Below are 281,652 nucleotides of genomic sequence, written 5' to 3' on the forward strand. Positions count from 1 at the left end.
ACTTGTCTGGTGGATGTTACCCACCTCATTTTCTACTACTCTAAACTGTTCTGCCAATAATCTATCCAATTTACCATAATTTGGTTTCGGGGTTGGAAGTTTTACCTGTTTTACTGGTACCAGGGCAAGGATGCTTTGCTCCACTGCCTTTCTAGCAGTTTTATCAGCCAATCGGTTGCCCACATTTACCACGGTTTGTCCAAATTGATGTGCTTTACAATGCATTACCACTACTTCCTTGGGCTGCTGGATGTCCTGGAGGAGTTGAAGAATTTCTTCCTGAGCTGACAACAGTCCTCTTTCCTTCCAGATAGCTCCATGTGTGTGAATCTGCTTTCTGTGCTGGTGTATTCACAGGGAGAGCTTCAGCTTTCATCACTTGGGTGGTGGTGACCACTGCATACCCCGCCATCCGTTTTCCATCTCGGACAAAGCTGCTTCCATCCATAAACAGCTCCAAATCAGGATTAGGCAATGGTTCGTCCTTCAGGTCCTGTCTGCTAGAATATACCTGTTCAATAGTTTGCAAACAATCATGGTGTAAAGACTCACCCATTTCCGAGCTCAAAAACATTGCTGGGTTCGCTGCTGTTGTAGTTTTAAGTTCCACATCATCCTGTTCCAAGAGAGTGACCTGGTATTTAAGCATGCGGCCTGGGGACTGCCATTGCCCTCCTTTTTGCTCCGAGACAGAAGTTACCATATGTGGGACATAAACGGTAATTTTCTGCCCCATGGTTAATTTCCTTGCTTCTTCGATTAAGAGTACAGTTGCTGCCACAGCTTGCAAACATCCAGGCCATCCCTTGCTGACGTTATCCAATTGCTTAGAAAAATACCCAATGGCCCGTTTCCAAGTTCCTAATTTTTGCGTCAACACACCCAAAGCAAGATGTTATCACTCATGTACAAACAATTCAAAAGGCTTTGCTAAAATCTGAGAGTCCTAACACAGGTGCAGACATCAAAGCCTTCTTCAGATTTTTAAAAGCTGTCCAACACTCAGGTGTCCACAACAGGTAATTCTCCTGGGATCCTTTCAAAGCTGCATAATTGAGGATCCACAATCAACACCACCCAACCATACCCAAAAATGTCCGCAATTCCCATATCGTTCTGGGTTCTGGAACTTGACAAATTGCTTCCTTTCTGCCTGCTCCCAATCTTCTTTGTCCTTGCGAAATTTCAAAGCCTAAATATGTCACAGTCTCTTTCCCAATCTGGGCCTTGCTTTTTGATACTCGGTATCCTGCTTGTCCCAAAAATTCAACAAGCTGATGGTCACTTGTAAACAGTCTTCCCATGCCTCTGCTGCTATCAAGAAGTCATCTACATACTGCAATATTATTCTTTTTTCCACACGTCCAATTCCTTTGCCAACTGATTACCAAATATTGTAGGACTATTTTTGAACCCTTGAGGTAGCACTGTCCAGGTGAGTTGTGTCTTGCATCCAGTGGTGGGACTTTCCATTCAAAGGCAAATATGCCTGGATATCTTTGTCTGGAGGCATGCAGAAGAAAGCATCCTTGAGATCAAGTACAGTAAACCACTTCTGTTTTTCTTTTAAGGATGTCAGCAAAGTATATGTGTTAGCTACTACTGGGTGAACGTCTTAAACAATCTGATTTATGGCTCTTAAATCTTGAACTGACCTATATTCCTTGCCATTCTGCTTTTTCACTATCAATATCAGGGTATTATATTCTGATTCACACTCTATCAATAATGCATAATTCAAAAATTTTGTTATTAATTCTTCCAACCCCTTTCTAGCTTCCCACTTGATAGGATACTGTTTTGTCTTACCGGTTTACTTCCAGATTTTAGAACAACCTTTACTGGTTCTGCCAATTTAGACCGACCTGGAATTCCACTAGCCCATACCAAGGGTGTTACTGCATCCTCTACTTCTGCAGGAATTTCTTCCTTCGGTCTTGGTGTGTTCTGTAACATAAAAATTCTCGCTTCCACAGCTTTTGATTCAGGTATTAACAGGTGAGTGTCCCCATTTTTAAAAATTATTTTGTGCATTCAATTTACTCAATATATCTCTTCCTAACAAAGATGATGGACATTCTGGCATATACAAAAATTGATGAGTTACCCATTGCTTTCCCAATTTGAATTTCAAAGGTTGTAAAAACGGCCGATTTTCTTCCACCCTGCTCCCCCAACAACACTTATAGTTTTATAACTAAACCCCCCCTTTGCATATATTTAATACTGAATATGTTACCCCTGTATCAACTAAAAATTCTACTTCATCATTCCTCAGCTTTAATGTAACCAGGTGTTCAGCTGGGGTTGACTCCCCGGTCTCCTTCAGTCCTCATCATTCAAAGTCATCAACTTAATTGCCTGTTGCGAAAGATCCAATTCTCTCACTTTGGGCCATTCCCTTTTCCAATGTTACAGGCAGAGCAACATCATCTTAAACTCTTATTCCTTCCCTGTTTTTTTTCCAAAGTCAATACCATAAAATCTTACTGGATAATCCCACACTGTTTTTGCCACTCCAGATGATTTCGCAAAGCAAAAATAAATACCTCATAAGCTATTTCATCTCATTTACCTTCCCTTTTGCAAAATAACATTAATTGCAAGATGGTATTATATTGCGATGGACTATTCTTTGGCCATTTCTCCCCACCTTCCAAAGTATACATTGGCCACCAATGATTGCAATATTCAATTGATTGGTTCCGAGTCAAAGGATCACCCCCCAGATCTTTCCAGTGTTTTAAAATATATCCCAAAGGTGTTCTTTGTGGGATGGGTTTTTTACTCGGAAATGTACCCATCTCCCAAACGACTAGTGGTTGTGATTGTGCACTATCACAAGCACTAGTCAGAGGGACCCCAACCCTTGTTGGAGCTCCCTCTGGGATTCCAGCCCCCTGCCAGAAATCCCAACCTTGGAGACTTCAGCCCCCCGTCGAAGACTCCCCCTTGGGCCCCGCTCCACAGGCTTTCGCCTAGCAGAGACTTACCAGCCGAGGTACCTCTTAGCCCAACCCTGCGTAGCTTTCGCCGCGCCTTACGAGCAGGCTTGGTGGGACTCTAACCCATGTCCTACCTTTGGTGGGACTCTAACCCACGTCCTACCTAAAGTGGGACTCTAACCCCACGTACTGCTCAAAGTGGGACTCTAACCCACGTCCTACCTAGAGTTCTGTTACCCGTTAGAAGAATGCCTTATTACCTTGTTCCAGGGGATCTTGCTCAGAATTCTTCGGTCCGGGGATCAGAGGTTCTCCCCGAGAATCCTCGGTGCTGGCTGGAGATCCTGCAATCCCTCGGATCCGTCAAAATTCAGAAGCAGGGTCCCATCTGGGTCGCCAAAACTGTCACCGAAATCAGGAATCAAACTCCTTAACACCAATGTAGTATTAAGAAGCAGGCATTCTTTATTACGGCGCCGGATGCACGGGGGATCGTTCCACCTAGCGTGCATACCGCAGGTTACATCAGCCGAAACTTATACTGTCCAGTTACATACATATGCATCAAATTTCCTGGAATGATAATGTGTATTCATTCTATTTCCTGGAACTAATTATCATATTTGCATGGTCATTACGCATGCGTCCTTGAGCTCCGAGGGGCTTCCGTGGGGGTCTCTGGTGGTCCTTGGTGGTCGTACAGGTGTGTCCTTTAGTTGACCCCTTCTTCTGGACATGCGCAATCCCACCTTGCTTATGTAACTTGCTGCCCTTCTTCATGGTGCATGGTCCCTAACAATGATTTGGCACCCTTAACCCAAACCAATTATTCTAACCACCCTCGACTCGTTGTCAAGATGGGCTGGGGCTGTACTGGGAACATAGCAGCATGTCCGTACTACTCCTTGTCCAATTGTCTTTGGGCATAGTAGCATATCCATAGCCATAGGTGTACAAACACAATATTAAAGCATTGTCTAACCTGCTCCTATCTCTATGTTGCTTATTTACAAAAGAACAAACTAATAATTTTGGTTACATCTGGTTACACCTGTTGTGGGGAAGATCCCACAGGTGTGGCACAGCCTTCCTCCTCAAACACCTCCTGAGTAGCTAGACCCCAGTCACAAAGGCCAAGACTTTGACTCTCCTCTCCACAGAAATAACTTGGTCTTTTTCCCCATCCTTCCTGCTCCTTAGGTAGCACTGCTTTTGAGAGAGGACCTGGCAATGCAAGATGCAGCCAAACAAGATGGCAGAGGTGGGTCTACCACCATGTGCAGTGGAGTGGGAATGCCATATTGTAGCTTATCTCTGGGCCTGGATAGGAGTGATGCCTAGCTGACTCCACACCTATCAGAGAGGTAACTGCCAGGTCACAGTAGCGTAGCTCCTCACATGGCCACTCACTCAGGGTGTAGGGGGGTGTCTGGCTCTGAGCTGTCTTTGTTGTTCAGAATAAATTATGTCTTCTTTAGGATTTTACTGCAATGCCTGGCTGATGGAAGGGAGGTTCCTTCAATCCAGACAAATGGGAAGAGTTTATCCCTGACTCTTTGGGGCTCAGAGGACATTCTATCCATCCTGCCCTAAGTCCTATGAGGATGCTAACTGCCTTTTGGAAAACAGACTCTTTCTTCTTTAGAACTTATAATTGCAGTTCAAAAGATTTTTTTATTTTTTTTACAGTGAAAGTTTTCCCAAAACAATCAGCTAGGGCTTTGCCTTTTCCAAGTGTAGGGTAGTTTTTGTTTTCCTACCAAAAACATTCCTTGGTGGAAGAGTTTTGATGCCCCTTTTGCCTTTGCTCATGTCCCCTTCTCATGCATCTCTGTGGAAAATCCACATGTATCCAAACACAACAGTGTTACTTCAGCAACCTCTTCTCTAGACTATTTGTAACCTCTAGGCTCTGTCAGGATGGGCCCCGAAGAGACTACACCTCCCATAATGTTCTCCAGGAGCTTTTAAGGCAAGGACACAGCTCCATACTTCAGCATTTCTCTTCCCTAGGACTTGGCCAAATGAAGGTCTCCCACCTAGAGCATGTTGAGTATGGAGACAACATTGGCCTGAAAGATTGTTCCAGAGTTGTGAAACAATTTATGCTTCCAGAAGGGGATGTGCCTAGCTGTGAGCTCAAGGATACTCCATCCCATAAGGTGTCACAGCTCAGCTCTTCATAGCTTTTCTTTCAATGCTTTTCTCTCAATTGGAGAAGGTCTTCCAGCTCACACTCTTCCCACATGGGTGGTAGAAAGAGTCGCCAAGAAATGGAAATCAACTTGTCTCTAGCAAAGCAGGCCCAGGCATACTGGGGAAACCCAGGACCCAGGTAAGAAAGATCCCAAATATCTGCCCTGCTGAGGCAGAACTAGAGTCTCTGCCTGGGACAGGAGATACAAAATACTCAAACCCAGGGCTGCTTAGATGTTAGTAATCACCTGTCACACTGTCACCCTACCTCAGGAGAGCAGGGGCTTTCAGCAGGTGCTTCTTAGCTGTGCAGCTCTTTCCTAGACTGCCTGAGCACCAGATCCCAAAGCCCCTTAATGCAGGCAGCTGCCAGAGAAGGGCATATGGGCTCTTCCCTGCTTCTGTGGAAGAGGTCCCCCCGCCCATGGGCATGTCATTCCTTCCAGCAGGGTGCAGGGCAGGAATAGTTCTGTCTACTGCTTCTTGATCTGGTGGGGGTCAAGAAGATAGCGCTGCTGGGATGGAGCCTAGCTCTTGCTCTTATAATTTCCCTGTCTTGCATGCCTCCTGCCAGGTGTAGCCAATAGTTCTTTGCTTCATCCATGTCTCCTCAGGGGATTTTTTTTTTGGGTGCTCAAGATGTGGTGTTGGGCACACTAGCGGGTGCTAGCAACATGCTTTACAATGCAGCCATGAAGTGAAGGTTGCTGTGCCCAGTGTGGTGAACATGCTTAGGGCCACCCTTTACGTGAAGTATGGAAGACAACCAGAGCAGTGGTGAGCGGTGGTGTCTGGTACAAAGCAACTCTGCTATCCTCTCTCATGGCATGAGAATGGCCAGTAAAACTTGAATCCTCTCCCAAGGAAGGACACCATTGCTGACAAGCTCTGACCGCATCATTTTCACATGACTTCTACAGAAACAGAGCCTATGGCTGAAACAGGATGCAGTTTTGTTTTTTTTTTTCAGGCATGATTCCAAGTCAGCAAGTCAGCACGTCAGTCTCAGTCCAGTGGTAAAACAGCAGGTCCATAGTGACATGGAGGCCTGAGGTAAAGCCAAGAAGCCAAGGCAAATAGGTCAGGATTAGAGTCAGAATCAAGGAGGTACAAGGCAAGGAGGTACATAGGTGTATATGCTACAAAGCTGTGATATGGAGCACAGGTGAGGGCCAGCAGTAAAGTATCAGCTTAAAAGCAGCTTCCAAGTGAAGGAGGGGCATGGTCTCTCTTTTAGCTTTCTTCACAACAGTTCCTATCAGTGAAAGAGCAGACCTTAGACTCTGCAAGTCAAACTCTTTAACTCAGCCTGTACTCAGCACCTTGAAATCAGAATAATTCAGGCAGTCATGTGGTGACAGCATAAAAGACAAATAAGGGAAAGGGCTGCTTAATTTGGTTTACAGAGGTAAAGAACAGCCTTAATAGAAGCAAAACTGGTGCAACTGATGGAGGATGACTAGGGCATAGCAATCATGAAATTATAGAGTTTTTGATTCTTGGAGAATTAAGGAATGTGGTTAGTAGAACTGCTACCTTGGACTTCTGGAGGGCAGACTTTGGCCTGGTTGACAGAGTGCCTTGGGAGGCAGTCCTCAAGGGCAAGGGAGTCCAGGAAGGCTGGACATTCTTTAAGAATAAAATCTTAAAGGCGCAGGAGCAGGCTGTCCCTATGTGCTGAAAGATGAGCTGGCAGCGAAGAAGACCAGCTTGGCTGAACAGAGAGCTTTGGCTGGAACTCAGGGGAAAAAAAGAGTTTATGAGCTTTGGAAGAATGGGCAGGCAGCTCACAAGGACTACAAAGATGTTGTGAGGTTATATGGGGAGAAAATTGGAAAAGCGGTGTTCCCCAGGGCTCAGTATTGGGGCCAGTTCTGTTTGTTTAATATTTTTATCAATGATCTGGATGACGGGATCAAGTGCACCCTCAGTAAGTTTGCAGATGACACCAAGCTGGGAGGGAGTGTTGATCTGCTTGAGGGTAGAAAGGCTCTACAGAGGGATCTGGACAGGCTGGATTGATGGACTGAGACCAATTGAATGAGGTTCAACAAAGCTAAGTGCCAGGTCCTGCACTTGGGTCATAACAATCCCATGCAACGCCTGGGGAATAGTGGCTGGAAAGCTGTCCGGCGGAAAAGGACCTGGGGGTGTTGATCGACAGTCAGCTGAATATGAGCTGGCGATGTGCTCAGGTGGCCAAGAAGACTAATAACATCCTGGCTTGTATCAGAAACAGTGTGGCCAGCAGGACTAGGGAAGTGATCGTGCCCCTGTACTCGGCACCGGTGAGACCGCACCTCGAATACTGTGTTCAGTTTTGGGCCCCTCACTACAAGAAAGACATTGAGGTGCTGGAGCGTGTCCAGAGAAGGACAATGAAGCTGGTGAGGGTCTAGAGCAGAAGTCTTATGAGGAGCAGCTGAGGGAACTGGGGTTGTTTAGCCTGGAGAAAAGGAGACTGAGGGGACACCTTATCGCTCTCTACAACTACCTGGAAGGAGGTTGTAATGAGGTGGGTGTTGGTCTCTTTTCCCAAGTAAAAAGTGAGAGGATGAGAGGAAACAGCCTCAAGTTGCACCAGGGGTGGTTTAGATTGGCTATAGGAAAAATTTCTTCACCGAAAGAGTTGTCAAGCATTGGAACAGGCTGCACAGGGAAGTGGTTGAGTCACCATCCCTGGAGGTATTTAAAAGACATGTAGCTGTGGTGGTTAGGGACATGGTGTAGTGGTGGACTTGGTAGTGTTAGGTTAATGGTTGGACTCGATGATCTCAAGGGTCTTGTCCAGCCTAAATGATTCTATGATTCTATGAAAACAGGAATATTCTCCATGTGTGGACACAACAGACAGATGGCAAAATCTTACAGGCCATTCTCGCCATTAATGGATCTAATTAATGGAGCTAATTAATAAGAGGATTTCAGAGGAAAGTTTACTTCACTTGTGCTGAAAGGAGGTTATGAATGGACAGCAAAAATCAAAGATGTTGTTTAATTGGCCCTTACTTTCACAGAAGTGATGATACCCAGGTTGAAAGCAGCAGAATAGATAGCTTCTTCCAGGGCTTCAACTCTGAGTCCATCCTGGCCATATGAAGTCACTATCCGGAATCCTTTTTATTATAATGATATAATACAATTATATCACATACATTTGTATTCAGAAATAATTAACAACACTTAACAGTAATTAATTAATAAGGAATAGGGAGCTCAGGGTTGGTTGCTGCAGTTTAAGACCAAATTGACAGTGCAGAGACTAAATGGAGTCAGATACCAAAACACTATAGTCATGGATATGTGTGATGTTAATGACAAGTTACATGACTTAAATTGTTCCCTTAATTCTTCTCTATTCCTTTATAGCTAAATTTTAGTCAGGCCCAACCCATAACACAATCTAGCCCTTATTCTATACACAATCCTGAAACTCTTCCTACAGATTCATTCCATGTAATCATCATCATGTTCCAGTCATCCCCATGGCTTGTGCAACTAAGTAGGTTTCCAACCATCCTGTCGATATTTCTACCATGGCTAGGACCGTTGTTCCTTGGAGGCAGAGTTGGGGAGTGGATTAATATAGTCAGCTTGCCAACAAGCTTCAAAAAATTTCCACATATTCTTTCAAGTGTAGGCAACAGGTTATTTCCTCTGCCAGGCTTCCTTTACTACAGCACATACTTCACAGTCCCGAATGACCTGGGTAGTCATTGATAGTGGAAGATCTGTCCCTCATTCTCTGGCCCAGCAATGGGTATCATCTCGGCCTCTATGGCCTGCCATCTCATGGGCCCATTGGGCCATGATGGATTCGCCTTTGTGTTGCCAGTCCAGGTTCATTGTTGCAACCATGGCTGTGATGTTCCCCTTTGTACATTGGTTGGCTTTAGTGTTATGGCACTCTTCTGTGGCCCAGTTGTTTGGGATGTGTGCACTCACGTGATGTATGAATACGCATCTTTGCTGCAGGCAATTTGTTGCCATACCTTGGTGGCCCAAATGGGTTTAAGTCAACCTTCCCATCCTTGTTTCTTCCCATGGTTCTATTCATCCCTACTCAGCATTGGCCATCAACAGTCAGTGTAAACATACATTGTGGGACACTTTTCCTGTTAGGTATTTCTAGGGCTAATTGCATAGCCTTGGCTTCTGAAAACTGACTGGATTGTCCTGTTCCTCTCCATACAGCCACATAATGAGTGAGGGTACTCCATACTATTGCTTTCTGTGCAGGGTGTTCTTTATTTCCCAAATGTGGTCACTGGGTCATCAGGGCAGTCCACTTGTTCCAAGCATGGGAAGTAGCATGATGGATGGGTGCCACCTCTTCTTTGAACATCCAGTGCAGTACAGGCAACTGGAGCACTTATGTAAGCGGTTGTTCTGTTCCTGGTATTTCAGATGCTGCTTGGACTCTTTCATAGGTGGAAAGGGTCTTTTGAGTTGTATTATTAGCTTCTGACCCCTGGTGGCTGCAGCTCCAAAATCTTGGAGCTGCCTTGGTCAGCCTTGGATTCATCTGGGCTCCTTTGCCACACACTCCAGGAGATTACAACATCTCCTGAGGTGATATATAGGATATCTTGCACTTATCACCAGTTTGGATAGGGCCTAGGGCTATTCCCTGTGCCACTTCCAGCTTCACTGGTTGGAAGGCTTGCTGTTGCTTTGGTCCCCACATAAACTAATCTTACTTACACCACTGTTTATGGTGGTTTCACTTGTTGACTGTATCCAGGAATGTGCATTTGTCAGAATCCTACCATTCCAAGGGAACGCCTGAGCTTCCTTTTAATTGATAGCTTTGGGAAACATACTAATCTTTTCTACCACTTCACTGGATGTTCCATATGCCCCCCCAATGCTAAACACAGTGGCTTGCTCCAAGCCAACTTTGACAGGCTGCACCCTGCTGCTGCTTCAAAACAAATGGTAGTGATCAAGATGGGGAAGGTGCTGGTGGTAGAAGAGGCCTAAGCAAACTCCCACCCTCCATCAGATTGACTGACAGCAGAAAGGCTCTGCTAAAACCCCTACCACCCAATCCCCCACACTGAGCTTGCAGCACCAGAACACCATCAGTGGACTCCAATGATACCTTCTAGAGTTCCCGTGGGGAAACTAGAGAGCAATACAGGAGGTAAAGCTCAAGCCATCAGCAGCCTGAGGTGATGCAAAACACCAGATTAGAAGTAGCAGCAACATTCTTCTTCTTGTAGGCCAGGTACCCAGGCCCTGGGCTACCCACGTTTTGCCTTGTCTTCTTCCAGCTAAACCAGACCAATTCCCACTGCCAGTCCTTATACATTACATGTTCCAACCCCCAGACCATTTTAGAGGCCCTGCTCTAGAATTGTTTCAGTTTGACATCTCTGCTTGTACCCAGAGGCACCCAAACTAGACACAGTATCCAGACGCAGCCTCATTAGTGCTCTGTAGAGCAAATAATCATTTCCTTCCACCTGCTGGCTACACTTCCACCACAGTCCTGACTGCAGTAGGCCTTCATGACTGCAAAGGCAGACTGCTGACTTCTGTTCAGCTCCTTGTTACTCTTCTCCCACTGGTAACCCTCCAGTCTGTCCTTTTGCAAGGGGTCAGTGCATCCCAATGCAGGACTGCCTTTATGGAACTCCAGGAGGTTCATGCTGGCCCATTCCTTGTGCCAGTCAAGCTCCCCCTGAATAGCTCCCTCTGAATTTCCCTCTCATTTATCAACAGCTAACAGTCATCTTCAAAATATGGACTGCCAGATGGAGCCAGTCCAGGATGTTTGTTCGAGACACAGACATAGGAGAGTCATTGGATTTACTCTTGAATAAACTCTTGGTCTACAAGCCTTGTACACTTTGACCTTTAGCTGACAGGTAAACAGTCCCTTTCTGGTGGCAAAATGGCTTGACTCAAAACAGGGGAGATGCTGATATCAGTCCCTCAAAGTTACTTCTCCAAATGGCGTGGCTGGCAGTAGGAACCTTGAGATTTTTCTGTGGCTTGATAGTGCTGTAGGCTATGCTGTAGTAATTGCATAGACCCCAGAAACAGAAGTCAGTGACAGAAATGCTACATCAGCTTTGCTTATAGGTAGGCATTGAGGGCCCTGTGTGCCACTTCGGGCAATACCAGGACCAAGGAAGGCTCTGATAGTCTGGCATAGAATGCAACATTTTGGTTTTCCTATGCTACTACTGCAGGTACCAACACTTACTTGTTACCTGTATCCAATACAATGTCACAGTAATACTAATCCCCAAACCAAGCTTAGAAAGAAAATTGCAGCCTTGCAAAGCTGCAATTAAGCTACTGTATTTGTGTCTTGGAACTGCCAGCAGCAATAAATGCAATCCGGGGATCCTGAAAGACACTTGAGAAATACAGGCAATGTTTGGATTGATCTTGTCACTGAACTAACTACAAGGTCCAGGGCACTGAAGTCAACACAGCAACTCTGAATTGTGGGTACATGGTTCTCATAGTAAGCTCAAGGCCTGAGACAGGCAAAAATATGCTGCAGAAAATGGGATTGTACATGGTCATCCCTTGCAACCTGTGAACACCCCTTTCCAGTAGGACTTCTATTTGCTTCATTTCAGACCAACAGTTTTGTTCAGCTGGTGCCATTTCCTCCTTTCCTTTCTTCTTCCTTTCTTACTGGGGACTCCATAAAGAAGGAAGCAATTTGCAGTGTTTTATGTGGGATCATTGCAGATCATTAAAAAGGAAAGAATGTATGAAAACCAGTTGATTCTACACTGTTCATACCCTTTTCCCCTTGCTCAGACCAGGAGTGCAGACAGGTGTCTTTCATTTCTGTTTTGTTTTTCCTCCTCTCCAAGGAGCTAGTGCAGTAGTGTGTTGGGCGGGATTTATTTGTTTATTTATTTAAACAAATGTTAAGACCCTGCTTGTTCTGCTCAGGCACCACCCTATGTACAGCCTGAGGACAGCATGAATAACTAACAGCAGCAGAGGACCAACTGAGTACCCCAGAATGTAGATTAGCAGTGCAGCAGGGTGAATATGGAATCAGAGCCTGGATGAAAGATGGCATCTGTAGCCTCCACCAACATTGTCACATAGTGTTTGTGTTGCCAGCTTGAGCCATGCAGCAAGAGAAAGGGCAAATCCTGAACCTCATTGTGATGATGAGTAGCAGCACATAAATGTGTCATTCTCCAAGCAGCAACTGGTTTTCCTCAGGACATAGACTCAGGTCATGTTCTTTGAGAAGCTGGAAATGTGTGTTTTGTACATTTGCTCTTAAGAAAGCCCTGCACTTTGCATCCTGGTTCTAAAGACTTAATTTCAGAGTCAGAGAATAAACTGTTATCAAGTACAGAACCCATGGTGATGACTGTACTTCCACAAACCTTAACCATTTTTCCAGGTATGGAAGGAGCTGTGAAATGTAGTCTTGGCCACTAAAACTCTCCTACCCATCATACAGATGTTCACAGCTCAGGAGCTTTCATCGCACTGCGAAATACTCATCAAAACAGAAACTAATTAACACCTCTTATAAAGTCTGCAAAAAGTGATTCACCAGTGTTACGCTGTGAACAGCAATAACTGTATTCCTTGAGCACCTCAAGCACTTGGACAGCAATGTCATTCACACACACACCTGTGCTATTTTGGCAAAGGTGCACATTGTCAAGACAATTACTCAGGGCAGACCTGAGCCATATGATTTTCCAGACTCCAAACCAGATTATAGCCTAATGATTACTTTCACTACACAGTTAAAACACATAAAAAACAAGTTGTTCTGAAAGGCTGCTTCAACTATTAGCTGTTCAAGACAACCTGAGTACACATTGACAATGAGAGCAAGAAAAGGGAGAGGTTTATAATTTTTTTAAAAATAAACTTTTAATGTGCTATATAGGCATGATCGCTACGAGATCTTCTACCTATATGCAATACTACACACTGCAACAAACTGTATTTTCACTGTACATTAAAAAGTCTGGGAATAATATTCCTTCACTGGAAAAATATCATACAATCACTTAAATAAACAAAGACAACGTTACAGTGCAAACAAAATCCTGGTTTTATTTATTCTGCAATTACCAAGTACTTTCTAAAAGTCTTTTTATAAAATAATCAAAAAATCCTTCCCACAGACAACCAGCATTTTCTGAGATGATTTCCTCTTGCTGAACCAAGAATCCTGATCTGATCCTTGAAGCTGTAATAAACTGTGTACACATTTGTATGATGCATATTGACCTGATTTGTATGAAGCAAGGAATCCCAAACCAAAATCTGCACAGAGCAATAAAGTGGCACCTGCTGGCTTCAGCTGACTTTCAGTCAGGCCCATGACAAGGAAGATTTGGCAAACGGTCATCTCCATGAGCTAAAGACAATGACCTTAAGGAAGCTGGCAAGGCCTTGGTTAACGATAATGTTGGTTTCTACTAGTAACTGGTGTTAGAGAGAGTAGGGGCTTACTTTTCCATTACAGAAGAAGAAAAACAGGCCATAGAACAGCAAAAATGCCAGATTCTCAAAAATGCACTTCAACATGCAAAAGAAGAAATATGACATATTTCTGTCCCAACAGGCATGACGGAGTTGCCAGAGCCCACACAGGCAAAGACTCAGACAGTAGCAAATACAATCTGATTCCTAATGTCTGTGAGCTTTGCCACCTTCATGAACTGCTGCTCCAGTGAGGAAAGAATATACTCACTTGAAAGTGCCTGTATGCTCTTGCCAATTAGGTGATGTTAAGAGGAGAATGAAGAGTTCTGCAAAGACTTTAGGGAAATAAAAGGTGCATGTAGGTGAGTACATGAAAAAAGGAATGCTTGATTACACTTGGAGAAGAATGTTGTCTCTTGTCTCCACTGTGCCACCCTCCTCTCAGAAAACCAGTAAGAACCTAGTCCAATGCAGCTTCAAATTCTGGGTGAGATAGGGACAGCTTGACCCACTACAATTGCTGCACAGAATGACACTGGGCTTCTCACATATGTGTGATCCACTCCTGTTCAAACTGTGTTGGATGTCATATAAAGAACAAGACAGGCTTAAAAGGAAGCAGAACTTTCATCACCGATGACATTATATGGGACATCCTTGAGGTTCTTATCAGATTAGACAATACAATGAAGCACTACTTTTACAGGCAGTAAGTGGTTATTCCATTACAATTTCAGATTTGCTTCTTTCTAAGCATACATAAAAGGGAATAGTAGGTAAGAAAGTTGAATTAAATAACACACAATTTCACAGTCCTATTGCAGTCTGTAAAATACATAAACTGCATATAACCAGTTTGCTACTACAACAGCTGATGAGTTAACGCACAACATTCTAGACATAGGTGGGAGATGGCACAAAGCGAGGACTACCAGGCTATTGATTCCCCAGTTCCAATTTCTGCACAATTATATTTTTTTCACTTATCCCATTCAATGAGCACACAGAGCACGTAGAAAATATCTCTCAAGTGGATGGGCACTGAGTTGGCAGGACTAAGGTACAGAGCAGCTTCTGCAGTGCTTCTGGCTAACAGTGACTGAAATACAGCAGGGGGCTTCTGCTCATGGTGAAAATGAACACTGGGTAGAAGGTATGTGTCAAGGGACCATGTTTTAAGAATGCCTTGGTACACCAGAAAAAAAAATTCTGCTCTGCTACGTACTGCAGTTCTCATTTACACAGCTGCAAAAGCCATCTTACAGAATGGCAGTGTGACACACACTTGTTAATCTGCTACCTCAGTGGGACACCTGTTTGATCCAGATGAATGAGCAAGTGAAGATTTTGCCTACTAAAGCTTTATAAAAGCCTTCGACCACCCTCATGCATAAATACTAACCCACATATTAAAATGAGTCACTCTCAACTACTTAAAACATTATGGTGTAACTGCCCCAAACAGAATTAGCTGCCTGCAGCTATGGATGAAATTTGCAAATGAAGATAGTAACCCTTAAGAGATTATTGTACCAAAAAGGATAAAAATATATAACTACTCTTTAACTACATTCCCTATTCATAAATAATTGACCATGATTTGCTCTCACAAAATTTTTTTAATATTGTGTGCTTAATAGGAGTTCAACATTTGACTACCTCAAGAAACTGCATTAAAAGACCAAAACCCACCAAGCTAAGTGACCAGAGCCACAGGGACTTGCCTGCTAAGCAGCTCCTTCTCAGGTCCACCAAGAACACCCTAGGGTCCCTCAGAGTCAGGTTACTCTTTCACATGGATAAGTTTCTCAGGATAGCAAGAGAATAAAAGTTGATGGTGTTTTACTGCTGAGAAAACTTGTTGATTCTGCTCAAAACATGGAGGAAGGACTTTTGTTGGGAAGTGCTTCCCTTCATAGAGAAGCTCTGGGAAGATTATCTGTTCTCCTTGCACTAAAATAAGATTTCCTTCTTTTATGTAGAAGCACAGTTCTAGAGGCATGCTGCAGCATAAGAGTACCATACACGCAGTTCCATACACAACTCTGCAGAGTGCCCACGTTCTCAAGACTAAAGGCTGCCACTCTCCATCAGACTCAAGCACTGAATTCTGTGCAACCCAGCTTACCTCTCACCTCCCATCCACAGGAAGGGGTGAGACTAGGTTATTAGAGGGTCCGCACAGCCACAGGGTAGAGCAGTGACAAGTGTTCTGCTCCTTTGATAGGCAGCTTTTTTGTGGTGTAGTAGTGGATGACTTCAGGAACGCTGTCGAAGGGAGGGCTGTTCTGACCCAGGATGTATTTCTCTTTTGTTTTCATCAGTTTCATGTGCATAAAACCTTGACTGCTCCTGCAAGGAAAGCAAAGTGTTAGTTCATGCTTGTGTATAGGGAAGAGGGGAGCAGCACCATGACCAGCTCTCCTTCATGATGTAGGGGAGTGTAGGAGAACAAAATGCAAGTAGTCACTGGGTGACAGGCCGAGACAGTGGCCAGACTCTGACAGACAGTGACTGCTAGCTGCAAACCCCCATGCACAGTCCAACACAAAGGCAGCCTAAGCTAGTATTTTGTTTTCACCACCTGTGCTCTCTGGATCCAGGTACAAGGCTGTCTTACCCTGAAATTGATGCAGAGGTGTGCCAGAGGACAGCCCCTTTCCTGTTCCCCACCAGTGTTTTCCTGTGAACATTTACTTTTGACTACTGCCAGTCATTACTTCTGGACCAAAAGGTATCATTGGTTTTGGCCTGTCAGAGGCCTGAGGCTCTCTTCATAGACACATAGGCAGGCCATGAGCCTCACTCAGATGAGGCAAGGCCTGCCCTGTCCTGTCCTGTGGAGACCTCAGGACAGACCACACCCATCCCAGCCTTCCAACAACTGCCCAGAACATGGCTATGTACAGAACCTGGTGGCTTCAGCTGGGAAAACTTCCTCACATGAGCACATTCCCAAGATTAATGGCATAGAGACTTTCACCTGCACTGTACTGAGCAAAGGCTGCTGTCCTGCAGCCTTTCTGCAGGCAGAAACCAGTCTGTGACTTCCACACCAGAAGCGTTCAATTCCTAGATGACCTGCCTGCCTGCACAGCACGCTGCCTCTTTGAGGGAAGGCTCATGATTACACAGGGAAGAGAAGAGTGACATGGTAACTGCACTGTCTGGTCCTGCAAAAGCAACCAGTCCAGCATAATGCCACTCTGACAGGTAGCACCCACACTGCCATATAGTACAGCAGGTGGTAGACCTGATCTCATCTCTTCCCAGCAGTGACCCTTCAGTGTCTACTGTCTTTAGCATGTCATACAGGCTATTTTAAGAGTGTAGAGTTTAGCCAGGACAAAACAGGAGTAGGACAAGTCCTACACTTCAAGATGTTAAATGAGGCCTAGAGGGTTTTTACAGCTTGCTTGATGTCCTACTCCCTAACTTTCTGGCTCCAAACCATTGTTTCTTCCAAGTGTGTCCAGGGACAAAGACAATAGTGTTAAAACTGGAGTCAGTCTGTGTCAGCAAGGAAACCTAGTTTAAGATGGCACAGAAAGCTACAGCAGGAAAACAAATCATGCCATGTTAAATGCAGCTTCTCTAAAATGTGCCATTTTCTAGTTAGCAGGTGCAGCATTCCCTCTGGAAGTGCCTGTAGCACAATCAAGCTCATATCTTTCAGATATGTTCAACAATTCTCCGATGAAGTGAGCCTTTCTGGTGAGCAGAAACCACTGCAGGCAATGTAATTATAGCACTACACACTTAAAATCTTGCTTTAAATATCAATTTCTTAGAGGAAAAAAAAATCTCTTTTGAATCATAATTGCTCTCTAAATTATTTCCTTTAAACAAGGGTGGCATCTTTAAATACTTTATTATGAGGACAGATGTATTGTTCCCTTCCTTTGGTGCACTATGCATCTGCTTTGCTACAAAACGCCTTAAAAGTGTGCAGATAAATTAACGGAATCACAGGTGAATGCTAATTTCAGCAGTATAGCAGGAACTGGAAAACAGTCTGCCAAGTGCACTTTAATGCAGAAAGGGCAAGGACACATGCCCTTTTTAAAACAGAAAGAAAACGCATATAATGTAAACAAACTGCTACAAGCCATGTATTAATGACAGAGAAGCTGTTGCTTCTCTAATAAGGACCTATGTAGATATTTTGGGTAGTTGGTTTGGGTAGTACATAGTCGTTGAGCTCACAGTGTATGATATCTATGGCTATCAGAATTCCACAAACAAACAAGGACCATCTTCTCTATATCATGACAGGTCAGCCTGTTGGGAGGCCACACTGTGAAGGTGAGTGAAAACGAATGTGACCTAGAAGTTATGGATAGCAGCCTAATGGAATTCAGCCAAGGCAAACAGAAAGCTTCTGCCCTTGGGATGCAATAAATCCAGGCAGCAGTGCAAGCTGGGGCATGACTGGCCAGAAAAGGAACTATGGTGGACAGGACACAGAACATGAATCAACAGTCTGCCCATGAAGGCCTACTGCAGCCTGGGCTGCGTAGCAAAAGTGTACCCAATGGCTGGAAGAAAGTGACTACTTCCTCTACAGAGCACCAGTGAGGCTTCATCTGTATCTGTAACTGTAACTGGTGTGAGGTAACCCCATAAAAAAGAGAAGACAACACTGGAGCAAGTCCAGAGCAGAGCCACTAAACATGGTCTGGGGGTCGGAGCACATGATGTACAAGGATAGGCTGAGGAAACTGTGGTCTGTTCAGTCTGGAGAAGAAAAGGTGAGGTGGTGTCAGGTTGCAGTCATCCATTGCCTAAATAGGAGAGTTACAGAGAAGATGGAAGTTTCTCAGAGGTACACAGTGAGTCAACAAGCACAAGCTGCAACAAAGAGAATTCCCACTGGACACAGGGAAAAGCTTCTTCCTCATGAAAGTGGTGCAGCCCTGGGACCAGGCTCAGACAGGTCAGGAGATCTCCATCCTCAGAAGTCTTCCAAATTTGCCTGTATAAAGCACCCAGCGACCTGATGGGTGTGTCCTGCTTGGAGCAGGGGGTTGGACTAGACACCTCCAGAGGTCCATTCCCAACTAGATGTCTCTAGGAGTCCATGATAAACCTTTACCATTTGTATATTTTCAGAAACCGCTAAGTAGAGCTTCTAGTTCAAAAACAAATTTGATTTGAAAAATTTGTAAAAATCTAGTATTAAAGAAAAAAGATTGAAAAAGAACCAAAGAAGCCTGTGAAACTAAATTTCAGGACTCCTAAGTAAAACTTTTCTGAAATTGAAAATGTGTTTTTGTGCAATTATTTCACAAGAAAGCACAATAAAATCCACCTCCATTTCAAGTGAGGCACAAAACACTATTAAGGGTAAGACCTGCAAAGGGGACAAGTTTTGACACCTGAGAGGTTCAAGAAAGTGAGAAGTCAATCCAATGTGATGGCAGACTACAAGGTGCAGGCTGCGTGGCAGACCACTCACCTCCTGCTGTTTGGATTTGCCCTTTGCCAACCAGCCAGCAGGGATGACATCACCTTGCATCCATCTGTAGATAAATCTTCCAGTTAATGGAGACAAGCTGTAGACAAGCTATTGTCCTGCATGTAGGTCTATCCTAGTCGGACACAAACGCTGACAAGCCAGCTATCCTAAACTGGGCAGAAAAGCAACTACTGACTCCTGGAAGTAGGGACCATGGTACTTTCCCGTACACTTGTGCATTTTAGAATAATAAAGTCTTCCTTTTTAAAAAAAAAAAAAAAAATTATTTTATTTTATTGGTGCCATCTGCAAATTGTCAGCTCAGACCTGGGAAAGCAAAATCTGATTGCATGGAGAAAGGATGAAAACACTTTAGCATAATGGGCTTGCCAGACAAGTACAGTGGAGACTATCTCCATCAATAAGCTAAAGCCATGGCCAGCTGAGAACCAGCTCCTTTGCTGTAAGTAACCTTCTCTTCTCTCCTCTCTCCTCTCTCTTCTGCCTCCCCTCTCCTCCCCTCCCCGCTCCTCCCCTTCCCCCCCCCTTCCCCTTCCCCTTCCCCTTCCCCTTCCCTTCCCTTCCCTTCCCTTCCCTTCCCTTCCCTTCCCTTCCCTTCCCTTCCCTTCCCTTCCCTTCCCTTCCCTTCCCTTCCCTTCCCTTCCCTTCCCTTCCCTTCGCTTCCCTTCCCTTCCCTTCCCTTCCCTTCCCTTCCCTTCCCTTCCCTTCCCTTCCCTTCCCTCTTTTCCCTGCTTTAGGGCCTTTTGGACCAGTGTTCTGGCTTGGCAGGCAGAGCTTCAGACCATTTGCTTACAAGCAAGGCAATATTTCTGCTGCTGTATTTTCCCTTCACTGCAAAGCACAATAGATGACTTAAAAACACTTGCATACAAAACTGATATGTCTGGAGGTTGAAGGGTCATCCTCATCTCTCATAAACAGCAGTATGCAATCCACATATAGTTTGCATTTAGAGGACCAAAGCTCTATCACTGTTTTCTGAGATTTCTATCTTATTTCACAGCAATGGGATGTCACCCCACATCCTCTCTTTTCAGGCAGTTTGCACTACAGTTTTTAAAGGATGTAGTCCTGCAATGTTAATATCAGTAACAAAGCAAACTGACTGGTGGGGTAGAAGGATTAAACTCAATGAATGAAGGACCTCTCCCTGCATTCACTGAATCATCATTTTATCATCACAGCCCTCTGTGACATTTGGCTCATTTAGCTATTGTAAAGCTGACTGCCTAAGACTAACAAACCTGGAGATTTTATTTGCATGTAGATCTTCTGTTAAAACCAACTGCTATCCAAGATCTTTGTGGAACATCTCAAATGATCCAACTGTCAACTGGCCATGTGCAGATAAAAACCTGGGAGTTATCTTCATTCAGTTATCTTCAGTAATCTTCAATCATCTTCATTCTCAGCTATTTCCTCTGATTATTTAGTGACACCTCTAACAGCCCTTAATCAAGCACTAGCTCCCATTTTCTTCTCAAGGCAGTATGCTGGAAAACTGGGAGGAAATGGATGGCTATCTAACCTAGCATTTTGACTCTTGAAAAGTGGTTATTTCCCACCTCCATACTATCTCATGTCCTACGTCCTTTGTATCTTCTCTCCTTCAGCAAATGTGGTGTTTCTTCAGCTTTTAGAGTTAGAGCAGATCAAAACCTAGAGTTTCCCTTTTGCAGGTCTTCCCCTTAATAGTGGTTTTGTGGCCAGTTTGAAATGGAGGTGGATTTTATTGTGGTTTCTTGTGAAATAATTCCACAAAAATCACATCCCAATCTATTTCTTCCCATGTATTTCTATGGGTTTTTTTGTTCTCCTAAAATAAACAGAATTACTTTCATTAAGTAGAACCCAGTCTGAGTGGAAAGCCCTCAAAAATGGATTTCAGAAGTCATTTTGTGTGAAGGCTGAGCAAGAGTAGAGGTGGCAAGTAGGAGCTGTGTGAAATTGACCTCAAAGCTTTGCAACGTCAAGCATGCAAATTTTCTGTTCACAAAGGAGAAGAACTGAGAGGCAAGAACATTCAGTCAATGAACTGGTTCTACTGATTGCTAGTGTTTGCAGTCAATAGTTATCACCACATTGTTAATGATGGGCTGAGTTCTAATTTCTGTCCCGGCTACTTTTCTGGATGTCCAGAACTCTTTACATTGAGCATTGTTCCAGGCTTACTGGTGGATGAAAGCAAAGATTATGTTTTCAAATACTTTCCTCCTTCACTCCCTTCCCTGCCCCCTTTTAATGTAATTTCCAAAAATTACATTGTCAATCTGTTATCTGCCTTCTTTGTTCCAAGTAAACCAACTGAGCTGTTACTAGTTGCAGCAGAAATACCAAACCAGACATTTCTCATCTTCTAGAATGAAGAGCAAATTAAGTTGGAAAAAAGTCAGCCTAGCACCCTGAAACCATGCCCTTGAATAAAGCACTTCCAGCTGCATAAGATTTGAAGCTGTTGACATCTACCGTAAGGATCCTTCTGTGCTGCCTCCCCTTCCCCATTTGTTCTTGAGGTTTTGTCTTACAGACTCCCCTCTTCTGGTATGCCTGGACTCATAGAGAATCAGAGTACCTAAACTACTAGTACCTGGCAAGGGCAGAATGCATCTACACTTGTTTAACAGCACTATTGCTGCTAGACCAGTGATTAGGATTATAGGGATACTGTTCAGAAAGGAACCTGGAAGTCATACTCCACCCTGTTCCTCTCTTCCAAACCCTTTCAATCTGAGCTCTGATGTTTGTATTAAGAGAGATTACTGAAATTTCAGGTAGCAATGAGGGAAAAACCTCATGGTTGAACTGGTTGTAAATCAGTTTCTGCTTAGTTTTCTAAGCACTGCTGGAGTCTACCTGAACAAGTACAAGCAGAACATATGCCTGGTAGTGAGTAGTCCTGGTTTTGGAATACAGATTTCTCAGCTCTTTCAACAGCAATAACTATTAGAACCTGCCAGGCCCAAGGTTTTCAAAGAGCAGAACTTAAAGGGTAATCCCAAATTCACATATGTGAACACTGATGAAAGCCAGCACCTTGAAGAGATGAGACATATACATTTTGCAAGAGAAGATGCTGGGACCTGACCTAAGTCATGTGATATTGTTACTATGTGAATTCTGAATGTCAGTATGGTTTCTCAAATGTTCCAATAATTCTTTCCCAAGTTTTTGTTCAACTGAAGGAAAACACTGACAAAACAGTGCCACCACAGACGATATTGACTCCTTCCTTTCCTTGTTGCAACCATTGCCATGAGTTTCAAATACAGAACAGGACAATTCCTAGTCGCTAATCCTTGCAACACATTGCTTTGGTACTCTCAAACACTCAAGTTTACACAGACACAATAGTTGATATATGAGTAATAGTCACACCTTGTTTAAAATGTTTTGCAACACAGCCATAAAACCAAGTAACTTTGAATTACAGCTTTCCCCCACATTTTCCTTCAGTTTTCAAAACCCAGTGAGGATGGGAAAGGAATTGTGCGTTAATTAACTGTGCGTTAAAGCACAGTTAATCAAACTGTGCTTTTTTTGATCTTATGCCTGAAGTGTGATACAAGAATGTTCAAGAAATATTAATTAGATATTAAACCTAGTATTTTTTTCCAGAAAATGTTAATGGCTTTGAAACATCATTCATGTTCACAATCAGAAAAATTAGCCAAACATTCTGAAAACTGTTTTTGCTGAAGAAAGTGCTGTTTTGTCAGAACAGATTTTCTGCATTCACTTTGATGAAACGTCACTTGGACAAGGAAAAAAGCAACAACTTTGCACTAACATCAGAAAAAAACATTCTAGCAATGTAGGAAACACGTGTTGTTTTGTTTTTCCATTCTGAAATGCCTTTCCATTTCAAAATTTTATTTTATATTATATGCTGTCACTTTGAACAAAACCTATGTTTCATGCCAACCTACAGCAACAAAGAAATAAATTAGAATCTCCTCTGAAAAAGAAAAACTCATTTTCCCCCCCCCGGATGAGTGATTACTTTTAAAAATCCTTTACTGAAGACATTCAGAGGCTGACCTGTCCACTGCTTTTCCTGTCTCAGCTCTCTTTTTCAAGCACAAAATGCACAACACTGTCTTTCTGTATCTGACAGCCACTGTCTCCATGGTACAATAGACAATACCTCTTCCCCTACTATCAAGGGCTAGCAGTGTCCATTTGCAACAGCATCCAACACGTCTGAAGACCACCCTATTGAGCCCAGGCTCCATTCTCTATAACCAATTCCCATCTGCTGCTTTGAAGGTAGTAAGGATGTTTAGCTTGTTGGAGTTCTGTAGAAGTGACAGGATCCTTGCTGTCTGCTAACAGCCAGGTCCCTATCATTACTATTCAGGCCAACAGCAGTAATACACTTTTAAATACTTTTATTCAACTGCTGATTTAGAGAGCCATCAAAAATCCCACTACCTCTTTATAAATTATATTGACAGGAAGAAACTCATATTTTTGTACAATATCACAACAGTTACTTTCCAATAATATATTATGTGTTTTAAATCAACTAAAAGGTACCAAGTCCAGCATTAATCTAAAACCCAGAACCTATCCAAAGTCTATGTTCTCAACTTTGGAAAACAGGACCTTTTCTACAGATCAATCCTGCATTTTCATGGTGACAAAAGAATTTGCTTGCAGTCCCCTCGGCTATTTAGGGAAAACCACATGCCTGCTTATGAGTCCATAGGATCAGGATGTCAGTAGACACCATCCTCTCTGAATTCAGCTCCAGTGGCAATGATTGTGCAGAAATTATCTGACAAAGCAGAAAGCAAAGCCCATTAGTGTTTTTACTCACAGTTTGCACATTTAGCTGACTCATGAAATAATCCTAATCTAAAATTGAGAAAAGCCGCATTTCCTGAAATTGAAATGTGAGTCAGGAAATGAAGTGGTGGAGGCGTGGTGCACACTGCTGCAAAGAGCCTTGGGAAGGGGAAATCCTGACTGAAAGAATTAGCTATTGGACCCCAGCCAGTGGCTGGTCTTCATTGAGCAAGATTGAAACATAATACCCTATACTGAGATGTTGTTCTATTGTTACATTAGGAAGGCACCTCTATGAGCTTGATGTGCAGGGAAGTCATTGCTGAACACCTAAAACACACGTATAAGAGGGAGATGGCTCTCCTCTTCCCTTTGTACATCTACTTCCACTTCTTTCACCAGCCTGCTTGCTAGTAAAGAACAGACCCAAGGTAAAGAGCTTGCAACTAGGCATTTCAATGGTAGCCAGAGACTGGGAGCCCTGGTCACAACACAGTTACCAGGATTATGGATGTCCAGTTTTTACCCAACCTTATGCAATTAAAACTGGGTTTAAGGAAAGAGTGGGAGGGTATGAGTAAGCCAAATACCTACAGCCCTGAAGGAATACAGAGAAGAGGAAACACGAGGAGGTACAAAAGAATGCATAGCTGTCCCTCAGGCCTTTGGGATGATTTTATTCTGGGAAGCTAGATCATACTCCTTCACTCTTCTACTACGGAGAATTTAAACAATGCTGACAAGGAGGACCAGGTCTCTGGATCACAATCCATAGAAAGATGCTTTTTTGCCTCAAATACTTGTCATCAACAGTAACAATTCCTTGTTTCTAACTGAGATGAGCAACACATGAATCTGTACATCATAAAGCCCCTCTTTGATGCCCCCAGAGGTAGCCAATTCACATACAATTAATTTTCCCTGGGCAAACTACAGTATCTCAAAATAACAGACATTGACATGAGCAACTTAAACAACCATGATGAATGTTTTATCTACAGATGCATTTTAATTTGGTGACTAAGCAAGTTTGATGCTTGTTTCATACATTTGGAACAGTCATTTTTGGAATTTGAATCAGACAACAACTCATGTGCAAATTCCCCATGCCAATTAAGCCCGTCTGACCCTCTCAAAGTCCACAGAACACAGAAAGCTCTCCTGCTATTGGGAAAGATGGTCTTCAGAGACATCTCCGTTGCACAATATCCAGTTATATTAAATGAAATTGAGCAAGTGTTACCATCTTTTAACTTTTCTAATACAGGTAATATTTGTGTAGATTCTCATTGCCAGACATTGTTGTGTTTTGGGAAACCTAAAGTTAGTCTTTTGTTACTAGAGAAAAGAAAACCATAAACCCAAAAACTAGAGTAAGAGCTTTTTTTTGAAAAAGAAGCAGCTTGCCACATGAAGCTAAAGAATAGACTTTAAATCGCTGTCAATCTCAATACAAAATTAGGGTGTCATTCTTCCTTTTTCCCTGAATCAGAAATGTATGACATTTAACTGAAAAAAATGCTCATTCACACATGCTGGTGAAGGTCCCAGAGAAGCACAAACACACCTAAAACACAATGGTGAATATGAATTCCTGGAGGACGTGTGCAACATTTAGACAGGAATAGACGCTGCAATTTTTGCCCAAGAATTATCTTAGAGACACAGAGCTACACAATTACTAAAGCTTAACTCACCCCACAAAGCAATTCCATATCCCACTGACCTACAGATCAGCTGCTTTCCCATTTCTATGACTAAGTAGAATCATTTTGGCCTAAACAACAATACTAATAAAGAAAACACAGGATCATTGATCAAGCAATGCAACCATAGATGACAAAAGTAACTCATTGGATTTCGGTATCAACCCAATCAGATATCGGAACCCTTGCTTTAATGAACAGAAATGGAAAAAGGTAGTGTGTCTACATATTGAAACACAAGTGTTTCGCTTCAGGAGCCTTAGGCTCCTGTAGCACTCAGGTAGGCTTGGAACTGCATTTTAGATAAGTCAGTTTCAGCTGTCTAATTTTGTCCAATTGTAGCCAGCATTCTGTCAGTCCCTTGACAACCTATTTCCACAGGGTGATATTTTTTTACACCTAAATTAAATCCCTATCTTTCTACTCTGTAATGTGATTGATTTATGCAGTTACACAACAAAGACCATTTTATTATTTGTCCCAGAATGTAGCAACAATTTTTACACATTTTGCAGTGAGAGTGCTGGTAGTACAGTGCCAGAAACTTAATATTGGAGTTCACTACCTTTTTCCAGTCAACCCTCATCTATATAAACATACAAATCATCCACATTCACAGCAGAGTTTGCTCTCAACACAGATTAAAGAATTTGCCAGCAGATGACAATTTTCTCCACACAAAACAAGGGGGAACTGTGAGTTCATTCCTGTGTATGTGTGTGGGTTTGTGTAAATTCAACTTTTCCACAATATTTTCCCTAGATGTTATCTCTCTTTCACAGATACTTGAATATGTGTGCCCCTTTATTTCATGTGGTCACTCATGTGCGTGTACAGCTATTCTGCCTGCCCCTTACCTATCCCTATTACATTGAGATATATCTGTCAACTATCCCATTTATTGTCAGAACCAGCTGGAGACTAACTATCTTTTCTTATTTCATGGATCATGGGTCATCCCTAACAACATCATATTTCTTCTGTTCCTGTTGCTGGTCTACTGCCTGATCCCAGGGAGGTAATCACCTCTCTGCCCTCATCCTCCTGTTCATAAAACATACTTGTGCCACTTCTGGCTTCTGGAGCTCTTCTGTTGTGCCTGTATGCTGGTTTTGGCTGGGATAGTGTGGAATAATTGCTGGAGGTGACTTAGAAATTAAACTTATATTCACACTATTAGGTAAGGCACAGCATTGAAGAAGATTCCCGGGTGGAATGCGGCTGACATGCAAGGAATCCATTCCGTGGAAGTTCCCTAGGCCTGCAACCTTTGATGTCGGTAACGCCAGGGGAACTTGGTGTGCTGACTCTAAGAGGTACTGCTCAGAGGGTGGAGCGGTGTGGAGATACCGCAGCCAGGCTCTGCAATTAAATGGGAACTCAAAGGTATCATGGAACTGATAAGCTGCATATTTGCTACCCTGGGCCAACAGCCTGTCATGTTTTTGACAAAATGCTGTCCTTCTGGTGAACCTTGCTCATTATACCATTATTATAATACCAAAACACACCTCCATCCCAAAAGCTACCTGCCTCCAAGGTGCAACCACATCTCACTGAGCTTGCGCTTTGAATTTTCCTAGCTTATACCTTTAAAAGCGAAGCGAGAAAACTTTACACCAATCCTAAACCTAGATATATGACTAGAGTCACTGAAGCTCCACTTGAAAGGTGAAAAATAGTATAAAATAGCTTAAGAGAGAGAGAATGTTAGGGAAGACACCATAGTGTACCACTCTGACCTCTGGGATCAGTCGACGGGCTGAGCCTCTCTTCCTCCCCCATCAGGACACCTTTGGGTAAGATTCAAGCACTTGGTTATACCAAGTGCCTCCCCGGGAAACTTAGAATCTCTCTAGAGTTGCTTTATTGTCTTTTAACGTGTTTGTAGCTGGTGGTGTTACCCATACTCTTGGTATTTGCATGTGGTTTGCAGACAGTGAATTTATCACCAGTAATCCAAAGAACCTGTGTGTCTGTTGCTCTAATAAACTGCACTCTTCATTAATCTAGCTGTGGTAGTTCTCATTGAACATGACCAGACTCTTTAAGTATGGCTGTGATAGTTCATGCAACACCACTAGACTGGGGGGTGCATCGCGTTATTTGAGAATCCGTAATCGTGAAGTTCAGTACACTGAACACGACTGGACTTATAATGTTGTCAAATTAACTCTGTTGCCTTAATCGACTTTGCAAAGCTGTTTCAGTGAAAGCCCTGAGAGGGCTCTGACAGGCAAATGTTGACTCTGATGGGTGGCTACATATACAGTCCTTAGAAAACAAACCATTGACCAAGTCTGAGACTAAGACTGGACTTAGCCACACCTAGACTCCTCTCTGAGAAGGAGTTTAGAAAGCAAGGGAGTCCTGTCTGAACCTCGTGACTCAACGGGAGGGTTCCCACCCCAGCCACTCCTCAGACTCCCATGTGACAGTAACTTTTAACGCAACAGATAGTTAATTTTCTTCATAGTAGCTAGTAAGGGGCTATGTTTTGGATTTGTGCTGAAAACAATGTTGGTAACACAGGGATGTTTCAGTTGTTGCTAAATAGAGCTTATACTAAACCAAGGACTTTTCAGCTTCCCATGCTCTGCCAGGTGCACAAGAAGTTGGGAGGGGATACAGCTGGGACAGCTGACCCAAAATGGCCAAAGAGCTGTTCCATACCATATGACATCATGCTCAGTATATAAAGCTGGGGAAGAAGGAAGGGGGGACATTCGGAGTGATGGCGTTTGTCTTCCCAAGTAACCATTACGTGTGATGGAGCCCTGCTTTCCTGGAGATGGCTGAACACCTGCCTGCTGATGGGAAGTAGTGAATGAATTCCTTGCTTTGCTTTGCTTGTGTGGGTGACTTTTGCTTCACCTATTAAACTGTCTTTATCTCAACCCATGAGTTTTCTCACTTTTACTCTTCTGATTCTCTCTCTCATCCCACCGCAGTGGGTTGGGGAGGAAGGAGGAGGAGCGAGCGGCTGTGTGGTGCTTAGTTGCCAGCTGGAGTTAAACCACGACAGCCTGCCTACATATTATGATGGTAAAGATGCAAAAGCATCAGTCCAAGCACACAATAGAAACAGCAGGCTTCATCAGTTATTGGGGGGAGGGGGAGAGAGCAGACACCATCCCCCAAAAAAACACCAAACAGGGGGCTTGCACTCACTAGTTTTCCCACCAGTGAGTTTAGTGTGTTCCCTGCTCATGAATTGCTGTGAAAAACTCATATACTGCACAAAACACTGCAAAACAACATAGTTGCTGTTATTAAACACAGCTTCTCAGGCCTGCCACACTTGTACCAGCTAAACCCATGTACGAAAAAATCAGGATGCCCAGCCTGATGGGAGGATGCAAGTTACAGACAGCCAAATGCTTTTCAGAGCACATTAATTAACAAGTGAAAGGTGACTGCAGTCATTTGAAAGTATTTCATTAAGGCTTCTGCAGCCAGTCATAATTTTTAATCGATGTCTCTAAACAGTGAAGCAATCTCTCCTCAAATTTATTACACTTAAAGAAAGGAACAGCAGGACATCAGACTTGATTAGATAACCAACAACAAATTCAAGAATCAGAATTTAGGACTCTGGTTCAATACACTGTCAGAGCAAGCCTGGATGGCTCATCGATGTAGCCTCACAGCTTAATCTTCAGCACTGCTTTCCCATGTTCAAAGCACAGTCACAGCAGAGACCCATATCCATTGCTTCAGGGCTCTGTTGCTGCCTGAATTTCCATTTCAACATAGCTGAATTGGGAAACAGGCCTTAAGGGAGTACCCAGAAGCAACTCTAGTGTTCTAGAAGATTTTCTGAAGAAAATATGCAATCAAGCTGGACTCTGGGAGATGCAAATCTAGTATATATCCTAGTTCTCCTGTTGTAACATGAACCCCTTCAGTTTGTCTGGTGAACATTTGCCTTACACCAACAGGCTTTACTTAGTTTACTGTGCCCAGCGGCGGAGTAGTACTCCTTTCTCTCCTATACATCAGAGAGTCTTTCAGCCTCTCATGTGGAGGGTCCTAGCTCAAGACAACTCCACCTGCTTTTACAAGTTCGACAGCATTCTTTTTTGGGGGAATTGGTTTTCACACAACCAACATACATACAGGCCTTAAGGTCCCATTCAGTCTGCCATGAGACCACACAGCTGATAGAGGACCCTTGGTGCTCTACCCTGGCAATTCCCCTACCTAATGAGCAGGGGGAATGTTCTTACGAACAACATAGGAAGAAAAGCAAAAAGTCACAAGGAGATTTAACAGAGGTGGGGAAGCTGAGAGATGTTGTGGTTGAAATCCAGTAAATCTTTTTATTTCAGATGTTCCTAGGAAGCCTTTGTTCTCCTCCTCTCTCTTGCTTCTGGCAAGGAATGCAGCCAAGGATGTGCTCTTGTGAATCACAGATAACTTACTCAAGGACGTACAACAGCAGCAGTGGTCCCAAACCCCAGTCCCCTCCCTTTGGTTCTAACAAGCCAACAGAAGAAGCTATGTGCTTTAACGTAAATCAAACAGAACCCAAACCAGTTTGTCCCCAGCAAAGGGTTTTAGCCCAACCTTGCTCCATAGGGCTTTCACAGCACTGTACAACAGCTTGTGGGGAACGCATTGCCTCTAGTTCCCATTGCACCAGCACATGTCCTGGCACTGACAGAAAGCACCAAGCATGCAGGTGCAAGGGAAAGACAGGCTTCAAGTAGAGGGGGAACTGGAAATAGCTAAGGATAGTAGCCCTTCAATTCTATCAGAGAGTAAAAGCCCCTGCTGCTCTTATGCCTCTCCAGACTACTTAAGATCTGCTGTGTGGTACACAGTGGTGTCTGGCTAAGTAGTGTGGAGAGCCTGAGGATAGGCATGCTTGTGCCTACTATCATTTGGAGTGGATCAGGCTGCACAGCAGTTGATCTAGAGACCTTTAGGATCCCACGGGATAACAGGCAGCCTTGAGGCACTGCTGAGATCATTCTGGCATTTCAGTTCACAGTGTCAGAGCTCAGTCACAGCCTGCCTATGTTAAGTCATTCTGTATGGTTTTTGAATCAATGTACTAAAGAGGTGGGATTCAATTATGAGATGAAGGCATAGGGGAAGTGTCCAAATATGCAAAGCCTGCTGGGGTAGACTTAAGAGAGTAGCCATGGGGCATGCCTCACTGACTGTGATAAGTATTGTTATGCCTGTGGACTTAGCAGCAAGCCAAACTGAGATTCACTGATCCATTCTGGGAGACAGAGCTATAGCTATAGCTAGCACTAAAGGTTCCAGTCCTTCCTGCAAAACATACCACCATTGGGCTGGCAATCAGGACACCCCTTAATTTTCAAGATAAGGAAAATGCACCAACAAGAAGAGAGAATAAATAGTAAGGTGTGGAGAGTAACATGTTATCCAGCAAGCAGCCTATGCAGAAAAAAATCAAATAGAAGTTACTGTAATTGTACCAGAAGCATGGACACTCACACAGCTTTTGGGAAACAGGGGCAGTATACCTCTAATCAAAAGTCCTCTAAGAAATAGATATCAAACACCTGGCAGCCACTTCCACACGACACAACGACTAGAACAGAATCACGTTTTGTGGGGCTTGAGGCCATTGCCCATATTCCCTACAACCTCTTATCATCAGCTTAAATTTGCATAGCAATGAATTTGGTGAAAGCATGTCAACAAATGGTTAAAACCACAGTCAGCTTCAAAGCCGTATTAGCATGTGCCTGCAGTCTCTAACATGAATGTCACAGAGTGCTTCCTGAGATGTCATTCCATGGAAACACAGGCCATACAGTGTGTGCTAAGCAGGGACACTGTACAGACCGTATCAGAGCAGGACATAGGACAAGGACCTAGAGCAAGTTTCAGCAGAAGTGAGAAGCAGAGTGCAACAAGTGGACATTCAGGAATTACTTACAGAGAAGAGCTGCTCATTTTTTCCACTGTAGCATCTACCAACTCCAGAGCTAGGATTCAAGAACCATATCCTAATGCAGTTATTGTAGGTTAATAAAACAACTGACAAGGTTGCAAGTTTATAGCAAGAGTAAATTACATGTGGCTGGTCAGACTTAATTTTGCACTGCAGCTTTATTAACAACTATCCCCCATAAATACCATGTGTCTTTATAGTCTGCTACCAGATGCTCTGCTTTTCATTTCGCACATCATAAATGCACCAGTAAGATAAAATAGAAGTTTGATGCTAAAAGTGTCTGTTCCAAACATCATTTGACTATGCACATTCAACAGCAACATTCAAAAGCCTCCATTTTTTGTAGGTATCTCACACCTACAGAAGACCTCAAGTACCCCCAAGCCTGCCTGTTAAAGGAAAAGTGATGCCAATCCTGATGCCATGTTGCAAGGGGAGCACTGGATTGGTATGGCAGCACATGGTCAGGTTCTTTGCAGCAACTGTAGGACAAGTACATTATCACAAGAAGTCTCTTATTCAGTTGGCATTATCAAAACCCCTGCAATGAGGCACTTACACACAACCCAACCATGCTCATACCAGCAGCTCCTTCACAATTTTTTTAAAAGCGAAGTCCTAGTGATTATAATGGAAATTAACTGCCTGCCAGTGACATCAGTCAGCAACTAAAGTCTACAATTGAATGTTTCAGGGGCTCTTTTCTGTAAACAGAAGTAATTTCACTTCCAGCAGTGAGATCACTACCATGAACTAGGCTATATACATCCTCGGTACAACCTGAGGAGGGGATGGCTGGTTGCGACTGTGTCTGTGGTTAACTCTGCCCACTACCGCATGCACACCTTGTTTGACCACTTCTATACAAGCCATACATCTGTCCTGGTGAAAATGGGAGGTGAAACAGAGTGTCTTATATAAATGTCTCTGAAGGGTGAAGAACTGGGAAGGGTACAAAGTCACCTGAATACTGGCTGCACCACTGGTAGACTTCTTAGCCTGTTCACTGAAGTGAACAAAACTGTGAAAGAACACAGAGGCTTGAAATCTCTCCTACCATCACACAGTGCTTAAGCTAGTCCATTGGGACACAAAGTACATCAGGAATAGTATCATAGAATAGTTTGGGTTGGAAGGGACCTTTAAAGGTCATCTAGTCCAACCCCCCTGCAATGAGCAGGGACATCTTCAACTAGATCAGGTTTCTCAGAGCCCTATCCAACCTGACCTTGAATGTTTCCAGGGATGGGGCATCTACCACCTCTCTGGGCACCCTGTTCCAGTGTTTCAACACCGTCACTGTAAAAAATTTCTTCCTTATATCTAGTCTGAATCTACCCTCTTTTAGTTTAAAACCACTAGCCCTTGTCCTATTGCGACAGGCCCTAGTAACAAGTCTCTCCCCATCTTCCTTATAAGTCCCCTTTAAGTACTGAAAGGCTGGAAAATAAGGTCTCCCCAGAGCGTTCTTTCCTCCAGGCTGAACAACCACAACACTCCCAGCTTTTCTTCATAGGACAGGTATTCCAGCCCTCTGATCATTTTTGTGGCCCTCCTCTGGACCTGTTCCAACAGCTCCATGTCTTTCTTGTACTGAGGTCTCCAGAGCTGGATGCAGTAATCCAGGTGGGGTCTCACCAGAGTGGAGTAGAGGGGCAGAATCACTTCCCTTGACCTGTCGGCCATGCTTCTTTCGATGCAGCCCAGGATGTGGTTGGCTTTCTGGGCTGCAAGCACACATTGCCAGCTTATGTCCAGCTTTTCATCCACGAGGCTCATGTCCAGCTTTTCATCCGCCAGTCGTTCTCCGCAGGGCTGCTCTCAATCCCCTCATTGCGCAGCCTGTATTGATACTGGGGGTTGCCCTGACTCAGGTGCAGGACCTTGCACTTAGCCTTGTTGAACCTCATGAGGTTCACATCGGCCCACTTCTTGAGCTTGTCCAGGTCCCTCTGGATGGCATCCCGTCCCTCAGATGTGTCAACTGCACCACTCAGCTTGGTGTCATCTGCAAACTGGCTGAGGGTGCACTCGATCGATCCCACTGTCTATGTCAGTGACGAAGATATTAAATGGTACTGGTCCCAATACAGACCCCTGAGGGACACACTCATCACTGATCTCCATCTGGACATTGAGCTGTTGATCACTACCCTCTGGATGCAACCTTCCAGCCAATTCCTTATCCACTGAACAGTCCATCCATCAAATCCATATCTCTCCAATTTAGAGAAGGATGTTGTGGGGGATTGTGTCAAAGGCCTTACAGAAGTCTAGATAGATGACATTCATAGCTCTTCCCTTGTCTACTGATGTAGTCACTCCATGATAGAAGGCCAGTAGGTTGGTCAGGCAAGACTTGCCCTTGGTGAAGCCATGCTGGCTGTCTCGAATCACCTCCCTGTCCTCCATGTGACTTAGCATAGCTTCAAGGAGGATCTGTTCCATGATCTTCCCAGGCACAGAGGTGAGGCTGACAGGTCAGTAGTTCCCAGGGTCCTCCTTTCTACCCTTTTTAAAAATGGGTGCAATGTTTCCCTTTTTCCCCATCACTGGGGACTTTACCTGACTGCCATGACTTTTCAAATATCATGGAGAGTGGCTTTGCAACTACATCAGCCAATACCCTCAGGACTCTGGGACGCATCTTGTCAGGTACCATAGACTTAGTATGTTCAGATTCCTCAGGTGGTCACAAACCTGATCATCTCTTACAGTGGGAGGGGCTTTGCTCCCCTAGTCCATGCCTTGAGGTCTGGGGGAGTCTGGGCAGTTTCCCAGGGGGTCCTATTGACTAACTCCTTGAACAACTGGAATTTTGCTTTCCTAAAATTTAGGGTCCTGACTTTACTCTTCGCCTGACCCATATCCCTCAGGACTATTACCTGGCTTAAGAAGTTATTCTCATTCTCCAGGAGTCCTGGATTGCCTACAGCTTAGTGTGCTACTTTTCCAGCAGATGTCAGGGTGGTTGAAGTCCCCCAGCAGGAGGAGAGGCTGCAAGCGCAATGCCTCCTGTAGCTGGAGTAAGAAGGCTTCATCAATAGGCTCCCCTTGATCAAGTAGCCTGTAGTAAACACCAACCACAAGGTTCCCTTTGTTGCCTAGGTCTCTAATTCTTACCTATAAGCTTTCAACCTGCTCGTGGCTATTCTTCAGAGACAGCTCTTCACAATCTATCCATTTCTTGATGTAGAGGGCAACCCCTTTGCCCCTCCTTCCTTGCCTGCCCCTTCTGAACAGCCTGTAGCCATCGATAGCTGCACTCTAGTTACGGGATTCATCCCACCAAGTTTCAGTCGTAGAAAGCACTAGGTTGTAGCTTTCTAGCAGCATGGTGGCTTTCAGCTCCTCCTGTTTGTTGCCCATGCTGTGTGCATTGGTGTAGAGGCGCTTCCGCTGGGCTGTTGGCCATGTCACCTTCTTAGAAGAACACACTTTAATTCCTTTGAGTTATTTCACCAGTGTTCCCCTGTTGGCTCCTGTTACCTCAGGAGGCCCTGGCTCATCTCCGTAAGCCATCAAGTGTGCTCCAGTGTACCCAGCACATCTCAGAGCAACAGGCTGAGGGCCCTCGCTAGCACCCTGTCCCTCTAACGTTGGCGTGTCGTCCCACAGCTTGTCACACGTGAGCCTGATATTATCGCCATCCCCCTTCAAGTCAATAAGCCCTGCTAGCTCGTGAGCAAAGATCCTCTTCCCCCTTTGAGAAAGGTGAATCCCATCTGACACCAACAGGCGTGGTGCTGTGTAGAGCAGCCCATTATTGAAAAACTCGAAACTGTGGTGGTGACAGCAGCCACAGAGCCATGTATTAATAGACTGTGTCCATCTGTTTCTTTCAATGTCGCTGCCCAAAACTGGAAGGATAGAGGAAAAAATTACCTGTGCTCCAGATTCCCTTACCAACTGTCCCAAGACCCTGAAGGCTCTTTTGATTGCCCTTGGGCTACGCATTATGGCTTCATTGCCGCCCACATGGAAGAGTAATAATGAGTGATAGTCCAAGGGCCATAGACGAGGCAAAAAACATCAGGCAAAAAGTAATGTGCCTTATTATCCACGTCATCCATTGACTGACCTTCCACATCCAGAGCCTCATACCTGTTGTACAGAGGCACCTGGGAAGACGAGGTAGGAAAGGAGGAGGTTCGCCTGCCGCCCCAAGCATGGACTTGCCTCCATTCACTCCTTTCTTTTAAGCTACTGCCTTCTGCATAGTGGGGGGAGAATAGAGGATCCCCTTGATCTTGTTTTTTTTCTGATGGCTGTTTCTGTTTCTGTCTCAGGGAGGGCAGAGCATGGTTTCACCAGTCTATCTCTTCTCAGACTCCCTGATGCTCTTTAACCTTTCTACTTCCTCTTATAGCTCTGCCACCAGGCTGAGCAGATCATCCACTTGGTCACACCTCAGGCAGCTGTTCTCACTACTGCCATCCATTACTAGTGAAAGGCTCTGGCACACCCTGCATTCACATGTCAACAAAAGATGAAGGAAGCAGGAGGTCCTGCAAGTCAAACAGTAATGAGGATGTAAGATTGCACAGCAATGAAATGAATGAAGGGATTTCTGTCTGACCTCAAGGTAAACATGCATAGGTGCAAAATAACCTCAACACAGACTGATCAGATGACTCTAGGTAAGAGAATCAGAACACATAATAGTATCATGTGTTTGGCACTTTGAAGGGCTAGCTTCCCACACCTAAAGGTAGTCATAAACCAGGCTGATTGTGAGGAAATGTTTCAACCAAGGATCGTGAGTCAAACTTGAGAACTGTCCAATAACTTAACTGTTTGAGCTTAAGGAACAAGAGCTCCACAATTACCAAAACTCTTCAAAACCTTACTTTGACCGTAAAACCATCTTCATTAAGGAGAAGATTAGAAAACAACAATAAATTCAATATCCTACATAGGGGGAGAAAGGGAAGAGAGCCTTATGTCAGGGAGTAAAAATCAGATGTAAACAACAGTATCAAACATAACTTTGTCAGTAGTTTGCAGATGGTAATGGTCAGTGAGATGGCAAATAAAATAGAAGCAGGTTTCTAGCAAAGGAAGCCAGTTTGCATGATAACTTTAGTGTGGTTAAATGACAGGATCCTTTATTCAGCTAAAGGCTTTGAGAGAAAACTCTGATTGCATTTGCAGGATGTCAGGAGAGCTCCTTGAAAAAAAGAAAATTGGTCACTTGCTATTGGACAGGATGTGAATTCTAACTGCAATACCATGGGCTTAAGAGGCTTATGTGAGCTTTGGAGGGGCCATAGGAGAACAATCATCATCACAGGGAGCTGGTATACAGAATTAGACTGCATCAAAAGGCCAGAGTCGGCACTAGTTTTGACAAACGTATGGCAGAAGAGCTGAAGAGTACTGAAAGAATTTTATGCTACACAAAACACAGATTGGAGGAGGTTAGTCATTTAGCTACCTTACCACAGAGCAAGTTAGGGGAGACTTAAAATAAGTACCACCAGGAAATATGATTTAGAAAACTTTGGAATACAACACACAAAGGGAATACAACGCGCAAAAGGACATTAAGGGTCTGCATCTAGATGTCCAAAGTTGCAAAATATAAATTTAACTGTCACCTTTTTCTCTTGTGCTCTGGTTAAATAACAAAAATCACTGTGCTGATGCAAGAATTAAGTTAAATACTTACAAACAAAAGTCGTATTCCAAGATTTACAAGAATTTAAGGGAAAATTTAAGCCTACATATATCTGAAGCATGTGCCACTAACGCTTCAATGTTTGAAAATATCTACAGGACTACTGTATCAGAGAATACACAGATCAAATGATAAAAGGGACAACAGAAGCTGAACCTAATTTCTAAAGCAGGTGTGTTCCAGTTCAAGGCAGACCTCTATTACAGAGAGATCCCAACAATAATAACAAAGGAATCAAGATTTAAAAAATAGTCCTACAAAATATTTTTATTAAGCCCTAGAATAGAATCTTAAAACTAGGTTAACAGATGCACTTCTACTCAAGCCAAAGTGGGGATATAAAACCAATCTGACATTTACTGTTTAGACCATCAGACTAAACTAGAGTAGAGTAGATGTGGCCCTTTATTTGTAGTGAACCTAAGAATGTAAAAAGGATCAGGTTTAGTGCTGTCTATGAAAGTGTTCCCTTGTTACCGTCAAGTATTACCATCATCCCAGCAGTAAAATGTGTCTCCAGAACAGACCTATGAAGAAACCATGTAAAAGTCAAACTGTCAGCAGTAATGCTAGTAAAAAAGGCAAGTAGGCCTGTGTCCCAGATAGACAGGTCCACATCAGACCCTACCCTGTAAGAAGGAAAGAAGGGAAACAATTCGCTTTGCACTTTTACAACCTATACCAAGGTCAAGGAGCTTCTTGTTCTCCTGCATGGAAAACCTGGAAACTTTTTATCTACTGGAAATGCAAGTGAGCTTATGACCCTGCCCGTGGTAGGAGGGTTGGATTAGATGATCTTTGAAGGTCCCTTCCAACCCAAACCATTCTATGATTCTGTTCTATGATATGTCAAAGACGACATCTGTAACGTACCCTAAGGTACGATCAGCCTAAGGTAGGTGAGGCAAGTTCAAAGCAGCACTGAGACTGGAATAATGTTCATTTCCTAATTCTGTAGATCTTTCACCCTTGATCCTGGGCTTTTTACTTTCAAGAATTGTAGCAATACTGTAAAGCTCTACCACAGTAAATCACATGAAGCCTTCCTTCCATCTATGAAGCAAAAGGAATAAAATCCCCAAACAATACAGTTCAGCCTGAAGCAGAAGCAGCAGGACCATTTCAAATCAGAAACAAACGAACTTGCTTTTTCTTTTTGTTTATTTAAATGGGCACCAAATGAAGACTAAAAATCTCTTAACATCCCCAAATTGTAAGATCCTAATTCAGTGACTGTCACTATACATCATGCAGACTGACAGTCTCAAACTCTGGGTGCCCTGCTGAGCTGAAACAGTGCAGCAACAGATTTCTCTCTTGTTGTACCAGAGAACTTAATGCTTATAAATTACATTTATTATGTTTTACTGACAAGTACTTACTTCAGTGAAAGAGAATAGTCATGCTTGCTTGTTTGACTATTTCTTACAAGGTAGCTGCACTCTTTACATAAACGTAAGAGGTTTTCTGCATCTGTTCGACTGATTGCTCCATGATACCATCTAGGAAAAAACAGAGAGATTAACATACACACATATTCCAACTCATACTCCTTTCACTACTTCGTTTCTTTAAGGTATGAATAATGGTTAATATCACATGGATATCTTTAAGATCTAACATATTGTGGATAAAAAGCACATAGCTTGCATTATCTGAAGTTAACTTTACAACTTGTGGAGGCCTGTAGTTCCTGTCAGCTGAAAGAAAAAACTTAGATCAGGAGAGCATGCAACAGGATTAGTGTACATATTTACGTAAGAAATTTCCACTCAGAGCAACACATTATAGTATCTATGTTGCAAGCAGTATATCCACAATATACACATTTACTCTATTTCATCCCTGTGATATATCAGTATTTCAACTAATATACAGAAGAACAAAAAGAAAACAAACAAAAGCAAACAAAATCACATCTGAAGAATACGAACAGTTAATAGTGGAAAAGATTTGCTAAAATAAATCCTTGAGAAAGGAGAAAAGTGATAATATGTGAAAGAGACAAAGACACTTGTTCTAAACACAGCTCAAACAACTCAAGAGTGCTTTAAGTAAATCTCTGGTGGATCTGTGGAGTGGGTGTGATCAATTCAGGGAAGAAAGAAAATGGGGAGAGGAGCAGTGGGGTCCTTCACTAAACTGACCACTGCAAACAAAGAACCTCCTCAGCACATGCTGCTCTGTATCAGCAATTAAAATCTCACAGTCCAGTATTAAGCGCTTTGACCCTTCCCCCCAAGTTTCCCAAGCAATGTAATGTGCCTGGCCCTGCACTGGGTCAACTGCATCTCTGAGGAAGATCTCTCCCCTCCTGCAATTGCCAGATGCACTTTGAAGCAGGATGTGACACTACAATGCCTGCCTAAGCAGGGTAATGCATACATCAGAAGTCCTCTCTGTCTGTTATTACCAGGAACTGGCATTGGCCTTGTGCAAAAAAGTTTCCTTCCATTTGTTCTGATTTTCTCTGCTGAACTTACTCTAAGGGAGATGTTCCAACTAAAAGGTAAGTGAATAAAGACCAGAGAGATCTCTTTGACAGAAGTCATGCTCTTAACTACCTTGGGCTGATGTCAGCTCCATTGTGAAATCTGATTAATGTGCTAAACAAAGGTTGGTGGTCAAATTAAAAATTCATCGTAAGCATGGTTAAAACCAAATTCTGCATTAGAGAAAGCTAAAAAGAGGGTTATACTATTGTATATTCAAGACAGACTAGAAAGAGAGGCCCTGACAGCCCCATCACTTCACAAATAAAATTGAGGCACAGATGTGAATGTTTTCAGGCACTGTTCTGCCTATCCCCCATTAGATATTTAGTGCTGAAGGATATTTCTCAACAAGCAATTTAAAGACTAGGTTGTCTTCTGAGTGTAAGGGAAGAATATTAACACTGTTAACCAGAAAATGGATTTGGGAGAATCTAAAAATTATTCCTATTCGCTATTTTTTTTTTTTTCTTTTCTCCCCAAAGGGCCAAATAAAACCAAAATAAAATATGACCTAGCCAAAACCAGGGAGATACACTGGACTCTGATATTCAGAGGGAAGTATTTCATGTATTCTTCAGATCTGGTCCTCCACAGTTGGCAGAGATGTTCATGTGAAAAGAATGCAGGGCTGGTTCCAGGAAGCAAAACCTGCTTTTAAAAGAGTTGGAAGAAAAAACAGCGCAGTATGAAGACAACTCCTGATAGGAGAACATCTGATTCAGAGGTGATGCCTGGAAGCTGTTTTGACTACAGCTAATAATAAACAGCAGTATCCAGAAGTGTAATTGCTTGTGAACTATATGCCCATGTAAATGGCACACTCAGATTGCTCCTCTTCCAGCTAGCTAGAGAGATAAGCAAGCATAGTGCTATAATCAGCTTAAAGTTCCTGACTAATTTGCTGTTTCAACTGTACTGAGGCTGTTTGCCCTGGGTGTGTCTATTTTTTAAATGTCAACATATAGGTATTTGTGCAGAAAGGTCAAAGATTCAAATGTCAATGATGTGATCACAAAATAGTGAAATGACAACTTGTGAAAGATACCAATGCAAAAGCATGGGACATAAAAACCTGAAGACATGCATGTCTTCTAAGATATTCTGCAAAACATAGGCACACAATACAAACCTGAAAGCAAAATTCCAACATGATCACACACTTTGACCTTTATCAGGATCTCCTCCCAGGATTGAAAGCATCCTGACTGTGGTTTATAGAACATTTTTGCTGATGTCCCTTACTTTCTCAATGGTCAGGTTTCAGCCACTAAGTGACCACAGCTTCACTGAAGACAGGACAGCTGCATCAATTATACAGTAAGCATAATCAGTTTTTACAGCTCATATAATGCACAACACTAATCTGTTTCTGAACTGGTCAGAGTAAAACAGGAAGTCACCAAATCTTGTTTGTAGGGCTGGGAGGGATTTGCTTTCAATAAGACAATGGAAACAGCAGAACACACTTTCTTCTTTTCACTGTTATTGAGGAAATGCAACAAATTCATTCAATTCCCGTGGGTCCATGAGTTACCAAGTTCATAGTTACAGATTCCTTAATCACAAGCAACTAGAAGTATTTTCCTGATATATTATCACACCTTGGTATTTTTGCCTGTTTGGGAAACTTCCTAACCTACCTATTAGAAATCCACTTGTCAATTTGCACGCTTTGTCAATTTGCATCTCTCTAGACCTTGTACTCCTCTTTACAAAAACAGTCCTTTTTTTGTAGAGAAAGATGGAATGGCTTGGCACGTGCTGTGGAGACGTCTCATGCTACTACAACTTGAGCAGTTTGAATGATTATGAATAATCTAAGTTACAATAAATCTAAACTCTTCCTTTTTCTGACATATCATTGTTAACTGTGCATTCATTTCAGGTTTGATCCTGCATAATGAAGAATCAAAAAGAATCTCATGTGATTAACACTTGAATAATTAAAGGAAGCAAAACTAGCTCTGCAGTTTTCAGTTGTTATTAGCAATTGCAGTTATATATAACTGCAGTTATACTAAAAGAGAGAACTACACAACAATATATCTATGAGTCAAAAATTAATTAACAGATGCTCAACTTCCTGCAGTATTTTAAATGTATTTTTGGGGCGGTATGGTGGTCTGGAACTACCTAAATCTGAGGACCAAATTTTACTATCAAATTTATAGCCTTTTAGTCATTTACCTGGCAGTATCAGTGAGTGATTTCACAATAGTGGTTGCTGCTTCCTCTGTTGGAGATAAGTCTACAATTTGTCAATGAGCAGATGGTTCAAAGGCTGAGGTTGATTACACGGAATATGACACCATGAGGATTATATTATTCTCTGTTTCAAGCTTAAGTTTCCAAATATTGCACATAAAAATAGAATGTCAAAGGAAACGAAATTTCTGGAATGACCTTCTCTCAGATGCAATCGACAGAGGCAATTCTCTCCTGCTGAGGATATGAAGCCAAAAAGATTGCTAGTCCTCCCAATACTGCTACTATTCAGGAACAAAGTATCCTCACAAAGAGCACACTCTCATCCATGCTAAATTATGCCCTCCCTCTCCTGTGAAAATAAATTCTGCATCTAACTTAGAATGACAGTGTTTGGAGTGGGACTGCCTTCAGGGATTCAAGATGCAGCTTCCTCACTTTACTGTGCGAATCCATTGGATTTCTCAGTGCTCACAAATATCAGTCTAACCTCTGTAAATTGCTCCACAAGAAGATTTTTCTTTCTTTGTGTAACAGGGGATTCTGTCCCCTTCTAGAGGCTGCACCTTTGGTATGATAGAGGACAGTGGGTCATTTCATCACACATTCCAGTCTGACCAAATGGTTCAAGGAAGGGTAACAAGGCAGGACAGAGGCCACCCTTGTGGATACCAGACATTCACTCCAGGGAATTCCCCCAGAACTTGAGTCTGGAGCTGACAAAACTGCCTCTAAATACCACCCTCAAGTTTGACACCACCAGAGTAAAAATAACAGTCTCTTTTCTGAAAGCTTTGTAAATGGTCTTCTCAGTCTCTTCCTGCAGCAGTATTACAGCCAGATGCAAGGCACATCTGAGGTACTAGAAACATGCTGTGCGGCCACAAAGATATGGAATTTGTGCAACTTTAAAGCACAATTTGTATATATGTGATATACACCTGTTTTCCCTAATGCAAGGTAATAAACATCATTAAAAGTGGAATAACTGCACATACTTGGCAGATAAAAATCACTGTTCCTGAGATGAGTTTCCTGTTTAACTCTATTTTGTCCCCCACAAAAGTTACTTCCACTTTGCAGGATTAATAAGAATAGTATTTTGTGAGCACTAACACAGGGGATACTGATGAGGGGGAGCTGGACAGCAGGATCTGGGACACCTGCGGCTCCTGTAAGTGGGGAGGCAAAGAGCTAGAGAGCAATTACTGTGCTTACTTACATCTGCTTTTCCAGTTGAATAGTTGGATCTATTCTCTCTCCCAGGATCCCACAAAATTCTGGACTGCCATGTTTGATGGGTTTAAAGCCTCCTCCAGGTGCTCTTAACTGCCTGCGTTGGTCATTTGAGGGAGAAGGAGATGCTTGCCGTTTCTCACATCCATTAAATTGGGCTGCAAGATACACAATAATTACCTCTCCAGGCAAGGTTAACAAGGACCAAAATAGTTGTAGCACTTAGAGAGGTTTCACGCTTCCCAGGGAGAATAAACATGCATCTACTAGCATTAAGATGTAGTGGTTTATCTGCAAGGTTATATGGATCACGTAAAGGTCTTCTAACTATGCAAAATACAGTCCTAAAACTCTCGTGCTTTTCCAGTAACAAAATCCACATTCTTTTAACCTTGTTACAATAACTAGTGCTTATCTTAACATTTGATACCCTCTTCCCCAAGAGATGATACTGTTAAACAAGTAACAAAGATAGGCTTTCAGTCACCCGCCATAATTACAATAACGAACAAGTGAGAACATCAAGAATCCAGCTTGCCTCAGTTTATGTGGAATCATCCTAACAGTGATGTGGGTGCAAATCCAGACAGCTAACACCCATCTATCCACTACTGGCAAGCAGCAATGAATTAAAAGTGTATTCACTTATTGTCCTGGTTTCGGCTGGGATAGAGTTAATTTTCTTCCTAGTAGCTAATATAGTGCTGTGTTTTGGATTTAGTATGAGAATAATATTGATAACACACTGATGTTTTAGTTGTTGCTAAGTAGTACTTACACTAGTCAAGGACTTTTCAGCTTCCCATGCTCTGCCAGGTGCACAAGAAGCTGGGAGGGAGCACAGCCAAGATAGTTGATCCAAACTGACCAAAGGGCTATTCCATACCGTATGATGTCATGCTCAGTATATAAATGGGGGGAGTTGGTGGGGGGGCAGGGATTGCTGCTCAGAGACTGGCTGGGCGTTGGTTGGCAGGTAGTGAGTAGTTGCATCACTTGGGGGTTTTTTACCCCCCCCCCCTTTTGTTCGTCTCTCTATTTTCATTATTATTATTATTATTATTATTATTATTATTATTATTAAATTGTTCTTATCTCAGCCCACGAGTTTTCTCACTTTTACCCTTCCAATTCTCTACCTCATCCCACCGTGGGGGGGAGGGTGAGCGAGTGGCTGTGTGGTGCTTAGTTCCCAACTGGGGTTAAACCACGATACTTATACAATGCTGGCACAAAGCTTTTGTCTTGAAACACTAGGGTACAAAGTGATGAAAAGGGAAAATGGCATTTGTTACTTTCTCTCACAAACTATATTATTCCAAGAAAAGCAATATGACTTATTTTGCAAAGCTGTAATTTCTTAGAGTACTGAAACATCTGTAGCAAAGCACATACTAATGATGTCAGCATCCTCATTCTAGACTTACTACACTTACACTTACAGATTCTATGTATCTATAATTTCAAAAAATTAAAGGACAGAATATTGACAGAAACAGTGAAAGGAGCTACCCACACCATCTTCCTGACTCTCACTGCCCTCTATGGTTTGCTTTTCATCAAAAACTAACACTCCCAGCTGCAGGTGGGTTGTTGTTTTAAGGTCGTCTAGCAGGGACCAGGCAGAAAAAACTTCAGTGTATCAGGAGGCAAACATCACAATGCACATAAACATACACAGTGCACATAAACATGCACAGTGCAATCAGCTCCTCTCTGAGTTTCAACAGCAATATCAGATAAAATGTTGCAAGGACAAATTAAAGGGAGTCCCTACAACAGCATGTTGTAGATCTCATGCATTTAGAACTCAACTTATTATAACACACAGACAGTTAGGCATGTGGCTGGTAGTACCTGTTGTTTAAAAGCAAATGCTGTACAACAGGCAGACAGCTGTAATGTTCAAAAAGCTAATGCATACAGAATAGAGATGTGTTTGACATGGAAAATGTTTTGGACCATTGTTTTTGTTGTTGTTGTTATTTTTATATGCTTTCCTCATGAGGCTTAGGACAACTCCAAATTCCCCCTCTACTCAGAGAAAGTATGCACAAATTATTGCAAAAATTGGGCAAATGTATTAAATCATATTCTGAAGTATGCATGGCAGAAATATGCTGGTTATTTCTTAAAATGGAAAATCAGATTTAACCTCATTACTGGATAATGAAAGCTGATTAGCATAACAAGGAGAAACATTGCATGTGTGTACTTGCCAGTGACGTATATGAACAGCACTATTATTTCAACGGTAAGAAAAACACTTGGATGCAATTTGGGAACTCTGTGAATACTGGTGAACTTAATGTCAGCTTCTGACCAAGCAACATCTTTCAGACATCAAAAAATTCAGTTCAGAAAACAAACATGAAACTTAGTTCTGATCGTAAACAGCAATATCTTTACAACATGATGGTTAGAAGTAGGATCTGTTCTCCAAAAATAGCACAGACAAAGTTAAATTTCAGATGCTTTTGAATGTTTTCTCAGTCTAAAAATCTCAGAAATGTCTCTGGACTCCTGCCTTACTTCTTTTTTTTTTGTGTGAATTAAATCGGCAGGAAGAAGCAGTCTGAAAGGGATATCCATGCAGATTAAACTGACAAGTGTGATACCCAGTCAGGCACCAACCCACACAATGTTGTTATCAGGACTGAGTTTTGGCTGCTGTAAATACCCTCTTAACCAAAGCTGCAGTATATACAGTGAAGGTTCAAGAAGCTCAATTCCATGCAGCTGGGAGTGTAAAGTTTTTTATTGCTATGGTATTTCTGTTTACATAGCCATTATAGTTATGGAACTGACTGCATACCTGACCCTTCGTCACTCTCCATGTGGCCTCTCTTCCTCTGCCCTGTAGCTGGTTCCATACCCCTCTGGTGGTGGCATGCCAGAATTCCCCTGCCTCAAGTCCCCCAGGGTCCTAGGCACCGGCTTTCTGTGCAACAGCAGTTGCAACCAGCAGAGGTGACCAAGTCTGGCATCTACAGATAGTCCTCCAAGGAGCCCATGATCAATGCTGAAAACTACTACCAGACAGCGCTCTTCATAACAGAGGCCCACTTATTTTATAAAGCAATACTAAGATGGACTCTACAGACATCACATGCGTTTCCTTAACCCAAAGTTTTGCTATCCCCACATGACAGCCTGGAAAGGCCTGATTTTTCACACATGCAAATGGCAGCCAATGTCAGCCTGACATTCCTGAATGGGCTCTCTGGTATTGCTATCTCCTTTTCCAGCCAGACTTATGTACCAGACAGCTACTTTGTTCCTGTTACTTTGCCAGCCTCAGGTCTTCTGGGCAAACCAGTTTGCCCAGCTCAGCAGGAGGTCTAACAAGACCTGCCCACTTCCCATAAAAGCCATCAAAAACACATTTCAGCATCAGCTGTACAGCCTCCAATGAAACAAAACCAAATTTGTTTGTGAAAGAACTCAAGCTGCAGACAGTCAAAATGCTGTACTCCTGCTCTGCTACACAGACACACATCTTTCAGCATTGCAATTAACAGCAGAAGTCCCTGAGGAAGGCTGTACATAGCTTGCTCCACAAGTGTCAGCATGACACCAGCCCCAGCCCCATGCTTAGGAGCCACAGTGCGGACGCGCTCCCCTTAACCTGAACAGACTTCACAGCTTGTGCACACTTTCAGTCTGGCACATCTCAAACTCCAGTTTGGAGATAAAGAGGTTCTATCCATGCTTCAGCAATAAATCTTGAAATCATGGCAGAGGAGCAAATGTTTTCCTTAAAAGACTTGCATGAGTAATTAACTTCATGATAATTCTAGTGTTGCTTGCCATTTTTGGTTTGTTTCCTAGATCTATCACTTGACAAACCAAAAACATTTGCTGCTGCAACTTTGTATCTGCACTTCACATCACAAACATCTATTGTTCCCTTCAGATGAACTTCTCAAAATAGGAATGTTTTAGCAGAGGGTCCCTTCACGTTCACAGCTTCCACAACTCCAACTAGTTGGGGGATGGTAGTTGTGGGCCCGTACAGTGGGACTTGCCCATTCCTAGAATTTCTAATAGCACTTAGACCAACATTGTGCTCTTCAGAGAAATCCACCTCAGCTAAGAACTGAAAAAAACCCCACCTGGTCTAGCTAGATCAGCTAGCTACATTGCAGAACCACAGTACACAATAAGTCAGAAAAGTACTTCACACATGTCAGCACAGGGTCAATACTTCTGTGCTGCAAATTTTCCACTCTTTCAAACTTAGAAGTTGGACCTCTTCTTTCCTTATTTTAAACATTTATAATTCGTAGGAGTTAGATTAAGTATAGAGACACCAGATGAGACAACAGCTTGAATCTATGCTTGCAGCCAATCCTTATGCATTCCTTTGTAATAAATAATGAGGTACCTAAGACATACTAAGCCATAATGAATGATAGATGCAATCAAAGAAATCTAATTAATCTCAAAAAATGTTTACTCTCTTAGCATTTTAAAACAGAACTCTGCATGCTGAACACATAAGGAACTCAACCACATCATAATACTTTTTAATTAAACCTCTTTTTAGTCTGTTACTTTTGTAAAGCAATATTTTAATTGTGTGCTTTCATAAGAGTTAACTACATAATGCTTAGAAGAATATTTACACACAAGCCAATCATAAAATCTCATATTGTATGGATTGTGCCTTATTAATTTACAGTCACATGTAGACAAACTAAAAACTACAGATGAAGAAAACAATCAACAAAACTAAGATTTTTTTTAACTCAACACTCAAAAAAACTATTTCAGAATTTACCTGATAAAGACCAAAAAAAGTAGGCATGAAGATGATAACAGAGCTCAAAGACTTTACAAACATCAAATGAGTTGTGCACAAAAAGGTATGCACTAGAAACTAATAAATCTGTTCTCTGCATTCAATGAATTAAAAATCAGCCATTTCATATAATATGCACAATACATGAAGAATAAGGTCTAAGATTTCTATAGGCACACATATGACTCAAGACAATAACTTCTAAAACTAATAATCCCATTTCTGTGTCTGCTGTATTACTAATTGAGAAATGTGTAAAGTATGATCTCACTGCAGACAGATGTGTACTGGTCTCACAGCATGTATCTCGGTGTTGCTAAACAATGAAGTTTCTGGTTTAGGTATTTTGCATGCTTTGAAAGAACAATGACTTCTGGGTAGCACATAATCACCATTCCTGTGTGGAAAGCTCACAATGACTGTGAGATTACTTTTAGCCTTTGGAAAATTATCAAAACTAATATGTAAGGAAAACCTCAACTCACAGAATCCCTGTGCTATGCTAAACCACAGAAACAAGTTACGAAGAGATAAACAGCCCTAAAGAGTTCCACCTTTGAAGACTTAAGTGTCACCTGCTCAAGCATTTGTTCCTCCCTGCCCTTTTATGCAGTCCAAGGGCTTTACTTATCCTCTCACCTTCAAACAAAATATTATTTGCTCAAAAGTATGTCTAACCTCAAATTGTCCAAGGACACATGCAAGAATGGCTGAACATGCCTCCAACCAAGCAAACACTGGACAGGCTGGCAAAAAATAACTGGAAGCCTTTCAGCTAACACAGGCAGCAAGAATTAACAGTTCAGCTTCCTCTGAACTGGAGCTCTTCAACAGCAATCTGTAGTCACTGTAGCCCAGACATTCCCATGGCATCTGGCCTAGCCCAGAGGGCTAGAAGTATGGGGATGAATGAGGAAGCACACCATCCTGCTTCCTTGCGGGCAGAAATGCACACACAGCTGATAGGAGAGGGTGTTGGGTGATAGGGAGCAGGTGTCTGAAGGTGGGAGAAGAGAAATCCCAAGGAGATGTAAGAAGGTAACAGAGTGGGACCAGGTGTCAGGTAGGAAGATAAATGAGAGAGCGTAGACATAGATGCAGTTCTGTGGGACAAAAGAAAGGGGAAAAGAAGACCACAAACAAAAGAAAGAAAGATGGGCAAGATGCAGCTGTGGTGGCAGAGGGAAAACAGTGGAAAACCCTCCAGAATCTGGAATGGAGAATAGAGAAATTCCCTGGAAAACAATGCAGAGAGCAGCTTAAGACCCACTGCAAATCCACTGCCTGTGGCTCTGCACAGCCCCTACATGTGCTATGGGTAGCTTGTGGATCCTTCCAGGTAGCAGACACCCTACCTCTACAACAGACTTACTGTGGACCATACTGCTGTGTAGTAAGGCTCACCTGTCAGGAGATGGAAGCTGCACATATGCTCTAGGCAAAGGCAGCATTGCTGCCTTCATAGGGACACTTGAAAAGGCATGGAAATATCTACTGAACTGGGGCAGACACCAATGCCATAGCATAAACCCAAAGCAGAAAGCTTTACACACATACGCCAGACTGATATTCAGCATCTGCAAAACAGCCATTGTGGCACTGGAAACCTAGTGATACACAATCTCTGTTGATTAGCCTATCTTGACATACAATAGATATCCCAAATCATAGCCGGGATCTCACAACCAGGCAATCTCCCAGCACAAGTCTTGCAAGCATTTTAATTGGTCCAGCAAAGGGGATGAGTCAGCTCAGGCAAGCCTGAACCAAAGCCTGCTTCCACCAGGCAGAGCTCAGCAGAACTGTATATCCTACTAGAAACCACACAAGCAGGTTAGACTTTTGTGTTGGAGTTTGTGCTCTTTAGGGAGAGAGACTACTTTACCTGAACAGCATTCAGCAGAACTGGATGCTGATTTAGATCCAGGCTCGAAAGAACTATCAGCATATGCTTAATGGGAAAGTGACTGAGCCTGGAACTCTGCAATATTATTAACAGCTCACACGCTAGAGCAAACCATGCTGCTAGGAAGCAGAAATCAGTTTTCCCTAACCTCCTCTTCTGTTCCACAGGACCCCCAACAAGAGGAAAGTGGATGTTGAGCAAGAGGTTTCTTTCAAAGCAGCTGCTTCAGGTTCATCCATGTGTCTCTTGCTCCCACCCACATTTCACAGGATGAATACTGCAGACATCAGCTTGGCTTGGAAACAAACTCAAATCAACCACAACCTAAAGATGTAAGAACAAATGAAGCAGAGAGGCAGAATCACTCTCACAACAGATCGCCACTGCTCTACTCCACTATCCTAGAAGAGAAACAATTCTGTCACCCATGTCCACCTACCTATTATGGGATCTGGTCAGAAACACCCAAGAAGGGTATTGTCACAACAGGCTCTGTTGTGACAGAACAGTAGCCCTTGTATAGCTTTGGAGAGAAGTCACTTCTCATTTCTGTAGTGTGGCAATATCATGGCACACAGAATTGCAAAATCGTAGAATAATTCAGGTGGAAAGGGACCATGCGAGGTGTCTAGTCCAACCTGCTCAGGGCAGGATCTGCTATGGGATCAGATCAGGTTATTCAGAACTTTACCCAGTCATCCCTTCACACAGGATAAAAAAAATTTAAAGGTGGAGACTGCAAAAGGTCCCTGGACAATTCGTTCCAATGCTTGACTGTCCTTGCAGAGAAAAAAAAAATCTCCATATCGAGTCAGAACCTCTTCTGATTCAACTTATGTCTCATCTTCCCATCTGTCGTGGTTTAGGTTCAGTCAGCAACTGAGCCCCACACAGCCGCTAGCTCACGCTCCCCCCCGCGGTGGGACGGGGGAGTGAATCGGAAGGGCAAAAGTAAGAAAACTCGTGGGTTGAGGTAAGAACAGTTTAATAATTGGGAAAAAGAAAAAAGTTAATAATAATAAGAAGAAGAAGGAGAAGGAGAAGGAGAAGGAGATGATGATGATGATGATGATGATGAAAAGGAAAACAACAAAAAAGAGAGAGGGGAACAAAACCCGGGGCGGGGGGGGGAACCAGCAAGTGATGCTACCACTCACCACCCACTGACCCATGCCCAGCCAGTCCCCAGGCAGCGATCGCTGCCCCCCAGCCAACTCCCCTCAGTTTATATACTTAGCATGACATCATATGGTATGGAGTAGCCCTTTGGTCAGTTTTGGATCAACTATCTTGGCTGTGCCCCCTCCTAGCTTCTTGTGCACCTGGCAGAGCATGGGAAAGCTGAAAAGTCCTTGACTAGTGTAAGCACTACTTAGCAACAACTAAAACATCAGTGTGCTATGAACATTATTCTCATACTAAATCCAAAACACAGCACTATACCAGCTACTAGGAAGAAAATTAACTCTATCCCAGCTGAAACCAGGATACTATCACACACCTGCTCATTTGTGAAGAACCTGGCTCCATCTTCTTGAAGATCTCCTCATAGGCATTGGAAAGTTGCTATTACATCCCCCCAAAGCTTTCTCTTCTCCAGGATAAGCAAGCCCAGTTCTCTCAGCGTCTCCTCTCAAGTAATGTGCTGCAGTTTCCTGTCATTTTGGTGGCTCTCTGCTGACTTTAACATTTATCAACATCCTTCCTGCATCACAATACTGGACACAGCATTACACATGTTGTCCAAGAAATGGGAACTAAAGAGGAACAGTCACTTTGCTTGATCTACTGGCTATTCTCCTGTTCACACAGGCCAGGATGCTGCTAGCCCTCATCACTGCTGGGGAGCACTGCTACCCACATTTAGTCCACTTTCCCCAAGGATTCCTTAAGCCCCTTCCAGCAAAGGTGTAACCCAGCAAGTCACCCAGTTCTCGGTCCAATATCATTGCAAGGGGTTGTCTGCTCCAGATGCAGGTCTTTGAGTTTAACCTGGTTGGATTTTGTAAGCTTGTTGTCAGCCGATTTTGCCAGTGTGTCCAGGTCCCTCTAAAGGGCAGCTCTGCACACACACCCCCTCTCCCCCGTTCAATATTATTCCAAACTTCATGAGGTGCATCTCCTCTCCTCTTCCTCTGGGTTACTGCTAAAGATGCTGAACAGGAAGGGTTCCAGAACAGATCCCCTGAGGAATCACACTTGTAACCAGGCTCCAGGAAGAGTGTGAATCACTAAGCCCTACCCTTTACAGTCAATGACCCTGACAGGTTTTCACATATCTAGTAGTCCACCCATCTACGCTACAGCATTCCAAACCAGGTAATACAGCTGATGCCACAGCACAACATGCTGAAGGCTAAAGTCAATATAGATGACGCCTACTGCTCTCCTTCCATTAACAGATCTAGTAGTTTCCATGCAGAAAGCAAAAGCTTTGTCAAGCAGGATTCATTCAGGGTAAATGACTACTAGTCATTGCTCTTAGGCTTCTTCCATGCTCCCTCCCAGAGCCACATCTCTTTTCTTCCCTCCTCATCCCCACAACCATCACCACACACAGCTCTCCTTTCCAAGCTTTCTGCCAGGCTGACTCCTAAAAAGGAAGGGAGGCAACCCTGCTCCTAGACACAGCTTTTCACTAGAACACGCCATTGAGGGGAGAATCATAGAGTATGTATGACTCTAGCACCCCACAAGAGCATCTGGGAACATGGTCAGACCAACTGGTACAGCTGGGCTTTGCTGGGCACACAGAGGCTCTATGAAAGAAAAAGCCTTGGCCTCTAGAATCACATCCTCACTGAATGAAGTCCCCCTCATCCATTTCTGCAAAGAAACAGAAAGGAAAAAAAAGAGCAGTGTAACCAACACCAAGCACAGACATTCACAGAGGTAGAAAACAGTTTGTGTCAGATCTCCCTGACTTACAAGTTCTGATGCGGGAGAACTTCAGCAGTTTGAAAGGACTAATCCAAAACCAAGTTCTACATATCCACAGAAGTGCTTGCAATTATAATGAAAATACTCCAAATACCAAGAAACTCATCCCTGAGTAGAAGCACGTTATGTTACGGCATGCACATTACACAGCTATTTTTTGTCCTGCCCCTTTAAGAAGTGCCCCACAATGTAAGGACCTTGCAAAGCAACTCCCTCATCATAGAGCCACTCAACAATAAACACTACCTACATCACGTCCATTAAAATGGGGGTAGGGGCAAGGATTGGGAGAAACAAAATTTTTACTAACATGAACCAAGTGCTGAGATAGTTGACAACAGGTCAGCTGAAGCACCAAACAATAAGGGCAGTGTTCCACATTTCTGCAGCAGGTAAAGATTTGAGATACCCCATTTGCTTTTCAGAGTTTTCACCCCACACACACACTAGAAGAGCAAAAATACTTGCATTCACCCAATGGTAAGTACATACGCTATGAGTGTGAGAGAGAATTTTGTGGTTGGGATCTAGGAATCCTACCTGCCAGAGCTGGGATGGTGACTTTGTTCCACTCCCATGGCTGATCGTACTCATCTGCAGGCCTGTCATCATCCTGTGGCAATTTGCTTTCTCGTAAACGGTGACTCACCACACTTTCAGAATCGGACTCCACACCACTGCCTTCTGGTTCATAGGGTGTGTCATAGAGCTCTATGTTTTTCTGATGGGACTTCATGCCTTCCTGCTTCTGAAACTCTGTTGGCAAGAAAGAAAATTGCATCAGCATCACTACTAACCATGCCTTATCATCACAGTCAATAATTTTAGAGCATTCAACTTCCATCCATTAATAGCCACATAATCATACAGATGGCAAGCTTGTACAGGAGTTCTAAATTCGACCTCTACATTTGGTAAGTGGCTGGAAGCAAAAGGTTGCTCCAGCTAACAACCACAGCACAAACAGTCTCATGCCTCCACCAACATTCCCCAGCTTGTGCAGATCTGGATTACAGGAAGCACACAATCCCTGTCAGCCTGTGTAAAGTACACTTACAAGCAACTGTACATAAATCCCCAAGAATGCTGAAATTTGTGTATGCAGTTAACTCTTCAAGAGGAGATCATTCAGAAGTGCAATTCAAAGATACAAAGATCACAAAAAATAAATCCCACAGTATAATTATTTATATATGTGCTGATAAAAAATTCTCTGCAGTTACCTCTACAGAATATCAGCAGAAAATGAGCTAGGACTAGAGTAAGAACACTAAACAAAAGCACTGGTAACTAGAACTTAGCTCACACTGTATTAAAGAACAGGTATCTCTTTGAATTAACACTGACCTTATAAAAAAATAAACATGTTGAAGCTTCACAGAAAGGAATAGGGTACTGCCCTCCTGAATACAGCAAACCAAAAACTTGGCTTTGTTAGGAGGAGCACAGCTAGCAAATCAAGGGGCAAGCTGTCATGCCTTCATCCTTGGCCCCAGGGAGGCTACACCCACCAATACATGGGTCCTACTGTGTCCAGTCTGCACACTCCCTACAAGGAGTGTGCAAGGAGTGAGCTAGTTCATAAAACTAGAAAGGAGCCAGTGCAGAGCTACCAAGATAGTGGGGTCCTGGAGGTCCTTAGACCCCCCAAGGAGGGGCCTAAGATAAGGAGAGATGGTTTTGATTAGTCTGATGAGGGGAAGGTCAAGGGAGATGTAACAGCAGCTCTCAGCTGCTTGAAGGGCAGTCAGAGCCAAACCCTTCTTGGGCAGCATCAGAAGATGCAGTAAGGAGGAGACACAAGATGTAGCTTGAGAGATCCAAGTGGGCCACTGGGGGAACCTTCTTCCCCTGATGTGTAGTGCACCCCTAGGTCACCAGGTAGGTCGTGGGAGGTGTCTCCATTCTTTGGAGTTTGCAGAGCCTTGGCTAGACAAAGCCAGGGTTGCTCCTTGTATCTACTGATACAAACTGGATGGAGTGGGTGATAGACCAGATGGCTGTGCTGACATGCAGAGGGACCTGGAGATGCTGGAAAATTGCAGGCTAACTGTCTGGAAAGCAGCTCAGCAGAGAAGGACTTTGGGATCCTGTATGACAGCAAGTTGAACATGAGCCAGCAATGCAGGTCAAGGGAGGTGATTCTTTCCCTTTACTCAGCACTGGTGAGGCCACATCTGGACTGCTGGGTCCAGTTCTCACCTCCCCAGTGCAAGAAAGGCATAGACATACTGGAGCAAGTCCAGCAAAGGGCCATGAAGTTCATAATGGGACTGGAGCATTTTTCATATGAGGAGAGGCTGGGAGAGCTGGGACTCGTCAGCCTGGAGAAGATACATTTCAGTGGGGATCTTATCAATGCATATAAATACCTGATGGAAGAGAGTGAAGATGAAGCCAGACTTTTATTGGCAGTGCCCAGTGACAGGACAAGAGGCAACAGGCACGAATCAAAATACATCAAATTCCATCTGAACACAAGAAAACACCTTTTTACTGTGATAATAGTCAAAGACTGAAACAGGTTGCCTGGAAAGGCTGTAGCGTCTCCATCTGTGAAGATAATAAAGACTTGACAGGATATAGTCATGGGCAACCTGTTCTAGCTGACCCTGTTTGAACAGGGTTTTTTATTAGACAATATGAAGAGGTCCCTTCCAACCTCAGCCTTTCTGTCATTATCCTGACCGCTGCAAGGACAAAATAAGAATTTCATTAATTGTAGCAAATTGCAAAGTTAGTTTTAAAAAAAAAAAAAAAAGACTCAGGGAACAGGGAGAGAACTTTTTAATCTACAAATGAAGAAAAGATTTAGAGCAGTTCTCTCTATGACTGTAATGAAAGCCATTCATCAATTCATCTATCAGCAAGAACATTATAACCAAGTAATTGCTCCAAACCATATAAAAAGTACTCTCAAATGTCTACAATATGATGGTGCCCTTATTGCTTGGAAAAAAAATATTAAGTTTATACATTACAAATACAGTAAACCTGAAGAAATATACATCAAAACCAATTATGTAAATACAAGCAAGATAGGTTACGATAATTCCTAGTTTTGAATGAGAACCCCATTACCATCTTTCAATACAAACAAAACCTAGAAAAAGGTAGCTTAAAGGGCAGCTTGTTTGAAAAAAGTGCTTTAAACCTTTTCAATTAAAACACAGTCTTCGTCTTTCAGCTATCTCTTGAAAAGAATTTTGTTCAAGGAAAAATGCTGCATTAAGAAAAAGCTGTATTAGAAAGAACACACAGCCGATACTCTCTTGAATGCTCCTGGATCAAAAAGATAAACATCTTATTTCTTCTAAAGTCAGAAATGTGGTACATATTTGTCTGTCTTTCAGTACTGGGAAGGCAGCCACTGCTACACCAGGAAGTGTGTATTTCTGAGGAACAGAAGCCATGATCCTATCAAATCAAAGACTTTACAAAAAAACCCCTACAAACCAAACCAAACCAAACCAAACCAAACCAAACCAAACCAAACCATCAATTTTAAGAGCAAACACAGCTACACCACTGGCTCCTGGTGTGTGAGTATATTTCAATACAGAAGCCCATGATCAACATTTTTCTTTTACCCACAGGACCAAACCATCAGACTTCACAGAAAAGATTACCTGTAAATAGAAGGTGGTATGCTACTAATTCATGGTTCATGTTCAGGGACCACAATTAGAAAACTTACAAATATTTGATCTGAAAGCAGAAAAGTTTCTCTAGGAGAAACTAAAACCTAGGGAGAGCGAAGAAGTGGAAGAAGGAGACTATATATACATGCATATATAAAAATATGTGCATATATACACATAAACACTTATACATACATACTTACATACAGACTCTTTTATAAAGCATCCTATAAATTTGCTTGAAATGCCATCTTTTACTTAACATATTGGAAGAGTATTTGTAAAGAAAAGTAATTTTAAATTAAAGTTAAATCAAAACCAGTTCCTTTCAATAACAGGCAGCAAAGCTGAATTTGTACAACAAGCAGTATTAGCATTATACACACTAGTAGCTCAGTGCAGACTTGATGTTTAAGAATTAGGTAGTTGGGGACAACAGAACATTTGTGATGAAGCATTTCTCATGGTTTTCTTGCAATTTCTAACAATGACAGCTCTAAGTGCTAAAATAGTTGCTGGAATGACCAGGGAGTCCAAAACTATGTTAGTTTCACTTTTTTTGATTTTTCAAGTTTATTAATTTTATCCTTTGAACTCTTACTGCTGATAAAGAAAAGTACACTTTTATAGTATTATGCTCATTAAGTTAATCAGCTACTAGAAGAAGAAAAAACTGAAATTTTGAAAGAACTTATTTTGCTAGCAGGCTAGAAGACCCCCACAAATAATTCTTATTCTTGTAGATTAGCAGTTATAACAGAATCAGGCTCCAGGAGTCTGGACTCCTGTGTAAAACCACGAACCTGAACAGCAAGGTACAGAAACTGAGACATCTGGGAACACAAGATTATGAGATACAAGACTGAACTTGACATTCTTCTTCCCATTTGGTGAACAATTCTAACAAACACTCAAATACAGAACAGACAAAGCTCCACAGGACAAGAAGATAACCTCATGGTAACCTTTCCAGCAGCCACAGTAAACCTCTTAACAGTCTTAAACAATTCAACAGCATTACTTATAGATACACCTTATTCCTGAGGTGAGTTTGGAGAGAATTATGGGACATATCATCAAGAAAACAGAATAGCTATCTAGCCAACAAAAGGAAACTTTGAAGACAGTACTACTTGCTTACAGAACCCAATAGGTGAGCTTCTACAGCCTTCCTTCCAAGAAGATGCAACAGACAACAAAACAACCAGATTCTTCTACAATGTACAGATGCCAATAGAGATTTCCTTCATCTCAAACTAAAGCATGCAGTAACAAGAGGTCAAACAAGTAGCTGCACTCTTAAAAAAAAGTTTTGACTCACCAGTATGGCAGATTCCAAAGTGTACTGACCCATATATATCAGGTGCAACTGTGATAAAACAGACCCATTTCCACTTCAGCTACGGATTTCAGGACCAGTGCAGGATTTAAAATGACAGTCCTACCAGCTCCTCAGCTGCTTTCTCTACCACCAAAGCCTTATCCTAGTGAGCCAAATCTGACTATTAAGTAACATGCTGTAAATAGTATTGCCACGCAAGGCCAACTTTTGAAAAGCTAGCACTGAAATTAACTTTTAAGCAAAGTACAAGGGCTATCAACACCCTTTGTACCTGAGAAGCCTAAGAGCAGAACTCAGGATAGATGACTGGGTTCTACTGCTGGGATTTTACATAGCACACTTAGTTGCACCCATCTCCACTCAACAGTACAGAGCTCAATGTAGAGTTGGTCATACTGGTGGATAAAGCTTCACCCTATTTCCTAAAGCATGGGACAAAATACTTGGCAATGCTCCTAACCCCAACAAATAGCTGTTGATAGAAGCCCTTGAATGAAAGCACAATGATTTTTCAAGGTCATTTGTGCACACACTTACCTTTGTTCAGATACATAGCTATTTGAAGGAAGCCCAGCAGATTGTTCATTCATTTATTTAACATACATTAACATGCAAACACTGTGCTGGAATAGGATTGTACAGAGCACAGCTGTCAGTTTTAAGAATTTCTGCCCCCCCATCTCTGGATTCAGACTACAGGTCTTCTCCAGATGGTTGTTTCACTTATGTCCTCTTCCCTGAAATCAGCATTTAAACAGGTTCAATCCTGGTGACCTGGATTTAGTTTCCTGCTAACCACATAAAAAATGCAACCTGCTATCAACTACACAACGTACAAAACTATAACCAACCTGGAGTGAATACTACTATGATGCTATTCTTACTTAGTACATTTGCACCACTCAAATCTACTAGATAACTCCAGCTGCAAGGATCTTAGCATTGAAGCAACTTTATCTGGAAACCACAGACCTTTCTGGTATCAAGTTTTCAAGGCACACAGACAAACTAAACATTTATCATCAGAAAGATCTGGAAGTTTAATTAAAGCAAGCAAGCAAACAACAATCCCTTGCTAGAGTCCACTATTTGCATCTTGTTCTCCTGTATAAACAAAATGCCCCACAGGGAAAGGGAGTGTTTCAGCAGTTAGGGAACAGGCTAACCTGCCTTCAACTAGGATAGTCAGAGCAGAGTTATGAGGAGTACAACTCTTGAAATGTGGATTCAAATATTTTATATTCAAAAGCCCCAGAAAGGCAGTCTGCAAAGTGTTTGGATGACTTGCTGTAGCACACTGGCTTTCTATAGATAAGCCTAGGATAACTAGAAGAAAATATACCTGAGAACATAACTCAAGAACAAGGCCTGTTTGTGGACAACAGCCACTTGTATTCCTTGTATTCTCACCTGAAAACCTGAAGTTATCAGTGGGAGTAGAAAGAAACTTAGGAAGGCTCAGGCTCACATTGAGAGGTACTGGTGAATACCTGACGCATCTCCCCAGACATTATCCTGACAGCCTGGCTGTCTCTAGCAGGTGAAGGCCACATCAGAGGTCTGAACACAGAAAGCCAAGTCTCATCTGGAGTTCTTCTTGCGCTCTATCAGAGAACAGGTCTTGCTGAATTGGCCCAGACTTCTGCTCTCCACATGCTCTGCTCTTGAGGCTTCCAATTGAAAGCCACTGAACTGGCATGTAACCACATTAAAGGGCAGTGAGCTGTTTGCACCAGGTGTATGAGTAGGCTACACATCAACCAATAACTTGCCAGTTTGCCAGAGGCATAAGACAGATGCTAATGCAAAGATCACCCTGACACAAGAACATTTGCTTCCATTGAATCCATTTCCTTTCCCTCTCCATAAACAGGTCAGAAATACTTAGCCAACTGTTCACTTATTCCAAGCCTCACCATTAATGTTTCTTTTCACACCCATCTTGGCAAGCTAATCTGGAAACATTTTAGAACTCATGCTGCAGAATTCTCATTGTAATAGCGCAAAGTCTATTCACCACAGAAGCTAAGTTTTACCTCTGCTCAAATTTGACTTCAGGCCTCCAGAAGTCGAACTGCTTTCTGCTCTGCATCCAGGTCCAGCTGGATGCCTCCAACTGCTGGAACACAAGACAACACCAATAACATTCCAATAGCAGGGAGGGCTCTTTTGCTTTGAGACTGCAGCAACTTCCACCCAATGCTCATGATTCCAAATTTTGCTGCAGGAAAAGATGGATATGAGAAGACCTTCCCTCATTTTTCCTCCTGAACAGAAGCCAAGTGACTCAGAAGTGAGCCACTTTCCAGGAATGAGCAACAGAGATTTGTTCCCCTGCCTTGGTGTGAGAGCTTGGCATAACCTCTTGATGTGAAAAGCAATGTCTTGAAACAGCCTGCATCATGACAGAAATCCTGTGGAAGTATAGCTCATTACCCCAGGAAGAAGCATTCAAAGCAACTTTACATTCCAACAATCCTTATAAAGAAAGACTATTAGGCTAGTCAGAGCAAGGGCAGGAGGGGAGAAGTCCCTTTATGATAAGAATCAATAAACCAGCAATAAAAAACATTAATATCTTTCACAGAAAGTATGTACTGAAATAAAACAAACAAGCAAGCATACCCTGCCCAAGACAGGAAGTACACTTTTTTCTTTGTGGGTGGGGAGGGGTGGGGAAGAGGAGGGGGTGGGTGTTGGTGGAGTTGAGGGAGACTGATTAAAAAAACAAAACACGTGGGAAGAAAACCTAAATCCTGGTGGATTGGAAGAACAGCAGTACTGCTTCCAAAGGATATGAAAACTGTCCTTGGAGACGTATTACTTTTATGGCAGAGGCAAAGAAAAAAAATTAAATTTCTTCAGTTCCCTGAAGGCAGAATTTTAGTCTACACAGCCTTCCCCTCAACACCTAATTTTCTGTTAAATAAGCAGTGATTAAACATTATAACTGCCATCTTAAAATTCATACTTTCTGCAGACTTTACCTCTTCAGAGGTGCTTTGATGCTGTTTAGCTACTTCGTCCTTATGCATTTCTCAGAAAGACATAGAAGGGGAGTAGGGATGCCCTTTGTATTTAGGGGAAAGGAAAAAGAATGCAAAAAAACCTCCACAAGATTCTGTACGTTTACTGCTGCTTGGCAATAGCCAACTCCAGATGTTGTTACAGACTGTTGCATCATAATACTACATCCATGGTTTGCTTGTAGGTTTTCTTGACCTTTCTGATCGGTAGCACTGACCTTTGGGATTCATGGATCATTGTTCCATGGGCTAAATGGAGCAATTCAAATGGCAACAATGCAAAACAGAAACTTTAGCTCAATCAAAACCTGTGATTCTCATTCCATACTCTGAAGCTTCTAAGCTGTGTAAAAGAGGATTTATTCCCTGTGGTAAGTGGGAATGGAAGCCCTCTTGGAAACAGAGTGCAGTGCAGGTATTTTCATACACACTTGTTAGGACAATGGTTCTCACCAGCCCATGACACAAACTACCGTGTCCCAAAAAATTTGTTCTAAGGTTAGCACAAGCATAATCAATTATCCTTGAAAGACATTCTAATACCAATGTGGTGGCTATTTCAAACAAGCTAACACTTTCCAATGTCAGGACAGAGAAGCTTGCAGCAAATATGACTACTATTTCCTGCAGTTAGATCAGTCTTGCTACTCATGGCTGCTACTGATGCTCACAATGCCCTTGCCAGCTCTCTTCAGGCACACAATCTCACTCTTTCACAGGAATCACCTTGAGAGGGGAAAGGAGTGGAAGAAGAACCCATTCATAATGTACATGACATTCAACATTTACACAGAAGGAAGACATTTTCTTGAATCTTGTCTGCCTGTGAGAGTCTCTGCTTACTGAAAGCTTACTCAAAAGTACCAAATGAGATAAGCACTGATCAAAAAGATCTTTAGTGAGTATATTTATCTATATTTATACATTCAATATGATATTGCAAGGGATATCTAGATGTGAGCAAAAGTGAGTTTATTAAAACCAAGACAAAATATGCAACTATTTCCCTGATAGCTGGAGGTTTAAGTTGAATGAGAATTACTCAGGAGTTATCTTCTCTGCATGTATCTAACTTTGAACATGGACTTACTTGGGACAGGGGAGGGGGCAGAGAAGAAAGGGAAGTGGACAGAGGCCTCCCTGCAGACTTAATTGCTCTGTGATACATAGTGGGGAAGAAGTTGCCTACAGGAACAAAGTATATGGCAGACTGAGGCAGTAGACTGATGTAGCCAGAAGAGCTGCCATATCTGATTTAACAACACCAGATGAGATGTTCTCTCAGCCAGATGAGTTGCGCTCTTAGCTTCTTTTAGCCACCTGCTAGCATTCCCCATAGACAGTACAAGGCAAGGAGGAGGACTGCTGCTTAAAAACTCCTAGAATAGATTTCTTCCATAGACATGGTGGCTACATGGTGAAAAGCAACACAGAAATGTGAACTGCACATTGTTTCCAAAGAAACATCTAGCCTGTGAATGGTTGTGTCACTATGATTAAAAAACAAAACAAAACTGATAGCTCAAAACATAGCCTGAAGCTGCCCTGATGACTAATGACCATTATTTTGTCTTTGTTATTTTTCAGAAAAACGCCATGAAAACAAAGAGAAGTCAAAACTTTGGAAGTGATATCTGATTCATCTACAAGAGATCTTTCCCTCTGACCAGGATTCCAGCAAGAGTAGGCACTATCAGTACTCTGTTTCCTCCTTTGGCAGGACTTAAGAGCCACACAGCATCTGCATACTAAACCATCTGTTTTTTTTCCTGTTCACTGCAATAAACAGCGATCATTATTTACCACAGCGATCATTTGCAATTTTGCAAATGGCAAGTTGCAAGAAACAGTGATCAGCCACAGTGATTATTTGCAATTTTGCTCACTTTGACTTGCTTTCCCAAGGAAAGTGTTGTCCTAGTTGCAATCTTTCTGTTCTCTCACTCAAGTTGAACTACTGTCACAATCTAGGAACTCTGATCAGTACCTAAGCACCTAATGAAGATGAATTACCAACTGTTGGATGTAAAAGCCTTCAGATATGACTCCAAATGTTAGGATGGGAGATTCAGTAAACTCAAAGTCCAACGCAGTCCTGCACATGCATACAGCAAGGATCATTAATGTAGACATGAAAGATGATCTACATTTGCTGTTCAGCTCTGGAGACAAAATGGTTTAGTTTAGAATTCTATTTCCACGTGAGTAGACCAAGAAAGCTGCTCAGTTGTCATCACATCCAGCCATAGATTTTTGCTTCTCACAATCCAAGGCTTTGCATGCAGTAAAAGACAGCTGACTTGCTCACACAGAAAAACTGATAGGGATATGAACATTGAAATTACTGGGAAAATGTTTCAATTCATCCCCTTTGGCCTATGATCCCTTTACTCATCGAGTCAGCTCAGCAAGTGATTGATGGAAGGACCAACTAGTACCTAGCATTTGTAAGACTGCAGATACTCTACACTGAGCTGTCCAGCTGCTAATATTCAGTACCTTGCACTTGTTTGCAGATTTGTCTGTAGTTATTGTACTACTCAGGCAAACCCTGACTAGCTGCCCATTCTTAGTTGAAACTCCATTTACAGAGTAACCTGTTAGTCGTGCAGTGTTGTTTTTTTCCCCTTGGACAACATTTTTATATAACAGCACAGAACATGAAATGGTGTTTGAATGTATGCAGCTATTGAAAAAATGCTCTAAAGTATACAGTCTATCAAGAGCATCACTCAAGAGCATTTGTGCATCACTCAAGAGCATTTGTGCTTACACAGCTATCTAACCACAGCAAATAAATCTGGTTAGCATTCAGCAGAGCATCATGAAGAACAGACCCTACTGTCAAGGAAAGCAAACCACAGTCATGCGAACACCATAAATCAGTCCTCCTCCTCCCTTCTTGCAACAGAAGCATCACAAATTATGAAAAGTAACATCTAGTATTTTCCACTTAGGTAATCAGAAAATGTCATGTTATAAAAATTCATTCCAGTCATGATCTTGATGCATATGACTGAGTCAACACTTTCTGGTAACTTTTCCAGTTACACTCTTATTTTCCAATATGCGTCTCTAAACCATTAACCAATGTGCATGCAAACATTCGCAATGCACAAAAGCACACCCAAAGAGACAATTGTGGAAAGCTGGATTTTCTTGCTGGGTGTTTTGTTCTTTGTTTGTCTTTAAAGAAAGATACAAAAAGATCCTTAAAAAAAGCAATTAGGAGAGGCTGTCTGTTGATATGCTTTATATTCAACCATAATGCCAAGTTTCCTCAGTGATGATGCATCTCACAACCAAAGGAAAGGGCAATAATAAGTGCTACTCAGCTTAACATACAAAAACAATGATATATCTGAAAGACACCACATATTTTTCCTTTGTCTCATTCTTCCCTTTCTATTTCAATTGAGACAGGAGCACAGACACCTTCTGTCTCACCTCCAGCTGCGTTACAGCCATAACAGCTGCTGCAGGACTTGCTTAGGAAAAGCTCAAGAGGGCTCAGCTATGCCATCACACTTTTCTGCCTTGCAGCCCATCCCAACCAAGTGTAACTGTTTTACAAACCACACGAGAGCTACAACACCCCGAGCCACAAAACCCACTGCTTCTTCACATAGCTTTTCAAATTACCCACTCAAGAGAAAATGAATGCAGAATTCAAAGCAAGTCCAGAGTTCCTCCAGCCTCATTTCCCCCAAGTTTGCCTGATTTGTTCTTAATTGCTAGTCTGACCTACAACAGCATCAGTTTTGCATGCCTACATCCTGCTTCATAAAACCAAGCTGTATGCGAACTCTCACACTCCAAGCCACCAACATATGAAACTGAACAAGGCAGAACCAAGAGCAAGCTCAGATGAAGATTGAGTATTTCCATATTCTTTTTGCACACATTGATATTGCTCAAGAAATTCAGTCACAGTGGCACAACATGGTCCAGCAGCAAGCAGAAACACACTGCAGGCTTCCTATATCTTTGTCTGGGTAGGCATGACAGAAAGAAATGCACATATCAGCATACCAACGCACACCAAAACAAGACGAGGCTTACCTGACCCCATCCAGAAAGGGCAGGCTGCTCCCACAGAAAATATCCTCTAGTAATTTTAGCAACCAGAATGGTAATGTACAGCTGAATTTGCACAGGTATTTGAGCTCCTCCAAAAGAGCATTTTCAAGCAGAGTTCTTCATAGCCAGAAACCAGAGAAGGAGAGAAGATGTATGTTGTTGCCAGCCTACATAAAATGCACAGTGCACAAAAGAAGTTGTGTTTCTGACCACTTCCCACTGAGGTTTTAAGCTCATTTTATGACACTGCTGTGAAGCCACATTAAAATGTTGGTAAACTGATATGGGAAGATATTCAGTCTCTGTGGTAAGCAGACACAGAACTGGCTGAATCTTCAACCCTCATTTACTTTTAAGGGTAAGAAAAATCTCCTCTGGTTTGGGTTACAAAACCAAAAAAGATGCAGGAGAAACTGTAGCTACCATGTTACAGCTGATGTCAGAAACAGAGTCCATTTGCTCAAGGTTTCACTCATGTTTTGCCACTAGAGAATTTCAGAGTTTGGATGCAAAGCCAGCAGGCAAGAATTCTATCCATTTACCAGAAAGCTAAGCACAACAAAGATGACGAAATATCACAGTTGAAAGATATCTTGTTCCTTCCAAGAAGCATTATGTTCACTTCATCACATGCTTAACTAATACTTCCAGTACCATCTTTTTTGAGCTTACTTAACTTTTCTGTACAGTGTAGAGAAAAAAACAAAGTGAGTGGAGTAAGAATGAATGTAATATGAAGGCACGATTGAGAAAGTACTTCTGAGAAAAAAAACCCTCACTAGTTTTTAAAAAAAAAAAAAAAAAGAACCCCCAGCAGGACCTTTGACTTGAGCACAGCTAGCTGGGGAAAGGGTAGAAATTCCTTCTGACTTCATAGCGCATGTCATGTCCACTAGTTTTCTTTTAAAAAAATAAAACCAGGTTAGGGTAGAAATATTTAGTCCCAGGGCTGTAATCCTGGTACTAGCTTGCTTATTAAAATGCTGCTTTTAAAAATTTTCATATGGGCTTCAAACACTTCCTTTGGCTAAAAGCCTCTTTGCAAAAGAACAAGAGGAAAGAGAAGAGGAAAACAAAGCATAACTTTGAAGAAGAGGCATATGAGTGCGACAAGGGACTTTTGTCTTGCTTTTTGTCCCAAGTGCTGCTAGTCTAATTTTTTCTTTTAGCATCACTGTTCCAGCTCCAATTAACAAATCCTTATAAAGCTCATCAGCAACAGTCCACGTCTCTCTCAGGCTGCTGACTCTTCATGTAACAAATTCTCTCCATTCTCCTTTTGAGCAATGTTACAGAAGAACAATAGAACTGGGACCAGTTTGGGAAGATTGAGGGCTGAACTGATAAGTCAGGAAGATGTACCACTGATGTTCCCCAACCAATAAAGTAACACTCCTCCCAGAGACAACAGCGAGAGTTTACAGTGCTCCCTTCTTTTTCCATGCAAACCACAGTGGTATCAGTCACCTACACTTCCACCACACTTCCAGCTGGAAAGCACCCAGAATTCCTGCCAACAGAGTCCAGGCATGCACATACAGGCCCAGTCCAGCCCGCAAGCCCATCTGTCCAGCCTCTGCTCCTTCATCCCAAGAAGGGATAGCGAACAAATGTCAGGTATCATACTCACTGCTGCAACAGCAACAGCATGCTTTCAGCATGCATATCCCCCATCCAGTGCTACCTCCAGAAAACTGGGGTATTTATGGATGAGCCCCTGCTCAAGCTATATTTCAGCAGGTTGCTTCTTTATGCCTCACAAGCACCTGTCTGGTCTTTCTGGTCATTAAGTTTAAAAAGACCAGTACTGGGAGCATACTGGCATGGTGGCAAAGCTGGAAATGGACTGAGATCAAACAAACATGGATTCCCACAAGCTAGCCTGGGATATCCTGATTCTCACAGCTGTTTCTCACTTTCACAGAACAGCTACAGATGAGTTGCAGGATCATAGGATAAACGAGATCTCAGGAAGTCATCTTGTTCAATCTCCTACTCAAAGCAGCGTCAGCTGTGAGGTCAGATGAGGTTACTCAGGTTCTGGTTCCTCAGTCCAGTCTTGAAAAACTCCAAAGACGGAGACTACACAAACTCACTGGGCAACCTTCTCCACCATTTGACTGTCCTCATAGTAAGAATTTTTTTCATTACATTCAGTTGGAACCTCTCATTTCAGTTTACATTCACTGCCTCTCACCCTTCCCAGGCATGGAAAGGACAGATGGAACACTGATGAAATCAGAAGGAATCGCAGTCTACAGAACTCTGCTTTCAAGAGAAAATGGAAACCAGTTTCATTTTTAATTGACTTGATCCAGTTTAAGGGTTTACACAACTCACATGAATCTTTACAAGACAGAGAGAAGTTCCCTTAGCTGTAACATGCACTCATGCACAGGCATGTTCTACGTAAGAGAATCCTTTGCAGCAAGCTGGCACTCATCTTTCCTGTCTCACTGGATGGCCGGAGCAGTGAGACATCTTCAAATTCAACATACCTGGTACTAGGGGGAAGGAGTGGGGGGAGGAAGGTGGAAGAGAGATGGGAGGGAGACTAAGATGAACTTGAACAGAATGGCAGCAAGTTGCTTAATCCAGCAAGATATAAAATGAGAAAACAAGGACCTCTTTCACCTTTGTAGCAAAAGATTTTGAAGATTTTCACTGAATTCAGACTCCACTGAATTCTTCTCACACTAGAGTCACAGTTCTCTTTTTTGTACTTCTCAAGAGAGAGATCCTCTTGGACCACACAGACCTCAGTGTTCCTCAAACTGCTGCCAGTAGCATCCCTGTCGTGAAGGGACAGGCAATTCACATCCAATATTAAAAGGACAACTGTTCTTAAGAAAAGCAGCCCAAAAACTTGAAACTTGTCTGGGCGTGAGGGGGATGGGGTAGAGGGAGAGGGAAGACCTGTGGTAACTGTCAGGCTAAAACAGACACAGAACTGAAGAAGCATGTTAAGAAACTTAAATATAACCCTCTATGCCAAAGTCAATGCTGTGTTCAGACCACATACAGGCACCAAGGAATAAGCACCATCATACAGAATCACAGAATCACAGAGTCATATAGGTTGGAAAAGACCTTTAAGATCATCGAGTCCAACCATAAACCTAACACTACCAAGACCACCACTACACCATGTCCCTAAGCACCTCATCCAAACATCTTTTAAATACTTCCAGGGATGGTGACTCAACCACTTCACTGGGCAGCCTGTTCCAATGCTTGATAACCCTTTCAGTGAAGTAAAATTTCCTAATATCCAGTCTAAACCTCCCCTGGCACAACTTGAGGCCATTTCCTCTCATCCTATCAAAGCTATACCTTACAGATGTTGCTTCTATTAGGAAAGCAGATAGGTTTTGTCTAAGTAACCCTCTTGATCAAAGTGGCTTGAAACTACTGCTTCTGTATCACCGTGATGCAGGGAGTCTTCCAAACTGTGGGCAAGGGTTTAATACCATTTTGAGCTCAATAGTTTCTCTTTTCCAACCTCCAAGCATCCTTTCCTTCACTTTGCTTTTTGTGGAAGAACATAGGCCAGATTCATCAGACACTGAGCACGTAAATTGCATGAATGAAGTTAAGTTCCTCCCACGTGCACTCTCACCTAGTCTGTTATGATTCTGACCTACCTTTCCAAAGTTCTAGACATCTTGTTCCCATTATTTTGAGCGTAAGTTGTGTCTTAATTAGAAGAAGTACCAAGAAACTGAAAAAAACCTCAATTTATATTCAGGCTTGTGATTCAAGTTTCACCATTTAGTCCATTTCCAGACTACATCAAGTCATAAGAGCAAGATGAGGGTGTTGAAACTGGGGGGGGGAGGGGAAGACTTTTAAATCTTGGCTTAAACCCATTCTGGACAATATGTTAGTACACTGTAAGCAACAAAATTATGTGCATGAAACTGATGCATTGAGTGGCAAGACACGGGGTCCCTCTCTTTCCAACTCCTATTCCAGACCAAGGTCAGGGGATGGTTACTCTTTCAGGAAAAGGCCAATTTTACAGTTACCCAGCTGTACAGAGGAGAGATGAAGAGCTAGTTTTTTATCTTCACACATTTGTAAGCTGGTATGCACTATTCAGAGCAGCAAGCACCGCCAAAATATTAAACATCAGAGAGAATGCCTTAAATTATTTTAGGGGAGGAGACAGATTTAAACATAGAGGAATGCTATTCATTTTATGCACAGCTGGTTTCCACCCCCAGTTATGCATCTAGTTATAGCAACCGCCAACACACCACAGTCTCTCCCAACGTGAGAAATAAGACTATGCATTCTGGCGTTATCTCCTCACACTCACCGCTGGGGTGTGAAGTGCTCCATGAAGACAGGTAGAGAAGTACTGATCATCATGGCAACTGGCCATGGATCTAAAGTGATACAGTTTCATAGCACATGTGAGATTTATTGCTTTGCTCAGAGAGAAGGTAAAGGACTTGTGCTGAAGCAGATGCAGCATTATTTCAAACATGCCTCAATTCATGCACATCAGACGTAATGTAAAGGAACAAGTCCTCTTCTATAATTGTCCGTAGACAACTTCTTTCCTTTAAATAATTGCTGAATGAAATCTCTGTCGAAATTTCTAATGAAGTGAGAAACAACTTGAAAGAGATGCTAAAGGCTAGTACGTTTCTAACTAACATTAGTTCTAGCATATTTCAAAGAAGGAGCACAGCCATTCAGAACATATGTCCTCACTTCTGCTGGGCTGCAAGGAATACTGCACTAAATCAGGCTAGCAGCAGGTGAGGGCCAAGCTCTATAAACACACACAGTAACACTAGCACTACGCTCCAGATGATGGGTATGCTCAGGATACATCGAACATCCCCTTCTTTGTCAGCTCTAGGAAGAGCTCCCCAAGATTTCCAGTGCAGCCCTTTAGAATAAACTCCCAACATGTAAATAAAGTCATCTTGTTACCAGTCACAAGCTTATTTCTGTGTGCTACTGAACTTCTTCAAATCTCACCCAGTGGCTCTCCACATTGCAAACAATGAGTGGAGAGCACATGCACATAAAATTATAGAGTGAAGAGTTACTTTGCACTTTTTCCCACTTTTTTTAAGAAAAAAAGCTTAAAACTTGTTCTGATAGAATGACCAGCATGTAGTCTTACTCACACCATCTGGCAACAGCACAATGAACATAAGAGTTCTAGTGAGGAATCCACAATACCATGGTTGATGATGGATAAATTGTCATTTTGGGCTGATTTCTAGTCATGGCTAGCCTAGTGTTAGATCCTCAAATAGAATCTAGAATTGGAACACACACAAATGTAGGAACAAGAGAAGAAGCTTAAAGTCTTTTGAACACTATGCCTGCTCTTGAGCTTAGTGGGCAAACACACCGCCTCTTCTGTGTTGGCTACAGCTGTTTGCCATGTTCAAATACAAGCAGATAGCAAATCTTAAACAGAGCCACTACAGTGCTTAAAGATTACAGGTTGGCTTGTTAGGCTCAGTGACCTTCAATAGGCCAGAAATGTTATTTCTAAACATCCCATGTTGTATGTGCTAATCTATGCAGCCTAATATTACTAGCAATATCAAAGTAATTATCATTGCTCTTTTTACGTTATTTGCAGCGGTAAACTTGGCGCCAATAAGCAAGATGCCAGAGGCCACCTGTTAAAGGATCTTACAAGAACTGACTCACCACCATTGTGCTGTAGTGACTATTCAGATGAAGTTACATGTCTGAACAAAAAAACGGCCTCTCCAGTTACAAGGGAAACTGACACCCAAGACCTTTTGAAGTAGGTGCAGGTTCATGGGAATGCTGTTTTCCCTACACTCCCAGCATTTCTGTGGTAGCTTGCAGTAAGATGGAGCTACTGCTCCCAGCATGTCCACGGGGAGCTCCCAGTTAAGACAGATGCACTGCCTTTGCTAGGCTGCCTGTCACTCATTGGAGATTCCATTGTGATTCAGGCACAGACTCTTACCGCAGTCCCTAGAAAGAGGCAATGAAGGACATTAAGGCATTTGCTCTTCTAGAACTGCCTGCACCTGGAGAGGAGGCTCAGCTTTCTGCATCCATGGGGAGGGAGGCAAAGCACAAAATCCCTAGGCATGACCTAGTTAAACTTGCTCACTGCTATTCTACTGCATAGCCAGGATGATGTATATAGAGACAGGATGATAAATACAAAGAAAAAGAAGAAAGGAAGGAGGATGCTAATGTTGTGAGCCTGTGAACAAAGCTGTGAATTTTCCTTTGGAATTCTCTCTAATATCCCCCTTGTTTAACCTCAGAAAAGCTCCTATTGACAGAATCCTCACATCTATTAAGACTGCTCTGGATATAGGCTCTGCCCTTCCTCATCAAGCAATTCCCTTAGTTTATGTTCAACTTTGCTGCCCAATGCAGATGTGTCATCACCCAGGTTGATGAACTCATTGAACAACACAGGCAAGACAACAGGTATCTCTATGCCATAATCCAAATGCTCTAGAGCACCCCTAAAAACAATTTCCAGCTCTTCAGGTCCAGCACGCAGATCCTTCTCCTGTACCAGTCACCCACCCTAGAGCTACATGCTCGTCTGTTCAGTCTGCCCTACACAGACCAGGCTTGTATGGGGAAGGACGTGTTCATTTCAGATTTCAGTACATCCAGGAGACTTGAATTCAGCTTTCTATTTATGGCCAGAAGCCCTTTTGCAACTTACTTAGATCTTCCAGTCTTCAGGGGGTACTGGTAGCATGCTGCTGTGATTCAGGACTGACTCAATGCACATCGAGCACTTCCCCTGATGTCATGAGTCAGCATATCCCACCTACAAGATTTAACATGCCCAGGTCCCAGGACAACTGTGTGACTGGCCTGTTATGAGAAATGCATCAATAACAAAACTGAATTCCTGCTTCCTCAAACACCTGCCTTTGACTGTATGGAAGGAGATTTTTTATGCCCTGAGTAGCCTCTAAAGTTATCCCAAACAGAAGAGAGGCACAGTTTATATTTCATCAATAGTGTTATGACAGCCTTCTGAAGTTTGTTCACAACACAGTATTTGCTCTATGTGAAATACCACATGGCATGTTACATCTCAGGGAAAGTAACTATTTTCAGAAATGCTACCCACTGAAGTCTACAGAATTCTGAAATACAAGAAGAGGGGTTTCTCCCTGTCTACCATATCCCTGAGGCAGATGCATGATACAGAGGCCAGAACCCCATGCAAGGGCTGATGCCCCTGGCACAGTGCTAGGTGATGCCTAAAAAAGCAAAGGAAAAACATGGTGTACATTCAAACTTTGAGGCAGGGCACAGATCTGAGGCACTTCTAGACCTCTAAGAAATCAAGGCACTGATGTACCATATGCTTACCTCAACTTTCAAACCACTGTCCTAACTCAAGGGCCTAGCCTGCCCTGACTCTCCCTCACTACCCCTTCTAAAGCCCAGGAAGCACAGCTGCTGATCTGGAAAAGACAGCAGTGTTTTTGCCAACACACACCCCTCAAGGTAGGCATGCCCCTCAGATAATGCTTTTTACTTCCCTGTCACAGGACCCTCCCTCCCTCATTTTTGATAATGTGGTTCCAAATTAGTTTGAGACTTGAACTGACCTTAATTTTACTATCGTTCAAGTAAACTGATTTTTATATTATAGCACGTATCATTCTAGGCACATTGCACTAAAAAAATTTTGAGTTGGAGGTAAGGGGCTCCCTTCGAAGCCAAAGCAGCAAGTTAAGGGCAACAGATGCAGTCCACTATCTCATTCTTGTAGCCAGTATTCTTTATCATACCTTAAAAGGATACAGTCTTTGTGCAACAACTTGGCTGACAGTGTATCTCCATCTGAGTGATGATCCAAAACTGGATTCTCCTCCAAAGGTGAGTTTTAGATGCACTCTATGATCCAGCACACAGATGGCTGTGATATAGACTGCCTTGATTTGGCATTTGACTGCAAATGTTTCATGTAGCCTGAGGACTTGACTTATTTCCTTCTGAGAGGCAGAGATACCTGGAAAAGCTGTGTCAGCACATGCAGTTGTCAGGAGAAATTGGAAAGGCACTCTCCCTTCCAGCTCACAGGGTATGGCTGGGATAGGGCCTTATGACTTTAAGGGGATTTTAAATGGAAAAAAGATAGCCACATTTTTCCCCAGCATAACCATATCTATGAATTGAGGGCACCTTTCCTCCTCTCAAGTAAGGGATTATGACAGAAAACAAACAGACCCCTCTCCAGCATTTGACATCCAGTGCAGGCTGATGGGAGTAAATACTCAGGTGGAACTTAACTTCTCTTCCTCTAGCATTCCCTAAGAAGAATGAATGATGGAACAGCCTGGATGTTATGGGCACCGCCACTCTGGCCTGACAGTGTCTCAACTATTCACTTCTCTTCAAATGTAGCATCTCCAGCCACTGCTCATCTCGGAAACTCTCTCTCAAGCATGAAGTACCTCCTACACCAAATACAAGCAATGACACTTGGTTATAGGCTTACAGGTAAGGCAGCACAGGCCTGTTTCTGTGACAGGCCACATGCTATTGCAGCAGCTATTGCAGCAGCTACAGACTGACACTAGGGGAAAAATAAGAATTGAAAGCTTGCATAAGAAAGCAGCGGAAACACCATACTTACAACACACTTCGATAGACAGTCTAGCCCTTGCAAGGGAACAATGGGGATTTATACTGTTGTTTCAAGAGAGAACAGAGTCCTTTCAGCTGTTAGAGAGCTCAGATGTAAATCAGCACATAGGGTTGCAGCTGTATGAGGAACCCCAGACACAGTAATGTTATCTCGCATTGTTTCTTCTTTCCTCTTCTCTTTGCCTCCAATCCTTCCTCATCTATTTCTTGCTAGGATGTGGTCATCCAGGCAGTATCAGCAATGCCAGTATCTTCTTAGCAGGTTACTTTTTTCTCTCTGGTCCACCTGCTTCTCAGGATTCTTAGAAATCAGCATCTTCTTAACTATCTCTACTTGTTTTCATGCATGCATGCATGCATTATAGCAGCCAGGACAGGATCTCACTCCACGTATAGTCCAGGATACAATATGTCAGATATTAAGGTGACAGAGAACTTCCTTCACACATCTGAATTTAGTCTGGGACATCCAATCCCCAAACAGGTTGGGGATAAGGCAAAGATGCAAGACTCTTCCTGTGGCTTTGGGTGCACACCCACCCAAGCTGACACTCACACCACACAGCACACCAGGAACTGGATTCCGAGGGATCTTCTCTGAACCCCTGGCATGGACTTCCTGAAGATACTTATGAATATCAGCACAGGCCAGCAGATGTGTTTGGCTGCCAGAAGATGACAGCTTCTTATAAACATGCATTCATTCTCAACATGCTCTACCTTAGCCTCAAGTTTCCTCAAAACCTTACCTTTTCCTCGAAAAGCCATTCCAAACCTTGGCATAAATGTTGCTTTCTTTCAATCAACATAACCACAAATCTTGGAAGACAGTATTTTTTGGGGACACTATCAGCAGAAGAAACTTCAAGCCTGATTAAACCCAATTCTAACCACAGACAGCATGAAATCAGATAGACCATTGTTGTGGTTTAACCCCAGCCAACAACGAAGCACCACACAGCCACTTGCTCACTCCCCCGTGGTGGGATGGGGGAGAGAATTGGAAGAGTAAAAGTGAGAAAACTTTTGTGGGTTGAGATAAAGACAGTTTAATAGGTAAAGCAAAAGCTGCGCACGCAAGCAAAGCAAAGCAAGAAATTAATTCACTACTTCCCATCAGCAGGCAGGTGTTCAGCCATCTCCAGGAAAGCAGGGCTCCATCACATGTAACGGTTACTTGGGAAGACAAACGCCACCAACTCCTAGTGTCCCTGCCTTGCCCCTGCTCCAGCTTGGATGTCATACTGAGCATGACATCATATGGTATGGAATATCCCTTTGGTCAGTTGAGGTCAGCTGTCCCAGCTGTGTCCCTTCCCAACTTCTTGTGCACCTGGCAGAGCATGGGAAGCTGAAAAGTCCTTGATTTAGTATAAGCTCTACTTAGCAACAACTGAAACATCCCTGTGTTATCAACACTGTTTTCAGCACAAATCCAAAACATAGTCCCATACTAGCTACTGTAAAGAAAATTAACTCTATCGCAGTCAAACCCAGCACAACCATTCAATAGCTTATTGAAATCATCAACTTCAAGGCTTTTTTTTTTTTTTTTTAATTAAACATCAGCTGAGAACCAACTGCATCACAACTGCAAACCCACAGAGTTTTCAGGGGGGAAGAATAAGTTTTGAATGAACATATTAGTTATTTCAGACATCACACATTTCTATTCAGGTGTAAGCTTAGCTTCTCAAATTGAAATAATAGGGTTTTATTTCATATGGACATTTGCTTTGGCTTAACCCTCTACTAACTCAAGGAGCATGCAGCATGCTCAAAAACTTTAGGCTCCTATTTCAAACTAGCCCTTATACCTGGTTTCCAGAGTTGATCAGGAGTTAGGCTACATCTGTAAACAAGGAATAACTGACAAAAAGCTGGTTTGTTTTCTGTTTCTCCTAAAGTGCATTCTGCTGGTGTATGCAGATTCCCCCTCTCTGGCATTAACCCATTTTAAATACAGTCAGAAGGACTTCACCAGATTACCTAAGCTAAATGGATAGCCATATAACATTCTGTTGCTCATCAGACAGCACACCTAACAAACAAACATAACAAACAAAGCAGTAAGCATTTTGAGGCCAACCAAACTGCAGTCCAAAGGTCTTCTTTAGAAGTAGTACATACGTAATTGAACACACCTGGGAAACATAAACTGAATCTTTAAAAACTCTCTGAAAAGATGCCTTTGGCTTTTCAATTGTCAAGTAAAAGGCAAAGGCAACATCTGTGCAATAAAAAAACCAAACATAAAACCACATGCTTGAATATAGTGGAATATAACCTGACCTCACCGAGGTTTATGGGAAGAATTTCTCTATTTCCACCAGCATTAGGACAAGACTGGAAACCAAATACCCAGATCTCAAAACACTAAACATTTTCAGGGAGATATCAAGTGTCTTCTACTGGCTCAATCAAATGCATATTCAGAACACTTGCTATATCATTATATTCAATTAAACCCCAGTTTCAAAAGTGCCTTTAGCATCTTTGAGAGCTCCTCATGTTTGCTTTATAATAACATACAGAGCAGATATAACAGCTTATCAGCTGCACAAAACACCAATTTGGCAAAAGGGTGTCCTGCAATTGCAAGGGTACACAAATTTACTGTCCCTTACTTTAGCTAAGCCATCCAGTATTGTCCACTAAACCATCCCATTTATGATGGCTAATCTGGAAAAGGAGATAGAGTAAGTTCCTGTCCTAAACACAGGAAGAAAGAAATCAAAGCACTGTAAACTTCATAGTTAAAATTACAAATTCTCATCACTGCTGTATAAAGAGCAAGAACTTATTGGGACTAATTTGTTTTTCTGATAAATTACTCAACTAGAATGAATAGATTTACACCAATGAGAAGTAAAAGCTCCCAGACCCTCTGTAAGATACCGAAAACTTCCAAACAATACAGTCTACATGTAATTTCTTGTGTCTCTCTTCAGAAATGCTATTTAAGAAAAGAAAAATAGGAACACTTGCATGAAAAAAGGATCTTTGCATCCAACAGCCTCATCTTCCCCCACTGATTAATCTTTCCTGAGGGCCCAAAACAGGAGCTGCCAATAGAAAAGGAAAGCACACAATCAACTTAACTGGGCACAAGAGTGACTTTTGCCTCATAATGAGAAAAAGAGGACTTGCTGCACAAATCTGAGAAATGCACAACTGATCTGCACAAAGATGTGTGTTGACTGAGTCAAATCATCATAAATTAAAAAATATATGGCCCCATAGCTCAGAAAAGTTTACAGACTACAAGCCAACAAGTAGGAAATGGATGCAGATAATATGAGGAAAATATATGGGCAATACAGTCACATAATGCCAGGACAAGGGGTTCAAATAGTCCAAACTCCTACAACAATACCACCATTAAGCACCTCCCTCCATGACAGAAAAGGAAGGACACTACTAAGAATAGCAGTTAAAGGCTCACAGGCATCCTAAAGTGTCTCATTTTGACCACTGGTACAAAAAACCATCAGAGAAGCAAGGAAGGAAGCTACACGAAAATGCAGTTTGCAGCCCTCCTCCAACAGAGGGAAGACCAAGAAGTCTGAATCTGATTGAGGAAAAAAAGACTGTAAGCAAATTGATCAACTGGTTTTAAGAAAACTAACACAATGTCATGTTTTGGCCATCCCTACTATGTACACAGATGACAGCCTTGACATTGCCAAGCTGAGTAGTACACAATCCAACTCCCACCGCTCACAATTTCATCTTCCCACATGACAGTACAAACTATCTATATTCAATAGTGAGGTCCAGAGTAGTATTTTTAGATATCAAGACATGTGCAGGCACATGAAAAAGCCTCCATGGCATTTACTGTTGACTACCTAAGCATCTTCAGAAACATGGTTTTGCATGCCAAAGGACATTTCTGTTTCATAGCAGCTGTAATATCCATGTGAACAGCCATGCAATTAAAGCTCACATGTGCAATTGTCTTGTCTTACCAGTCATTATTCTCTGAGCTTCATATGGTTCCATATAGCCAGTGTTCTCCCCTCTTCCCATTCTGTTCAACTCACTTTTGGCATCAAACGGATCTGAGTAGTCATCAGCTATAAATACCTGAAAGACAGGAAAGTAACTGTTACTAGATTCTCCAGTCAGATGTGCAAACTAGAGGGCAGTAACACACTACCAGAAAAAAAACAGTTTCACACAGCTGCATCCTATGCCATCTTCAAAGTACAGTCTGAGTTCAGAGGACAAATACACAATTGCCACAAATCAATTACTAAATGGTGCTGAAATAGAAGTGTGCTCCTGTTCATACCAGAAACCTCACAAAGGCAGACTCTATGTCAAAAGATTTCTGACTAGCACAAGATATGGAATAATTGGGATGGGCAAATTAGAAAGATCCAATCAGTCAGCACGTTCAATTCAGAGCAATTCTTAGCAGAGAAGTTTGCTAATATTCAGTAAAAAAGCACACTTTCACTTGCACTTACTTCACCTCCTCTGCTTTTTAGGTTTATCAGCTACTCCTGAAAATATTGCTAAAAATTTTTCAAATAAATACTCAAAGGCTATTCTTTTCACTGTATTATTTCTCTATATCATTGAATGTCTCTATATCATGAAATAGAATATATATTCTATTTCACTGTATCCATTACAAGAAGCTTTGTAATTTTAGTTCTCAGTTGCAAATGAACAAGATGGAAAACAAGCTTCTTGTTTAAACTTAGTTCCTTGAACCTATCTGTGCCAATCTTTCTCTCAAAGGAACATTATATTTACCTGTATTTTGTGAACTAGGACAAAAGGCAGCAAAAAGACTAGAAAGCTGACTAGAGCTGGCTGACTAGAGAGCTCTGGCTCGAGCTCAGGAAAAAGAGGAAAGTCTATGACCTCCGGAAGAAGGGGCAGGCAACTCAGGAGGACTACAAAGGTGTAGCAAGGCTGTGCAGGGAGAAAATTAGAAGGGCCAAAGCTGAGCTAGAGCTCAATCTGTCTGCTGCTGTAAAAGACAACAAAAAATACTTCTTCAAATACATTAGCGGCAAAACGAGAGCTAAGGAGAATCTCCAGCCCCTAGTAGATGGGGGAGGGAACACAGTGACCAAGGATGAGGAAAAGGCTGAGGTACTTAATGCCTTCTTTGCCTCAGTCTTTAATAGCAGGGCCAATTGTTCTCTGGGTACCCAGCCCCTGGAGTTGGAAGACAGGGACGGGGACCAGAATGGAGCCCGCATAATCCAGGGGGAAACGGTTAGAGACCTGCTGCACCACTTAGACACTCACAAGTCTATGGGGCCTGATGAGATCCACCCGAGAGTACTGAGGGAACTGGCAGATGTGCTCACCAAGACCCTTTCCATCATTTACCAGCAGTCCTGGCTAACTGGGGAGGTCCCTGCTGACTGGAGATTAGCTAATGTGACGCCCATCTTCAAGAAGGGCTGGAAGGAGGACCCGGGGAACTACAGGCCTGTCAGCCTGACCTCGGTACCGGGGAAGCTGATGGAGCAGATCATCCTGAGTGCTATCACACGGCATGTAGAGAATAACCAAGGGATCAAGCCCAGCCAGCATGGATTCAGGAAAGGCAGGTCCTGCTTGACCAACCTGATCTCCTTCTACGACAAGGTGACCTGCCTAGTAGATGAGGGAAAGGCTGTGGATGTTGTCTACCTAGACTTCAGTAAAGCCTTTGACATGGTTTCCCACAGCATTCTCCTGGAGAAACTGGCTGCTCATGGCTTGGACGGGTGTACTCTTCGCTGGGTAAAGAACTGGCTGGCTGGCCGGGCCCAAAGAGTGGTGGTGAATGGAGTTTACTCCAGTTTGGCAGCTGGTCACAAGCGGTGTTCCCCAGGGCTCTGTGCTGGGGCCAGTCCTGTTTAATATGTTTATCAATGATCTGGATGAAGGGATCGAGTGCACCCTCAGTAAATTTGCAGATGACACCAAGTTGTGCGGGAGTGTTGATCTGCTTGAGGGTAGGAAGGCTCTGCAGAGGGACCTGGACAGGCTGGATCAATGGGCTGTCAATTGTATGAGGTTTAACAAGGCCAAGTGCAAGGTCCTGCACTTGGGCCACAGCAACCCCATGCAACGCTACAGGCTTGGGGAAGAGTGTCTGGAAAGCTGCCAGGCAGAAAAGGACCTGGAGGTGTTGGTCGACAACCGGCTGAATATGAGCCAGCAGTGTGCCAAGGTGGCCAAGAAAGCCAATGGCATCCTGGCTTGTATCAAAAATAGTGTGGCCAGCAGGACTAGGGAAGTGATCGTGCCCCTGTACTCGGCACTGGTGAGGCCGCACCTCGAACACTGTGTTCAGTTTTGGGCCCCCCACTACAAGAGAGACATTGAGGTGCTGGAGCGTGTCCAGAGAAGGGCAACGAAGCTGGTGAAGGGTCTAGAGCAGAAGTCTTATGCGGAGCGGCTGAAGGAAATGGGGTTGTTTAGCCTGGAGAAAAGGAGACTGAGGGGACACCTTATCGCTCTCTACAACTTCCTGAAAGGAGGTTGTGGACAGGTGGGGGTCGGTCTCTTCTCCTAGGTAACAAGTGATAGGACAAGAGGAAATGGCCTCAAGTTGCACCAGGGGAGGTTTAGACTGGATATTAAGAAATTTTACTTCACTGAAAGGGTTATCAAGCATTGGAATAGGCTGCCCAGGGAAGTGGTTGAGTCTCCATCCCTGGAGGTATTTAAAAGATGTTTGGATGAGGTGCTTAGGGACATGGTATAGTTGTGCTCTTGGTAGTGTTAGGTTTACGGTTGGACTCGATGATCTTAAAGGTGTTTTCCAACCTATACTATTCTGTGATTCTGTGAAAAAGGAATTATCTGTCAGAAGAACAAGTTTCCTTCCTCCATTAGGAGACTAGAAAAACCGGAAGGTTAGAAAATCTCACTCCTTACTCTACATACCATGCTCCCCTGACCTGTGCAAAATCATTGTGTGCTGTATAAGTCCCATCTTTATACAGGCTTTTTAATCAGCTGATTAAAGTAGCAGGAATCATTCCTCCCTGTTACTGAAGGGGTAGAGTTAATCTTGGTTTCTAGAAGCTGACAAGGGGACCAAGGCAAAGAAAAAAATCCTCATGTGAGAATTACTGCAGAGCACAGAGGTGTAACATAGGACAGGCAAAAGAGTCTGAAGCAGAGAAAGCAGAGGCAGGCCTCAGCATCAGGATCCCAACAGAATCATAAAATAATTCAGGTGAGGAAGAACCCTAGGAGATCACCCTGTCCAACCCCTTACTCAAAGCAGGGCAAGCCTAAAGGGTTCTACCCTCAAGGCCTACTCTTTTTAAGAGGGATTTTTAAACCAAGACACTTTCTGTCCCACCGGTTACTTTACATCTTTAAGACCAGCACCAGTAAGGCTGACAGCAGAATGCTATTCCAACAGCTTCAACCTTTTCAACAAGGAACCAGGAGTACATTGCCAGCTATGAGAATGAAGCTGCATCTGCTTCTGTCTCCTGCTGCCAGCATACCCTACCAGACACAGCAAAAACCAGGACACACAAGCATTTCCAGATCAAACACCTGCACAAATGCCATAGACTAAATGAACACTGTATTACAAAAAGCAGAGATCTCCTTTAAGATTAGGGAACAAAACATCTAACACACTTCGGAGTCATTACTCAGGCCCTGCAACACTGCTACACTGCAATTTTGTACTACTTACTTTGCTTACCAAAAAAAAACCCAAAACAAAACAAAACAAACATTAACCTAAACAACCTCACTACATTCCTCAGCATAAGCTCCCAACCCTGGACTACAGATCACTTGCCAAGCACAACCCAAAGAAGGGACATTTTAGAAGATGTATTCGTTATCAGTGAACACTCAGATGTGAGTGTCAGAGCAAGACTTAGCTGTCCTACAGTCACAGGTTAACACCTGGGATACCAAACTATCTGGGATTGATGTTTTAATTATAAGTTAACTGTTTTTTCCTCCACTCAAAGTTTAAAGTGACTGGAAGTTTCTGTTTGACCAGAAACCACCAGATTGACATGGTTAATAGAGGGAGGAAAAAATAATTCTTTCTCTCACTTAGTATCTGAAATTACTGCTTCACTATTGTGAAACACAGTTAACCCAAAGGATGAAAGTACCCTCCCCCATGTCTGGCAACACATGCCCAAACAGCAAATCAAGTGACAGCAGCTGCACACACTTAAGACGAAGACAACAATGTGTATCACGCAGCAGTAATTTCTCCTAGTCACAAGGACAGGTTTATCTCCAAACTGCTGCAGTTGAAATGCCATCCATTTAGTCTTCTGATGCGATCCTGTCAAGAGCTGCTGGATGGTAGCATGGGCTCTGTGCTGCTCTCCTATTACAAATTGTTGACAAGTAATACTTGCCAATCCTTAGCACAACTCTACTAAAACATGAAACAGAAAGCAGTCTAACACAGTTATTTGGTATTTCTTCTTCTCCATTTGCCAAAATATACTAGGAGGAAAAGCACAAATATAAAATGCTGTCAAACAAGATTAAAATCAAGACTGATTTGCTTTAAGCATAATAGCAACATATTCAAGAGCTTACCGTACCGAACATGAACAGGACTAAAGCAACTAACCTGTTATTCAGAAGAGGTCTAACAAAGTAAAAGCTGCTTTCTAACAAGGAAATTTAAAAAAATGTAAGGAGGTCCAAACCCACATTATTTCTTTATTGTATTTATTACTATTATTATATTTAATTATCTGTAAGTCTGTACCAAATCAGATTGAGGCTGGAAATAGATCTACTACAGTAATCCCTGCAGTGAAAACCTCCCCTAGCTTGGACAGTGGGTGTAAACTCCTCCCCTTCAGATGAATAATAGTGTCAGAAGCACTGTGAGATTTTACACAGCTCACCATAACTATGTTTTCAATCAGGTCACCTATCAAATTTGTCAGATTGGGCAAACTGGCTCCCCCAAATGATCACCCCCCCAAAAAAAAACCCAAACCAAAAAAAACAAACAAGCCCCTCTAGACAAATCCCAAACCCACTTTTCAGCACTCAGTTAGGCAGAAAGAGCAGTCTGCTTCACCTTCCTAGAGCTGTATATCTGTATTTCCTTAGTAAAAGTAGCTTCACAGCTCTGAGCTGTCAGAGGGCTCCCCAGGTGACTGTCACTGTTTCCATATATATTAAAATTTACTAATTCTCAGCCTAGATATAGCAGCTGGCCAGTGCCAACATTTGATTTCTTCTATACTTGCTAACAGCTATAAATTCTCCACTTCTAGGAAGGCTCAAGTTTTTCTATTTCTTTCAAAAAGAAGCCTTGATTCAAAAAGGCTTGAAAACCTCACATGAGTATGTTTGTTAGTTTTATTATAACATTACTACTGTAAATTTCTAAACTCCTTCCCACAATCCCATTATGGAAGATTATTTCTCCTGTTCTCAGAGACCCCAGCCAGAAAAAGGGTTCCTACTCTGTCTTTGTGCCATCTCCCCAGAAATTACTTTTACCTTAGCAAGCTCATCTTCCAAGCCTACATGCAGTATGTCAGACAAAGTCAGATAAAGTACAGACAAAGTCTTTTGATGAACGACAAGATTCTGAGTACAAGAGTTTTCTAGTCATGGTACACATAATAAACAAAACATTTGCTTCATGCCAGAGGGTACGAATACATTGTCCTCATGCCCCTTCATCCCATCCTCACAAAGCACAAGCTTGCCAATCTTACAGGCAAGTTCTGTTCACAAGCCTATGAGTATCCCAGGTACATCCCTTGCATGTGTAGTGGGGCTCTGCAGATTATGATCTTAATGACCTCCATGCCATGTGGGGAAGAGGAAATGTGAGCACACCATGCTGTCACCTCTCTCCCATGGGCAGGTAGGAGCAGGCCTTTCTGTGTGATAATCAAAGTGCTTCCATGTCCACGAGGGCTCATCAGTGTTCCAGACAGGGATATTTGTGTTGTGTTTTTTTCTCCCAACAGTTTTCAGCCACTGCCCTGCAAACTGGTCTCAGCCAGTCATTTGCTTTCTGTGGTCCAGAGGCCAAGGCCAGCACAGAAGATCCCAGCTTATGGCCTGCATGCAGTGCCCTTCCCACATCTTGGGTTAAGTACGCTTCCAAGGCAAATGGCTAAATTTGTTCACCTGGCCTCCAAATTAATCTTTCATGTTAGTGACTGACAAACACAGGACAGGAAAGAGAAGGGAATGGATGCCATCCATTGTCTACCAATGCATCCTTCCCAGAAGTCTCAACTAGTCAGGCTACCCAGGATCTAATGCTGTACCTGCCACATCTGCCTTAAACACAATCAAAGGAGTGGCAACATGCTGAGGTTGTGTAACTGCAGGCTAGAGAGGGCATTCACATACAGGATCTGACATTTGGAGCAGGATACAGTTAACTTGCCTGTCCTCTCTGGCAAATCCAGGCACCTTTCATGTGGGTCCTACCTGTCAAAATGAATCACAGCTATCAGGGAATCCCCAGAAGGCCTCAGACAGCCATTCAGATTCCAAATTCATGTCTCAATTGGCTGCATTTGTCAGGGCTACTGTTAAAGACCTGTGGCTTATCTCTTAACAGAATGCAAGATTATCAGAGTGGACTGTGAGGTCCTACAACTATTGATTCCTGTTCTATATGAGCCCATCCTATGGCACCCCATACACATATGATATTATTTTCTATCATGTAGATCCAGTAATAGTAACTTGAGGCATGAGTAACTGCAAGCAAAAGAAACTCCAAAACATAAATAGAAGTGCACTGATCAAAAGTAAGTGAAACTTGTATTTGAGCTTCAGCCATCAGAGAGAACAAGGATTTAGGGAACACTCACAGGAGTTCTCCCTAGCAGGTTGTCTGTTAAAACTCAAAGGCAAAAGAAAAGGAAGGTGCAATGGCTCAGTTACCAGACAAGTTAACAAATTCAAAACCATAGCTCTCACTAAAAAGTCAGTTAGCAGATACAAGACAAAAAAAACCCAACAACAACAAAACTCCACAGAAAATTAAGTACAAGCTGAGATTCTGGTTTACCCCTCTAATATATATTAACTAAGGTGCAAGCTTCACTGTTGATGCATAGTCTTTGTTCTTCTACAGTCTTAAAAAATACCGTTTAAGACCTACACATATTATTATATTAAATACAAATTTAAACTAATATTTGCATATGCAAAAGAATGATTTGCATATGCAGCAACAAGAAGAAAACAAAGAACATAATTAAATGCATTATTTTGCAGATCTATCTGACTAAAAAACACATTTTAAAGGGAACAAACAAAAACCAAACCAATGAGAACTTACCACACTGAAATAAACTGAGTCTTTAGCGATAACCACTCTTTGAACTGAAAGGAAATACAAAAGATCTATCCTTGACACAGCAGCTTCAGCACAGAACTGTTTGTTATTTGACTGATTTAGTGGCTATCGTTATTAAGGACACACTATTCTGGAAGAATCCAAGAGGAATTATTGTAAATAACATGAAGCAAAAACCCAAAAGACCTCTCCTGCCAGCCAAACCTTTGGGAGACTTATTATGGGAGACTCTTTTTTGGGGAGAGATTTATTATTAAATATTATGTATTATATATTATTAATTTATACTTAAATTTAAAAAAAGGCGGACCATATAGTCCTCTCTTGGCTTTTGTGACTGGCAATTGAGTCAACCAATATCACAAACAAGAACATGTGACGGTCAAGCACAGATACAGAAGATGAGCACTTAGAAACTGTGAATTTGTGTCAGAGAACACCATCATTAACATACTTAACACAATGTAGTGAAAATTCCTCATCCTCTCTGAGAATTTATAGTCACAAAAGACCAGTCACTATCTACAGTAGAATTCACTCTATATTAAGTGGTTTTTTGTTTTGTTTTGATTTTTTTACAACCACCATGTGAAATTTTGACAAATACTAAATTTCCCTCCTTGTCCCCAAGCGATCTCCAGGTCTCACATCCCAAACATGCCCTAGGCAGATGTTACCTTAAAAATAATATTTTCATTTAATGCTCAGACAACTACACATCAGAAAGGTCTCTGATGATGAAGCCTGGACAAAGCTCACCCTGCATACAGAAGGACTGTGAAGTTTGGTTTGGATTTGTTTTCCAGATGAATAAAGACTTGCACTTACTCTTTCTGGCATGAAGCACTGAATTCAAGAACCTGTTGAGTAACCCTCCCCATAGCCTTAGTACGGCCTTTTTTCACAACAAAGTTCTCAGCCTTGGAAAACCTGGAAATACAGTGATCTGTACATGGTTGAATTCCTAAAAAGGTCAGCAGAAGGATCAGGAAGAGTAAAAGAAGGATTTTTAATATCTTGTTAATGAGTCAGAAATTTAGGTCATGATTCTAGAGGACTGCTCTACAGTACACAGAGTCTCTACTGTATAGAGAGCCTTTCCTTCCACTCCTAAACTTGACTATTGAAAAAACCTGCACCAGCTCTGCCTCTGAAAGAAATCACAGGCCTCAATCATAGCTTTGATTTCCGGAGAGGGACACATTCCTTGTCTAAAATGTAACTGAAGCACAAATTATGAAAGGTAGCTCCTAAATTTCTGAGACAGATGTGGACTGGTAATGAGGTGTTGGAAAAAATAAAAGCCAGTATTTAATAACACGGTTTCAAGAGCTACTCCCCCCGACACAAGGCTTAGTTTTCAGAGAAGATGAACTGCTCTTTGCAGTTTCTACAAGTCTACACACTCACAGTGATAGGACCCAACCGCTAACAAGCTGATATATAAACAACAGTTCTTGTGTTCTTGCCTCCCCATTTCTCTCCTCTGTGTCCTTGATTCCCCAGGCAGTAATTGCAGTTCCTGGCTACCCCATGTGTGTCCCTGCCTCACATAGGGCAATGCAGACCACACAGGTGCTGCTGCTGAAAGTTTAAAAACAGAGTTCTTCTACCTGCTTTCCCCTCAGTAAGGAGAGGGTCCTTCCCTGACCCATCCACTCAACTATTTTAAATCTGAAAATACACCTTCCAGTACCTGCCAATAGATCCAAGAGTTATGGAAGGATGAACAGACAGAGCCGTTAATAAGCATCGTTCCCTTCAGAAAACCAGGTAAAAAAAAAAAAAGTCCAACAAAAAAATATTTGTATCACATGCACTGCCATTAGCAGAATATGTTTTGTAAAACAATTTTTGTACACTTCTTGCACAATGCGCAACTACTCCAAAACCACACCTTATGTCTGTTTCCTTGTCAATGGACTGTTTTACAGTGACATTTACAGAAACAGTGACATATCCAGGAAGATCTGTACCACAGTCCCTTTCCTATCTATCACCAGAATCCACCATATGGTGTTTCAACTGCCAGGTCTCATATTACTTTCCTCCACTTCAGCACAATGCCTAGCATACTGTTAGTCAAGGATACAATCACATTGACACAGGGCAGCAAAGGAATGAGAAGTCAAATCATATTCTTTGCCATGGGGCAGTGCTCTGCGTGAATGTCTGAGAATCAGACCCTATATAACCAACTGCTAATAGGCAAGGACATATACAAAGATGTTTAGAGACACAAAAAACTCTCCTATATCAAATAGTGTCGGTAAGCTTGGGGAGCAAAGGAGCTTGTAAAAAAATATAGAATAGGCATTTCTTCAGTGATCCAAGCAAATACAATGGCAAACTGGCCACCGCAAGATCAGACTGCAAACCAGAAGTTTACTAGTGAACTTGGTGGTTAAAAAGAGAAACACAGATTCACCTTTTTCCTTTCTAGATCCTTTCTCCTCATTAATCAAGGTAAAAGACATTTACTTAAGTTCCCATACATGTTTTTACTGTGCCTAATTTCTCATTTAGAGTTAAAATGCCCTTTAAATCACAATAAACTGCATAACCTTATTCTGTCTATAGAAGGTTTCACTTCCGCATGTACATTACATTAGAACAGTCCTAATGCTAACAGTTTGCTTTCAAGTTTGCCTTAAGTTGGATGTGTAAAAAATTGTAATACGGACCTCTTTCCTTATCTGAGCAGTTTTGAAGAAAAGGCTGCAGATATCTGTACTATAATGCAGTAGTAAGAAAGCTGGATTTATGGTGGCCCAACTATTGAAACAGAATTGTGTAACGCTGTTTTGGCTATGCTTAGTGTCTCAGTACTTCCGTGTTCACATGCAGACTTAACTAAGCCAGCTCCTGCACACACCCATGTGAAAATTCTGAGGACAATCTACAGAAGCAAGCACAATTCATTGCTTCTTGCTGATCAGCACCAGTATTCAGCCCTGCTTTAGTGTCCTCACAGTATCATTCTCTCCCATTGACTCACCCAGCTATGCCTAACTGTATACACATGCACTTGATCTGAACAAAGCCCTATTCATTCTTTCATGCTTTTGCAGAAGAAGGTATGCTTGTATGCTTTAGAGACTATTGTCAGACTAACTCCACATTCACTGACTGCACAGATTCACCTACAGAATGGGGAAAAGCACTCCAGTTTGACAGAGCTGTACCTTAGATCCTGCACTACTGCCCTTAGAGGAATGCACTATATTAACATAATATAAGTCTGTTGGCGACACTCAGGCTCCAGGGCAGTTTTTGAACATCAGAGGTACATTAAGACTTAGGTTCCATGAGATCTCTGAAGACCATTAAACCACTCTTCTGCTCAAAGCAGGGGTAATATGAAAGCTAGACCAGGTTGTTCTGGGCCTTGCCCATACAAGTTTTTAAAGTCTCCAGAAACAGAAGGTCCACAACCTTTCTCAGCAACATGCATATTTATGTATATAAAATAAAATGTAATATTGATAACTATATATTTTATATATTTATAATATTTTTGTATAGGTATGTGTATGTACATACATACAATGTAGATTTCAGAACTTTATAAATCATTTCAACATACGTAACAAGAAAACCTAAATTTACTTAAATAAAACTGGTAGACTACAGGAACAGTTTGAGATCAGACAGAAGATGTGTAGACCAGAGAGAGAGAAGATGCATAGACCAGAGGATGTGATTAAGTAGGCATGTGGATTCCATTCATAGATATTATGGTTCCCATGAAGATGGAAGGCGTGCAAGCGCTACACTAACGGACCGCTCCTTACTCAGCTCAACAATTTAGAAAAATCCTTCCACAACCTCACTCCCTAATAAGCCATACATCACAGCTCAGGACTCCAACTGAAATTCCCCCTGGACTTGAAATCTCCTCTCTGTACGCCACAATTCAGCATCTCTTTCCCCATGCCATATCAGCAGTTAAAATGACTTCAGTATTTAGCAGACGCATATACCACCAAGCACCCTCAAAGGTATGGTGACTACGTGGTATCCACCATGTAGTTTTCACTTGTATTTAAAGTCAGAACCTGTAAGGCAATAAAACTGCCGTTGGCATTTTGACTCTTTCCAACTGCCTTCTTTTGCCATCCATGCAAACTCCAATACTGCATTCATTTTTAGGTAGGTTTTTTTTCTTTCACTATCCAATTTAGCCTTATCCAACATTTAGCCATATGCAGATTGTTACTACCTTTTGAGGTTAAACAATATATGTTCTCTTTGTCTCCTACAGTTACTGGCTTTATCAGTCTGAAAACTTTGATTAGAATTGATGGCTGAACATAAAAACACAATGACGAAAGTGTAATCATAGGAACTTATCTCACTACTACTATTAATATTATTTGTTCCTCTAATACTTTCGGTAAGCTAATGCTTGTTCACAGATGCAAATTTAACTTTTACAAGGAATGCTCCACGGTCTTCACATGTGACATAGCAATCTACAGATATTGCAAGAGCATGCATTGCATCTACAGCATGTAGCTTTCTCTTCTGTCTACATGAAGTTGTCAGCCTCTGGAACCAGGTCAAAGTCATCACTACTGAATTAGCAAAGAAATGTGAAAGCAATGGATTACTTCCCTTTCTCCCACAGCTGGCTTTTTTGAGTATAGATTCTCATAGCAAGCAACAAATAGAAAGATTAAGTGGTGAACTTATGCAGAAGCAGTAAGAGGTAAACCAACTGCAAAACGCACGAGGCAAGCTTGTAATGGGCATGCTAGTGCTATGACCTGGAAGGCTACTGCATGCAGTGATATCCTTCCAGGAGCATCCCTGCAGCCCACCTGACCTCTCAAAGATAAGGCACCAACCTGCTGAGCAGCAGCAGGGCCACATGGCTCCTCTTTCTGCACCAGAAAGCTGAGGGAAGGGGAGAAAGAGGTGCACCCTTCTGCTGGCTCCGAGAGGCCTAGCTGTGTAGCTCCAGCCTATTATCCTGTAAAGAGAAACACAGCCAGCATCCTGCTGTTCTGCTCAGAGGTCTGCATGCAGCTGGCCACTTCTGAAGTCAGGGTGTTTCAGTCTCACCTCCAGCTGCCATTGCAAACTGTTTGTCCCCTTTCACCTTCCCTTCAGCAACAGGAGCATGTTGACTCCTCCAGCACACTAAATGCTCTAACTTCAAAGTGGTAGAAGACACTCTGTGCAGGCTTCCCAGCTGCAAGAGAGCCACTCTACTATACTATACTACAGCTGGAAGACCAGTACAACAACCTGGATATATCAAGGCAGCAACAGCTGCCTATTACCATTCTCTAGATTTAGTGCCAAAGAGTGACCAACCACAGCTCCCCGACAATTTTCCTAATAACACAGTGGTGGTGGAAAACTCTGTATGATTAGCTTGTTCCCTGCACAGCTCAGGACTGACTCCTGGGTAGAAAGTCAGTCCAGAACTCCCCACTCTCCAGCCTGGTGTTCAGCTTTACTCAAGCCTGTTTCATGGAGCAGGCAGACATTATAACCCAGCACTCAGTCCACACTAAACCAGGGAAAAACAATCCTAACACGAACCTCACTCCTGATGAGCCAGTATCCCTACATCACAGCTCAGGACTCCAACTGAAATTCCCCCTGGACTTGAAATCTCCTCTCTGTATGCCACAATTCAGCACCTCTTTCCCCAGGCCAGATCAGCAGTTAAAATGACTTCAGTATTTAGCAGACGCATATACCACCAAGCACCCTCAGAGGTATGGTGACAGCAAGCCCAACTTAACAGCAGCTGTGTTCCCTCCAATACTTTCCAACAGCCTTGAAAGACAGCCGGATACCTGTCAGCAACACCTGTGCAGTTCAGTGAACACAGACGATAAGAGTCATCCATTTCAATACACATAGCATCACAATCATGGACAGGCCAAATCAACCATCCATTGATTCACAGAGTGTAGTGTTACACATAACAATTGGGAGCTGCACCCTGCAGCCAAAGACCTCTCTGAGTCCCCCACTGGAATTTTCCCAGTGTGAGCTTCATAACAAGAGTGCAGGGGGAAAAAAAATAAAAGGCAGGCATTTGTCTGCAGCCTTAGGGACATTTATTCTTCCCAGAATGCAACAAGCATTCTAAGCAGCTCCCAACCTTCCTATTATAATCTTGGAGCATCTGGCAGCTTTTAGTTTCTCCTAGGTTGCAGGCTTCTAATCCTTATCTATCTTTGAGTCATTTGTCTAATCCTTGCAGGAGAAAAATCGCTCCCAGGATTTACCAAATCATCCAGCTCACCTTCATTGCTGCTGCAATTTCAGTAACTTTGCACTGCCTTTACCAGAGATTGATGTCTGTCAGCCACAGCAGAGCTTCTCAAATTAATTTCAGGTTTTAAACTGCCTGCAGTGGCCTTTCATTCCTCAATATCCCCTGCAGGTCTCTGGCAGTGTAATCATGCCACTCTCTATGGCTAACCTGCTTATTTCTTTAATGTAGACATGTCAGGGTATGGGAGACAAGAGAGGAGTACTGGAGGTGGAGGAAAAGGAATGTCTCTCTAATCTGAAACAGAGAAATTAGTCCCAGATCACACAAGCCACAGCAAGCTGGACCAATGCTTTCTCATTGACTGGCAGGATATGCTCCCAGTTCAACACTAACCAAGCATTTACTCCTTTCTACACCCACCACAAGCAGAGTTATACAGAAGATATGAAATCTAACAAGCATGAAATTTGGCATGAAATTTAACAAGTCCAAATACCAGATTCTGCACCTGGGGCAGAGTAACGCCGGGAAGAAGGATAAATTGGGAGAGGAGTAGCTGGAGAGCAGCCCTGCAGAAAGGGATCTGGGGGTGCTGCTTGACAGCAGGCTTAATACGAGTCAGCAGTGTGCCCTGGCAGCCAAGAGGGCAAACTGCATCCTGGGGTGCATCAAACACAGCATAACCAGCTGATCAAAAGAGGTGATCATCCTGCTGTATTCAGCATTGGTGTGGCCTCACCTTGAGTACTGTGTGCAGTTCTGGGCCCCACAATTTAAGAAGGATGTTAAGGCACTTGAATATGTCCAGAGGAGGGCAACAAAGCTGGTGAAAGGGCTGGAAGGCATGTCCTGTGAGGAGCAGCTGAGGACTTTGGAGAAAAGGAGGCTGAGGGGCAACCTCATTGCTCTCTACTTCCAGGGAAGGGGGAAGTGGAGAAGGAGGTGCTGATCTCTTCTCCCTGATATCCAGCAATAGCATGCATGGGAATGGTTCAAAGCTGCATCAGAGCAGGTTCAGACTTGACATCACAAAACATTTCTTTACAGAGAGGGTGGACAAAAACTGGAACAGGTTTCCTAGAGAGGTAGTCAATGCCCCATGCCTGTCAGCGTTTAAGAGGCATTTGGAGAATGCCCTTAACAGCATGCTTTAACTTTTGGTCAGCCCTGAAGTGGTCAGGCAGTTGGACTAGATGATCATTGGAGGTCCCTTCCAACTGAAAATACTCTGTTCTATTCCAAGACAGGCCAAAAATCTGTTTGCTGGAACAATATTGGTTGAAACTAGGGAAGAAAGGTTGTATCTGGAAAGTAGCACTTCCTTTAAAGAAAAAAACTGCCCTAAAACTTCACTTGGAGAGAATCCACTGGATGTAACATCTTCCATAACAAACTTCCCCTGCAGTCCGGCTTTACTGAGCTACAATTCAACAATCTTTATAAAGTTCCTACACAGAAACTACACACAGAATATGTAGCACAGCTGTAGGCCATTTGTATCTCATTCAGACTTCACATACTGATCTTTAAAACTACATTTGGGACACGTGACTTTTCTTTGAAGATTTAAGAATATCTTTTGTTGCTTTGGGTTTTATGGTTTTTTAAACCTTGCAAGATTAAAACAGATCTTTAAACATCTCAGAAGAGCAGAGATCTGAATTCCAGGATGGTAGTCTGTTCACACACACTCCTCCTGTAGTTCCCTTTAGCAGCCTTTAGTCACAGTCATAAAGAAATATCACATTATAAATTGCAAGTGGCTGAAGTCCCCCAGTGGTCACTATCACTCTCACACATAAAGCCTGTGAAATGCTTTGAAATAGTTTGGGAATATAGCCACTGATAATCCAATATCAAGTTTTTTTGCAAAGCCACATGGAGTCAACACAAGAATTCAAGCATTACTGTTTGACATCAATATATGGAATTCAGCTACAGAAACAAAGCAGCTCTGCATGTTTTTTTAATCTGGACCAAACAGACTGTAGATAATTTTTAGAGTCAAATATTAACAAGCAATTAACTTTAAGCTGGCCTTCCATCCCTCCAATGGAAAACATCCCAAGTACTTGCAGTCTACTGCAGCCATGAGTGGTTCTGTTAGTTTTACAGCTCAAACTGAAAACTATGGTCAGGAAGTCCAAATGTCTGGCCTGGCAGATGAGGGGAGTGCAGTGGATACCTGGACTTCAGTAAGGCCTTTGACACTGCCTCCCATAAGACCCTCCTATACAAGCTGTTGATGTATAAGCTGGATGAGCAGACCATGAAGTGGATTGAAATCTGGCTGAACAACGAGGTCCAGAGGGTGGTGATCAGTGGCACAAAGTCTAGTTGGAGTCCAGTGACTAGTGGTGTACCCCAGGGGTCAATATTTGGCCCAACCCTGTTTAACATCTTTATTAATGACCTGTGTGATGGGGCAGAGTGTACCCTAAGCCAGTCTGCAGACACCACCAAACTGGGAGGAGTGACTGAGATACTAGTGAGTCGTACTGCCATCCAGAGGGACCTCTACAGCCTGGAGAAATGGGCTTACATGAACCTCGTGAAGTTCAACGAGAAGAAGTGCAAAGTCCTGCACCTGGGGAGGAGCAACCCCATGCACCAGCACATGCTGGGGGCCACCCAGACAGAAAGCAGCTTCACAGAAAAGGACCTGGGGGCCCTGGTTGAATATGAGTCAGCAATGCACCTTTGCTGCAAAGAAAGTGAATGGCATCCTGGGCTACATTAGGCAAAGCATTGCCAGCAGGTCAAGGGAGGTAATACTTCCCCTCTCCTCAGCACTGGTGAGGCCACACCTGGAGTGCTGGGTTCAGTTCTGGGATCACCAGTACAAAAGAGACATGGACATACTGGAAAGAGTCCAGCAAAGGGCCACAAAGATGATGAAGGGAATGGAGCACCTCATGTATGAGGAAAAGCTGAGCGAGCTGGGAAAAAGCACAGGGGGGATCTTATCAATGTGTATAAATACCTGAAGGGAGGCTGCAAAGAGGACAGAGCCAGGCTCTTTTCAGTAGTACACAGTGACAGAACAAGAAGCAATGGGCACAGACTGAAACACAGGAGCTTCCATCTGAACATCAGGAAATACTTTTTCCACTGTGAAGGTGTCTGAACACTGGCACAGGTTGCCCAGAAAGGTTGTGGAGTCTCCATGCTTGCAGATATTCAAAAGCTGCCTGGACACGGTCCTGGGCAACTGGCTCTAGGTCTCCCTGCCTGAGCAGGGGAGGCTGGACAATATGATCTCCAGAGGTCTCTTCCAACCTGCAATTTGGAATTCTATCCGGCAATTTTGTGATTCTGTCCTTGCAGTAAAGGCTAAGCCTCTGGTGCCAATTTCAGTCATTACCAAATGTCTTTTGGTAACTATTTCAAAATGTGATTGAGTACAGATGGGGAAACAAAAGTTAAAGCACCAAGTTCAGACTAATTCTGCTCCAGAACACATACCAGACACCTCTTGTGCCATAGGATGCTCAGAATACAGGTTGAAGAGACAGAAAAACACACATGCCAATTCTTGTTGTCCAGGAATAGGACAGGAAGACAACATCAAGATTGAAGTGTCTATAATTACAGATGCAACCAAACAGATTACAGCTAGACAATGCAAATAAAGACAAACACAGGCACTTTTTAAAAGAAAAATGTGTCCCTTCTGAGTTTTTGCCTAGAACTTTTAACTTCATACCTAATATCCTGTGTCCCTCACTCTCTCAGCCCAAAAGGAATGAGCACTTTGTACAATGCAATGAGCCCAGGAATTAAGCACATGAAAGCTCAGAGCCTGTGTTCCTAACAGCAGTGTGGGTCTCTTGGATTTGGGAAGACAGCTCAGCACAGAAACATGTTCGTCTTGCATGCTCTCCTCTGAAGCAAGAGAGGATACATATGAAATAGTGGTGCAAGCATGTGTTTTTGCTCATTGGGGGCCAAGTGAGCATGGTTCATAGACATTAGATACACAGGAATGGAAAGGGGTAGAAACAGGACAAAGGTCCGCCACGCTACCCAGTTCCCTTATGGGCATTTGTACTGCAGCATTAGTCTTTTTCAGAATAAGGAACATGTTCAGTTACAGTCTCCCAGTAAATAGTTCAATAAGCACATCTTAGCTCAGAAGCTTCAAGTCAGTCTTCTTGCTTGAATCCAGTAACTGAGGTACTTTCTTTCAATGGTTTGGATCTGCTTACTACAAGGGTATACACATGATGCACTCTTCCAGAAGACTACCCCTCCCTCACTCAATCTCCATGTGTCCAACTGCTTCATATTGCTTCCTGATAGCCTTTCTCTGCTTGGATCTCTCTGTGTCCAAGAGTCTGAAAAATCGGATGGTTCCCAGAGCTGAGACTGTCCCCAGCTGTGCAATACACTGCAGATGCCAGGCATACTTGTAACTGAACAGCCTACCACATCACTTTGAACAGCCCCAAAGTCACTAAGACTCCACAGGCTCAAGTAATAACTGAGTATCTTCACATTCATAAGACTCAGATAGTTCCTTAATCATGAGACTGACATATGTAGAAAAATACATTTCTAGCTGCACTATAGCAACATGAGATACATGGAAAAAAATGCAGCTTGCTGCCTTTATGTGTAGCCTTGCCCAAGCCATTCGTGCAGGTTCACAAGACCAGTGGCCATCAGTATCTTTTTCTTTAGAACTTTGACTCAAAGACAGAGCCACATGCCAAAGGGAACCACACACAGAGAGGAAGACTGCTTCAAAGTAGAAACAATTGAAAAGAGTGGTAGCCTGACACCCTGATGCCATGGATTAAACATGGGAATAAGACATGGAGTTACATTTGTAGTTTAGGATCTCCAGAAATTATATACTTTAATATAAATAACCCCAACACTGCTTAGACATCTTTCAAGTTTTTTCTCAGTGCAGCAGCTGCAAGATTCTGTTAAATACACCTGACTTGTTCTCACTTGCAAGATCAAATAAAACTTAGACCTTCCATATACAGAAATAAGACAAACATCTTCTCAATGCTTACTAAAAGTTTTTAATTATATACAGATATTTATAATGTTCCGTGGAGCCTTAGCACTTTTATGCAAGACTTAAAAGTTCAAATAGCATTTCCACAGTCTATTGCAATGTCAGAAAGGTACTTGTTTCTTACATAATGGGGGGAAAGCTTTCAAGGCAAACAGGTTTAGCCCTCATGCTTAGCTAACAGCGAGATCTCTGCACCACACACTTCTGAGGTGGATCCCATGGAAACAAAGGAGTTTTTTTTCTTATGCAAGTGTAGAATTCACTCACAGACATTGTTTTCAGACCTTGGTAAATCAAGTCAGCAACTACGCTGCCCTGAACAGTTTCCTGCTCGATTGCTGCTGCCACACAACATTTACAAGTTTTTGCACTGGATCAGCTCTGCCTGTGCAGAACTGAGCTATTTTCTACAGCATCAGATATGTCCTGTCCTGGGGAAATGGATTTTGCACTTGAAGTGTCTTCTGCATTCAATATCCAGAACTGCTGCACAGTTCTGCCTCCACTGCACAGAGGGAGTGCAAAATGCTGCTTATTATGAAATAATTATCTTTTAAAGGACAAGTACACTACAATCCCAGCTTTTAAATCCTAAGAACTTCCTGCAATGGAGTATGAGAGAGTTGCTCTTTGAATAGTGTTCCAGGTTCTTCATCTGCAAAGCCAGGCAGAGAAATGTTTAGGTTCAAAAAAAAAGAGTAATAGGTGAGAAAATACATGAAGTATCCTTTCACACAGACACTTTCCCCTCAATTATTACTACTTTAATGGATTTACACACACCACACAATGACAGATAGAGAAGAGTTGCTCAGGAAGACTTTAACTCATTATTTTAGATCCCCAGTTCACCAAGTGGTTTGTCTATTGAGTTAAGGCAAGTCTCACGTTTATTCTTACACAAATACAGTAGCTGCCAGGATGTTCCTGCATATAGCCACATGGTGTTCCGGCTTGCCTACACTCATTCATCTGCCACGGGAGAGTTAAGCAGTTAACATCCCCCAGGCCAGCACTAAAGATGGAAGCCAGTAATTTCTTATCCTCCATACTGGATGAACTCAGCTGCTTCTGCCATGAATTCTAACATATCCTGCTCTCCCTTGTTTGAAGATAAGCATCACTGTTAAAGCCCCAAACCTGCCTGATTGTACTACCTAAGTAAAAAAAAATCCACCCACCAATTTGAATTCAAAGACATCTAGCAATGGTGAGTCTCCCTTGGGCATCAGTTATAAAGGTTAGTCACCTCACTATTAAAGATGCATGGCAATTTGGGTTTGTCTGCTTCAACTTTAGTCAGTACTTCTACCTCTACACATCAAAGCTTCCTGAACCCCAGATACATTACATATCTGTGGTTACTTTTACAACCTGTGCCTGGAATCTTGCAAACTACAATCATGCCTGCCATTGCTTTTAATCTCCATCTCCTTTCCTCCCTGAATCGGCTAGTCTATCATTTTTTCCTGGGAATTTCAACTAACCAGTCTGTTGTTATTCATACTTTGCCATTTGTCCTTTATAAGTAACCACACCAAACAAACACCTTCCTGAATCTCCTTCCCATTCTAGTAACTCTTTCAAGTTTAACACACAACTGAGCTGTTCAGCCAACTCTTTACTGATGACCAGTCACAAAAGTTATAAAATTGCTCATTGAATTTGTTGAAAACCATACTTCTCAGTTAACACAGAAAGGAAAACAGTACTCTACCCTTGTATGTGAAGAAGAAAAAAACTAGAGGTGCTGGAATGGAACACAAGCTTTTAGCAAACTCTATTGGATCCTTAAACACTAACATATTTCTGTGATGACAGATCTTTTTTCATTCCTGAGGTACTTACTAGCTTAAGCTATGCTACTGACAGATTCCCCCCCCCCCAATGTTTTTAACATATCTATCAACTCTTCTGAATGTCATACCTCTAGTTTTTTTTATATCATCTTTACTGTCCCCTCTACTATATCCCTCTTACAGAAGTTTATTTCCACTTGCTTTATTTGCCACTGAACGAGACACACTCTGTTAACTTAATTCCTCACTTTTTCTCCTCAGTGAATGACAGGTGTAGGAGAGAAGCAGTTCTCTGTCTGCCCACTATGACCACTGCTTACCAGGTTCACCTGTCAGACTTTACATTTCAGGACGGTGAAAGAAGAGAGATTTCATTTCCATTACTAGGAGGAAATAACACAATTGAACAAGAGGCAAGCTATGTAGCTCCTCACAACCAAATTACGTTGTGGGTGGGGGCAGGCACACTTACCTTTTGAGGTGTAGGGACGATTTTATTTCTCAGACATGTTAAGATTTCCTGTTTGTCACATATAGTTCTCTCTCACAAAAACAGAAAGAATGTGACAATGACATGAGTGTTCTGTATCTTTTTTAAAAAAAAAAAATTTAGGCTGCTCATTCAAAACAAGTTTTAGAACCTGCAACAAGGGCTTGGGAGCCCTTGTTCAGATTTATGACCACACAAGGTAGCAGGTTACCTAGCAACAGATGTAGTTTCTGCTTCGAAAATTGCTTCAATAGGGTCTAAAATTGAAAGATAATAATGAAAAAATCATGCCCTATTAAAAAAAAAAAAAAGAATACTTCTGCACTTGGAAGCATTTTGCCTCAAGCCGTTATTTCCTCTGAAGTTGCTGAAAGTATTTGCCTAAGAGCAGATACATGGTATCAACACAGGCAATTGAAAGAAGACTGAATATACTGAGACTGTAACATTGTGAGACTCTAACTTTAATCATTCACTTCCACAAAAGAAGTTGCTTCCAGTCAGGAACTATACCTAAAATGACAGACAATTTAATAAATTCTAGACTTTTAATCTTCTATCATCACCATCACAAGCTGATTTATTTGGAATTCCACCTGGACAGGATATAATTTATCAAGTTGTCATGGAAATGTGTCACCACTCAATGAAATCATGTTACATACTTAAATATGTACATACTGATCATTTAAATTGATAACATTCAGCACATACTTAGAATTCCTGTGATATGACTATTACACTGAAGTTGTAAATGCCAATTTACAAAATGGAGAAATATTAATTTCCAATATATGGAAAAACTAAATTATACTCACAGGACAAAAAGAGGTGGGGGGATATGTGCTGTGCTTACAAAATAATTAACGCTGCTACTTCCTGCTGTAAAGCTTCCCAGCTGTAACCCGAGTTCCTGAGCCCAGCACTTTCTAGTGCTGTGTCTACAGTATTTTGTTAATATTTGTAGGGAATGACCAGTGAAAGACAGGAGAACATTTGCAACTGAGCCAGTAGCTATAGAGTTTGCTTCAGGTACCTGCCAGGTGGAAACACAGTTATCACGGAAGTTGTGATGCTGTTGTAATACAAGACTTTGAACTACTTCACCTTTGACACTGAATTAGGAAGCAAAGAAGTTATTACTGAACACATGACAAACTGTTTCCTTAAAAACAGGCAGTCTGACTTGGGATGGCATCAGATTTTTTTTTTAATTAGTTTTTATATATGACCACATGCAACATACCACATGCAATGGGGCTGAGGTCACAACTTTGGGTCACAAGCACGGGGCTTCTCAAGTGACTCTAGGGCTTCCCAAGCACCCCCTCAAAGACTCACATCCTGTTCTGCAGGAGCATGCCAACCCAAGAGCCGTGGTACCAGTCATGAGGTTGGCAGTGCACTGTGCCGCAGAGCGGAGCTAAGCACACCTGCAAACCTGCCCCATCAGAAGGGAGGTGAGTTTGAAACCCCAGAGGACAGGGCACCACCACTTCATGTGCCAGCGTTGCACATGCCCTGCCTGCCCATAGATATTAAAAAGGGCCGGGCCACCCAGTGAAGCATGGTGGAGAGCAGTGGCCGCTCCAGATGCATTCAGACAGGAGCTAGTCCCCTCACCAAAAATCCTTCCAGGAGCTGACATAGGCCCAGCCCTACTACCTGGTCTACGGGGGCGGGAACAGGAGCACAACACTTACTTTATCTTTCATGGCAGAGGGGACAGAGGTCGCCAGCTGCTTGGAGACCTTGCTGAGCTTCTTGCCTGCACCATCGCTGCCACCGCCGCTCTCAACCTTGATGAGCCGGTGCTTAGGGGAGACGTACTTCACGTCGGGCGGCGTCGCCGGGCGGCGCTCGCTGTGGCTGCGAAAGAGGTGCGGGGAGCCGGCTGCGCAGGTGGCGGGGGTCGCGGCGCAGCACGATGAGGAGGAGAAAGCCTTGGGAGCCGACTCGCCCAGGTCCTCGGGCGCGGAGTAGTCCGGGCGGCACATGGCGCGCAACTTGCGCAGGGATGAGCCGGGCCCGCTGTAGGGGTCCTCGAAGTCGCGGTCCTTCTGGGCGCGGTAGGCGCGGAGCAAGTCACTGGTGTCGTCGCGCAGGCAGCGGTGCGGAAAGCCGGGCGAGGTGTGGTGGTGAAGGTGGAGGTGCGGTGGCCCGTCGGGGCGGGGCGCGCTGCCAGCACCGTTGCGTTTCTCTCGGTAGTCGGGCCGCGGAGGCTGCGGAGGGCTTTTGGTCTTGTTATTACCCAGGCTGAAGTACTTATTCAGCCATTTGGCCATCGTCTCTGCCGGCCGCGGCCTCTCAGCACCGCGCGCGGCCCCCGGCGCCCCGCGCGCCAGCCCCGCTCACGGCCACCACCCGCATGGAAAAGCAGGGCGGCGGGGCGGACCAGCCGCCCCGCTCCGCGCACACGCCGGTCTTCCGCTGCCAACGACTGGAAGGTCCCTCCCAGGCCCTTGGCTTCCCGGTGGGACGGAACCGTTCCCGGCCCGAGCCAGGCGCTCGCCGTAGCTCCGCGCCTGCCTGCGCGGCTCTCGCGAGCGCAGCCCCCACTCCTCCGCGCTTGCAGTGCAGCCCGGCCTGACCTCAGCACGTACCGGGGAGGCGGGGGACGCATCTGCATGCAGGCCGCGCCGCCAGGGCCCGCCCACCGCCGCGGCCGGAGGCGGGGAGACCCGGGCGGGGCCGGGGCAGGTGCCGGCGGGCGGTGGCTGTGCAGTGCGCTCCGCCCGGGCCGTGGGGCGGGAAGAGGGCTGGCCGAGCGTCTCCCTGCAGGGGGCCCGCTCCGGGGCACATCGCTGTGCTGGGAGGGACAGGACGCGCATCATTATCATCGTCAGCAGCAGCAGCAAGCGTGTCTGGGGAGTGAGGAAGTGTCGGTACGGCCTTTTCCGGTGCTCCGCGGCAGAAAGGACGCGGCGGGAGCGTGTCAGGCCCCGCCGGGCCGGTGCTGCGGCGGGTGGGGCACGCCGAGGCTTCTGCTCTGCGTCCGTGAAAGGGTGGGGAGCGGAGTTGCTGCTGTGAGGAGGTAGGGGTGTCTTTCCTTTCCTAGCTGGCCTGAGGTTCAGGAGCCTCTGTCCTCTAGCCTGTTGTCTGGAGGGGCTGGGACACCTGCAGCCAGGGTGATGTGGTCTCAGCAACTGTCTGCACAGTTTGAGCTCTGACTTTTTTAGTACTGCTACCTATGTGCCCCCCTTCCCCTCAGCGGGGCAAGGGGATCTTAGACTGGGCTCAGCTGGCCCCTATTAAAGGGCACCAAGCCCTGTTGTTGGCTAGGGCTCATGCTAAGCAAGCAGGATAGTGTGTATTTTGTTGGTAGGTGACTTTCCTAGGTGCATGGGTGTGTTCTTAACATGAACAGCAGAGATCCTAACATGTTTTCTGCACAGAAGGGTGGCCTGAAATTAGAATTGAAATGTTAGCTTCTTTTCAAGATGGGAAAAGCAATGTTATGCAGTGTTTGGAGCACGGTGTGAAGATGTCAGGAGCTAGTCACATTTTGCACTGTTGCTTTTAATCATTTGGGAGATGGACCTCTTCTTATCTTCTCTTTTTATATTCAGAATAGAGGGGGGGGGAAGAGGAACCCTTTATCTACTCATTACAAGTCACCTGTGTAGTGCCCTGTTGCATTTTGGCAAACACCTCTGTAGTGCCCTGGTGCGTTGTTGAAGCCTGACATCAGAGTCATACCTGTAGTACACTTTATGCACCCACTCCCAGTCATGAATTCTGAGGGCAGAATGGAGTCAGTTATCTTCATGAGTTAACCATCTTCATGAGTTAAAGATGGATTGGATTTTCACGTGGAGTTTATATCTGGTTTTATGGACCATTTTTACCTTGCTCTTGGCTGCACATTCTCTATAGGAAGCCTCATGCTCTCTTTTGAATGCAAAGGAATTCCTTGAGTTTGGTTATTATCATGCAGCTTGCTCAAGGTAAGTGTGTCAGTATGTTTTACTGACCTCCAGGGACCAGAGCTCCTCCACTATGAACACAGGGTTCAATTATAATTCCTTCCTGGCAGGACTTCCTGCAGCATTGCCATTAGCTTGTGTAGAAAGAAGGACAGCATGCTTCCTTTACGGGCTTGGGCAACTGGAAACATTTCTGGTTTTATGTTGTTTCTGGTTTTATGTTCTTACTGCTGTTTTCCATCTCTGCTCAGCATACTCATCCTCGCTGAGTTTATTTTTTTTCAGAGCAACTTCGTAGCCTGAGCCTGAGAAGTGTCCCCTTTCTTGACTGGCTAGTACCAGGGTTTTTCAGGGGGTTGCAAGACTCTCAACAGTTGCTGTTTCTAGGAATGGCATGTTCTAGGCCCTTTATACAAGGGTGAGTTTTTGCCCTGAAACAGGATGAATTTCAATTTCTTTAAAACTCTTATTATGCAGAAGTCTAGCAGCTCCCTAATTCCTGTTCTGCCAGTCTTTCCAACAATAATTTGGCTTCAGCATGGAGGCATGGGAGGGGCAGGAAGGCCCCAGGAGTACCCCAAACTCAGACCAATAGTGTCCCTTGTGGCTTAATGAGGAACTACAGTTTTTCCACTGCATTGACAAGCAGCTTCGAGTGAAAGGTGAGCAAAATGATGCCAATGCAGGGCAGGTTCTCTAATATTTCAGAGGTTCTTTTAATTTACCTACCATCAAATCTCAGCTATGTGGGAGGATAAGAAAGACGGGATTACTGGATAACGCCAGGAAAAGCCAAACCTGGATAATACCTATGAATTAAAACAGAAGAACCTGCAAGACAGGCATAGCAGAGAAATGAGATTAATATTTATGTTGCCTGTGGAGCATGCCAATCTCACGTGCAAGGACCACAGCACTCTTGGATGTGCACAGGCTGCTTTCCAACACCAGTCTGCTCATGCAGGGTATATCTGCACCTACAGCACTCCTAGTCCCTGCTCTGAGTCATTTTCACATGGCTTTTTGGAGAACCAGGCTTCATCTTTTCAGAACTTTGACTGGAGTTATGAGTTCTGGTTGGTTGGCTTCTGGCATATTTTTTACCAAAAAAGAGGGATGGAGGCATAGTGGTGAAAGACAACTTTCTTACAACTTCTCTGTGAAATAACAAATCCTAAAATGTTACGATCTGAATTGAACATCTGCTTCTGCTTGGCTGTGCATCTCTAGAAGTAGAAGTACCACTTGCAATTTGTTCCAACTTAGAGAATGAGTAATAAAGAGATCTTATCTCCACTGAGACCAAATGAAGAGCTGGCGTTTCATACATGTAAATTATTGCACACAAGTCATTAATTTGTGCTGACTAAGTGTGCACACGCCTAATCATATTAATTTAATTAAATAATGAAGTTAAGTAGCAACTACTCTGGAATTTATAAGACATTCGTTTCCTCTCATGCTTCTGGTTTCCATGTGTAGTAAGTGTTGCAATACCTGCAGTGCCTTTCAAATTAAGATAAAGAAGAAAAAGTTGCAAGTGACATACAGAGCAAAGAACTTTCTGGATTAATATAACAAGCAGTGCTGCCATATCTAACTTTACAGTTATCCTATAAGAAAACAAGTCCAACATTTTTAGTATTCATCAGCCCTTCACATTGAAATATCCACAACAAAGCTGGAAAGGAGGAAAATCCTTCTAGTTATTATGGCTTTGGGCTAGGCAAAAAATCACAAACATTCAGCACATTGAGAACTGCCGTCACAAAACAGAGAAATCTTCTCTTTCTTGATACGCTTCTTTCTTGGTGACTAATGTTGGATAGTTCAGAAAGAGTGTGTAGCATCCATAATGCATTTGGATTCCTCCTTTTTGCACATATTGCATCGTATTCAGGTAATGATTACAGATCAATTTGTTACCCACAGGCTATCAAAATTCTGAGTATTTTCCTTTTTGTGTATATGCATGACTAAACACAGGATTACTAGGAAGATCTGATTTTTCTACTTTCCAAAATGACATCTTCCAGCAACTAGTTTATTCTTGAGTAAGAAGAAGTGCTCATACTGTGATCATCGTAGAATCATAGAATACCAGGTTGGAAGGGTCCTCAAGGATCATCTGGTCCAACCTTTCTTGGCAAAAGCATGGTCTAGACAAGATGGCCCAGCACCCTCTCCAGCTGAATCTTAAGTGTCCAGTCTTGGGGAATCCACCACTTCCCTGCGGAGATTATTCCAATGGCTGATTGTTCTCATTGTGAAAAAATTTCCTCTTGTATCCAATCAGAATCTCCCCAGAAGTAACTTGTACCCATTACCCCTCGTCTTTCCCATGTGACTCCTTGTAAAAAGGGAGTCTCTGTCATCTTCGTAGCCACCCTTTAAATACTGGAACATGGTGATAAGGTCTCCACTAAGCCTTCTTTTCTCAAGGCTGAACAAACCCTATTGTCTCAGCCTTTCCTCATGTGGCAGGCTTCCCCAGTCCTTTGATCATCTTTGTGGCCCTTCTCTGGACCCTCCCCAGCCTGTCCACATCTTTTTTTGTATAGTGGGGACAAAAACTGAACACAATATTCCAGGTGTGGCCTGACAAGCACTGAGTAGAGTGGGATAATGACTTCTTTATCTCTGCTGGTGATGCAACTCAGCATCCTGCTGGCTTTCTCTGCTGCAGCAGCACACTGTTCACTTATGTTGAGCTTGCTGTCCACCAGGACCCCCAGATCCCTTTCCACAGAGCTGCTCCCCAGCTGCATAGATCCCAGCCTGTGCTGCACTCCTGGATTACGTTTTCTCAGGTGCAAGACCTTGTTGAACTTCACAAGGTTCTTGGTAGCCCACTCTTCCAGCCTAGCCAGGTCTCCCTGCAGGCTGGCTCTCCCTTCTGAAGTGTCCACTTCCCCACTCAGTTTGGTGTCATCAGCAAAATTTATCAGGGTAAACATAATCCGTCCCATCATGTTTTGGTTATTTAAGTCCAACTCATTTGTCCCTTATTTTCACACTGCAGGAAAAGAGAAACAGATAATATTCCTCTTGAATTTTACTTTTGTGATGATCTCTTTCCCTCCAAGAACCAGTGTGATTCACGTTCAGTCATCTTTAGTTTTCTTGTATTGCACGGGCTATTCAAAGTCAGATTTTGAAGGGTTTCGTCACCTATAGATGCCATGTAGAATTTGCAAAAGCAGCTTCATAAAGCCAGCTGGAATTAGAGTATAGGGTGTTTGCAAGCATCCTGCTTGTCATACGCTTGCATCTTTAGGTGCCTCTCTTTCTGGAAATCTCTGGCTCAGGTGACCAATATGGGCAGCAGCATAGATTTGCTTTGGGCACGGGCAGTCTGGAATCATTGGAATTGTGTCCTTCAATCCCACCTACTCTTCAGAAGATGATGAATTCTGATAATGATGTGACTGCAACAGCACAGGGTTCTTCATGGGTGTCCTGGTTTCGGCTGGGATAGAGTTCATTTTCTTCCTAGTAGCTGGTATAGTACTGTGTTTTGGATTTTAGTATGAGAATAATATTGATAACACACTGATGTTTTGGCTGTTGCTAAGTGGTGTTTACACTAGTCAAGGACTTTTTCAGCTTCCCATGCTCTGCCAGGTGCACAAGAAAATGGGAGGGGGCACAGCCAGGATAGTTGATCCAAACTGGCCAAAGGGCTATTCCATACCATATGATGTCATGCCCAGTATATAAACGGGGGGGGGAGTTGGCCCGGGGATAGCAGTCGCTGCTCAGGGACTGGCTGGGCATCAGTTGGTGGGTGGTGACCAGTTGTATCACTTTTTTTTTTCCTCCCTTGGGTTTTGTTCCTCTCTCTCTCTTGTTGTTTTCCATCTCATTACAATTCACTATTATTATTACTATTATTTTGATCCAATTATTAAACGGTTCTTATCTCAACCCACGAGTTTTCTTACTTTTGCTCTTCTGATTCTCTCCCCCATCCCACCGGGGGGGAGCGAGCCAGCGCTTTTTGGTGCCTAACGTGGGGCACGAAGGGTTTGAGATAATAACAGATTATCCAGAGCGTATTAAGGAATTTAGATCTGTTAGTAGCTGTGGGATGCGATATTGATTCATCTGTTCTCGGTATTGGTTTACCTGATCTGCACCATATTCATTTTTTTGCTGTACATGTTAAAGATGGGTGTTGTTTTTTGCAGTTTGCTGTGCTCTGCTTTAATTGGTGATGTTTTGCCTGTGAGATTTGTTATTAAAACAGTGACCTTGGGTTTATTTTGGTATCTAAGTGCCGTACTGAAACCGTTATTGTATGTCGGGTATCACCTTAGGGAGACAATTCGCAATTATACCTCTTCCTCTGAGAGGTTTTTTATGGAGGAAATGCAGAATTGTACCTTCACTACTTTCTTCTACAATGTTTCCTCCTTCATTACAATAACTTTTCAGTATCTTGAACATCCTTGAGTAGTTAAGATATATCTATTGGTATTGCTTGGGAATACTGTTTCGATCTTGTCCAAGATTAGTAAGCAATTTAAGAATATCATCCGGAGATCTGCCCCAAGGCTGGATAGTTATGAGTGGCAGGGTGTGTGGGATAGCATGGGCAAATGCCTAAATTATTGGGCACCTCCAATGTTTTGAAACTTCACCCCTGAACAAGTGCAGAATGCTGAAAAAAATAGTAGAATATTTGGAAAAAGTATGTCATCACCCTGGCAATTCTAGGGAGACACAAATCACTGCAATGTGCTGGGGTCTGCCCCCTGCCTACCGAGCCCTGTTCAACACTATTCAGAACACTCAAGGATCTGGTGACAAAATGACAGGCACTGCGACTCCTCCAGCCCCTCCTGTGACAGGCACTGCGACTCCTCCAGCCCCTCCTGTGACAGGCACTGCGGCTCCTCCAGCCCCTCCTGTTACAAGCACTGCGGCTATTCCGGACAACCCTGTTACAAGCACTGCGGCTATTCCGGACAACTCTGTTACAAGCACTGCGGTCACCCCAGCCCCCCCTGTGACAGATGATGCATTTCAACCAGGGAACCAACCCATGTCAGTATCAGTTGCCCCTCTACATAAGAAGAAATCCTGGAAGCAAAAGTCAGCTCGTTTAGAAAGGGAAGATGAAAGAGCAGAGCCATCACAGGGAGAGGAAGAAGAAGAGGAAGAACTCATAAATGAGACAGAAACCACCTGATCCCTATCCCTCAGTGAGCTGCAAGATATGTGAAAAGATTTCAGCTGTCGTCCAGGTGAGCATATTGTCACCTGGCTGCTCCGATGCTGAGATAGTGGGGCCAGTAGCCTGGAATTAGAGGGTAAGGAAGCCAAACAGCTGGGATCCATTTCTAGGGAAGGGGGCATTGACAAAGCGATTGCAAAAGGGGCACCAGCCCTCAGCCTCTGGAGGCGACTCCTGTCAGCTATAAATGAAAGATATCCCTTCAAGGAAGAGGTTGTATATTGCCCCGGGAAATGGACCATCATGGAGAGAGGTATCCAGTACCTCAGGGAATTAGCCGTGTTGGAGGTGATTTATGGTGACCTGGACAATAAGCAGTTATCCAGAGATCTAGATGAGGTTCAGTGCACATGACCTATGTGGTGGAAGTTGGTTCGGAGCGCACCATCGTCGTGTGCCAACTCATTGGCAATACTGACGTGGAAAGATGGAGATGGTCCAACAGTGAATGAAGCTGCTAGTAACCTCCAGGAATACGAAGAAAGTATCTCTTCCTCCCTTGTCTCAGCTGTGGAGAAACTATCCCCGGAGTTCCAACGGTTCAAAGAAGATATGTCCTACTCCCCACCTGTACGGACCAGTGTCTCAGCTATTAGAAGTCAGCGTTCTTCTGCTCAAGAGAGAGGATATAGAGGGTACACACCACGGGGCACCCTATGGTTTTACTTGCGTGACCACGGAGAGGACACGAGGAAGTGGGATGGAAAACCTACCTCGACCCTAGAGGCGCGGGTACATGAGTTGCAAGGAAAAACAATCACCAAAGGGGGTTCTTCCAGGAAAATTGCTGCTCTGGTTTCCAGTGGACAGTTCCCCAGACAGAGTAGAAGGGCTGATCTTACTCCTGATTTTAATGAAGGAGCTCCTGACTCATCTATACAAGAAATGGGTAATGAGTATTATGACCAGGACTAGGGGGGGCCTGCCTCCAGCCAGGAGGAGGAAAGGGACAACCGGGTTTACTGGACTGTGTGGATTCGATGGCCTGGCACATCAGACCCACAGGAGTATAAAGCTCTTGTAGACACCGGTGCACAGTGTACCCTAATGCCATCAAGCTATAAAGGGGCAGAACCCATCTGTATTTCTGGAGTGACAGGGGGGTCCCAACAGTTAACTGTATTGGAGGCCAAAGTAAGCCTAACTGGGAATGAGTGGGAAAAGCACCCCCTTGTGACTGGCCCAGAGGCTCTGTGCATCCTTGGCATAGACTACCTCAAGAGAGGGTATTTCAAGGACCCAAAAGGGTGCCGGTGGGCTTTTGGTATAGCTGCCTTGGAGACAGAGGAAATTAAACAGCTGTCCACCTTGCCTGGTCTCTCAGAGGACCCTTCTGTTGTGGGGTTGCTGGGGGTTGAAGAACAACAGGTGCCGATTGCTACCACAACAGTGCACCGGCAGCAATATCGTACCAACTGAGATTCCCTGATTCCCATCCATAAGCTGATTCATTGATTGGAGAGCCAAGGATTGATCAGTAAGACTCGTTCACCTTTTAACAGCCCTATATGGCCAGTGCAAAAGTCTAATGGAGAGTGGACACTAACAGTAGACTATCATGGCCTGAATGAAGTCGTGCCGCTGCTGAGTGCTGCCGTGCCGGACATGCTGGAACTTCAATACGAACTGGAGTCAAAAGCAGCCAAATGGTATGCAGCAATTGATATCCCTAATGCATTTTCCTCAATCCCTTTGGCAGCAGAGTGCAGGCCACAGTTTGCTTTCACTTGGAGGGGCGTTCAGTATACTTGGAATCGATTGCCCCAGGGGTGGAAACACAGCCCTACCATTTGCCATGGACTGATCCAGATGGCACTGAACAGGGTGAAGCTCCAGAACATCTGCAATATGTTGATGACATTATCATGTGGGACAATACAGCAGAAGAAGATTTTGAGAAAGGGAAGAAAATAGTCCAGATCCTCCTGAAAGCTGATTTTGCCATAAAACAAAGTAAGGTCAAGGGACCTGCACAGGAAATCCAGTTTTTAGGAATAAAATGGCAAGATGGACGTCATCAGATCCCAATGGATGTGATTAACAAAATAACAGCCATGTCTCCACCAACTAGCAAAAGAGAAACACAAGCTTTCTTAGGCGTTGTGGGTTTTTGGAGAATGCATAGTCCAAATTACAGTCTGATCGTAAGCCCTCTCTGCCAAGTGACCTGGAAGAAGAACGATTTCAAATGGGGCCCTGAGCAACGACAAGCCTTTGAACAAACTAAACAGGAGATAGTTCATGCAGTAGCCCTTGGGCCAGTCCAGGCAGGGCAAGATGTAAAAAATGTGCTCTACACCGCAGCTAGGGAGAATGGCCCTACCTGGAGCCTCTGGCAGAAAGCATCAGGGGAGACTCGAGGTGAACCCTTAGGGTTTTGGAGTCAGGGATACAGAGGATCCGAGGCCCGCTATACTCCAACTGAAAAAGAGATATTGGCAGCATATGAAGGGATTCAAGCTGCTTATGGAAGTGGTTGGTACTGAAGCAGAGCTCCTCCTGACACCCTGATTTCCAGGGCTGTTGGGCTGGATGTTCAAAGGCAGGATTCCCTCTACACATCATGCAACTGATGCTACGTGGAGTAAGTGGGTTGCACTGATCACACAACGGGCTCAGATAGGAAACCCCAATCACCCAGGAATCTTGGAAGTAATTATGGACTGGCCAGAAGGCAAAGATTTCAGAATATCGCCAGAGGAGGAGGTGATGCGTGCTGAGGAGGCCCCACTGTACAATAAACTACCAGAAAATGAGAAGCAATATGCCCGGTTCACTGATGGGTCCTGTTGTCTTGTGGGAAACCATCGGAGATGGAAAGCTGCTATGTGGAGTCCTATACGACAAGTTCTAGAAACTGCTGAAGGAGATGGTGAATCAATCCAATTTGCAGAAGTAAAAGCCTTTCAGCTGGCTTTAGACGTTGCTGAACAAGAAGAGTGGCCAGTGCTCTATCTCTATACTGATTCATGGCTGGTGGCAAATGCCCTGTGAGGGTGGTTACAGCAATGGAAGCAGAACAATTGGCAGCACAGAGGCAAACTGCCAGCACATTGGCATCTGGGCTGCCGCACTGTGGCAAGATATTGCTGCCCAGGTAGAGAACCTGGTTGTAAAAGTACATCACGTAGATGCTCACGTACCCAAGAGTCAGGCCACGAGGAACATCAAAACAACCAGCAGGTGGATCAGGCTGCTAAGACTGAAGTGGCTCAGGTGGATCTGGACTGGCAACATAAGGGTGAATTATTCATAGCTCAGTGGGCCCATGACATCTCAGGCCATCAAGGAAGAGGTGCAACATATAGATGGGCTCGTGATCAAGGGGTGGAGTTGACCATGGACACTATTGCACAGGATATCCATGAATGTGAAACATGCGCTGCAATTAACAAGCCAAGCAGTTAAAGCCTCTGTGGTATGGAGGGCGATGGCTGAAATATAAATATGGGGAGGCCTGGCAGATTGATTATATCACACTCCCACAAACCCGCCAAGGCAAGCACTATGTGCTTACAATAGTGGAAGCAACCACCGGATGGTGGGAAACATATCCTGTGCCCCATGCCACCGCCCGGAACACTGTCCTGGGCCTTGAAAAGCAAGTCCTATGGCAACATGGCACCCCAGAAAGAATTGAGTCAGACAACGGGACTCATTTTCAAAACAACCTCATAGACACCTGGGCCAATGAGCATGGCATTGAGTGGGTGTATCACATCCCCTATCATGCACCAGCCTCTGGGAAAATCAAACAATACAATGGGCTGTTAAAGACTACACTGAGAGCAATGGGTGGTGGGACATTCAAACATTGGGATATACGTTTAGCAAAGGCCACCTGGTTAGTTAACACTAGAGGATCTGTCAATTGAGCTGGCCCTGCCCAGTCAAAACTTTTACACACTGTGGAAGGGGATAAGGTCCCTGTAGTACACATAAAAAAACATGCTGGGGAAACAGTCTGGGTTACTCCTGCCTCAGGCAAAGGCAAGCCCATTCATGGGATTGCTTTTGCTCAAGGACCCGGGTGCACTTGGTGGGTAATGCAAAAGGATGGGGAAGTCCAATGTGTACGTCAAGGGGATTTTATTTTGGGTGAGAATAGCCAATGAACTGAGTAGTATGATGTTAATTGCTATATAATACTGTATGTCATCACTTTTATGGTTACTATACACCATATCAATGGTATTTCAGTAAGGATCACCCAGATTAATGAAGAATGAACTTCGATGAAAACCAAGCAAAGTGCAGCAGTGATGGAACCAGAACTGGCTTCAGCATGCAACAATCCAACACCACACACAATCTCTTCTGTCCTGAAATACTCTTGTAACAGATGGAGCCCAAAGTCATGGACTAATTGAACTTAATGAACATTTTACAGGGATGGCCCATAGACCAAGGGAATGATAGCTGTGTGTATATATATCAAGAGACAGGAAAAGTGGTGGTGATTAATTGGAATGTATTAGAAAGGGTAGAACCTGGGCATGACGTAGATGGTATAGAATAAGGGGTGGATACTGTCCTGTTTTCGGCTGGGATAGGGTTAATTTTCTTCCTAGTAGCTGGTATAATGCTGTGTTTTGGATTTTACTATGAGAATAATATTGATAACACACTGATGTTTTGGCTGTTGCTAAGTGGTGTTTACACTGGTCAAGGACTTTTCAGCTTCCCATACTCTGCCAGGTGCACAAGAAAATGGGAGGGAGCACAGCCAAGACAGTTGATCCAAACTGACCAAAGGGCTATTCCATACCATGTGATGTCATGCCCAGTATATAAACTGGGGGGAGTTGGCCGGGGGTTAGCGGTCGCTGCTCGGGGACTGGCTGGACGTTGGTCAGTGGGTGGTGAGTGGTTATATAACTTTTTTTTTCCCCTCCCTTGGGTTTTGTTCCTCTCTCTCTTGCTGTTTTCCTTCTCACTACAATTCACTATTATTATTACTATTATTTTGATCCAATTATTAAACGGTTCTTATCTCAACCCACGAGTTTTCTTACTTTTGCTCTTCTGATTCTCCCCCATCCCACCAGGGGGTAGTGAGCGAGCAGCTGCGTGGTGTTTAGTTGTCGGCTGGGGCTAAACTGCGGCAGTGGGCTGCAAAATCTGTCTGGCACCTTGATTCAGCCTGAACTCAGCTGGATAAATGGGAGCTCTGTCACTTTGATGAAAGCACTTTTCCCTGCTTTGTGCTGTAATGTGCAATGATCGCAGAATTTCTGACTTCTGTGCTCTTAGTTCCAGTCCAACACACAACCTCCTGGAAGTAATGGGACCTTCTGCACAGTGATGAAAAGTTGGGCACTGGTACAAGGGCCCAGAGAGGTAATGAGATCTCCATTGTTGGAAATTCAGACCTCAAATGGAGAAGGCCCTGAATATGCAGATTTACACTGGCCCAGCTTTGAGCAGGGAGGAGGTTCAAAGATTTCTGGAGGTTCTGTTCAACTGAAATTGTTCTGTGTTTCTATGAGGCTGCTCCCCTATCCATGTTCTTCCCAGTTCCTGTGCTTCTGTGCTGCATAAGGCAGAACATGGTCTGACCCAAAAACCTGCACTGGCATAACAGGATGATTTTTCCAGACAGTTATGCCTGATGACTACCCTACTGAGATGTCACTATTCATCCTGAACTGAAAGCTGTTGTACTAGTTGTCACCTGACACTACGGGGACAAACAGATTCTTTTCGGGGTCCTCAGGAGAATGATGATGGCACTAAGTTGTAGTTACAATTAAAGCTTTTTTTTTTTAACATAATTTTATGATCAGCATAGTATAGAATTTTATGATCACAGTAGCACAGGATTTTTGTAATTGGAATCAGTGTAGCACAATTTTATAAGTAACATAGCACTGAATTTTATAGCACACTTTAACTTTTGGTTCCTAATCACCTGGACCCTCTGCAGATCAGGTTAAATCTTAATACTTGGCTTGCACTATCAATGTAACAATTGTAATCTAGACTCAATCCTCAGAGGAAGCTTGCCATCCAGCAGCAGTTCCAGTCCAAGTCCCACTTAGGTCTTGTAACTGCTTGATTTTATAAACAGTTCTCTGTGTGCTGTTATGCTTCATTTTTCTGTGATGGGGTCATCACAACATGTTGGGGGGGGCACCTGGGACCTTTAAGGCTGGTAAGGAGGGAAGAAGGTGGCCTGGCACCTAGGAACCTTGAGACTGATATGGAGGTGGAGAAGAAGTCTGCCTGGTATACCGGACCTTCAAGACCTGATGACGCCGGGAAAGGGGCCTGATATGTGACCACAGAGAATGGCTCTTTGCCTCATAAAATGGCATTAGTTATGCTAGCCGTATTATCAGGGGTCAGGAGCAGGGGTTACCAGTCACACTGCTTTACAGTCTGTGTGTTGCTTTGCAGTTAACTGTCTCAGTGCTTCTCACTACCTAGTTTTCCTAGGTCTTCTTGAGATATCCTCAAACTCTTCCCTATCTGTCGGTATCCTACATAAATTTAAGTCATCAGCATATTTTGCCAGCTTAGTGTTCAGTCTGTCTTCCAAGTAATTATAAGTTAGTGAACCTCAGCAATCCTAGCATGGATCCCACAGGCAAGCTGCTGTTAGCCTCTTTCAGAGGTGAAAGTTGGCCATTTATGCCTTCTCTTCATTTTCGATCTCCTAACCAGTTTTTAATGTATCACGGGACTTTAACTGCTATTCTTTTGTTACTTCATTTCCTTGATAGTATCCTGTGAGAAACAGTATCAGAAGCCTTTTAAAAGCCTAACTAAATCCTATCCTCAGTTTATTGTTTAACTATCGCTTTAACTCTTTTTGAGAATTTTAACAGTAGCTAGGCAGGGCTTCACCTTCCAAACCAGCTTTTTACATTAATCTGTGCATGTTCATATTGAGTGATGCACATCGTGATTTAAAGGTGCTTAGTTGTTCCTAATCACACTGTTTCCAAAAGAAACTTAACAGAATTCTTTGCAGTCTGATGAATTACAAAATCCAGCATATCAGCTTTACTGGAGCACCTTTGTGGCTAGAATACAAACGAGACCATGTTTTGCTAATTAGTTTACTGGGTTTCCTGTGTAGTATTCAATCCACATAAAAATACTATTGGTTACATCCTTCCAGGAATAACACTGAAGGTCACTGTAGTTTGCTCTCTACTATAGCTGGCAGTGTGCCCTTTCAATGACAGATAGGGAAATGAGAGCTAAGTAGTAGTGGCTCAAAGTTACCAGCTACTGGGCTTCATTTCCAGGAAAACACAGCTATGATTTGGTTTGATATTTTATTTTTTTCCTACACATAATTTGTAAAAATATCGGTCTAGGTTAAGACAAGAAAAAATTTTGTCATTTCTCCACATTGTTCTTCCATGAGCTTCACCTGGAAAAAAATTGGGAGACAAAGAAAACCAGATCAGTCAACAGCTCCCCCTCCAAATCAAGACATCTGGGCTCTGCAAAGATTGAGCACTGGAACTGGCAACCCATGACCTCAGCCACATCCCTAAACCACTAGAGATGTGTTTGCTGCCAAGTGCTGGTAACATTACCTCCCCTGGTGTAGTATTGCACAGGCAGGGAGATGATCCAGAATAAGCAGTAACACTGTAATTTGTTGTCATTGTCATGGCATATGAATCATTTGCAGTGACACATTTTACTGATAGAAATATATTATTCTGTTTCTCTCTAATTTGTATTCATTATTATTCTAGGCAAATCTCTGTTCCACCGGAAAATCTATGTCATACTATGAATTTGGTTATTTTTTTTATTATCTGTTCAGTTTTGTAAATGAATTGTAGTCCTTAACTTCTAGTGTTGTAGAACCCACTATATGTGGGTAGGAGCTATTCCCTCACCATTCAAAAGAAGAGGTGGAGCCATGTTATTCTGGTGCAGTGACACAATTGAGTAGCTATGGGGCGAATAAAAGGGCTGAGAGGTGGAATTAAAAAATCAAAATGTGCTCTGAAGGCTAAAGAACAGGATGGAAACTTGGATTATTGGGTGGTCAAGACACTTTGCAATAGCACCATAGGAGTAGGGAAAGCATAACTTAAAACCCGAGTATGTAGGACCAAACATGCTGCAGCTATGAGTTCACTAGGTTAATCAGTCTTGCTCTTTCAACAAAAGTCCACTGCACAAGGCCAGATGGGCCAGCTGATGGAGCAGAGGCCTTCCAATGACTATAGCCAGAAGCAGGGCCTGACCCATGCAGATCAGCAGCTCTCTCACATGTAGCCTGTACTGAGCTGCTCTAGAGGAAGCCTTGCAAAGGGGAAGAAATCCAATGTCTTGCATGCAAATAAAGTAATTCACATTGTATTGGTATGTAAAAGGAAATTGTGCTATAAGAAAGAGAGGCTAGCAAACCAGTGTCAGTCCCTTCAGCTTACAGAAAAGCAAGTCTTATTGCATACAAATTTGGGATGGAATCAACTCAGTGGGATTTTCTTGTAGTCTAAAACAGCACCAAGTTACTAACTACAGCATTTACCTTAAAAGACCAGTTTTGGAATGCAAGAAGAACCTGTGACTCTGGCATACACTCACAGGAAGTTCTGGTTCTTCAGGGAGACCCTTGAGTAAAACCTTTTGTTTCCAGTTAGTGATGCCTACTTCAGTCAGATGGCACAGGAGGGATATGAAACAACTGGAGAAAGCCAAACAACATGGGTGCATCTATCCCCTAGGCAACAGAGCACCATGTCACCATCTTCGGAAGGAGAGAGCCTAGCTGTCTTAAATCACTGGTGTGCAAGTTTTGCCATCAAATGGTTATAAAAGGGGCAAGCCATGGGCTTCCAGCCAAGCTGCTTCCAGCTGAAGCAGAGTCACTGGCAGATCTCTTCCTCCTTAGCACTACATTAGGGTAATGAGGGATCTGAGTTTTGCCTCTTCTCTGTCATTGTCTGAAGACAATAGGATTGAATACCTCCTGCTGAGAAAGGTGCTTGAATTGAAGTCCTGTTGTCAGTATATATATAAAGAATATAGGCCAGAAGAAAGGAGCATAGCCAGGCTTGCTGGCTCCTGGTGTGATGGGAGGAGTGGGTGCTGCAGCTGTTGCACTTGGAAGAGACCATCCTTTGCCACTGCAGTGACACAGTCATGATCTCCATAGGGATGTAATTCAAAGAAAGCAAGGTAGATAAGTAACACCTGGATGCAATGTCAACTCATGGTCACTCTACAAAGTCCCTACCTCCTTGTATGCTGGGCTATCAGACCCGAAGACAGTATACCATATTTGGGGTACTCTGATAACTCTATGGGATGTATTCCAATATCCAAAGATGGCTATTTAAGTAGCATCTGAAGTCATGTTCATATAAAACTTTTGCCTAACTTTAAAAGCATTTGGTTTAAAGATGCTGAGCAAATGTAAAGTATGGTTGCCTGAGATCAAGTATGTATGACTTATTCTGTAAAACTGAAGTACTTGGGAAACTGAAACAGCCTTCTGCAATATCAGATCCAATCCTGTCACTCACATTTGTGCACATGGCTCTCAATAATTTCTTGGTCATTCCCTGTTTGACCTCACCCAAGCTGGGTGCCCCTGTGTTCAAGCCTCTGTCTCAGTGTAGGGTCTAAGTGAGTTTCCAGTCCTGTTTTTGAGAATACTTTGCATCTCTGTTCTCCTCTGACTATGTACCAAGCCCCTAAGATAAATGACACAGCTTTCCAGACTTCATTCTACAACAAATTCAGCATCTCAGAAAAAGCAGCAACTACACTGTACAGTAAAGTCAACCAGCTCCTGTTCTCTCTCTCCTTTTAGGCTTATAAGCCCAGAGGAAAATTTTTAAGTGGTCTAGGAGCCTTAAGAACTTCCAGAATTTTCTAGAATGAGCTAGACTGGGAGCACATTCCAAAGCTTATACATGTATTTCTGAATATTTACGTCATTTGTCTTTTTTTGCTTGTTATTTTGTAACCAAATTTGTGTGTGTCCACATTAATGCTAGCTATTAGTAGAAGGGTTCCCAATGTAAAGGCACATTCCTGATTTTTATTTCACATATTTGCTCTTAGGACACTGGACACTCAAATTTCTTTATTGAGTTAGGTGTCTGCGGGTCCCTTAAAGATACACAGAGAACAGGGTTTAATCTACAGTGACCTGTGTTGATTTGTAAACATATGGATGATTGACTCAGTCTTGTCCTCACTGAGCAGATGAAGAAAATTCTGGGGAGCGAAGGGGTGGGGTGAAAGAGACAGTGAGGTAGAACATAATTATGTTCTGATCTTGCTTCTGATATAAACTGCATCTGGACTGCTGTTACATAAAACAGATTTCATTATTGCATGGCAAAAGAAGCTTAACTTCAAAAGTGAGATTCAAAATATCGAGGAATATGTCACCCAGCATAAAAATTAACATCTGAAAGGGGTGTTTTCTAAATACAGAGTAGAAAAGGAAAGTGAACGATATGACAGTTTTCAGCTGAACTACAGATCTGGATTCTGGAGAAGTGATAAGAGTAGAGCATGGTTAGCATTAGAGAGGGAAAAATACTTGCTAAAAAGAAGTCTCTCCTCTTAAAGGTGATAAAGCAGAACTGGAGCTTTCAGTAGAATAATATAAAAGAAGATATATAGGGCTTGGAGTTAAGAACAGTATCTCATTGTGTGAAGCTGCATGTGCTGAGACAAAGAACATGGGTCACAACAGGTTTTGTGTTTACCATACTGTAACCAGATGTAACCAAAATGATTAGTTCGTTCTTTTGTAACTAAGCAACATAGAGATAGGAGCAGGTTAGACAATGCTTTAATATTGTGTTTGTACACCTATGGCTATGGATATGCTACTATGCCCAAAGACAATTGGACAAGGATTAGTACGGACATGCTGCTATGCTCCCAGTACAGCCCCAGCCCATGTTGACAAAGAGTCGAGGGTGGTTAGAATAATTGGTTTGTGTTAAGGGTGCCAAATCATTGTTAGGGACCATGCACCATGAAGAAGGGAAGCAAGTTACATAAGCAAGGTGGGATTGCGCATGCCCATAAGAAGGGGTCAACTAAAGGACACACCTGTACGACCACCAAGGACCACCAGAGACCCCCACGGAAGCCCCTTGGAGCTCAAGGATGCATGTGTAATGACCACGCGAATATGATAATTAGTTCTGGGAAATAGAATGAATATGTATGATCATTCCGGGAAATTTGATGCATATGTATGTAACTGGGCAATATAAGTTTTGGTTGATGCAACCTGCGGTATGCACGCTAGGTGGAACAATCCCTTGTGTATCCAGCGCCGTAATAAAGAATGCCTGCTTCTTAATACTACATTGGTGTTAAGGAGTTTGATTCCTGATTTCAGGGACAATACGAGTACAAAGAAAAAAAATGCAACAAGTATCCATTGTGCTGCATCATCATCAAAGGCTTCCTTCAGCAGAACAGTGACCAGCACAGCAGCAGAAATCACATGTAAGTTGGGTACTGTTCTGCACAGGAGTGGGGCAGTGGACACAGTGCAGGGTTTTTTCCAGATCTCAGTAAGGAAGACCCAACAAAAAATGGTGTGATAAAATAGCCATTTTAATAAGATAGCATAAAAAAAGCAATATAGATAAGTGAGACACCTAATTACTTTTTTCAATATGATAATGAAGAAGAAATAGTACTTTACTATTACTTATGGTCAACCTCTGTACTCTCCAAGAAAAGTATTAGAATAATTCCTCTTCATAACTTATTCATGACTGATTTTCACTGGTCAGAGATTGGAAGGGAGCATTTCTTCAAAATGAGCTTCTCAGCACAGAATTAGAACAAAACATCTTATGTCCCTTCAGATGGTGGGAGCCCTGCTTTCATGCAACATTGGACAGAATCCAAATGGGTTTTCCCACTTTTTCCATGCTGTGCAGATCCTGTCCATGGAGAAGTTCCTTCCTCCTCCCATAGCATGGTGCCTTTTATCTTGTGTAAAAAACCAAAACCATAGATTCAATAGAGAGGGAAATTCTTGATAATGCACGGGGAAAGATGCAAAAGCCCAGTGAATCCACAATTCACAGCATTAGGAAATTCATTTCACCCTAGCAGGTCTCAGATCATCGGCAACTGCTGACGTCCCCAGACAGGATGACAGAAGGCTGTGCAACAACACAGAGTAACTTAGGGACCAAGTGAATTTTGAAACTTGTCTTTAGTTGATTCACTGAAGGTTGGTCAGTTGCTCAGTACTGTTTGTTGATTATTACTAATGTGATATGCAACATTGGCAGAAATAGGCATATTTCACAGACTCTATAATAGGTTAGTGTGTGTTTTTACCAAAACTCTCAGTCCTTCATATGCTGGCCATACTACCTCTACCTGAATGTTGGCTATATCTACCCTTAGGGCATCACAAATCATGGTCTATCAGAGGAGAACTTATCATGTCTCGAGGAGGGTTAGAATAGATTCACAGATTTGGAAGAAACTGGCTATTCTGTTCATTAAATATCTGGACAGAAAATTCCCGTTTAGCAAGATGGTGTTTTCTAATTTGACTCGGGATCATATCTGCCAAAAAGGTCCATTGGGCTGTGAAGAAAACAGAAGATTCTTCTCATTAAAGGAGCTTTCATCTCATCTGCAAGACTAGTGTTCCATGGCTGTCTTGTGCATCCTGCTGACATTGGTACTGTTGCATTGCTTTAGGTCCATTGGTCAGGAAGCATAATTTTAAAATAATTAAAGTGGAATTCCACAGCTTTCTGACAACAGAAAAAGGAATTAGAAAAATTTCCCCCCTTGTTCTGATCTTATTTCCAATTTTTGTGGGCTAAATAGGTTTGTTAATGAGGAAACACCTCTTTAAAGGGTTCCACATTACATTGCTAGAATGTGTGGAAGTGGCAACAAACAGCTCCCACTTTTACTGAAAAGATGAAAAAAAAAATCCCCCACTCCTTTTAACCCTTGTTGAGGCTGATGCTCAGAATACCTAATTACTTTTTCAATATGATAATGAAGAAGAAATAGTACTTTACTATTACTTATGGTCAACCTCTGTACTCTCCAAGAAAAGTATTAGAATAATTCCTCTTCATAACTTATTCATGACTGATTTTCACTGGTCAGAGATTGGAAGGGAGCATTTCTTCAAAATGAGCTTCTCAGCAGAGAATTAGAACAAAAACATATAAAGTGCTGCATGATAAGAAACATTTAACCTGCCTTGATCAATTGCAAGGAATTGAGGTGGAGCTCAAATCCAGAGACTCCAGGAAATGAACACATCCACCCATAAACATCTACATTCCTCTCAAATGCTGGAGCAGATACTGTAGCACAGTGAGTTCAGCCTCAGCAATTGTGCAAGTGATCATGTATATAGATGTTTCTGAAATACACAAGTGGCAACTACTGAGACAAGAGATATGAGAAATTTCATAATCTTGTTTTCAGAGCGGGTCTGTACAGGGTGAGGCCTTGCTCGATGTGTGAAACAAGAAAGGGAGCTAATATTGAGCATAGGCTCCCAACATGCAATCCATCCAGCTGGTGCACTAATTCAGCCTGAATTCTATCGAAACAGAAAGTATAATTCTGTAATTAAAGGCTGAATTATAACAGCTGCAAGTAAGGTGTTGAATTAAATTTCTGCATGCAACTTTAATTCTAACATTTCCCAAATCTACAAGGCAGAGTATTCTGTTATGTTATTGGTTGTGTTTTAACATTACCCTCCTTCAAGCAGAAGAATGAACTAATGACTTTCAGAGGTCTTGTCCCACCTCATTTTCCTGAGGTTTCAGTTACCACAGAAAGAGGAACTACATTTTCTCCAGTTTGATTTTTTAGATTGGCCATACATCTACCTTTATACCTTTGTTGGAAGATGGGCCTGCAGATTGTGCTGTTGATTTCCTGCTCATTGTGGATCTAAGGAAGAAGAATACTGTTCCAGCTAATCCAGATCAGGTGTTACTTCATACCTGCAAGAGTCAGTAACAGCAATTTACAATGATTTGTCTGGCCCAGTGCACTTCTGCGGAGTAAGCAGCTCTTCTCGCCCTTCTCCAGTTCCTGAGTTCCCTGATTTATAGCTTTCCTTCATGTTCCCAATATCCAGAAGGAACACAAACCATCTTTCTAGCTCCTGATTGTACTGTGTTGACAAAAAGGCCCTTGCCTCTCAACACTGACATTTTCCTACAGTTAGATTTAGTAGGCCATTTTTCTACTTTAGCTTGTAAGGAAGAGGAGAATGGTCTGTAACCAAAGTGTACCAGGTGTTCCACAATAATCAATCAGGCTCCTACAACAAAAACATACACACAGCCATTGCAGAGGCCTGAAATTCTGCTTGTAAAGAAGGAAATGGTTCAGTGACTTGTACGTTGGCATACGCTGCAAGGCAACCAACGCACCTCTGATTCTTTACTAAATAACTCCTATGTCTTGAATCAGGGTCCTCCTATCAGACATGTCATTGCCTTGGACTCAACACAAGGTTAATTGCTTCCATTTATCTAGTGTCTTCTGGCTTTTGGATGTCCAGACTTGGCCATGTTAGATAATGGGAGATTTTGCAATGACCTTGCTAGTAATCCAGACACAGATTTGCATTTTAGCATGCTTGGAAACCATAAAAAGAGCTTTAAACAGAATCAGATTGTTTAAATGCAGTCTAAGGGCAAACTTCTCAGTTAAGATAATGTAACTCAACCAAATAATGTAACTCACCAAAGGCCAGAGGTCTTGTTTCTGCACACACTTATTACAGTGCCTTTGCACTGTCCCCTTGAAGCCCTCAGAGTTCACCAAGTTTTTAAAGAATGTTCATAGTCTGACCATGGAGAGACTAGTGGCCACTGATTATCCACTGAGAACTTCATAACAATCTGTAGTGCTCACTGCACATGCTTCCATCTTGGGCAAAGGAATCTTTTGGAGAAAAAATATTGGCGATGCTCTGTATCTTCCTTTAAAATATCCATTGCAAATTCAAATGGAGGATGTCTAGGTATGTCAGCTGGTGTCTGTGGTCACTTTTAATAGGGAATGGTGAAATGCAGTGGCTTTTTAAATATAAAAGATATTTTTGAGGATGTTGTATACTTTTTCCCTGAACAGAGGCAAATGATACTTTGAAAGAATTCAGATCAGACTTTCTTCTTCAACAAGTCAACATGAAGGATTGATTCATAGAATCATAGAATAGTTTGGGTGGGAAGGGACCTTTAAAGGTCATCTAGTCCAACCACTCCTGCAATGAGCAGGGACGTCTTCAACTAGATGAGGTTGCTCAGAGCCCTGTCCAACCTGACCACTTCTGAAATGGACCAAAGCAAAAAACGAGTATTTGCAGAAATTTTCCTGATGCTTGTATTTCCTCTTGTCTAGCCCCATATAGAAAAGACTTCTGTCTACCCTCTTTGATACCCAACCCAGGGCCCATTCCAGGTGTCAGGTAGGTGACTCAAGTTGAAATCCTCTACCAGTCCTCACAAGCATACCAGACTAATGACTCCCTCTTGTAGGAATATAATCCCCTTTGAACTGATGCTGAAGAAAGCCTGGGTGAGAATTCATAAGATTTCAGTAGGTTGCAGACAATGCATCAATGATTTAGCAAGGTCAATAGGGTGAAATCATTGCTGTTTCTGCAGCGTACTGCAGTGGCAAGTTAGAAAAAGCTCAGGTACCAGTAGCAAAAAAGACCCCACCTGGACCACAAAATCCACTCTAGAACCAGATGGATAGTTAGCAACTTTAGTTTAAATGCCCTCAGAGACCATGGCGTAACCTGGATTACACTCACATCTGACACTCCTGCGTATTTGGAACCCCTATGTCACCCTTACCCCAAACACTGAATAGGAAATATCCAAGCCTTAAAGCAAGTTTCTAGAGCTATGGCAAGCCCTGAACAGTAGATCTAAAAGTTCGGGCTACCTGTAAAATGTCTATGAATATCATTTTTATACAAGGTAGTCACCAACTCCTAATTCTTTGGTTTCTTTAAATCTCAGTTGTGAGATTTAAAGAGGCACTCAGTTATTGAGTGCCTAATTTGCTTTGCCCATTTCCATCACATGGGTACATACCTTTCTGTGGATTTGCACAGAATAAAACTGTCATAAGCCAGTCAGATTAGTATCACTCTACAGTCCTTGATGCTATTAGAAATACAGATTTTGCTATGCCATTAGTGATCCTACTTTCATTTAAAGGAAAACATTTTACCCAGAGTGCTCCATGTTTGTCCTGAGACATTATTCATATTAATATATGTATTTTGGTGACAGGAAGAGCACTATCAGTAGGTTCTGGTAGTGAAGATGTATTTCAGGGTGAGACTGACTAACAAATCTGCCACATCTCAGACAAATGTGGAAATGCATCCTTCAGAGGCATGAAATTACCTCTGAAATAACTTTTGGACTTAATCTGAACCAAGGCTAGGAATTGCTGAACATTTAGCATTAAGAACTTGATCTGGCCATGCAGGGAAATGTCACAGTCATCTACAGTAGGCAAGATTTCTGACAGGGTCCTGCACGTTTCATTTTGACAAGGTCCTGCAGGTTTCATTCCATCTCTCAGAGGCACAGAACAGAGCTGAAGATTACTGGATTTTGGAAAAAGAGAAATGGAGTCTATTCCCCTACCCCAAACGAGCATTTGTGACAGGGAGCTGCTGTACCGTGTCAGAGCATGGGTCACACAGCCACCTAAGCACAGTCCTGAAGCAACTGTGAGGAGGCAGAAAAAGGACCCTGGTTCCACACCTTGACTGTAGACATCTCCTCAGCCTTCATTTTTCCACAGCTGTTCCTTCTGGTCTGTAATCACAGTGGGGTCAGCAGAGTTGGAAATTTGGTGAGGAATTCAGTGGGAATCTTTCAGCCTTAGGTCAGCTTTTCCTTCTGTGCCTCCTGGCAGCTGTGTCCCAGGGAAGGTAGACACCATTTGTGTCACTGTTCTTCTGAAGGAGAAGGGGCATCTCCATGTCTGACAGTCTACCTAGTACACTAGGCGAACTTGTCCACTTCTCCAAAAGCGAAAATGTCTGGTAGTAGCACATATGTAGTAGCACATTTCTCAGGGACATGTGTCCATTGCATCCATTATTGGACAATGTCAAGACAAAATGTGTTGACATTTATAAATCTGGTAGGCTTGAATTCCACCCTTAGTAATAAGGACAGAGCTGTATCTCCACTCTGCTTGTAGAATTCCCAGATATAGGAGCAATGCAGGTAAGTTTCTGATGGTTCAAGCATAAAGGTACTTCCTTAAAGCACAGCTAACATAATATCCAGGTCATTGCCATTATTCATAAACATAAGGGATGACTCACTTTCCTCAAAGGAAATCGAAAGTGTTCAGTGTGCTGGCACACATGAACTTGCTTTAGCACCAAGTTTTGTCTTCATAATTTTTGCATGGGAGGGTATCCTTAACAGGAACTCAGACATCTAAGCAATAGACAGCTTCCTAGATGAAATGCATCTGCACGGAGGGCAGAGTTTTTATAGGTTTGCAGTCTACTTCCTCTCTCTGAGTACTGTCTGCAGAACGTCTTAGCACTTACACTTTGGATAGACATCAAAGATAAATGCCACACCTTAGTCCCACTCTGGTCCAGAGCTCATATGTGAACCTTTTTAAATGCACTGTGTGATTTAATCCTCCCTCAGGGTCTATGAGATCCCTATGGTCCAGCATATAGGTTATTCTCTGCATCTAAATTAGTATCAGAGTCTAACATCTAGATTATTTTAGAGACACAAATGACTGTTCCACCTTAGAGGTGCACAGGCTGGTAGGAGAATTCAGACTAGCTGAAATAGTTAACTTTTTTTTTTTAGCCCCCCCCCCCCCAGCTACCTGCAGACTGGATTGTAACAGCGCCTAAATTAGGCATTTGAAATTTACAAAGCTGCTGAAGAACCCAGTCCTGGGTGGACTGTGTGTGCTGGAAAGACCATGGTAGAAGGAACAAACAGTACTGAGGAAAAAGCACTTAGAGCCTTTGACACTTGCTGCAGAACTACTCAATATTATTCAGATGGAGCACTTTCACATCCTGTAGAGTATTCACAGGTCAGACAAAGAGATGAATCCATCTCACTTCTGTTGAGAACTTCCCTTGCATAGTGTTATTCATGAAGAGGAAATTTCATTTTTAAACTAAAAGAGTGATCTCAGAGTGAAATTGCATCAAATGAACTCCTGAGCACTTTTCTCCTTAGCTGTTTACGTCTTCATATTGGAGACACTCTCTACACTCTACTGCTACACTCTCTAATCCAAAATCCAATCTTCCCTATTCTTACTCTTTCTTTTGTTCTGTCAGTCAACAAACAGGCTTCACAAGCTGGTTGCATACACTTGAACTTCAGCACCACAAGGGTAGCTCCCGTTTGTGTACACAGATGAAGGTGTGAAATGGACTCAGAATGAACAAGTACACATACCTAAGGCTTTCCCGCATTGGGTTTTCGAAAAGGGTTCCAATAATCTGGGAGACAAGCAACACAGGAAATGTAAGTAGATTTCTTTTCCATCTCCTTTCATCCCCTGCTAGAGATTGATAAGTTTCAAACTTATTAAAAAAACAAATTAAATATCTTGACCAATGTTGGATTCTTGCAATTTGGATTTTTAAGGGAACTCGCCATTGCAATACACCAGGCATTTGGCTACAAACCGTAAAGACAGTAGCTGATATGGATCATACAAAGGTTTCATTGCAACTTTTGATATCAATTATGCTTTCCAGGCTATGCAGAGGAAGGGAATTCTGTGAGTAATATTTGTTCCTTTCTTTAAATCATCAAATTGTTTTATCATTATGAATTTCTCAGCTAGGATGCTAGTTTAGCAAAGAAGTGATCAAAATCCAAATGTCTGGAGCAAAGGTTCTTTTACCTTGCTATGGATGGCCTTTGGCTCCAATGGCTGCTTACTAAACAGTGAATTCTCATTGCTTCTAGCTGAAAAGCTCAGCTCTCATGAGTCACCTTGTCACACGTTTGGGAGTTAACCATTTATTTTTTACTGGGCTTTGTGCTTTTCCTTGAAATCCACTGTAGTGAGTCAGGCAGGAAAGCTTGGGAGTGTCTCAGGATTCAAAAGAGTTTGGCAGAGCCATTTTGACTCTCCTTTTTCCTTAATCTGGAGAAGTTCCTGCATGGCAAATCAAAGATTTTGGTCGTCTCCTTAAGTATTTGGTTTAGGAAATGGGAGATACCTTTCCAGAGCAGGTATTTCCTGTGGCTACAGACATTAGCCTCAGCTGATGGCCTTCCTATTCTACATGCCACCTTCATCAAAGCTACACCAATTACTTTTGTTCAAAACTAGGCAGGTAGCATATTACTATTCTGTGTTGATCATGTGCAAATGTAGCCATTGCACTGATTTTCACTAATCAGGGATAACCCTTCAGGCAGGGGGTCCTGATGCTGTTTAGCTGCCCCACAGACATGGGCCTGGCCTTTCTCTCATTCACACAAACCTCCCACAAAACTCTAGACAAAAGCAATAGAATGAGGAAATAAATTCCCAAGCCATTTTTACTATGATTGCTAAGTCCCCTCTGGGATGTTGATCATGAATGACAGGTGCTAATCAAAAAAATCTAGGCTACTCCAGCCAAAGGGACCATGGGCCAATTTCTCTGCATTGATTTTTGGTGCACACTGCATTATTCCTCTTTAACCATGTGGTTTTTCTCCTGTACCATCAGAGCCAGTCATTAGCATTTGCCATCATCCTCATGCACTGCAAGGATCTGCACCTGAAGCACTAGATAGCAACAGCTCCACCAAGGATCCATACCAGCAATGTGGAATAGGAAACTAATATCCTGGAGAAAGTCCATCTGCCACCCTAAATGGGGACTGTAGGAATTCTGAATTCCTTCTTTGGGGCATCAAGTGTGGAAGCACAGGAAAGAGCAGCACAGTTTCTCCGCCACAGGAAATCTCTTTTCATTGATTAAGCAGTCACATTTTTTGTTTGCATGGGGTTGAGTTAGTAGAGTTTGAGTGTTCTCATTCCTCAATCTTTGCTAGTCCTGTGAGTCATATTGTACTAAACATTCAAGGAAATGGAAGTATATCCAGGTAAACGGAGAGGGCAAATATTCTGCTGCTGCCAATGCCTCCGTATGCAGGTGGAGAGTAATGAGGAATTTCATGAGTATATTGTCCAATGACCTTAGATTATACAATTTCTCTTCTTTCTCCCCTGCTTTCCACTGCCCCCACTTCAGTATTTTCCAGTGAAGGCTATCATTAGTCAAAGTTTCCTCTCCCCTCCCCCAACAGATTTCTCCTACACAATGCAATGGGAATGGGAATTTCTGTTTTTAACTCCATTGTGACAAAGAGTTATGTTGTGTGCCAATATTACAAAAATATATAAGCCAGTGAGAAGAATACTGCTGATTGAACCAGGAATATCTGGAGCTTAGAGACTGAGCCACTGCTGAATCACTAAGGCCATTTCTGAGTCTTGATACCGTCCCCATCTGCTTGAGCTGTGCTGGGAGTTAGAGATGGGGAAGACAGAGTCTGTCTGTCATAAGCCACTTACACAGAGCAACATGGCTGCTCAGGATGAGAAACAGTATTTACTGTGCTTGAGCTGCGTGTCAAGGCCCAGCTTGAGAGAACCCTCCTGTTGTTCAAGAAAGTTTGTTGTTAGGTTTCTCTCCTGCTCTCACCCAGGGGTGTTCTGGATTGGCCACTTTATTCCTCAAACATTTGCATTATTGCTCTGTTTAAAGATGATTAATTTTCACAGAGGGAAGTATTGGAACAGTACAGCACTGATAACTTGGTCTGAGGCCTGCACAGCTCCTTCAGACTCCTTCAGCACTACACCTGGCATAACCCAATGCAGCAGCAGAGAAAGCATCTTTTCCCAGTCGGCTCCCAGGGAATAAATAACCTGCCTGACAATCTTCTCAAGCATCTTACTTAGGAAATGTAACTCAATGGTTAATAAGGTTTAATGGATGTGCTGTATTGTCTTGACAAAAAAGCTGTGCCCAGTGCCTCATATCTCAAACATATCCCAGGGAGAAGGTTTCAGAGTATAAAGTGAAAGCAGATTTTGATTTTAAAAAGGAATGGGCTCACCTCTTATTTGTTAGAGAGGATTTGATTGATTAAGTCAACCTGGAACCATCAGAAAAAGCTCACATAAGCCAATTATCTGTTCTCAGAAGGTCTAAGTACAGGTTCTGCTAGGACAAAAGCTAATTTGGCTCAGAAATTTGCAACTAGGTATATTCAAAGCCTCCACTATGCTGCAAAAAATAGTTATCTGAGAGCTAGTTCAGGCTAGAAATGTGTCCTTAGTTCTGCTCTACTGTGAGTCAAACATCAGGTCTTTCACATAGAGAAAAGTGTTTACTCTTTGTATCAAAGTGCAGAAATACTCAAAGCCTCACTCCTAGGTACTAGTGGCTGGACTGATGCAGATGGATTCACATATGCTCTGGCACAGGTGCGTCAGCATAGTTTCCAAACCCCAAAAACACAAATAAGTTCTGATATCATTGTAACTCTTGTAAAACACAAGCAAAAGGTCGGTACCAGAGCTGTCAGTAAATGTAAACTAGGGCACATCTTATTTCAGAGTGATACAGAGTGTCCCAGGCACTGTGAAACCATGAGGTTAACTACACAGAGTCAGTCTTGCAGTCCCTTTGTAAGATTTCTGGGGAATACTCAGTACGTTCCCCAGAAATTAGTTTTGCTGTAACTCAGCTTACCTGCAGTGCCTACAGAGGCTACAGAGCAAAGTCAAGAGCAGGTTCAAGTCTAAGCCCTGTCCCTCTCCTGAAGTCTGTTTTTCCTTTCTTCAGATCCCAGGCAGAGCCAAAGCCAACCTGATAGCAGTGGGAAGGACTGTGTGTCTCAGTTATGAGTAGGAACCTAAGCTAAGACAATAAGGGGGGAGTTAATGCCTGTGGCATAAATGCCATCTGTTCCCACCTCTGCATAATAGTCCCTGTGCAGCTCTGAGCACTTTGCTTCTCTGTTCATTGTTTTCCCTATGTAAAATAGGATTATTAATTTGTGTTCCCTAGAATGCTGCAAGGATGCATTTATTAATGTCTGGAAGATATTTGCTTGCTGCAGTGACCTGAAATGCACATAATTAAGGAGAAGGACATGCTGCTGCCGTTAATGTTTCATCGTGTGTTCAAGAACATGTATTTACTTCATTAGTTCAGTGAAAATTAACATTATGAAATGTGTACTGGTAATGTTTCTGAGAAGTGATTATGGTTACTAATAGGATAGAATTAACAAATGCCACTGCAACTGTATCTGTGTGTCATGTTATTATAAGAAACTCTCTGTTCTGGCACTTCCCTTCTGCTTTTCATAGTAAAGGAGGTATGTGAAGGATTTCAATACCTGATATTTTGCAATCACAAGATTGCACCAGAATAACTGAATACAAGTTGTCCTCCAGCAAAGCTTGTGGAGTGGTTGAGTTTAAGTATTAAGAGCAAAATTCTAAAAGAATCTGAATAGATACTACAGATAGGTTAACATCTTTTAAAGTTTCTTTGAAAGATGTTTTCCTCAATGACAAAAAGACATGCATGGATTTATTCACATTGATTTTAATTTTTTTATTCAAATTGTGTTCTTTTGCACAGTGATTCATACAGCTTTCCAGATGACCAGTGCCAAAAGGACAACAGTATTCAAGGACTTAATTATATGTTATAAAGCCTATCTTTGTAGGCACAACGAAAAGTAAAAGTCACATATTTACATTCCTCTCACCTCAATTACAAATTACTTCATGGAAAATTTCAGTACAAACAGTTTGGCAACCAATCTCATCCAGACTACAAAGACAATGAACAACACACGGTACATGACTAACAAAAATTGGACTGCCAAAATTGTGAGGACTCTTCATTCATCCTGGGTTGGTACAAAGCAACAAACAGCCCTCATTATACTAGATATGGAACTGCCAGAAAAGGAAGCTTCCTGGGAACTTTTTCTTAACTGCTACTTTCCTATCAGTTGCACCAGAGAATAGAGTGATTTGAAGTTGGAAAGTTTTGATTCTACTTTCACATGATCTATCTGAGAAGTAGTAGATCTGCAGTTCCAGAATGTCAGTAAACTTTCCACTGGAAAAGAAAAGGACTGAGATAGAAAGAAAGAATATTAACAGAAAATACCTCATCTTGATACTTGAGAAGCTTACTTATATATATAAAAAAAAAGACAAGACAAAGACAGCAGTGGCAGTAGTATTTACATTTCAGTAAAATATGTAGCACTTTCTTAATGACTGAAGCTGTCTTGATTAAAATAATATTTTCTAAGGGAAGACTCATTCTAGGCTTTGTCATGCTGTGATCAAAATTTCAGCCCTACAAGGATTTTTTCCAAATGTACCTGTCTTGGAAAGGCACTTTTTGTAGCCTAAGATGTGAAACTCTCTCAAATAAAAGCAAAATAAATAAATAATTAATAAGTCTAGATAACTTAATTTTGCTCAGGTATGAGGCTGAGCTTGTCTCTGGTTCTCTTGGGATGATCTGAGTAGACCTTCAAAATGTCTGTGAGACGGAACAAGACCCAACTTACTAATTTTTATTTATGTGGAAAATGGGCCTGTTTTGAGGAGCCAGAAATTACTTTCCCTACCACAAAGACAGCTGGGCTCTGTCACTGTCCTAAAGACTAAAGCAGAAGGAGAATATGCACATGGAAGTTGAAGAGATAGAAATCTGAGTGGAGTTGTGGACTGGGTTGCCTGAGCAACAACGTGGCCTGATGTTGTGCCCAGCTAGGGGAGAAAAAGCCTCTATGTCAAAGCTGTCCCTACTACTTCCTCCATGTGGCTTTGTAGTCAACTGTTTAGACAAGCAAAAGTAAATTCCTTGATCAGGAAGAAGTTCTGGGCTGGGATGGAAGATTGGGTTGACCTTTTTCACAGCTGCACTCTGGATGGAGGAAGGGGAAGAGTGTAACAGAAGATCTGCAGAGAACGCCAAGATGGAGAGGGTAGATATATGAGAGAAGTGCTATGTGCACCAGCGTGGGCAGGCAAGCATGGACTGGGGAATGTGAGGACAGACAAGAAGACCAACCCCGGCAGGCCCTGCTGCTTCCGTAGAAGGCATCAACAGCTTCCCTGTGCCCTTCAAGACCTGTAGCAGTCCTTTAGGAATTACAAACAAGACCAGCTCATCACAAATCGTAACATGAAATAGCACAGACTGAGCCTAAGATTGAGGGGCAGAAAAGAGTCTTTTACAGGTACCATTATACCCTTCTAGCTTTATATTCCACTATTAAGGTGTTATTCTGATCCATAAGTGTACAAGAAAAAGGAAGGACAAATTATTTTTATTTCTGAGATTCAGGATTTAGAAAGAGATATCATATATTTTATTAAATTAAGTGACCACACAAATTCTACGCTATTACAGCTGTTGCTAATTGCTAAGGATCAGACTTTGGATATACCAAAAGCTATCAACATTTACAGTAGATGTCCACTCTATGTTATGTGGGTAAATCTACATTAGATGTAGATTAATGTCAAAATAAAGCCTGCCTTTTTGATTATGCCACTTTTTCAAGAGGATTGGGAGGAATATGCTGATTATATGCATGCACATGAATTCACATCTATTTTGGAAAAATCTATCTCTTCGATAGTTTATCTGTAGAACTTTCTGGGGAGCAGGAATATATCAGCAGATCTTTACTATATATATGCAACTGTAATTGTTTTCATCTTTAAAACATACAGTACAACATCTTTTAGCTCCCTTACCTATTATAACTCTATACATGAGAAATTACTGAAACTTGTTGACTAATCACTTACACTGTCTAAAAGATAACTGTAGTTCTGAAGATGTATAATCCCAATAGAAAACCACTACAGTAGGTGTCATTATGAGTTAAGAAATAAAATTTTTTGAGTGCCAGAATTACTATGAGAAACATCACTGTTAATGTGTATGATGGATAGAAAAAGTTCATCATAATCATACCAACTTCTACCACCCCCTGGTGTGCTAAGGGATGATACTAGATGGAACGAGCTGTAGGTGCGAACAATAATTTATTTGAATTAAATGTCAAAAAATTGCTGAAGGATAATACAATTGAGGCGAGTTTTCCTCCTCTTTCTTTCCTTTTCTGTATGGTCTTGAAGTCTGTGCTTTCACATACCTGAAGTCAGACAACAGGCAATCACTGAAAAGAACAAAGTTAAAGTGTGCAAGCTTTCCCTGCAATTAACTTCTGTAATTTATTGAACAAGTTATGTGAAATGAAAATTTACTAGCACAACTAGAATTTTAAAGTTCAGTGTAAAGGTTCCTAGGGGAAAATAAAGCATTCAAACAAGTCCTAAATAACTTTTGCAACATAATGTCAAACTTGAAGTCAAAATGGTAATACCACTTTGTTTTTGCAGGATACTTAACATTCTCCTCCCATTGTATATATACATAAGTATATATAAGTCTCTCTGTGTCTGCATGTTTGTATGTGTACAAATATGCACACAGACACATATTTACACTGGTTAAAACTTCAAACCACTTATTCTTCTCCCAGAGTGTTGATGTCGGGGAGGGAAAGGTGAAATGAAAAGCAATTGTGGAGGACAGAGGCCGGAAAGCCGTAAATGTATTGGTATCAACTAAGGCAATGAAAATTTTGCCGTAGACACAATCAACCTTCTGCATCAAAATTCTCATATTTATGTAGGCATGCATAAATGTCTATAAAATGCAATTATCTCTGATATCTCTGATAAAATGCAATTATATCTGATATTATCTCTGATATCTTTATTACCATTATGTCCATAGTAAATGCAATGGAAGTGTAGCATTTTTTGAACTTCCAACATGGGAGTCACTTGTGGCTGAGAAGCTTACCTTTGACTTACACTTCTTCTCCTTTCAACTGCCCAGACTTCCTTTAGACCATGACATGACTTTAGCCCTTTCTTTAGACATAAAAGAGTCAAACTGCATGTACTAATTATCACTTTTTCCTGCAAAACTAAATCACAGACCCATTCAACTGAAATGTGGTAATTCTAATTTTATAAATGTAAAATTAAAAAGTTATTTTTATGTTTGGATCATTTAGAATTTGGACAATTTGGAATAGTCTTCTAGATTTACAGAGCTTAAGCTCAAAAAGTACCCAACAATTTTCTAATCTAATCACTTGCATATTGAAGACCTCAAAAATTTTACCCAATTTTCCTTGTACTGAATTCAGAAAAGCAAAGAAAAGGAATTCTAAGTTGTGAGTAAATTGACCACTCTGAGTGAAGTATTAAATTCAGTCTTGCTTCCTTCCTTAATTTAACATATACAAAACCATATATATTGTCCTGGTTTCGGCTGGGATAGAGTTAATTTTTTTCCTAATAGCTGGTATAATGCTGTCATTTGGATTTTAGTGTGAGAATAATATTGATAACACACTGATGTTTTGGCTGTTGCTAAGTGGTGTTTACACTGGTCAAGGACTTTTCAGCTTCCCATGCTCTGCCAGGCGCACAAGAAACTGGGAGTGGGCATGGCCAAGACAGTTGATCCAAACTGGCCAAAGGGCTATTCCATACCATATGACATTATGCTCAGTATGTAAACTGGGGGGAGTGGGCCGGGAGGTAGCGATTGCTGCTCGGGGACTGGCTGGGCACCGGTTGGTGGGTGGTGAGTGGTTATATAACTTTTTTCCTGAGTTTTGTTCCTCTCTTGCTCTCTTGTTTTCCTTCTCATTACAATTTATTGTTATCATTATTTTTTTGTTCCAATTCTTAAACTGTTCTTATCTCAACCCATAAGTTTTCTTACTTTTGCTTTTCTGATTTTCTCCTACATTGCACCGGGGGGGGGGGGGAGCAGGTGGTGGTGCGGTGGTATGAGCGAGCAGCTGTGTGGTACTTAATTGCTGACTGGGGCTAAATCACAACAGTCCTTTTTGGCACCCAGTGTGGGGCATGAAGGGTTTTAGATACTAACAGATTAACCAGAACATATTAAAGAATTTAGATCTGTTAATAGTTGTGGGTCACAATATTGATTCATCTGTTCTCGATATTGGTTTACCTGATCTGCACCATGCTCATTTTTTTGCTGTACCTGTTAAAGATTGGTGTTGGTTTTTGCAGTTTGCTGTGCTCTGCAGTCATTAGTGATGTTTTGCCTGGGAGATTTGTTATGAAAACAGTAACCTTTAGTTTACTTTGGTATCTAAGTTTTGTACTGAAGCCACTACTCCGTCTTGGTACCACCACGTGGAGACAATTAGCAATTATACTTCTTCCTCTGAGAGTTTTTTTATGGAGGAAATACAAAATAGCACCTTCACTACCTTCTACAATGTTTCCCTCTTTGTTACAGTAACTTTCAGTACCCTGAACGTCCTTGGGTAGTTAAAATACAACTATTGGTATTGCTTGGAAATATTGTTTTGGTTTTGTCTAAGGTTAGTAAGAAATTTAAGAATATCATTCAGAGATCTTCCCCAAGGCCGTATAGTTATGAGTGGCAGGGTGTGCGGGAAAGCATGGGCACATGCCTAGGACAGTGGGCACCTCCAGTGTTTTGGAACTTCACCCCTGAAAACAAGTGCAGTATGCTGAAAAATTAGTAGAATATTTGGAAAAAGTATGTTGTCACCCTGGCAATTCTAGGGAGACACAAATAACTGCAATGTGCTGGGGCCTGGCCCATGCCTACCAAGCCCTGTTCAACACTATTCAGATCCCCCAAGGATCTGGTGACAAAACTACAGACACCACGGCTACTACAGCCCACACTGCGACAAGCACCGTGGCTGCTCCAGCCCCCTCTGCGACAGGCACTGCGGTTACCCCAGCCCCCCCCACAACCGGCACTGTGACTACTCCAGCCCCACCTGTGACAGATAATCTGGCTGAAACAGGGAACCAACTTGTGTCAGTATCAGTCCCCCCTATACACAAGAATTTGTGGACGAGATGGAAACCACCTGATCCCTATCCCTCAGTGAGCTGCAAGATATGTGAAAAGATTTCAGCTGTTGTTCAGCTGAGCACGTTGTCACCTGGCTGCTCTGATGCTGGGGTAACAGGGTCAGTAGCCTGGAATTAGAGGGTAAGGAAGCCAAACAGCTGGGATCCATTTCTAGGGAAGGGGGCATTGACAAAGTATCTGGAAAAGGGGCACCAGCCCTCAGCCTCTGGAGGCGACTCCTTGTCAGCTATAAATGAAAGATATCCCTTCAAGGAAGAGGTTGTATATTGCCCCGGGAAATGGACCGCCATGGAGAGAGGTATCCAGTACCTCAGGGAATTAGCCGTGTTGGAGGTGATTTATGGTGACCTGGACAATAAGCAGTTATCCAGAGATCCAGATGAGGTTCAGTGCACATGACCTATGTGGTGGAAGTTGGTTCGGAGCGCACCATCGTCGTGTGCCAACTCATTGGCAATACTGACGTGGAAAGATGGAGATGGTCCAACAGTGAATGAAGCTGCTAGTAACCTCCAGGAATACGAAGAAAGTATCTCTTCCTCCCTTGTCTCAGCTGTGGAGAAACTATCCCCGGAGTTCCAACGGTTCAAAGAAGATATGTCCTACTCCCCACCTGTACGGACCAGTGTCTCAGCTATTAGAAGTCAGCGTTCTTCTGCTCAAGAGAGAGGATATAGAGGGTACACACCACGGGGCACCCTATGGTTTTACTTGCGTGACCACGGAGAGGACATGAGGAAGTGGGATGGAAAACCTACCTCGACCCTAGAAGCGCAGATACGTGAGTTGCAAGGAAAAACAATCACCAAAGGGGGTTCTTCCAGGAAAATTGCTGCTCTGGTTTCCAGTGGACAGTTCCCCAGACAGAGTAGAAGGGCTGATCTTACTCCTGATTTTAATGAAGGAACTCCTGACTCATCTATACAAGAAATGGGTAATGAATATTATGACCAGGACTAGGGGGCCCTGCCTCCAGCCAGGAGGAGGAAAGGGACAACTGGGTTTACTGGACTGTGTGGATTCAATGGCCTGGCACATCAGACCCACAGGAGTATAAAGCTCTTGTAGACACCGGTGCACAGTGTACCCTAATGCCAACAAGCTATATCGGGGCAGAACCCATCTGTATTTCTGGGGTGACAGGGGGGTCCCAACAGTTAACTGTATTGGAGGCCAAAGTAAGCCTAACTGGGAATGAGTGGGAAAAGCACCCCATTGTGACTGGCCCAGAGGCGCCATACATCCTTGGCATAGACTACCTCAAGAGAGGGTATTTCAAGGATCCAAAAGGGTACCGGTGGGCTTTTGGTATAGCTGCCTTGGAGACAGAGGAAATTAAACAGCTGTCTACCTTGCCTGGTCTCTTGGAGGACCCTTCTGTTGTGGGGTTGCTGAGCATCGAAGAACAGGTGCCGATTGCTATCACAACAGTGCACCAGCAGCAGTATCATACCAACTGAGACTCCTTGGTTCCCATCCATAAGCTGATTCATTGACTGGAGAGCCAAGGAGTGATCAGTAAGATTCACTCACCTGGGCCAATGAGCATGGCATTGAGTGGGTACATCACATTCTCTATCATGCACCAGCCTCCAGGAAAATCGAATGGTACTATGGACTATTAAAGACTACACTGAGAGCAATGGGAGGTGGGACATTCAAACATTGGGATACACATTTAGCAAAGGCCACCTGCTCCGTCAACACCAAGGGATCTGTCAATCGAGCTGGCCCTGCCCCATCAAAACTTTTACACACTGTAGAAGGGGATAAAGTCCCTGTAGGGCACATTAAAAATATGCTGGGGAAGACAGTCTGGATTACTCTCGCCTCAGGCAAAGGAAAACCTATTTGTGGGATTGCTTTTGCTCAAGGACCTGGGTGCACTTGGTGGGTAATGCGAAAGGATGGGGAAGTTTGACATGTACGTTAAGTGGATTTGATTTTGGGTGAGAACAGCCAATGAACTGAGTGGTATGATGTTGATTACTGTATAATACTGTATGTCATCACTTTTATGGTTGCTGTATGCCATATCAACAGTATTTCAGTAAGAATCACCCAGATTAATGAACTTTGATGAAACCAAGCAAAGTGCAGCAGTGATGGAACCAGAACTGGCTTCAGCATGCAACAATCCAACACCACACACCATCTCTCCTGCCCTGAAGGACTGTTATGACAGAAGGAGCCCAAAGTCATGGACTAAACAAAATCAATGGACATTTTAGAGGGATGGACCATAGACCAAGGGAATGATATCTGTGTGTATATATCAAAAGACAGGAAAAGTGGTGGTGATTAATTGGAATGTTTTAGAAAGGGTAGAACCTGGGCATGACATAGATGGTATAGAATAAGGGGTGGATACTGTCCTGTTTTCATCTGGGATAGAGTTAATTTTCTTCCTAATAGGTGGTCTAATACTGTGTTTTGGATTTTAGTATGAGAATAAAGTTGATAACACGCTGATGTTTTAGCTGTTGCTAAGTAATATTTACACTAGTCAAGGACTTTTCAGCTTCCCGTGCTCTACCGGGAGCACAAGAAACCAGGAGGGAGCACTGCCAAGATAGTTGATCCAAACTGGCCAAAGGGCTAGTTGTATCACATAGGGTTGTATCACATCTGGTGAGCGGTTGTATCACTTTTTTTTCCCTGGGTTTTGTTCCTCTCTCACTCTCTTGTTTTTTTCCTTCTCATTACAATTTATTATCATTATTTTTTTGTTCCAATTCTTGAACTGTTCTTATCTCAACCCATGAGTTTTCTTACTTTGGCTCTTTTGATTCACTCCCGCATTCCACCGCGGGAGTGAATGGTGAGCGAGTGGGGGGAAGGGTGAGCGAGTGGCTGTGTGGTACTTAATTGCTGACTGGGGCTAAACCACAGTATTATTTTTCATATAGAAAAACATGCATATATACTGTATAAACTAACAATGTACTACTACATTCAGTGACTTATACCAGCTGAATATCTGGCTATCCATGTTGAATTCTGTATTAAAATATAACTAAAGAAGTATTAATTTAAGCAAAGCTGCATTGCAGTCAACACAGTACTCCTGTCCATTTATTCAGATTTTTCAGTCTCCTTCACATCGTACAGCATTGCTTGGAAGTATAATACAAAATACAAGGTTCTTTAAGACAACAGAAAAGGATGTAAGTCCAAATTCCATTTTGGAAATTACTGGGAGCTGTTCTGATAAATTGCTAATTATAGAAAGTAAGTTTTTCTGACCTTTTTATTCCAAGCTGCTGGCAGTATTTGCACTGAGGTAAAAATCACTGTTTTGACCAGAAGGATTTGCTACTGAGCACTTCACTCTTTGTGAAGAATCACAGAATCATAGAATAGCTCAAGTTGGAAGGGACCCATAAGAATTATAGAGTCCAACTCCCTGCTCCCCGCAGGACTACCTAAAACTAAATCATATGACTGAGAGTGTCGTCCAGATACTCCTTGAATTCTAACAGGCTTGGTGCTGTGACTACTTCCCTGGGGACCCTGTTCCAGTGACGCACCATCCTCTCAGTGAAGAATCTTTTCGTAATGTACAATCTGAACTTCCCCTGCCACAGCTGCATTCCATTTCCTCGTGTCCTGTCACTGGTCACCAGAGAGAGATCAGCACCTCCCCCTCCAATGCCCCCCTTGAGGAAGTTGTAGACTGCCATGGGGCCACCCCTCAGCCTTCTCTTCTCCAAGCTGAACAAAACCAAGTGACCTCAGCTGCCCCCGAAGTCTTGCCCTCGAGACCTTTCACCATCTTGGTTGCCCTCCTCTGGACACACTCTAATAGTCTGATGTCCTTCTTACATTGAGGTGTCCAAAATGGTACAGAGTACTCAAGATGAGGCCTCACCAGTGCAGTGTAGAGTGGGACAATCACCTCCCTTGACCAGCTAGCTATGCTGTGCTTGATGCACTCCAGGACACGGTTGGCCCTTTTGGCTGCCAGGGCAGACTGCTGACTCATATTCAACTTGCCATCAACGCAAACCCCCAGATCTCTTTCCGCAGGGCTGCTCTCCAGCCTCTTGTCCCCCAGTTTGTACATATAACAAGGCTTACCGTGTCCCAAGTGGAGAATCTGGCACTTGCTCTTCTTAAATGTCATATGGTTGGTGATTGTCCCACTCTACACCAGCTGAGGTCACTTGGTTTGTTCGTCTTGGAGAAGAGAAGGCTGAGGGGTGACCTCATGGCAGTCTACAACCTCCTCAAGAGCTACCTTTCAACTTCTGTGTGAATTCTGAATATTAGAAGATTAGCAAAAAGCATCAAGACCAGAATGCTTAAAAACTACTGTGAAATATTTTAGTAGAATGATGTGTATTTTTCTTTCTCATCTCTAGGTACAGCATTACAGAACCATCCACGTGGCTTATGCCATCAGGTCTGTTTCAACAGGGAAAGTGGGATTTATTTTGACCAATTTCAGCAATTTAAATATTTAGCATTTGTTTATCTAAGCTTTTTCTATACTTAATTAGAGAGAGGCATCTCCAGAGACAGATTTTCCCCATTTTAATATTGGAATCTAAAATAGATAAGATTTAGTGTCTACACAAAAAAATGTAGACAGCAAGCTTATGTCAATACTTAGAGACTATCAATTCTCTCCATATCAGAGGCAAATTCCAGGCAGTTTCTGTTTTGCTTGTTTTGTTTTAAAATTAAAGCTATCACGCAAATCCAGGTCATCTTACAAACAGGAAGGAAGAAACATAGAGGAAAAAAGATGTATTAGTCAACTTCCAGTCTTACCTGTATAATACAAGCAGACACAGAGTTTGACATCACTTTAGCTGTCTTCTTCATCTTCAGGTTCTTCTTCAGTTTTTTTCAGTTTGACCTTTGTCATTTGACAGAAAAACTGTAAAATAAGTAAGTCTCTCTGATGCCTTTTTAGATTAGAGCAATTAATATAGCAAGCAATTTTCTCCCTATTCATAGTTCCCTTTATTCATATTCATCCATATTCATAGTATTCATAAAATACTATTTAAAATAAATTTTGGTTTGTGATGTTATTTAAAATATTACGTCTTATTTCATTTTAAGTTAGTAAATACCTTTGCAAAAACTGGAGATTAAAAAAAGGAGAATTAGGTTTCAGTGAGACTACACATATAGCAAGAGTGGAAAATGTGACTGGGAAACTTTTTTTTTTACTTCTCTTCCTGTCAGACTAGCAGGGTAGTATGAGCTGGTAAAAAAGGCTGCCTCTGTCCCATTCTCCTGCAGTTAACTAAAAAGCATTTGAAACTTCTCCAGAAAAGCCAGTCATAAATCAGTATGCTGCAGGATCTTTGTGCTTCCAAAAATGAGAGGGTACCTGTGTCTCCACAGCTCTCCAAGACTGGTAATGTATAAGCACAGCTTCTACAAAGCAATATTGAAAGTCAATAAAACTATGAGTCCAAATTTCAATAATATATAAATAACCTAGAAGGCAGAGTTATGAAGTGCCACTGTGATCTGATCATGGCTGTCTATTTCCTTTCCTTTGTATTACATTTCTGTAACTCCAAAGACAATTAGTTATCATCAGATTCAATAAAAGCTCTGTTAGGATATTGTATAGAACCAGAATATATGCAACCATTTACAGAATGTGTGACCTTCTGCAGACCTGTAGAAGACCTTCTGCCTTCTGCCTCTCTTCAAGGAATTTTTCCTTTAAGTTCTTCTCTATGAAATAGTAGAGAGAATTTGTGTGTTCTGTGCTATGACAAAATGGTAGAAGCACTTTTCTTCCCTACAACAAAAGATCCTGTCAAGGCAACAGCCAAGAATATTCAACACAATTAATATGCATTAAAATGATTCACTTGGGTGCTTAGAGTGTAGGCAATTTCAGTGAACACAGAAAAAAAAAGGTATATCAGGTAACTGCTGTTAAAAACACTCTGCTGTTAAAGCTAAAATAATGAGAAACAAAAACATCATTTAAAAATATTATGCATTCATAATTGATATAAATTACAGACAGTGGTTTGCATACACATTTTCTATCCATAAATACACATATATATAGTCTGGTCATACTCTGCTTGGTTATATGACTCTGCTTCCTTGGCAAGAAATCAATGAAAATGCACTATTTTTATTACTATGTTCTTGGCATGATTCTGTCATCAGTTTTTTATCTGCAGCCAAACAATGAAGACCTATGAAATCTACATTAGAGAAGAACAGCACAGACTGGCAGATATAGGTAAGGCAAACAATATCCTCAGAAACTCTGCACAATACAAATTAGATTTATAATCTTGTAAATGATCACTAGAGACACTGGATGTCCTGAGTATACAAGAGCTGTCTATCTGAGTGCCTGTTCAGACTCTGGAGGAGAAAATAGCAATGAAGACATAGTGATAATTGAACTTGCCATCACAATTTACTGATACTACAATATAATAGAAAGGTACAAATGAAGTATGTCAAGTACCTAAAAGTACTATGAAGAAGCACATAAAACTGACAGAATACCAGCTCAGCAGTATTAAGGTCTTTCTGACAAAGACACAGTATTTTTCACTACATTCTAGATACTATAGGAAGCAGAGCTCCTCAAAGAATAAAATGCAATGATTCTGAAAGCACATCTTTAAGATGGCATAAGATTTTATCAACATGATCAAACATGTATCTCATACATATTTTTCTCGTGTAACTTTTTAAAATTATATATACATTAGCCTCTTCACAGTTAATACACCTTTACAATGAATATTGTATATCTCTGTTTCCCTGTAAGTGAATATGCCCTCACTTCTTTATTGACAAAGTAGCTCTTTAAAAGCCCTGAATGTAACAAAAATAATAATCCAGAAAGAAGCGTGAAGCAATATGGGTTCATCTCCCACTCTGTAGCTAATATAGTTAAAATTCCACATAAGGTTGGAAAAAATCAAACAGAAGATATTAGCTAAGTAAAAAATCAACAAGTTACCCCAAAAAGGCATTAAAATACTGGGTTTGATTCTGGGGTAAATTTGAGACTTGACTTTACAAAGAAATGTATGTCGTAATAATCATAAAATGGAAAAAGCTGTTGTTTCCATTGTAAACATTATATATGACAAGTGATCTTAATCACTCTAGACTTCATAAAAACAATTACAGAATTTATTTAAAACAACAAGTGTTTTTTAATTTATTTGTGCATCTGCATACACTACCAATATAAACCAGGGTATTTATACCTGGTGTAATCAAATCAAATTAATGTAGCACAGAATGACAAAACTGGATGCTGCGTGATGGAAAAAGAGCATAGAAGATTAAGCAACATCCTGCAGTTAAAAATACAATGTACTCAGAATCTACAGAGAATGTAAATTTGGAGTAATTAGTAAGCAGTGTAAAAAAAAGATCTCTTCCAAAACCTCAACAATTAAAGGCTATGGAGATACAATAAATTATTAAATAAAAAGAATTAAGTTCTGGTACATAAAGTACCCCGAAACATGATATTGCCTTCATATAATCTGCTGCAGTTATCCATAAATAAAAAAAGCCAATATACATAGCTATCACAACATATATTCTAAACTGAAATAGGGAGCAGTTGTACATTCCAAAGCAAATGTGTGTAATACCCATAGCTATTGCTCCACACCCGAATTCTTTCTAGGCTTAACCGTGTAGAAATTAAGGCGGAGTGACACTGCTGCTTAAACGGAGTGTTTGAAAAGTTATCCTAAGCCAGTTAGACTAGCTTCTTCTATACACAAAGAAGAGAGATGAGAATTCCAGAGCTTTATTCCTTTGTCAAAAATGCCTTTCTTAATACTGACTGAATTAATCCCTTGAGACACCTATTTCTTTTCATAAATTCTTAGATGTTTTTAACAGAAATATGGTTTCCGTTATGGGAATAACTGAGAAATATCATGGAAAAATGAAAATTTTCTGGACAGCTTTAAACCTTTCACTAGCAATTTTTGTGTGTGAAAAAGAAACCAAAAGCATGAAGCACTTTGAGAGACGAATAAGCAACACTGGGTCTGATGCTGATTTCATTAACAACTCCTACAGAAAAAGCCAATGTTGTGAATAAGATCAGAACTTCATGAGGTGCATCTTGTAAAAAGTGGCACTATTTTTTAATGATAGATTTGGTATTACTAATTTTGGTATTTACTAATCCTGAATTTTCAATCACCTGTTCATTTCCCTAAAAAGACTCAGAAAAGCATCTCTTCCCCTGCACCTAGCTTCAGAGCTACAGTGCACCATAGAAAAAATATATCCATGTTATTGATCTGTTTACCTATAATTTGTCCCTGCTGATCCAATTGGGTTACCCACACATTAAAAAATCCCAGTCCTTCTGCTTTCCCTTCAAGATCTGCAAGGTTTCTTCCCTCCAGTTGTGACTGTGAGTCTTCCTGGGCCAATTCTTCCTGGTGATAATTTCCTTCTTTTGCCCTCTCCCGTGGCCGAAGTGGGCATTCCCACTGGATATGCCCTAGATTCCCACAATAATAACACTCCCTTCCAACATTCCTTCCCGATCCCCTTTCTTTTCTCCCAAATCTTAGCTCAGACCTAGTATCCAGTCTCCTTCTCCTGCTCCCTGACCCCTGTCTCTCACTTGCAAATGCCTTGCTAAAGCTGAGGCCAATAAATTTGCCTCCTGCTCTTTTACTTTCTTCCTTTCTTTAACATGCTCAGCTTTTAACCTTTCTTCACACCCATCATATACAAACATAGCGATACTCAAAATATTTTGCAAATTCTCCCACTGCCACCTGGGCATGTGTTCTTTAAAGTAATTCCGTATATCACAGCCCGCCTGATCCACAAAGATGCTAATCGCAAGCACGTTGATAAAATTCTGTGGTGTCATTCCTCCGTATTTTAACAAAGCTTGTCGGAGTCAACCCCCAAAATTACTAGGATGCTCCTCAGGTCTCTGCCTGCATTCTTGTACTTTAGTCCAGTTCAGTCCTAGTTCCCAACATGCTCTAATGGCTTCTACCAAATTCTGGAGCCCTGTCTGACAAACGGCTTGATCCCCTGCATGATTATAGTCCCAGTTTGAATAATTTGCTGGCCAGGGGTTTCTGTTTTCTCCCTCCTGTTAGCCAATTCAGCATCCTTATTCATTATTTTCTCTCTTTCATCAGGGTGAAAGAGTTCCCTTAATAGCATTTGAGTGTCACTCCAATTCCGATTATACCCTGTACATATATTCGAGAATAATTGGGCATACCTCTTGGTGTCTTCCCTTAGGCGGGGCACCTTACTTCCCCACAACGCTAAGTCACCAGGTTTCCAAGGCTGGAACCTATAAAAGGTTAATACTGGTGCAGTCTCTGCCAGGGCCCCAGGGTGCATAACAACAGGATTAGGAACATGAGTCATAGTCACAGGAAAGAGCACGGCAGCCACAGGGTTAAGAGGAGGAGAGTCAGAAGAAGACAGATAAGAAGACAGATAAGGTGGGGTTGAAGTACTCAAAGGAAATTCTTTTCGGTGGCTTTTATTTTTTCACTTTTGTCCTGGGAGTTTTCTTTCCCCAGACCATGCATGCCATACATACCAGTAATACATTTGGTATGGGTACCTATCCTCCAGTCCATGACTTAAATACATTAATTTGTGTGGATCCATTCTTGTAATAAACGGCCATTCACCTTGGTATAATTTGATTGCATGCTTTTTAGATAATTCTGCTGTACCATAAATTTTCTCCCAATTCTGTAAGACCTTGGCCTAGGGTGTCCCCTTTTCCACTCCAGGTGCATTTCCCATTTCTTTTTTTTTTTTTTTCCCCTAGTATGACGGTCTCACTTATGCGTGTTTTACACTGGTCAGGCTACACACCAACTTGTGTTTCTTGTGCACTTTATGCTGACCAGGCCACGCACCTTCTCTTTCTTCTTGTGCAGATTATGCTGATCAGGCCACGCACCACCCCAATCACTAGTCTCAAGTCTGCTCAGGGAATTTTAACAATCTCCTGTCGGAGCCTCCTGTTTCAAAGGTCCCAGGTGAATTCACCTGCTGCCAGCAGTTGGATGTTTGGAGGCAGGAGGATCCGAGGGCGCTGGCCTAGGGTCCCATCTGGGTCACCAAACTGTTAAAGGAGAAGCTGCTGCCTGAGCATTCACACACCATTCAGTTGTGCGGGAGTGTTGATCTGCTTGAGGGTAGGAAGGCTCTGCAGAGGGACCTGGACAGGCTGGATTGATGGGCCAAAGCTAACTGTATGAGGTTCAACAAGGCTAAGTGCAAGGTCCTGCACTTGGGTCACAGCAACCCCATGCCACGCTACAGGCTTGGGGAAGAGTGTCTGGAAAGCTGCCTGGCAGAAAAGGACCTGGGCGTGTTGGTCAACAGCCGGCTGAATATGAGCCAGCAGTGTGCCCAGGTGGCCAAGAAAGCCAATGGCATCCTGGTTTGTATCAAAAATAGTGTGGCCAGCAGGACTAGGGAAGTGATCGTGCCCCTGTACTCGGCACTAGTGAGGCTGCACCTCAAATACTGTGTTCAGTTTTGGGCCCCTCACTACAAGAGAGACATTGAGGTGCTGGAGCGTGTCCAGAGAAGGGCAACGAAGCTGGTGAAGGCTCTAGAGCACAAGTCTTACGCGGAGCGGCTGAAGGAAATGGGGTTGTTTAGCCTGGAGAAAAGGAGGCTGAGGAGAGACCTTATTGCTCTCTACAACTACCTGAAAGGAGGTTGTAGAGAGGTGGGGGTCGGTCTCTTCTCCCAGGTAACAAGTGGTAGGACAAGAGGAAATGGCCTCAAGTTGCACCAGGGGAGGTTTAGACTGGATATTAGGAAATTTTACTTCACTGAAAGGGTTATCAAGCATTGGAACAGGCTGCCCAGGGAAGTGGTTGAGTCGCCATCCCTGGAGGTATTTAAAAGACGTTTGGATGAGGTGCTTAGGGACATGGTATAGTTGTGGTCTCGGTAGTGTTAGGTTTACGGTTGGACTCGATGATCTTAAAGGTCTTTTCCAACCTATACGATTCTGTGATTCTGTGAAAGGACCTAGCATTTGTTTCCCATCTTGCTGGTGTAATTCCCCCCAAAACAGTATTAATTGCAAATGAAAGGCATTCATGGGCTGAATGTCAAGATACTGCCAACTGTGCAGGATTGCTTTAGATTTAATTTACATCAAGGAACATTTAAGCAAGTGCATGAGATCAGAAGTGATGTCATCGACTAGAAGATCAACTGTAAACAATACTTAATATGTTGTGATGGAGGATTTTTCCAGCATAGCAACACTATTAAATCAAATTTCATGCACCAGAAAAAGAATCAATCCCTGAAAGAAGAAGAAATACCATTAAAATTGAAAGATACTATCATCACAAGATGGATACAAGTACGTCCATGAATAAAGGTAGACTAGAAATCGTGTTTCTAACTGCTAGGTTAATGAAATAATGGCATCAAAGTGTCAGAGCAAAAAACTAACACATTTTTCTTTAAATGACGCTTGATCATATCAGAGAAAGGGGTCCTCTGAGAGACTGAAAGAGTTAATGTCTCAAACATTGTGGCGAGGCGAGGTGGGGTTTGCATGGCGACGGCGGGGGTTGGCTAGCACGGAACGTCGGAAGCGTGTTGGAGGACGAGCAGTTCCGTGTTCTGATGTACCTTACATAACGACTTACCAGGTATGGCCAGATGTCACAGAGTTTATCTGACGAAGGGGCTTACGATCACCCAACAGACCCTCCCGACCAACACCCCCCCACCCCCCCCTCCCTCCCCCCTCCCCCCGACCCCGGGCACCTGTTGAGAAGATTGAGAACATTCTAGGACCAGAACCATATAAGCCCTCAAGGGGCGTAATTAGAGGCGGGGACTAGAGTAAAAAAGACAAGCCCCCAGGGAACTAGGTGGGTGCCCATCACCGGCGGGTTGCCATGGCTGTCATTGTCATCGTGGGATCCAAGGGTGGTGATATCTCTCTTTCTCTCTCTCTTTCCTTTTCCTCCCTTTTCTTTCCTTCTTATAAATGTTCCACTAAGATCCCACTGTTGCACATCCCTTTATGCTTTCCAAGTTTTTCAAGTTGATGCATTCCATGTTCAAGTTATTTCCACCACAAATAAAATGCCTAATTGATCGTTTGGTGTTGTTTCACCTTAATTTAGTCCAAGGGAATTTGTGAATTGGAGTCACTCCCAAGTGGGGTGGAAAGGGACCTAGCAGGCAAACGCTGACTCTGCCATGTGGCTACCCTTACTGTCCTCATAACCCTTCGACATAAACCGTTGACCAAGTCTGAGACTAAGACTGGATCCAGCTGCACCTAGACTCCTCCCTGAGAAGGAGTTTTGAAAGCAAGGGGGTCCTTTCTGAACCTCGTGACTCAGCGGGAAGGCCACCTCTTTTCCCTTAGCCACATGCCAGACTCACGCCCTTTACATGACATATTTGGCATCATGATTTTATTTCCCCTCCCTCCAGGTGGGATGTGATAGGTCCTATGATATGGTTTTATATGACAGTAGAGAACCGGTAACTGTCAATTGTCACAGCATCTGTGGGCAACTGAATGTCATCCCACTTGTTTTGGTTCAGCTGAGATGCCCACTCTTGAACATCAGTTTCTTTTATCAAAGATAGTTAAGAAATATCTCCTGAAAGTTCTGCCCGTGTTTTGTACCCTGTTCAGATACTAGATAATTAAATACTAAAGACAAAGATACTAAAATAAATTCTTTCTTTTTTTAAGAAAACCCCCACAGTGGGTGTGTGTCTGAACTTTATATGCAGTGCAGAGTTGAGTGTCATGGCCAAGTTTTAAGTGACAAGTAAAAGGAAATGCAGAGCTGCATTCAAGACACATGAGGAATGGACATGGGACGGCAAGCACAGGCAGGCTAGAGATGCTGGCTGAGAGCTCTTTTGTTGGAGTGGACAGTGGGTGTGTGTCTGGACCTCATGAACAGCAGAGGACTGAGTGGTTAGATCAGTTTTACGTGGTAAGTGAAATGAAGAGCAGAGTTACTTTCAGAGTGCTAGAATGATGGGCTTGTGAAGGCTATGTTAGGCTTGAGAAGTTGTCTGCAAGCTCTTGTGTTGCTGTGGCAGTAGGTGCGTCTGAGCTTCCTGCATAGTGTAGAGGTTTTTTGGTGGCAAGTGAAATGAAGAACAGAGCTGCAGTAGGCATGTGAGAAGAATGGATGTCTGTATGGCATATCTAGGCAGGCTAAATAGGTTGGCTGTAAGCTCTTGTGTTGGTATGGACCATGGGTTCACATCCTTGTTTAGTGCATAGTGGAAAGGAGACATCTGCATGAGGGCTTAGTTTTGGGTGGTGTGTGAAATGAAGAGCACAGCTACAATCAGGGTAAGAATGGGCTTGTGAAGATGAACATAGAAGGTCTAGAGAAGTCAGCTGTGAGCTATTATGTTGGTGTGGACAGTGAATTCATGTCCTTGCTTAGTGCACAGTGGAGAGGAGAGCTCAATGGTACGGCAGTCATTTTTGGTAGCTTGTGATATGAAGGGAAGATCTGTTTCGGGTGTATAAGAATAATGGATGTATGAAATAGAGTGTAGGCAGGCTAAAGTAGTTGGCTGAAAGCTCTTGTGTTGGTGTGCACACTAGGTATGTGTTGTATACTGGAAAGGAAAGCTGAGCGATGGGGCTGTATTTTGGGTGGAGAGTGACATGAAGGGCAGAATTGTTGTGGGAATATCATAGAATCGTAGAATGCTTTGGATTGGGAGGGACCTTTACAGGTCATCTAGTCCAACCCCCCTGCAAGAGCAGGGACATCTTTAAATAGATCAGGTTGCTCAGAGCCCCATCCAACCTAACCTTGAATGTTTCCAGGGATGGGGCATCCACTACCTCTCTGGGCAAACCGTTCCAGTGCCTCACCACCCTCATTGTAAAACATTTCTTTCTTAAATCCAGTCTAAGTCTGCTCTCCTTTAGTTTAAAACCATTGCTCCTTGTCCTGTCACACCAGGCCTTGCTAAAAAGTCTGTTCCCATCTTTCCTATAGGCCCCTTTTAAGTACTGGAAGGCTACTATAAGGTCTCCCCACAGCCTTCTCTTCTCCAGGCTGAACAACCCCAACTCTCTCAGCCTGCCCTATGAGAGGAATGAGTGCAGCAAGGTTAGTACAGGCAGGATAGAGAAGCTGACTGCCAGTGCTTGTGTTGGCATGCACAGTGGGTGTATGACAGAGCTTATTGCACAGTAAAGAGGAGAGCTCAGCTGTAGGGCTGAATTTATGGTGGAGAGAAATGAAACGCACCCATGTTGTGGGAGTGTGAGAAGAATGAGCGTGGGAATGTGAGTTTAGGCCAGGCCAGAGAACTTGGCTGTGAGTTCTTGTAGACAGTGTCTACTTCACCTAGCATGCAGGGGAGAGAGGAGTTTAGCATTTGGCATTAATTTTGCATTTTGAATTGAAATCAAACGTAGGGACCCAAGAAAACTTGGTTGCGACCGGGGGCTGTGAGGTAAGCACCTTGTTCAGCCTAGCAGTTAGCATAGCAGTAAGCCTAGCATACTACAAGCCTAGCATAGCACATTAAGCCTAGCAGTAGGCATATAGTCAGATTGGCAAGTAGAAGACTTGAATCTTGTGGGTACTTTGTCTGGGATTGTTGGGAGACTCCTGGGAACCCCCTGAAGAACCTGAGTGCTCCTGCTGCTTCCATGTAAGCATAAGGTGATGGTAGCTCTAGCAGCTTCTAGCAAACTCTGTTAGGTGCCCTTGGTGAAACCATGCTTGGAGCCTTTGTTTTAAATGATTCTTGATTAGGGAGGGTCAAGCTCCCTTTTAGCTGGTGCTAGGAAGAGGCCTATATAAGAGCCAGGCTCAGGGCACAGCTCTTAGAAGTAGCAGTTTGTACAGCAGTTTGAGCAGCAAAGATTTTAGCAAACCTGCTCTGTCCAGCATAATGTACTCAGCTATGGTGGTGACATGCCACAGGGCATGGTCTCCAGGAGCTGCTGGAATACCTGTCCCTTCGTTATCAGAGGCTTTGACTCAGAGTTTCAGAAGGGGGAAGCAGCTTTGCATGTCTCAGGCTGCAGGGGGTGTCTGTGGCCTCATACTGAGGCTGGTGCATATGATCTTCTAGCCTGCAGGAGGTGCGTAGCTGCTGAGGATCTGTGCCAAGTGAAAGAGCTGTGGAAGGTGGTCAGCAGACTGTGCAACATCAGAGAGGCTAAGAAAGATTGATGACATCTTCTCTGAGACCCTGCAGCTTCAAGTGCTGAACCGGTATCTGTGGTGGAGAGGCAGGCAGAGCCTGTGCCTATGAAGTCAAAAAGTGAAAGCTCCTGTGATGGCTATGATTGGAAGCTGGTGACTTCTTATGCCAGGATGAAGGCTCCGACCCTGGAATAGGTGCACTGCCTTTGTCATTGACAAGGAGCTAGGAGTGCTGTCAAATGGATCATCTCCAGCAGCTGAGTGTGAGCCACACCAAGGAAGCAAGGTGATTATTACTGGTGAGAACCGCCTTGCTGCAGGGTACAGAAGACCCCATCTGCTTACCTGACCTGTCATCTAGCAAGGTTTTCTGCTTTCTGGCAGCACTCACATTTGCAAGGTTGTGGAGAGGTTACTGAGGTTCACCCAGCCCTCTGACTATAACCTACTGCTGCCTTTCTACGTAGGCACCAGTGATATTGCCAGGGGTGACCTGGAAAGTATCAAGCGTGACTACATGGCTCTTCTGGTGATGAAGGGCATGGGGGGCCTAGACGGTATTCTACTTGATCTTGCTGGTGAGGAGGAAGAGCTTGATCCTGTTCTTCCTGCATAGATCCTGTAGGTCAACAATTGTGCAGCTGGTGTTGGCCACAGGGTTTTGGTTTTTATGACTGTGGAACAGCCTTTAAACATTGACAACTACTTGGAAGAGACAGGATTCACCTAACTAAGTGATGAAAAAGTTCTTTGCCAACGGGAGTGAAAGAGAGTCTGGATGCCAGCAACTGGGCTAGGATGGTGGACCAGAGGGCTCACGTGCCTGGGTGCCAGCAATGGGAGAGACTGAAATGAGCAAAACCAAGTGCCAGGCACTTGAGTGGGACCAGGAGGCAGAGGGCTTATGTGGCCATTGTGCCGACAACTAGAGCAAGTGACACTCGCAATGTGTGGTTACTAGTGAACGTTGAGACAGATAGCAATTAGATGAAGTGGCCTGGGAGCTAGAGGTGTATATGTATACAGATGAAACTGCAGCAGGAGTTGGCTACTGGGAGAATCAGGGGAGTCCCAGCCAGCTGCTGCAGAGATGATGGGACCAAGGGTGCCTCTGAGTGCCAGATGTACATACGTATGCGTGTTTCTGAGGACAAGACCACGGGGAAGCTGGCCACTGGATGGACTGAGGGAGTCCTGGTCCAATGACCTTGCCATCTCCTGCCTCACCCTTTGGGGAAAAAGTGCAGACACATCAGGAAGCCCTGAGGCCCTTTCTGTCCTCTTGCCTCCATGACTTTAGGGCCCAGTGCAGGGGAGCGCAGAAGCCCAGCAGAGAGCATTGCCAGACTCCCCCAGCGTGAGGGATGCCTTTCAAGTAGGAGCTTTCAGGGCTCTATGGTGGGGAAGCTTTAGCCAAGCCAGGAGGCAGGGGCAGGCATCTTATTGCAGCAATATCAAGTACAGCTTGCTGCTACACCATTGGTGCCCAAGCAGCCAGTGGGCTCCTGTTGCAGCAGCACCTGGAGAGCAGAGCCCAGATGGGACACGGGACCTGCCAGTGCCCAGTGCACAGTCTGGTGGGTGGGCAGAGCCCAGGTGCTCCAATTCCAGCACTGGCTCCCAGAGTGGCTCCCTCTCTGCCAGAGTCCCAGCTGAGAGTTTCTCAGTGGCTCCTGGAGCCTTGCAGAGGGAAGGTCTGTGCCCATGAGCAACTGCCCCACATCTCCCTGTGCTTTGACACCAGAGTCCTGTGCATCATTTGTGTGCTCCACTACTTTTTCCCCCTCCTTCAGGTCTTGTTGAGTATTCTCTTGCCTCAACCATCTCTGCCAGTTCCTCTTTGCAGCATAAAAGCTGCTCCTATATCAAGATCACAGAATTGTATAGGTTGGAAAAGACCTTTAAGATCATCGAGTCCAACCATAAACCTAACACTACCAAGAGCACAACTATATCATGTCCCTAAGCACCTCATCCAAACGTCTTTTAAATACCTCCAGGAATGGCGACTCAACCACTTCCCTGGGCAGCCTGTTCCAATGCTTGATAACCCTTTCAGTGAAGTAAAATTTCCTAATATCCAGTCTAAACTTCCCCTGGTGCAACTTGAAGCCATTTCCTCTTGTCCTATCACTTGTTACCTAGGAGAAGAGACCAACCCCCACCTCTCTACAACCTCCTTTCAGGTAGTTGTAGAGAGCAATAAGGTCTCTCCTCAGCCTCCTTTTCTCCAGGCTAAACAACCCCAGTTCCCTCAGCCGCTCCGCATAAGACTTGTGCTCTAGAGCCTTCACCAGCTTCGTTGCCCTTCTCTGGACACGCTCCAGCACCTCAATGTCTCTCTTGTAGTGAGGGGCCCAAAACTGAACACAGTAGTCAAGGTGTGGCCTCACCAGTGCCGAGTACAGGGGCACGATCACTTCCCTAGTCCTGCTGGCCACACTATTTTTGACACAAGCCAGGATGCCATTGGCTTTCTTGGCCACCTGGGCACACTGCTGGCTCATATTCAGCCAGCTGTTGACCAGCACGCCCAGGTCCTTTTCTGCCTGGCAGCTTTCCAGACACTCTTCCCCAAGCCTGTAGCGTTGCATGGGGTTGCTGTGGCCCAAGTGCAGGACCTCGCACTTGGCCTTGTTAAACCTCATACAATTGACCTCGGCCCATCAATCCAGCCTGTCCAGGTCCCTCTGTAGAGCCTTCCTACCCTCAAGCAGATCAACACTCCCGCACAACTTGGTGTCATCTGCAAACTTACTGAGGGTGCACTCGATCCCTTCATCTAGATCATTGATAAACATATTAAACAGAACTGGCCCCAGCACAGAGCCCTGGGGAATACTGCTTGTGACCAGCCGCCAACTGGAGTAAACTCCATTCACCACCACTCTTTGGGCCCGGCCAGCCAGCCAGTTCTTTACCCAGCGAAGAGTACACCCATCCAAGCCATGAGCAGCCAGTTTCTCCAGGAGAATGCTGTGGGAAACTGTGTCAAAGGCTTTACCGAAGTCTAGATAGACAACATCCACAGCCTTTCCCTCATCTACTAGGCAGGTCACCTTGTCGTAGAAGGAGATCAGGTTGGTCAAGCAGGACCTGCCTTTCCTGAACCCATGCTGGCTGGGCTTGATCCCTTGGTTATTCTCTACGTGCCATGTGATAGCACTCAGGATGATCTGCTCCATCAGCTTCCCCGGTACCGAGGTCAGGCTGACAAGCCTGTAGTTCCCTGGGTCCTCCTTCCGGCCCTTCTTGTAGATGAGCGTCACATTTGCTAATCTCCAGTCAACTGGGACCTCCCCAGTTAGCCAGGACTGCTGGTAAATGATGGAAAGGGTCTTGGTGAGCACATCTGCCAGTTCCCTCAGTACTCTCAGGTGGATCTCATCAGGCCCCATAGACTTGTGAGTGTCTAAGTGGTGCAGCAGGTCTCTAACCATTTCCCCCTGGATTATGCGGGCTCCATTCTGGTTCCCATCCCTGTCTTCCAACTCTGGGGGCTGGGTACCCAGAGAACAATTGGCCCTGCTATTAAAGACTGAGGCAAAGAAGGCATTAAGTACCTCAGCCTTTTCCTCATCCTTGGTCACTGTGTTCCCTCCCCCATCTACTAGGGGCTAGAGATTCTCCTTAGCTCTCGTTTTGCCGCTAATGTATTTGAAGAAGTATTTTTTGTTGTCTTTTACAGCAGCAGACAGATTGAGCTCTAGCTCAGCTTTGGCCCTTCTAATTTTCTCCCTGCACAACCTCGCTACACCTTTGTAGTCCTCTTGACTTGCCTGCCCCTTCTTCCAGAGGTCATAGACTCTTCTCTTTTTCCTGAGCTCGAGCCAGAGCTCCCTACTCAGCCAGGTCGGTCTTCTTCCCCGCCGGCTCGTCTTTCGGCACCTGGGGACAGCCTGCTCTTGAGCCTTTAGGACTTCCTCCTTAAAGAATGTCCAGCCTTCATGGACTCCTTTGCCCATTAGGGCTGCCTCCCAGGGGACTCTCTCAACGAGTCTCCTAAACAGGCCAAAGTCCGCCCTCCGGAAGTCTAAGGTGGCAGTTTTGCTGACCCCCCTAGCCCCTTCTCCAAGTATCAAAAACTCTATCATTTCGTGATCACTCTGCCCAAGATGGCCTCCAACCACCACATGGCTCACAAGTCCTTCTGTGTTTGTGAACAAGAGGTCCAGCAGGGCACTTTCCCTAGTTGGGTCACTCACCAGCTGTGTCAGGAAGTTATCTGCCACATGCTCTAGGAACCTCCTAGGCTGTTTCCTCTCTGCTGTATTGTATTTCCAGCAGACATCCGGTAGGTTGAAGTCCCCCACAAGAACAAGGGCTAGCGATCGTGAGGCTTCTCCCAGCTGCTTATAGAATAGTTCATCAGTCTCCTCATCCTGGTTGGGTGGTCTGTAACAGACTCCCACCACAATATCTGCCTTGTTGGCCTTCCCCCTGATTCTTACCCATAGACACTCCACCCTATCGTCACCATCATCGAGCTCTAAACTATCCAGACACTCCCTAACATACAGGGCTACCCCACCACCTTTCCTGCCTCGCCTATCCCTCCTGAAGAGTTTATAGCCATGCATCACCGCACTCCAGTTGTGCGAGTCATCCCACCACGTTTCTGTAATGGCAATCATATCATAGTTTTTCTGATGTACAATGGCTTCCAGCTCCTCCTGCTTGTTGCCCATGCTGTGTGCATTGGTGTAGAGGCACCTCAGCGGGGCTGTCGTCCGTGTTTCCTTCATAGAAGAACACCCCTTGTGTGCTTTGAGGTGTTTCCCTGGCTTTTCCCTCTTGGCTCCTATTGCCTCAGTATCCCCTAGCTCAACTCTGTTCGATTTCGGCTGTGCCCCAGCATACCCCGCACATCTCAGAGACACAGGCCTCGCTGGCACCCGGTCCCTCTAACCATGGCACGTTGTCCCTCAGCTTCCCTCAGGCAAGCCTGATAATATCCCCCTCCCCCTTCAAGTTTAGTTTAAAGCTCTGTCGATGAGCCCCACAAGTTCCTGAGCAAAGATTCTCTTTCCCCTTTGAGAAAGATGAATCCCATCAGACGCCAGCAAACCCGGTGCTGTGTAGGCCATCCCGTTGTCAAAAAAACCAAATCCGTGGCAATGACACCAGCCACAGAGCCATGAGTTGATAGTTTGGATGCCTCTGTTCCTTCTAGTGTCACTGCCCACAACTGGAAGGAGAGAGGAGAAAATAACCTGTGCTCCGGAGTCCCTTACTAGCCATCCCAAGGCCCTGAAGTCTCTTTTGATTGCCCTAGGACTTCGTGTTGCAGCTTCATCGCCCCCCCCACATGGAAGAGCAGTAGGGGGTAATAGTCCAAGAGCCATACCAGGCTAGGGAGTATCCTAGTGATATCCTTCACCCGGACCCCAGGGAGGCAGTAGACTTTCCTAAGAGGAGGGTCTGTCCGGCATATCGGACCCTCAGTTCCCTTCAGAAGGGAGTCACCCACAACTATAACCCATCTTGTCTTCCTTGTGGAGGTGGTGTTAATATGAGAGGTACGTTCTTCTGACCTGGGCGACACCTCTGGTGTAGATAGACTGTCGTCCCCATCCTCCTCCATTGACTGGCCTTCCACCTCCAGGGCCTCATACCTGTTGTACAGAGGCACCTGGGGAGGCAAGGTAGGCAGGGAGGGCCTTCACCTGCCACCACAAGCATGGACTTGCCTCCATTCACTCTCCTCCTTTGAGCTGCTGCCTTCAGCCCGGTTTGGGGGGGGGGGACACAGAGGATCCCTTTGATTGTGGGTTCTTACTGGTGGCTGCTGCTGCTCCTGTTCCTGTCTCAGTAGGGGCAGAGCATGGCACCACCAGTCTTATCTCTTTCTCAGCCTCCCTGATGCTCCCGCAGCTTTCTACCTCCTCCTGTAGCTCTGCCACCATGCAGAGCAAATCATCCACCTGGTCGCACCTCACACAGCTGTCCTCATGGCTGCCATGCATGAACAGCGAGAGGCCCAGGCACTCCCTGCAGCCTGAAACCTGAGTGGCCGCATGTTTTTGTGGGAGCTCTGTCTGGGTAGCCACATCCACTCCGGTGAGCCCAGAGGGCATCGCTTTCTGACGAGTGAATACCACAGCTTAGTTTCTTCTGAAAGGATGGGGACTACCGAATGAACTCACTTTTCACAGTTCCTCTTGAGCTAGTAGGTGCCTTCGCCTTCCCTACACGCCCTGCCTGCGCGAACTGCCGCGCGAACTGCCGCGCCGCGCCACGCCCTTCCGACGCGCCACGCCCTGTTTGCCCGTCCTGTTCACCGCGCTCCTGCTCGCTCGCGCTCCCTGGGAGATGCTCTTGTATGGGAAGGGAAGGGAACTGCCGCCGTCACTCCTGTCCCCGCCCACGCTGAGTCAGAGCCGGGCCCTCGTCAGGAGCTCTCGCCTTCCTGCTCAGGGGCCGGGGCGTGGCTGCGGTACCCCTCTGTCTCCGTGTCCCCTTTCTTTTTTTCTTTTTCCTCCCTTCCCTGCGCGGTTTTGCCGCGGTTTAGCTGATCCAGCAACGGTCCCCCGACGCGGTCCTCTATCTCAGAGCTGCTCGCCTCGGAGGCTAGTGCTATTAGTGCTAGCAGCTTTGCTGACAGATGGAAGCAAGAAAACAGCTTCTGGGCCTCTTTCTGACACCAGGAGGAGACAGACAAAAAGAGCCGAGGTGGAGTAGAGACACAGTCTACATCTTTAAAAGTAGATGTGCTCTTGTTTGAAGCTGCCTAGGCCGTGGACCCGAATGGAAGAATCCCCCACTGCCAGCCTCACACCTGAGTGGTTTAAAATAATACAGTGGAGAGTTTGGTTTTGTCATCTAAATCAGCAAGATTGGCCAGTTGTAAGTTATCAGTTCACAGGAATGGCCTGACTATGGAACTGCACCATTGTCACAGAATGAAGCAAGTATAATACAGTTTAATGTTTCTTTCCTCTAGGTCTGGTATTTTCCTATTGCTTATCGACACCACAAGGTCAGGGCCCTGAGAGCACTAGTAAGCTTTAATTGTCCCTCACTCATGCACCCTCTGCCCAGGGGCCCCATTTAAGCTCAGCCCTGAGCACCCAGTCCTGCCTTGAGTCATGCCTGTCTCCAGTTCTGTTGCCTGCTGTTCCTGACTGGATGTGCCCCTGACCCCTTAGCTTGCTTTGTCTGGGGCTGTCAATGGACTCACCAATGCTGCCCTGCTCAGGTGCTATGGAACTGCCCTTTGCAGGGGATGGTGCTGCCTGTGCTGTGGTCGCCCTTGGCTCCCAGTTTGTTGCCCCTTGCAGAGCAGCCCTGTTCTTGCTACTCGCTGATGCCCAGTTGCTCCTTCCTTGCCATTTATACTTTATATTTTACATTTGTGTTGTTCTCTGTTATATCCCACTGTTGGCCATAAGGGTCTAAGAATTGATGTGCTCTTAAGTAGCTGTTCTTCTAGCAAAATGCTGGAGCAGAGCTTCACATGACTCTCAGCATTTTGGGAATGTGGGTAAATAGTAAGGTGGGGTGCAGGAAAAGGTGTTTTTAACAAGTCTTGCCATCCATGCAGGATATTCAAGGTATTGCTGGATAGCCTTTGTTGGAGATAGGTATTTTGCAGAAAGCAGCTCAGACTTTTAACACTTCTTAAAAGTATTAAAACTTGGGAGGGGGACAGATCTGGTTTCCATTCTCTTTTCCGGTCTCTGAGCTTGGGACTCTGGGTACAGGTGCAGAGCAGTCCGGAAAATTGATAGAAATGGTGCTTTCTAAAAGCCCTGTTTTGTGTACTGCAGTAGTTTTGCACACCAGCAAGCTTCTGCGGATCTTTCAGCTGCCCCAGTTCTTTAGCACTGTAAGAAGAATTCTAGAATCAGTGGAATGTTATTCTTCATGGCTTTTTTTTGTTTTCCTTTTCTTGGCAGAGTCCATGCAAACCATCATGGGTGCCCTCCAACGACCTTTCTGTGCACCCCAGAGGCCCTCATTAATTTTTCTTAGTGCCCCAGAGCTCTATGAATGCCTTTATTTGTGATCCAGGAGCATCTGAGTGCCTTTCTACTTGACCCAGGGGGGCCTCTGAAGGCCTTCCTTTGCAGCCAGCATCCTCCAAAGGCATTTCTGTGTGCCCTGGGGGCTCTGAGGGCTTTCCAGTGCATCCCAGAGTCCTTGAAGTGCCTTTCTGAGCTACAGGGGCCTCCTTGTGCTTTTCTGTGTGAACCAGACACTACCAAGTGCCTCCAGGTGATCTGCAAGGAGCTCCAAGTGCTTTCTGTGAGGCCCAGGGGCCTCAGGCATCATTTCCGCAAGGCCACAGAGCCTGCTGGCAAGCTTTGTGTGTGTGCTTGTGTGTCCCTAAGTGTGAAACCACAACAGGGAGTTGGCTATTGGAGGGAGCAGGGGAATCCTAGTCAGGGCTGTATATGCATGCACATGCATGTGTGTATGTGTGTGTGTGTGCATGCAAGTGAGGGGGTCTGTACCAGCAGCTGGAGTGGCATAGCAGATCAGGTGGGGGGGGGGGCTCATACATCCAGATACCAGCAACTGGGGAGACTGGGATCTGGAGGCCAGCTACTGGGCAGACTGAGTGCAGCAAGAATCAACTAAAGAACAAAAAGCTCTAGACAGTAGAATCAACTAAAGAACAAAAAGCTCTAGACAGTCAAGAGTGTTTTCTGTCTTTATTACAGACCTGAATGATTGGTACTGCTGGAATGATTGCTTAGGCAAGAAGAAACACAACCACATGTCATTTCTTGCTTTCACCTACTGGTCTAGCATGGAACAAATTCGTATGTCCAATAGTACCAGAGAAGTGCAACTTTACAGACTGTCTTCTAAGCTTACGTAATACTTGTCAGCTGCTATGGCCTTGGCATTTCTTGGAACTGTCTGTGGTGTCAGTGAAAAAAAGAAATCGGAATAGAGGAGCCTGCATTCCTTTGGCTCTGGATCAATGGCAGAGAGTGGAAAACTTTCAAAACTACGAAAAGCCTCTGGAAAAATCCAAGATAAATCAAAACCATCTCAGAACTCACTATCATCAGAGCTAACACAGGAAAATTTTAAGGCTGATAGAACTACTGCATTTCTAATACCACTACCTCACTATGAGGAAAAGTTTACCTTACGTTGACCAAAGAACATGTTATTATTCATGGCCTCATTATTTTCCACTCTTCCCCAAGTTTTATTAGACAGTTTCACTATTTTTTTCAGCTTCAGAAGTACACAGCAGTGCCTGTTACAAACAAAACTCTGGACAGAGAAAAAAAAAGTCTTACACAAAGAGGAAATGGATTATAAATTCAACATGTGCTTGAAGTTAGTTTCCCAGGCTACTGAGCTGACTAGGACGCAAGCACCTTTGGAGTCAGGAGATCCAGAACATTGCATTGCTGGAAAACGAGAAAATTGGTCAAGGAAAAGAGACTCTGGATGTGCTCAGCCTTTACAGGTTCCCTAACACCTGGATATAGGGTGCTATTGAAGCCAGAACGGTGGAGCAGTGGATCCAGGATGGCTGTCCTGTGTTGCAGGAACTTTCCTCTTGCGCACACCTTCAGGCCCTTCTCAAGGAGGACTTTACACCCTCCTTTACAGACAGTGCTGAGGTGTCATGTGCCAGATGGAGATAGGTGTCTATAGGACAGATGATCCAAAACATCTGGGCTCTTTGTAGTAGTAGGAATGTAACAGGCCTGGGGAAGGGTTGGGGTGTGGCATGGGAGATCCTGGCCACCTGGTTTCTCGGAAAAGTGGAGGACACAAGGGTTGAGGACTTTCAAAAGAGGGTGGAGCTTCTGGACACTGTGCTTTCTTTTCCATCAGGAATACTAAAGAATAAGGCATCCCAGACACTTGGGTTCCCTCCAGCTCTAGGTGGGCAGCAGGGTCTGGGGGTGGTGCCAATTATTTGGCATTTAGATTTGAGCTTTTCCAGTTGGTGGCAAAAGGAGGAAGAATGGGATATTAAGATAAAGCAAGGAAAGGAGAAATGCAACTGGAGAGACAAACTGTAAAAACTGAAATGACCACAAGCAGCCTAAACACAGTTTCTGTTTTCCTTGTTGCTGTTGTTGAAATAACCAAAACGCTAAGATTCAGTAACAAGAAAACTCGACATGAAGAAAAAACTGGAATATGGTGAACATTAAGCTTAAATTAAAAAAAAAAATCGCAATAGTCCCCGCTATAATTGCTCTGGGCTTGGCTAATGCGTCATTTCTTTAAAAGCAGGAAAACTTCGTTTTGCACGTGAACCAGCCGCCTTCTTCAGCCGCTGGGTGGCACACGGCTGTAAATTGAAGAAATGCAAACCGTGAAGGAAGGATGCACACATGAGCAACCAGCGGCTCCACGTTGAAAAAACACAGCAGCTCCGCAGCTTTGGTGATCCCAGAATGACGTCACAACGTGCGTTTTCAGGAAGGCTTTGGGCTTTGCAGAGTGTTGAGAAAATGAAGGTAACTAGAGCTGCGTCTAAGAACTCCACGAACCAGTTTGCAGCATGTCTGATAGTGCAGGGAAGGGCTTTGTCCTGCAGCTGAGATGGTGATTGATGCTGTGTTGGTTGTTCTGTGTGTTCCAGCTCTCTGATAACACCTTCAGTGCTACATCGTTCTGGAAACAACAACAATCAAACCAAAAAACCTCAGAAGAAACAAGGCAAAAAGCAGTTAACCCTAATTTGCATGATTTCAGTTCAGTCTCACATTTTTAAAATAACCAAAGGTATGATTCCACTCTCATTTGCACGGAGTTGAATCAGGAGAAATTGAAGCTAATGCAGTGAAATTAAAAAGGAGAAGCACAACTCAACAGGGACTCAACAGACATGAAAGGAGCCAAAGTTCAAGTTTCAAGGTCAGCAGTTTTGTGTTGAGCCTCTCATCTGCTGAATGCCTTCTTCTGCATTTGGAATTTGACCTGAAACAACCTCCATGTACAGACGGACACTGACAGAAAATAGTTAGCCGTTTGATATAATTACACAGGGAAGCTCTCTTCAAACAAGCAAGCAAACAAAACAACTTTCATCATTGTAATTCTTTTTCTCAATCTCGTAAAATTAAACTTAGGAAATATTGTAACAGGAAAAATAACACTGCACATAGTGTGAGCAGAATTTTAAGAGGAAAAATAACATTGCACATAGCGTGAGCACCTCTTGAGCAGAATTTCTCCCTGCCTAGTTTTCCGCCTCCCCAGAATCAGCGATGTAAAAAAAAAAGTCAAACAGATCAAAGACACCATTTTACTAGAATTGTTCTAGACTAACTGAGGACACACAAAAATATCGTTTCTGGTGCCACCAGAAAAATTACAGTAGTTTTCCTCAAGCCTTGCCTGCAAACAGGAAGGAAGAACAAGGCAAGGTTGCTTCTACCTCTAGCTGCATGTTAAAGGCCTATTTCAAAGATGTGTATTATTTACTGAAAAGCGACCACACATCCAGGAAAAGCACCTCTACAAGTGACCTTGTTCAGGCCGCAGTTACAGTCCCATAAATGAGAAGTGAGTTTCTGAGTTGATGAAGTTGAACTGGATCCAGCTCTAGAATTACAAGTTACAGCACGGTAGATTCTCTGAGTGTGAATGGGCTCAAACCATTGAAAACAGAGAAGAAAAACAGCTAGCAGGAGAAAAAGGAAAAAAAAATAGAGAACTGCTGAACTAGGTAAAAAATGGTAATGAGGGCTGCCTGAATACCTCTTTCCTGCTCAGCAGAGTGCGCTCACTGCAATCCAGGGTTGCAATAGCGTGTTGAAACTTGTGACGTATTTTCCTGCTCCCACAGTTGCGGTTTTAGACAAGATTTCCTGTTTTCGTGGCTGAGGGTAGCCCTGCTACCCCACCATGGCAGAGGATTGCAGTCACCAAGATGGAGAACATGCACAGACGTGTCATTTCTCTTGCTCATTCACACCAGTCTTTCTTCCAGCTCTGCTACAGCAGCACATGATGTGTGTCACATGTCACACTGCTGTGACAAGCAGCAAATTAATAACAGCAAAACAAGAATATTCTCCATGTGTGGATACAACAGACAGATGGCAAAATCTTATATGCAAAACCTTACAGGTAGCAAAAACTTAGTCTCAGATCTTCTGGTAAATCAGATCTTGACCAGAAATGTGTTTGGAAAGCCACTTAAGTTCATTTAATTACAAAAGCATTCCTCCTTAAGATTCACTTCGGCCACAAAATGGTAACTAGTGACTGTGGCTGTAGGGCTCTGAGCTTTCCTATAGCAAGGACAAGGACTTTCAGATTTTTAACTGCTGTTTTGACAGATTCTGTTTTATGGTATTTGTTTTGCTGCTTTGGTCTATTAAGCTAGAGCTATTGTTTTGCCCTGCTTGCCTTAGTGTGCTGCAAAGGAGTGAAAGCATACATAAGAATCTCTTCTAAACAGCTGGTTCTCTGTTAAACATAAAGCTTGGGTGTAAGTAGGAGGAGAATATGTTCACCTGGATAAAGCATGAATCTGTAGTTCCTACAGAACATGTCTTTCAGCTTTGTCATGTTACAGGTAGTGTCATAGGCTTGTCTACAGCTCTATAGCCAAGCATATGTAGAGCTATCCCAGTGGAAATATACAGGGTGATATGGATGGGGAGGACTGTAGTGACTGTGTTATGCCCTGAATTCCGAGATCTTGTTAGGCTTGCCAGAACACGGTAGTGCTGCTTTATCTTGAAAATATGTTACACACAGACTTTGCTGAGGAAGGGTCCTCATCCTTTTCAGAAAACCTTTGTGTTCTGTTTTAATTTGGGAAGGCATATAACTGTGGTACAGAAGATGAAGCCAATTCACTTCTCAGTGAAATGGGTTCACATTAATGATTTGTTTTGTTTACTTCCTAGTATAAGAACAGAAAACCAAACTTGTTTAAGTTTGTTTACAAAACTTTACTTGTTTTGTTTACAAAACAAAACTTGTTTAAGTAAAGATACCTTGACTTAAGTATTTCAGGTTTTTTCTTCAGATATTATGGAACTGATTAAAGTTTTTTAGCAGATAGGGGTGTTCTTTCTGACTCCAGCATCTGTTAGCAGACACTGTCTGCTAACATAATCCGAAAAGAACCAGAAATGTTGAGTAAAAAAAAAAGTTTTGTTTTGCGTTCTTCTCAGTATGATTATTACATCAGTGAACACTTTGATGTTTCCAAGAAAATAGACACCTGAACTGTCCAGAAAGGACTTACATTGATCATTTTATAATAAAATTGGAAGGGAATCAAAATAAGACAACAGTGCTTTTTGAAGGGCATTTTACCAGATGATCTTGCATACTGGCTGAATGAAGGGACTTTCTGGTGATGTTTACAAAATTTGTTTCAAATGTTTAAAAACTTACTAACATTTAACATTTTGTTCTTGTCAAATTCTTCACTTCCTGTGTTATGTTCTTTTGATGTACCATCAGTTTATTTGCTTCTTGCATGTAAGATCTGTGTAGGGTCAAGGCAATGCACGAAGGTGAGTACACAAGGGGGTACTGCCTCACCAAGCCTCTGAGGTTTTCTTCCTTCAGACCTTTGAATCCAGGGACTGCAGTAGTGGAGTGACCCTTGGCTGAAGAAAAGGAAGCAGAGGGAGGCTTTTGGCAGGCCACGTTCTTGAATAAACATAGTTTATTAGCATCTTAGTGGCAACAATCCACTCCTGTCTGTGCACCTTGATATTTTTCTCCATAGTTAATAAATATTAAAGTGTCATCTCTCCCCTCCTCTTGTTATCTTTGGTTAGAATGACATTAACTCAGTAAGAATTAGTGCACGGAGACAGAGCCCTGGATCTAATGTGGTATCTCCAGCATGACATGAGTGAGTAACACAGCACAAGGCCTAAAAGCTCTGTAAAGCCAGAAAGGCCTAAGGCTATCTGGAAGTAATCTATCACATGATGGAGAGAAGACGTATTTCTCATGTTACAGAAAGTCTCAAGGTTCATATTTCAGCATCGGACATGTAACATTTTATACATGTATTAGCTCATTTGTTTATTTAATCATTAATGTAGTCTGCATTTTTTACTGATGCTTTGTGGTGACAGTACATTCTCCACATTTCAGAAAATGTTACTTATAATAAATGTAACAGTGTGCTTATGATATATAGAAGGTACAGGAGTACTTTCTGGAGTATTTTAAACCAGTGATTGACAAGCAGACCTGGAATGATGAGGGCTCCATTTGCAAAAGAACGCTTCCTTCTGATCTTCTGGAGCTTGCATGTGACCTTCAATATCTTCCCTGTATACAGAAGGGAAGTAAATTTTTCAGCAAGTGAATAGAAAATGGTGCAAAGATAAAGTAAATGATTTATTTTCTTCTTACTTAAAATAAGCTTATGCTTCTTTTACTCTAACCTGAGACTTGATTTTTAGAGCATAGACTTTGGAAGAGAAACAATTTCCTGTAAGATACATGGAAAAATTTTCACTACTGCAGATGAAGCAGCATCAGAAAGCCATGTACTCTAGTGTATATGTATACCCACATAAAAGTTTGGGAATCTGTGTCACATGAGGTTCAGGCACCAGATACAAACTATTTTTAGATCTAGAATTTCTGGCTTTGGTTTTCCATTGCTGACAATTCATGAAGAGATGTTACACTACAGCAGCAAAGTATAAACACGTTCCAGTTGTTTCCTCCTACTCCATTCTTATGGTTACCTGAATGCTCATTCTTGTTCTTGAACCTGCATATTGTCCTACTTGAAAGATGGAGTCTTACTGAGTGAATCAAATGCAGTCTGAGTGAATGATCCTTTGTTGAAATACTGCTTATCTACAAAGTCCTGTTGCCCTGACAAGAGACAGTGAGTTTTATCACCGTTCTAAGCATTGACATGAAACAATATTTTGATCACTACTTTCCTATGAAGATACTTAATTGTTCCTACTAGATGGAACTGCCACCACCTAAAATGGTGGTTGATATTTTTACTTCCTTCAGTTTTAAGAAGACTTAACCCAATCTTTGAAACTCTTTTCTGATTTTGGTATGACTCTCTGTGTGAAAGGTTTTACACACACACAGAAGAAGGTTCAGTTTGTTCACTGAAAAAGTCGCCTGGGATGAGTAGACTCATGTGTCCACACTTGCTGATTTCAAGTGAATGCCATAAAAGCAGAGCTCTACTTGGACCGCAAGATCAGGACTTGTTGCTTCTGTGCATTTTTTTTTCTTTTCCCCATTATTTTTGAATATATGTGAGAGATGATTTTGATCTTTTAGCACTGATTAATGTCATCTATCAATGGGAAGAGCAAACCAGTTTAATCTCCTACTTTGTTCTGTGAGATAGTATGGTTGATATGCATCAACAGATGTATTATGTGATCCTTCCCACATCTGTTGAAACCTTATTACTTCTTTATTTGTGTTCCATACAATGGGAAATATAATTGAGTTCAATGGTGTGTCAGATTGGGCAGAATCATGAATTGGTGCATGCTGATGGCCACCCACTGTATAACTTACGGACACAAATTCATCTGTAAAATATATTTTTGTCATGATAGATGCATATTAATAACAAGACTATTTTAAAACTAGAACATCAATGGTATTCAATTTTAGAATGCAGGAAATTCCTGTATGTTACGATGTGCTAATCACTGCAGAAAGATTCATATCCTTATACTTAACATTCTTCCACTGGTGTTCAGCAATCAAAAACACTAGATTGCAACTCCAAATGAAACATCCATCCATCCTTCCTTCCTTCCGTCCTTCCTTCCTCCCTCCCTCCCTACCTCTTTAGTAACACTCCCTCTGATGTCCTTGGAACTGTGTACTCTGTGGAGGCAAAACCAAATGTTATCCCACAAGTGTGAGGTCGTTTACCCGGTATGCAAGACGCCAATATACACACAGGACAGAGGTATTTTATTTCATGTCTGCACAGAGATGGGTGCTAGGGGGTAGCTCCAGAAAGCTAGCACAAAGTTTGGTCATACAGGTACAGTATTTATATGGTCCAGTTATGCATATGCATAAGTAATTACACAAAGCACTTTTCTATTGGTCTACATTTCTCTTATTTCAACTTAAAGCTACAGTGCTACTTTAAGATTCTGTGCATGCTCAAAGGTGAGGCGACTCTGCTTGGGCTGGGGTCTCCAGCTCAAGGGGTGTGACTTTTAGTATTATGATGAGAATAGTTCACGTGAGGGTGCTTCTTATCACACTTCTACTAGTAGTTTCAGATGGTTCCCAAAACATCTTAATTAGCTTACATATTTCTCCAGGATGTGCTTTACTCCCAAGGACAGTAATTCTTGTTTAGACATTCCGCTTTCCAGTCTGAATCCCCCTTATCAGCTCTACGTAAGCCCTGGCCTTCCACCAGCTCCTGTTAGACTACACTGTTAGACTACACCTGGAGCATCTTCTCCCCCTCCATCTTCTCTGACCTTGATGTCTACAGGATTGTTTCTCACACACATTTTTCTCACTCCTCCCTCTCACAGCTGTCTACCCTTTCTTAAATATGTTTTCACAGAGGCACCATCAGCTTTGTTAATGGGCTTGGCAGTCGGTCCATTTTTGAGATGGCTGGAACCAGCTGTGTCTGACATGGGGGCTGCTCCTGGTCTCTTCTCACAAAGGCCACCCCTGTGCCACCCGCCCCTGCCCCCGCCCCAAAAAAAACCTTCCCATGTAAACACAGTACAGAGATGAAATGTAAGTAGTAGCATTGGACTGATAGAGACATGAAAAACAGGTGTTTCCAGACTTAAAGCTTGGAAAACTCAAACTTCAGTTGAGTGAGTTGCACAAGCCTGCAAGCTCAAAAGACTTCAATAGGTTCTTAGTAAGCAGTCTAGTTGGGAAGGCAATCCAGGCCTCAAGAGCTATAGCCCTGAACTCTTTTACAATATGGTGTAAGGGCAAGGCATCTTGCTAAGAACAACCAACCAGGAGCGCGTGCTAATGTTTTGAAACTGTGTATGTTTCCTCTTTTCAGTGCAGGATGGCTCTCATTAGGCCAAGCCCTAGACCTGAGCCTGTGTGTTCAACATAAAAGCAGCAACATGTTTCTCCAGCAAGACCTTATGTACCTGTAAATCATTTATTGTATTATGGAAGGAGAAAAAAAATCTACGTTTGCTTCTTTACTTGGAGAAAACCAATGTACAAATAAACCTCATTTTGCCTATGGAAGATTGGGACATACATACAGCCCCCTAACATTAGAGAGTTTAGAGAGTACCTTCTTCCAACAAAATAAACTGGAAGAAAGCCCTCAAAATCAGAAGGCCCATATTGATCATAGAAAGTCATCTCATTCCAAGCTATTTTCAGAATGTGAACATGAAGTTTTATGTTACTTTACCTCTAAGTCATATGAGAGAGAAAAATATCAAGTACAGTAAAATGCATTAAGCAAAATTGCAGGAAATATTATTTAAGTTAAGCATTGATCTTGTGATTGTGACAGATACATTTGACCCCTAGCCATACTTTGGTTCAGGCTGAGCAACAGGTCTCACGCCCTGTGGTGAATCTGCAAGCTAGAAAGCTCCTGGATCATGTACAAGGGAGTGAAGGTGCCTCAGAAAAGTATTTCAAAAGGTGGTTTCAAAATCCAAAAATGCAAGATAACTAAAGCACAGAACAAGATACCAAAGCTAAAATGAAGACATCTGTCTTGCCTACACTAGCAGCCAACTACTTTACTCTATAAATATTACCATCAGAATGGGCCAAATTTGAGCTCTCCCTGAATTCCAGCTGGACTGCATGCAAGGTGACTCTCCCCTTGAGCAGGGACACCTCTCAAGGTTTGAGATTCCTTACCTGAGACTAAGAGATCCTTCCTTACCCAAGGCGGAGAGATCCCTTACCCACGACAGTTCCTCAGTAAATGACTGCTAGCATGCTGAATTAATATTAATGAAACATTACTAATCCATGTAGCTACTCAATATTATTATATTGTATATTAGTTATATATATTAGTATATATATTACTATAAACACTGTATAGATAATTCCATTAGGCATAAACCATTGTCCATGTCTGAGACTAAGACTGGACCTAGCCACACCTAGGCTCCATAAAGAGTTTAGAAAGCAAGGGGGTCCACTGTGAACCTCGTAACGCAATGGGAAGGTCTACTCTTTTCGTCTCTGGTCTCTGTGTTAATCATTTTAACTCAATTTGCTTTTATTTTAGTAAAAACATTTTTTGCTTCCTGACAGATGTTCTCCTGTAGTACAGTATGCTTCTTGTTCCTTCAGCCCATGAGAGTTAAAAATGCTGGAGAAGACTAGTAACAACAAGCAGCCTGTACCTTGAACTGCTCAGTAAATTGTCTTCAGTGGCTGGTGTTCTCACCTCATTTAAGTGATTTGCAGCTCTTACAGTATGCCATGAACCTTCAAAGGAAAAATATAAACACTTGCAAATATAGGTCTGTAAAGTGATGTCACATCCCTAAAATCCTACCAACATGAAAATGGCTTGATTATCACAGATGGTATTCTTCTCCCACTAAACTCTGAGGAAGCTGTAGGTGCTTGTCATCTCCTTAAATGACCTCCAACAGGCAACTTAGTGTTATCCAAGGTGCACCAACCTTCTCTGATAGCCAGATGGCTAGGAATGTAGATTTACTACTGACTGAGAAGTGCTTCTCCATGCGATTCTAGCTTTTTTGTTTTGTCCTAAGACAGGTTTTAATAGATTGTATTTTCTTTTTTTTTTCTTCTGCACTTTTAAAATATTCAGTTATTCATAATGTAGATAGCTGTCAGGAGCACAGAACTCTCTCTATCACAGAGGCAGAGAGAAATAAAGAAAAAAATATGGCTGGTTATCTGCTGCAACTGCAGAGGAAACATTTAGCAATTGCTTTCAGCATTCAGTCCATACATCCTTGTAGGAAGTGAATTATGAACTAGATAAAAGGCAACAGTTTCAACTTAATTTACATAATGTCAGGAGATTAAAATAACATTAAGTGATTCTTATAACAGTAAGAAATAAATTAGGTTTACAAAAATTCTGTTTAACAAGTTACTCTTATTGGCTGCCAGGGTAAACACATATGCTTTTAATTGGAATGATGTTGCCTTAAGTAAAAGGAAAATAAGAGTACACTCAATTATGAGAAACACAGTGAGGATACAGTTCCAATATTCTACATTATTGTTGAATAGTGTTCATATTCATCTTCACAGATTTGAATTAGCTTTTTTCTCTGTTAGAACTAATTTTTCTGGGAATATATCTTACTTTTTCTCTGGAAATGAGCTAGAAGATGTTTACACATACCAACAAACAAACCAAAAGAATAGAATATCACAATTAGTCTCATTAAATTTTTGTCTTTCAGTATTGGGTCATGACCAGATGATAAAAGGAAAGAAGGTGAGGCAAAGTTTGGATATTTATGTAATCATTTGGTAACAGTTTAGTCCAATTTCTGTGTTAGTCAGGTCTTTATATAGGTAATATATAAAGTATACAGTATGATATAAGCTAGTGTTCTCCAAATGTATTGCTGTAGACAATGTTTCTTACCATAGTATGTGTAACTGTTTTAATTTATATAGAAAGAGATTTAATCTTCTGATGTGTTTGTGTTCTGGCTTTGCTTTGGAAAACATATACAGTTCACAAAACAGACATGCATCTGATAAAAAATCACTGTGTCACACAAGTTTTCTGGAAGCTGAAAAGGTATGTTTCTATATGTCTCTGTGTGCATGTCTATATCTATTGCTCCTTCATTCTTATACTTATTTTTTAACCATTAGCAATGGGCTACCATTAGAGACCACATACTAGGCCAGAGGATTTTATACCAAATGTAGTTCTTACACTATTAAATTCTTATTAAAATCAAAGTTAATTTATTATTAAGAAAACTGCCCAAAACAAGTTTATTTTAATCATTATTAAAGCAGTGTGCAAAATTCAGTGAGTGCTCTATTGCATGATTGGATGACATCCTCTGTTCCTTGATAAAAAGACTCTCTCAAGAAAAATGTAGTCAAAAGACGTGAGCAGAACTTATCACAAAATAGAGCCATAATGGGCTGGAGCATCGCTTTACAGAAAAACAAACTGACCTCTTCCTGTGATCTTGTGAATTTTCACAAGTCACTGGTGCTTTATGAAGATGCAAGCCTCTTCTCATGTGCAGTGTCTTAGAGGTCAGGATAAGGAAAGCTCACAGCTCACTAATATGGTTACATATTTTAAACACATTGTTTACCTTGTCTGCTATATTTGATTAGAAACTGCTCCTCTGGTGGAGGTGCTTGACTAAAGCTGACCCAGACCAGGTATTGATTAACATATCCTTTTTTAGATGAAGGTTGTCTGAAAGCCTCCGGAGAACCATGGATCATGGCTGGAAACCAATGGAATTGTGTTGAATACCATCACTAGGAGCATCAGATGGCTGGAGGAGAATCTCAACAGCCTCAGAAACTGGCTGCTGAATCCAGGCTGAAAAGAGAATGGTGTGATGTCCAGTAGCTATGAACTAAATGAGAAAGGATGCAATTAAATGTTTGTTTTCTCTGCTGCTGGTGGCGATTTGGGGATAGTGTTCATTCAGGAAAAAAACCTCAGGACAAATAGTCAAATCTGGTGAAGCTGGCAAGAGCAAATGTACATGTACAAACCTGTAGGAAACTTGAGAAGTTCTCCCTCGTTGAAAACTGGCAAGTATGTTTGGAAAGAGGATCTGCTGCAAAAAAAGGGCCATGAATAGGTTAAACTCTTGTCAGGATACAATGCTGTAAATATCGGCCTGGGGATATACTTTGTTTACAGCTTACCTGTAGGAAATTGAGTACCTATTTCTTCCTATTTCCTTTTGTTCTATTGTTCAAATTAATTATTATTTTTGTCTTTTATGGCTTTGGTAGTAGAAGAAAATGAATGTGATATTGCTTAAAGTTTTTGGGTGCAGGCTGAATTGTCTCAATTGGAAGGACAAAGAACACAGAAAATAGATTAAAAAGAGGTGCTTCCATAGACAAGTGAATTGCTACAGAGAAGTAGTCCAGTAGAAAACATTCTAGTTTTGGCTCTGTCATTGACCTGCTATACGACTTTAGGTCAAATAATTTCTTCATTTTTCTCTCCCCAAACCCTTCCATCTCCTTCTGTTGAGAAGATTTCACAATCTATTTAAACTTTCTCTTGAAAGCTTTCTCTGCAACAGGGGTCTAAAATGGACTCTCCTCTCAGTGGTAGCCTGAAAAATTCACTAGAATTAATAATGTCAGAAACCTGGGAGAAGAGTATACTGTTTTTTAACTCTTTTCCTACATGGCAGGTTCTTAATTCAGCTTCTCCCCTAGCTGAAAGTACACTGTGTTTCCTCACTTTGTTAATTTAGAATTTTTTAAATAGTTAAAGAACTAATAGGTGAGATAAACAGTGTACAATATCACACCCTGTTCCCCCCACTCCCATGTCCTCCAGATCAGTGAGCAATATGTAAAAGCACAAAAAGACAACTGGCTCATTCAAGAACCCATAGCACAGCATTCTAGAGTGCTTTCATTGGTATGTTGCCTTGAAGGCATTTAGCCAACAAAATACGCTATATAAGCCATTCCAGTTAGTCAGGAGTTACAATGCTTTGACTCTTACTTTTAAGATTGCTAGAAATTAATATATTGAGGCTTTCAATAGAAAGAAATCAGTTTATTCCTGTGAAAGCACACCCTTATTAAGCATACAGCTGCCTCACACAATGCAATGCTGAGACTGTGCAGCAACTTTTTCAAAAATGTCTAAGGATTTTACATGCTTTAGTCTGGATGTCCAACTTGAAACATCCTTTTGCCCAAGTCATGAGCACTACAGCTCACTCTGGGGTTTCTGGGAGCTGTGAGGAGCTCCTGGGGAGGAGCTGGGGGGAGCTCTGGGAGGACTAGAAAATATATTACTCGCTGTCTGTACAAATAGGCCTGTTGACAGCTGCACTTTCCGCTTGGCCATTGCCAATTTGGTCTGCCAATTCTGAATGAATACCATTGCCCAAGTGCTTAATGCAGCTCAGGTGCCACATTAGTGCCATAGAGCTGACTGTCTTGAGGAGGTAGTATGCTCCCACTGCTTCCCAGCCCCAGCCTGACTCGTTTATGATCAGCTGAGATTTCTCTGCATGTAAATGCTTTGCTCTGTGTTGGTGTGCCCAGAAGCCTTTGCCATAAAAAGTGCCTGTGTGAACCAATGCTGTTATTATTAGATACCAGCGTCCTTTAGGCATACACTCATCTCACACAGTTTTTTGTTAAAATATGGAAGCAACACGTTGTCTGCTGCCTATGGAGATGTTTTTCTTTTAGTAGCTTTCTCATATTAATGTGACTGGTTTTGTTTGTGGTTTGTCTTCTCATTTGGCAGTCTTAAAGCATTATCTATGCTTGAAACATACTGCTGTGTATCAGTACTAAGTGATTCGAGGCAGTTGTTGAATGTGCAGTTGACTACCCCAACATTGTTATGTGGTGATTACATTACATATTCCTAGTGTTATGTCACCTCACAGCACACTGATGTTTCAAAACACATACTCTGCATTCCAGCCAGAGACCCTACCAAGCGTTGCTCTGTTCCAATACTGTGTGCATCTGGTGGTATTCATTAAGTGTTTTGTAAGATTCCCTCCAGACATGAAAAGTACTTTGAAAGTTTCAGATATAACATAGACTTACCAGCCTTCTTTTAGCCTATACTCTGTTCTTTTCCTTCAAGAGAGTGCCGTTTTTCAATGCCCAGACAAGGTAGCGCTGGTGAGTGCTAAAGTTCTCATAACAGTGACTACTAACAGGCTGCTGCACACACGGCTGAAGTCATGTGAATTCCTCAGAAATAGGATGGTAAGACTCTTAGATGTTATTCACATCCTTATATTTTATTTTCAATAGATATGCACTTCCCGAGACTGTTGAAGTAACTGTAACATTCCTGGCATCATGCTGTTTGGTCATTGTTGTTGCTGATGTGTCACTGAAGAATACCCAAGGTTAGTGTGAAAAGTTCAAAGCTGTATGCTTCAGGTGAGCTGTTTTCCATTCCTCATTCTCAGGAGCTTGGTCCAAGATTGGTCCAAGATTCCAAGATACCTCCATACCTAATGAGGGTAAAGAGGGTGGAGAGAGTAGGATAGAAAGAATTAAATTTTAATTATGATGGGGACTGATAAGTGCCAGACATGCTGTGGGTATTGTGGGAAGCTAGCTAGGATGTTGCAACAACAAGCTAGTAATTGCATATGCATAATTGCAGTTGATTATTCTGGAGTTGATTTTTTTTTTTTTTTCTTTCTGGAAACTGATTTGGAAACATACTGTTGCAGTGGGGTATCCTAGTTTACCAGATCATGACAATTAAAATTACTGTGGAATGCAGAGCTCTGTTTCAGCTGGCACCTGTCATATGTGCTGGAGAGGTTTTATTGCATTGTAATAGTGATGATTCTGCACTTGGATAGAAATCACCAGTGTGAGAACTCAACATATTCTTGCAATTAGTGTGCAGGTATGTGTGTATCATTTCTGTGGTTTCATTTCCAGGGAAGATGGCAATTTTTTAATTTCTCCATACCCATCTATGGGAAAACTAGTCTTCAGTCTAGAAACTATGGAGTTAAATTCTTGGCTTTTGTAATTCATTGTAAAACTACTAAGGTCCAATAGAGCTATGTCAGTCTACCCATTCATATCACCAGTGTGGCCCATTAACACAATATATAGTACACAGATAGTCTTGAAAATCGGGGGCTATCTAAAAAGTTTTCAAAAAATGGTGCATTTAAAACATTGCAATAAAGGAATAAAGAGAGACAGAACCGGTTAACTCTGAGCCCTTGGGACTGACATTTTATGTTATTTGATTCTCTAATAAGTTATACTTTATTTAATTCTCTTTGAGTCCTGTGACAATATCTTGTTTCACTGTATGACTCAGTCTTGAAGGAACTACTAGAGTGAAAGGTGCCAAGACAAAAAAGGGAGCACCAGCCATTTTATAGATCTTCAGATAAATTCCCTCAGGAAAGCTGAACCACAAAATTACTTGTTTTTTAGTGCAAGGGCTTGTCAATACTTGAAAGCTGTTCCAGATTAAATTTTATTATTCAGTACTACATCTTATGTCCACAGATACTCTTTGTGCATTATTGGTGCTTTAATAGCTGGTAATTATTCCCTGCCTTTGGAGCCAGAGGTGTGGGGATGATAAATTTCTAATCCGTACCAACTTTTGCTATCTGACAGTGGTATCCCTCTGGTAAGATTTTTAGCTACTCTGATTGTCTGATTTCGGTCATGCTGATTTTTAAATCAACATTTTTGTACACCACCCAGAACTATCTTTTCCAATTGCCACCAGCTGCAAAGTTCACATACCTGTGTGTGTGAACATGTATCTTATCCATGACTGTTTACTGCGCTATTTTGTGACTCAAACTGCATTGACTTTCTCTGCAGAAATCTTGTCATTATACTGCTACTCTAATAACAAGAATCAAATTAAATCAGTGTTTCTTATGAATGTGGTTGTGGAACAGGATGATGCAACAGGACAGGATGTAGACTATCATTTTAATACCAGTAACAATTCTATAACTAGTTTCTCACAATACAAGCATAACTAGCATCAAGCACCAGCACACAAGCCCCATTAAGTCCAATCTATTGCTTAGAATGGGTAACAGGAATAAAAAGGGGCTAAAAGCATGAAGTATTCCTTAAAGTAGAGAAAATAAGAGGGGTTATATTAACCTCTGAAATTGTTTTCACTTTTATTTAAAAACATAGCAGAGTAATTATAGTGTTTGATTAGAAACAATGATATGTCTCTTCAGCATAGTGTTATCATGTTGTTTGCTACCTGCCTTTCTCAAAGATTTGTTTTTAAAGGATGGACTTGCAGTGGTCATGACAGCCAACAATGTGATGGCCAAATTTCATGGCCAATATGTGATGGAGGGACTTTCAGTGAAATAAATAAAACACCAGAAAATTCATCACAGGCAAGTGGAAAGAACTCTAGCTGCTGAATATATACTTAAATCAGAGCTCAAAAACATTGGCAAGACTTAATGCTTTCTTGTTGCCTTGAGATGCTGTAAATAAGATTATCACGGTTTAAAAGATGCCACTGACATGTGCATCTTGTTTACCATATGCTGTGATCTCCATCGTGTTACATACATTATCTAACCAAAGGCTACATTTTCATAGCAAGTAGAAGTTCTACAGCATTCTACATAATTTAAGACTATGAGAGAGCATCACTAAAGAACATTATTTTGCTATGGAAGTGTTATTCCCACTGTTTTCTTACAATTTTATTTTATAATCCTCTTCAGATGATTGCAAGGGTTTTTGCACTCCTGAAAGTCTTGTGCAACTGCAATCAAATTAGGGATGTCAACACTGAAGATTTCAGAGAAGTATGTGCAATAATATGCATGTGTTCTGTAGCAGTACCCTGACCATTCTACTGTGCTTTGTGCTTGCTCCTGCTGTATGGAAGATGAACACATCAACCAATATACTACCCTATGGCATTCTGTGCTCTGTGAACATGTCTATCAGAAGCCAAGTTACCTACTTTGGGTGATTCAGCAGTCTCATATTTCCTAATTCAATACCTCCATGATTCACACCACTTACCTTTGTGATGCTAGCACAAAAATTAATAAATACATGACATTAATAGCCCTGATGCTAGCTTTGCACTGCTTCTGATACGTGGCTGAAAATTTCAGTTCATAGTTCTTTTGCAGTTTTCCAGTTTGCAAAAGGAGGAAATAATACTAATGAGTTGCCTAATGGGGTACTTCAGAGATGAGCTGTGAGCATGGATGACTTCTTAAATTCCACAATGTTATTATGGCTATAAAAATAGGATACTTATGCATCCTTTTTGTAACTTATTCATTAAGCATGGTAGTTGAAGTTCTCAAAATTTGTGACCGTTGCTGTGGCTTTACTGCTGTTGATGTCATTTAATGTTGGCTTCAATAAGAGAAAAGTCCTGCCAACACTGCATGCTTTTAAAATGCTCAGCGTGGATTTATTCTGACCAGATTTCCTACTTTATAAAGCTTGTGCCTTAGTGAAACAGTTTACTACCATTTTTTCCCAATACAAGAATAGTTCTTTTCAATCCTATAAAGTTTCAATTAGTGGTAGGTAAGAGGAACTGACTGCTTCCTGAACTGAGCTGAGACTGGAATCACTGGAAAGAGAGGGCCAAATCCATATATGTAGAAAGCTGAAGAACTGAACCTAAGGGGGAGATGGCAGTAGACAGCTCCCCACTGGAAACAGAGGAGAATCTTCCTTCTCTTCTTTGCCTCCCACTCTGAGCTGAGGTTGCTTAGCTGCGTGTACATGAGCCCTCCTTTTGCTAATGTTACCCAGATCCTTTGCAGATTCTGATAAAACTCCGTAACGCAGAATTAAATTATCCACTGTTTTGCTGAATTAGTTTTCTGCCAGATTAGGCAGCTGAAGAGTTGAATCAGCCTGCAGAGGAATATAACAAGCATCAGAGTTGGTGCAAGGTAAGTAGTGAGAGCATTAAGGCAAGTGTAGGCAGAGAGGAAGAGCTGAGCAGGGAAAAGGACATTGCCATTTTGGCAAGTGGCAAGCTGTTAGATCTGCCTAAATCATTGTGCTTAACTGTATTCTAATTTCACCTAAGGAAAAAGCAACTTTTGAATCATGCCCTGTAGCATTCTGACCACAAAAGCTGGCAAGTTACCTCTGTGCTACCTGGGGAATATATTAATAGTACATGGTAATTTCTAGCTAGTACATGCTTTTTAAAACCAAAAGAGAACAAAACAAAACAAAACAAAAAACCAACCAAACAAAAATCAGATGTGAGCCTTTACAGTCTAGAGGTGAGATACAAACCTACTAGAAATATTCCAAGGAAAAGAGAAAAATACTTTGATTTAATTTCAGGACCTGGAAGTTTTTGCAGTATTTTATTTATTTTTATGACTTAAACAAAAACAGCAAGGCAGGAAGAGCATTTACAGGCAAAGTCTCTATACTACAGTAAAATGTTCTAATGTTCTAACCCTGTCCTGACTCTTCCTCCTTAGAATACATCTGAGGTGGTTTTTTTTATCTGTAATGTAGCACTGTAATCCATCTAGAGGCTCATGTGCCACTGTCGTTTATTTCTAAGTGATTATTGAGAATGGGACTGCAATTGGCATCCTGCCAAATCCTTGTTCTGGGCCATAGAGAATAAAAAGAAAATACACAGTTAAACAATTAAATAATTTTGAGAGCAATGGAGCTAAATGAGACGTGGTTGTCTTTGCATATGTTAACTCATTGCAAATTCTTGATAGAAACTTTCCTTGCATTAGCATCCTTAAATGCTCCCTCTCTTATGTACCTCTACACACTATAAGTGTTCCTGTGGAAGGATTCTCTGGTATACAGTTCACGTTGGAAATTTTTTTCTCATTGAGGCACTTATGGTACTTATCCTCTCAGATCTGTTTTCATCTAACTGGTAGAAATTTTATTGCCCTTGAGATGTTTTCCCTAAGATAAATGCAAGTCTTCTGAAAGAGACACAGAGAGAGGCAAGGTAACAGTGTAAACTTAACTACAATCTATTCAAGAGAGAATGTAGATCTAGGAAGTATTGCTGAAAGATACATCATGTGACAAAATACATAGCAATGATTCTTCTGTGGAAGCAGCTGCTTCTCCTAGGTATGGCTACACCTGTAGAAATAGATAGATACACAGATAGATAAGGATATTTATTTTGTAAACACAGTGCTATGGATTTCTTGGGATAATACTCTGGACAGACAGTAGTTACCAACAGCTGTAGTTCCTGCTGGCAGGGGATGAGGGTGTGAGATTTATGCACAGTAGTGTGCACAGCAATGAAATGATTTTAGCTTTAAATACAAAACCTTACATTAAGGAGGAAATTAGCACAATAATCAGTAGTATTAACTACTTCAGCCAAGGAATAAAGGGAACTTCCCCATTCCTTATCTTTGTTCAAGCTTTAGGCACAAGTATTTGTTGGGGCAATTTCTTAATCTCCTTTTAAGGTCGTCAGCCAAATGGTTCACCAGTTCCACACCTGATTCTGAATTACTTCTGACATGTTTTAGCAAGACTGATGAAGTAAATCCCTTGTCTTCAAACCCTTGGTGTCCTGGCAACTTCTCAGCTACAAAGCTCTACTTCCTATTACAGTGTAGCTTCTTCTCATGTGCAGATCTGGCTGAAAACAATTGGAGACTTTCCACTGTGTCAAAAGCACTCAAGTGTCTACCTGACGCTTGTTATGTTCATGTGGCCAAATCTGTGTTCCTCTTTCCAGAAAAATGAACCAGAACAAAGAAGGTCTGAGTCATGTTCCCTGCTGTTTGACAGCTGAAATATCTCAAGCATTCTTTAGGGAAAGCAGGTCTTCAAAGACGAGAAAGAGGCAGGCTTGCTAGCAATCATATTTTACCCCATTGAAAAGACTCAGTTAAGATATTGCTGAATGGAGGCTGCCAAACAAAGGTGAAATGTAAGTCATTGCACATGCTTTAAGGATATATTTAGAGCTTTAAGCAATTAAAGAAATGTTTTATTCTGCATCTTAAAAAAAAAAAAAAGATACTGTGGTGATAGTTGACTTAAGGCCTGAAAAAAGAACCAATTTAACATTCTTCACTTTTATCAATCACTCATACCACTAAACTATAACTAAAAACTGTATTTTATAGTGAAAAGGATCTGTAACTTTTGGACACAGATTTTATCATATTGTAGAAATTCTAGCTTTTTAACAACTCCAGCAAAGCTGGAGCTTCAATTCTGTTCAATTCTGCTCTAAATGATGTTATACAAAATTACACTGAAACCCTTATTCTTCTAATATTGGAAGAATATGCAAATATTCTAATATGCAAATAGGTGCTACTGTGAAATGACCTCTGTACCTAACTTCATCTATATGAATAGTTCTCATTGTATTCTCTTAAAACTTGATTTTAATAAGAAAATCCAGGTGTGGAAATTTCTGCACATGTAATGGAGCATGATCTTATTTCAGCTCTGCTTCACAGAGAAGTATCACACTAATTAAGGATTTTGGATGGGCAAAAATGAAGAACAGTGAAAGCAAGTGATGAGGAGCTCAAAGAAAGTTATTCAGGCCTTTCTGCAGTCTCTGCATGACACTGTGTAGGATCCCAGCACTGCAGAGTCAGCTACATGGTTATTAACACTTCTTTAATATATTTAAACATAGGCCAGGCAGGGTCAGTGCTTAGGAAAGAAAGCTCTCAGGACATCTCATGCTATTAAAAGAAATCCTTTGCTGATTTAATAATTTAATAATATAAGTTTTTCTTTTGAGGATGGGCTGTTGTCATATGTTAAGGAGTGTCTAAGGACATGTTGGTGAGTAGAGGGTCGTTAAAACTCATATAGCTCTGTGCCCAACATTAGGGCTAGTATTAAACTCCGAGGACTTAGCATGAGACATAACTATGACCTAGTTCATGCTACAGGATTGTCAATGTAACTAAGTGTGTGAAACACACTAAGGTGTGAAGAAGTGCACTTCTAGGTTTATGAAACAGTGAAAACAGGTACAGGTCTACGAATAGGGCCTGAGTTCTTATGGACCTCTGGCCTTCCTCCCCTCCCTCCCCCAAAGAACAGTTAAACTTAGATTTCTTCTTTTTTTTGGCAAAATAAATACATGGCCTTTACATTTTGAGTTCTTCAGGATTAATCAACTCCCATTTTCTTCTTTTCCACCAATCAGCAGTTAAAAATTTCCCATATTAAAGACAAAAATGCTATTTAGTCAGTTACGTGATAGCAGAAGTGTAGTGGTCAGGGAGAGGGGGGCAGGTAAGGCAGTAATAAGGCTAAAAATAAAAATTAAGGGTAAATTGCGACGAACGGAGCACGGCGGCGAGAATCAGGCAAAGCTGGCCTGGCCTGGCCTGGCCCAGCGGCATTGCTACGGCCATCAGGAGCCTGCGGGGCCTCTGTGCAGCGGGCCGGAGTGCCCCGAAGCCACACGGAGGCCTGCGGGGCAGCGCCCGGATCGCACTGCGGCCGGCTCATTCCGCCTCTGCAGCGGCAGGGCTGCGGCCGGCATTCGGCTGACGCGCATGAAGTAGCCCAGACGAGCAGAATGCAGGGGACCGACACCGCGACACTCGTGCCCCCCTGGTTCGGAGAGCCACGCAGAGCGCTACAGCTGGTCGAGCACCGGCCCAGCCCTCCCCATGCGTGAGGCGGCAGGGGAGGCGGGTCTGTGTGAGGAGTAGGCGGTGCAGCGTGGCCGAGCCGGGGGTTGAGAGGGAAACAGGGTCCGAGGCGCGGGCAGATGTTTGGTGCAGGCTCGCTCCCCTGAAAAAGCTGCTGAGCTTTTTCAGCCGTGGACTGAGCCTGCTGTGCTCCCGGCCGCTAGAGAAGCGGTATAGGGTCGGTGGGCAGTGACTGCGGCGTGAGGTGCCGCAGCAGCCCGGCGGAGCCCGAGGCAGCGCCCGTCCGGGGAGCATGGGGCGGCAGGAGGAGGAGTGAAGAGTCGTGGCTGCGCTTCCGCGTCGTCTTCTTCCCCCTCGCCAGGGCTTCGCTCTCGCGGACTGAGTGCGGACGCCGGGAGGAAAATGGAGCCGTTTCCTAGCGGTGAGTACCGCGGCAGCGCTGCGCTGCCAGTGGGCGCTTCCCGAGCAGGCGGCGAAGCCCGGGTCGGGGACGCGCGGCCTCCCCGCGGCAGGCCTGCCTTCCCTCCTGGCAGAGGCGCTCCCGGGCGGTCCCCCACGGCGCAGGGCCCGGTCGCAGCTGGGGCTCCCGGGCGGGAGCTGCTTGCCCAGGAGAATAGGGGAGGCTTCTTAGTCGTGTAGGCCCCATGGTCCGCGGCTTGGAAATTACCTCAGATCTTGTTTTATTTGGGTTAGTTACGCACATATGTCTTTACCTAGGAAGGTGAGAGGAGGCTCCCTCTCTTTTTCAGCACTGTTGCACTTTTTATTGCCCGGCCATAGTCTCTCGGTGGCAGATAACGGACACTACGAAGCCGGGGCAACTTCTACACCAAGGTGTGCTCTCGCTGTGTATTGTTCCGAGGAAAGAGCCTTATATGCGTCCGGAGTGCCAAAGCTATCATGACTGTCTGATGGGAAGGAGGAACCAGACCCTCTGTTTATGCCGTTTTCCTGGTCGAGGCACTCTAAACAATGTTTCCTTCCAGGTAGGGAAAGGAGAAATAAAATACAGGTAGATCAGTATTTTATACAGGTGTTTGAAACAGTGTTTCAGGGTGTTCCTGGAAGCCAGAAGGCTTTCCGAATTGTCCAGACATGGACAGAAGTGCTTGAAATAACGATGTGGTTGCAGCTTTGAGATAAGCATACAGGAGCGTTTGTTGACAACAGTATGTGTGCATCCTGCACTTGTGACTGAAATGAAGCCATGTGAAGTCCATGTTACTACTGCCTCTGTATTAGTAACACATTCTAGCCGTCCAGGACAGAGGAGGAAATGAAGCTCTCAGATCAAACTGAAACTAAAGTATACTTGTTTGGTTAGACACAAGATCATAGCCAAATATGGAATTAGGACAAGGCACTGGGTAAAACAACCACCTTCCTGTTGAAAATGCAGCCCTTTGATTACAGGTGGGATTTGGTCTGTTAAATGACAAGCATGCTGGGTAGCCATAGTTAAAGCATGAGGTAGAGTTTGCTGCATTATATTTTAACTCCTCAGTGACGTGCCAATTCGGAGTACAAAACTTCTACCAAATTCAGAAAAACTCCATGCAGGAAAAAGCAAATTTTCTGTTTCACTTGAGAAATACATTGTCATTGCCTTGTGCTTCCCTCTTCTCAAATGCACTGAAAATTCCCTATCCTTTATATGCTGCTGGTTTTAGAATCCAAAGGTTATGAGCTCTGGGCATGTTTTGTTGACCCAGCTAGCAAGATGGACCTTTTTATTCTTCTTTTTTTTAAAAAAAAATTACACTTTTATGGAGGTTTTTTTTTGTCACGTTAAAATTACAGTTTGTACAAGCATTTGATGTTTTGGTTTTGTACTTAATCCTGGTCTTAGTAGAAGATCTTTCAACTGCAGCTTATTACAATCACAGGGCTGTAATCTGCATTCCTGTGTGCATAGTAAAAAGTCTTTGTCTTCAATAGTAATGCAGTTTTGGGGAGAATTTTTTTTTAAGTCATCTTGCTAAGTCCGTTCCCCTTGAGAGAGACAGCCATCATGTTGCTATCACTTTAAAAGTCTGTTTGACATAATACTGTTACTTCATTGTGCAACAAAACATTTTAAAAAATTCTGCTCTTTATCCATGCAACTGGAAGACATGGCAGTGTGGGCCTGAGCATACAGCTTAAAGGTACTTTGTGCTACTACTGAGAAGCAACGTTCATGCACAGAGCTTCCAAATTTTGTTCCTTGAAATGAAAAGCCCAGAGATGATGGTGAGACTTTTTGGAAGAAAGTTTGGAGCTGAAGCTGGTCAGTAAATTTCCTCCGGAAAGCTGGCTCTACTGGAAGGGACACTAAAGAGAATGTGCAAATATTAGAGCAGAGATGTTGCTTATTATTTTGATGATCTTGAGGCATGTTTGATGCTCTATAAGAGCTGCTAAAATCTGAAGTAAAGAGAATGCTTACATTATTGGCTTCTTGAATAGAGTTTTAATTTCCATGGCTGGTGATCTGGAAGCTTTTGTGGGCATCAAATCTTTCAAATAAACTGTGCTTCATGGCATCTGAAAGGTTTTTTGTTTTGTCTTATACAGTAGTCTTGAGTTTTGTTTGTGAGTTTGTGTGTTGATTTCCTGTGCAAAGTGCTATGTAAATTCAGAGGAAAAGATGGCTATCACAGGAAGCTTACAACATTATATTTGTAGCTCTCCGAGTTCTTTGGGGCTTTTACCCTTGTAAAACAGAGAGAACAGACTGAATCTTAAGATTTTCCAAAAGCGTTTCAGTTGGATTCAGAACTCTTATGCCCATTTGTCAAACTGACAAGAACACAATTTCTTGTTTTACTTTACTGATGTAAAGCTGTCAGAATGGATATGTGTCTTAAAATAGTCTTTAAAGCAGCAAACGCACTAAAGCGGATATGGAAGATCACTGTTTTTCTAATTCAGTATTTGGTGGTTTTTTTCTTTTCTTTAAATAAAAGCAAAAACACAGCCGTAAGTAATTTCAAAAGTGAAAGAAACCCTTATCCTTTCCTTGAGATGTTAGTGGGTGTGCCAAACTCTTTATTGTTTGAATAGTTTCTCCAGTGAAAATAGCCAGATAACCCAAATAAAAATATTTAAGATTTATTTTTTGATTTGACACCCCCCCACCCTTCCCACCCCACCCCCACCCCCGGTACTGGAAACTTAGGTCCAAACTTCTTTGGAGAGATCTCTGCCATGCCTTCCCTCCTGCTCAGGAGTTTAGTTGGAGATAATGTGTGAGGTCTGTAGCTCTGGAAGAACAGTTATTTGCAGATCTATTTTTAGGGCCTGGAACAGCTGAGTTAATCATAGAGTATCTCAAGCTGGAAAGGACCTATAAGGATCATCGAGTCCAACTCCCTGCTCCTCACAGGACTACCTAAACCTAAACCATATGACTAAGAGCATCATGCAGAAGCTCCTTGAACTGTCAGGCTTGGTGCCGTGACCACTTCCCTGGGGAGCCTGTTCCAGTGACCCACCATCCTCACAGTGAAGAACCTGTTCCTACTGTCCTGTCTGAACTTCCCCTGAAATGTTATAAATGTTATAAATTAATAAATATTTTAGAAATGGTTAGTGGTAAGTTTTTATTTTTTGAGACAAATTCCTCTATTTACATGACTATTCTTAATTTGAGACCTTTCCAGAAATATCAATAATCAAAGTGTAATTAAAAGTTCATGGAAGACTTTCTTGTTGCACATATTTTTTTTTTTTCCACGTTGTATGATCTCAAATTCCTCTGATTGGGAACTTCAAATTAATGAGCAGAATTTATTAATTCTGACTAGTCATTTGTTACTTAAACAATTTCACTAAAAAAACCCCCCAAAAAAGTGAAATACTCGCTAAAGGAGATATGTCATGTAATTTGGGGTATCTCTCTTTTGGACGGTATTACAAAATATTTTGTAAGCCTTTTGCTTTTATTTTTAGATTGTGTGTATTTCTGAAAGATCATTTCACCATCTCCTGCTTAATACATTAAGCATGGAACTTTTCCATTTGAGATGAAAGGAAAATGTAGAAGTAAGCTATTACAGTGTTTCTCACTTAAGACAGGTGACGTGCACAAACAAGTAACTGCAGAAGGGATAACTTGTGATGATCTGTTGAAATGTAAATAACATTTCCTTTCAGTGACATTCTTGTATTATTTTTATCCTTTTTTTTTCACACAGCAAATGGAAACTTTGAAATTAATTACATAACTAAACTGATGAAAAAAATAAAAAGGCTCTCACAGGAAGAAGTGGGGTTTTTTTGTAGAAGGTAGAAATAAACCAAGTTAGGTAATGTCATTTACAAAATGAAAAATGTCATTTGCAAAATCTAGTTATTTCAGCTAGTTCCTTTCAATTCCGAAAAGTTTTATTTCCTTGTGTTAATTTTGTTCTGTATATAAATGTATTGGAGATTGCAGGAACATGTTCTGTGTGCATAGCCTAAGTCTATTGGCGGCAACAGGCATACCTTTAACTGTCAATATTGCATACTGTCGTGTCATGGAGTAGAAGGGTTCCTGTTTGTTTTAAACTGTATTATTCAGTCCTAAACAACAAACCAAGTAATCTATTTTGGCAAGATGGTAGATAAAAAAATCTAAGAGGTCTGTTCTCAGTGTCTTTTTTTCCCTCTCTGTTTTGCACATCCCAGCATTTTACTTTAGTCAAATATTACTGACAGAAAAAAATGCTGGTGGCATCTGTTTCTACCTGTGAGTTTTATGTTATTCAAGTGCGTGTTGCTGGATAGTGTTTTTCCACAAAGCTGTGTTGTAGCATCTGTATCCTGTGTTCCTGTGACAGCTAAGCTAAACAGGAACCTGTTTTCTCAATGAATTGGATATATATTTGCTTTTACTGCATTTCTTTGAACTCCCTGTCTAGCAATGGGTGCTCAGAAATTAATTCAGTAATTCAGATACAGTCTATGTAGCTGAGAGAGTGATTGTGCTTCTCTGGGCTCCATTCATGTATATACACAGACTAAGACTTACATGCTTTCTTTTGCTGGCACTTTACAGTACAAGCTTGGATCTGGGTGTATCAGCAACATATCTGGAACAGAATACTCCAGCACCTGTTATAAAATGAAAAGCAATTCGATGATCAGAATAATGAGGGGAGTAGATGAACATACGAAAAGAGAAGAGAGAAATAACTTAATCTGCTTGAAATGTTTTCTTTTGACAAGACCAAGCACTATGAGTTGGAAAGAGACTGAAAATCTCTTTCCCTATTAAAACAGTGTCTGAAGATCAGAGTATAGATGTTCACCATGGATTGTTTAGTACCATTTTTCCACTAAGGAGATGGTATTCCACTTGTAGAATGAATGAAGCCACTCAGTATCTGCATGACATCTTATGAGTAAAAAATGTTGAAAGCTTATGTTGACCTCAGTATCCACCTGTAAAAGTATTCCAGGACTGTCTTGTCATCTTTTTTGGAAGATGATGCAAAGTCCAGCAACCATGTTTGACATTTGTGAGGCTATGTCCACATGTGTTAGATAAAGCCCCGTAATGACTGCCATAGAAAATGTTGAAAACTAATAAAAGCTAGGATAAAAACACTTCTATTTGTTTAACTAATCAGAGTATTTTTTTCATATTTGATGGGTGTCGGTATAATAATTACCTACAAATTTATTTAATGCATGTCTCTGATTTCAGTAGTGAAGAATTCAGCTGCATTCAGAGAATTCAAGTTTTCCTCTTCCTCTTTCACTCAGTGATTTGAGTGAAGGAAGTTCAGTGAATTTCCAGCTCTGCTGGACAGTATTTTTTTTTCTTTAAGTACAAAAGCAAAGATTGTGTAGAAGAGCAAAAACATTAAGATTTCTTTATGAGTGAGAGTAATATTATTCCTTTGTCTGGCAGAGAAATTTGTATGCATGGCAGCTACTGCTTAGACTTCTGTCCAACACTACCTTAAAATAACATCAAATTGACTTTTAAAATACACCAGCATTTTTTGTGAGCTGGGTTTTAAGTGTCAGTAAGTGTTTTAAAGAGTACATATGTACCTTCTAATAGCTGTGTTTTGACTACTTTTGATACTGCTTTAAATAGTGGAAGTATATTAACCTTCAATTGTAAGAATCACAAAAATATTGTGTACCTTATAGCCAGGAAGAAAGAGAGAGAACAGATGGAGACTTTTGGAAAGAAATGGGGAGGAAGCAGGAGAGGGAACAGCTCTGGAAAACTCATCCAGTTGATCAAAGAGGCAGGAATTTCAGGCTAATATGGTGTGTTGGGTTCTGCTCAGTTTGCCTCCCTGGGGCACAGCTGATGTTTTATTCCATCATGAGGGCTGTCTCACAAAAGGCATTCAAAGAAGATTTCAGTGCTCAGTTCTTCTATTGGATGATTCAGGGTGTGTAGTAATGTACTGCAGCAGTGGTCATCTTCAGTACAGCACAGCTAGTGAAGAATGAGAGAGAGGAATCCTGATTCCGCTGAAATGTGAGACACTTTTGGTGTTTTGGTTATTCATGTGGAGATAAGGTGGTTTTTGACTTTGGGATTTTTTTTCCCACCAAAGCTCCCACCAAGCTGTTTGGAGGAGTCTGCTTATTACGCGTAGCTGAGTGCAGAGAGCTTTTTTTGGGTTGTAATCACTCTTTGACATTGAAGGAATCGATTCTGCAAACACTGGAATTCTTGTGTAACAATACTTCCATCACAGTGCCATTGACTTTTATGGGGAACCAGCTGTGTTTAAAATTAAGAATGTGCATAATTTACTTACTGCTTCATGGCCTAACACTGCTTTTTATTTAAGCCTTTCTTTTGTATAAAATCTGACAATTTCTTCTGCAGTAATAATGAATTGTTAACATATGAGTAGAATCACTTGTAACTGTTTTTCATGCATGTAAACCAATCTTTCTGGAAACAGCCAGGCTTGTATTTGTGAGAGTCCAAAAAGCTTCAGAATACTTTAGCAGCCTCATTACTTCTGAGCTGTAAACCATTTTAAGAGAAAGACAAGGAGCAGGTTTTCAGAAAATTGAACTGTGAATACAGCATGTGTAAGCTGTCAGTTTTTTTAATCTAAATTTGTGCTTTTTATCATTGATGGAGATGCTAATGAGGCCTCAGTGTCTCTTTTGGCACAACTGAGTATTCATAAGTGTGAATACTTGTATGTAAAGTACTATTCTACAAACAACTGGAAAATAATTAAAGGAGCCATTACAAAATATACACTTTAGCAATTAAAAATACAAATGAGAAGAAAATAAGAGCTAATAATGTTTAAAAGTATGCAACCTGTTAAACTTTGAACAAATGAAAAACAAATCCCAAAGAAACAGATGAAATCTTCCTTCATATCTATCTTTTGTGATTATAGTACTGTGAAGCCACTATGACAGTAGTCTGCATTGCAGTTGTAGGAATGCTGTGTTTGTCCTGCATTATGTACACTGATTAGGCTAGCGAACTCCATCACAGCAACTGACTTGTTGGCAACTCTGTTGATTGATTTGGCAAAAATTCAGGCTAGTGCTGTGCTGAAGGTCGGTGCCTGGAATAGAAGAGGCTACACTAAATGTTAAAATGCAGGAGGGTCAAATTCCTTTATCCTTAAAAGTTCTGTGTGATTGGTTCCCCCCCTCCATGTATATATAAAGCAGTGAAAGCCATTCATGTGCAGTATCTAAAAGAACAATATGTAGATTCTAAATCTTATCTTTGCCAAACTTGTGTGCTTTTCACAGAAAGAATAAGCCATATTGTGGTAACTTTTCAACTGTAAAAATTATGATTGTGGGATTAAGATCAATGAAGTCAAAAAAACCTCATGTGTGCAGCAGAATGCAACTGTTATTATGACGGGTTGTATCATTGGCAGGGCTATGATTTACAGAAATCCTTCTCTTCTGAATAAAAACTGGTGATTAAAAATGTGCTTTGCCTAGAGTGGAACCAAGTGTTGTCTTTTTTATTTCTGTTGTATCTTTTCCTCTCATTTTGCTATTTTCTTTCTTTTCCTGGTAGCAGCATATGTGTTCTGAAATATGTATACATTCTAATAACAGTGATGTGGCCATGGACATGTACATTGCTGGGAAAAGCAACCCAGAGTACTCACAAGGTCAAAATAGCTGCCTTTATGCACAGCTTGTTGATTGGAGCTCCCTCAGGGTTGGCTCTAGAGTGACCCTGCTGGTATTTCTGCAGAAACCTTTCACAAACCATGCGGGGCATGTTCATCTGCTGTATAGATCAATCTGGCACTGTGCAGTCTGCAGCTCTCCCACGTGCTTTTCCCATGGTGAGAATGAGTGAAAGAGATGGTCCCAGGGTACCTTCTGAAAAGCGTCTGGTATCTGAGCTGCCTGCACCCCCATGGTGGTGGTTGTAATGAAACTGATTTCAAAGCTGATATATGATACCTGGGTAGGGTTTTGGAGCAATTTAGATCTCAGTATTTCTTCAGATACCATGCGGGCACATAGTGTTCTGTGCTTCACATGTTTTTTGTTATGGAGACTTTAATTCCCTCTGCCATCCCTATGCCCCAGCTTTCTCTGTCAAAGTCCTTTGTCTTGTTATGTAATGAGAATGACAAAAATTTAGGGAGATGTATTGTTGCCCTGTTAAGACCATGTAAAATTTACTGTGTTGTAAGACATAGGCAATAACCTTTAGACATTATTGCTTCTGTGAGCTGAAATACCAGTTATGAAGCAGTGAACATGCAATACTTGCTTGTGACCTACAAATGGTTTTGTATAGTATTATGACTGGAGTTGTCAAGTGTGTATTAAGTAACAATAGTAATCTGGAAGGCAAATTGGGTTGTTCTTTTAGAAACTTCAAGATGAGAGGGTATGATAGTTTGAATTTATTGCCTTAAAAAAAAAAAACCTAAGCAAGCCTCAGGTGGTATGCAGTCTGTCAGATTGTATGTCTGACAGTCTGTTAGATGTTTTGCAAAGTTCTCTAAAAATTTTTGCTCCAGTGTTATGTACAGAAGCTTGCTATTGCAATATTTGATCTTGCATTCATTAAAAACCCCATCAAACAAACAGCAAAAGTAGACCTTCCAGTACAGGCTGAAGGAGAGGAAGTAGAGAGTGACCTTGTATGGCTTGGAACTTATGTTCCCTTGCTTATTTTGGGTTGGAAAGCAGCATTTGTCCTCCTTTGCAATACAGGATTAACTATTCATTTTCAAATTAGGATGGTACAAACATTGTGAAAAAAGGGTTTTTTTCCAAACCAGGATCTGTTTTGTGCACTGTTTGTCTCTCCCATGTGACTTAACTGTGGAAGCCATGATATGTGCTTAACTAGACAGATTCTTGTAAACCTCTACCAGTTAGATTACACTTAGCCTTACAGCTTTATTTGGCTCCTGAAATCAAACCCTTGCAAAGTGTCGTTTGTCAGTAGGATGTACTTCAAATCATGGACAGACTTCATGTAGTGCCTGCTTTTTGATAAGAGCTTACAGTAAACTTGTACAGAGGGTCATCATATATGTTTGCATGTAAGTAATGACACTGCAAAAAGCAACAGAGCCTGTCTTGGTTTTCACTACACACCAAATAGAAGTGCTGTTATCTGTATCAGTGAAGGATGGTGATGTCTTAGCCAAAACAGAAAACCTCCCAGTTTAGTTCAGTGAGGTTGTTGTTTTATGTAGGGCTTTTTGGGGTTTGTTCTGTCTGAGTCAATGTGTGCCATTCTCTGTTTTTTTGTACTTAAGTAATATTAAGAGGAGTAGGAAATGCTGGGTTAGTATCTTTATCAACAGGAAGCACAAGTGGCTTTAATGTTTCTGTTTCTTTTTTAAATTATTGCATTCAGCATATGAAAGTATATATGCATATATGTCTGTGGTTTTGATCCTTTAAAAATGTGCATATGTAATCTTGCAGCATCATGGGAATTAAGGACATGCGGTTAGCCTACCTGTTCCTTCTGTTCTGTCTCTAAAAAGGAGGCATGGCACATAGATGATACACAGATTTTTGTAGCAATAATTAATCTTTCCTAATATTTCTTGGCTGTGCTTTTTTCTATTGGATTATTCCCTTCTGTCTTCTGAATTCATTAATTTAAGAGGGAAAGTGGTGACATCTGTCTTGTAGCAGCCTAACTTGTTTTTGTGCACACCCAGCCTGCTCGCTGGTAGGACAGTGTGAGAAGCAGAAAAGGCCTTGACACTGTATAAGCACTGCTCAGCAATAGCTAAAAAATGAGGTTTGTTTACAAACCCAAAACATAGCACTGTAGGAGCTACTATGAAGAAAATTAATGCTATCCTAGCCAAAACCAGTACACTGCTGAAGGGTGAAACTTACTTCAAAACAGAGCAATAGGAAGCAGTGGACTGTAAAAAGAGACAGTTACAATTTTGCAGTGAAAAGCAATTGCCTTTTTGATGTAAACAAGGACTAATTATTGTATAGAGATATATACGCTTTATACACCTTAGCAGTGATCAATGTACTCCCTATTGACATGGTGCTCTGAATTCATGAACTCTGTGTAGGTGCATACTAATATAAGTAAAAGATTCTTAAGGGGATAAAATATGTTCTGGATGTTGATTAAAACCTCCGTCTATAGACCTCAAATTCAAGTTTGATCTGATTGGAATAGTAACGTCATAACTTTTAAGTCTGTCTGTTGGTGTTCCCTCTTTTTTTTCTTTAAAAAAAAAAATTAAGATATTTGTGATATTTATATGATGCTCAGAGTTAATGCTGAAGTGCTTTATATGTATCTTGCTGCTGTATATGCTTCCATCATCCCTTCCTTTGTGTATGGCTTTGTATTGTACCACTTGTGTTATGATGCAAAACCAGTTCCAAGGATATATAGAAAATGCAGCACTAGCTTTTCTGTAGGAGCCGTGTTGCTTAGTTTGGTTTAATGCAACTGAAATATTGTCCTTAGGACTGTACTAGCTTGCCCTTTTGCAAATTTCTTAAAATGGCAAAGGGAGATATGGTCATAATGATGGAGAGGTTTGCATTAGGTCTGAAGCTATGTGATGCCAGTAAGGAGGGGCAGGGGGAGGGAGGAAGTATGTGCTTCTCAGCTTTCTCATCTCTTCTGGTTACTTCCTTGCAGGGAAAAAAAAATTTTTTGCTATTCCCAGCTTCTAGCTATAGTGTTCATGACTTTTTCATTGTTTTCTTTGGTGCTAAAAGGATTATGAAGCAACTCTGAGTTTCCCACATACTGTTGCAAGAGTGTCGCTGTTAGGCCACTAGGCCTAGTGAGGAATATATATAATCCTCACACAGGTGGGACTTTAGCTGCACAGCTCTTATTGGTCATGAGGAGAAGTGAACCAAGACCTTTGGCAAGGTCTAAAACTGTGCAATTCTTTCCTTTCAAATTAAAACACTTCAAATCGCAAATAGTGAAAACAGAAAAACATCAGTTGCAATTTTGGAAGATGGAAACTGAAGTATATTGTATTTCATTTGGGTTTTGTTTTTTTTTTTAAACTTTCAGGGCTCTTTAGCAAAATGTCTTGGCATGCCTACTGGATACTCATGGTCATTTTTCCCAACACAAGAGACACTCATACTAAATTTGCTTTCAGGGGCCTTCATTAGATATTCACAAATCAAGGGGCACATCTGCAAACTGAGTCTGCTCTTCTGATACTGGATTCCTGTGGGTCTGTCATGTATTACTGTTTTCAGGAGGTACTTGCCTATCTGCCTTGTTATTCGAATGTTAACTTTGCACCATAACTGAACTAGTAATTTTTTGTTGTTTTATGAGCTGTGGTATCAACAGCCCTTGATTGTAGGTATTAATTCCTGTGGAGCCAACTAAAATACTTGTGAGAGAGTATGGAATACATGTAAGCCACTATTGTGAGTGAGTAAAATCCCTAAGCTTTTTTGAAATTATTCAAGCTCACTCTTTGATGTCCAGTTCTGAATGATTCCTGTGTCTCCTGCTTTTCTGCATGGTGATTAAAAACCACATACAGCTTGAAAATTCAAAATAGTGTACGTAATGTTTCTGTAGATGTTTCCATCCAAAGCAAATATTTACAGCTGTGCTTTGGTCCTATTTATAATGAAAAAGTTGGCGTGCACTTTTAATGAGCCCTGATGTAGAGCTCTAATTTTGATCATATTTCTGTCTAGGTAGAAAACATAATTCTTAGAAGATTCTGTTGGTTCATGATTTTACTTCCACAAGTGGAAGATGTGGGCATGACCCTGCATTCAACTGAAGCAGTAATAGAAGAGCTACAGAGCTGGAAAATCTGTCAGGCTTTTGCTAGTCCTCTATAAAGGAAATGTCTGTTTGTTGGATCCTGCTTCTCTGTAGAGGGGTGCTTCAGCTACAGCCACTGAACTGTTAGTTGTACCTGTGGAAATGTCATAGAAACTGGAGACTTCAACCACCTTGTTGCACGTGAGTGTATTTGGAACCTCTGATGGCATCTTTTTGCATGTACAACTAATAGTGCTGGAAACTGCAATTTGTTGGCAGATTGGATTTTCTAAGATGACGTGTAACTTTGGGGGCAGAAGATTCCAAGGTTTTTCTCGGGTGTTCTGTGCTTAACTTGATTTTTGTTATAGAGACTTTAATTCCCTCTGCCATCCCTGTGCCCCAGCTCTAAGGTGGTAGGTGAAATCATGGTGAAATGAAGGCAAAATGCTTTCAAGTAGGACTTCTGATTTCCCTAAAATTCTACTGGTTAGTTGTCTCCTTGTTTCTAAGCTGAGTGAAGGTTATAAATGTATGTCTTCTTACTGTGGGTAGATACTGATTTTAAGTTACATGAATGGCATTGTGTACTCTGCTTCTTTAGTAACAGCAAATAATTTTTCTGTATAGAACTGAATTATTTTGTTGCTCAGAAGGAATTTGAAATGCATGGAATGATTAGGGAGACATAGTAGAAAATAAGGAAACCTTTAGTCAGAATCTTAGCATACCTAACATTTTTGCTGATATAGGCTTTGTTTGCTGAGCAAGCTTGTTAGAAAAGATAAGATGAGCTTTTTTCTCCTCCCCCCCCGCAAGAAGTAATACAGTTTTTTTTTTTATGGACGAGTTGGAGACAGCCCAAAGCATAACAGCGCAGGCAGTATTTTGCATTACAGAAGGAAGAACTAAATTGATATGACAAGAAATAATGATCATAAACCAAGAAGTACCTAGTTTAGATCAAGCTGAAAAGATTTTAAAATGAAAAGCCTGCCTTTTTAAAAATCACTGTGTTGTTGAATTCTGTAATTTTTAATGTATGATGTACCTGTTGATACTTATCCATGAGAAGAAATACTGTAATCACTTATTGTCCTGGTTTTGGCTGGGATAGAGTTAACTTTCTTCCTAGTAGCTAATATAGTTCTGTGTTTTGGATTTAGTATGAGAATACTGTTCATAACACACTGATGTTTTAGTAGTTGCTAAGTAATGTTTACACTAGTCAAGGACTTTTCAGCTTCTCATGCTCTGTCAGGTACACAAGAAGCTGGGAGGGGGCACAGCCAAGATAGTTGATCCAAACGGGCCAAAGGGCTATTCCATACCATATGATATCATGCTTAGTATATGAACTGGGGGGAGTTGGCCAGGGGACAGCGATTGTTGCTCGGGGACTGGCTGGGCATCGGTCAGCTGGTGATGATGAGTGGTTGCATCACTTGGTTTTTTTGTTGTAGTTTTTCCCTGGGTTTTGTTCCTCTCTCTCTCTTGTTATTTTCCTTTTTATTACAATTATTATTATTATTAGTATTATTAATATTATATTTCAATTATTAAACTGTTCTTATCTCAACCCATGAGTTTTGCCCTTCTGATTCTCTCCCCCATCCCACCGGGAGGAGGGAGGGTGAGCGAGTGGCTGTGTGGTGCTTAGTTGTCAGCTGGGGTTAACCATGACAGCAATACTGAAGTGATGATAAAGAGTGACCTTAATTACTGCTCTGGCAATGTGCAAGAGTTTTGAAACTATGGAGATTTATTTTTTACTTACACAGTGTTCCACTAACAAAGTGTAGTATATTTCAAATACAAGATTTCATAGGTAAATTTTCAGTTTCCTTTTTTCCCTGTAAATGTGTGCACTCAGAGATTTGAGCATGTCTTGAATTTAAGAAGTTATGCTTGTCTTCTATAAGATCCATGCAGGGTACCACTGAATAGAGTTTTTCTGTAAGCTTCAGGGCCAGAAATCCCTTAAGATGAGTAATTTGCTTTCATACAGACTCTGAATAAATATAACTTTTTGTTTGAGGTTCTCCCTCCCACTCCCTTTCCCTTGTGGGGTCGGGGGGGGGAACCAGAAGCCATTACTGCTTGCCTGACCCACCCAAGCATGAGGTTTTGGTTAGGATTTTGCATAGGTTTTCCAATATATTCAGGGGTTTTGCATGTGATCATCAAGAGTCTGTGCCAATGCCCTTCTACTCTTTCTGAAAGTGACTTTCTGTGTCCCAGAGAGCTGTGTCTATGTACTGCACATGAAAATAGCAACAGGGATTATTTACTCACTATACTGTAAATCTTGTCCATGGGCAAAATTTAGGAAATCCTATATAACTTCTGTTGGGTGGTATTTTAGAAGAACAACAAAGCAATTTTTAAAATTAATGTTTGTTATTTAAGTACTTTTTTCCACTTTAAAGTTTTTTATTGCTTCCTCCAAAGTTTTGAGGCATTTATTTCCAAGCTATGACACGACCAGATATACTGTGACAGAGAGGGACAGCTGGCAGTTAGAGAGGGGAGGAATTAAAAGTTAAGTGAATTCTATGTCTTTGCTTGGAAACTAAAGTGAGGCAAGAGCTAGTTAAGAGTTTGTGACCATCCCAGGCTCCAAAGTAAGGAACCACAACTGCTCCTGGAAATAGGTGTACAGTCCTTCTAGTGAATCTGTGGATGTAGTGCTCAGAGAAGTAGGAAGAGCCTGCTCACATTTTTAATAATTTCATCTTCTGCTAGGTAGCAGCAGTAGGAATCCCAAGAGCTGCTAGTGTGAAAGGAGCAGAGGAACAAAGAGGAGGATGGAAAACAGAACTGTCTCTGCATTATCTTGGACACAGATGTCCGGGAAAGGATGATGGGATGTGGTGAGAGGATGATGTATCTTTCTGTTAGAGGTGAAAGTGGTGAGTTAGGAGAGGGAGTGGGCACAATGATGTTCACTATGTGCTGTTCTACCAGTTTTAATAGCTGGGAATGCAGTATGCCATCAGCAAATAAATTGAGAAAGTCTGTGCAAGTTGAGCAATTTACCAGGTTACATCAGATTTATAAGGCTTATACCTAATGTTAATAAATCCCCATGATAAGCAATTAATTTATAGAATCATAGAATCATTTAGGCTGGAAAAGACCCTTAAAATCATCAAGTCCAACCATTAACCTAACGCTACCAAGTCCACCACTAAACCGTGTCCCTAAGTGCCATGTCTATATGTCTTTTAAATACCTCCAGGGATGGTGACTCAACCACTTCCCTGGGCAGCCTGTTCCAATGCTTGGCAACCCTTTCAGTGAAGAAACTTTTACTAATATCCAATCTAAACCACACCTGGTGCAACTTGAGGCTGTTTCATCTCATCCTCTCACTTGTTACTTGGGAGAAGAGACCAACACCCACCTCTCTACAACCTCCTTTCAGGTAGTTGTAGAGAGTGATAAGGCCTCCCCTCAGCCTCATTTTCTCCAGACTAAACAACCCCAGTTCCCTCAGCTTCTCCTCATAAGACTTGTTCTCTAGACTCTTCATCAGCTTTGTTGCTCTTCTTTGGATGCACTCCAGCACCTCAATCTCTTTCTTGTAGTGAGGGGCCCAAAACTGACCCAATACGTAGTATTTGAGGTGTTGTCTCACCGGTGCTGAGTACAGGGGGACGATCGCTTCCCTAGTCCTGCTGGCCACACTGTTTCTGATACAAACTAGGATGCCATTGGCCTTCTTGGCCACCTGGGCACATTGCTGGCTCATATTCAGCCAGCTGTTGACCAACACCCCAAGGTCCTTTTCCACCAGGCAGCTTTCCAGCCACTCTTCCCCAAGCCTGTAGCATTGCATGGGCTTGTTATGACCCAAGTGCAGGACCCGACACTTAGCCTTGTTGAACCTCATACAATTGATCTCAGCCCATTGATCCAGCCTGTCCATATCCCTCTGTAGATCCTTTCTACCCTCAAGCAAATCAACACTCCTGCCCAACTTGGTGTCATCTGCAAACTTACTGAGGGAACACTCGATCCCTTCATCCATATCATTGATGAAGATATTAAACAGAACTGGCCCCAATAGCGAGCCCTGGGGAACACCACTTGTGACTGGCCGCCAACTGGATTTAACTCCATTCACCCCAACTCTTTGGGCCCAGCCATCCAACCAGTTTTTTACCCAACAAAGAGTACACCTGTCCAAGCCATGAGCAGCCAGTTTCTCCAGGAGAATGCTGTGGGAAACAGTGTTAAAGCTGTACTAAAGTCCAGGTAAACAACATCCACAGCCTTTCCCTCATCTACTAAGTGGGTCATCTTGTCATAGAAGGAGATCAGGTTAGCCAAGCAGGATCTGCCTTTCATAAACCTATGCTGACTGGACCTGATCATCTCGCTGTCCTGTACATGCCATGTGATGGCACTCAAGATGGTCTGCTCCATAACCTTCCCCGGCACCAAAGTCAGACTGACAGGCCTGTAGTTCCCCAGATCCTTCTTCCATCCCTTCTTGTAGATGGGTGTCACCTTTGCTAACCTCCAGTCAACTGGGACCTCCCCGGTTATCCAGGACTGCTGATAAATTATTGAAAGTTATTTGGTGGGCACTTCTGCCAGCTCCCTCAATACCCTTGGGTGGATCCCATCTGGCCCCATAGACTTGTGTGTGTCTAAGTGGTGCAGCAGGTTGTTAATCTTTTCCCCTTGGAATGGGGTTAATGGTTAATCCTTTCCCCTTGGAAATTTCAATGTGTAATTGAAATTTCATATGAAACTGGAAATTCTTTATCTTGAATGTGAACTGTCATACAATTCAATAACTTACTTAACTCAGCATTTTGTCTCTAAAATTGTGCCTATTATTTCAGCTCCCTTAGATTTAGGCTAATTTACCTGTTGCTGGATCAGAAGAAACAGAAATACCCCAAACCAGATTTAACTAAATAAGAATATAATTTCTAGAAAGAACAACTGGAAAGAAAACATTTAATCTATATATGAACTGACTTGAATTCCTTCATCTTGAACATTAGTGGTTTTGTGAGTTGATGAGGTAGTAACTTGAAACAAAGTAACTCTTTGTTGTAATTCCTATGAAGAGAAAATGCTTACTGATAATCAAAGCTTTTCCAGAAAAATTTTCATGACAATAACTGAACATGTAAGTTACACTTGTTTGGATGTTTTGACCCTAAGCCCATACAGTAACTCAGACTCTCTGGGAGCTAGGTATTGGCATGCAAATGACAAAGTTACCTGTCAAGCCTCCAAATTGTGGCTTTTGTTTTTCAGCAACAACATAATTTCAGACTTCTGTTTGCTTGTTTCTTTCTTTTTTTTTTAAATAATGCACTCTTTTCTCATATATGATGTATTTGAACTGACAAATGCAGAAATCTTTATGAACAAGCCCTGAGTATTTTCATGCAAGTTTTAAATTGAATAGCTACAAAAGCTGAAAAATTGAAAAGTCAGTAATAAATAGTCTTCTGAGTATTTTTGTTGGTCTGCCTTAATTGGAATTCACATATCATGAAAGTAAAAAAATGGCACTATGGGACAAACAAAAAGGATCAACGCACACAAGACACTGCATTACTGTTTCAGAATAAATTTTTAGAGCATTAAAAGTATCTGCTGCGTAGAGGAGTGTTTGTAAATGATATGCGGTTTTTACTTGGGCTGCTGAGATTTAAAATAATTCATCTCAGAAAAGATCATTGCTGAACTATCAAGTAACACCTTTACCTCTTTGGTGAATCCCTATTTTACAGAAAAGAAGAGAGGCCTATATCTTTAACAGAGCTGGTAACATAAGACACCTGTTGCTAATCAAAGCCTTTCATTTTATTTTTTTGTTGTCTGCACCAGTAATTTCAGAAATCAAACTGTAGACACTTGAGTATAGAAAATTTTATAACACTTAATTCTACAATTTCTAGAGCTATTTAGCTACTAGAAGCCTTTTGTGTTCGGTTAACTTTTGCTCAAACCTAAAAATGCTGCTTCTGACTCTACAGCTGTCACTGAAGGGATCTGCTCTCACTGCAGCCTGACTTCCAGGCCATACTAAACCTTTAGGCCAAGGGTTCCCTTGGAGAAATTTATATTTCTAAATGTAGTTAAAATAAGAGCAAATGTCTTTAAAGGAATAATCTCATTCCTAAATAGATTAGAGAGTCTGTAAACCATGTGAAATAACTTTTTTTTTAAACTGATCAGAATTTTTTTCTAAAATTTTATACTCTTGGGCACAGATTTACAGAATGCTGCTCACCCAGCACTGCCCAGAAAAGCTTATCAGCAAACAATGAATGAAGAATTTAAAATAATGTTCTTTCAAATACAAATACCTCTCAGATGGAATAATATAGCAGTTCTCTTAATTGTTTATAAGCACACGTCCCATCAACTGCTCTTATTACCATATTCTGCTAAATATATAAAATTGGTGTCTTTTTCTTCCCAATTTCTACTTTTTTTGGCTATTTATAAAGCAATCTGCAGCAACCACTGTGTACTGATTTTGACTATCCTAATGTATACAATTAATCAAGAAAAGATAAGACACTAGACCACAGCAATCAACAGTTTGATACAAATGACAAATCTAATCCTTGAAGGATGGTTACTAGGAATTAGTAGGAAACCTGCAGTTCTGGGAATAATTCCATGCCAAGCACAGAATATTGCTAACAAATCAACTACAGAAACTCTCAGTTCCAAGGGAGTATTTTGCATTACTGAATAAGTATTTCATTTCCACTGCACCAATTTTTATTTTATGTTGAAGACTTTTTCCTTGAGGTAGTGAGCAATCAGTGAAATAGACAGAAGGTAGTGCTAAGGTAAGGTAAAGGAGCTGTAGGACTTGGCTTCAGGTTCATATTTCTGCAGATTTTTTTTTTTTATGGTAGAATTGCATGTAAAGTCTGTCCATCAGATTGACCATCAGTTGTTTTGGTTGTCTGTGACAGCAAGAACTGGACTGTATAGCTCCACTGGCTCCAATCAGTACTGTATTCCTACTGTTTAGTTCTCTGATTCAGCAGAGATGGAAAGGAATTTTGCTTCACAAGTAACTTTGGAGGTGGTCTGCTTTTGAGTGTGTCAAAAGGTGATGAAGCTACTATGTACTAAATGTTCAGGTGGATTGAGAGGCTCCATCCCATTTTTCTGGACTGGCTGTAAACATTAGGATGACAGGCAGTTCTGCAGATGAGTGAGTCCATTTATCTGTTTGCTCTAGCTAACTGTTTAAAAGGTAGAGTCTACTTCATATGTATGCTCCATGCTCAGAAAGCATGGTTTTCCTTTTACAGCTGCTGATGCTGCATCAACAGGGAATTACAGTTTAAATCAAAGTAAAGGTTAACTACCAGCACAGTTGCTTTTAGCCAGTTGATTTAACTGTCTCTTGTATAATCCCTTGTTCAGATCATGAAGTGAAAATGATTTGCCTAAATAAGCAACCGGTTGCAAGGCTAGAGATGTGTGGAGACTTAACAGAACTACTGCTGGTTTATCTAATGCATTTTTTTGCTACAGGCTACTACACAATTGAGCATTTGAGGGCACTTTTCATGTACATATTTGCTGAGATAAAAAAATTTATCTAAGGGATCATGTTCTGGGTTTCTTACAGAAGTGAGGTTATTTCTGATTTGACCAGCAGGTTTTGAAATTGCAGTAACACAGAAAACAAACTCTGAAGCTGCATCCAAACATTCAGAAAGAGCCTAAAGAAGGCTTTAGTTAGGAGGAGCTTTGTTTCTCGTAAGCACTTGTACACTGAGCAGTTACTGGCATATCAGCCAGAAATTAATCAATGGTAATTATTTGTATTCTTTGGCAATTTTATGGGGGAAAAAATTGGATGTCACCTAGTGGTGAGATAATGTCATCTATGTGTTCAAATCCTGTGCCACAGATCTTAAGATACAGCATATAAATAGGACATAATAGATAGATACGGATTTGAATGGTGCCTAAATAAAAAGGGAAGGTGGAATATGAAAAACAAACAAAAAATTGCCTCACATCCATCTCTTTCAAGGATTTTGTTCTTAAAATCTTTATTTATTTATCTGTCATTAAACTATTGTTATAAAATATTGTAGATTTTCTAAGTTGTCACTTCCATTTCTTGATCTTTTTTGTCTTATTTCATTTGCTAAAGTGGTTGAGTGGAGTGGAGTGTAACAGCATTTGATTCACTTCCTTCTCTGCTGGATTTTTGAAACTCCTGCCTTATTAGATTATGCGGTTCATAAATAGCATTAACTAAGGTTTCTAGCATTATTTTATCTTTATGTTTAGAAAAATATCAAGTTTCTTCCTGAGAAAATGTTAACAATGAAAGTTTTAAGTGTGCATTTTCAAAGGCTACCAGTTCAGTTGTTTAGTTGTCAGTTAAGCCTCTACTTCTTTGCAAGCCAAGGCCACTTTATTCCTTATCTGTTGAAAAAAATGTTGGATAACAAGTTGTACTTAATCTATACCGGGTATTCTCATTTCTATTGACTTAAACTCTAATGCTTATTTGCAGTGATAAAAATTCTAACTAGTGGTGTTTGGAACTAGTGATTTTTAATTGGCAGTCTCCACCAACAAGTGATTCACTTTCTGAAATACTTCTCACCTTTTGTATTTCCAGTATAGTATTTAGAATCTCAGTTTTCTTCCAAGTGCCTCTGTATGCCAGTTTCAGCACCTGTGAAAATGAAGCTGTGTTTTGGAACTTGCCTTTGGGCTCCGGTCTCCCTTCCTTCCCCCCAGCCAAGGCAGAAACAATAACCGCAACAATAGTTTTGGCTGAGATTAAGATCAAGATTTGGAGCAAGACTCAAGCAATGAGTCCAACATGGGGTCCACAAATAAGAGTGAATATTCCCCTTTCTTCTATGAAAACTTCAATGTTTTGCAGTTTGGAATAGTGGAGATTGATTTGTTCCCGGTTAAGCAGAATTGGTAAACTAACGTTAGTAGGAGAAGAGCCTGGGTATATAGTTTTAATTTTTACAATTCTGTTAAAATTATATTTTTACTAAGTAACTCGGCATAAACTAATAGATATATGGCTTTGGTTAGGTAAATGTGGAAGATGAATTGAATTAACAAAATTGAATTAACTTAGAAAAGGGCGGTTGAAAACTATATAATATGTTGCTTTGCCATAGTAACACTTCTTAGTCAGGACAATTCAGAGAGATTTAGAGTATTAAGAGATCATTTCTCTCTCCCTATCCTCCTTTTATTTGAGGCTGAAGATGCAGATTTGGGGACAGACAGTTCAGGAGAAAAAATGTAACCCTTTAATAGTCTTCCCAAATCATCAGTGTCTCAAATGTCCTCATACACATTTTAGATAACTATTTAATGTGAAAAATTACATTTTTGTTTCTACAGTCAAGTCTAGCCTTTCTCTCCTACCATGCATTAAGAACAATTTTTTCCTAACGAGAGGCTTAGTGGTTTGTACATTTAAAAAGTAGACTTATTTTATATTTAAAATAAAAATTAGTATTTGTTTATATGTTGGTTTAATCTTAACAAACCCATACAATTTCTGAAAGCTTGCTGAATATTACTTATGCTGTTTTCCTATAGCTTGTTTTCCTCCTTCTTGCATTCAAACTCTACAACACAAGTTCCTCTGTTTTTTATTGGCTCTCACAATTCATGTTGTTCTTGTCTCTAGCTTGGAAGATGACATGAGATGTGTGTGAGAAATTTCACTATGTAAACCTGAAGTAGGTATATTTTTGTTTTCCTGTCTCATAAATACAAATAAATACTGCACTGTGAGTATCATGTTCATCCTTTTCTTAAAAGAACAGATTCTATAACAAGTACAGCTATTACTCACAATATTTCTAGTGCCGTGTCTGCATAGGCAACTGCACAGATCATATTACCTCTTAAAGACACGACAAGTGTAACAGAAAAATTTTATACATTTGCCTTGGCTATAATAGGTTCTTTTTAAATTGTGGAGTGCTTACAGTTCGTTTTTTTTTTTTTTTTCCAGATATGATGAGAAACTGTTATTTCATGAAGCAAAATATGAATTTTAAGTTTTAATGCAAACATTCTTCTGATATCTAATTTTCAAACTTTTTGTTTTTTCTTTTGCTGGGAACATGGTTGTTCCCATGGTTGTTCCCACTGAATATACTGCTTTTGATACAAGACAGTGCAGTGACTTCACATGTGTCGTTATTTCGGCAAAGTTTCTTCATTGGCTCTTCCATGTTACAGAATGTTAGTTACTGACAAGGATTAAATAACTCAAAGAGCAGTAGCATTTGGACAGTCATGTATCCATGGCTATGTATCAGTGACCTGCTTTAGCTTTCACTGTCACATTCTTTTCCTTTTTTCCAAAGTCCAAATAAAGGAAGAAGATCAGGTTCCATGTGCTATAACCAGTCTTACTATTTTTATGACAATACATCTGCCTGCTTGAAGTGTGTTTACCTGCCATATACACAGTGTATTTGCAAGTGCTTGTGAGTGCTTCAAATCTTTTCTTGGAGTCCTGTAAACAAATAGATTTATCCTGTTTGCTAAAAGTTAAGAATGTAAAACTAATTTTCCAATGCTTAAGAAACAGTGGAGCCTTTGCTCTTTTGACGTTAGACTGTGTGGCACAGTATTTGTTCCTGCTGGCATCTTTTTCTCAAACTCACTTACCATCATGGTAGTAGGTTCATTCATTCAAGGAACCACATATTCTGAGCTTACTATCTGTGCCAAAATCTTGCAAGTGTTTCACCCCTACTTCTAGAAAAGGTGGCATTTAGACAGGTACATGAACATAAAAGAAATCTTTAAAAGGAAAAAAACACCCTGAAGGTGCTTTTTGCCCCGTTGGATGGTCTTAGCAAATGCAACCAGTCTTTAGTAGGAACAAAATCCATGTGGTTTGTCTGTGGAATTTGCTGTTTAGTCAGCAGCTGCTTCTACTAGGAAAAGGCCAATGCTTTCAAAGTTGGACATAAAATTTAGGTATGTAAAACAGTATTATGGCCCTCAATAATTAACCCCATTGTTAAACACTTGTAGCTATTCCTGAAATAATTGGACAGAATTATTCTTTGACATAATATCAGTGAGTTGCTTGGCAGCAAGTCAAGTAGCAGAACAAGTACTTTGTTCATAATTTTACTGTGTTCTTTCCTGATAGACTAGGCACAGAACACATCAACATATTAGTAGATGCCTATTTTTGGGCAGCAGTAACTCCACACCCTCTTTCCCATTACTTAAATGCAACTGAAGTAGTTTACATTCTGTGGGAATCAGTTTTTACTCCAGCTAGTAGGCACACTTTATACAGGGCCATTTGGTCTGGCCTTGGGTTTTGCTACATCTACTGGACTGTGACAACATGCTACCCAATAGTTGTTTGGCTTATAGGTTATTCCAGGGTAACAGGAAGTTTCCTACACTTATCTCTGCAGTAGGGGTTTTGTTGCTGCAAAATGCCAGGTGTTACTGTAATTCTTTTAACAATTCTTTCAGTAAAAATACTGTGTGATAACTGCTCATTAATTAAAGATGATAATGAGCTGAACTTCAGTCTCAGACAGTGGCAACAGTCTGTCTGACTCTACCAATAGGATTTGTTGGGTTTAAATTGTGCTGTTTTTTAATTTTAACCTCTTAATTAGAATATGGAAAGTTGAAAAAAGAATGATTGCCTTCAGTAATTTTCTGCATATCTTTTAAAAGGGAATGAATTTGAGGAATGGGTTGCTTAGATTCATATAAGAATTTTGAATGTTGAGATTTCAGTTCTGAGATAGAATACCCAGACATGAATCCTGATAGCCAAGAGATTACTGATTTTGTTTTGCAAGGGAAAGTACATACTTCTAGCATTATAAAGAGGTATCAATAGCATTATAGGAAGATACTGAATGAAAAATAAAGGAATAATGACTTTTTGTATTCTACAGAATATTTGTAATGGATTCCAAAAACCAAAACATCGTAAGATACTTCATTGTTGCACATACTGAGATTCATTACATGGTGTTGCCTGAGGCTTTCACACTTCAGGGGAAAGCTTACATTCTCCTTGTTAATGGGAATGGAGCTCTTCAGACAAAATAAATACTTGGAGCAAATGCTAGACAATTTTACTGCAGCCCCTGATTGTCCCTGCATGATCATGTTTTATACTGAACTTGAGTAAAGTAAAGTTGCTTTGTAAGTTAAAAGACAAATTTGTGATAGGGTATAGGATTGAAAGATGTATGTCTTGTAGGAACAAGATAAGGGACCTCCTTCTGTTTAGTTTGGTCTGATTACTTACTCACCGTTGTGTCCTTAAGTCATGCCACTTTTTACCACTTAGATATGACTATGCTGTTCACATTAGCAAAGGATGCAGTACATACAGCAAGCTTATTGTACTGTTGGCTTGTCCTGTTGTAAACTGCATTTGAATTTCATGTCTAAGCATTCTGTGCTCTTTACAGAAAACAACAGACCAGGCTTGTTATGGTCCCCTGAATATTGTAATAAGGAGATATGTTGCAATAGGTTTTTGGGCCTCTGCGTTGCAGGAGGCAGCTCTAAAGAAACTTTTTCAAAACCATCGATTTTGAGAAAAAATGCCTACCTTCCTTCAGCTTTGCAGTATTAGGAGGATTGGCTTTCTGGATTAGTCTGTCACATTTCGTTTTTAATCTCACATCTCTTCTCAGGATTGTTCCTAAACTGTGAGTATTCACATTGTTCTCTGCTAGATGTGATAATAGTTCATGTATTGAGGAAGATGTTGAAGATCTCTAATTTTCAGATTACAAATTTGTGGAAGAATTGTGTAAAGTCACTTTTACTTAAGTGTGTGTAAGATTTTGGCTGCTGTAGCTCAAGCTTTAAGCATTTAGTGCCATTTCATTAGTGCTAATTAGTGCTAATCAGGGAGCAACAAGTTTCAGCCCCATGACTTTTTTTTACCTCCTTGTTCACTCTCACACTAAGTTTATGTTTAGTAAAGATTTAGACTTAAATTGCCATTCCTGATGACAGATAATTTTTGTGGTGCATTTTAGCAGCTCAGATCAGTAATTCCTTAATTGTGGACTAGTGTGACCACAAATGCTTCTAGTATACCTGCAGCCTCTGGCATGGCAGAGGTAGTTCACTGGAACCATGCAGCTTCTTTACAGGTTAAAGTTCCCTAGTCTTGCAGTTATACTAATTTTTCCTGCATCATATTTGGAATCTGAATTAATCTGCTCGAATATCTGAATTAATGTGCTTTTAGTATGTTTTACAGTGGGAGTGTTTGCCTCTTGGCCATACTTGGTGTGAAAGATGACAGTGAAATGTGATGGTTGCAGTCATGTTCCTCAGGCTGCTGCTTATTCCTTATGGCTTGTTTCAGTTCAAGGACACCTTTTTTTGTCCTTCCTATGGGCTTTTTAACTCATATTGTAGCAGCTCATGGGTTAAAACTGAAAGGCCATAAGAGTTCAATTCACATGATTGATGACTCACACTATCATGTTATAAATTCCAGTGAACCATCAGGAAGCAAAAAGTCCAGAGTTTATCTGAGTGTAAATGCTTTAAACATGTTTGTCATGGTTCCTCTCCAAAAAGTTGTCTGACTACTATGCTTGTGTGAATGCATATGTCAGCATAAATAACTCCAGTAACCTTTTGATACTTTGTCTATGTGCTTTCCATTGGAGAATAGTAGTCTGATGATGCCCTTGACCTTCAGTAAAGTTCTAATCTTACAGATTTTCAGCAGTACAGAACAACCAAGACTTTGATTGCTTCCAATTTTTGCAAATACTTCCGTAGAAATTGTCTTTAACTGTTGGTTTCCTAGAAATGAATGTCTCTTAGGTATTAAAGCTGTGAATTGGCTTCAAACTAACTTTTGTTTTAGCTTTTCTACCTTAGTTTCAGTTTGAGATTTTTTGTATAATTCTTTTTGAGTAAAAGAGTTATTAGTGCCTGCATGCAACTTTGAAAGTATTAAGTTAGTTGGCTTTAGAAGAAACTTATTAGAGAATAAGCTCTTCAAAAAGCAAACTGTTCTATGAGCAGCAGAGCTGATGAAGCCTACTTTCTGCCAGATTTATGCTCTTTATCTTTCTCCTCCTTCCCTCTACAGTGCCTCCCCTGTCTTCTACCTCTTTTGCTGGCCATGCAACAGCACATGCCATGGCTGGGGTTGGAGCTGTGTACTGATTGGCTGCTACCTTTTGGAGTGGTTAAGATGTGAGTCTTAATACCTGCCTTTTCTACATAGCAGATATTGATTTGGTGTCTTCCACCAGGAGCTGGTTGTTTTGGGGTGGGATTGCACTGGGACTTGAAGAAATTTGGTCTTAAGTCTGTTTTCAAATTTGATTGAAGCTAGCCAGCAGATTTGAAAAGCAATCAGCTGAGGGAGTAATCAACAAGAATCTCTACTAGAAGTAGTTTAGTGAAATCTTGTTAAACAATTCTTGGGTAGAGGAATTGTAAAAGAGCTTCCGTTGCACAATACTTCATCTTTCCACTTTTTTTCCTCCACTAGTTTGTCTATGTGTTTTCACCTATAACTTAGCTTTCTGTCCTCTTTCTTTACTCTGTGAGGACTCCAATCTGATATATTAGTGCACATGCTCCAATGTAGAGACCGTAGTGCTGCACCACTGAACTGCAACCACAGCCTGAAGGCTGGAACATGAGCACTGTACTGGGAAATGCCCTAAGGACAGAAACTTTTAGAAGCTGCTTTTGACTGGAAGTTGGAGTAGATGACCTCCTGAAGTCACTTCCAACCTCAGGTATCCTGTTACCCTATGATCCTATTCCTAGTCAGAACAGCATGTTTACAATGGGACAAAGGGTGAGCAGGCATATCCAAATTCCAGCAAACTCCCTGCTTTCATCCATCTCCATATTGCTTGTTCAGATTGACCAGTGCACCTTCCTTTTACTGACTTTTTCGGGGTAGGATTTTTTTTTTTCTTTTTTCTTATTTTAAGGCTTTTGCAGAGAAATGTTCAAGGTTGATCTTTTTTAAAGTAATGCAGTAGTTTTTTGTTTGAGATACAAGGTGCTGATTCGTGAAGCTATTATTTGTTTTGAAGGTATCTGAATAGGCTCTCAGTCTAACTCTGAAATAAGCGGCAGGCAAGTATAATTAGAGGTTTAAATAGATGTCACACAAACAGGCATGGTAGAACATGGGCTAGAATAAGAATTCTTGCTCCATCCTTTTCAGTGTTATGACTACTAACACTATGGTTTTCTGAGTTTGTGGCCTTGAAACAGGAAGTCTTGATACGTTTTAGAGTAGATGTTGAGGAGTTTGGTATATCTGGTTTGAAAAGATTTTTGCCATCTTTTCTTTAAGATGTTTTATTTTCACCTTTGAGAATTTCAGCCATATGGAAACCTGACTTTAAAAGAAAAAAAGGAAAAGCAAGGCTACTACCAAACCATAAATCTTCACCCTCCCAATATCTTCCATTAGTCTGTTTCAACATTTTAAGTCCTATCAAGCAGCTATATGAAGCTATATTCCTGAAATTATTAATGTTATTTATTTCTGTAAAATATTATCCTCAATTATTGGATGGGAGCTTAGCAATATAGATCAAATCAGTAATGTATTATAGGAACACTGATATTCTAGGCTGTATATAGATTGGCAAAATGTACATTCTTGTCAGAAATTAATAAAAGTCAACCTACTTTTCAGTATGTTTAGATCCAAAGAAAAATTTATCTTTCTTATCCTGAAAACATAGAATGTGGAGGATAGAGGTGTGATGTCATTATTGTTCCATTAGCAGTAGACCGTCATGTCTGAAAGAGATCAGTTTCATTTCTGAAACCTTGCAGTTGGACAAAAGTTTTGTTTAGTTGCTTAGACAGAAGCTGTGACAGGGGACTAATTTAAATTAACTGTAATTTCAAGGCCCTAAAAAGTTGATAATGGGATTTCTTGGGCTTTTTGGGAGAGAAACCTCCATATAGATGGCTTTTCCATTTGAGTTGTTTTGTGCTCTAGGCAACTCTGTGGTGTCTCAACAAAAGCCAATGAACATCCTTTCTATGTTGTTTGTAGTGCTTTGGATTAAATACAGTATGAAAAAAAGATCTTTGCTCCTAAGTTAGCTACTTTGGGGTGTCCGTGTCCCATTCCCTGTATATACTTCTTTCCAACAGTGTTTTTAATTTTTTCCACTTTCCACTGAGCAGGTTAGCTGAAAGGTAACCTTTTACATGAACAATTATAGGCATGACCAGAAGTTTGATTGAAATGTAACTGCATGTAGAATATGAGAATAAGCTTTTAAAATTTGGTATGAATTTCAATTCTTCTTTTATGTTCAGGGATCTGTTCTCTATTAAGGACAAATTTTATGGAGACAAACAGTCTGATTTAACTTCTTATCTGTATGGATTGTTTCAAGGGTTGTATGAGCTAGATCTTAAATGAGTATGTCAATTGGAACTGTAATTTTTTTACTGCCATTTTTATGTGAGAAATATTTTTTATCTTTTTCGGGGTGTGTGTGAAAAATGTCGTTTAAAAATGTCAAATGGTTATTTTATTTGTGTAGCTTCCAGACCATTTTATTTGTGTAGCTGCCAGCACATTGTGTCAGCCAGAACTCAGTAGCTAGCATATTCAGAAACACTTCTAGATCTGTATTAGCTGCCTGTGCTTTACCCTGCAACATAAAGAATATTCTAACTAATTTAGTTCAATACAAATATAGTTTACTGGGGTAGAGGAAATGTAACCAAGATGCTGACATCAATGACCTGCAGTGATACATCTGATCCCCAGTTATGATACAAAACATGTGATTGAGTATGTGCAACGGAAGCATCCTTTTGAAGATATTGAACGCAAAATTACAGTGGGCAGAAAAGCACAGAAATGTTTTCTGGAAACAAACCTGAGAGGGAAAATTTAAGAGCTCTTGATTGTATGGGCTCTAAAATGTTTCCCATTCTGTAATTCAGTAACCTATCTTTGAGGTATTATAATCATGCCTTTTGTTTATCATGTAACATGGTCTTTTCTTTTTCAGATCGAATTCAGTTACCCAGGAATATGATTGAAAACAGCATGTTTGAAGAAGAGCCTGATGTGGTTGACTTGGCAAAAGAGCCTTGTTTACATCCCCTGGAGCCTGACGAAGTGGAATATGAACCAAGGAGCTCCCGGCTCTTGGTGCGTGGCCTTGGAGAGCATGAAATGGACGATGATGAAGAGGATTATGAGTCATCAGCAAAATTGCTGGGGATGTCCTTCATGAACAGAAGCTCGGGTCTCCGGAATAACATGTCTGTCTATAGACAAAATCCAAATGGATCATGTTTGGTGCCCTCTCCGAGGACCATGGTGGTTTGCACAGTTGTTCTTGTGATTGCAGTTTCATTAATAATGGCGATTTATCTTCTTCCCAAATGTATCTTTACCAAAGAAGGCTGCCATAAAAAAAATCATACAATGGAACTAATATACCCTTTGGCAACCAATGGAAAACTATTTCCATGGGCAAAAATTAGACTTCCTCCTGATGTTGTACCACTGCATTATGATCTCGTCTTGCAGCCAAATCTAACTACTCTGAAATTTGCAGGCTCTGTAAAGATAGTGGTTAACATCATCCAGGTAACTTGGAAGATCATACTTCACAGCTCAGGACTTAATATCACCAAGGCAACCATTACTTCAGCAGCGCATCAGGCAAAGCCAGTTGAATTCCTGGAATATCCATTGCATGACCAGATTGCAGTCATGGCTTCTGAGGCTCTCCTTGTAGGACAGAATTATACTGTCAACATAGAATATACATCTAATTTATCAGATACCTATTATGGCTTTTACAAAATTTCTTATAAGGATGAGAATTCTAAGCAAAGGTATGCCCACAAATGCAGCTTCTCTCTTCTGTCACTTCTAGATTGTGCTTTGATAATAAAAATAAGAGGGGTTGCTTTTTCTATTGGATGGTTTGTACAACTGGTTCCTATTGAGCAAAATAGATCTTTAATCGCCTGATTAATCTACCTGAAAGGTGTCTTTCATGGATGAGTTCATTAAGTCAGGGCAGCCTCTCCATCAGTTAAATGTAGTGCAGTATAGTGGTTGTAGGTAGCTGTAGTGTGGCTTTTTGTTTCATTTTTAGTTTCTCTCTTTGGAAATTCTTCCCACATCTCTTGAGTCCCTGAGTCTCAAGGCAGGGACTGGAGGAACGAAGTCCCACCATCATAAGAGAAGATCAGGTTGAGACCATCTGGGGAGCCTGAACATACACAAGTCCATGGGACCCAATGAGATGCATCCCACAGTCCTAAGGGAACTGGCACATGTAGTTGCCAAGCTGCTCTCAATCATATTTGAAAAGTCATGGCAGTCAAGCAAAGTCCCCAGTGACTGGAGGAAAGGGAAACATCACACTCATTTTTAAGAAGGGTAAATCAGTGCTTTTTACCAAGAATAATAAAATTGCCACCCGCCACCATCCACTTCAAATGGGCCTTACACTGGTCATGTACTTAAGAGTGTTCATGCCTTTGTTGGCACATAATTGTGCATGCAGGTTTTCTAGAAACAGAGCAGTGCAATAAATGAAAGACAGAAAGAGCAGTATGAGTCAGTCCAGGACCAGCTGAAAGGAAAGTAATTTTGAAGGGCCCACAAAACAACTGCTAAATAAAGACATAAACCACTTACCAGCTTGTGCTAAGAAATGCTAAGATCTAAAGCTTAAAAGAAAGTTAAACAGAATGTAAAGGAAAAAGCAAGAAGAAACAATGTTATCAGTGTTAGAAATCTTTGCAACAACAGAGAGTTTGTATGGAAATTCCCAAAATATTAATAAGTAGATTTTGTTTCCTGAAAGGGGAAGGCAGAACTTACAATTAGCACCACCAACCCAACCTTTTACAAATTGACAATATAGACTTGAAATTATTCTCTGGGAAGAGGATCACCCTGAGATTGCATTTATTTTCAGTTACTTAAAAACAAGACCCTTCATTGAGCTCTTGCAAACTTTTTCAGTGAGACTGCTTGAAGAATAAAACAGAAGTGTGGCAAACTTGGTCGTAATTGTTCTCTCTTCAGTGAGATATGATAACTATACACTGCTAATGTTTGAATTATTTAAGTCCCTCAGTGATAGCTCATCTTTAAAAAAATAAACAAAACAAGATATTCAGTGTAAAGATGATTTCATAGACTGTTAGGAAGCTGCATAACATAAAAAAGATGTATTTCTATTCTATTCTCTAAACAAAAACCCAGGATATTTTGCTTCAGATTCAGCAGGCCTCCCTAAGCATTAACAACAGACATTTAAACCAAAATTCGTTTATTTTTCTAAAGTTTACTCACAGTTTGCCTTTAAAACTCCCTTTATCTAGATCCTAGTGGGTCTATGACATAGTGCTGAATTGTACAAGAAAATAAGTTAGCTGTTTTCAAATATATGTAAAACCTGGTGCATTCAGATGAACTGTGGAACATTAAGTGGGTTCTTGAACTGGTCAGCAACTAAAATAAGGCAAAAACTCTCTTCTCTTTACTCCCATGTGTTCCTGTTGGTCCTCATGTGAGGTAGTCTAAGGGGCTTTCTTTAAGAGATCAAGAATTTTAAGAAATAAATTTGGGTTAAAGGATTGCTGACCTTTTTCAGTTTGCCTGCATTCCCGATGAAGGTGGGTGCATTTTACTGAGGTGCAAATGTAGATGACTGTTCAGATCCCCCAGGTAAAGTGCTGTTGATAAGCCTCTTAAGAAAGGTCTATTCCTGAGCGTATACTAAAACATTATAGTGTATGCATGATCATTAGAGAGAATCTCTTGCCACTTTGGAAATGGCTGATAAGCTTCAGAATTCCATGATTATACCAAAAATGCCACAAGTTGTCTCTTTGTTGTGGAATGCGTTGGATAATGAAGAATCACAAAGGGTGTAGTTGCATCAGAAGAACATAACCACAAGATGAAATGAAATTAATCGAGCCATGTAGCTTATCACAAACATTAAAGACATGCATTACCATGAAGTAAGTGGGAGTAGTAATACAGTAAGAGTAGAAGGCAAAAATCACTTGAATGATTAGCCTCTTTTTGAATTTCCATGTTTTTTCCTATTCTGATGTAGCTGAAGCTTTATTTTCTCCTTGTATTTACAGTAGTAGAAAGACAAAGTGTAAGTATTCACAGAGGAAAAAAATGGTCTGTCAGTAAGTTCTTGAGTTTTTGACCCCCTTAGTCCAGTGCTACCTGCTTTTGTTCAGGAACAGGATGTAGCACATGCTTTAACTTGTATGCTTTTCAGCAAATCCTTTTCAGAAAACTCTTTGCTGCTATCATCATTTCCATTGCCTTGCCTGCCTCTTCTATTTCCAGGGGCTTTGTCTCTGTATGTTTAATGTCAGTGGTTTTACAAATGCAGGCTGCTTTGACAACCTCTGTTGTTTATTGCATTTTCTGTATAAAACTCAAGCTACCAAGCTGCTTTTGCAAGAAAATGTCTTTTCGTCTAGTCTAGTTTTATTTTCTTTTGAAGATTTTTTATATTGCCACAAAAACATTAAAATTATCAAATGGCAAATAGCTCAGTGTTGCCAGAGGCAAATTAAAAAAAAAAAAATTGGGCCTTATTTATATTTTTATGCAGAATGGTTCTTTATTTTTTGTTTTTCTTCTGTAAAATCTTGGGGTGAAGTAAAAAAAAGAAAAATAAACTTACTGCACCAAATTCAAGATTGTCAGTGAGGGGGAAGAGTAAGAGGTTGCAAGCAGGCATAGAGATTAATCTTATGAATTGTCAGCAGTGTGCCTCCTCAGAAAAGTTGTAGGTCCAAAATTATTGGAGTCATAGTGCAGAAGAAAAGAAAAACCCCAGAAGCTTGTGGGTAGCTTGGCAGAAGGTTTAAAAAAACCCAACCAAACAAACAAAAAAAGCAATGTGAACCACTGTTCTCTCCACTGTTTAGCTCCAGTAAATACAAGACTTCAATCTGCAAACTTCTTGTTGAGCTCCGAGGGCTGTCTTGCAGGAGCAAAATACAAGTCAGAGATGCTCTCTGGGAAAAGCTGAAATTTCTGCAGCTAGTTAGTATCAAAATACTGGAGAAGGAATGTAGACTTCCAAGAAGTTCTCTTGTGATATGATTAGCTGTTGGATTAGAGACAAGACAGTGCATGAACTTACACTGAATCCATCTACTAGCCTACAAAGGGAGCAGGCATACAGTTAGATGAACTGTGGGAGCATCTGCAGGAGGAGGCATGACAATTAGATTAAAAAGCTTCCTTGTAGTCACATCTGCTGCTGAGGTTTCAAAACTTTCATTTAGTGGGCATGCTCACTAATTTAATTTTTCAGTCTCCTTTTTGTTCCCTCTTACTGGAAACTGGCTGGCTTATATTTTGGTGACTGTTCTGTAATTGTGTTATTCCACACAATTCTTCTGTGTATTCTTCTGTTGTTAAGAAAGCAAAAAACAGCCAAGCAGATTAGTTCTCAAATAAACAGATTTTTAGGGTTTTAAAAAAACCTTTTGTTAATAAAACGTTTCTTCTGACTGGACCAACCCTGTCATCTACCATTCAGAAAGCTTCTCCCATAACAAGCTGTTATAAGATTTTGGGGGAAAATGACTGTTCTTTCATAAATAAACTGACATTTATCCTTTTCATAATTCTTAATTTGTTCTTCTTTACTCTTCCCATTAGGTGGTTTGCAGCAACTCAGTTTGAACCTCTGGCAGCAAGGTCTGCTTTTCCGTGCTTTGATGAACCAGCATTTAAAGCTACTTTTTTAATCAAAATCAAAAGAGATGAGAAACTTTCCACTCTGTCAAATATGCCAAAGGTACCTGCTTTTGTAGAGGAATTTTAGTAGAGCTGCTGCCTAGGTAATCTGTTTAAGTCCTTTGCATTGTGTTTTTGTTGCATTAACGTCCAGGCGATTGACTTGAGTGGATAAGCTATAAACTGTATGACTTTATGATAAAACAACTGTCTCTTCCTCAAAGACTTGAACTAAGTAACTTCGTAGAGACAACAACTGTTCAATGCACTGCACAGTGTAGGATGTTATTGCAAGGACAGTTGAATGGCTATGGGAGGGATTCCTGTTGAATTTAAATGAATAATTATTTTGCAGTTCTGTTGTTGGCTACGTCAGTCTCAACAGCCCTTAAGATTCTTTTTTGAGTTTCCTGTGTTTGCTGATGCTGCATATGTGCAGAATACTGGAATATCTTTATCAATAGTTTGTGTAGCTAGCAACAGTCTCTGTGAAAGATATGCCTGATCTTGAAGGATGTGCTTTTGAGCCTAAATGAGGGGAAGTAGGGTGTGTATACAGAGTCAACCCCAGAATATGAATGAGGGATCTGAAATTCCTTCAGCTAGAAGTTTTCAGGCGAAATCTTGTAAGAGCATATCTGAATTTTATGGTGATGCTTTATGCCATTAAGCCTTTGGAGAAACCTTTATAGAAGCCTAATTCATTTAGACAGACCAGCAAGACTAACTTATTACCTAGTCTGTTTCTGAACTAGGACCTCTCTCATCAAAACATTACCACCATTTATCACCCAACAGAAACCCATTAATATTGATGTTGATCTAACCAATAATGAAAAAATGGCACCCCTGGTGTTGGTGGGACACACATGTACACTGTGCAGCTGGAGTTCCAGAAGGTTGTCAAAAGCTCAGGTGCTGATGTAGCTACCGTGTTTTTGAAAACCAAGCTAATAACGGCAACCTTGTGAAATAATTTCTTTTTTCACAGAGCACAAATGTTTACGTTCCTGGATTGGTGGTGATTCTCAACCATTACTTTAATGGGATTTTAGCACTTTTGTTTACATCCAGGCCTAAGAGCACTTTATTTGCTGCTCTTTTCATCAGCTTTCTTCTGCTGGACAACTCTCCTGTTTTATGTAAACAAGAAAAGGTGCTCACTCACTTTCCTCTGCTAGGTGTTGGACAAGTGGCTAAGGCAACTTTCAACAGCTTCCATAGTTCTTTATGTACAATAAGTAAACTATGGTTTACCATTAATGCATGTGTGCAGGGGACTTTGCTGAGCTAATTGAACATAATTGCTACAAGTCTATCCTATTCTTCAGTGTACCTTCCACAGATGATGGGTACTCTGAAAGACACTGATGGGTTTTCTGAAAGACCAAGAGTATTTTTGTTTTCAGCTCTATTACTGTTCTACACTACCACAGAATGTTTACTGCTACCCTGATCTGGGTATATTCTGTATGTTCCCCTGCTCATCTCTCATGACATCATTATAAAGAAGATGAGAAAGGATATTCTGTGACAATTTTCATCCCTATTAGTTGATACAGAATTATCTGGCATCTAGTGCCTTGGTTGCCAGCTTGGCAGATAATGACTGGCAGATGGAGTGGAGGCAAAATAACCATGAACTCTTCACTGTCATTTGTGGTTGGCTATTGAAGGAAAATGGTCAGGGACAATTCAAGAGCAAGGAGGGTGTTTCCTGGGGTTGCTAGGTGTTACTATTTCAGGAGCAGTTACCTGCCTGCTGTCCTTTAGTATGTCTGCTAATGCCCATTGTGTTAATAGACTTCTCCAGAAGAATAAATAAGGGCCCTCACAGTAGCAGCAGGCATATCTACTTCCTTTTTTTTTTCCCCCCCATATGTGCTTGTGCAGCACCTCCAAGCTTCCTTCTTCAGTAAATGCTTTTTGGAGTCATTTAATCTAGCCCTCCATCACCTTCCTTACTTTCTTCTATGATTTCACTCAGATTTCATGTCTTTTGTGCAAGGTGTTTATGCAACTTCACATGGACAGGAAGAAGTCATCTGGGAAACTGCTGCATGTGTGGGTGGCATTGAGCAAGACTGTGAGATTTCAGATTGTGTCTTCCTACAAACTATGCAAGTGGGTCTCTTGATGCAGGGAACAGTGAGTGTCAGTAGATATGAGCAGGCTTTTCAGCCTTCCTGAGACAATCTGCAGAGAAGCTACTTGGAGCTCAAGCTCTGTGTTGCCGAGAATTGTGACTTGAGGTGTCACCTCTTTATGAAGATGAAGCTGTAGTAAAGGCAGAAATTTATGAATTCGCTGAAGGAATTCATCAATGGCATTCTGTTAATATACAGTGGTCAGAGTAGATGATTATATTGATTATATCTTCAGGCTTAAAAATCTATTCCTCTTCAAGGCTGACAGTTAAATTTTCAGTGGCAGTTAAATGTTAAATCATTGTTTGGTTTTAAATGATCTTGTCTAAAACTAAGGTTATTGTTGTTTTTTAAATGTTTGTGTTTTCTGGAAACAAACTTATTTATGGAGTTTCAGATGGCATGTGAACTGCCATCCCTGTCTCCAGGTCTTTACTTTTCTACACTACAGTGGTTTTAAACATTTTGCTTTATTCTTTATGTAATTTATGTTTGTGAAGGACCATACAGAAAAGTACTTTTAGGCATATAGTATGCCTTTCCAGGACTAGTATTAAAGAAAAACTTCTGCACTAAAAGTAAGTTAAGATACAGCATGGTATCTTACTTCAGAAGACTGAGCAGTTACTTTTGTCAGTGTGTTTAAGGTGGGCACGTTTTTGCTTTGAGCTAACTGAAGCCTTACGTTTTCTTCACTTTTTAAAATGCGATCTCTTTTGATTTGTAAGGGTGTGTGAGGGTTTTTTTGTTCTGTTGTTCTAAAATAATGAATATGTCTGGTTATCTAGTTTTGAAGAAGGTTCTGGGAAGAGACAAATGTTTAACTCATGCAATACCAGTATTTTTAGTAGGCTATGCTGAACTGTGTCTCTGATCTAGCCTAAAGCTCTCTTGAATTAATGCTAATCTTTATGTTAACTTTGGATTATACTGAGGGTTTAAGTGTGAACTCAATTGGATTGATGGTTTCTCCAACAATGCACTTGTCTGGTAATGCTGCATAATAAAAGCTTGACAAATAATTTAAGCCTATATAGGCTTAAATGTTCCGTGTCTCCTTAAGTTTTGTTATACCATGAGTAAGTTGTGACTATCATCTATCCCACTGAAAGATAACCAAAATATAAAGATGTTCTGCAAGATTGCTTATAAACTGTTTCTAGTGTGAAGTAATTCTTTGATTTAATATTGGTTCCTCACACGTCTTAGTGTTCTTTTGTCTGCATTAATAACAATGTTTTCCTTTCACCTGCAGAAATCTACTACTCCTGTGACAAATGGAATTGTTCAAGATGAGTTTTTTGTGAGTTTGAAGATGAGCACCTACCTAGTAGCCTTTGTTGTTGCAGACTTGAAAAACATCAGTAGGGAAACTAATGGGAGTCTGGTATGTTTGTTCCACTTTAAGTACTCCCTCACCCCTCCCAAGCCAACAAGCTAACCGAAACAAAACAAAAAAATCTCCAAACCAACAAGCAAACTCTGTCTCTTTTAAATTTATTTATCTTATTGGTTTTATTATACTCATCATAGGTAATGGACAAAAGCAATATGCTATAGGTTGGACTGACTTCAGGGCTTATACTGGATTGAGAAGACTTTTACAGCAAGGGACTCAGCATCAGGTCTTGTTAACAATGGAAATTTACAAAATGTAAAATTCCTAAGATCTTTCAGAACTGGAAGCTTTAAACTTTTAGTTTTAATACTTCATCTGTGGGGGAGTAATGTCATGCAAACCAAGTGTTGTTCAGATGATGTACAGAAACATTACAGTTCCCAAGGAAGCCTACATACTATTTCAAGCAGTGCTGCAAATATATTCTATACCTGCAAAGATAACCTACCTAAAAAAACCCATGCCCTGCAGTAAAGCAAATTTAGACTAACTTTAAGTCTGCATTTAGTCACTTGAATACAATTATTTCATTGTGGGGTTTTTGTTTTTCCAAAGGTTCCAAAAATCAAACAGTTGGTCCTGTTTGATCTTTGTCCTTCATGGGGATATGGCCTGCAGGGTCAGTAAGAAGTTCCTACAATGTATGCAATTAAAGTAACTAAAGAAAAAACATGGTAATATTAGGAGATGCTCCTTTAATCTTATTTTAGGAGGTGCAGGAGTTTCATGTGAGCAATGATTTTCATGACTCTCTAGCAGGAGCTGCCCCTTTGTGGTGAAATGTCAGAAGTGCCAGTACCTACCTAGAAAGAGCCAGAGGGAATAGTGCTAGGAGCACTGCAGGAGAAGCAGCCTTCTCTTTAATCCAATATACAGAAGTAAAGATACTGGTCAATAGGCTTCGATTCTGACTTGGACAAGTATTTCTAATTATAGCTGAATAGGACACACTGGTCTAACCTGAAAAGTTAGACCACTACTTTTTTTCTTTTTTTCCTTGTGGCTACTATTCAGGTCTGTATTTGAACTGTATTTGTGTAAAACCATATAGTCAGTTCTTTATCAGGCAGAAAACTGATCAGTACACTAAATGTTTTGTGTTTGCAGAGAGCCTGAAACAACTGTCTATGTGGTGTGCTTTGCTTTGTTCATAATAGGTGACTAACTTGCATGGATTGTCAGTACTTCAGAAGTATTTTATGGCAGAGACGTAGGAGAGGAGAAAAAGACTGAGTGATGTATTCTGACTAAGGGAAGTGGTTCTAAACTGTGCTTCTCCTTCAGTCTGACCACGAAGCAAGATTTGGCCAAGCTAGGGAAGTCCATCAGACCTTTAGAAGGCACAAAACACATGGGATCTAGCAAGTACTCTTATATACTTGCCAGCTTAAAGGGAGAAAGCATATGAATTGTCATACCAAGTAAGGCTGGAGTCTAGCTAGTGGGTTCTGTTGCCAACAGTGTCTAGTAGGCCAAGGGAGACTGTAAGAAGGAAGCATATGATGACATTTTCCACGAAACACCTTCTCAGAATGCTTCCAGCAATTTGTGGCTGGGAGATTCAAAGAATTTGAGCTAACCAGTTCACATAGAATAAGTTTATTGTCATGAATGTTATAAGATAGCTTAGAGTTGAACTAAAGTTGCTTTGTGTTCATAATGCAATGAGATTTTTCTAAACTCTAGAAGATCCTGAGGGGCTTTTATGTTTTGTTTTTGAGCTTAAAATTTACAGCTAATGGTACTTTTGTACTTCCACAAACACAAGATTAGATCCTTACTGGTATATGCTTGGTTCAAACTCAAAAATTAAAAGGTCACCCTATCCATCTATTTGAAATGTCATTTGTTTACTGATTTGTAGCATGGTAAGAGGGAGTTGTGGGGTTTTTTTAAAATAGAACAGGAAAATTAGTCTCAACATATTTTGTGTTTGTGTACGAAAGGGTGTCCTAAACTTGGATCAACCTGTAACCTAATCAAAGTTATTTTCTCCATATAGCTGCTTCAACATGAATAGAGGGAGACTGTAACCTCTCAATTTTTGTGAATGCTTCTTACATGTAATTGCATCTAATGTGGCCCTGCCTTAGAGAGGGCAATGAATGAACTTTGTGCCAATTATTATTTTTTGAGATAATTTCTTGCAAATGATACTAGTATTATCATACTGATAGCCTAAACTTATGGATTAATTGAGGTATGCAGGGAGGGTCACTTAATAACTCATGAGGGAGTAAAAAAGGAAATGGATCAATTTCTGTTCATGTAGACCCTTCTTGAACACCTTCCTTAAAGGTGTCAGCCTTGAATTGTTCTTGCGTACACATTGGTCAATTGCATAGTCTGTCTGTATTTCACTAGTGAATAAGCTCTGGTAAAAAAATTAACTCTTTATTGACAACTTCATTACTTGTGTTGTAACTTACGTGTGTACTCCCAAAACTGTGTCCTGTCTGTTTCATGACTTCTGCCAGCTCCTCTTTTACTTCTAAAGCTTTTGTAGCTATACATTTTAAAATCTTATCTTCTCTGTTTGGACTAGGTGTCCGTCTATGCCATACCGCAGCATCTAAACCAAGTTGGGTATGCCTTAAACACAGCAGTGAAACTTCTTGAATTTTATCAAAAATACTTTTTAATAAACTACCCTCTTGAAAAATTAGGTAAGTTCTTTTGAACTTTCTTTAAACAGAAGAAGAAGCCATAATCAATTCTGAGAAATGCAGGGGAACTTTCATTCTAAAAGGGTGTGCTTAAAAGAAAAAAGATAGCATAAAATATCTGTGAAATAAGGTTCCCACAAAATTATTTTAAAAATTCATTAAATGTTTGACTGAGTATGAGTATTAGGTGATTCCCAAGCTGGAAGATTTTTGTGAGCTTTTGACACTGGATTGCTCATACTTGTACATAACATCAAAGAAATAATTCAGTGTAAATTTAACATGATGTGCCTTGGTAGGGACATACAGAATTCTCAGTCTGTAAACAATGTTCACCAGTGCAAAATCTGCAGCCTGACTTCTCTGCATGTATTAATTTGACTACAAAGACAATGAAATGCAGTCTTCTAAGACATTACTCTCAGTAGGGCCCCATTTCCTTGTTACTTGTGTGCATGCAAGATCTATAGGCAGTGCCTGTGTAGTGCTTTAAGTTGTTTGCGTAAGAGTACTGCCAGAGAAACATGGCTATAAATCTATGGGGCTTTTGTGCTTGAGATGTGAGCACGTGTCCACACCACAGGATTTAAATAATGAAGTTTTTAGGGATTATGTAATAGAATAAGTAGACTTGAAATACAGAATTGCTTTAACTAGCAGTTTTCAAAAGCTTCTTTCAAATCTTTTCCAGATCTGGTAGCAATTCCTGATTTTCAGTCCAGCGCAATGGAAAACTGGGGCTTGATCACCTTCCGAGAAACAACACTCTTGTTTGACAGTAATACTTCTTCAGCAAGGGATAAAAAGTTAATAACTGCAGTGATAGCACATGAGCTTGCCCATCAGGTACTGGATGGGGGAGGTCGTTGTTTAAATGTGGTGGGTTTTTTTGGTTGTGTTTTTTTTTTTTTAAATGCAAATGTCCTTAAATTCACCCCTGTCCTCACTGTGACTGGGTTGTGCATTGTATCTGTTCAGAATACCTGCAGGTGTATTTTCTCCAGTACAACAGGCAGAGTTCAACTCTGTGATGATGTACTTACGGAGTTGTTCATGCAAAAGTATTATCGTGGTTTTGATTTTGCCACAAGATAAAGCTGAGGACGGATGGAGTGTTACTGTACTAATTTGATTTTATTTCTGAAAAAGAATTATGTTTTTGGTCTTTCATAGTGGTTTGGTAATCTAGTAACTATGGAATGGTGGAACGATCTCTGGCTGAATGAGGGATTTGCCACTTTCATGGAGTACTTTGCCATGGAGGAGATTTTTCCAGAATTACATTCAGTAAGTACTTTGTATAACTACACTTACTGTACCTTTGCAGAGATCTGTTTTTTAATTCTGACCATAAAGGACTGATATTTATAAACTTACATTGAAATTCACTTTGGGCACCATTGAGATTATACTGTATCTCCTCTGCTTTGGCACTTTCATTATATTGGAAGTGGTTTTGGGGGGGGCTTTGGGGAGGGTATGTTGGTTTGTTCTTTTTTTTTTATTTTGGTAGTAGTCTACATGCAGTCTTTGTGTTTTGTGTAGGTTAAAGCATTCTGTGCAAAATAGCAGGTTTTAAAAGGTGCAGGTGTCTATATATCAAATTATAACTTAAAATCCTTATACAGAAAGTCCAGGTGTGTTGTTGACCAAGATTGTCTGTCTCTACTTTTCCTAATAGACTTAGGAAGCACCAAAGCTTTAGGTTTCTAAATATGCCTGGAGTAACTCCTATCTTTCCATCATTGTGGTACTTGCTTGTGTCGGAATCAATGTGGGATTCACAAATCAGGGGACCTGGTATAAAAGTATCATATGGTCCTACCTAACGGATTCGGACAGCATTGAGTTACACTAATAGTTCAAAGCACTGCTCCGACAGGCACTTCTATGAACACATGTGGCTGAAGGGTAGAATCTTTTTCATATAATAACCTAGTGATCATTTAAAAACTCACTCAGGTACTATGTGACCGAGCTTCTCAGACTCTGGAAAACATGAAGGATTCAAACTTGATCTTTCCTCTCCAAGGAAGGGATACCAGCTGTAAAGCATCCCTGTCACTGAATGCAGGCAGAGAAACAAAGATTAGTGGAACTAAATGGAGAGGGCAGTGGAGAGACTGATTTTGCATCCTGGGTAAAGGTATCTCCTAGGAGAGGAGATACCTGGGCTCTGGAACCAGATTCCAGGAGTATTTATGTGATTTACATTAGTCACAGGATTAAAAATGTGATGTGTACTGACTGTTTCCTGCTTGCTGGATTCTGATCTTCTCAGCATTCTGGCTGAGTGTGAGTTTTGAGTTCTTAATTCACCCTTGTTACTGCATTAAGAAACTTGGGTTGCTAACTTGGTTCAGTAGAATTCTTTCTTGGAGCTGGATGTTTAAAAAGTTTTTCATTTGCCTTAGCTTTGTTGTTGAGTTTGATGGGCACTGAAAGTATGTTTGTATAGCCATTCTGCTTGTTGGCTGCATATGTGGTGAGGAGAGGACACAAAACTAGTCTAATATTTTAACAAGGACACATCTAACACTTGTATACTTCATTCTGAAAGGTATCTGACAAGGTGCCTTCACCAATATCTCATTTCAGTGCTTGGTGGTGCCAAAATGTGTTTTGATAAAAAAAATGACTCCGAACTTCTGCATTCAAGAATAGCTCTAATATATTAAACTTTAAAGGGTATCTTTATTGTATTGTACACAGGTATTACCTTTTTATTTTTTTGTAACCTTCTACTGTATAGAGGAAACTGTATAAAGAATTGTTTGCTCAATGAAATTTTTTGCTCAATGAAAGTCGCAATGAAATTAAATGGACAAATACCAGTACAATCAGGTTCTTTTCAGTGTTTGGGGTTGTCTTGTTCTGGTAACAATGTATTAAATTCAAATACCTTCATTCTAGAAGAAAAGAAGGAAGAGACTTTGGTAACTAGGATCACTAGATAAGGTGGTATTTACATTCACACAAACATCACTGCAGTGAGTAATTTCCCTAGATTTCATGCTTTAAAATGAAAACGTACTAAAGAAATAATGCTTTTGTATTCCCTGCTTCATGTAAATGATCTGAAAACATTGGTGACCAAATCTGAAATTGGGCACATATTTACTTAGTAGGTACATTTATTTTCTCTAGTGCCACTGATGCATTCACCTGAGACAGGAGCTTGAGGGTTTGGATAATGATGTAAACTCAAGACTTGAGATTCCACTGCTAAAATGTGGCAGGGAGAGAGTAGATTTTGCTACTCTGACAATTCTTTTGTCAGAGAAATGCTACCCTGACAATTCTTTTGCTGCCTCCATTGGCAGGAAGGCGAGCAATGGCACGTTAGACCAATGGACGAGCAAAGCAGCGACAACTTTTACTGTTCTGCTTACCATGTATGTTCTAGCTTCTCAGACACTTAATAAATGTTTCTCTTCTAGGATGAAGATTTCCTTAATTTAATTTTCAAGGCTATGATGAAGGATTCCTTGAATTCTTCACACCCAGTCTCTTCTGCTGTTCAGTCTTCAGAGCAAATTGAAGAAATGTTTGATGCACTTTCTTATATCAAGGTAACTTTAAAAATATTTGGAAATATTTGGAAAGGGCTATATTAGCTATTGAAAATATTAATGTGGAATCATGAGTGTCATGGTTTACCTTCAGTTGGCAACTAAGCACCACACAGCCGCTCGCTCACCCTCCCCTCCTGGTGGGATGGGGGAGAGAATTGGAAAAGTAAGCAAACTCGTGGGAGCAAAAGTAGAGAAAACTCGTGGGTTGAGATAAGAACAGTTTAATAGTTGGGAAAAAGAAAAAAAATGTAACAACAACAACAACAATAATAATAATAATAATAATAATAATAATAATAAAAAATTGTAATGAAAAGGAAAACAAGAAAAGAGAGAGAGAGGAACAAAACCCAGGGAAAAAAAAAACAAGTGATGCAACCGCTCACCACCTGCTGACCGATGCCCAGCCGGTCCCCGAGCAGTGATCACTATCCCCAGCCAACTCCCCCTAGTTTAGATACTAAGCATGACGTCATATAGTATGCAATAGCCCTATGGCCAGTTTGGGTCAACTATCTTGGCTGTCCCCCCTCCCACCCAGCTTCTCGTGCACCTGACAGCCTGGGAAGCTGAGAAGTCCTTGACTAGTGTAAACACTACTTAGCAACAACTAAAACATCAGTGTGTTATGAACATTATTCTCATACTAAATCCAAAACACAGCACTATATTAGCTACTAGGAAGAAAATTAACCCTATCCCAGCCGAAAACAGGACAGTATCCACTCCTTATTCTATACCATCTATGTCATGCCCAGGTTCTGCCCTTTCTAAAACATTCCAATTAATCACCACCACTTTCCCTGTCTTTTGATATATACACACAGATATCATTCCCTTGGTCTGTGGTCCATCCCTCTAAAACGTCCATTGATTTCATTTAGTCCATGGCTTTGGGCTCCATCTGTCTTAACAGTCCTTCAGGGCAGGAGAGATGGTGTGTGGTGTTGGATTGTTGCATGCTGAAGCCAGTTCTGGTTCCATCACTGCTGCACTTTGCTTGGTTTCATCAAAGTTCCTTCTTCATTAATCTGGGTGATTCTTACTGTAATACTGTTGATAACATCATACCACTCAGTTCATCAGCTATTCTCACCCAAAATCAAATCCCCTTGAGGTACTCATCAAACTTCCCTGTCCTTTCACGTTACCCACCAAGTGCACCCAGGTCCCTGAGCAAAAGCAATCTCATGAATGGGTTTACCCTTGCTTGAGGCAGGATTAACTGAGACTGTTTTCCCCAGCATGTTTTTTATGTGCACTACAGGGACTTTATCGCCTTCTACGGTATGTAAAAGTTTTGATTGGGCAGGGCCAGCTTGATTGGCAGATCCCCTAGTGATGACTAACCAGGTGGCCTTTGCTAAATGTGTATCCCAGTGTTTAAATGTCCCACCACCCATTGGTCTTAGCATAGTCTTTAGCATTGTATCGTTCGATTTTCCCAGAGGCTGGTGCGTGATAGGGGATGTGATACACCCACTCAATCCCATGCGCATTGACCCAAGTGTCTATGAGGTTGTTTCAAAAATGAGTTCCATTGTCTGACTCAATTCTCTCTGGGGTGCCATGTCGCCATACGACTTGCTTTTCAAGACCCAGGATAGTATTCTGGGTGGTGGCATGGGGTACAGGATATTTTTCCAGCCATCCGGTGGTTGCTTCCACCATTGTGAGCACATGGCACTTGCCTTGGCAGGTTTGTTGGGAGTGTGATATAATCAAACTGCCAGGCCTCCCCATATTTATATTTCAGCCATCATCCTCCATGCCAGAGAGGCTTTAACCGCTCAGCTTGCTTGATTGCAGTGCATGTTTCGCATTCATGGATAACCTGTGCAATAGCATCCATGGTCAACTCCACCCCTTGATCACAAGCCCATCTATCTGTTGCATCTCTTCCTTGATGGCCTGAGATGTCATGGGCTCACCGAGCTATAAATAATTCACCCTTATGTTGCCAGTCCAGATCCACCTGAGCCACTTCAGTCTTAGCAGCCTGATCCACCTGCTGGTTGTTTTGATGTTCCTCAGTGGCCTGACTCTTGGGTACGTGAGCATCTACGTGACGTACTTTTACAACCAGGTTCTCTACCTGGGCAGCAATATCTTGCCACGGTGCGGCAGCCCAGATGGGTTTGCCTCTGTGCTGCCAATTGTTCTGCTTCCATTGCTGCAACCACCCCTACAGGGCATTTGCCACCATCCATGAATCAGTACACAGGTAAAGTACTGGTAAAGCACTTTTCTCGTTCAGAAATGTCTAAAGCCAACTGGATGGCCTTTACTTCTGCAAATTGGCTTGATTCACCATCTCCTTCAGCAATTTCTAGAACTTGTCGTATAGGACTCCACATAGCAGCTTTCCATCTCCGATGGTTTCCCACAAGACAACAGGACCCATCAGTGAACCGGGCATATTGCTTCTCATTTTCTGGTAGTTTATTGTACAGTGAGGCCTCCTCAGCATGCATCACCTCCTCCTCTGGTGATATTCTGAAATCTTTGCCTTCTGGCCAGTCCATGATCACTTCCAAGATTCCTGGGCAATTGGAGTTTCCTATTCAAGCCCGTTGTGTAATCAATGAGACTCACTTACTCCACATAGCATCAGTTGCATGATGTATAGAGGGGACCCTCACTTTGAACATCCAGCCCAGCAGCCCTGGAAGTCAGGGTGCCAGGAGGAGCTGTGCTTCAGTACCAACCACTTCCAAAGCAGCTTGAATCCCTTCATATGCTGCCAATATCTCTTTTTCAGTTGGAGTATAGTGGGCCTCGGATCCTCTGTATCCCTGACTCCAAAACCCTAAGGGTTGACCTGGTGCTTTCTGCCAGAGGCTCCAGGTAGGGCCACTCTCCCTGGCTGTGGTGTAGAGCACATTTTTTACATCTTGCCCTGCCCATGCTGGCCCAAGGGGCTACTGCATGAACTATCTCCTGTTTAATTTGTTCAAAGGCTTGTCGTTGCTTAGGGCCCTATTTGAAATCGTTCTTCCTCCGGGTAATTTGATAGAGATCAGACTGTAATTTGGAATATGCTTTCTCCAAAAACCCACAATGCCTAAGAAACCTTGTGTTTCTTTTTTGCTAGTTGGTGGAGACATGGCTGTTATTTTGTTAATCACATCCATTGGGATCTGATTACGTCCATCTTGCCATTTTATTCCTAAAAACTGGATTTCCTGTGCAGGTCCCTTGACCTTACTTTGTTTTATGACAAAACAGGCTTTCAGTAGGATTTGGGCTATTGTCTTCCATTTCTCAAAAACTTCTTCTGCTGTTTTGCCCCACATGATAATGTCATCAACATATTGCAGATGTTCTGGAGCTTTGACCTGTTCCAGTGCCATCTGGATCAGTCCATGGCAAATGGTAGGGCTGTGTTTCCACCCCTGGGGCAATCGATTCCAAGTATACTGAACGCCCCTCCAAGTGAAAGCAAACTGTGGCCTGCACTCTGCTGCCAAAGGGATTGAGGAAAATGCTTTAGCTGTATCAGTTGTAGCATACCACTTGTCTGCTTTTGACTCCGGTTTGTACTGAAGTTCCAGCATGTCCGGCACGGCAGCACTCAGCAGTGGCGTGACTTCATTCAGGCCAGAATAGTCTACTGTTAGTGTCCACTCTCCATTAGACTTTTGCACTGGCCATATAGGGCTGTTAAAAGGTGAACAAGTCTTACTGATCACTCCTTGGCTCTCCAATCAATGAATCAGCTTATGGATGGGAATCAGGGAATCTCAGTTGGTACGATATTGCTGCTGGTGCACTGTTGTGGTAGCAATCGGCACCTGTTGTTCTTCGACCCTCAGCAACCCCACAACAGAAGGGTCCTCTGAGAGACCAGGCAACGTGGACAGCTGTTTAATTTCCTCTGTCTCCAAGGCAGCTATACCAAAAGCCCACCAGTACCCTTTTGGGTCCTTGAAATACCCTCTCTTGAGGTAGTCTATGCCAAGGATGCACGGCCCAGAGGTGGTACTGACGTACAGTAATGGCTTCAGTACAAAACTTAGATACCAAATTAAGCTCAAGGTCACTGTTTTAGTAACATCTCCCAGGCAAAACATCACTAATGACTGCAGAGCACAGCAAACTGCAAAAACCAACACCAATCTTCAACATGTACAGCAAAAAAATGAGCATGGGTGCAGATAAACCAGTATCGAGAACAAATGAATCAATATCGTGACCTGCAACTATTAACAGATCTAAATTCTTTAATACGCCCTGGTTAATCTGTTATTATCTCAACCCTTCATGCCCCACGTTGGGCACCAAAAAGGACTGTCATGGTTTAGCTTCAGTTGGCAACTAAGCACCACACAGACACTCGCTCACCATCCCACCCGGTGGGATGGGGGAGAGAACCAGAAGAGCAAAAGTAAGAAAAATTGTGGGCTGAGATAAGAACAGTTTAATAATTGGGAAAAATTTAAAAAATGTATACAATAATAGTAGTAGTAGTAGTAGTAGTAATAATAATAATAATAATAATAATAATAATAATAATAATATTGTAATGAAAAGGAAAACAACAAAAGAGAGAGAGAGAACAACACCCAGCGGAAAAAAAACTCCACAAGTGATGCAACCACTCACCACCTGATGATGAATGCCCAGCCAGTCCCCAAGCAGAGATCGCTGTCCCCTGGCCAACTCCCCCCGTTTATATACTGACCATGACGTCATATGGTATGGAATAGCCCTTTGGCCAGTTTGGATCAACTGTCTTGGCTGTGCGCCCTCCCAGTTTCTTGTGCACCTGGCAGAGCATGGGAAGCTGAAAAGTCCTTGACCAGTGTAAACATTACTTAGGAACAACCAAAACATCAGTGTGTTATGAACATTATTCTCATACTAAATCCAAAACACAGAACTATATTAGCTACTAGGAAGAAAATTAACCCTATCCCAGCCAAAACCAGGACAATGAGTAAGTAGGCATGTACTGACAATTGTTTGGGGGTAATTTATACCTAGCAGAAACAATGCAGGGTCTCTCAGTAGTGTTTCTGAGTGGTTACATAGCTTTCGATTAGGAAAAGATTATGTATGTATATTTGTGTCTTTACTTAACACCCTTCTGCTTGGTGCATGCTTCAGCACAAAGTAAAATACTCAAGAAGATGTAAGAGAGGACCCCGTAGGCGAAATAAAATATCCAGTTAGACATACATTCTTTTTCGGATAGCAGACTGTAACAAGTGTTTAAGAAAAGAGTAACAACGAGGCACTTATTGAAGCAATCACTCCTTTTTATACTCTCTCTGCTTTTAAAAAACAGTATTTTAAATAATTCCTGAGCTAGAGGCTTGCATCTGGTATGTAAAATTATTTCACTGCATAATCTGGTTGTCTGCAACTTGATTATTTCTAATGTCTAGTGAGGGTTGTGTGTGAGGTTTATCTTTTTAAAGCTTCACAGTGCCTCACTTCAAAATGCATGACAGAGCAAAAATCTGTTTTTGCCAAATTTTTACTCACATTTTCTCAGGTTTTAGATACTGTGTCCCATGATTTTGGCAGTATTGGAGGAAAGCCCTTTATATCTTTTGGATTAGCTGTAATTTTTTCCTCCACCATCTGTGTATACTTGTACATTCATATAATAAGAAACATGGGAACAGCTAGTGCTTACTAGAAAATAGTCAAATGCTACATCTGCTGCTGCTCAGTGGAATGCAGTTTCCACAGCTGTCTTGGTTTGTATCCTCTGATTTCTTTTTGCAAGTCTCAGCTGGTCGACATGTGTTGTCTGGCATCCTTGAGTGGTCCGAGATGCCAAATGGACCTACAATAGTGATGTGCTTCCGTTTATTTTGGTTTCTTGTTTTCTGAACTACAAGAACAGAGATGTGTGATTTTCAGCTTCCCTTAGTTGTGAAATGGATTTGGCTTCTCTCCCTAAGGTGTATATCAAAAAGCATGGCTGTTGTTTCATGCTTCAGAGTTGCTGTCTCAAATAATTCCCTTTATGGTGAGCTTCTGGAAGCTATGCATCATGCACGATCATGTCTGTAGCCAACTAACTTCAGAGATAACAATACTGTCACTGTTTGCTTGATCAAAACTGTATATAATTTTAATGGAAATATTCCATAAGTGATTGGGCTGGAGTTTCAGTCAATTAGTAAAGTGTTATATTTGGATAATTACTTCATTACTTCATTGCTACTAATAAGTATGTGCACCTTCTGAATAGAAGCATAGCAACCTACACCTTTGAGTTTAGGAGCTAACCAAAAGAAGTTTTCCCCTTGCATTGCCAGAAACGGGTTTTTCATGGCTGCTTTCTATGTTTCAGAGGCTTTCATTGCATAGCTCTTCATTCATGCATGCAGTCTTTGTATTCCACTACTCTTGGCCATATACCTTACCTAACGCTCTTGGCAATTTGAATGGGAAGACACTTGCAGCATGGTCCCTAATCAGCTAAGGGGCATCTGTTATTGAATTGTACAACTTTCTTTGTTTTACTATACTACCAACTAACACAGATTAGTAGGGGGCCTCTACATTTTACTGTCTGGAATAGGAATTATTGTGCAAAATTATTTTTAGACTGGTTGTTTTGCAGACTATCGGTAAAACTAACATTCAAGGGACAACAATCCACCTGCAACAACAGAGTGTTTGGGAAGATACAACTGTAAGAAAAACAAAGTAGTAGAGCTATAGATTAAGTATGGATGCATGCAAGAGAGGAAATTATGACCATATTATTAAAAACTACAGTAAGGGGTATTCCTGCAGTTTCATGACTAATTAGATTAACCAGGCAGCCTTCAGTTTCAGGCAAGATGTTACTTAAATTCCAAAACTTGAAACTGGAGTGTGTAAGAACCATACATGCTCTCATTAAAATATTCCTTTTAATTTTTTCTTGATCCTTTCTTAGAAATAGTACCAAAAATATAAAGTACACTTTTAAACTTTTCATAATCTATGGCTGCTCATCTGCATTCAGTTGTACATTATGCAAGTCCTCAGATATTTTTTTTTTATTAGTGGCTGTGACATAGAAGCATTTCTATGGAAAGAAAATGGCTTTCAACTATGTTTTAAAAAAGCAAAAAATGACACCTTTCTGTCTACACATTCGTGGCTACTTTGATACTAGAACTACTCACTTACTGCTTTTTTTTAACAAAACATGGCTGTATTTAAACACTGTCAAAATGCACTTGTCCTTCTACAGTCAATTCCAGCCTACTAAGTGTATTTCATCTTTCTCCTGTAATTTTATTTTTTTGATATAACTGCAAATCATATGACTGTTAAACACTGTCTCACAAGTGCAGTTCTGTACGATACAGAAGAGTATTGCTAATGAAATACAGCAGCCAGCAGAGACTTATCAGTAAGAAGGCAATATTTTTGAGATGATATTAATTGGAAAATATGTCAAGCTTTATTAGCCTGTTTTGTAACTCTGCTTTGAGCCTTTGAAACATTAAAAATATTTTTTTCCAAAGCAACTTGGAAAAAAATTCAAGCTGTATTAGCCTTTTTTGTAACTATATTTGGAGTTTATGAAATATTCAAAAAATATTTTTCCAAGGCAACTGAGTGTTAAGGTAATTATTCAAATGATATAATTTGGGATAAAATCTGCGAGCCTCTGCATTACTCTTGTACTGTGAAAGAGCTATAACATGTATATGCTTCAACAAGTTCTATAACTTTAATTTTCCAATTCTTTTCCTTTTTTTTCTCTCTAAAGGGGGCTTCACTTCTTTTGATGCTGAAGCACTATCTCACTAAGGATGTTTTCCAAGCTGGCATTGAGGTATACTTGCATAATCACAACTATGGATCAGCCCAGAGTGATGACTTGTGGGACAGCATGAATGAGGTATCCATCTTTGATACACTGTTCTTGTTTTTTCACTTCTCTAAGAGTGTTGTAAATTTTGATTTATTTCCTTGTTTATGAAAGAAATATGAATACACTGCTGATAAATACTCTGAAGTTCTTCCTCATCATAGTGCAAAGTTCTGTCATATAGATATGGAGGTTCCTGTAGCTTCTAGAACTCCATTTAGTATCATCCCAAAAAAGCACTGAAAGTGGGTATGCACTGCCATGCATATCCACATGCATGGAAGCGTCAGTATGTACATATCCTCTCTAGAGTCGTATTGTTCGTGTGTTAAGACTAGAATAAAAATAGTCATCTTAAATGCAGGACAAAACTTTACTTTCAAGGAATAGCTGAATCCAGCTACTGTAGAGGTCTTGGGATACGCTCTACTAGTGTAACTTTTTCAGTGATGGCTTTTGTTTCAACGAGCAGTGCTGGAATTGTAGGCAAACAGATTGTAGGGGACAATTTAGTTCAGCAGCTCTCAAATGGTAAGGCAGGCATAAGGCTGTGTCTGATTAAAGTGGGTGTGCGGGGAGAGAGCGAGGGCACAAGAAAGCAAGGGCACGGGAAGGAGAGAGCAAGGGAGAGAGACGGCAAACCTGTGGGAGCTGGGGAGGGGAGGGGCGAGAGGGCACATGTGCAGGAGGGGGGAGAGGGGATGGGAGGAGAGCAAGAAAGGCGTGGGGGCATGAGAGCGCAAGGAAGAGAGCACATGAGGGGGAGAGAGTGGGAGGGAGAGTGCAAGAGGGGAAAGTGTGCGAGAGGGAGAGAGTGTGTGCGAGAGAGAGTGAGAGTGCAAGAGAGAGAGTGATCCCAACAAGAAAGAGCTGCTAAATACCCCCAGAGAGTGTCAAGGCAGTTGTATAAGGGAAGGGAACAGATTTTTCTGTGAATGTGTGTAGTGCATAGTATGTATTAAAGTCTCTGAAATACATGTGAGGTTCCCTCACAGAAGCTGAGTGCTAGAGAGGATACTAACTTAATGTTTAGTTTTGGTTCTTGGCACCTACCTTATGATATTTGAACTTCTGCAGAACTGGAGCTGCTGTTAGTTATTGTCAGCTGTCACAGGTAGCTGTAAATTTTTGTGGTTGGTCATACACAGTCACTAGTTTGCCAGCTAGTGATGGATTATTACTGATATCAGGCTGTGACTCTCTTATGACAGAGAACTCTTCAGTTTGTGTAATGATTTCGATAGTTTAAAATAGACTTCCCTCTCTTCAACCTCTGCAAAATGGAGCTTCCTGACCAACCATCTTCAGTCATGCACACATAGAGACCATACCACAGGGAGATGGTGGTAACCACATAGAGTGGCTAGGGAGACCACACAGATGCCTCACATTTAATGTGAGAGCTTAACTGTTACTAGGTGCAGGGTTTAACTGTTACTAGAGGATGGGAAAAGAGTCATTCTCAAAACTTTAGATGACTTGCTTAGTCTGTCTCCCTGGCTCAGAAAATAACTCTTTTTTAAATTATAACCTTACTGTTTGTCCATGGGGTAAGTTAGCTCTTCTGCAAACTCATCAGGCCTCTTTCTCCAGTCTTTTGGAACCTCAGATGTCATCTTTTAAAAGTCAGAAGTAATTGTTAGCAACTCCAGGATTGCTTCACCCACCTCTATTAGTATTGTTAAGTGAATCACATCCAACCAACTTAGTAACATCTAACATTAGAACTCAGTGTGTATTTCCTATTTTAATGAGAAACAACCCTTTGTATTTGGTGCTAATTTAATAGTTACCAAATTCCTGCTGACACCAGGTATTTAACAGCATTATCTGCCAGAAGTTGCCCTTCCGTGTGGAGAAACCTGCCAACTGGTTCTTTAGATGTTTTCTAATGCTGCTTACAATGTTTGCCTTTTCCTCTGTGTCCATTTCTGGCTGTACCTCATATTGGGCCTGAGCTTTTGTTTGTTTTGTGGTTTTTTTGCATGGAAGTGTTACTGCTGTTAATTTTGTGTTTTCACATAGCCTGCATTTTCGTACACTTTCATGTTCCCTTTTTCCAAAGACTCATGGTTTAGCTGGACTGGTCTGGTATTGCAATGAGTTAGTTTACATTTGGGCTTTTATTATTTTGCTTCCCTGAGTATGTACCGAATTTTCTGCACTACTTTCTTTCCACTGATTTTCACCTGTTGCCTCTCTAAATTTACTGAAATGTACTGTCCCTGCATCCATTTCCCTTTGTTTTGGTATCCTTTCTGTCTTAATATTTTTCTTTTTGTATCTTGAATTCTTAGTTTCTCTTGCTTTCTGATGGTCTTTCACCTTCAGATTCTCAGACAGAGTCTGTTAGTTAACAGTTAAATCTAGACAGGCTGCATCTCTGATTACTTTCTCTGCCCTTGGTATCAGAAGTTCATCCATTCTCTGAACTTGATGGAAAGTCTTTGCTCAGTAATATTTTCCCCAAATAGGTGTCTGAATAATCAAAATTATATGAACTAGATGAACCTGAGTGGCTTACACAAAATATTGTGTACTTACCTGATCTTTGAGTTGACTGATACCATTATTAGAGCCTTGGACTCTAGCCAGTGCCCAGATCTGCAAAAAGTTTCTTTCAAAGTTTTATCTTCATAATACAAGAGGCCATATCTCTGGACTTCTTCTCTGTTTTAGATGTGAACTATTTCACTGAGTTTACTTTATGATGAGTAAATCATTAGTATTATCATGTATTTGTATTTTGGTATCCTTTTCAGTTGTTTCCCATATTTATGGTAATAGTAAAAACAAATGTATGATATTCAGCAAATTGACTGGCTCTTTTTCCTTTTGCTCACATTAATTATGCCTAGGCTGAATGGGTTTGAAAATTCCAGCCATCAAAGTGGCCTTTTCTTTGATCATAAATTTTTGCTGTCCACACAGCAAAATGTACACTCATTTCCTAAGTCTTAACCTTCTCTGTGGAAATTGACAATCATAGTTGGAGTGAAGATGAGAAAACTGCATGTGAATTAAGTGAAAAATCTGTAACACAAGAAGCAAACTTTTTGTATACCTTGCCTAGAGGGAAGAATGATGAAGTCATTTTCATGCTTTTATTGGAGTTAGGAGCTGCTGTTCAAAGAAGATATGTCAATAAAATCAATTAATGTCAATAGAATTTTTGTTACAATGAATCTATGAACCTATAATTTCTAATAAATTGGTTTAATTTCAAGTGACTGGGGAGGGTTCTATTTTGGAATAGAATTATTTCAGTGGAGCAAATTTCAAATTTACTCATGTCTCTGTACAGGTTAGACAAATCTTTCTGCTAGCCTTTAGGTGGCTTACAATGTTAGCACAGAAAGGCCGAGATGCGAAACAGGCGAGTTGGCAAGGTGCAAATATTAGACTTAATTAGTTTCTTGATCTCTTAACGTTCTTCTCATCTTGGGTTTGGGGTTTTTTGGTTTGGTTTTTTTTTTTGGTTAGCTGGCATTGATCTCATAGGTTTCTTGGTGGTTTCAAAGTGTAACAGGAAGGAAAGGAAAAGATAGTGGCAAAAGAAAGTGAGAGCATGCATTCAGCACATCTTGGGCAATTTATGAAGGGATTGCATATATTACGTTGTAGTAACAATAATAGCTTGTAATAACTAGACAGAGGAAGAGAATTTAGCCAAGAGTGGGTTTTGGGAGTATGTAAAAGTAAAAAAATATGTAGATTTCAAATTCTATAAATGTTAAACTTTTGATAGAGAATTGCTTCCCTGGAATTGAAACCCCTATTTAAAGTTTATGGTCAATCGCTACATAAATAATATAGTATTTTCCCATGAGGGTAAACTGTACATGTTGTTGTTGGCCTGAACTGAGAACAGTGGGCAGTAAGTTGCTGATGAGGTAAACTAAAGAAAGACACAGTATAGGTTAGTAAAAGTTAAATGTTTGAATAATGATATATTCATTTCCTTATGTTCCTGATGGCTCAACCTAAAACCTATTTTTGTAAGTTGGGGGACATATTGTCTTTTTCAGGTTGGATGATCATCTCTGAGAGATGAGGCAGTGATATGTAGACATTATAAAGTTCTTGTCCCTCAGTGGGGATGCTGTAGTACAAACAGTTCCTGAAAGATTAGAAGAGGTTGGAGGTTGAGCTATGCAAAGGCTGGTAAGTGGGGGGTGGGCAGGGGGGGAAGAGACAGAGTACTTAATATAAAGGATATGTTGTGTTTGTTCTACAAACACCATCATTTTAATTAAATTTATAATATTCATTTCAGAATTAAAAGAAGATCTTTAACCTGAAACACCCACATAATATCAGAATACCGATTAGAAAAGAGAAAGGGTGGTGGGAGCTTGAGAGCTTGCCATAACTTTCTTTTCTGTAACATTCTCTTTTCCATTTTCATGGCATACCAGTTCAACCTACCTGATGTTTCCAATTTGTCTTTCCACTGCTTGGCTAGGATTCCCTCAACTTAAGAAATTAAAAACCACTTGCTCCTCTAAATTGTTGCTTATGAAATTTACAAGCTCGATGTCAAAGTGATTGTTTACAGATGCAGAATCATGCTACTACTTACTTTGTAAGTTAAGGAAGAAGGTTTAAAAATGTTCTCCATTTGCCATTTTCTTGTTATGTTATGATTGTTTTTTACAGATTACCAATGGAACACTAGATGTAAAAAAGTTGATGAAAACTTGGATTCTGCATCAAGGATTTCCTTTAGTCACTGTTGTCCGAAAGGGAAAGATTATTTCTGTACAACAAGAGAAATTTTTGTATCACGTGGAACCAGAAAATTGGACAACAGATGCAAGGTTACTACCTTCTTAATACTTTTTATCCATTAAAATCTACCTGCAGATATCTTTCGTGTATCTTGTACATCTTTCTCACTTGTATTCAGGGGTTCTAGTATTTTCTTTGAAGGCAGGTAGTAATAGAGAATTTGGCACAGAAATTCACACATCTAATATCTGCTTGAAGATCCATGTCTATTTCCAACCAACCAACTGGTAAAAATCTGTGGCTTCCTTTGTAAGCTGAGCTTCTTGTTTGCATCCTTTCCTGAAGCTTTTAAGCTTGAGATGATGAGTTGTAGTAACTAGTAGAATGAATTCTTCAGGTTTTTTAATACCAAAAGGCAGATTTCACAGGTAAAGTTTTCTTGTAATTTCAGACAGTTTTGTGTTGTTAATGAGAAGCTGTAGAAAGGCAGGTTGCAGAAGTTTACAGAAGTTACAGATGCATATGTCTTACTTTAGAGCCTCTGCTCCTTCCTGCCAAAATTCAGTATACATCTTGGGCTTTGTTAGAGGAAAGTAGAGAAGCTAGAACTTTCTTGGCTCTAAAAATTTTAAGATGGCACTAATGCATGACAGCAAATGGTTGAATATATGAGAGGCAATATCCATTGTACCAAAAACTAAAAGTAAGTACATATGCAAATGCTGAAGAAGCAAAAATGTGGCAGTTGCTAATTGTAAAAATGAATTTACTGCAAATATGCCTTATATTATGAACCTTACTGTATTTTGTAACAAACCAAAATATGTAGGTTTGAATCCTTTTGAGATTTTGGTGGTTTTATGTGATTGTTTGAAGTCTTAACAGGAACTGAGTCCTTTGCATCATCTTGCAGAATCAGGCCTGTGAAAGGAATTTGTCTCTTCAAGTGTTGGAAGTTACAGGGCTTTGTTTTATTTTCGTTATGTGGAGGAAGGGAAGTGATGTGTGGGTGAAAGGTAAGGGAAGAAAGGAAGGACTGTTAGGCTTAATTATTCTGTTTCTAGTCTATATCAATTTGGGCAGTGCATGAAAAGCTTTTTAAGAAGAGTCCTCTGTGTGGGTCATACACAGAAGGGGTTCCTGTCAAAATTGGAATGCATATGTGCGACTTGTTTCATCTCACTCGAAGTTGTGTTTTCTCTAAATAGTCAAGTCCTTATCATCATTGTGAGCCACCTTAGCATTAATTCTTCCAGCTTGCAGTTCACTTGAGACAGTCTCTTTGCGGTATGCCATCAATTATGGTTTCTATTACCATGATTTGGAATTTGAGTCTTGTACTTGAATCAACATAAATTGCTTTTAAAAAAAATAATAACACTTGTAAAATTTCAGGAAGACAGAACATTGGACTGAGGTGAAAATAATACTGGCTGAATTTCTGATACAGCCAGCGATTTCCTGTCCATATGACTTTGGACAAGCTACTTAGCATGCTGGAACTGAGGAAGGAGATGTGGTGTCCCTCGGGGGTCTGTACTGGGACAAGTACTGTTTAATGCTTCATCAATGACATAGACAGCGGGATCGAGTGCACCCTCAGCACATTTGCAGATGACACCAAGCTGAGTGGTGCGGTTAACATGCCTGAGGTACGGGATGCCACCCAGAGGGACCCAGATGAGCTCAAGAAGGGGGCCTGTGTGAACCTCATGAGGTTCAACAAGGCCAAGTGCAAGGTCCTGCACCTGGGTCAGGGCAACCCCCAGTATCAATACAGTCTGGGGGATGACGGGATTGAGAGCAGCCCTGCAGAGAAGGTTTTAGGGGTACTGGTGAATGAAAAGCTGGACATGAGCCGGCAATGTGCGTTCGCAGCCCAGAAAGCCAACTGTGTCCTCGGCTGTATCAAAAGAAGCGTGGCCAGCAGGTCGAGGGAGGTGATTCTGCCTGTCTGCTCTGCTTTGGTGAGACCCCACCTGGATTACTGTGTCCAGCTCTGGAGCCCTCAGCACAGGAAAGACATGGACTTGTTGGAGCAGGTCCAAAGAGGGCCACGAAAATGATCAGAGGGATGGAACACCGCTCCTATGAGGTCAGGTTGAGACAGTTGGGACTATTTAGCCTGGAGAAGAGAAAGCTCTGGGGAGGCCTTATTGTGGCCTTTCAATACTTAAAGGAAAGATGGGGACAGACTTTTTAGTATGACCTGTAGTGATAGGACAAGGGGTAATGGTTTTAAACTAAAGAAGGGTAGATTCAGACTAGATGTAAGGAATAAATTTTTTATGATGAGGGTGATGAAACACCGGAACAGGTTGCTCAGAGAGGCTGTGGGTCCCTGGAATGTTTCCATCCCTGGAAACACTCAAGGTCAGGTTGGACGGGGCTCTGAGTAACCTGATCTAGTTGAAAATGTCCCTGCTCATTGCAGGGAAGTTGGACTAGATGACCTTTAAAGATCCCTTCCAACCCAAACCATTCTATGATTCTATGAGTCTATGAAATTTTCCCACTTCTCAACATGGTGGGAATAAAAAAATAATTGCTGTACATGCTGTACATGTATTTTTTTATCATATTCTGATTATATGAGTGAGATTTATACTTTATTATTTTACACAGCATGCAGTGGTTCTAATACTACTAATATATCAAAATACTTAAATGAAAAAACAAAACAAAACAAACCCTTCAAGACAAATAATATGTGTATAATATGTCAGTAAACATTTGCTTTCCTTTGCAGTTATCTGTGGCATATTCCTCTCACCTACATAACTAGTAGCTGCAACTTTACCCATTGTACTAATGCATATTTACTGGACCAAAAGTCAGGTACGTGACTCAAAACTTCAGTAGCAAGTTACTTAAGTGTTATAGATTACTGATCTTTCTGAGCACACACTTGCATAAGATGTAAAGATGAAGGCATATGTAGTACAAAATAATTACAGAGATCTGTAGCCAAGCAGTACTGGTGGTGTTGTCATTAGAGAGTTGGTTCCCTATAGCATTATACGTACAAGTAAACGGCAGGAACTGGGGCAGAAGCACAGGTTTGGCATTTGTAAAAGCCTGTACTCTTTTCATCCCAGTGCATGGACAAAATCTCTCAAACTGCATGTACTTTAGAGAGTGAGTAATGGGAGAGTTGCTCTGTCAGTGTACTGAAATGTTAGGAAGTCACTTTCCACTGAAATATTATTTATTTTCTTTAATAGTATAAGAAAATATTGCATCTGGAACAGATTAAGTTTTTGAGAATGCTGTTGTAGAACTTGAAACCCTTAGATCTTTTCACATAAACTCTCTGCTTTTGCTGCAGTGGCTAGTTTGAATCCTAAATTGCTTGTCTACGGGGTTTTTTTTATTCAGCCTTGTTTTTTACCTTACCAAGTGAATAGTTACTATATGCTTTTATGTAGTATTGTGCTAAAATCACTTTGGCTATCTGTCTCCACTGACATGAACAGTTTTTTGCATTTTATTGAAGCTGGACTGACTCATCGTCTTACATCTGCTCATGTATTTTCTTCTCCCCCATTAAAGTTACTATTCAGTGTGTCTAATTGGCAATTATTTTTAATTCATAAACCTATCTCGCACCTCTACTTTTTGAAATAAAACTATACAAATTTAAAATAAAATTCTTATAGCCAATCTTGACATTTTTACTGTTTACTGATTTCTGTGAACTGCCAGCCCTCTAAAATGGCTTTAGAAGTACTATAATTGAAGTAAATAATTTTGATTTATGTCATTCTGACATTGGTTTTACAAAGCCTTCAAGTTATTCCTGGCCTTTTTCATTTGAGATGGAGTTTTAGAGAAAAATATTATGAATTATCAGAACGGAAAAACAAAGCTGTTTAATTGAATGTGTTCTTGATCTTACTAGAACTAATAGGTAAGTAGCCTGATTTCATCACTTTTGTTTCACCTTAAATGGCCCTGTTGGTGGTCTCATGTTCATCATGCTAATTCCTAACTCACTGTAGAAACTTGGAGGTGGAGGATATGAGAGTAGGAGAGATGTACAAAAGAGTTTGGGGTAGAATATTTACTAAATTTCAAAGCATTGTAAGTGCTATGCAAATTGACATTTTTGGCAGTAGTTATGGAATCAACTGAAATTGAGAACTTTTTCCCAAAGCCTCTGTTCTTGTGTCTAGTTGACTTTGAAACTAGAGTGTGGCCTTTCATCTACTTAATGCCATCTCCATTTCTCTATTTCTGTACATGATGTGTGTAACTGCTCCTTATATATATATGAAAGTGGGCAGAGAGGAGACGGGGTTGTTTGAAAGGAGGACTGGACAGAAGGAGAAAAATTACTGCACTAAGTAATTAACTGCATAGATACAACTCAGGACAGATTGTGATGCTGTTCATTCAATCAGATATAGGAAGAAGGAGGAAGAAGTACAACCTGGAATTTTGGAACCTTCTCGTGGAACCTTTGTACTGGCTATTTATTCTTCATAGTAGGGGGAACTAGTGAGGTGGAAAAGGATTTATTGACTCTCTGGAACCAGTGTACTTCATAGATTTGGATTTGAACAAACAGTTGCTAAATGTTTGTTTCTGCTACTAACTGATTGTGTGTCCATTAGCTGTCATTGAACTTCCAGAAGAGGTGGAATGGATAAAATTCAATGTTGACATGAACGGCTATTACATAGTACACTATGCTGAAGACTGGAAAACACTGATTGATCTGTTGAAAAAAAACCACACTGCTTTGAGTCCTAAAGATAGAGCCAATTTGATCAACAATATCTTCAGCCTTGCAGGGTAAGACTTTTATATTGGACAACATAGTTAATATGTGTTCAAAGTTTTTTCCAAGTCCAAGATCAGACTTAGATTCTAGAGAAGACTGCTTCAGAGAAGTTTTAATTTAGTCTTCATTAGCCTATCGAAACTGTTCACCATTCACTAATATATTTTTTTTAATTATTTCACTGATGCTTCAGTATTGGTGTTAGATGTTATCTTCCTGTCCTTTATAGCAGCATCCATTTATTTGCATCATAAAGACCCACATGATAGCTTCCATTTCTGGAAGACTCTGTTTTCGTTAGTGTCTGATAATCTGCCTAGCAGACTGTTTTCCTGTACTCTGTCAATGAGTACTCCACTTTGGAGAAGTAAGCTATTTGCCTCTCACATTTTTACTGGCTCCTTCTCTTGTCTTTCACCACTGCCGTCAGAGCAAGTGAGGCTGAGCATTCTGGATGGCCTCTTTGACAGCTGCTTCCTGTGTATGAGTACCCTTATTTATGATAAATATTTTCAGACACCATTGTCACACTTTATTACCTATTTTCATTTTTGTTAATTGAAGGCATGTTAGTGGCCATTGTTGCTTTGTTGCTATCTTACTAATGTTATAATATAAAAATCTCTGCATCTAGTGTTTCTTATGTTACTTCCACTATTCACCTATCCCTCTGTTAATGTAATGGAGAGCATCACTTCTGATCTTGTTTCAGGGAGTGCTTTTGTTCTGGAAGCCATTTTAATGTTTGTGTTCATTGACCTATAGTCTAGGAAAAGAGTCTCTGGAAAAGGCCTTTGAGCTGATTGATTACCTTAACAAAGAGAGCAGCACTGCACCACTCACTCAAGCTTTGTTTCAGCTGAGTCTTATATACAGCCTTTTAGAGAAAAAGGGTGAACAACAACTGGCAGCACGAGTCATGGTATGTTTTAGTTTTATATAAATTAAAATTTGAAATAATTAGCTGTAACGTTCTCTATAGTTACATGATCTTTTTAAGTGTTGACTGTTGAACATACTCAGTAATCTCACTAAGTTGGATGGGGATTCTACACAGTTGCCAGTCTTGCCTGCTTTTGTTAAGTAGTAATGATCCCTTACTGAAATGCTAAATTTTTTGGATCGACTTCCACCCCCCAATTTTTTGTAGGGAGTGTAATGCAGTGAGAACACAGTGGTGTCTGGTGATTTGCTATAGTGGCTATAAAGGTCAATGTAGTACAGATATGTAATTAAACAGAGTCCATGATATTTTTCAAGTGCAGAAAATTTATTTCCAAAATTATGAGAGTGGCTGGAGATCATAGATCTAATTGCCTTGTATAGAGGCCATGGAAAAAAACAAAACTATTTTCTGTAAAAATAGGAACACATGAATGGTTGTCATTGTCCCATTCCAGCTGTGTGATAGATTAACATGATACAGTGCTACAGAATTGGCAATGAAATCAACATCATAGCCTCAGTTCTTGCTGAGGAAATGTCTTCTGTTTCTCTGTTTACCTTCTTATTATGAAGCCTCACCTCTATATTCATCTACAGGTTTAAAATAATCCTTGCTGCTTTACATTGTAGAACGTCAGCAAAGGGATTTCATTTAGAAGAAAAATTATTAAATGATTAGGTAAAATAGCAGATGTTTGCCTCTATACTAGGTAAGGGTAATTTGTGAGTGCCTAAGGAAACTTATAAGAAACAAAACCCCACTAGTATAATAATTTTCCTTATTTAGTATTTATTCAAAGGTTTTACAGATCTGATGGGATAAACAGCCCAAGCTGTGGTTTGCCATGCAGTGTCTATGAGGTTATATTTAAGGTCAAGTGTTTCAGCTGAGATGCGGTAGCTGGTCAGGCACCTACCTGTGGTTTTGGTAAGCTACTAAACTACAAACGTGAAGAGTGTTCAGCCTATAGATAAAGCTTGGTTTGTTTGTTTGTGCTAAACTAAGGTGTCTTAACTGTCAGTTGATGGAGTTAAAACATACAGCAGTTGTAGTTAGTTGAGATAGTAAGCTGACTACATACAAGTCTGATCTGTAGCTCGAAGAGTAGTCTTCAGTTTCCATGTGCAATTTAACATGTAAACCTGGCCCATCTTTCAGATCTATGTGGTATCCAATATTTACTGATACACATAAGATATGGTAGATGTAAATTGGAATTGGAATGTAAATTGGAAAACCTATTATTTTTAACTTTCACAGTTCTAAATTTTTAAATTTTTTAAACTATTTTTGTATACAGAAAATCCTCTTGGGAAGATTTAGCTATTGCTAATAGTTTCTCCTCCTTTAGCGTAGAATAGAGCACCTGCTTGGAGATAAAATTGATCAACAGTGTTGGACAGATGATGGGACCCTATCTGAACGAGAGCTCCGGTCAACGCTACTAGCTTTTGCCTGCACCCATGATATGAGAAACTGTAGAACAACTGCCACTGAGATGTTTGAGAAGTGGATGAAGTCTAATGGAACAATGAGGTACCACAAAAACTGGACTTCCACTTCTTTTATTTACCTGTTATCCTGTTACCTTGCCACCATTGTTTTGGGGAAAAAAAACAACAAACAAAACAACCAAACAACAACAAAAAACCCCCCACACCACCACCAACAACTGAATATTGATAAAGCACTTCATTCTGTCTTTTACTGCTCCTCATGTAGAAGTAATTGCTGTTTTAAGATGAGAGGGAGAACTGTGCTAGAATTTAAGACTTCATCTGCAGTCTCATTAAGTGTGACTGCAAAAGCAGCCACAAATTGCTTCCATTTGCATTTCCTAAGCTGCATGCTCAAGGAGGATTACTTAAGTAGCAATGTCAAAGCATACCTTTTTATCTTTCTGAATTCATTCTGCTCTGCATTCATGTGCATTTTGAGCCACAGAAAATTACTCAGATTTTTGTACAATTTACTGTGCTTTCATGTGACTAATAGAATTTGCTTTTTCCCAGTGACTTAAAGTATTAGACTGGCATGAATTCAGTTCAGCAAACTTACAGTAGCTACAGAATTAAATTGCTCAAAAGAGAGGCATCTCTTTCAAGCTAATCTTTTCATTTTGTGACTTTTCTTCCTTCTTTTCTCAGATGAGCATTTTTATGTCCCCCTTTTTTTATTTATTTGGTTTTTGTTGTTGTTTTGTTTTGTTGTTGGTTTTGTTTTTCCCTGTAGTCTGCCTAGTGATGTTATGAAAGCCGTATTTACAGCTGGAGCCAAATCTAGTGATGGCTGGGAATTCCTTCTAAAGATGTACTCCTCTTCAGTTTCTGAAGCAGAGAAAAGCAAAATGATTGAAGCCTTGGCCAGCACAGAAGATGTCAGAAAGCTGATCTGGTATGAAGGAGCCAAAAAGTTGTATGATGCGTAAATTAAAAGCATTAAAATCTTCTTTGAAAAAATGTATTGTCTTTTTTCTATTGTTGAAGAAATTTCTGATTGCTAAAGAAAATCTATCCACATGTTTTGTACAGGCTTCCATAAACATGAAGAGCCTGATATTTTTCACTTAAAAATAATTTGCATAACAGAGTAGCTCAAAAGGCCAAATTCTGCATATGCATAAAGAGAAAACAATTGAACTTAAAGGCTTTGCAGTACTGGTAACACAAAATTGCAGATTTTGTGGTAAAGGTGACAAAATTGGTTGAGGGGGTTTTTGTTTGGTTTTTTTTTCTTCTTTTTCTTTCTTTCTTTTTGTCTTTCTTTCTTTCTTTTTGCCTTTTCTTTCTTTCTTTTTGTCTGTCTTTCTGTCTTTCTGTCTGTCTTTCTTCTGTGAAATTTTGACCTTACATTCTGCTCCAACACCTCTCTATAGACCAAATCGCAGTACTGCATGGAGGACACCAAGGTTGTCCTCCTAGCTGATTCTTGTCACAGCTTTCCTCTCTTAACTTTTCAAAGTATTATGTTTTCTTTTACAAGTTGTTAGAATTTACTTCATCTTTTCCAACAACAATGAAAATTCAGGTACTTTGTTTAGAGCTAAGGTCACTCTGATACTTGGAAACCAAAGCTAAATGTGTACCATGGTTATCAAATAGAACATCGGTGTGTTCCAGATGCCAGAAGTTGCTTGTTGTTTGATTTATTATATAATCTTTTCCATCTAATTCAGGAGTATCAGGAGAATCATGTGAAGATATGAATAGATGTTTTTTTTCTGTTCCTTTTCATATGCTTTGTCTTTTAGGTTAATGCAGAACAGCCTTGAAGGAGAAGTCATCAGGGCACAGGAGCTTTCACGTATCATAGCAACTGTTAGCCAGAGTTTGCCTGGATATTTGCTGGCCTGGGACTTTGTCAAAGAGAACTGGGAAAAGCTTACACGAAAGTAAGGCTGTAGCTTACTTTTTAAAGAAAGTAAGGATGTAGCTGAAACGTCACAATCACCGTGGCAGAAGTACCTGTTTGTTTCTTTCAAGCGCAAGATAATAAATAGTTGGATTCATATAAGATTTGTATTAAAATTGTAATGCCTGTTTTAAAATCTGATTTTACAAAAATAACTTGGAACATAAACTTTGAAGTCTCACCAATAGTTGATGGAACTTTGGAGCCTCCTAGATCCTCATAGTAATTCTAAAAAATCTTGATTTGAATTTCTCTTAAAAGGATGCTGTCTCTAAGATGATTGCTGCAGATGCAGGATATTTATGTGAATCAAATTCATTCAAAAGCAGACCCAGGGGATTCATTCAACATTTATTTTTTCTGTCTTTTTACAGCAATCTCAAAACCTAATAACCAAAAAATCTCACTTGCTTTAGAAATACGTGCTCTGTTTAACTGGCCTTGAAGGGTACCCAGCAGGAAAGCTGGCCTGCGAGTCTCCAAAAAGCTAACTGTATGTGGAAAACTGTGTTTCTAAATCCTAGTTTTATTTCGAACAGCTTCACATTGCTAAAAAAGCTTCTCCTGGATGAAAATTTCTGGTCTAGCAAGCTCTTAACAACCAATATTACAAAATTACATCGCTTGAAATGAAATCGGGTTGCAAATTCAATTACTGTAGAGTTTTGGAATACATACCACAAATACAAGTTTTGGTATTCAGTGTGTGGTGTCTCCAGTTCTTTGAGCTGTGATAGAAGTTTGAAAATTTTCCATGTCTTTTCCTCTGAAGTTCAATTTTCAGAGGCATCAGGGACCTAGAGTCTTGGACTTCTAAGACCTTGTATCTCTTTCGTAAAATGAGATATATAAACTTGAATTCAAGTGCTTTTAATGATTTCCAACTACTAAAACAAAAAAGTAGAAATAAGAATGTGTACATATACTGAACCTGCATCTTAAAGTGGCTCCTAGTTAAAAATAGAAATTCTTTGTTTGTATTTCAGGTTTCACTTAGGCTCATATACTATTCAGAATATCATTAGCTGGTCAACTTCCCAGTTTGCAACAAAGGCGCATCTACTTGAGGTAGGTGGCTTGATCTACCAGAAAGGGATATTTTCTAGTTCCAATGCTGTTTTCATTTAATTGAGGGATGAGGAAAACACATATTATTTCTGTCCTTGAGGCCCTTTTGCAAGGATATACAGCTATTGCTTTCCCTGTTTCACACATGGGAAATATATACATAAACATGTTGAAGATTACATACTGAGTCTGTGACAGAGTTGCATATAGAGTTGAACCTAGTTATCTGTTTATACTGTTTTGTTTTCCTGTTCACTGGAACACACTGCTTCCCAAAATAGTGATTTGATCTAGATAGGATTTTGGTCTAGATTTTGTAAACAAGCTATGCTTTCTGCATCTCTGGAATGTGATGGAGCGCCATAAAAATTGCTTTTGTGTTATTTTTGCTGTCAACAATCCCAAGGAGCTATTGTGGAGGTTGAGTATTGCTTAAGATCCAGTTAACAGTCATTAGAAATCTCTGTTTTCTTCCCTAACAAGGCCTTGAAGTTAATGTATCAAGAATGGTTTTTGGTTTAGTCTAATGTTTTCATTCAGATAATTTGGTAGATATAGTTGTTTATGGTTTCATCTATAGTATTCTAAGTGCTAGCATTGACAATTACAATGATGAGTGGATGTGGAGGTCATTCCAGAGCGCTGAAGAGAGTTGCTTGCAACAATCAGTTCTTTATCACAGAACAAGGCTCCTTTTCCAGAACTTTGAGTACTCTGTGATTCCTCTGTGATGAATGAGTTAAGCGAATGTCTGTTTATTGGTAAAATAATTTATTGAAACCAAATGAGTTACTGCTGCAGTTCCCATGACAAATACTTTCCTTGCATTTTGGGAACTCCTTTGAGAGGTTTGCTTACTGATACAAATAATTCTTGGGAATGGATTTCCTGCAACATATGTGTAGCCTTTGCTTCTGAACCTATTTGTGTGGCCACAAACTTTAATTAAAATTGTCTTTTTCTTTCTTTTCTCTTGCTGTGCAGGTGAAGTCATTTTTTGAGTCAAAATCGGAGGAGAGTTCTCAACTGCGCTGTGTAAAAGAGGCAATTGACACAATTCAGCTCAATATCCAGTGGATGGAGAGGAACTTAGCAAAACTACAAGAACTGCTGTAGTGCGCATAATGCTGTGGTGTGTCAGCCATTTAGGAGCTCTGTGGGCAGTTGCTGTGTTTCTTTTGCAAAAGCCAGGGTGAAACCAGGCATCACTGCAACATTATTTGCACTATTAAGGAGTCTAGATAGCTCAGGGCATGTCTCAGACAAATTTTTATTTTCCTTGGAGCATTTATGAGCAAGATGTAAGTATTTATTCTGAAACTGTTTTCATCTATAGACCAAACATCTGCAAAAATGATTAAATATAATTTTATATTTGAAACATATGCCCTTTCATTTGGAGTTGTGTTGTAGTTTCTTAACAGTGGGTTAACATGGACAGTTAGGGTCAGAAAGAAAGAGTTACCATGAACTGTTACTTCTTTGCAGACTGCTTGTTGAGCAGTAGATTTTTTAATGCAAAACTGCAGGTCATTTCCACATTTGTAGATATAGAAGCTGTTGTGAAACAAAATCATACTTCAGATACGTATGTAGTAGTGGATCTTATAAAGTACACCAGTTTGAGGCAAAATAAATATGGTTCCAATTTGATTTAAGTTTGGATTTTTGGTTTTCACAGTATTCTTTAGCAATTACACACACACACACACAAGGATAATATCTCATGCTAATAGTATACACTTTGATGTATAAAGTGGCTGGGTAGTAGTATGGAAAAGAAAAACCAGATAGCAAAACGAAGTGTTTTAGAAATGGGATTTCCAGAAACACTGATGTGGCCTTGGAACTTTTACTCTGAATTTATTAGACATTTTTGAGAATCTCATCATTAATCATTGGACTTTAACTAATTTTGCTGTATTGATCTCCGAGCAACTGCACCAAATTGCATTTTTACAGGTTGGTTCTTTTGCTAGACTGACTACTGATTTGTGCCCTTTTGATTACTGATTTTTAATTTCACCACTTGTTGCAGAGGGTCTGCAATTAATAGATATGTCAGCCACTTCATTTGGGTAAACTTCTGTTTTTTCCTTGCCTGATAACTCACATATCAGAGTAGAATTTGTGAACATTGCACACTCTTTATAACAGTAGCTTTAGGAAAGCTTCTCACTGAGATTATGAATAATGAATAATGATTTATTATTCTACTGTTGTGATAAACCTTGTGAGACAAATCTTCAAAATCTTTTAAAGAAAAGGATCTAAACCCCTAATGTGCTACATTAGAAAGGCAAAATACCTACTGTACAATCTGCATCTCTTACAAAAGCAGTGAAAAGGCCATTTTTGAAGTATAGCATGTATATACAACACATGCAAGAGTAAACATACCTTTTTATCTGGAGATCTGTTCTATTCATTTCACTACCAATTCACCTTTTGTGGATGCATGCAAGCAGATTCAGACCAGTTGTTATCTTATCATTGTCCAATTATGTGATCAGTTATAAAGTACGATGAAAGCACTAACAATTAAAAGTTGTACTATTTTAATTAAACTAATTTAATTTCAGCTACAGTAAATTCTGGAGAAGATAATAGTTTGAATTAGAGTTAAATTAATGGACTTAATTTGTCACAGGGTAATTCAAATTGAATGCTTTAATTTATGAAACATTATGCAGCAATTTATGAAACAAATGCAGCATTAGCTGTTTATTTGGTTAGCAAAAATTGTAAGCTATGATTGCTTAAGCCATACCATACTTTTCCCATATTTTCAGAATATCTGTCAAAACTCCTGGACAAGAAATTCCTCATTTTCCAGCTCATGTTAGAATTGCAGATGTAATTTTTAACCTTGAAATTATCAGAAAGAATGTTAGACCTTAAGAGAGTGCAAACACTTCTTTGCCCAGAAGGCCCAGAATGAGTAATTTTTACATGCACTGAAGAAGGAACTGACAGTATGAGCATTGAAAATAAATCACACTTCCTTATAAGTTATGGAATTAGAATTGTAATTAAGTATGCTCTTGGAATTTTTGTAGTGACATGAGTTATAGCTTCATTTCCTCCTTTATTTTAAACCTTTTGAATCTCTACAGAAATAGAAGTTCCATCTTTGCATATTTGTGTGTGTATATACATATGTCACCTCTTTTTCTTTCTAGTCACTTCTTCACATTAAATGAGAAGTCAATAGTAAACTTTTGCTTTTCTATACCTTCTATTCCCTCACATGTTTTACCTCATCCCTGACTGCAGTACTGAGGCACATAACATTTAAAATGGAAACTGTGGAAGAAGATGCCATCTTCCTCCTGATTTCTGCTGTGGAATTTAAAAAAATTGCTATTTTATTCAAATGCTTTAATGACGATTATGAGGAAATAGCATGGAGCTGGGTTTCAGACAGCAAACTATACCAAGAAAATCTGGAAAGTTGGGGAGGCTGTGGGGTGATTGTTGAATAATTTTTCATTCTACTATTTGTTGCATATGCATACTTCTGGTTTGTCAGTTGTAGAGATTTTTAAATTATTTTTCTGTCATGGAGTCTCCCACCCTATTAAAAATTGTGCTGGAGTCCTTCCTCCATGAGAAATGCTTGAATATACTCCTCCCTTTCTGAGTATATTGGGAACTGATGAAGATTGGAATGGCTAAGACCTGGTGCGGGACAGAGAGCCATTGCTGACAAGGCTCCATTTTGGACATGGGCTTAGTGTAGGGTGAGGGTCAGGAAAAGGATTAGGGTTCAGTGCAAGACAAAGTGTATAGCCCTAGTGCTAAGGGAGCCGTGAAAAGGCTGCCAAGGGAAGGTGAGACCTGCCAGAAGATTTCATTCTTGGCCACTGCTGTAGCCTACCCTACCCTGCTCTACCCTAACACATGTCCAAAATGGAGCCTTGCCAGCAATGACTCCCAAGAAAAAGTCCCCAGGAATGAAAGCATTGGGCAGCCCTCACCATCCATTGGCAGCCCCTTCAAATCATCTCAAACATTGGGGCTCTATTATTATCCTCCACCTAACCCTAACATTAATCCTCCTCCTGATCCTCACCCTTGCCAGAGCACAGGTCAAATGTGCAGTTCTGACAGCTATGGCTCCCAGGCAAAACTGAGGATTTTTGAATCCATCACCTTCCCATGGCCTTCCCCTCACAGCCGCAAAACACTTGGGCTCTGCACTGTCTCAAACACCAGAACCATCACCTACCCCTCAACTTAGCCAGAGCCCAGGACCAAAATGGACACCTGCCATTAGGGCTCCCAGACAGAAGTGGCCAGGACTGCAAGCTTTTGGCAGCCCTCACCTTATCGTAGCAGCCTTTTCACATTCCCTGCTACACTCAGGCTCTGCACTTTGTCTTGCACTTAACCCTAATGCTAACCCTTTTCTTCACCCTCTTTAAGCTCACTCCCCTTTAAGCTCTGTCCAAAACAGAGCCTTGCTGGCAATGGCTCCCAGGCAAAAAGGGACAAGGACAGAACTGTTGCAGCCCTCACCTTACCTTGGAAGCCCTTTTGCAGCCCCATGAACAATGGGTCTTTACACTTCCTCTGCAACCAAACCCTCACCTAAACTCTCACAATAGCCAAAGGACAAATTCAAAACAGACACATGCCAGCTATGACTCCCACACAGAAGGGTCCAGACGGAAAGCTTTTGACAGCCCTCACCTTCCCTTGGCAGCCCATTCAAAGCTCCTGAAACGCAGGCTCTGTGCTTGCTCTACCACCTGAATCTCACCTACACCTTCTACTCAAGCCTCAGACCAGGTCCCAAAGACACACCCAGCTGTCATGTCTCCCAGACAGATATGGTCCAGACATAAAGCTGTTTGCAGCCCTCACCTTCAAGTGGCCGCCCCTTCCCATACCACAAACACTGCAGCTCTGAACATGCTCTACCACCTTACCATCACCCACACCCTCACTCTAGCAAGAACCAAGTAAAACTGACAGCCACCAGCGATGTCTCCCATACAGAAAAGGCCAAATTTAAAGCTTTTGGCAGCCCTCACATTCCCCTAGCAGCCCTGTCCCAGCCGCACAACTGGAGCCCAGGTTCCAAACACACACTTGCCAGTATGGGTCCAACACAGAAGGGGCCAGGACTGAAAGCTGCTAGCAGCCCTTACCTTCCTTTGGCAGCCCCTTCACAGCCTCACAAACTCTGGAGATCTGTGCTTGCTCTACCACTTAATCGCTATCTACCCCCTCACCCTCGTCAGAGCCCTGCTCCAAAATGGACAACCACCAGCTAGGGCCCCCATACAGAAGTGGCCAGGACTGAAAGCTGTTGGTGGCCATCACCTTCCCCTGGCAGCCCCTTCACTGCCCCACCAACACTGTGGCTTTCTGCTTGCTCCACCACCTAAGCCTCACCTATCCCCTCAGCCTCACCAGAGCCCAGCTCCTAAACAGACACCCACCACCTAAGTTTCCCACACAGGTGTGGCCAGGTATTGTGGTTTAACCCTGGCAAGCAACTAAGCACCACACACCTGCTCACTCACCCTCCCCGGTGAGATGGGGGGAGAATAGGAAGGGTAAAAGTGAGAAAGAAACTCATGGGTCGAGATAAAAAAAGTTTAATAACTAAAAAGAAATAAAAATTTTTTAAAAAGGAGTTGTAAGGAGAAGGGGAAAAAATAACAGAGAGAGAGGAAAATTAAAACCCAAGAAAAACAAGTGATGCAAATGAAAACAATTGTTTACCACCAATGGACTGATGCCCAGCCAGACCCCAAGCAGTGGCCTCCCCCACCAACCTCGCCCCCTCACCCAGTTTTATTACTGAACATGACACCATATGGTATGGAATATCCCTTTGGCCAGTTGGGGTCAGCTGGCCCAACAGTTTCCCTTCCCAACTTTTTGCGCACCTCCAACCTACTTGTTGACGGGGCAGTGTGAGGAGTAGAAAAGGCCTTGACGCTGTGTAAGCACTGCTCAGCAGTAACTAAAACATCAGAGTGTTATCAGCACTATTTTCAGCCCAAACCTAAAACATAGCCCCATACAAGCTACTATGAAGAAATTTAACTCTATCCCAGCCAAAGTCAGCCCCTACTCTACCCCTTATTCCATACTATTTATGTCATGTTCAGGTCCCACACTATCGCAATACATCCTCATTGACCACCTCTTCCCCCGTAAAATGTTTGTAAAATGTTCATTGAATTGATTTGCTCTTTGACTTTGGGCTTCATCTGTTATGGTATTCACTCAGGACAGGAGAGGTGGTGCATTCTGTGGAGTTACTGGGCACCAAAACCAGCTCAAGTCAGGTCACTGCTGCACTTGCACTGCTTCTTGTGAGGTTCGTTCTTCATTGGTTCAGGTGGTTTCTGCTGTAGTATTTCCTGTAACATGCAACTCAAATCACAAGTTACAACAATTTAAAGGTATATCCATTACAGTCTCCACCCCTGGTCCCTTGGACTGCGCCATAAGGTTTAACATTGCAATGAATTCCTCCTCTTGCCTCTATCCTGGCTATCAGCAAGAAGTTCCTGCTATAATAACTTTCACATATGGTGGCCACAGCAGTGGTGACATACAGAGTTATGTGACACTGCCATCATACAACTCAAATCATGGATTATTTTCACCCAGGACTGAATCACCTTGCGGTAACACATTGAACTTCCCTATCCTTCCGCATTACCCACCAACTGCACCCAGGTCCTTGAGCAAAAACAATCCCATGAATCAGTTTACCCTTTCCTGAGGAAGGAATAACCCAGACTGTTTTTCCCAGCCAGTTCCTTATATGTACTGCAGCGACCTTATCTCCTTCCACAGTGCCCAGGGGTTTCAGTTGGGCAGGGCCAGGTCAGCTGGCAGATTCTCTAGTGTTAACTAGCCAAGTGGCTTCTGCTAAATTTGTATCCCAATGCTTGAATGTCCCAGCACCCATTGCTCTCAATGTAGTTTTTAACAGCCCATTGTATCGTTCAATTTTCCCAGAGGCTGGTGCATGATAGGGGATGTGATACACCTGCTCAATGTCATGCTCCTTGGCCCAGGTGTTTATGAGGTTGTTTTGGAACTGAGTCCCATTGTCTGACCCAATTCTTTCTGGAGTGCCATGTTGCCATAAAACTTGATTTCCAAGGCCCCAGGCCGTGGCATGGGGTACAGAGTACATTTCCAACCATCCAGTAGTCGCTTCCACCATTGTAAGCACATGGTGCTTGCCACGGTAGGTTCATGGTAGTGTGATATAATAAATCTGCTTGATTGATATTATTGATATTTCAGCCATTGTCCCCTATACCAAAAAGGCTTTAGCCGCTTGGCTTGTTTGATTAAGGCCAATTTTACATCCATGGATTATCTGGGCAATGGCATCAATGGTCAAGTCCACCCCTTGATCACAAGCCCATTTGTATGTTGCAGCCCTTCCTAGATGTCCTGATTGTCATGGGCCCATTGAGCTATAAGTAGCTCACCCTGATATTCCCAGTCCAGATCCACCTGAGCCACTTCAATTCTAGCAGCCTTGTCCACCTGCCTGTTGTTTTGATGTTCTTCAGTGGCATGACTCTTGGGTATGTGAGCATCTATATGACATACTTTTACAACCAGGTTGTCGACTCAGGCAGCAATATCTTGCCACAATTCAGCAGCCCAGATGGGTTTACCTCTGCACTGCCAGTTGGTCCACTTCCATTGCTCTAACCACCTCCACAGAGCATTTGCCACCATCCATGAATCGGTATCTCTAGACAAATTACTGGCCATTTTTCTCTTTCAGCAATATCTAAAGCCAGCTTGATGGCTTTCACTTCTGCAAACTGGCTTGATTCACCATCTCCTTCAACAACTTCTGTGACTTGTAGTGTAGGACTCCACACAGCAGCTTTCCACCTTCAATGTTTTCCCACAATACAACAGGATCCATCAGTAAACAGGGAATATTGCTTTTTATTTTCTGGTAAATTATACAGTGGGACCTCTTCAGCACGAGTCACCTCCTTTTAGTGGCACGTCAAAGATTTGGCCCTCTGGCCAGCCCATGATCGCTTCCAGGATTCCTGAGTGGTCAGGATTTCTCATTCAAGCCTGTTGTGTTGTCAGTACAACCCACTTTACTCCATGTAGCCTCAGTTGCATGATGTGTAGAGTGCACCCTCCCTTTGAGCATTCAGCCCAGTACAGGGAATCAAGGTGCCAAAAGGACCTGTGCTTCAGTACCAACTACTTCTGAAGCAGCTCAAACCCCTTCATATGCTGCTAATATTTGTTTTTCAGTTGTACTGTAACAGGCTTCAGATCCTGCATATCCCCAGCTCCAAAACCCTAGAGGTTGACCTTAAGTCTCTCCAGGTGCTTTCTGCCAGAGGCTCCAGGTGGAGGTGTGGTCCCTGGCTGTGGCATAAAGCACATTTTTCACATATTGTCCTGTCTGGACTGGCCCAAGTGCTACTGCATGAACTATCTCCCGTTTAGTTTGTCCAAAGGCTTGCTACTGCTCAGGGGCCCATTCAAAATTGTTCTTCTTCTGGGTGACTCGATAGAGAGGGCTTATGGTCAGACTATAACCTGGAATATACATTCTCTAAAAACCCATGACACTTAAGAAAGCTTGTGTTTATTTTTGTTGGTGGAGACATAATTGTTATTTTACTGATCACATCCATTGGTATATAGACGACACCCATCTTGCCATTTTATGCCTAAAAAATGGATCTTCTGTGCAGGTCCTTTGACCTTACTTTGTTTTATGGTGAAACCAGCTTTCAAAAGAATTTGGATTACTCTTCTCCCTCTCTCAAACGCTTCCTTTGCCCCAAACAATGTCATCAATATCCTGTAGGTGTTCGGGAGCTTCACCCTGTTCCAGTGCAATCTGTGTCGATCTGTGACAAATGATAGGACTGTGTTTCCACCCCTGGGGTGGTCAGTTCCAGGTGTACTGGATACCCTGTACGTGAAAGCAAACTGTGGCCTGCAGTCTGCTGCCAAAGGGATTGAGAAAAATGCTTTAGAGATACCAGTTGTTGCATACCATTTGGCTGCCTTTGACTCCAGTTCATACTGGAGTTTTAGCATGTCTGGTAGCTCCAGTCGCTGAATCAGCTTATGGATGGGAACCACGGAGTCTTGATTGGTGGGATATTATTGCCTGTGCACTGTCATGGTAGCAACTGTCACCTGCTGTTCTTTGACATGCAGCAGTCCTACACAGAAAGATCCTCTGAGAGATCAGGCAAGTTAGACAGCTGTTTAATCTTCTCTGTACTCAAGGCAGCTATACCAAAAGCCCACCGGTACACTTTTGGTACACTGCCCCTCTCCTGAGGCAGTCTATGCTAAGGATACAATAGGATGCTTTTGCCACTCATTCCCAGTAAGGCTTACCTCAGCCGCCAACATAGACAGTTCTTGGATCCTCCTGTCACTCCAGAAATACAGAAGGATTCTGTCCCTTTGTAATCTGATGTACACTGTGAGTACACTGTGCATCAGTGTCCACTAGAGCTTTATACTCCCATGGGGCTGATGTGCCAGGCCATTGAACCCACACAGTCCAGTAAACTTGTCCCTTTACTCCACCTGGCCAAAGGTGACCCCCTCTATGGTATGGAATATCTGTTTGGTCAGCTGGGGTCAGCTGTCCTGGTTGTGACCCATCCCATCTTCTTGTGCATCTCCAGCCTTCTCAGTCAGTAGAGCACGAAAAGCTGGTAAGTCTTTGACTTAATGTAAACACTACTTAGCAACAACTAAAACATCAGTGTGTTATCAACATTATTCTCATACTAAATTCAAAACACAGCAGTATACCAGCTACTAGGAAGAAAATTAACTCTATCCCAGCCAAAACTAGGACATCTTTTCTGCTCCACTTGCATTGTTTCAGTTATAGGAGTGACTGATATAGTTGAGGGCTGGGTCTCTGGTTTAGCCATAGTGTCTGTTGGTATGTTTTCAGATTCAGAGAACCACTCTTCTCCTTGAGGGTGCCGAATAAACTGGGGGGAGTTGGCCGGGGGGTAGCAGTCACTGCTCAGGGACCGGCTGGGCGTCAGTCAGCAGGTGGTGAGGGGTTGTATCACTGTTTTTATTTTTTTCCCTTGGCTTTTATTCCTCTCTCGCTCTCTTGTTGTTTTCCTTCTCATTGGTGGATACTGTCGTGGTTTCAGCTGAGATGAATGGTAGGTGCAGGCCAGGCCCCAGCACAGTGCAGTAAGTTGTGCCTCTTTGGAATAGCCAGGGCATCTTTTTTTCAAACATTCTAGCACCTCATCAGAATCTCGCACTGGTTCAGGAGTGAAGTTCCAGACCATAGGAGGTGAGAAGCTTTCTAGATACCTGCCCATATTCTTCCACATGCCATGCCATGCATAACCTGCCGCAGGGGCCTGGGTTGTATTTCTAAATAGCTTGTTAACCTTAGAAAAAGCCGAAACAATATTCCTAAGAAATACCAATAGAAGAATTCTGATTACCCAAGGATATTCAAGATACTGAAGAGTTATTGCAATGAGGGAGAAAACATCACAGAAGAAGATGAAGGAGCCATTCTGCATTTCCTCCACAAAAAAAACTCTCAGAGGAAGAAGTATAATTGTTAATTGACCCCATGAGCTAGTACCTGAAGTACAGTAATGGTTTCAGTAGAGAGCCCAAATACCAGATTAAGCCGAAGGCCAGTGTTTTCTTAATAAACCTTCCAGGCAAAACATCACTGAGTGCTACAGAGCATAGTAAACTGTGAAAGCCAAAACCAGTTTTTAACATGTAGAGCAAAAAAGGAGCATGCCACAGATCAGATATAACTAATATTGAGAACAGATGAATCAATATGGTGACCCGCAACTGTTAACATATATAAATCACTTCTAATATGCTCTGGTCAAACCTGTTATCATCCTAAACTCTTTGAGACCCAAGCTGAACACCAAAAAGGACTGTCATGGTTTAACGCTGGATGGCAACTAGGCACCACACAGCTGCTTGCTCACTTCCCTCCAGAGGGATGTGGGGAGAATAAGAAGGGTAAAAGTGAGAAAGAAACTCATGGGTTGAGATAAAAACAGTTTAATAACTAAAAAGAAATAATAATTTTTTAAAATTGTAAGGAGAAGAGGGGAAAAATAAGAAAGAGAGAGAAGAAAATAAACCCGAAGAAAGACAAGTGACGCAAACAAAAACAATTGCTCACCACCAATGGACTGATGCCCAGCCAGTCCTCGAACAATGCCCCACCCCTGCTAACCTCCCCCACCCAGTTTTATCACTGAACATGCCGTCATATGACTTTGGACAGTTGGGATCAGCTATCCCAACAGTGTCCCCTCCCAACTTGTTTTCCACCTCCAACCTACTTGTTGGCAGGCCAGTAGAAAAGGCCTTGGTGCTGCGTAAGCACAGCAATAACTAAAACATCAGAGTATCAACACTATTTTCAACACACACACAAAATACAGCCCCATACATGCTACCATGAGGAAATTTAACTCTATCCCAGACAAAACCAGGACATCAGGAATGAAAGCTGTTGGTGTCCCACGTCTTCCTTTGGCAGCTCCTTTACAGCCCCACCAACACTGGCATGCTGCACTTGTTCTGCCACCTCATCCTCACCTACAACTTCATCCTCACCTACAACCTCAGCCTCACAGGAACTCAGCTCCAAAACAAATACCCACCACCTAGGGCTGACACACAGAAGTGGCCAGAACTGAAAGCTGTTGAGCCCTCATGTTCCCTTGGCAGCCTCTTCACAGCCTCACCCACACTGGAGCTCTGTGCTTCCTCTACTACCTAACACTGCCCTACCCCTTCAGTCTAGGCACCCTAGCTCCACCCTAGCTCCAAAACAAACAACCACTTCAGCTAGGGCTCCCACATAGAAGCGGCTAGGACTGAAAGCTGTTGGTGGCCCTCACCTTCCCTTGGCAGCGCCTTCACAGCCCCAGTCCTGGCCACTTCTCTGTAGGAGAACTAGTCTGTATTGGAGTGACTCTCTAGTTAAGGGTAAGCAGATAGGTGACTGCGATGGTTAGGTCACAGAGGAAGCACAGAACCTTGATATTGGTGGGGCTGCCAAGGAAAGGTGACAGCTGGAAACAACTTTTACTCCTAGTACCTTGTGTGTGGGAGCCTTCGCTGGAGATTTTTCTCTTTTGGACCTGGACTGTGCCTAAAGTGAGGGAGTAGGTGAGGTGGTAGAGCAAACCCAGAGCGGCAGTGTTGGTAGGGTTGTGAAGGCGCTGCCAAGGGAAGGTGAGGGCCACCAACAGCTTCCAGTCCTGGCCACTTCTGTGTGGGAACCCTAGCTGAAGGTTTCTCTCTTGGACCTGTTCTCTGCCAAGAATAAGGGAGTAGGTGGGGGAGATCGATAGGTGGGAGAGCAAGAGCAAAGACCCGGTGTTACTGGTGCTGTGAAAGGACTGCCAAGGCAATGAGAGGGCCAGCAACAGCTTTCAGTCCTGGCCACTTCTGAGTGGGAGCCTTCACTGGAGGGTTTCTCTTTTCGACTTGGTGTCTGCGCTTGCTCTACCACCCAATCCACACCCTTGCCAGACACAACAACAAATCAGGTAGCTGCCAGATAATCTCTCACAAAACTGGGCAGCTTAGAAAGCTGTGAGACACACCAATGGCTGTCTGTTTTGTTGCTGGGCTTGTTCAGCTTTCAGTCCTGGCACTTTCTGGCTGGGAGTCCTTGCTGTGTGTTTTCTCTTTAGGACCTGGGCTCTGTATTAGGGTGAGTTAGTATGTGAGGACTTAGAGCAAGAGCAGAGTGACAGTGTTGGTGAAGGGGCTGTGAAGGGGCTGCCAAGAGAAGGGGAGGGCCAGCAACAGCTTTCAGTCCTGGCCACTTCTGTGTGGGAGGCCTAGCTGGCTGGGTTCTGTTTTACACCTGCGCTCTATTAGGTTTATTTCATGTTGAGGGTGTAGAATAACCCTAACACTAATTCTGAATCTAACCCCTAGCTGTTATCCTAACCCTAAAACTTATCCTAACGCTAACCCTAACTTTACCCTAAACCTAACTCCATACCCTATCTCTAACACTATCATTAAAAATTACCCTAAACTTAACACCAAACTCTAACCTTCACCCTAGCTCTAACTCTAACACATAACCCTAAACCTATCATTAACCCTAAACCTTACCTTTAACCCTAACCCTAACACTGGAACCTAATCGTAAACCTAACCCTTACCCTTTTAAACCTAAACCCCAACCCTAATGCCAACCTATAAACCTAACCTACCCCTAAACAATAAACCCCTAACCCTAATGCTTAACACTTATCCTAAACGTAACCCTAACACTAACCACAATAGTGCCCTAACCCTAACTGTAACCTCTAACTATAACCCTAACCTTAATGGCCCTAACCCTAACAAATAACCTCTAACCCCAATACCGTCCTAACCCCTAACACCTAACCCTAACCCAAGCCTTAACCATAACCATAACAATAACCCTAACTTCCTTGCCAAGGGAAGGTGAAGGGTGCCAACAGCTTTCAGTCCTAGCCAGTTCTATGTAGGAGCCCTAGCTGGCGGGTGTCCATTTTGGACCTGGGGTGAGGTTGAGTGAGAGGTAGGTGGTGAGAGCAAATGCTGAGCCCCAGTGTTGGTGAGGCTGCAAAGGGATTGCCAAGGGAAAGTGAGGGCTTTCAAAAGCTTTTGGTACTGGCCACTTATGTGTGGGAGCCATAGCCAGCTAGTGTCCATTTTGGACCTGGGCTCTAACTAGCATAGGAGGTTGTATTGGGTCTGGCTGGGATGGACTTTCCCAATATCAGCCCTCATATTGCTGCTCTTTGCATTTGTAGCTAGAAAGGTGTTGATAAGAATCTAATGTTTTGGTAACTGCTGAGCAGTGCTCACACAGCATTAAGGCTGTCTCTCCCCCACCCTCCCCCCACCCCCCCCACCAAAGGCCAGTAGGCTGGGGGTGGGCAAGAGGTTGGGATTGGACATGGATAGAACAGCAGAGTCAAACTGACCAAATAGATATTCCATACCGTATGACATGGTGCTTAGCAATAAAAGCTAAGGGAACGGAAGCGGGGGTGGGGGGCATTCATTATTAAGGCATTGTCTTCCAAAGAAACCGCTATATGTACTTCCCAGGAAGTGGCTGGACAGTGCCTGCTGACGGGAAGTAGAGAATAATTTGTTTGTTTGTTTACTTTTCTTCCGTGTATGACCTTTGCTTTTCTTTATTAAACTGCCTTTATCTCCAACCACAAGTTTTTCACCTTGTTTTCTCCCCCGTCCTGCTGAGGAAAAGAAGTGGTAGAACAGCTTGGCTGGCACCTGGCAGCCAGCCCTTCACAGCCCCGCCAACACTGGAGATCTACACTTGCTCTTCCGCCTAACCCTACCCCTACACCCTAGCCAGAGCCCAGGTCTAGAACAGACATCTACCAGCTCAGACTTCCATACAGAAGTGACCAGGACTGAAAGCTGTTGGTGGCCCTCACCTTCCCTTGGCAACCCCTTCGTATCCTCACCAGCACTGGGCCTATGGGCTTGCTCTACCACCTAATCCTTACCATCACCTACACTTTTGTACTTTTTTGACCTTGGCATGTTCCTGTGCTTTTAAAAGGTGGTTCTTAAAAACTAATCAGCACTCATGGACACCCTGAGCCTTCAAAAGCAGATTCCTGGGGAACCCTGATAACCAGCTCCCTGGGTAGCTTAAAGTTTGCTCTCTTGATATCAGGGTAGCAACTCTGCTGACCTTTTTTCTCATTACACCAAAAATTTTAAACACAACCATTTCGTGATCACTGTGGCCAAGACAGCCACCACATCTCCCACAAGTCCTTCTCTAGTCACAAATAACAAGTCTAGGAGGGCATCTTTCCTAGTTGGCTCACTGAGTGCTTGTGACAAAAAATTAGCTTCAACAAACTTCAGGAATTTCCCAGACTTGCTTGTCACAGCAGTATGGTATTCCCAGTTGATGTCTGGGAAGCTGAAATCTTCCATAAGGACAAGAGCTACCAATCCAGAGATTTCTGCTAGTTGTGTATAGAATAACTCATCAGTTCTATCATCCTGGCTGAGTGATTGATAGTAGACACTTAAAGCAAATGAAGGTTGTGAGGGATTGTGAGGTAACTCTGTCAGACTTCCAGTATATCACAGGCCTGTAAATTTTAACCATTACCTTGTATTGATTCTAATAATTTGTGTTTTGATTGAAAGATATTTTTTGTCTTTCTAGAAAGTTGGCCAGCCACTCTTTGCAGCCAGCTAAAGAGTTTTCCTCTTTCTCAACAGTTTGTTCCAGTTGTCAGTCTGCTGTTAGATTAGCAGCTAAATAACGTGTGTTTCCTTCTTCAAGATTTTCTGGCTACAGCTTCCAGACCTAGTCTGAATTTCCTTCATTCCTACTTTGTAATTACTTCTGCAATCTAAACTGCACTTCTTCAGCTCCTCTACAGCAGAACTGTACAGATAAATTCCAAGAGAAATCTCACCACTGTCCAATTAAAAGCTAAAAGCCATTATTTGACTACTATATTTGCCCAGACAAAAAACAGTACTGGGAAAAGATTTTAATAGGGACTTGGAGTGCTTGAACAAGAGAATACTTCAACAGTTCACTGGTTCCAAGTATGCAGCTTTTACTCCTTGATCTCATGGTAGTTCTCGGCATGTGTGTTTAAAATACATTGTTGTGTGAGATAACCAGCTGACTGTGTCATCTGGAGTTTTTTTCATTTATGCAGGTGAAAAATCAGAACTGCTGTGGTTTTTGGAAAACTATGTGACTTGGTTGATTAGCTAAGTTGTAGCAGAAACCACAGGCATTATATATAACAAATATCATAGCTATAATATTATATATAATATATACTATATAAAAGATGTTATATTCATATTAAAATATATTTTGTATATTTTAATATCTCCCATCTATACATATCTGTATATACATAGATATATTTGCATGTGTATATATATGGGAAAGATAAGAAGCCTTAGCTAAACAAAGGTAGAATAAACTGAATGCTAGGAGAACAGCAGTAATAAATTAAAAAAATGCTGACATCACCAAAAAGAGGTAGGAGGCCAGGAGGAGCAGCTAGGGTGTGGGAGAAGTATAAAATGGCTAGAGGCAAAGATTGTTCAAAGCAATAGATTTCAGAGAAGGTCAAGGCTGGACTGAGTAGCTTTTCCAGATGCAAAATTCAGGGACTACGTGTTGCAGATTGTGTCAAGACAGGAAGCAGGAATGGTGTGATGTTCCTTGACTACAGACCTCATTGGGGTGTCAGCAAGGGTGGTTCTAGGGAACTGGGCTGGGAGAGACTGGGGCACATTCTCTTGGAAGGTGCTGAAGACTGTGCAAGATATATTTTTTTATTTTGTGAACAAACATGTTTATGTTGAATGTAGTTGACTTATATTGCTGATTTGTCACTCGTGTTTCAGTCCATTCTGCACCACCATGGATTCTGGTGTGTTCGTTGAACAGAAGGGTCACTGTTAAACAAACAGGCAAACATACTGTGGTCTTTCACTTAGACCTGACCCTTCCTTCCTCAGGATTAATACCACAAACCATAGTTAAAACTGAACTTTGTTTTTTTGTAATGTATTTAAAGCTCCAGTTTGGCTCTAATGGATTTATTTCTCTGATATCTCTCAGCACTTGCAACTTGCTTTGTATCTGTGAATAGCTAATAGGGATGGTGCCAATGAATGTTGCTCAGGGCTGTTTGGCATCATTCCTAAGTTAGTAGGGCCAATTATGTCTGTTGTACACATCAAAAAGCTTCTTTTTTTAAATTATTTAAATGTGTACTTTTTTGATACTTTCTAATTATTCATGAGATGATTTGTAGAAAAACTGAGGATCCTTGTCAAAGGATCAAAACTACCTTGGACTGGTACAGACACTTCTGCTCAGATTCTGTCAATATACATGGAAATTAAAGACTTGCTGTTCACTAAAGGGCTTGAAAAATTAAATCAGGATTCCCTCATAAGCTTCAAGATTAGCAAGCTGATACATTAATATATTATTTGCTAGTTCTTTAGCCTGGGCTATAATGTAATTACAGGAAGAAATGACTGAATATCAAAGCCTGTTCTTTAGAAAAATTTCCCCACCTCTGTAGTAACTTGCAGTTTGCCCTGCATGTCATAGCATACTGAATATTGTATTAATTGCATTGACATTCGTGCCAGAGGCTTATCCTTTCTACCCTGTATTTCTAGCTTCATTTCTACTGTTTCATGTAGATGAAGTTTGGCATACTCTATTCTGGATTCCAGGAGATGGTATAAAGGTGGTATGATTCTCACTTGCAAAGCTAAAAAGTAATTCTAATTAGATAGATAGAAACATAATTTCTATCTTAACCAGAAACTTATTGCAGAGAGAAACTTGTAGATTCCTGCTTCAGAGTAGTGGTGGTAGGTTTAAGAGTAAATCCCTATGGCTTAGACAGGAACAGGTGCTGGAATAAAAGAAATAAATTTGATCATACATGTGAAAAATTTTGTTCTGGGAAATAGTCAGAAAAATGTGTTTGGGTACTTGTATCTTGCAGGCAAAGTCAAGCTCCTTACATCAACTGCCATATAGTCTGTTGTCAACACACACTGTATTGAAACAGTGCGATGTTGTTTGCTCTAACAAGTAAACACGACGCTACTGAACTGTACTGGCACAGTATTAAACAAAAACCCTACTTCATCAAAAAAACCCACTTGCATCTCATACTTATCCTAGATCCCTACAGAATTTACTGTAAATCCAATGGTAATCTAGTTTTGCAATAGCAATTTCAAACATTGCTAACAGCTTAAAATATCTTGCAGTGTCTGAGGCAGATAAAATTGACCATGCATTATAAAAGTAAGATTGCATGCAATGTGACTGTGTCATTCATTATTTTCACTTACCCCATATGGGCTGCAGGAATTTTGACTCTTAAAGTGAGTTCTTCTTTATGACTTATATTTTTCACGTGTTCTCCATTAGCTGGAACATTCCTTCATCTGACAAACTGGATTTTTCCAATGCTGGAAGATGCTATCTTTCATTGCACTCTGAAATTTCAAACAATGTTGTCTCATTAAGCATACATTTTTGTATGCTTTTCATGCATCCTCATTTGTTTGCTAGATTTCAGAGTTCCTGTATTATGTTTCATGCAGTTATTTCACTCCACCACATGGTAAACGTTACTGTTCCACATCTGACTGTATTATAGGGAAAGACATGTATGTTTGTAATTACTCTTACATTACACTGTTGTTTGTACTTACTCATATTTATGGGGATGCTACTCAGCAGTTTAAAGGGCTGGAAAACACAATTTACAGTACTCTTGGGGAGATCTAGAACATCTGTCAGTAGGGGGAAAGATTTAAATGTCTGCATCTTTACTGTTGCTTAAATCTGCTGATGGAGTAGAAATCCAGATAGCTGTGTGGCAGCTCAGCTCCGTGAGAAAAATGTGATAATTTATTCAGCTTGTGGTGGTGGTTGTTAAATTGCTCCACAGCAATTAATAACTTTGCCAATACAATACTGTGCAGTAAATTCTCTTTAATACAGTAATTTCTCTTTAATATCTTATGTCTCTTGTTCCTTTCTCTTGGAATGGGGACTGGATTTGGCTTAAATGTTGCTGGTTAGAGTGTGCCTTTCTCTCAGTTCATATGCTTTTCTGTATAGAAAAGGAGGAAAACAGATTTTTCTCTAAGCAAACTGTACTAAAGCCCAATTCAGTAAAGTAATTGTATGTACATCTAACTTTCATGAAATGCACATGTTGTCACTGTTGTAGACACTTAAGCACATGTTTAAATTCCACTGACTGGTTTTTGGAAGTGAGAAAATCTTAGTACACTATAATGATTATCATACATCATGATGCAGTGAAAAAAATTTTGAGACAAAATTCAGAATTCATTGTCTAGCTGCACTCTATTGTGAGAGCTGTAATAATACTGTTTATTAGTAATAGTTAACTAGTAATTAATTTTTATCATTTATTGATGATGACTAATAATTAAGATAAGTAATTAGTAATATCTATTCCTTCTGTTTAAGGTGTTTTCTTGAAAGTTTACGTGTTGTAAAGAAGTAGTGTTTTAGTAATAGGATATTACAGAGGCTTTCAACACAAAGCCAGTTGTCAAATAACTTGAAGCTGTAAATGAAAATTGTTATCCAAGGAGTCATGGCTCAGTGTAAAATGAGCTGCTCTTTTGTATGTAGGTTTGTTAGCTACCACTGTAGCTGTAACAGCAGTTGTAACTGTAGTTGTGACTGTAGCTGTAACTGTAGTTGTAACAGTAGCTGTAGTTGTAACTGTAGTTGTAGTTGTAACTGTAGCTGTAACTGTAGTTGTAACAGCACTGTCGCAACAACTGGTGCTGTTGTTTGTAGCATAAGAAGGCAAATTGGAGACTGGTGAGGAAATCTGGACTTCCCTATTTCCTCTAATTGTCATTGCAGTGTGGTCTGCAAGATTCAAATCCTACTGGCAGGTTTGTGGAGGCAGGTGAGCATGCATTTAAATGTAGGATGCAATTCAGCATGAATCGAAAGCACTGTTTAATCTTTCAAAACAAGTGAATTATCTCTAAGATGGACTTAAGCTGTCAGGTCTGGTCAGTGAGGGAGGCACAGTGAGAATGGTCTACTGAAAAAGAAAGGTATAAACATAAGTTATTGTTCATTCCTTGATAAAGATATAACCTTGTTCAGATGAGATGAAAGGCCAGGCAATTAATACCTAGCCATAAAACAGTCTAGTTTTAAACAACTGCAAAATTTACTGTGGAGTAATTGCTGCTGAACTGTAATCTAAAATGTAAGCTTTCTTTTAAAAATACATGCTGGAGGGATTTTGTTTTTTCCTTATGGCACTAACAAAAGACAAACTTGAAGTGTCACAGCATTGTCTTCTTCCATTCATAGAAGGTCTGACACAATAGCTCTATTGTACTTGGGGTGCTTCATTTTGTCACATTGTACTTGCTTTTCAACCAAATAATTCCACTGAAATAATTTAAGCTGCTATCTACCCAACTGTCCTCCTGTTAATCTTTACAGTGTGTTCATATTTTGAAATTTGCTGCGTGCTCTGATGTGTGAGACCAGAATAACATTGATTTATTACCCAGTTAACTAAGATAAGAGACGTGGGGGTAGCAAGGCAGTAAAGAAAGAGCAGATGCTGAACCAGACTGTCATTGGTCACCTATAATGAGTATTGGGCCCACTGCTGCTCAGTCTGACATGACCTGTGTGATAGCACCATCTGCCATTTTGATCACTACTGCATCTGCTCCAGGGAAACGTGTTCCTTTTAACCGTGTCATAAATCTATGTGTAGAACAACATCCTTTGAAAAGCAGTCTAGGAATCAGTTCCTCTGAGCTTATTAGGACCTTAAAGGTATTGACTATTGCTGTGTCTCTCCCCCATTACAAGCTGGTATTAAGTTGCATACAATTAATCCAATCTCTATGTGTAAGGTCTGACCTTTAATACATGTTTTATGCAAAATGTAAGATTCAGCACCTGAGGATGGACTATACAAACTTTAAATATTGCCTTGTCAGAGGGGAAAAAAACCCAGTTAAATCTTGCAACAGGTTAAGAGTTTCTTCATAGAATAAACGTGGGCAGGAAAACAATCCAATGAGATCAGAACTACTTCCCAGTTAAAAACATCAAATCTATATAAGATCTCAAAAGTTGTACAACTCATTCTTGGTCCACATTAATGCAGAATCACCACTAATGAAGAAAGCAATATTTTCTTTTGAAAAAGAAGATAATGCTGCTGATAATGCTGAGCATGCAGTGCTAATGAGAGATATGGACTGTGCTAGGCTGTGTGCCTAGCTGTGTGCCAGGCTCTATGACCATACTGGCACACTTGCTACCTGTTTTTCTGCATATTTTGTTGCATGAGACAGCTTCATGTTTAGATTGGACCCACTTTTCACCCGCCTAATGGTCTGCTGATACCATAAAAAACTGCAGTAAGTCTACCTGTGTCTACTGTCTAAGACTGACTGCTAAGTAAGAGAACCTCCTGTGTAGTGCTTGTGAGACAAAGAGGATAGGAATATAAAATTGAAATGGAGGATAGGAATATAAAATTGAATGGACAGTGCAGTGTGTTAGGTAGATGAGAGAGTGGCAGGGTTTCTTTCCCATTATGTATTATGTTCCTGAGGAAGAATTTTTTTTTTTTTTTTAGAGGGTCCCCTTGAAATTATGGATACTGTGTTGCTCATTCAGCAGTGCTTTCGCCAGTGAAAGTTATTAATGTTTAGTTAGCCTTTGTTAGGAAAAAATAAAGAAGTCTCTTCTTTGCATGATAAATCTCTGCAGGCAAGCGTTGGGTAAATAGTTTTTGTTCAACTAGAGCTATGAGAGTGCTCAAAGACTAAGTTTAAAGGCAATAAAACATTTTTTACTTCTCTTCTAGCTTTAATTTCTAGTATTAGGAATGAGGATGGAGGAGAATCTGAAAAGAGTTGGAAGTTCCAGCAGTATTTCTGACTAGCAGCTGGGGATAGGCCTTTCTCATGGGTCAGCTCTGAAAACCAGCCCAAACAGGAGGATAGAGGGTAGGAAGTGAGATGCATTTTTGCCATGCTGGCATCCATGAAAGATGGGCATGCAGGCAAGTGTATCAAACACCTGTTGCATGTAGATGGTTCAGCTGGGAGATTAGATCACTAGGAAACCTGAGGCCATCTGCTGAAACAGTGACTGCTCACAAGCATGTGAGAGAAAATATTTGAAGTGAGTTACATAAAATCAGAGTGAGCAAGCACTGGGAAGTCCTCATTAGGCACAGCTGCACTGATGTTACTGTCTGACACAGAGCTTAAAAGCAGTAACCCTTGCCTAAGTTTCGGGTCTTGTTTTTTTATCTGGAATGAACATAATGCCTTCCAAGAGCTGTTCAGAGGCTGGTGTGTGAGCCAAATCAGCTGCCAGTGATGCCAGCAGGGAACTGCATTGGTGTGAACAGGTCACCCAGCAAAATAACATCTGCTTCTGATTACATATTACATGGTATTTCATTTCTCTAGGAAGGAGGCAGCCTATTAAATTTTTATTTTTTTTCTTCTTATCCCCTCCCTCTCTGTTGATCTGTCTTTTTGTGAGAAGTGGTTTTTGTAATCAATGACACAGTGAGCTGCAAAAAGGTATTTTTGCCTACTTGTTGCTAGGCTTTTGTTAATGAAACATCACATGCCACTTTCTTGTGAAGCTGCAGTGACAGGATACAACAGAAGAACAAATACTGAAGTTCTAGTGTCAGCTGTTCTTTATTTTCATTTTTTTCTCTCATCAATGCTCTTAATTAAAAATATAGAGAATAGTACTGTAAGTTGGGTGAAAGACTTGCAAAGTGGAGTTGAATCTTTTCTTTCAGGCCCACCCTGGGACTTTATTTAGCTTTTTACATTCTTTATTAAGGAGGGAAATAAAGAATTGCTACGTGACTACTGTTACTGCCCTCTCCTGTGTCTGATGGTTAGACTTCTGTTTGCTTGTTTGGGATAGCAGCTCCTATGTGGACTTTGTAAATGTTTTTAACCTCCCCTAAACAGTTCATTTTAAAAAAACATGGCATTAGCTGTGTCATGATTTAACCTGGCAGGCAGCTAAACACCACACAGCTGTCCACTCACTCCCCCTGCAGTGGGACGGAGAGAGAATCAGAGAAAAGGTAAAACTTGTGCGTTGAATTAAAGAAAATTTAGTATGACAGAAAATGAAGGGAAAATAATAATAATAATAATGATAAAATAATATACAAAAGAAGTGATGCACAATGCAATTGCTCACCACCCACTGACCAATGCCTAGCCAGTTCCCAAGCAGTGGCTGTGCTTCCCTGGCCACATCCCCCCATCCCCCCCAAGGTTTTTTGTTCAGCATGACATCATATAGTATGAAATATCTCTTTGGCCAGTTTGGGTCACCTGTCCTGGCTGTGTCCCCTCCCAGCTTCTTGTGCACCTCCAGCCTCCTTGCTGGCCGGGCAGTATGAGAAGCTGAAAAGTCCTTGACTTAGTGTAAGTACTGCTCAGCAAAAACTAAAGCATCAGTGTGTTAACAACATTATTCTTATCCTAAATCCAAAACACAGTACTATAACAGCTACTGGGAAGAAAATTAACTCTACTGCAGACAAAACCAGGACAAGCTATGAATGAAAGTGCAGAGGTGTTGCAATGCAGTGTGTAACCCCAGGCTGAGTGTGGACTGCTCTTCATGCCACTAGCAGCTAGCACTGCTTTTTCCCTCACTTCTTCCTGCTTCAGCATGCCATTTTACTCCCTCCTGCTGGTACAAACTGTCATGACTGCTGTGGATGTGCCTCTTTTCACCTAGTAATTCCCATTGCCTGGCTAATGTGTGCTGTCTGTCACTCTGTTCTCCATTCCCTACTGTCCTTGGTCATTCCTACTGTACTGACTCTAAATGCACATAAGTCCATGGGGCCTGACAGGTTGCACCCATGAGTGCTGAGGGAGCAGGTTGATGTCATTGTGAGGCCACTCTCGATTATCTTTGAAAGGTCATGGCAATTGGGAGAGGTTCCTGAAGACGGGACGAAAGCAAGTATCACACCTTGTGGGATAATAGCTGGAGGTGACTTCTTAGAAATTAAACTTATATTCACACTTTTAGGTAAGCTACAGCATTGAAGAAGATTCCCGGGTGGAATGCGGCTGACATGCAAGGCCATTCCATGGAAGTTCCCTAGGCCTGTAACCTTAGATGTCGGTGACACCAGGGGCTTGGTGTACTGACTCTAAGAAGGTACTGTTCGGAGGGTGGAGCGGTGTGGAGACGCCGCGGCCAGGCTCTGCAATTAAATGGGAACTCAAAGGTATTGTGTGTGACCAGTAAGCTGCACATTTGCTATCCTGGGCCAACAGTCTGTCATGTTTCTGACAAAATGCTGTCCTTTCATGAACTTTGCTCATTATAACATCATTATAATACGAAAACACACCTCCATCCCAAAAGCTACCCACCTCCAAGGTGCGACCACCCCTCACTGAGCTTGCGCTTTGAATTTTTCCTAGCCTATACCTTTAAAAACGAAGCAAGAAAACTTTACACCAATCCTAAACAAAGATGTATGACTAGAGTCACTCAAGCTCCACCTGAAAGGTGAAAGATAGTATAAAATGGCTTAAGAGAAAGCAAATGTTAGGGAAGACACCATCACGTACCACTCTGACTTCTGGGATCAGTCGATGGGCTGAGCCTCTCTTCCCCCCATCAGGACGCCTTTGGGTAAGATTCAAACACTTGGTTATTCCAAGTGCCTCCCCGGGAAACTTAGAAATCTCTCTAGAGTTGCTTTATCATCTTTAACGCATTTATAGCCAGCAGTGTCACTCATACTCTTGGTATTTGCACGTGTTTTGCAGACAGTAAATTTATCACTGGTAATCCAAAGAATCTGTGTATCTGTTGGTCTAATAAACTGCACTCTTTATTAATGTGGCCGTGATAGTTCATGCAACACGACTAGACTGGGGGGTGCAGCACGTTTAAATTAACGCTGTCACCTTAACTCTGATGAATGGCTGCATATAGTCATTAGAAAATAACTGTTGACCAAGTCTGAGACTAGGACTGGACTTAGCCACACCTAGACTCCTCTCTGAGAAGGAGTTTAGAAAGCAAGGGGGTCCTGTCTGAACCTCGTGACTCAACGGGAGGGTTTTCCCCCCCTCAGCCACTCCTCAGACTCCTACATGACAGTAACTCTTAATGCAACACACCTATCTTGAAGAAGGGCAAGAGGGAAGATTCAGGGAACTACAGGCCCGTCAGCCTCACCTCAGTCCCTAGGAAGGTGATGGAGAAAATCCTTACAGAAAGCCTTTCCAAACACATGAAGGACAAGAAGGTGATCAGGAGTCAACATGGACTTAGGAAGGAGAACTCATGTTTAATCAATGTGACAGCCTTCTACAATGAAGTGACTAGCCTGGTGGACAAGAGGAGAGCAGTGGATGTTGTTTACCCTGACTTTAGTAAAGCCTTGGACACTGTCTCACACAACATTCCTAACAGACAAGCTAACAAAGTATGGCTTAGGTAAGTGGACACTGAGGAGGATTAAAAAATGACTGGACACCCAGACTCAGACAGTTGTGTTCAGTGGCACTGAGTCTGCTGGAGGCAAGTCACTAGTGATGATACACGTCAGCTTAATACCCTGACAGTACTAACACTAATGGCTTAATACCTTGATAGGGCTAATAGTGTTCAAAATCTTCATTAATGACCTGGACGCTGGGACAGAGTGCATCCTCAGCAAGTTCACAGATGATACAAAGCTGACAAGTGTGGATGACAAACCAGAATTTTGTGCTGCTACTCAGAAGGACCTCGACAGGCCGGTGAACTGGGCAGCGAGGAATCTCATTAAGTTCAACAAGGGGAAATGCAGACTCCTGCATCTGAGAAGAAATAACTGTGGGCACCAGTACATGCTGGGGGCATGAAAGTGGGCAGAAAGCAGCTTTGCCAAGAAGAGGACCTTAGGGTCCTTATGGACAGCAAGCTGACCACGAGCCAGCAATGCATCCTCATGGCAAAAGAGGCCAAAAATGTGGTTAGTTGCATTAGGAAGAGCCTTCCCAGCAGGTCTAGGCAAGTGATCCTTCCCCTGTAGTCAGTGCTGGTGAGTTCACATCTGGAGTAGTGTGTCCAGTTCTGGGCTCCTCAGTTTGAGAGAAATAGGGACTTACTGGAATGAGTCCAGTGCAGGCCCACAGAAATGATTAAGGAACTGGAGTATCTTTCTATGAGGTGAGATCGAGAGAGCAAAAGCTCATTCTGCCTTCCCACCAGCTCCATGTAGGGCAGAGCCCAGCACCACCCACACCACAAAGCAATGCCAGTGAGATGAGCAGATGACTGCCTCCAGCATCCTCAGCCCCTCTCCCTTTTTGGTTCCAGGATGTGGGAAATCCACTGTTCAGCTTGCAGAAGAGGAGGCTCAGGGAGATCTCATCAGTGTGTATAAATACCTGATGGGAGTTAAGATGGAGCCCTCAGCAGTATCCAGTGACAGGGCAAGAGGCAATGGGCACAAACCAGAACACATGAAATTCCACATGAATGTCAGGAAACATTTCTTTATTGTGAGGGTGACTGAGTGCTGGCACAGGTTGCCCAGTGAGGTTCTGTAGTTTCCCTCCTTGGAGATATTCAAAAGCTGTCTGGACATGGCCCTGAGCAACCTGCTGTAGCTGACCCTTCTTGAGCAGGGTCGGTAGACTAGGTCTTCTCAAGAGGTCACTTCCAACATAAATAATTTTGTGATTCTGTGAAAACAGGGCTGTAAGAGATTGTCTAGGTAATTTAGTCAATCTTCCTGCTTCAGGAAAGATTAACTATAGCCACTGGTATCTGTGAAACATTTTGGTGCTCACGTAACTCCTGCCCTCTCAGTTTCCTCTGTGACATCTTTCTTCCACCTACCTTTCTCTGTAGGCTCTTCCTAGTAGCTACCAGTGCTACTGGTAGCTACCAGAAGCTACAATCAGTAGCTTCCAGCTGCCCCTTTCCCTGAGCAGTGCATGGTGGAAGTTACAGCAGCCAGAAGAAAAGTAATTTTATAGGTTCCGTTTGGGTTCTTCTTTGTTCTTCTTCTTCCTTTGCTAAGCTCTGACTATTGCTGTCACAAATAGTTTAGATATAGTCAGTTCAGACACTCTAATTTAAATTCCCCAGAGACTAATAATTTCCTGGTCTTATTCCTTTCCTGTAGCTATCAGTTCCAGAATTTAATGTTAGAAATGTTTGTCCTAATGTTAGAAAGTTTTTCCTACTGTGTAACTTAGACGTCTCCTTGAACCTTTCAGATGTGATAATCAGCTTCTCTTTAAGTTGAAGTCTAAATGGTTAAATTCTTCACTATTCATGATAGCTGATAAGATGAAAAAATATTATGTCTGTTTCTGGGGAGAATCTGGGGTATAGGGATTATAAAAAGTGTACTAGGCCATGCTAAGATTTCACTTGGCATACTATCCAGTCTCCAACAGTGGCCATAAGAATATATGAAGAGAAGCATAAAGACAGGCAAAGCATGTTATGATATTCTCCCCTTTAAATGCTAATCCACTGTCTGTTTTCAGCTCAAGTGATAGCCTGATCTTGGTACATCTTGTTATTTAGTGATCTCCTTTGGATCTCCCTTTTAGTACTTACTATCTGCCTTGAGTGTATGCAAGTCCTTGGAGCTCACAGCGTCTTTTGGCAAGGGGCTGGGGAAATGTGCTGCTGTGAAGGATGACTGCCTGTTGTTTGCATTGAAGAGTTGGGGTTTGGTTAGACTGCAGTCCCTCTGGGTCTCAAAGGAGGATCAGAAATGCTACAAAAGGTAGCAAGGGAATGCCGGGAATATCCAGAGATATATGTTTAGAGATCTGTTCCAGAAGGAAAGCTAAGGAAGGAAAGCATTTTGAATGAAAACTTGAATAAAAGTATAAGAACAACAACAAAAAATCCTTGGTTTCTCTTGGTGTGTTGGCTTCCTACTGGATTCAGGATTTTGGAGGTTGTGAGGAATCAAAATGGTGCTGAAGAAAAGCTGACTTCTATGTAGGCTACTTTTCCTACTGAGAACAACATGCAAGGCACCTAATTTTAGGATGTTTGCCAGCAAAGTTGTCAGTATGGTTCATAGACCATTAGTCACCTCTCTGCAGGTTTTTTTAAACCTCCAGGCCATCACAGGGTAATCATCTACTCCAATCTATTTTCAGCCTGGATACTACAAATCCCCTAGTTCTATGTGGAGCAACGTACCAGAAGTATATTGGTTCCCTGAATGTAATTGGGGAACAAAGACATACGTGCTGTGATGAGGCAATTTAGGCTTTCTCTTTGACCCAGGTGAAAAGAATAATTTCTAAAAGGTTTTCCTCAAGAAAACGCTCTCCATGTGACAAGCTTATTCATAAAGAAGTGGTAAAGGAACTAGGGGTTCAGTGCAATTAATTTTTTGTGTGAAGTACATCATTTTAGCAAATACATTAATTATACAAATAATGTCTTTTTGTATTTTTAAATAAATAGTCTTATAAATATGTCAGCAGTTAATATTGATTGGTTAGAGTTGTATGACCAAGCAACTTAAAATAACTCTAAGAAGGGGCCTGTATTTGTGAAATACATGTTGACATAATGACCTTAAAACTGCTATTGATAAGATTGATTATGTTGTTCTATGTCCTCTGGAGAGGAGTTTGTTTTCTGATTTTTTTAATAAGTATATTTTTAAAGGATGTGAACTCTCAAATCTTAAACTGTAAGTGGTATGGAACATATTTTTGTCAAAAATTGCAGCTCTGAGGTATCATTACTGAACAAAGTATCTTGCAAAATTTCACTGTGGAAAATATGGTAGAGAATTCTTAAGAGAAACATTTCAGGACCATGAAGACAGAATACCTTTGGCTAACTGTGGCAGTTAGCACCAGAGGTTGCACTGTTTTTTTTGGTCTCAGTCCTCTTTTTTTGTAAATTCAGTCTATGTTTATTTTTATTTCAATACAGAAATTTACTTTGGATCTAAAAGTGTGTCCTGTCAATGCAAAACAGCTTATACATAGACAAATAATATTTGTACTTGCATATTTGAAAGTGTAAATGGGAAAAGTAATGAATTTGCAAGTGGATAAGACAGTAAGACTGAGAAGATATTAATTTTTAACTATATGTTTAACGATGTTGTGTGTATAAAGCATAGTCTTATCCGTGAAAGGCCGCCTCAGCTAAATCATAGCACTCATGTCTAGGAAAGCCCTGTTTGTCTTTATGCAGGAGTATAAAATAATCAAAGAGATCAATTCTTTATCATGGGCAAATATGGTGTAAATATGTCTCTGCTCTGGCATGCAATATAGTTTCCTGAGAGTAATGATACAGATTTTTTTGGTAAGCTCCTTTAGAAAATAAAAGCAAAATTCCCTTTTCAGCAGCAGATGGTGTGTGATTTAATCTAAATGACTTTGCTTGCCTTTCTTATTTTTGGCTGCTTCAGGAGCATAATATGATGCAATGCTGTGGACCAACTGACATGCCATCACGGAAGTGCCTTTTCTTGACCTCTACTTTATTTACAGTGGTTTCTAATAAGTTATTGTTCAGCTGCACATGCTGCAGACTTAATAGTCCCATGTTAACTGAATAAAAGAGAGAAATGGGCTTATCACAAGCATTGCTTTGCAATGATTTGACACATTTGCCAAGTGTAAATAACTTGCAAGTTATTTGGAAGTTATCTCACGGTGAGGTCACCAATTATGTCTATATGAAGACATCAATAATAAAAAAACTATTCACACTACAAAACATGCTCTCTGTTATCCTGTTGTTCACATTTATGCTGTAGGACATACGCAGGAAATTACAGTTTTGTACCAAATTTACACAAGCCAATCTATAAAGAAAAAAAAACCCAACCAAAACCAGCTGGTTGCTATGCCCCTCATGAAGAAAACTCTCTTGTAATTGTTACACTCTGTTACATTTCTAATAATCTTGAGCAATTATTTCTGAGGACTTTTAGAATAAATTTTTGTGAAATATTTCTTATTCCACATGAAAGAAACTATTAAGAAAGTTCAAAAGAAAGTCTTGTGTTGTGAGTTCAGCTGCTCACAGAACTTTATATTATTATGCTTAATTTATGGATATGACTTGGTAATTTTCTCCTCTGTAGTGTACACAGAACCTCAGAAATCTAGGCTCCTGAGAGTCCTCAGTTCACCATCTAGTATGTTTTCAACATCTATATTATTTATGTGGAATACATTTCCCTAACAGGTCAGCTATAAAACAATGACAGCAGAGATAAGAGCATGTTTTGAACATTCCTCAAAACTGAGAAACAAAATCTGTGACTGCAGAAGTTGCTGCCCAGGGCAATTTTGAAAAATCCATAGTGGAGAGTACTATGAGAACAAGATTGTCACTTCATAACAAGCCATAGCTGTAGGAAAGCTGAAAAGGCAGTGGGGGAGGGCGGAGAGGAAGGGCTAAATTAAATACTCATCTTTTTATTGATTGTTTTTACTGCTGCTGGTTCTGAGCAAAAACTTTAATGTGGAGAGCCAAGTGCTCTCCACATTAGAGAGAGAACATTAGTGGAGAACAGAACTGATTTAGCTAAACATAAATAAAGTATTGTCCCTGGTGGGAGGAGGCGGGGGGGGGGCACTCAGTATGGTACATGTCTTTTAAAACTCAGTCTGCATTTTGTTAGAGAACAGATTCAAGTACATGGGGATGTACTTGAAGTTAGGATTCAAATACAAGGCAAGGACATGAGGTTAAAGTAGCAATATTTTTTCTCAGCTTCATCATAAATGAAACATCTTTCTTGCTACAGTTATGAAATATAATACTGCTTTTTTTCCACAATGTCTACAGTGAAGTGTGTTGGTGGTTTTGGTATAAACAAACAGATATGTCTTACTGTTCCATTAGTAAATGAATTTCTATCAGAAACTAGAAGAATGAAAAAAGAAAATTTGTGTCTTTTTTGGATGTTTCACTGATATTCTCATGTTTGCACAATCTTCTCATAGTCATTGCACTTATTATTTTAAGGACAAACTGTGGCTAAGAATTAGCTTACATGCAAAGAATTCTTTGTTTAGTGTTTTGACAAGAAAACAGAGGTTGCAGATATAGAATCTTTATATAAGGCCTTTAAGAAAATATTGACATGGAAAAGACTTAATTGTGATCAAGAGAAAAATTTGCCTACAGCCTATCAGTGTTTGTGTCAACATAAAAGTTTCATCTTTGGTAAACAGATAGTCATTGTAAAACAGTCAAACTGCATATGATGGTTCTGTGGTAAAGGCTGGTCCTTTTTGATGCACTCTTTTTCATCCAAAAAATGGCTTCAAGAAGTAGTCTGCCAAGCCTTGATGATTCATTACCTTTGCATCTTATAAGCTAAACCTCTGTTTATTTGCATTATAAACTTGCCATAGTTTAATAAGCCAGTAATGTTCAGAAGAACATCTCAGTTCTATCTCTAGTGATGATGCTGCAAACTGTTAAAAGTTTGGTTCTGCAAGGCAGCAGTTGCTATGTCAGTTCTCTTTTTCTTGTCACTTTTCACCACCTGTTTCTAGAAGGACAGATTACAGCTTCACATGCCAGAGCTCATAATCAGTTATGAAGAACTATTCTCAAAGTTCTTTGAGAAGAAGTTCAATATAGACTTTTCACCCTTTTTTTAATGTACTGTCAGAGTCCAATATTCTCTAACCCCGTTCTTTTTGGTATTCTGCACAAGGAAGGCTTGTGTTTTAATACCAAATTTATTTATTTGAATGTATTTGACCTTACATGTGAATTTGATTTAGCAGAATGATACAGCATGAAATGATAATACATGTATAATATAGCAATTGCAATGTACTGTTGGATCACAATACAAACATGATTCCCATTGCTGGTGTCTGTGTGCTAGGCATCATGACACTAATCCCCAGTCACCAGGAAGAAATGTGCGTTGAAGCCAACTCAAGCCAATTGCATCTGTTGGTTGCTCAGTTTTTGTACTCTGTTGGGTGGAGCAACGTGTACGTTTCCCCCGTGCTGGTCTGGCTGGCTTAGGAAGATATTCACACTTTTTTGATTAACTGAGGGAAGGCCATTTACACAGCCAGTTTACCCACACAAGTGCTACAGATGTTTATCTAAAACATAGGCCACCCCCCACCCCTCCCCAGTCCCCTCTGTGTTAAGTTCAACTTCCTTTGCAACAGCTGTGTTCGCTCCCTATATTTTTCCTTGAGCTTCATGAGGACATTGCCTGTGCTCATCTCCTCTGTGCCATCTTCCACTTTAGGGGTTTGTTGATCGGTCACGTGTACCCATGACCATTTATAAAGTGGAACAACATCTATATTGATTTACATGTTTTTTTTAGAGATTCACGTTTTCAATGCCTGTTATGGGTTAACCCTGGTAGGCAACTAAGCACCACATAGCTGCTCACTCACGCTCCCCTAGCAGAATGAGGGAAGAGGAAAAGAAGAGAAAACAAGAAAAGTCATGGGTCAGGATAAAAATAGTTTAATAAGTGAAAGAGAAGTGAAAAAGAGGAGAAAGTAAATGAAACTAAAAAAGTGATGCAAAGGCAGTCACTCAGCACCTCCACAGGTAGACCAATGCCCAGCCAGCACCTGAACAAAAGATAGCTAAGCCACCTAAACACCCCTCCTCTCTATTTTATTGCTGAGCATAATGTTATAAGATGTGTAATATCTGTTATAAGATGTGTAATATCTCTTTAGTTCTTTTAGGTCATCTGCCTGGTTGTGTTCCCTCCATCTTTTGCACCTGCAATATATTCACTGTGGGAGTAGAGTAAGAAACAGAAGATGCCTTGACGCTGTGCACTGTTCGGCAAGAGCTAAAACATAAGTGTGTTGTCAGCATTGTTTTAGTCACAAATCTAAAACATAGCACCATACAAACTGCTTTGAAGAAAATTAACTCCATCCCAGCCAGACCTGGTACAGTATATCATAAGACAGACAATGTTCCTCTGCTTTTTAATCATGCCACAGCATTCCAGTAGAAGCTTCCTCCACACTGCTGGCTGTTTCCAGGCAGAAAACCTCTCAATTTTTGCTTTGGGCAGTTGTGTCTCTATAGGTCTTACAACACTGCTTGTCTTTTGCAGTTACTTCTTACTCCTATGCACTTATATATCAGAAAAGTGATATACATGCTCACATGAATACAACTTGATGGAGTGGAATTACTCCAATTACTCCACCAAGTTCACATTATAGTGGATTAATAATATTCAAGCATGACTAGTTTGTACAGGGAAGAGCAAGAATTGTGGAGGGAATGTCTGCAGTAGTTACACTGAATGAGCACAAATGTGTAATATTAACTGCATTGGCAACAGAGGTAAAAAGACAGGAAAATTGTAACAGGAGCCTGTAATGAAACTTTACTGTGAACAAATATGTTTGATAAAATTAAGGTAGGGGATTGTTATCTGCATATTGCTATAAATGTTGCTGCTGGTGACTAAACATCATATGAAATAATTTATGAATGAATAATAAGTGAGAGACTCTTCATTATTTATTTTCAAGCAAATTAAGCTCAAGTATCTAATTTCTACAGAGCTCAGATAGAATGCAGTAGAATATTTCAGTTGGAAGGGACCTACAATGGTCATCTAGTCCAACTGCCTGACCAGTTCAGGGCTGACCAAAAGTTAAAGCATGATATTAAGGACATTCTCCAAACGCCTCTTAAACACTCACAAGCATGGGGCATCGGCCACCTCTCTAGGAAGCCTGTTGCAGTGTTTGACCACCTTCTAGGTAAATTTGACCACCTTCTCAGTAAAGAAATGTTTCCTAACGTCCAGTCTAAACATCCTCTGATGCAGCTTTGGACCATTCCCATGTATCCTGTCACTGGATCCCAGGGAGAAGGGATCAGCACCTCTCTCTCCACTTCCCCTCCTCAGGGAGCTGTAAAGAGCAATGTGGTTGCCCCTCAGACTCCTTTTCTGCAAGCTAAACAAACCCAAAGTCCTTAGCCACTCCTCACAGGACATGCCTTCCAGCCCTTTCACTAGCTTTGTTGCCCTCTTCTGGATGCATTCAAGGACCTTCACATCCTTCTTAAACTGTGGGGCCCAGAACCTCACACAGTATTTAAGGTGAGGCCACACCAACACTGAATACAGCGGGATAATCGCCTCTTTTGACCTGCTGGTTACACTGCGTTTAATGCACCCCAGGATGCAGTTTGCCCTCTTGGCTGCCAGGGCACACAGCTGACTCATATTGTGTACTGGACTTATAGATGTATACTGCAGCTTTTTTGCTTGAAAGAGTCTTGCTGCCCTTGAATAAACAGACTAAATGAACTTCAGCAATTGCACCTTCTAGCAAGGCCAGGAGGAAACACAGTTGCTATGAAAGAGTTTGGAATGGAAGAGGCACCGGTAGGCTCTTTTTTTGTCTTTTATTGCT

At 41.6% G+C, this 281,652-nt stretch overlaps 2 protein-coding genes and 1 long non-coding RNA gene across 7 annotated transcripts; 2 read left to right on the top strand and 1 right to left on the bottom strand.

Annotated features, from left to right (window-relative positions):
* Positions 1-13,069: 13,069 nt before the first annotated feature.
* On the bottom strand, positions 13,070-101,155 carry SHB (SH2 domain containing adaptor protein B). Its single transcript, XM_072860110.1, has 6 exons — positions 100,069-101,155; positions 77,464-77,581; positions 53,298-53,513; positions 43,094-43,265; positions 38,554-38,673; positions 13,070-15,932 (listed from the first exon to the last, which is right to left on the bottom strand). The coding sequence occupies exons 1-6, from the start codon at positions 100,648-100,650 to the stop codon at positions 15,749-15,751; spliced, it is 1,392 nt and encodes a 463-aa protein (XP_072716211.1). The 5' UTR covers positions 100,651-101,155; the 3' UTR covers positions 13,070-15,748.
* On the top strand, positions 101,115-134,418 carry LOC140651056 (uncharacterized). Of its 2 annotated transcripts, XR_012042243.1 has the most exons (4): positions 101,115-101,399; positions 118,881-118,990; positions 125,865-126,054; positions 130,197-134,418. It is a non-coding gene; the product is annotated as an uncharacterized lncRNA (long non-coding RNA). The 2 variants fall into 2 exon arrangements; XR_012042242.1 differs by lacking the exon at positions 118,881-118,990 and having other exon boundaries at positions 101,122-101,399.
* Positions 134,419-181,051: 46,633 nt separating this feature from the next.
* Positions 181,052-251,147, top strand: LNPEP (leucyl and cystinyl aminopeptidase). Of its 4 annotated transcripts, XM_072860114.1 has the most exons (19): positions 181,052-181,417; positions 207,339-207,445; positions 210,265-211,102; positions 214,932-215,070; positions 218,412-218,543; positions 221,101-221,221; positions 221,913-222,067; positions 222,395-222,508; positions 224,662-224,793; positions 232,526-232,657; positions 237,287-237,447; positions 240,108-240,196; positions 241,975-242,155; positions 242,910-243,066; positions 244,442-244,626; positions 245,323-245,484; positions 246,341-246,481; positions 247,488-247,569; positions 248,554-251,144. In XM_072860114.1, the coding sequence occupies exons 3-19, from the start codon at positions 210,288-210,290 to the stop codon at positions 248,683-248,685; spliced, it is 3,030 nt and encodes a 1,009-aa protein (XP_072716215.1). In that variant the 5' UTR covers positions 181,052-181,417; positions 207,339-207,445; positions 210,265-210,287; the 3' UTR covers positions 248,686-251,144. The 4 variants fall into 4 exon arrangements, with proteins under 4 accessions (XP_072716215.1, XP_072716214.1, XP_072716213.1 ...); XM_072860113.1 differs by lacking the exon at positions 207,339-207,445; XM_072860112.1 differs by lacking the exons at positions 181,052-181,417; positions 207,339-207,445 and adding an exon at positions 181,785-181,982.
* Positions 251,148-281,652: the final 30,505 nt, after the last annotated feature.

Source organism: Ciconia boyciana, chromosome 4 (assembly GCF_034638445.1).
Source record: "Ciconia boyciana chromosome 4, ASM3463844v1, whole genome shotgun sequence".
Lineage (NCBI taxonomy): Eukaryota > Metazoa > Chordata > Aves > Ciconiiformes > Ciconiidae > Ciconia > Ciconia boyciana.

Coding starts and splice junctions, on each gene's coding strand:
- SHB (XM_072860110.1), bottom strand. CDS start 100,650: ATGGCCAAATGGCTGAATAAGTACTTCAGCCTGGGTAATAACAAGACC. Junction 77,582..100,068: donor CCTCTGCCATGAAAGATAAA/GTAAGTGTTGTG, acceptor CCTGTCTTTCAG/GTATTTATAGCTGATGACTA. Junction 53,514..77,463: donor AGCTCAGAGAATAATGACTG/GTAAGACAAGAC, acceptor TCTTGCCAACAG/AGTTTCAGAAGCAGGAAGGC.
- LNPEP (XM_072860112.1), top strand. CDS start 181,937: ATGCCGTTTTCCTGGTCGAGGCACTCTAAACAATGTTTCCTTCCAG. Junction 222,068..222,394: donor CACATGAGCTTGCCCATCAG/GTACTGGATGGG, acceptor GGTCTTTCATAG/TGGTTTGGTAATCTAGTAAC. Junction 245,485..246,340: donor GATGTCAGAAAGCTGATCTG/GTATGAAGGAGC, acceptor TTTGTCTTTTAG/GTTAATGCAGAACAGCCTTG.